Here is a 243,762-nt window from a genome sequence, read left to right as displayed (position 1 = left end):
AAAATTTCAGGAACGTAGTTTCAGTCAACCAAAAACATTAATCCCCATTTTTTTGGAAATGGAGGTTCATTTCTGAGCCTTGCGGATTTATTTCTCTTTTACTTGAAACTTGTAGATCACTGTGGAACTCCCGAAGGACTATTTAAATGACAAACAACTTTAAATATCTATATTATCGAATTTTTATTCATTTTCTTTGAAGAACTCAACACATGCCACTAAAAAGCCTGATTTCTCCTAATGTATCATTAGTACCTAGATTGCTTACGAATGGGACAGGAGAATGACGACTACTTGTCGATGTCAGTGCCCAAACACACACACACATTAATCACTCCATTCTCTTGTAGAAGGTTAATTCTGCTTGATGCTGGACAAGACTTTCTTCACCTTTTGTATTGTCACTGCCCTCTGTATTTGTGTCACTTTCCATAGTATGCATGGCACATACTTGCCATAGGCACTTCGTTCGTCAGTACCCCTATTTTCCTGCTTCTAAAAAACTGTCAGCAGAAACTGAGAAGCGAGATTATAGTTGTCTTGCTTCCCTTCTTTGCCACACATTTTTTCCTGTGGCGCAGAAGATGTAGTATAAGGACCAGCAACTTCCTCGTTTTCGTCACCCCCTCCTTCTGTTGAATCTTCCAAAACCTGAAATCAAATTTCTTTCTTTCACATACCAGCGAGTGAAACCGACTGTATGTTCTCACAGGTAATTCACTTCCCCCATTCTGTGGGAGCACTTGTTGGGTATCATGCAGTCCTGCAACGTCCTGTAGCTAGTGTAACCAAACTTTATAATTCCAAAGGGTCAATTAGCATCGGGCTGCTTGCTGTTGTTGACGCCACCTACAACTTTTTATATGCAAGTATTCGCTGCCAAAGAAGTATTTCAGATGGCATTGTATTCAAGAACGAGCTCATTAGTGAATTAATACGAAAAAACAAACAAAAAACGAAATTGCCACAAACCAAATGCGTGCCTGGAGGGGCAAAGTCGCTACCATATATTGTATTTTCTTGGCAGTTGAAACTTTTCAGTTACACGAAATCACTGTGCATCGATTTTTAACAGAGAGGTGAAAACGATTTTCTAGACCAAGCGAATTTCATGTGGTAACTGGCAGAATAGTGGGGACTTGAATCTTACATGGGTCCACTCGGTGTTGACCAAGGCCCTTGCAACGTGTTAAATCCTACCTCTGTTACCTAGTCTGCTCTCACCAAGCGAGGTGGCGCAGGGCTTAGCACACACTAGACTCACATTCGAGAGGACGATGGTTCAAAACCGCTTCCGACCATCCCGATTTAGGGCTTTCCTAAACCGCTACAGGCAAATGCCAGAATGGTTCCTTTGAGAGGACTCGACCGATTTCTTTCCCCACCCTTAAAACACAGCGGCCTTGTGCACAATCTCTAATGATCTCGTAGTGGAGAGGACGTTATACCCTACTCTTCCTTCCTAGTCTGCAACTCGTCCTGATTCTGAACTCCAACTGGTAGCACTTATGAGTACAGTCTCTGACTAAGAAGAGAGGTCTGCGTGAAAAGTTTGCTTTGCCAACAAAATAAGTACCCAAAACGTCAGGTAAAAAGTGCCATATTGTAGAGACCCTGTGTCTTCCACTTAAGTTGGGACACGTTATTAATACTTTTCTAATCGAAGATCAAAATGCAATTAACCAGAATCCTTGAAGCCTTCATAGCAGCCACTAATTGCAACTAATCGTCTTCATAATGTAACACTGATGAAGCAACAATCTCTGTAAGTCATTAAATTAAATATGCTACTGCCATGCCGAAGCAGCAGGATAGTACTGTCACTGAACACCCACAATTCTCCACTGCTATGAAACTTTCACATGCAGTTAACACCAGAAGGCCTTCTGCGATCATTTACCACAGCACTGATTAGAACAATAATTGTTACTGTATTTACCATGAAAGGAGTCTACTGGGGTACATTTGTATGTGGTCCTTAATATGATAATAATATTCAAGCGAACTAAAATGAAACTATTATATTATAAATTACGTATGTCTCTGATAAGCTTTATATAGCGGATCCCTGACTGTGCACGACCGCAGAGCCGAAGGTACTGCTTCTGGTCAGAGATAGTAGTGTTGTAGTAAGAGAACACTTGGCACACAGTTGTGGGTAGCTGTTTGTGAGCGAAAGAGGATGGAGTAGGCAGTTTTGTGGTGCACTCTGTGAAGCCCCCAACTGTTATATTAATTTAGAAATTATGAGAAAATGTAAGCAGAAGTCTTCTCCCAAGCTATGTAAAGATGTTAAATGTTTATGGTCCTTGTTTTACCAGTGCGTTAGTACAGATGAGTTGGCTGATAATTTGTAAGTTGTTGAGTAACCCCAGAATGTACGTAAACTGATTTGACGAAAAGGCTAGTTAGATATTTCCCTTTTGTAATGATTCTGAAATTTGTTAACGCAGGTATGTGTAACTTTATGATTTGTATTCATGATTTTTAGTGAGGTTGGACAATACTTGCTGCATAAATGTTATTGTTTGTGAATCAAGTAGTAAAAATGATGCAATTTTTCTGAGTGGCGCAATTTCAATTGTCAGATGTTTTGAAAAGCCAAATTTAACTTGGAATATAATTTCACTAAAAAAATCAGTGTTAGTAATTTACCACAATCAGTAACGCTTCCCTCTCCAGGTCATATGTTTTTCAAAGACAGTGGATTTTTTTGATGTTTTCATTTATCAGCCAAAAGAATTTCATGTGCATTTCAAAATATTATGGCTAGCATTGCACACTGCTGAGCCTGTAGCTACGAGATTTTTTTCTGAGAGACCAGAATATATCGCATTCCACTGTTGCTGCTTTAGAGGTAAGACAATTTGACATATTTGTTTTGTGCACAGGGAACAAAGTAATCAGTTTTGAACAGGGCCAGAGGATTCAGTGCCTAAGGGGCTGAATATATTTTACAGTGACTGTATTTCTTTATTGGTAATGGGAATTGCATTGCCCAATCAGTTCGTGTAAATTTTTGCTAACAATAACACAGAGTAAGCACACCACTTGCACTTACAACATACTACACGATAAACCCAGTATTGTATCTAGTGCTCAGTCATCTATTCACTCAATGTAAAAAAAAAATAATAAAATAAAATAATTAAATGGACATTACAACCATCACACAAGCTTTCTTCCTCTGATCCAATCAAGTCTAAATCCGAAGTTATTGTCACAGCCAAAAGTATAACTTTTAAGTACAAGTTAAAGCCACCCCCTATGTGACTGTTCATATTTATACTATGCAACCATCTGAGGAAACCAACTAAAACTAACTGTGTCACTTACATCGAACTGACATCATCTACAGGTCTGTCCTCCACAAACACCTGACGTGTTTTTTTTTTTTTTTCAGAGAACAAATGGATGCTGCCCTTACTTGTAAATTGTTCGTCGAGTGTGACATCAAGCACATCACTTTCCATATATGCATAATTTTGTTACTTGGATGCTTCAGACCTACATAAACATCAGTACTCCGCAAGCCACATAATGATGTATGGTGGAACATACTTCTGGTACCATTATGTGATCCCCCTTTTCTTGTTCCATTCGCGACTGGCATGTGGGACGAATGAGTGTCGGTAAGGTTCTGTAATAGCTCTAATTTCTCGGAAGTTCTCATTGTGGTCATGAGACATGCCTAGGCTGACAATGACACGGCAGTTGTTCGACATCGTTGGACCTTCAAGGCCTATTCAGACATAGATCAGTTTTTATGTGGGAGGACATGTATTTGGAAAAGTCCAGGAGATACAGGAAGATTTCAGTTACATTACATCGTGGACAGGCAGAGATTCCGCAATCAGATATTTGATTGTAAGGTGTAGCCAGAGGCATATAAGACTAGGTCACAATCTAGTAATGATGATGAGTAGGCTTACGTTTAAGAGACTAGTCAGAAAGAATCGATGCACAAGGAAGTAAGGTACGGCAATACTAAGGAATGAAGAGATATGCTTGAAATTCTCTGAAGCTATAACTAAAGCGATAATAAATAGCTCAGTAGGCGGCTCAGTTGAAGAGGAAATGACATCACTAAAAAGAGCATCCACAGAAGTTGGGAAGAAAAACACAGTTACAAGGAAAGTAACTGCGAGGAAACCAAAGGTAACAGAAGAACTACTTCAGTTGCTCGACAAAAGACGGAAGTATAAAAATGTTCAGAAATATTCAGGAATAGAAAAATACAAGCCACTCAGGAATGAAGTAAAAAGGAAGTGGAGAGAAGCTAGGCCGAAATGGAAGTGTTAACAAAACGATTACTCATGTCGGTGCGTAGAATGTATGAGTATGGCCACATACCATCATACTTTTGGAAGAACATCATCCACACAATTCCTGGGATTGCAAGAGTTGACAAGTGAGCGCACAATCAGCTAAACAGCTCATGCATCCAAATTATTAACAAGACTAACATACAGAAAGAAAACTGAGGATGTGTTAGATGACGATCAGTATGGCTTTGGGAACAGTAATGGTGCCAGAGAGGCATTTCTGATGTTGGAATTGATAATGGAAGAGAGACTGAAGAAAAATGAAGACACATCCATAGGAGTTGTCAATCTGAAAAAAGCGTTCCACAATGTAAAATGGTGCAAGATGTTCGAAATACTGCGAAAAATAGGGGTAAGCTGCAGTGAGAGATAGGTTATATACAATATGTGCAAGAACCAAGAGGGAATAATAAGAGTGGAAGGCCAATACCAAAGTGTCCAGATTAAAAAAGGTGTAGTCTTTCGCCCCTATTGTTCAATCTGTACGTCTAATAAGAAATGGCGGAAATAAAAGAAAGATTTAAGAATGAAACTAAACTGGAAGGGTATCAGTGTTAAGATTCGCTGATGCCATTGCTATCCTCAGTGAAAGTGAAGAAGAATTATGGGATCTGCTGGACGGAATGAGTATCGAATATGAACTGAGAGTAAATCGAAGAAAGGCGGGCGCTGATAACCTCGCTGTTGTGCGCCCTAAAACACTAATCATCATCATCATCATCGAAGAAAGACGAAAGTAATGAGAAGTAGCAGAAATACACTACTGGCCATTAAAATTGCTACACCACAAAGATAAACGTGCTACAGACACGAAATTTAACTACAGAAGAAGATGCTGTGATATGCAAATGATTAGCTTTTCAGAGCATTCACACAAGGTTGGCGCCGGTGGCGACACCTACAACGTGCTGACATGAGGAAAGTTTCCAACCGATTTCTCATACACAAACAGCAGTTGACCGGCGTTGGCTGGTGAAACGTTACGATGCCTCGTGTAAGGAGAAGAAATGCATACCATCACGTTTCCGACTTTGTTAAAGGTCGGATTGTAGCCTATCGCGATTGCAGTTTATCGTATCGCGACATTGCTGCTCGCGTTGGTCGAGATCCAATGACTGTTAGCAGAATATGGAATCGGTGGGTTCAGGAGGGTAATACGGAATGCCGAGCTGGATCCCAACGGCCTCGTATCACTAGCAGTCGATATGACAGGCATCCTATTTGCATGGCTGTAACGGATCATGCAGCACACCTCGATCCCTGAGTCAACAGATGGGGACGTTTGCAAGACAACAACCATCTGCACAAGCAGTTCGACGACGTTTGCAGCAGTATGGACTATCAGCTCGGAGACCATGGCTGTGGTTACCCTTGACGTTGCATCACAGACAGGAGTGCCTGCGATGGTGAACTCAACGACGAACTTGGGTGCACGAATGGCAAAACGTCATTTTTTTCGGATGGGGACGTTTGCAAGACAACAACCATCTGCACAAACAGTTCGACGACGTTTGTAGCAGCATGGTCTACCAGCTCGGAGACCATGGCTGTGGTTACCCTTGATGCTGCGTCACAGACAGGAGTGCCTGCGGCGGTGTACTCAACGCCAAACCTGGGTGCACGAATGGCAAAACGTCATTTTTTCGGATGAATCCAGGTTCTGTTTGCAGCATCATGATGGTCACATCCGTGTTTGGCGACATTGCAGCGAACGCACATTGGAAGCGTGTATTCATCATTGCCATAATGGCATATCACCTGGCGTGATGGTGTGGGGTGCCATTGGTTAGAAGTCTCGGTCACCTCTTATACGCATTGACGGCACTTTGAACAGTGGACATTACATTTCAGATGTGTTACGACCTGTGGCTCTACCCTTCATTCGATCCCTGTGATAACCTACATTTCAGCAGGATAATGCACGACCGCATGTTGCAGGTCCTGTACGGGCTTTCTGGATGCAGAAAATGTTCGACTGCTGCCCTGGCCAGCACATTCTCCAGATCTCTCACCAATTGAAAACGTCTGGTCAATGGTGGCCGAGCAACTGATCCGTCACAATGTGCCAGTCACTACTCCTGATGAACTGTGGTATCGTGTTGAAGCTGCATGGGCAGCTGTACCTGTACACGCCATCCAAGCTCTGTTTGACTCAATGCCCAGGCATATCAAGGCCGTTATTACGGCCAGAGGTGGTTGTTCTGGGTACTGATTTCTGAGGATATGTGCACCCAAACTGCGTGAAAATGTAATCACATCTCAGTTCTAGTATAATATATTTGTCCAATGAATACCCATTTATCATCTGCATTTCTTCTTGGTGTAGCAATTTTAATGGTCAGTAGTGTAAGAATAGCAAGCAACTTATCATTGTAATTGGTGTTCATGAAGTAGATGAAATTGAGACATTCTGCTACCTAGGTAGCAGAAAATCCCACGACAGACGAAACAAGGAGGACATAAAAAGCGTGACCAGCACTGGCAGAAAAGGGCATTGATGAGTAAGAGAAGCCTGCTAGTCTGAAACATGGGTCTTAATTTGAGGAAGAAATGTCTGAGAATGTACGTTTGGATCACAGCATCTATGGTAGTGAGACATGAACTGTGGAAAACCGGAACAGAATAGAATAGAAGCATTTGAGATGTGGTGCTACAGAAGAATGTTGAAAGCTAGACAGGCTGTTAAGGTAAGGAATAAGGTGATTCTTCACAGAATCTGCGAGGAAAGGAATATTTGGAAAACACTGACAAGTAGAAGGTACAGGACAACGGAACATCTGTTAAGACATCAGGGTATAACTTTCAAGATACTAGGGGGAGCTGTAGAGGGTAAAAACTGTAGAGGTATGCAGAATTTGGGATACATCGAGAAAATAACTGAAGATGTAGGTTGCAAGTGCTACTCTCAAATGAAAAAAGTTGGCACAGGAGAGAAATTTGTGTCAGGCCACACCAAACCAGATAGAAGACTGATTAAAAGCAAAAAAAATGTTGGAGGAAGTGATATGCAGACCGACTCTTTCTGGAAAGCACTCTCCGGAAATTTCAGTCGTAAACCTCTTAGTGATGCACAACTCCTCTCCTGCAACGTCTCCAACTCGAGTTTGCTGAGCGTCTCAGTAACGCTCTCGCGCCAACTAAACGCTCCCCTGACGAAATGCGCGGCTCAGCATTGGATCCTCTGTATCTTTTCTATCTGTCCTACCTGGTAAGGGTCACATATTGATGAAAAGTACCGACAAAACGGTCGAACAAGCGCCTTGTAAGCCACTTCTTTAGGTGATGTGCGCTGGTGTAAGCTGTCGCCACCACACCGCTCGGCAAAGATGAAGTGCAAATATCACGAGAGAGGCCAGAGGCACACCCAGAAGCAACAAGCCGCCAACGGCCTCTCGACAGCATGTATTTAAGCCGCCGCCACTGACTGAAGGGCCGAACTCACTCACTCACTCATCGAGTTTGGCGTCTGTCAATTTACTTGAAGAGCGGGTTTACTTCATCACAGGCTATGACAGTGCATAGCGAGCAGATTAGTGACTATAGCGGGACTAGTACCTTACTTCAGTCTGCAAGAGGACTATTACTTGTACCACAACACATAGATCCTGTTCAAATTAAGTAAAGTATCCAGTTCATGTAAATAAAGAACCGTATTAATCCACGTGTGCATTTGTGTTGTAGAAAGACGATACCTACCACACATTACAACATACTCTCCCTATCTTCCTTGCGTTATAAGACTCTCCAAGGTGAATTACATTCCCTTAAGATTCGCCCTTTGAATCTCAGTCTGGCATCTGTTTTTCCTACTGTTTGTTTTACGTGATCATTTCACTTAAGATGGCTCCGGATTGGTACTCCCAGATATTTTACGATGGGCACTGTTGACAGCAATTCCTCATCAATAGGATAGTTTTACAGTAATGCATTTCTTTTACTGTCTACGCACAATGCGTTACATTTATTTACGTGCAGGGTTAACTGTCAGTTCCTGCATCATTCATCAATCCTCTGTAGTGCCTTCTGCAAATTGTTACTGTCTTCTGGTGTTGCTGTCTTCTTATACATAAACGCATCATCTGTGAACAGCATTAAACAGCTTCTGACACATAGACCATTTATTTATTCTGTAACATTTCTCTCACACTTCCTTGAGATACTGTCGAAATTATCTTTACTTCTGTCGTTTTGTCCTATTAAGAGCGACGTGCTGAGTTCTACCTGCAAGGGAGTCTTGGACCCAGTCGCAAATCTCGTCTGATACTCGTATTTCTTTTACACTAAACAGCAGTGTGGAACAGTGTCAAAAAATTCCAAAAGTCGACGAACACGCCATCAAACTGAATGCCGATGTGTACAGCGCTGAACGAGATCGCAGATCTCGCAGAGGAATAGAGCGATGAGTTGCACATGATCTCTTTTTACAGAATCCATGTTGATTTTTGTAGAGAAGATTTTCTTTCTCCAAAACGTCATAATAAATGAGCACAAAACCTGTTCCGCAATTTTAAGACATATTGCCATCAACGATATGAGTCTCTAATTACGTGCCGGGAATCACCTGTACTCTTTCCCAGTCGCTAGGTAACATCCGTTGCTCCAGTGATCTGTGATAAACTGCTGCTAGAGATGGAGCAAGCTCCTTCACATAATCTCTGTAGGATCTTCTAGGTATCTCAACTGATCCTCATGCGTTTCCACTACAAAGCGAGTGTAGTTGCTTTTCCATTCCGTGATCAGTTATCTAAATGCCTGCCATTTCGAAGTTCGTACGATGATAGAAAGGAGGAACCGTATTACGATATTCCGTGTGAAACAATTTCGGAAGATCGAATTCGGTATTTCGGACTTCCTTCTGCCATTTTTCATTTCGATTATGGTCACTTAGTGACTGAATAGATGATTTCGAACCACTTATTGATTTCACATAAGACCAAAACCTCTTAGGGCTTTTAGTAAGATGGCTTGACAAAATTTTACGTGTACCTCACATGCCTTAGAAATTCTTCTTATACTAATTTTACGACCTCCTCGTCTATTAAAAACCATAATTTTACTGAAGGACTACTTTCTCGCTCCCAACCTCAAGAGCCATCAGACGAGTCCATTGGCTGTTGCTAAGAGGTGTCTTCCCAATAACACTTCAGCGTACTTTTTAGTTTCAACGGAAGTATTCCCACACCAAGTTTCCAGAACTCTCGAGACGCCTTGGCTTCACCCCTCCACAGCCATTGCTGTCACGCACCTGGATGACTTGCGCCTTTAGCGGGCTTGGTTCACCCACCAGCATAAAATGGTCGAATGAAGCTGCCAAGCACTTCCCCTTATTCTGATCGACTACTCAATTAAAAGCTACATAACTCATGATCTAAAGTGTATATTTAGAATATTACTACCAGCATTTGCTTCTATCTATTACGTAACGTTATCTCTCGGAAATGAGTGTGGTCTGTGAGATGATTTATCACTGCCTAATCTATGGCAAAATAACTATGAACGAAAGTTATTGACACATATAAAATTCAAATGAAGACAAGCAAACTTTAAGTTTTGTAACTCTTTCTCCACAGTGTCTGTTGATTCTTTTGGCTCATGAACATCATTGAGGAACTGCAAGAGCTGAAACACGAAACATTGTACATTTGTATATAGCATTCGCACTGCTGTTTGATCTTTTGTTATTCTCCTCGCTTCTCCTGTTGGTACTGGCTGAGAAGCAATCGATTTTACTTATTTTTTCCGATACAGTTGCTGCTGGTGTCAAAAATAGCAGCAATTTTCTGCAAAGAGTCTTGGTTTCATTATTGTTTTTTTTTCCTTGCTCCGCACATTCCACAGGCACCCCACTGCCTGATACAGCACCATCAGCTCCACAGTCTGTTGCCTTGTCCACTTCGTTATTTGCTAAACAAACCCAATAGGCATAATCACCACGAAAAATACAAACATCAGCCAGTACTTTGTAGTGGCGATGTGTGGTGGCTGGCGAGAAACATTGTTTTCTTTGATCTGTATGGACTCTGTGTGGAGAAACTGGGTCTCCAGGGTGTACTTCATGAGGTTATAGACCAGTGGTTTCCCACCTGGTCACTACGGGGTGAGACACAGTACATTTATTTGCTCCCTTTCTGTTCATAATGATCACTTCAGTTTTAATTGCACACTGCGATGGTAATCCGAATCGTCAGTCATAAAGTTCCCCAATTCACTGTCTTGGCAAGTCTTTGCATCTCAAATCAACAATGCATGTCTCACCATATTGCTGCACACATGCTGACTAACACTCCCTCACCATATATCGCTGCTCAACTGTTACTCTTGATACCACGCTCTGTGTTCTCATGCCTACAATGTACATAACAGCTCTTCACATCACAGTTAATATCACAAATGCAGATAAAATGAACAAAAGAAACTAAAGTCTTTTAATATTCAAGTAATAATAAGAAAACAATATTCATCCAAGTGAGAAGCGGAAATAAATTCCTGTTACATTTTAACATTATTATCAAATACAGCTATGCTACATCATCGAAGATATGAATACTTAGTCTATGAAAGCAAAAGAAATGACAATGAAAAGAGAAAAAAATTACTTGTTACTAATGGTTATACAGGGTGATTCAAAAAGAATCCCACAACTTTAAAAATGTGTATTTAATGAAAGAAACATAATATAACCTTCTGTTATACATCATTACAAAGAGTATTTAAAAAGGTTTTTTTTTCACTCAAAAACAAGTTCAGAGATGTTCAATATGGCCCCCTCCAGACACACGAGCAATATCAACCCGATACTCCAACTCGTTCCACACTCTCTGTAGCATATCAGGCGTAACAGTTTGGATAGCTGCTGTTATTTCTCGTTTCAAATCATCAATGGCGGCTGGGAGAGGTGGCCGAAACACCATATCCTTAACATATCCCCATAAGAAAAAATCGCAAGGGGTAAGATCAGGGCTTCTTGGAGACCAGTGATGAAGTGCTCTGTCACGGGCTGCCTGGCGGCCGATCCATCGCCTCGGGTAGTTGACGTTCAGGTAGTTACGGACAGATAAGTGCCAATGTGGTGGCGCTCCATCCTGCTGAAAAATGAATTGTTGTGCTTTTGTTCGAGCTGAGGGATCAGCCAATTCTCTAACATCTCCAGATACTGTAGTCCAGTTACAGTAGCACCTTCGAAGAAAAAGGGACCAAAAACTTTATTGGCTGAAATGGCGAACAAATGTACAACTAAATGAAACTTCATAGCTCCCTTAATTCACCGACAGATAGGCTTAGCTCTGCCTTTTGTCGTTGCAGAGTTTTACATTCCTAAAGTTGTGGTATTCTTTTTGAATCACCCTGTACTTTCACAAGTGCCATAGATAGCGGTTTCTGCAATTGTAAACGTGTTTCCAACATATTTGCAAACATCAGCAACCCAGCAGTAGTCAGAAACGTTGTTGCAAATTCAGTGAGTCTACCTTTATCTAGTACAAACATCAAGTTCTTTTCTAACAGTGATGGATTAAAGATATAAATATCATAATGGAGTAATTGTATTTTGAGACTGTGATCAATAGTTTAAAGAGCTGCCTACGAGAGGGAAGAGGATCCAGACTGGATACTATGTATTATCATTAATATACACTTCTGTGTAACAAGCACCTTTTGTTCAATGACATTTTATCGCAAAATATGACGCCATAGGAATTAATGAATGAAAATAGAGAAAGTAAGTCCACAGTTTGATATGATTATCTTCGAAATTTGAAGTTATGCGAAGGTTGCAGAGATAAGAAGTTTAGGAAACTTTGTATCACGTGTCTTTCAGATCATATTCTTCTCAATATAAACATCCATGACTCTAGAGAATTCTATTTCGGTAATTAATTTCCACTCATGCATTGCTGCTAATGGTGTTGCGTCAGTACTTGTACAGTACCTAATTGCATGTAATTGTGTTGTTAATTGTGTTGTATCTAACATGTAAACCCACCTAATGACATAATTTGATTTTGATAGCCTTTGAACATGTTCTAGTGTACAGCAACCTAAGAGGCACAGATTTTTTATACATGCCCATATAGCTATTATGGATGTGAAACATTCAATGCAAGAAAATTAAGTTTAGTGTTTCTGAATGAATACCATTGAAATGGCAAAGATATAAAAAAAATCGAATAAAAGTCATATGGTTTTTAATGTACATTTTTGCAGTGCACCCAGGTTTCTCAAAAACCTTGTTTTTTGAATTCCTCTCACACCCAATATTTTGACTGTCATTTCAACATTTCACTAATAGCAAAATGTATTGCACTGTTAACACCGATTTCAATCACATGTGATGAATTGGTGTTTCAAAGAAGCTTTTGTCAGCTTTAAGCTAGAAATATCTATATATCACCATATGGACACCCAATATGTGTCCTCCTCAAGGGCAATTATACTGGGTTGTTTAATAAATCTTTCCCAGATAAATATATTCTACATATATTGTTCTACATATATTTATCTTCTAATTTTATGATATATAAAATATCTTCTACTGTTTTCTTTTTACATTTGGTGTACTTTTTAGTTTTGAAATGGTACCCTTTTCAGATTTAAGCATGTTGTATCTCAAATTGTTTGTACATCATTGTTGTAACGTTATTGAAAATCTGTACAATAATAAAAAAAAGAGCGAAACTGTTCATAGAGACAGAAAGGTGACAAAGAGAGAAGATCTGTATAAAGGGGAAGCACAGTTGCTACTGTAGGGATGAAAACGAAAACTTATTAGGTATTTCCCAGTATGTATTACCTAAATTTGAAATCACCATGGACAAATCAGTACCAATAGATGATCTGTATATAAAGAGGTGGGCTTTACAAGTGAGCAGTATTGATACTTTGTCACAACATTTGTTCAAAGCTTCCTCAAAATGGATTCATAATTTTAACCTAAGGCACCAGATTGTGTCAAGAAAAATCAATAAATTCATCACTCAGATGCAAATAACAAATAAGAACAGAGAGAAAAGCTTTACAGATTTGTGGAAACAGTGAAATCGAAAACTGTATTGACTGGATGTACAGACCACTCGGGTTTCAATATGGAAATGCATGCAGGATGAACATTATTCGTCAGAGGAACATCATAAATGGAAATTCTAGAAAAATACCTTAGTTCCTTAACCCCTACTTATACACTACAGCAGAAATTTATCGTCCCCCTCGCTTGTAAAGACGGAAAGATTAGAACAAAAGTTGATAAAGATTTATACAAAGTGGATAGTATCCTTGTGTTCACTTCTATGTGCAGCAAATTGATATTGGAGCTCATAAGGAAACGGTTTGAATGGGTTTATATTCCTAATATGAACGAAAAATCTGTCTTGTGTTTAGATTCGGGGATTGGGCAAATTTCTTAACATTGATTAACATGTAAAAGAGATGAATATTTTAACAATTCCTGCTGGTATGACCAGTATGATATAGCCATTAGATATACACACATTTCAGCCATGGAAAAATTTCTTGAAACATTTTTCAGACATACTTATATTATATAATTACAATGTTAACTTGCATTTAATAAATAATATTCTAAAAATTCAATCCCTCATTCACAATCAGTTTTTTCCTTACAGAATCATTAACTTTTTTTAAATATGAGTGCCAGCCAACGAGCTGTAGTTCGTAAAGATGCTAAGCATCACAGCACAAGAGTAAAGAGATAAAAATTTTTTTTAATGTGCTCCTATACCAAAACGAGCGTCCAGCGTTAAAAACTCTAAATAAACACTATGACCCACTAGGCGCAGATATTTAAAATCGTTGCTGCAACACTTGATAACAAGAAGCTGTGAAACAGACGAAAGAACAATCTATCTTTTGTTAAGAAATATTCTAGAAACTTCATTATCCCTTGTACTTTGGTTGCCGACATGTTAAGACGTACTGCATTGCATTGCTACAAGTTGTATTTTTATTTTGTGTAAAAACAATGTGAAACAACGAACAAACATTTTGGTAACTCGGGTGTGGATACAATCTACTTACGCACACGCAAGGACATTTAATATTAAGAAGGGACAGACTGACAAAGCAGCGATTATTGGACTATGCCATCCACAAAATAAATATCAGATGTAAATCATGCATTTATTGTGTATTTGTCATTGTTTAGAAGTATAATGCCAATTTGTTCAAAATATATTAATATTTAACGATGCAGTAATTTTCTTCTTATTCTTTTCTTTTATTAACCAAACATGATGTTCAAATTGTATATGAGCTTTGTCACAGGTTCACTCTCTATCGCAGTGTCTCGATTGTATTTGCGAGACCACTAATGTGTCCAGCTTCCGATCTGTTAATCTTTTTCTTGCAAAATTCCACTAATTTGCTTTCATTTCTATTTTTATATTGAAATTGGTCCCTTAGGTATTTTTATCGAAGATTCTGATTGCATGAAGGCAACATGGGTCAAAAGGTCAATTATTCGCGTAATCAATCTGTACATCTCCTGAACACAATCTAGAACCAACGCATCAGTAATTTCTCTTTTGAAGTCGTACTAAAAAACGGCCACACAGGATAGCTGTAAGTATGCAATCTAGCATTAGGTTGCATTTTGTCAGTAAATATTATCAACCAACAGTTACAGCATTACTATTATTAATAAGCAAGATCCTAACGCCAGAAAAGACTTATTAAACAATCAACATGACAACTGACATTGAAGCAGACACATGTCAGATGTGCATACAGTGATACATAGATATTTTTAACTTATTTCTAACAAATACATCTTTGGAACACCACTTCATCCCATGAGACTAAATTTGGTATTAACAATGCTATATGTTCTGCTATTAGTGGAATTGTGGTTTATTCATCTCATGACATACATTTGCAACCCATTTGGTTTACATACACGAGACATGTCAAAAATTTACTCAACAGTTACAATAAGTACTAACACTAAAGTAAATAGCAACACTATAGTGATATTATTTGTAATACATAACACAGTGTATCAACTTAAACTTTCCATTCGTCATGCCTTAACTCGACCACTGCGTAATAACATTTCATTCTCAGTGCCCCATCATACTGTGGGTGGGGAGCATATGATTTTCTTTGTTGCTAATATCATGTGAATGAACAAAATGGTTTCCCTCAAATAATTCATGTCTGGTGTACAAAAAGATAATATTCCCATATATACAGGGATGGCAGAGTTAACATTTTATGTTTCCTAAATGATGGACCACATGGTTCTTTATGATTTGCAGTACAGATATTTCGAATGATTTTTTCTGTATTTTTAGTACCCATACTGTGTTTGTCAAATTACCCCAAAAAACAACATCATACCTGATAATAGATTCAAAGTAGCTTGTATACATTGCTTTTTGTGTGTCTATGTGAGTTGCAGTTGATAACATTTGCATTGCAAATGCAAACCTGCTTAGTTTGTTTGTTAGGTATTCAATGTGTCCCTGCCAGCTCAAATTTTTATCTGCATTTAAACCTAAGAATTTGACTAAGTCAACTTCTTCTGTATCTTGGTTGTTGTAAACAGTCTTAATCTGCTCACATTTTGACTGTTTGGTTTTGAACTGCATCACAAACATCTTAGATACGTTTAGATTCAACCTATTAAGCTGAAACTAAGTTTCTAAATTATTGAGGGTACTGACAAGAGATTTGGAAATTTTTCTGAATTATGATTTTCAACTAAGGCAGAAGTATCATCCATGAACAGAACATTTGGGGAATAAGTCATTAACATAGAAGGGAAATAGGACTGGGCCTAATACGGAGCCTTGTGGAACACCATGAGATATTTTTTTTCCAGTCAGAAAAATAATTTGCGCCATTTAAAGACATGCTAACTCCTTGCTTTCTGTTTGATAAGTAGTATTTAAGCCGTTGTAGCGCAGTACCACTAATGCCATACTTTTCGAGTTGATAAATAACCAATACATGGTTTACAGAATCAGCCACCTTTGTGAGGTCGCAGAAAATTCCTGCCACCTTATCTCTCTTGTCTAATGACGTACTTGTTTTCTTAATGAAACTGTTCACAACATCTATAGCGTTTTTCCGCAGTTGAAAACCAAATTCATTGTTTAGAATATTTTGCAATGAAGGTTTGGATATGAGACAACAGTAAGTTTGTCAAATATTTTAGTTATGACTGGGAGAATTGAGACAGGAAGATAATTTCTCATGATCTCTCTTGATCCCTTCTTGAAGAATGCTTTAACTTAACATATTTCAGTATCTTGCAGAAATGGTCCTCTTCAGAACATTGATTTATCATTTGAGCAAGCGGGTTTCCAATTTTATTGTGTGCTGGTGTAATAACTTCAGTGTGTATTCCATCCCAAAGTCCAGAGTTGTTGTTTTTTAATGTCAGGATTACATTTTCTACAACCTTCACAGAAACTTTAAAAATTCTGTAAAATTTTCAGAATTTTCACATAGGCCAAAGGGATTTACTTTATTGTGAAAATCTGTTGCATCTAGATCAGACTTTGCTACATTCTATGAAAAATTCATTAAAGTACCCTGATATTCCAATTGGACTTGTAATAGTTTTTCCTTAAATATCAATTTTCGAAATTTCTTGGTTACAAGCTTTAACACCTACCTCAGATTTAATTACTGACTACACAGCCTTTGTCTTATTTTTATAATTTAAAATTAGCCTGTTATTTACCAGTTGTTTCGAAGCCTTGACGAATTTTTTTATATATGGTTTTATAGATTCTAACATACTAACTGAAATCAATATCTTTATTATATTTTAATTCTCTGTGCAATTGCCTTTTCCTTACACTGGAAATTTTTATACCCTGGATAATCCACTTTATTTGTCATTTTATTGCTGTAAAGTCTAGGTGGAAATGTTTCATTAAAGACACCAAGAAAACAATGTAGGAATTTCTCTAAGTTTTCATCGTTTAAGTTACAATGATAGAAAGGCCATTTTTCTCTTTCTCTAAATATTAGTAAGGTTTCTTTGCTAAAGTTCCTTCACATACGTGTTCGCATATCTCAAATGTTCCTGTCTGTCTGTGGCAGCTCAGTGAACAATGCACAATGACCTGAAATATCTAGATCTAGACAAAATTTATACACATCTTCATCTACATAATTAGTTCGAACATTATCAATACAGGTAGCAGATTGGCCATTGTCTCTGGTAGATTCAAACAAATTCAATTTGAAACCACATTTCTTCATTAAATCAGTGAATCTTAAAGCATAGCTACTATCACATGCGGTGTCAGTAGCAATTACAATTTTTTTTTCTTTCTTTCTCTACAAAGCATAATTTGAAGCTTCGATAAAAGTAGTTCTGTTGTTGACATCCTTGGGATTCTGTATATTGAGGTTATTATGACATTTACTAGTGAGTCCACTATTTCTACACAACAGCTATCAAACACAAATTCTTCATTTAAATAATTAAAACAATTTCTGCTCTTGTAGTTTATATCACTATGTAGAAGTACACATGAGCTGTGTATGACTTATCTCTTCTGCTACTTGCTAACCTGGAGTTCCCTATTTTGTTTAAAATTTTAATTGTGTGCTCAGTAAACGGATGCTCATTTAAATAAACAACTCTAGTATTTGCACGTACTTAAAATGATTTCCAGTTTGTCTGTTTTAGAGCTTTTATTGTTTGAAGCATCAGTGTTTAAATCATTTGTATTCCAGTGCATAACTTTGACTATTACTTGTGGGCTTTTGCACATTTCTTGCCAGATAATGGTTTGGTTTTGTCTTTCTTAATTCTACACAAGTTTTTTCACACCCATCACTACTTATCAGTTTCCCTCATTTTTTATAACCTGGCGAGTATCTATGAACATCTTACTGAAAATTTGTGAGCCCAATCTGTCCAGATGTAGATGAATATTCATGAGCCCAGTCTATCCGGATGTAGACCATCTTTGGGAAGACACTTCGCACTTAGAAATTTGTTGGGATCAATGAAAACGACTCCTAATTTATTGCACTTTCGTTAATATTGCCGTTTATTCCCTGCATATAACTGCCACTCACTGATATCCTGTACACATTGCCACTGCTTATAATTCTGGAGTTTGGATAGAGGCTTCCAACCATCCTACTAAGGTTCCTTGTGTACTTTACAATTTCTTCTTCGCTGTAGTTTTGAAGGGAATTTCCTCCCACATGGATTAAAAGGCCTTTTAGATTTCTGTTATGCTTATCTGCTGCGCTCTCACTTGAGTTTAAGACGTTGTTTAGATATTTATGCAATTGATGAGACCTGATTCCTGTTGGAACGTCGATTTCGGAATTTGGAACGACTATGTTTTTCAACAATGTGTCAACTATAATAAAGAATTCACTTTCTTCATTACTATAACGCCTTTTCCTTTTTTTGTACGTTACAGCGGTCCACTTATAGACGTTTAGTTCTTCTCTATCTTTAGTTTCCTTCTCTTTCGTAATAGCGGCTGAATTTTTTCGTATTTTCTGATGTAGGTCCTGCTAATATACAACGCTATTCACGTTACAACGCAATATTCACGTTCCTGCTTTACCAACGTCATTTCTGCTTTTAGGGAGTCAATGCCACTTTGAAGAACACAAATAACTTCGCCTTTAAAATGTAATGGGGATGTTAAATGCGTAGTTTCGTCACTTATGCATTCGAGGCATATCCACTGAATATCGTCATTTATAAATTTTATGCACATGTTTGCACACTTCTCGTGTAACCAAAAGTTGCACTTAGCACACCGAATTCCTTTGACTACGTTGTTTTCACTTTTTGCGCGAAGAACTATTTAATTTCAACTGATTTTGGAACATCCTATCACCACATAATCCTACCGGCGCCATGCTGATGTGAATGTCGAAATAGAAAGCAAAGTGGGGGAGGGGGGGGGGAAGAGTTCGAAAAAAATGATTTTTTTGACAAGTCTGTGTGGGCTGTTGTAATGTACATTATAACCACAGAATTTTTAAGTTCTTTTATGTCTGTTACTGTTTAAAAGGTATTCCTTTAGAAATATTAAACGTTTGTGAAGGGTGGTTTTAACCCCTTTATGGCTTTATGGGCACATATCAAAAATATATATGTCTCTTACTTTTCTCTACGCTAGAACATATTAAAGCTGATCAAAATCGAAATTTTTCCCTTGGGTAAGTTAAAAACAGCCAGTTTATTGACAGTAAGTTATTGATTTTCAAGGAAATTCTATTTACTTTTGTATGTGTTGAAGTTTCTGCATAGGACTTGCACCACAGAACTATTTCTGCTTCTGGGATATATAATGGCAGATCATTTATATATAACATGTTTAAAAGGCCAAATATTGATCCCTGGGTACACCTATAGTGATTAAGCCTCATTCTGTAGAAGTTGTTCCGTTGTGTACCCTCCTTGGGTTTCTTAATGTGGCATCAAGAGTATTTTTGGTTTGGTGGGATGAAACCCTGTTATCAGCACAACATCCATGATACTATTTGATCTCCACTACAATAATATTGTGAATTGTGCAGTCAAATCCTTTTAACAAGTCACAGAAGACACCAGCTGTCAATATGTCTTCATTTAATTTTGGTATAATCTGATTCCTAAATTAAAAAATTGCATGTTCTGGGGAGGGACCAATTTGAAATTCGACTTGAATTTCATTATATTATTTTGTTACATGTGTGTTAAATTTATGTTAAACATAATCTTTTCTACTACTTTGGAGAAGAAGGTAAGTAGTGAAACTGGTTGGTTATTATTGATATCTGCCTTACTGCGTTTTCTGTAAAGGGACCTGCCAGTAATCCATTTTACTGCATTTGGACTGCTGATGTTTAAGAGGCCAGCTACCCATTCAGCAAACTAAGTGGTCACAGGTTACATACGCCTCACACTAATATGAACTGAATATTTGGTTCCATATTATAAACTACAAAATTACATTATTAGTTGTGGTATTCATCTTACGAACTTCTGTAATTGCATTGTGGCCTGGATTCTCTTATCATACTGGTGACTTCACGACGAAGTATGTTAGATTCAATGTTGTCACTGCTACCATAATTTTATTAGATGTTCGTATTAAGTGCTCAGAATGGGAAGTAATATGATTTTAAAGATACGTACCATCCTTGCAGACATTTTGTGTTAAGTATCCATGTATGTATGTCAATCGCTTCTGGAATCCACTCAAATTCTGACAAAGCACGTTTTTCCACGTGGAAATGAGTTTTGTAGCGAGAAGGAACTGCTTATGATGCACTGTTTTAAACGGATTGACATTTACTCGGGAGGACGGCGGATCCAGCCTTCATCCAGTAGCTCTTATTTATGTTTTTGTTGTTTCCCCAGATCGCTTCGAGAAAATTCCAGGTTGGTTCCCGCTTTTAGTCTACGTTTGACTACCTGAGCAATCCTTGTCGAGCTAAACTCGTTAATGTGTAAATGCCTGTACACATGAATTTCGTTTAAACTCTAATATTATCCCATGTTCGATATCATTGTATAACTGACCCACTGATTAATAAAACTACAACTACTATTACTGCGCTAATAAAAATGTGAACAGTATTCGACATCGGTAGTAGTTTTGGCGCCGGTAATTGGTGCTTATTGACAATGTGCATTACCTTCACTGATTTTGTTTGTTGTTATAATATCTTTGCGTACCTGAGCTGTCATTCAAATGCGAGTTAAGCGCGCGAAATTTTGTATAGCGCCGAGTGTTACTTGCGTGTATTACTTTTGTATCAATGTTTTTAAATTTTCTATCCAGTTTCAAGAGTGTGAGCGACAAACAAGTGATGGAAGACGTTTTTTACTAATCAGTTCCTTTCGGATTTTGTTAAGTTGCTATTGTTTTACTGACACATCGTGTCACTTTTTGTTATTTTAAATATAGAGAAATATGGGTGAGTCACGTACTGTGCAAAGTGCTCAGAAATTAGGAGACGTGGGACTCAGATCATTGTGGTGCTCTGTGTTTAATTTAGACACTTTTCCTGTTATTGAAGAACATGAACTGCAAGAAGTCACATTGCTTGTTAATACACTACTTATGTTATTCAAAAGTAAGTTTTATTTGATTGATTATGTAATTGCCCCATAAAAGATAACATGAAATAATTCTGTTGAACACTGAACTCTACCTCTAGCCTTATTTTGTTGTGAGCGCTATAGACCACTCAAACCCTTTACTAAACATGGCTCAACCTTGATTTTATATTTTGTTTGCAATATTGTTTCCAAATATTCCTTAGCATGTATTTTGTTTTTCACTGGGTGCTCCAATGAAAGACCACAACAGCTTTTAGAAAGTGTTCTTAAAGTGTGGGCTTGCAGGGTTTCCAACTGTTATGCGGTGATTAGTATCGAGGGAACATGAGGCTAATTATTCCTTCCTAGATTCGACACCAAGTAAACTAGGAGTCTTACATGACCATCTTTAATATTAATGAAAATTAAATAGATGTCCCTTATAGAATAAATTAACCTGTGGAAACTTGGAGCTCAAGATACAAAACAATTCACCGTTTTACAAGACTTTCATTAGCGGACTCCAAAATGTCATATGAGCTCTGTGATAGTTTTGGGCAAATTTATGATGTCTTAAAACTGAAACTAGCAGTAATCAAAGGATGTATGAGGATTAGCTGCACAGTGTTTTTGTACTCTTTATGCTGTTACAATTTCAAGACTGTTTCATTCACTATTTTCTTGCTATAGGATGTCAAGTTTGGGTAAAAACAATTGCAACAATTTTTCAACCATTTTGTATTGAAGAAAATGCATGTAGTGTTAAATCCATCAAAACATCAGAAGCTTCAGAAATAAAAAAATGATGAACTGTGTTATACCCATCTATAAAAATGAAAGGACAGAAGGAATTTCAGCAGATCATATAGTAATTGCTGATAGGTGAGCAGATCCATTTTCATGAATACCGGCTAATATTATACTTCTGTAGAACCAATCAGAAGAAAGAGGGAGTATCTATATGGAAAACTTGGAGTTGTGTCCCTGCCTCACCTCTCCCCAAAAATGTGAATATGCATGCTGACCCACCACTGCAACACCTTCATCATTACCATGCACAAATGCTTAAAAAGCAAATGTTGGAATGGTTCCTTTCTTCCCAATCCTTCCTCCACCTGAGCCTTTGCTCCATATCTAATGACCTTATCCTTGATGATATGTTAATATTGCTTCTTCCTTCCCACATTCTGATGCCAGTTACACTCCAGAAATGTGATACTATAGTAGAATGTTGAAGATTAGAAGGGTAGAGTGGGTAACAAATGAAGTACTGAATCAGATTTGAGGGAAGAGAAATTTTATGATACAACTTGAGGAAAGGAAGGGATTGGTTGATAGGATACATCCTGAAGCATCAAAGAATTGTCGGTTTGGTAATTTGGGAGGAGGGATATTATAGAAGGATATAAGGCTTGAATATAGAATGCAGGTTCAAATGGATGTAAGCTGCAGTTATGTGGAAATGAAAAGCCTTCCACATGGTAAACTAGTATGCATCAAACCTGTCTTCAGTGTGAAGATTACAGTAACAATCGTCTGCTTTCTGCAATTGAAGGTATGACTCTACCTATGCAAGAGGGAACACCATTAAAGTTTAATTTTCTGAATAGAGTTTGGTGGTTGACGCTTTTTCATGTTTTTCTGTGTGAAGAATCTTCACAGAAGTCCAATTGAGAGGCGGGTAATAAGTTTTCCTCAGAAAATTAATCCAGTGTTTTATTATAGGGACTGTCGATAAGAGTGGATGGAATGAAATGAGTTCGTAATTGGAGGTGGTTTGATAACTCCAGTTTTATCGGTTGTCATTTGGTCTCTGTCATATGCGTCCAATTTCACTACACTTGTTTGACACAGTAGTTCTTTATGACCATTGTTGATTGTCTGGTACAAATGGTATTTTTTACTCATTCTATTTCTCCTGTTTGTTCCTGGTAGTATATTCTCTTCTTTCTGATTCTATATTGTAGAGAATGCAGGTCAAGGCTCTACAGAATTAGTTTTCATTTCTGACCCATGTTGGATACCATGTTGCCTTGAACTGTCTGCAGTGCTTGCTCCAGTTTGTTTTACTTTGACATCGACATGAAATATACTGTCTTGCAATGGCTGCACTCAGAATTCTGCTTTTAAAACTTCCTTATTCCCTGAAAATTGCTTGTATATTCACTTTCATAAGACTGCGCTGCTATGCACTTCACAGTGGTTTGGAGAGTGTGGATGTAGATATTAGCGTCTTTACTCACTGCCCGCGGTTGTTGGTGTAAAGGATGTGAAATTGTTGTAACTTGTTGTATGTTCATCACAGTATCTTGGGGCTTTGTGCTGGGTGAGAGATTCACAGTAAATGCAGATCAGTGAAGGAGCCAGTGCCTTTCCGGACTGCATGTATGATGATGTAGTTTGTTGGTTGTTATAAAGTAGACGGGCTAAGAGGCCTATTAATCGGGGGCAGCCTGAGCTTTTGTAGAGCATCATTGAGGCAGAGTTACCGTTAGTAACTCTGCTATCTGATAATGGTGCTCACCATACCACTCTGTCGTGTGCAAGCTTCTTTTTTTCTGCATAATTATTGCAACCTTCATCCATTTGCAGCTGCTTACTGTATAATAGCTGCTTACTGTATAATAGCTGCTTACTGTATAATAGCTATTATTATTATTATTATTATTATTATATGCTTGGGAACATCCATACTAATGAACTCTAAAGTTTTCGACTACCTTTGAGCTGGATTGACTCTGATGCGTGGTAGAAAGATCTAATTATAAGTTTGTGCCCGTCCTTCGTAATGTGACATGCCTACATGCAAAGAAAGGGTAAACTGAGTTATGCGTGAGTGATGCTTACAAAGTATCTGCTGATTTGTGAACAGAAGCTTTTAAGGCTAAAGGAAATGAATTGTATTCAAACTTAGAATATGTTCAAGAATTTTGCAGCAAACCAATATTAAGGATATTGGTAGTTATTTTGCAGATCTGTTCTTTTACCTATGGGAGTCACCTGCACTTTTCTCCAGTATCTTGGGGCTTTGTGCTGGGCGAGAGATTCACAGTAAATGCAGATCAGTGAAGGGGCCAGTGCTGAAGAGCACTGTCTGTAAAACCAAACTGAAATTCCATCCTGACCTGGTGACTTTTTTTACTTCCAGCCTCTTTCAGCTGCTAACACCAGGGATACCTATTTAATCGTCGGTTTCTCAGAATTTTGTGAGTTTTGTTGTTAAACCACAGTGAGCCTTTTCCATCCTTAATTCTCTAACTCAGCACGTTCTTCTGTAGAGCGTGATTTACAGTCAGTTTAACTTTTGCTCATAATTCCTCTGTGCCCATCATATTGGAAGTAAATAATGTCCATTCATTTCTATGTAGGATGCTCATCTGCTCTTTCCAGCATAAATACTCTCCTAGCAGTCTGATGGATTTATTAACTTCAGCAACCATTATCGCTAGGACATCATGGTCACTAATCCCTGTCTATACTGACATTTTCTGCATGTGCATGAAAGATCTAAAATATTTCCATTGTTTATAAATTGTCAAACTAGCTCATCAAAACAGTTTTCTGAGAATATGTTGAGAACTACTTCCCTGGACTGTCTGTACCAGCTGCAATGAACCCACAAACATCCCAGTGTATACTAGATAAGTTAAAATCACCTCCAACTAATCTTGTACAATTGGGATGCTTTCGCTCTTCTGGATGTAGACTTTTTTTGCCTGATTCTACAATTGTTACAGTGAAAACAGGTGGTCATTAAAAACATCTGATAATTTAATTTAGGTTGGTTACTTGCACCCAGTTAACTTTGCAGCCACTCAATTTTTACCCCATAATATCGAACAATTTTGTTGACCTCAGTGATCAAACTCCCCCTCCTGTGACATCTAACCTATCTTTTTGATATATGTTGCATACCTCTTTAAATATTCCAGAGCTTTGTACCTCATTTTATGTAAATTGAAGATGGGAGGTGGAGAAAGGAAAGGGAAGGAACTATTGATGTCAGCTGCATCGAGACTTTATGCGGAATCGTCGTCGCTGGACTGGAACTCGAACCCGGGGTCTCCTGCTGCTAGGCAGTCACATTAACCACTGCACCACCCACACACAATGTTTATCACAATGGCACGGACTACCTTGTGCAACCCTGTCCATGTCCTCCATGCTCGCTACTTTAATATTTCTGCAGGAGGTCAAACATAGTTATGCATCAGCACTGAAGGTGGTGGATTCATTGCCTATTGATGTGAATCAATTATATGAATGCATGGTGTCTGTTCTTTCGGACATGGATGGGGGTGCAGATACAAGTAGGTGATGCTAGTTGGGAATGTAGGTTGACTGAGAGGCGTGCCAAGATAGTCCGTGCAGTTGCAGTAAATACTATGTCTGGGTGGCACAGTGGTTAATGCGACTGTGTAGTAAGCAAGAAATCCTGAGTTTGAATCCCAGTATGGCATACACTTTCACTTGTCACCGCTGATTCCACCTAAAGTCCCGAGACAGCTGACATAAATAGTTCCTTCTTTTTCCTTTCCTTTCTCCCCCGTGACCTTCAATTTACATAATACATATCACAGGTGCGGTTTCTGCATGGTGTCTGTTCTTTCAGACATATAACTTCAGATTTCATCCAACACTTGGCTGAGAGTGTAGTTTGAGCATGACAGCTTTCCTGCAGGGCAGTAAATTAAGGGACATTGTTACAAATGCTTTGGGTAATTCACTGCTAAACTCTTGACATTGGAGGTGTCTTTACTTTGTAAGTGATCTGATTTCACTCTCTGCAATCAACTGGTGAGCTTCCATCAGGGAACCTGAAAGTATCCCCTAGCCTATAAAGAAAACCATGTGCACTTTACAAGTACTTTGCCGCAAAATATGACACTTCAAGATCACTGAGAAAGCATGAAGAATTATATTGCTTGAAATGTTCCTACATTTTGTAGAACCCAAACTGATCTTCCCCAAAGTTAGTCTACCTTCCCCCACCCCCCCCCCCTCCCCTGAAAATAATTCCTGTTAATATTTTGCAACCATGACCTATTAAACTGACAGTTCAGTGATATTTATACCTGTCGGTACCTGATTTTTTGGAACTGGAATTATTACATTTTTCTTCATGTTGGATTTTTTAACCAGTTTCAATGTTTTGCACACCAGGTGGAATAGTTTTGTCATGGCTGGCGCTCCTAAGGAGCTCCGTAATTCTGAGGGAATGTCTTCTATGCCAAGGACCCTATTTTGACTTAGGTCTTTCTGTGATGCAACATTTTCTTCTCACGGTATCACATCTTCCATTACCATAATATTGTCAACAAGTTCATTTCCCTTTTGTAGCCGTTCTATATATTTCGTTCCTCCTTGCAGCTGTCACTTCAATGCTTGTCATCTTGCCTGCCACCTGTGCTGCTGCTATTCAAACAACTGCTTCTGTTTTCTTCAAATGTCTCTCTAACTTCCTGACATGGGCAGCATCTATCTTTCCCCTAGGTATGCATGCCTTACATGTTACTCTAGTCATTCCTGCTTAGACATTTTGACTTTCTGTCAATCTCATTTTTCAGATGTCTGTATTCACTTTTGCCTGCTTCATGTGCTGTATTTTTATGTGCAGTTCTTAACTACTCCTTGTGTGGTTAAGTCTAGTGACTATTGGAAATATTGGTTCATTGTGTGGAATTTCCCCATGTAATTCCTTATTTATTCCTTCAGTGCCTCATTACATAGTTGTTATATCTTTGTTACTATTATGCTTTTCTCCAGCACCACAGTGGCAGCCGTTGGCTGATACCCTGATAATGTTACAGTCTGTGAAATGCATCCACCACATCAAACTTCACAACATAGGGAAATGGCCCTGAAAATTCAGTGTTTTGCTGGGACTGAGGCATATTGGGGACTCGTGTTGTTGCATCCATTTGTGCACTCTCTGGGCTCGCCGTGGTGAGATGTTTAATCTTAGTGCATTGATCCCTGACAAAGATTTCTGAAGTATCAATCCTCATCATCTGTCAGGAGCTGCAATGAAATTCCGCATATTCTTTGCCAAGAAGGAAGATGCTGGCAGCTGGCGTTAACTGTGCACATGACAAAATAGTTGTGCATGGTGATACTGCTTTGTTGAGGATATTCGGCTGTGTCCTGTATAATAGTTGTAGCTGTACCTCAAAAATGCATTAAGGGCATCCAAGATTCCATTTCAGTGTGGAAACACATCCTCTCTTGGGAATTTGACTCCAGATTAGAGTAGTTTTTCTTATGGCAAGTAAGAAGTAACTGAAAGGTCTAAATGATTTGTCCTTCCTTTTTAACCTTCCCCAATGTAGGCTCTCCCTCTCTCCTCCCTGAGGAAGGAACTATTAATTCTAAAACCTGTGAAGTGTGTCATTTTCACTTTTACACTGAAGAACCAAAGAAGCTGGTACACCTGCCTAATATCTTGTAGGGCTCTCGCGAGCACACAGTAGTGCTGCCACACAACATGGCGTGGGCTTGACTAATATCTGAAGTAGTGCTGGAGGGAATTGACACCACAAACCCTGCAGGGCTGTCCATAAGAGTACGACGAGATCTCTTCTGAACAGCGTGTTGCAAGGCATTCCAAGTATGCTCAATAATGTTCATGTCTGTGGAGTTTGGTGGCCAGTGGAAGTGTTTAAACTCAGAAGAATCTTCATGGAGCCACATTGTAGCAATTCTCGACGTGTAGGTTGTCACATTGCCCTGCTGGAATTTTCCAAATCCATTGGAATGCACAATAGACATGAATGGATGCAGGTGATCAGACAGGATACTTACACATGTGTCAGCCTCAGAGTCGTACCTAGACATATCGTTACAGAGACGTCACCAGCCTGAACAGTCCCCTGCTGACATGCAAGGTCCATGGATTCATGAGGTTGTCTCCATACCCGTATACATCCATCCGCTCAATACAATTTGAAATGAGACTCATCCGACAAGGCAACATGATTGCAGTCATCAACAGTCCAATGTCGGTGTTGATGGGCCCAGTCGAGGCGTAAAGCTTTGAGTTGTGCAGTCATCAAGGGTACACGAGTGGGCCTTCAACTCCAAAAGTCCATATTGATGATGGTTCGTTGAATGGTTTGCACACTGACACTTGTTGATGGCCCAGCATTGAAATGTGCTGCAGTTTGCAGAAGGATTGCACTTCTGTCACGTTGAACAATTCTCTTCAGTCGTCGTTTGTCACATTCTTGCAGGATTTTTTTCCGGCTGCAGTGGTGTCAGAGATTTGATATTCATGGTACACTCGTGAAATGGTCATATGGGAAAATCCCCACTTCTTCACTACCTCGGAGATGCTGTGTCCCATCACTTGTACGCTGACTATAACACCATGTTCAAGCTCACTTAAATCTTGATAACCTGCCATTGTAGCAGCAATAACTGATCTAACAATGGCACCAAACACTTGTTGTTTTATATAGGTGTTGCTGGCTGTAGTGCCGTATTCTGCCTGTTTACATATCTGTGTACTCGATTATGCATGCCTACACCAGTTTCTTTGGCACTTCAGTGTCTACACACTTCAGCAATTGTGTCTCGTAATCTATTATGATGTTATTGACTGATAAATTCCTTGAATAGAGAATTTTTTTCTGCATCTACATTTACGTATATAGTCTGCAAGCCAATTTACAGTGTGTATCAGAGTATAATCTATATGAAACTATTGCATGGATTTGGTGACCGGGGATCCCCCCACCTGGGAATGTTTGGCTGCTGAGGTGCAAGTCTCTTCAGGTAATGCTATATTGGGTGGCTTGTGTATTGTTTTTGATGAACAGATGATGACAACACAAAATGCCCAGTCCCTGAGCAGTGAAAATCTCCGACCCAGCCGGGAATCGAACCCAGGCCTGCTGCATGCCAGTCACGTGCACTGCGTACCCAACAAAGGGGGCGGATGATACTTTACATACTGGGTGGTTATAATTAAAGTGCAGCTACTTTCAGAGGTCCAGTGTGGGCTGTAATTATCATATGGCAGCGAAACTTGGTATATAAGCTAATGCATTAATACAAAACCGATTTACACTGGAGGAAGAAGGGGAAAAAAAAAAAAGCTCAAATTTTGGCCATCAGGTGCAAATCTGGTACTGCGAATGCAAGAAAGAAATATAGGAATGATTCCATATGTAATGATTTAGGAACTGGATGTTGGCGGAAAGGTCAAATAAGTGAGAAAAGCGTAATGTTGATTTTATTATTAACTGCCACTTACACCATTTGTTCAGTATGAGCACCAGAGGCGTCAGTGATATGCAGCATCCGTAAAATGACATGATCAACAGTTGCTTGCAGCAGTTCAGGTGGAATCTGAGCAACATGGTCCTGTATAGTGGCTTTCAGATCGGGTAGAGACCAAACGTGGTAAATGCGTTCCTGAGCCAAAAGTCACATGGATTCAGATCAGGTGATCTTGCAGCCATGCATCTGGAAAACATCTGGATATAACACATTTGTGAAAGGTTGCATAGGCAGATCTCTTACTGGGCGAGTGACAGAAAGTGTTGTCCCATCTTGCACAAAAACTGGTTTCTACACATTTGTGCTCTTTCAAAGCAGGAAGGTCTCAATAATGTGCAGATGTCACTGTGCACCTGAGTGGTCTACTGAGTGTATTAACTTCAAAGAAGAATGGACCAAGAATGAAGGAGCTTGTGAATCCAAACCAAACAGTCACATACTGTGAGTGGAAAGAGTCTTTGTGCATGATACACAGTTTAACAGAATCCCAAATTCAGCAGTTCTCCATATTCACTGCACCCTGTAGTGTAAAATGTGCCTTGTCACTTCATAGAATATTGCCCGGTCACATGTTATCCACTTCAATCCGTTCCAGAAAGCAAATTGTAAATTCAGACAGTTGTAGATAATTTTTTATTTATTTATTTATTAATTTATTGTTCCGTGGGACCAAATTAAGGAGAAGTCTCCATGGTCATGGAACGAGTCAATACATGAAATTATAACACGATAGTAGAAACAGATAAAATGAAATATAAGAAACATAATTCAGGCGACAATTCCTAAGTTTAAATAAAGAAAATCAACAATGAGGTGTCAGTTGCTGCACCATCTGGATCTTGTACATGTACCAGTGTAATATACTCTGTAAAATTTTATGCACTATCACTCCCCGGGGTATGTGCTGCACGGTCAGTTACACCAATAGAAAACTCGCCAATAATTTCCTTCCGGATAGGACACCTTCCTCTTCTGGGTACCACAGCAAGCTCATATGTATTTTCGAATTTCATTATCTTCTTTAAACCATTTAATGACATTGGGCCTCTCCTCAGGCCTTTCAGTCAGTGAAACCCTCTCAGTACAGCATTGCAAATTGCTGACGTTCACATAAAACCGTTTTGCTAACAGTGCACGGTCTCTCTTCTTTATAGCTATACTGTTCACTAACGTTATGGCTTGTCAAATGACAGTGTTGTTGTCACTCCCATCATACAAACAGTGTACCGTGTCAGATTTGCATCTGGCAGCCGAAATTGGAATTAATTTTTTTTTACCGCAAATTGGTTCTGTATTAACACACTAGCATAACTACCATATTTAACTGTCATAGAATAATTACAGCCCACATTGGTCCTCTGTGTGTAACTGCTCTTAAAAATTATAATCACCCAGTACAACTGGCACTTCCCCATTTCCTGTTCCAATTGTGAATGATGTGTGTGAAGATCAACTGTTGGTAAACCTGTGATTGTGCTAGAATCTCTGTAATTTTACCTTCAGGAAATTTCTCGAGATATATGTCGGAGGAAACAAAATGTTGATTGACTTTTACAAACATACACTCTCAGAATTTTAATGGAAAAATCACACTGTGGTGCACAATGCCTCTATGGTAATACCTGCACTGGAGTTGGATAAGTGAAACTTTCACACTAATTAAATGAATCCATGTTGAAAGGTGCTGCTCTTCTTTGTGTTGTCTCCATTTCCTCTATGAGTCCTACCTGGTAATGGTCCCAGACAGAGGAGCAATACTTTCATTGTTATTTTACTATCAAACTTAAATGCGGCTATCTTTTATGACTTGCTGTTCACCCTCCGCGTAATATATGAGTGTAGGCTTCCACAGTCAGAGTCCATTTAAATAAAATTCTCCTGGATGTGTAATACCATCATGATATGCTAAACTACTGAAGTTTCAGGTACAGTTGAAGCAGCCTTGATCAAAGTTACCTCTGTGAGGCTACCAGAAGTAGTAACCAAAACATCAGTAATTTACCATATCATGATGCAGTCTCACACATGCAGAAGAATCTTTCTGAAGCCTCCTCATAAAGTTTTTGCATTTGTAATGCAACTCCCTCCCTATTTTTGCTTTAGTTTCTCCACCTCTTAAGTGCATGAAGTGCCTGCATGAGACAGTACCATTACTTGAATTGAAGGTGATGTACAATTCAAACACAAAGGGGCAATCACTAAGAACTTTCTCTTTTCGGATCTGTTTTGTTTGGTGGCTGTATTTAGCTGTTTTTATCGAAAGGGTACCATTTCTCGTGTCCTTAACAGGTCTAATTGAACCTAATATGCATTGCAAGCATATGGAAGTATGGCGGCAATAACTTTTCATAACAGCCTTTCTCTCTCTCTCTCTCTCTCTCTCTCTCTCTCTTGGTCACATGAAGAAAACATTGTGCAGTTCTTATTGTGTCGTTTTACCAAGTAGCTTTCTCTTTGAACAGTCATTCTTGCTGGTCTATCCACAGTCCTCTGGATTGGTGGTGTCATGTTTCCCAGATAGTACTCCATTTCTGCATGGAATGTTTTACTGAAGAAATGGAAATCGTGGCGTTCTGATGAGCAGCCAGGGAATTAGAAGTCAACAAAGAAGAGCCCATTACAAGCGAGGAATTATAATATAATTGCGAGATTTTGCAGATGTCTCAGAGATTACTCACTAATGAGTGATTTCCTTCAACAGTCATTCATCCCATCACCACATTTGTACTACTGGGTATGCTGTATTATGATTAGTACAACAAGCAGAGATCTCACAAGAAGCTAGGGAAACTATATCAGCCACACTCACACAGAGTGCAATAGGCATAGATGGACTAATATGACAGGGTAGGATAGTTAACAGATATCATCAGAAATTGTCTATGAGTATTTCATTGTTACTTCCCTATCTTTTACACGTGCTTTTCATGTTTCTTTGTGTCAGAACCTTCATATTTGCCCTCAATTTTAAAATAGTGAAGAAATTATAAAAAATTCTGAAAGCCAGAGGCAAAGTTGTATACATTCTAGATAAAATTTCTGCCAAAGTAGATAGTGTCAGGTGGGGCAGATGCATCACACTTCACTAACAATATTAGAAAGTTATTCAAAGACAGAGAAAAATAGCACAGCAGATTCAAATGAAGCTCAGTCGTAATTGACAAACGAAAACTGAGCAATTTCAAAACTGACCAGCAGCAGTTGTAAAAAAGCATTCAATGTATTCAAAAGCAATATCTAACATGTTGAGTCATCAAGAAATTACAAAATGTTTAAGCCTTTCGTGACCACTTGTTCACAAACTGCCTTTTGTCTTCTGTCTTGGATTCTTTGTCTGGTGTTTGTTTGACTATTTTACTGATGTTTTGCTAGCATAAGTGATCGGCATTGTCAAAGCTGCCCCCTCCTTTCATGGTAGACTGGAGTTGAGCTTGTGGTCGCAGATTATATGTACCTGGTGCACCAATGTCCGAGGGCTTTTCCATGGTCATTACTGTCATTCACTGCAGCATGGGAATCCAGGATCCAATCTCCTTCAAGCTTGAAACTTCCTGGCAGATTAAAACCGTGTGCCCGACCGAGACTCGAACTCGGGACCTTTGCCTTTCGCGGGCAAGTGCTCTACCATCTGAGCTACCGAAGCACGACTCACGCCCGGTACTCACAGCTTTACTTCTGCCAGTACCTCGTCTCCTACCTTCCAAACTTTACAGAAGCTCTCCTGCGAACCTTGCAGAACTAGCACTCCTGAAAGAAAGGATATTGCGGAGACATGGCTTAGCCACAGCCTGGGGGATGTTTCCAGAATGAGATTTTCACTCTGCAGCGGAGTGTGCGCTGATATGAAACTTCCTGGCAGATTAAAACTGTGTGCCCGACCGAGACTCGAACTCGGGACCTTTGCCTTTCGCGGGCAAGTGCTCTACCACCTGAGCTACCGAAGCACGACTCACGCCCGGTACTCACAGCTTTACTTCTGCCAGTACCTCGTCTCCTACCTTCCAAACTTTACAGAAGCTCTCCTGCGAACCTTGCAGAACTAGCACTCCTGAAAGAAAGGATATTGCGGAGACATGGCTTAGCCACAGCCTGGGGGATGTTTCCAGAATGAGATTTTCACTCTGCAGCGGAGTGTGCGCTGATATGAAACTTCCTGGCAGATTAAAACTGTGTGCCCGACCGAGACTCGAACTCGGGACCTTTGCCTTTCGCGGGCAAGTGCTCTACCACCTGAGCTACCGAAGCACGACTCACGCCCGGTACTCACAGCTTTACTTCTGCCAGTACCTCGTCTCCTACCTTCCAAACTTTACAGAAGCTCTCCTGCGAACCTTGCAGAACTAGCACTCCTGAAAGAAAGGATATTGCGGAGACATGGCTTAGCCACAGCCTGGGGGATGTTTCCAGAATGAGATTTTCACTCTGCAGCGGAGTGTGCGCTGATATGAAACTTCCTGGCAGATTAAAACTGTGTGCCCGACCGAGACTCGAACTCGGGACCTTTGCCTTTCGCGGGCAAGTGCTCTACCACCTGAGCTACCGAAGCACGACTCACGCCCGGTACTCACAGCTTTACTTCTGCCAGTACCTCGTCTCCTACCTTCCAAACTTTACAGAAGCTCTCCTGCGAACCTTGCAGAACTAGCACTCCTGAAAGAAAGGATATTGTGGAGACATGGCTTAGCCACAGCCTGGGGGATGTTTCCAGAATGAGATTTTCACTCTGCAGCGGAGTGTGCGCTGATATGAAACTTCCTGGCAGATTAAAACTGTGTGCCCGACCGAGACTCGAACTCGGGACCTATGCCTTTCGCGGGCAAGTGCTCTACCACCTGAGCTACCGAAGCACGACTCACGCCCGGTACTCACAGCTTTACTTCTGCCAGTACCTCGTCTCCTACCTTCCAAACTTTACAGAAGCTCTCCTGCGAACCTTGCAGAACTAGCACTCCTGAAAGAAAGGATATTGCGGAGACATGGCTTAGCCACAGCCTGGGGGATGTTTCCAGAATGAGATTTTCACTCTGCAGCGGAGTGTGCGCTGATATGAAACTTCCTGGCAGATTAAAACTGTGTGCCCGACCGAGACTCGAACTCGGGACCTTTGCCTTTCGCGGGCAAGTGCTCTACCACCTGAGCTACCGAAGCACGACTCACGCCCGGTACTCACAGCTTTACTTCTGCCAGTACCTCGTCTCCTACCTTCCAAACTTTACAGAAGCTCTCCTGCGAACCTTGCAGAACTAGCACTCCTGAAAGAAAGGATATTGCGGAGACATGGCTTAGCCACAGCCTGGGGGATGTTTCCAGAATGAGATTTTCACTCTGCAGCGGAGTGTGCGCTGATATGAAACTTCCTGGCAGATTAAAACTGTGTGCCCGACCGAGACTCGAACTCGGGACCTATGCCTTTCGCGGGCAAGTGCTCTACCACCTGAGCTACCGAAGCACGACTCACGCCCGGTACTCACAGCTTTACTTCTGCCAGTACCTCGTCTCCTACCTTCCAAACTTTACAGAAGCTCTCCTGCGAACCTTGCAGAACTAGCACTCCTGAAAGAAAGGATATTGCGGAGACATGGCTTAGCCACAGCCTGGGGGATGTTTCCAGAATGAGATTTTCACTCTGCAGCGGAGTGTGCGCTGATATGAAACTTCCTGGCAGATTAAAACTGTGTGCCCGACCGAGACTCGAACTCGGGACCTTTGCCTTTCGCGGGCAAGTGCTCTACCACCTGAGCTACCGAAGCACGACTCACGCCCGGTACTCACAGCTTTACTTCTGCCAGTACCTCGTCTCCTACCTTCCAAACTTTACAGAAGCTCTCCTGCGAACCTTGCAGAACTAGCACTCCTGAAAGAAAGGATATTGCGGAGACATGGCTTAGCCACAGCCTGGGGGATGTTTCCAGAATGAGATTTTCACTCTGCAGCGGAGTGTGCGCTGATATGAAACTTCCTGGCAGATTAAAACTGTGTGCCCGACCGAGACTCGAACTCGGGACCTTTGCCTTTCGCGGGCAAGTGCTCTACCACCTGAGCTACCGAAGCACGACTCACGCCCGGTACTCACAGCTTTACTTCTGCCAGTACCTCGTCTCCTACCTTCCAAACTTTACAGAAGCTCTCCTGCGAACCTTGCAGAACTAGCACTCCTGAAAGAAAGGATATTGCGGAGACATGGCTTAGCCACAGCCTGGGGGATGTTTCCAGAATGAGATTTTCACTCTGCAGCGGAGTGTGCGCTGATATGAAACTTCCTGGCAGATTAAAACTGTGCCCGACCGAGACTCGAACTCGGGACCTTTGCCTTTCGCGGGCAAGTGCTCTACCACCTGAGCTACCGAAGCACGACTCACGCCCGGTACTCACAGCTTTACTTCTGCCAGTACCTCGTCTCCTACCTTCCAAACTTTACAGAAGCTCTCCTGCGAACCTTGCAGAACTAGCACTCCTGAAAGAAAGGATATTGCGGAGACATGGCTTAGCCACAGCCTGGGGGATGTTTCCAGAATGAGATTTTCACTCTGCAGCGGAGTGTGCGCTGATATGAAACTTCCTGGCAGATTAAAACTGTGTGCCCGACCGAGACTCGAACTCGGGACCTTTGCCTTTCGCGGGCAAGTGCTCTACCACCTGAGCTACCGAAGCACGACTCACGCCCGGTACTCACAGCTTTACTTCTGCCAGTACCTCGTCTCCTACCTTCCAAACTTTACAGAAGCTCTCCTGCGAACCTTGCAGAACTAGCACTCCTGAAAGAAAGGATATTGCGGAGACATGGCTTAGCCACAGCCTGGGGGATGTTTCCAGAATGAGATTTTCACTCTGCAGCGGAGTGTGCGCTGATATGAAACTTCCTGGCAGATTAAAACTGTGCCCGACCGAGACTCGAACTCGGGACCTTTGCCTTTCGCGGGCAAGTGCTCTACCACCTGAGCTACCGAAGCACGACTCACGCCCGGTACTCACAGCTTTACTTCTGCCAGTACCTCGTCTCCTACCTTCCAAACTTTACAGAAGCTCTCCTGCGAACCTTGCAGAACTAGCACTCCTGAAAGAAAGGATATTGCGGAGACATGGCTTAGCCACAGCCTGGGGGATGTTTCCAGAATGAGATTTTCACTCTGCAGCGGAGTGTGCGCTGATATGAAACTTCCTGGCAGATTAAAACTGTGTGCCCGACCGAGACTCGAACTCGGGACCTTTGCCTTTCGCGGGCAAGTGCTCTACCACCTGAGCTACCGAAGCACGACTCACGCCCGGTACTCACAGCTTTACTTCTGCCAGTACCTCGTCTCCTACCTTCCAAACTTTACAGAAGCTCTCCTGCGAACCTTGCAGAACTAGCACTCCTGAAAGAAAGGATATTGCGGAGACATGGCTTAGCCACAGCCTGGGGGATGTTTCCAGAATGAGATTTTCACTCTGCAGCGGAGTGTGCGCTGATATGAAACTTCCTGGCAGATTAAAACTGTGTGCCCGACCGAGACTCGAACTTGGGACCTTTGCCTTTCGCGGGCAAGTGCTCTACCACCTGAGCTACCGAAGCACGACTCACGCCCGGTACTCACAGCTTTACTTCTGCCAGTACCTCGTCTCCTACCTTCCAAACTTTACAGAAGCTCTCCTGCGAACCTTGCAGAACTAGCACTCCTGAAAGAAAGGATATTGCGGAGACATGGCTTAGCCACAGCCTGGGGGATGTTTCCAGAATGAGATTTTCACTCTGCAGCGGAGTGTGCGCTGATATGAAACTTCCTGGCAGATTAAAACTGTGTGCCCGACCGAGACTCGAACTCGGGACCTTTGCCTTTCGCGGGCAAGTGCTCTACCACCTGAGCTACCGAAGCACGACTCACGCCCGGTACTCACAGCTTTACTTCTGCCAGTACCTCGTCTCCTACCTTCCAAACTTTACAGAAGCTCTCCTGCGAACCTTGCAGAACTAGCACTCCTGAAAGAAAGGATATTGCGGAGACATGGCTTAGCCACAGCCTGGGGGATGTTTCCAGAATGAGATTTTCACTCTGCAGCGGAGTGTGCGCTGATATGAAACTTCCTGGCAGATTAAAACTGTGTGCCCGACCGAGACTCGAACTCGGGACCTTTGCCTTTCGCGGGCAAGTGCTCTACCGAAGCACGACTCACGCCCGGTACTCACAGCTTTACTTCTGCCAGTACCTCGTCTCCTACCTTCCAAACTTTACAGAAGCTCTCCTGCGAACCTTGCAGAACTAGCACTCCTGAAAGAAAGGATATTGCGGAGACATGGCTTAGCCACAGCCTGGGGGATGTTTCCAGAATGAGATTTTCACTCTGCAGCGGAGTGTGCGCTGATATGAAACTTCCTGGCAGATTAAAACTGTGTGCCCGACCGAGACTCGAACTCGGGACCTTTGCCTTTCGCGGGCAAGTGCTCTACCACCTGAGCTACCGAAGCACGACTCACGCCCGGTACTCACAGCTTTACTTCTGCCAGTACCTCGTCTCCTACCTTCCAAACTTTACAGAAGCTCTCCTGCGAACCTTGCAGAACTAGCACTCCTGAAAGAAAGGATATTGCGGAGACATGGCTTAGCCACAGCCTGGGGGATGTTTCCAGAATGAGATTTTCACTCTGCAGCGGAGTGTGCGCTGATATGAAACTTCCTGGCAGATTAAAACTGTGTGCCCGACCGAGACTCGAACTCGGGACCTTTGCCTTTCGCGGGCAATTGCTCTACCACCTGAGCTACCGAAGCACGACTCACGCCCGGTACTCACAGCTTTACTTCTGCCAGTACCTCGTCTCCTACCTTCCAAACTTTACAGAAGCTCTCCTGCGAACCTTGCAGAACTAGCACTCCTGAAAGAAAGGATATTGCGGAGACATGGCTTAGCCACAGCCTGGGGGATGTTTCCAGAATGAGATTTTCACTCTGCAGCGGAGTGTGCGCTGATATGAAACTTCCTGGCAGATTAAAACTGTGTGCCCGACCGAGACTCGAACTCGGGACCTTTGCCTTTCGCGGGCAAGTGCTCTACCACCTGAGCTACCGAAGCACGACTCACGCCCGGTACTCACAGCTTTACTTCTGCCAGTACCTCGTCTCCTACCTTCCAAACTTTACAGAAGCTCTCCTGCGAACCTTGCAGAACTAGCACTCCTGAAAGAAAGGATATTGCGGAGACATGGCTTAGCCACAGCCTGGGGGATGTTTCCAGAATGAGATTTTCACTCTGCAGCGGAGTGTGCGCTGATATGAAACTTCCTGGCAGATTAAAACTGTGTGCCCGACCGAGACTCGAACTCGGGACCTTTGCCCTTCGCGGGCAAGTGCTCTACCACCTGAGCTACCGAAGCACGACTCACGCCCGGTACTCACAGCTTTACTTCTGCCAGTACCTCGTCTCCTACCTTCCAAACTTTACAGAAGCTCTCCTGCGAACCTTGCAGAACTAGCACTCCTGAAAGAAAGGATATTGCGGAGACATGGCTTAGCCACAGCCTGGGGGATGTTTCCAGAATGAGATTTTCACTCTGCAGCGGAGTGTGCGCTGATATGAAACTTCCTGGCAGATTAAAACTGTGTGCCCGACCGAGACTCGAACTCGGGACCTTTGCCTTTCGCGGGCAAGTGCTCTACCACCTGAGCTACCGAAGCACGACTCACGCCCGGTACTCACAGCTTTACTTCTGCCAGTACCTCGTCTCCTACCTTCCAAACTTTACAGAAGCTCTCCTGCGAACCTTGCAGAACTAGCACTCCTGAAAGAAAGGATATTGCGGAGACATGGCTTAGCCACAGCCTGGGGGATGTTTCCAGAATGAGATTTTCACTCTGCAGCGGAGTGTGCGCTGATATGAAACTTCCTGGCAGATTAAAACTGTGTGCCCGACCGAGACTCGAACTCGGGACCTTTGCCTTTCGCGGGCAAGTGCTCTACCACCTGAGCTACCGAAGCACGACTCACGCCCGGTACTCACAGCTTTACTTCTGCCAGTACCTCGTCTCCTACCTTCCAAACTTTACAGAAGCTCTCCTGCGAACCTTGCAGAACTAGCACTCCTGAAAGAAAGGATATTGCGGAGACATGGCTTAGCCACAGCCTGGGGGATGTTTCCAGAATGAGATTTTCACTCTGCAGCGGAGTGTGCGCTGATATGAAACTTCCTGGCAGATTAAAACTGTGTGCCCGACCGAGACTCGAACTCGGGACCTTTGCCTTTCGCGGGCAAGTGCTCTACCACCTGAGCTACCGAAGCACGACTCACGCCCGGTACTCACAGCTTTACTTCTGCCAGTACCTCGTCTCCTACCTTCCAAACTTTACAGAAGCTCTCCTGCGAACCTTGCAGAACTAGCACTCCTGAAAGAAAGGATATTGCGGAGACATGGCTTAGCCACAGCCTGGGGGATGTTTCCAGAATGAGATTTTCACTCTGCAGCGGAGTGTGCGCTGATATGAAACTTCCTGGCAGATTAAAACTGTGTGCCCGACCGAGACTCGAACTCGGGACCTTTGCCTTTCGCGGGCAAGTGCTCTACCACCTGAGCTACCGAAGCACGACTCACGCCCGGTACTCACAGCTTTACTTCTGCCAGTACCTCGTCTCCTACCTTCCAAACTTTACAGAAGCTCTCCTGCGAACCTTGCAGAACTAGCACTCCTGAAAGAAAGGATATTGCGGAGACATGGCTTAGCCACAGCCTGGGGGATGTTTCCAGAATGAGATTTTCACTCTGCAGCGGAGTGTGCGCTGATATGAAACTTCCTGGCAGATTAAAACTGTGTGCCCGACCGAGACTCGAACTCGGGACCTTTGCCTTTCGCGGGCAAGTGCTCTACCACCTGAGCTACCGAAGCACGACTCACGCCCGGTACTCACAGCTTTACTTCTGCCAGTACCTCGTCTCCTACCTTCCAAACTTTACAGAAGCTCTCCTGCGAACCTTGCAGAACTAGCACTCCTGAAAGAAAGGATATTGCGGAGACATGGCTTAGCCACAGCCTGGGGGATGTTTCCAGAATGAGATTTTCACTCTGCAGCGGAGTGTGCGCTGATATGAAACTTCCTGGCAGATTAAAACTGTGTGCCCGACCGAGACTCGAACTCGGGACCTTTGCCTTTCGCGGGCAAGTGCTCTACCACCTGAGCTACCGAAGCACGACTCACGCCCGGTACTCACAGCTTTACTTCTGCCAGTACCTCGTCTCCTACCTTCCAAACTTTACAGAAACTCTCCTGCGAACCTTGCAGAACTAGCACTCCTGAAAGAAAGGATATTGCGGAGACATGGCTTAGAGCTTCTGTAAAGTTTGGAAGGTAGGAGACGAGGTACTGGCAGAAGTAAAGCTGTGAGTACCGGGCGTGAGTCGTGCTTCGGTAGCTCAGGTGGTAGAGCACTTGCCCGCGAAAGGCAAAGGTCCCGAGTTCGAGTCTCGGTCGGGCACACAGTTTTAATCTGCCAGGAAGTTTCATATCAGCGCACACTCCGCTGCAGAGTGAAAATCTCATTCTGGAAACATCCCCCAGGCTGTGGCTAAGCCATGTCTCCGCAATATCCTTTCTTTCAGGAGTGCTAGTTCTGCAAGGTTCGCAGGAGAGCTTCTGTAAAGTTTGGAAGGTAGGAGACGAGGTACTGGCAGAAGCAAAGCTGTGAGTACCGGGCGTGAGTCGTGCTTCGGTAGCTCAGGTGGTAGAGCACTTGCTCGCGAAAGGCAAAGGTCCCGAGTTCGAGTCTCGGTCGGGCACACAGTTTTAATCTGCCAGGAAGTTTCATATCAGCGCACACTCCGCTGCAGAGTGAAAATCTCATTCTGGAAACATCCCCCAGGCTGTGGCTAAGCCATGTCTCCGCAATATCCTTTCTTTCAGGAGTGCTAGTTCTGCAAGGTTCGCAGGAGAGCTTCTGTAAAGTTTGGAAGGTAGGAGACGAGGTACTGGCAGAAGTAAAGCTGTGAGTACCGGGCGTGAGTCGTGCTTCGGTAGCTCAGGTGGTAGAGCACTTGCCCGCGAAAGGCAAAGGTCCCGAGTTCGAGTCTCGGTCGGGCACACAGTTTTAATCTGCCAGGAAGTTTCATATCAGCGCACACTCCGCTGCAGAGTGAAAATCTCATTCTGGAAACATCCTTCAAGCTTTCCTCTTTCTTGTTGTAACAGTTGTCATATTGTTTGTGGATTTCTGTGGCTTCCCAGAACAGGCGAGTGTGGTAGCTCTTTTCCACAGCAAGAACTTCTATGTCAGCGAATTTTATTATGTGGTGGGTCTCACACAGCACATGCTCCACCATGGCCAACTTCTCCAACTTTTCCAACTTGCAGATACCACTTTAGTTCATTGAGCCTGGTATTGATTTATAGCCCACTCATTCCTGCATGAGCTTTTCCACATGTACATAGTATGCGATGTATTCCTGATGTTGCAAGTGGGTCACTTTTGTTTCTTTGCTGATCTGAGACAGTCTTAATCTTCTTCATTGATTTGTTTTCTAGCTGAGGTGCTGTGGCTGGGCCCGCTGCATGCAGGGAGAACATAGCGTTGGGAAGCCGCAAGTCAGTAAGGCGGGCCACTGCCTTTAGGCCTTCGTCTCGGTCTTCTTTGGCAGCAGCACAGCCTGGGTGTTGGGCAGCACACCACCCTGTGCACTGATGACGCCCAATGGAAGCTTGTTCAGCTCCTTGTCATTGCGGATTGCGAGCTGCAATTGGCACGGGATGATGTGTGGCCGTGTTTCCAGCCAGTTCGAGCACCTCAGCTGCCAGGTATTCCATGACTGTGGCGAGGTAGAGAGGCGCGCCGGTGCCAACGCACTCAGCATAGTTTCCCTTGTGCAGAAGGCAGTGGTTTCAGGTGCAGAAGGCAGTGGTTTCAGCTGATTGGGAACTGCAGCCCGGCCTGCTTGAGCGGGACTTTGACTTTTCCTTGACTTTGTCTCCCTTTCCACGTCCAGACATTTCAACTGGTGAAGTGTGACTGATGTAGGCAAATGAGTGATGATGTGACCCGCAGCAAGTCAAGCAGTGGAGTCTTTATACCATGCATGCACAATATCTGTCACTCTAGGAATGTGTGACAGAATGCTCGTAATCTACATTTCTTCTTCTGGTGTGTCACATCGTTGAGCGTTTGATTCCACAAGACTTCTTATGTGAATGGTGGAATGCCCATTGCTCCTCAGAATGCTTTCCAGGTGTTGTATCTTACGTATCAGGCTCTGCCACTCACATATTTGTCTAGCACGTTTTATGAGGGTATTAATCATCCCTCTTTTTCTAATTTGACAGTTTGTGCAGGTATTAGACCCTGCGTCGGTTTTCAGCGCACCATTCCTTGTCTCAGGGTTTCATTATCCCTCATAACCAGCTTTTCTAGAAAGGGTGGCTGTTGGTACTTTTATACCTTCACAATAAATTTTATGTTAGCGTGGAGACTGTTCAGATGTCTTAGAAAGCCACCACCCTCTCTCTCTCTCTCTCTCTCTCTCTCTCTCTCTCTCTCTCTCTCTCTCTCTCTCTCTCTCTTTCTCTTGATGTATCTCTACTGCACCTTAGGTGTATGAGGTGCAGCAAAGTCCAGTCCAGCGCCTGTGTTTCGAAATGTTCCATGAGGAAGTTGGCCATCACTGGTCTAAGTGGACCACCTATGACAACGCCTTCCAGCTCTTCAAAGACATTGCCATTCCACATTATATAGTTCGTGCATGCATGCATGAAAGAACATGGTACTTCTGTATGTTGGCCGAGAGAGAAGATGTATTAATTAACTGACTCATATTCCATGTGATTGGTAGTATCAGATCTGCATTTAGTTTTCGGTATGTTGTCGGATTTAATAGGTCTCGAAGCTTCTACTCTAATCTTCAGTCTTTCTTACAATTTCACTATCACCCTCGGAACTATTCCTATGGAGGATATTGTTGCTAACCTGTTGCCTGACATGTCCTTTCAAATTAGGTGAGGAAACATGCAATGAAACTGCCCTTATACTACACAAAGCAAAACCCTCAGCTTGCAACCTGAAAAAAGAAGAGTTATGAGTTATCAAGAGGTTTAATTCTGACAAGAGTATATTGATACTGCTTACTGACAAGAGAAATATGGCCATTGTAATGAAGAGTGGAGATTATGAACGGAAGCTTCAAGATCTATGAGATACGACGACGAACCCAAAACTAAGTGCATATCCTACAGAACACCAACCGGTTAATCAAGGAGTCTTCAGTCTTGGCTCAACCTTTGCAGCTCACAAACACTACCACCTCGGCTGTATAGATCACCAAAAATCCAGCCCAAATGACATCCTGGTCAGCTTTGATGTTGTTTCTGTTTTCACCAAAGTGCCAGTCAGTAATTATCTAGAGCATATTGTTTCCATTTTCCCATAAGACGATATAAGGCTCTTTCATGCATGTCTCACCACGAGCCGAATATGTGAACTGTAGCATCTCAGATGCAACATCTGGAAAGTATTTTCAGGAGCAGTGGGTACTCCACAAGTTACGTAAGAAGCATCACAGAATCCAACACTCGGTGAAGTGACACATCAATAGAAGAAACATGTGGTACTATCATTCAGCGATACATTCCGAGAGTGATGGACAGTGATGCACAAACACTGCATAAAGGCTGTTTATAAACTGACAAACAAGATCAGAGTGTTTCAGATTGGCAAAGAACAAAACGGACACACTTGCAGTGTCAGGTGTGCAAAAGTCTATTATGGAATGACTGGATAGTCGATCAACACCAGGATCACCGAACATAAGCAGCATTGCCCATTGGGACAGGTAAAGAAATCAACCAGATTAGAGCATGCCATGTGTGAGACTGACCACATAATAAAATTCGCCAACATGGAAGTTCTTGGTATGGAGCAGAGCTACCACACCTCCCTGTTCAAGGAAGCTATAGAAATCCACAAACATGACGATAGCTCCAACAAGAATGAGGAAATCCTCAAGGTGAACTGATTCTGGGTTCTGTGCTGCAGCGAACAACCATTACAGGCAACAAGGGGATAATCACAGTGACAATTACCACAAAGAAGCCCTTGGACATTGGCGTGCCAGGTACATTTAGTCTGTGACCACAAGCTTGACTCCAGTCCCCCACCAGCAACGGAGGGTGAAGTATTGACAATGTAAGCCACTCATGCTGCCAAAACATCAAAAAAAAAATCATCGAAAAAACATCAGTCAAAGAACCTGAGACAGAAGGTAACAGGCAATTTTTCAAGAAATTTTAAATTAATTAATGGGTGAAAGCTATCTGTCCCAGGTACTCATTGATCATATTTCTTGAAATGTATTTCATAAATCAAAGGCAGAAATACTCAATTCCATCTACTGAAACAGCTTCACTGGTGATGGTTGCAACACTGTTCTTACTTTCCACCAACGTACATATGCTAGAATTACAGACAATGTGAGTGGAATTAAACAACTGAAGCTGTTCAGTAGAGAATAGCACAGTGGGCGTGTTCAGATACCCAATAGACTAGTTCCTATTCTAACAACAGGCTATTGCTGCTCTATGGTACAACAGAGCATCTTACATGACATGTAACAGACAGTTCATTTCAATCTAAGAATTGTGGGACCAAAGTACAGACCTTTCCTGTTGCCACCAATAAATTAACATTCTATCTATTATGCTGTGTGTACACAGTCAATTAATTAATTTCGTGTTCTTGCTTGGGAGAGTTAACTGAAATTCTTATTTGTTTCCAGATTTTACAATCTGTCAATTTCTTTAATGGTCCAATATTCACAGTTTCTCATTACAAAGTGGAATGTGAACATTCAGTACAAAATTTTATGCTTGACTGACACTGAGAGTCCAGCCTTTTGTAAGTAGAGTGTTAACAACTACACTATTCACGTACACTTCAGTTGCAACTCCTACACTGCATCTGAAAGACAGAAAATCTGATTCCTGGTTCTACACACAATTTTCCCTTGCCAACAGATTTCATGGTGTATAAACTCCGTTAAAAACTAGTGAAATATCATCTTATGCCAAATGCATGAATTAGTAAAAAAGAAGAAGAAAAGTCGAGTAAGCATTTCACTTCCTTCTACACAAATTTAAATTATAAAAAACAAGAAGTAATTTGTATTTCTAGTGCAGGAGTTGTTAATGCTGCTAGTTGCCGCACCAGAGGCATTAACAGTAACAACCAAAGTAACTGAAAAAGCCTTGTACATAAACACATTGCCTTTTAACCTTTTCCATGTAATAATCAGTGACTTATATCTTATGGGCAATAGCATGTCTTGATAAGGAATGATTTGGAAGCCTCTCATTTTTCTTGGGACTGTGCAAAATCTTACATCTAGTCATTGATTGATTCTTCTTCAGCAGTTGACTTCGAATGCTTAGCAATTTTTTTACTTCTCCAAAATCTTTTGTGGAAATTCAGTGATTCTGTTTCTATGCTGGTTGAAGATCTACTTCCTGGAATACAAGTTCTTCTACTCTTGGTAAGTCAGCTTTATATACTCAGAAACTAGTTTTTTGTGATGTGTGCTGTGGACTTATCTGTGTAATTTATTGAACACAAGAGGAATACACTTAAAGCACCAATAAAAATATACTGATGCTGATTACATCTATACAGTTCTACGCAGATTACATCTATAGCCTGTGGCGAAAACATTCATTGGGCTCTGCAGTTTGGGCAGTGGAGCTTTTTCTACTTATGGAAACGTGCTGTGCTGCTGGGTCAACTCCAGAAGTGCATATGGTTCTCAGAATCTGTGTTACTGTGATCGAAAGACATCTACCCAGGAGGAGCTGCAAGACACAGAATGGGGTGCTCATCTGGTAAGGGTGCCAACTCTGACGCAACCTGATTAACTGCAAGGGAGATTGCTGTGCTGCCTGGACCTTTTCCAGTGGTCATGCTGTATACGGATTGTAATGGTGGTGGAGCCAGACCAGAGCTCCCAGTGTGTAGTAATAGTGGTGCTGGTAGAGTGCAGTAGCATGCATTGTTGGCATTGATGTAACAGTTCTTTCAGGCTTTTGTCCCCACATGGAGCAGCTCTGTAAGAACTGAGAAATGGTTGCTTAAAACCATGTGCACTGTGGTTTCATAAAGATGTGGACCATGGGTTCTGCTTCACCTTTAGATTAGGTGTGAAAAGCTAGCATGAGAAGGTGAGTGATTCTTTGCTGTATTGAAAAGATGCAAAAATTGAGCTGAAGTGTGGGCCATCATCCGTGTCAGTAAATTTGGAAGGCTTTGAATGTTGAAAACTTATTCATAGGCAAACAGTCTGTGAACTTACTTCTCCCCACCAGTGGTTCTGTGTCCTTGTTAACAACTGTCCACTGTTTTGCAAAAGTAAGGACAGAAGTACTTTCCTATGACTCATCACTGCAAAGTAACATAACTCGATGAAACTTGGACCATACAAGAAAAAACTGCTGTAGTATAGTACAAGACAGTGCAGTACAGGAGGTAACTGAAAGAAATACACAATGAGATGAAGAGAAATAGCACTTTTACTCAAAGACAACAATTACACTGAAGGTGCCACAATTTATGATGGTCCCCTGGACATCACAAAAGGCATAGGGTGTGTGGTCACCACAGACAACAATACACACTCTACGACACTCTCCCATGCTGGTTGGTAGGGTGTTCCATTCTTCCACCAATACAGTTGACAAATGCTGGATGGTCATTGGTGCACATGGACATGCTGCAATACATCTCCTCAACACATCCCACTCCTGCTCAGTGGGATTTAAGCCAGTCCATTGGCCAAATATCCTTTCATTCCAGGAGTTCCTCCATCTGTGCTGTCATCCATAAAATGAAATCAGAACCAAATGCTCTACTGGAAAAATCTACATGGGGGAGGAGTACAAAGCCACAATAACATTGACCGGTGAGTGTACCTTGTTCAAAGGGTTGGAGATCAGTACGCTACTGAAACATTATGCCTCCCACATCATAACACTGGACCACCAAAATGATCATCCCCCAGGGGGCTCACCACTCTTTGGTGGGTTCATGCTGAGCTACCATGGGGCCCCAACCTTTGCAACATCTTTTCCCTCCTGTGCTGCATATCTATCCTCTTGCTATTCTTCTTCCCCTCCTTTGGGGAACATGTCTGGAGTGTTTCACATTGTCCATTGCTGACATAAGAACAGTCCCACCATTGTTTTTTTGTTGCCTTTTCCTTTCTTTGTTTCCATTCTCTTCTCGTTCCTCTGCTTCAGCGTTTGAGATTTCTCTTTTTCTTCTTCCTCCCTGTGTGCTCCTGACAGCTGGCTTACACATCTGACACGTAACAGGCGACTGGGTAACACATGATTCCCAGCCCCAGGTTGGCAGGTAGGGTTAGGATGTACTCCCTGGTACGGGCCATGCCCATGGAGGGGTGACTGTCTGAGCTGCTACCTTCCCAAATTGCCGATTGGTGCCTCTGTCAGGTGTTCGGGAGTTGTGACCTGAGTTGTAAACAATCACCTTAGGCGGGTGCCCCCTTGTGAGGGGGCCCCCAGTTGGAAGGAGCACACCATTGGAGACGCTGGCAATCATGGGGGATTTTATCGCAATGAGCCAATCATCTTCACAATCAACATCTACGAAACGTAAACAGAATGAGGCTAACGATTCAAAGACCCTTCCAGCTGCACCACGGTTCCTCATAGTTTCACGTATTGAAGACAGTCAGTCCTTCGCAATGGTAAATCCGTTTATTATTCAGAAAGATGTTGATGCAAATGCTGGCCCTGTGAAATCCTGCTCTTGTTTACGGAATGGCACTTTGCTTTTGGAGAGTACTTATGATTCTCAAGCACAACTACTGCTTGCCACCTCACTTCTCCACGGCTATCCTGTTCATGTCGAGGCCCATGGAACTCTGAATTCTTCCTGTGGTGTTATTTACACTAGGCTGCTCGACGGTCTGACTGATGCCGAAATCCAATCAGACCTCTCTGATCAGGGTGTCATTGCCATCCATCAGATGATGAAAAAGGCAGGTTCCTCCTTAGTGCCCACCCATATTATTTTTCTCACCTTTAATAGAGTGGTGCTTCTGTCCAAGATCAAAGCAGGCTATGAAATTATCACAGTCCGACCGTACATTCCGAACTCGATGCACTGCTACCAGTGTCATCGTTTCAACCACACTAGAATGTCTTGTCGACACCCAGCCAAATGTGTAACCTGTCATAGGGATGCACCCGAGGGCGATTGTCCATCTCCTTCTCCCTGCTGTATCAATTGCAGTGGCAGCCATACCACATCCTCTTAGGATTGTTCCATGTATCTTGATGAGCAGGCTGTCCAGGAGACCCGGGTAAAGGGAAAAGTGCCTTACCCTGTCACTTGCAAGTTACTGGCTAGTCGCGAACTCTGCATTCTCCCGTCTGGCACTTATAGTTCTGTTCTTGTTACCTCTCGCTCCATGAAGGACATGGCCATGCAGAAAGCGACCTCAGATTCAGCTCTGAGGTTGTGAAATCGCCCAGTGCCACGGTAGCATCTCCATCCCCTCATCCCACTGTGCAACAAGCCATCAAACTCTTGTCCCAAGGGGCGAAGCCGCCAGCTTTACAACTGGTAGGCCAGAAAGGACAGAAGGAGTACTCCCACGAAGACTTCCTACATCCCTCCAGCCAACCAACATCTGAGTCTTCCTCTGCTAACTGGAAGGGCTCAAAGAAGTCCACCAAAGGCAAACAGTCTTCTTCCTCGCTGATTCAAAGATCCTCTTTGACGGTGTTGCCACTTGATACCTTAGCTCGGCCGGCCTTCGTGTCACCAGTGTGCACCACCAACTGTTTTTCTGCATTGGACTCCACAGACCGACAGCACAAGCAAGCCAATGCTTCTGTGGACCTCATGCAGCAAGTTTCGCAGGCTATCACTCGGCAGCTGCTTAGATGACACCCCTTCATTTCTTCCTCATCATGACTCTCCTCCAATGGAATGTTCATGGCTTTCGGTCCCACAAACAGGATTCATGGCTGCTTTTAGTATCACAGCATCTCCTTGTAGTTTGCCGTTGGGAAACAAAATTGCATCCTCACTGCCGCTTTGAGCTTTCACATTTCTTCCCAGTTCGTTTTAACCTTCCCCCTGAGATTGGCATTCCATCTCATGGGGACGTCATGCTGCTCATATGGGATGACATTCATAGTCAACCCATCTCCCTGACTACCCATCTTCAAGCTGTTGCAGTTCGCCTTTCCCTTCCTCACCTGACTTTTTCCTCATGTGCCATTTATCTCCCTCCATCATTCGGTGTCACCAGGGCAGACTTCCTTCAGCTTATTGGGCAGCTACCTCCCCCATTTCTGCTACTCTGTGACTTTAATGCACATCATCTCATTTGGGGTCAAAGAGATGCCCTTTTGGCTGATATTGTTAATCCTATCAACTTCTTCTGCCTTAACACTGGAGCACCCACATTCCTTTCTGTCTTCTCGCACATCTGTTCCCACTTGGACCTATTCTTCTGCACTGCCCAGCTTGCTCGTTGACTTGATTGATCCATTCTTTCTGACACCTACTTGAGTGACCATTTCCCATGTGCTATCCATTTGCGGACTCCTACCCCAACTGCGTGCACACCCAAATGGCAGCTTACTAAGGCTGACTGGTAGCTTTACTCCTCCTTGGGGACCTACAAAGAACAAGATTTCCCCAGTTTTGAAGACCAGGGGGAATATCTCGCAAACGTTATCTTTACTGCTGCAGAACGTTTCATTCCTTGCACTTCCTCTTTGCCATTCCGTGATGCACTTCGCATGCGGAGACATCATCCTACAATAGTAAACTGCATTCACTATAAACTTCCTTCCTCTGTTGTGTGGGCCAACCTCCAACGGCTGTCTGGGACCAAGATCCATTTGCCAATTTCTGTCCTGACAATGGCAGACGATGTCATCGTGGAACCTGTTGCTATCTCCAATACCTTGGGCCGCCATTTTGTGGGAATATCTAGCTCTTCCCTCTATCACCCTGCCTTCCTCCATTGGAAACGAGCAGAGGAGGCTTGCTTGGGTGATACACTTCTCTTCTCAGAATCGTGAGTGCTACAATGCCGTCTGTACTATGAGGGAGCTACACCATGCTCTCAGTTCATCCCGATCCTCCGCTCCAGAGCCAGACGCTGTCCACATTCAGATGTTGCAGCACCTTTCTCTTGCAGGCAAGCATTTTCTGCTTAATACGTATAACCGCATCTGGGCAGAGGGCACGTTTCCCGGACATTGGCTTGACGCTACTGTCATACCCATACCCATACCCATACCTTCCTTCTAGCTACTGCCCTTTCTCTCTCACCAGCTGTGTTTGAAAGGTGGTGGAACGTATGATCCATGCCCAGCTGCTATGGTGGCTCGAGTCTCGCAATTTACTAACAATTGCACAGTGTGGATTTCGAAGACGCTGTTCTGCAGTTGACCATCTCGTTACTTTGTCCACCCATGTCGTGAATGGTTTTCTGCAGACATCCCAGACTATGGCTGTGTTTTTCGATTTGGAGAAGGCCTACGACACCTGCTTAAGAACTGGTATCCTCCATACTCTTTACACGTGGGGCTTCTGTGGCCACCTGTGTTGTTTCCTTCAGGAATTTTTAATAGACCGAGCTTTCAAGGTGTGTGTGGATTCTGCCTTGCTGGACACTTTTATCCAGGAAACTGGTGTGCTCAGGGTTCTGTCCTGAGCGTCACCCTCTTTGCTATTGCCATTAATCCTGTAATGGCCTGTCTCCTGCCAGGCACCTCTGGCTCCCTGTTTGTTGACAATTTTGCCATCTGTTGCAGTTCTCCACAGACCTGTCCCACTGAGTGGTGTCTTCAGTGATGTCTTCATTGTTTTTACTCCTGGAGCATTGACAGTGGCTTTTGTTTTTCCACTGACGAAACTGCCAGTGTGAATTTCTGGCGGCGCAATTGGTTTCTCCCACCATCTTTACTTCTTGGGCCTCTTTCTCTTCAGTTCACTGAAACTACGAAATTCCTGGGGCTCATGCTTGATAGGAAACCCACTTGGTCCTCCCGTGTGCCTTACCTGTCAGCCCGCTGTATGTGGTCCCTCAGTGTTCTTCGTATCCTCAATGGTACTTCTTGGGGTGCAGATCGAACCACTCTCCTCCATTTGTACAAGTCCCTTGTCCGTTCAAAACTAGACTATGGGTGCTTTGTTTATGCATCTGCACATCTGTCCCTCTTACGCCATCTCAACGCTACCCTCCATCCACCCTGCGGGTCTGGGAGTTGGAATAGGCCCGAGGTATTCCTGCCTGTCGTAAGAGGCGACTAAAAGGAATCTCACACGTTTTGGCCTTTATGTGATGGTCCCCTGTAGGGTTTGATCTCTATTTTTCAAAATTTTCCCGAAGAGCGAGCCAATTGGGGAAGGGTGCCTTATGGGGTGCATCGTGTCCATCATGCGCCGAGACCAGTCGCATCCTTCATCGACGTGGATCTGCTCTTCTTCTCATTCTCCAACTGTTGGGCAAGGTCACCCTCCTGGGTGCGTATTTTTCCATCAACTGTGCAGTATCGTCATCTACACTGATGATGATAATGGACTTGTTTGCTTGGTTGCACCTGATATTCAGCACGGTAGCCAGTCCGTTGCAATGGGGCCGCCATGTACCCTGTTGGTTGTAGCCCTCTGACCACACAGGGATTGCTCTGCTGATGCCTGCGCTGTTAACTCCCCACGTATACCAAGGAGTAGATACCTGTCACCCTGGTGCATCGGAACTCCCGGCAATGGCCATCCTGCCAGGTGGCCTATGTTGTGGCTGAGTGGCACCCGTGGGGAGGGCCACTAGTCGGAGTGGGTGGCATCAGGGCGGATGACACGCAATGAAGCGTAGTGCACCATCTCTTGCTGGTGGTCAAACACCTGCAGTCTCCAAGTGTTCAAGGGCTCAATTCAATGCACAGAAGTACGATCCCAAATCGTTCCCCTCCCTGGTCACACCAAGGGAGGAACATCAGGACAATGACGGCGGTGCTCTTATTCGCCCCAGTACCTTGTATGTTAGAGAGCTGATGGGGAATCTTTCTTGAGCACTTAGAGGACAAGTTAGGGGAGGTGGAGGGCTTGTCCAAAATAAGATCTTGGTCAGTCTTGATCAAAACAGCATCCTCTGTCCAGTCATGGGTGTTACTCGCTTGTGATAAGCTGGGGGACGTTTCTGTAACCATAAAGCCCTATAAGAGGTTAAATATGGTCCAGGGCTCATATTTCACAGGTACCTTCTTTTGCAATCTGACGATGAGCAGTGAGCTAATTTAGAGCAGCGAGGTGGACATTTCGTTCGGCGTGTCCACAGGGGTCCAAGGGATAATCAGGTAGCCACCAGTGCCTTCATCTTGGCGTTCGAGGGTGATACATTAGCTGAGAAGGTCAAGGTGATGGTCTACTGCTGTGATGTAAAGCCCTATATCCCTCCCCCAATGCAGTGCTTTAAATGCTGGAAGTTCAGCCATATGTCTTCCCACTGTACTTCCAGCATCACATGTCTAGATTTTGGATGCCCATCACATCTCAATACTCCATGTGCCCCGCCTCCCATCTGTGTTAACTGCAGGGAGCACCATTTGCCTTGCTCGCCTGACTGCAGGATTCTCCAGAAAGAAAGGAAGGAAGATCATGGAGTACAAGACCCTGGACTAACTGACCTACACTGAGGCTAAGAGGGAATTTGAACATCTACATCCTTTACATATGACATTGTCTTATGCCACTGCTACAAGAGTTCTAGGCCCATCAGCTCCACCAACGCCAATCACCTCTCAGAGCCAGAAGACTATACTTGCCCCCTTGATGGTGGGGGGCACTTCGCTCCCTGTTGCTCCTGCACAACCTACTTCGGGAGCAAACACCTCCCCCCCCCCTCCCTCCCCCCAGCTGTCGGGGATATCAGTCCCCAGTTTTGCGCCAGAGAAGTGTAGGTCTTCTTTGACTCCTCTCGCTAGGAAGGGGTCTGTTGGGTCACTCCCTTCCCAGGTTTCTGCTAGTGGGAAAGATGACACCTGCCAGTGGCTGAAGAGCCCAAAAGCAGCTGCTCGTAGGGCTTCACGATCATCCTCAGCCCCGGAGACTGAATCAGTGGAGTCCTCCCAGCCATGGAAACCCAAGGAGCAGCGAGAGAAATCCAAAAAGAGGATCCCCAAGATCAAGAGAATTGCGGTGGCACCCACACCACCGCTACCTACAAGTTCTGCGTGTGAGGGTGAGGTGAAGATTCTGGCGTCCACTGAGAACTTGGATCTCACCAGATCCTCAGACACAATGGATATAGCCTGTTCAGGAAATCAGTCGGTGGCAGCAGGTGACTCTCAGGCTTAGACTGCCTCGTTGAGTGTTTCATGCCTTCCCAGTCTCATGATGACGACATCCTCCAGTGGAATTGTGGCGGCGTTTTCCACCGCCTGGCTGAGCTATGGCAACTGTTAAGCTTTACACGTGCTTTCTGCATTGCCCTCCAAGAAACCTGGTTCCTGGCAATGCGAACCCCTGCCCTCCGCGGCTATAATGGATATTAAAGGAACCATAGTGACTATAATCGAGTGTCAGGTGGAGTTTGCATTTATGTTCTAAACTCAGTCTGTAGTGAACATGTGCCCCTTCAAACCCCTCTTGAAGCTGTGGCTGACAGGATAAGGATAACACAGGAAATAACTGTCTGCAATGTATATCTTCCTCCAGATGGTGCAGTACCCCTGAATCTATTAACTGCACTGATTGATCAACTCCCTAAACCTTTCTTACTTTTGGGAGCTTTTAATGCCCATAACCCCTTGTGAGGTGGCACCATGCTTACTATCCGAGGCAGAGATGTTGAAACGTTACTGTCTCTGCCTCTTAAATACTGGGGCTGCCACACATTTCAATGTGGCTCATGGTAGTTACTCGGCCATTGATTTATCAATTTGCAGCCCAGGATTTCTCCCATCTATCCACTGGAGAGCCTATGATGACGTGTGTGGTAGTGACCACTTCCCCATCTTCCTGTCACTGCCCCGGTGTCAGACCCATGGACACCTCCCCAGATGAGCTTCAAACAAGGTGGACTGGGAAACTTTCACCCTTGTTGTCACCGTTGAATCTCCCCCACACGGGAACATCGATGTGATGGTTGAGCAGGTGACAACAACAGTCCTTTCTGCAGCAGAAAATGAGATCCCTCACTCTTTAGTGTGCCCCCAGTGAAAGGCAGTCCCTTGGTGGTCATCGGAAGTAACTGAAGCAATTAAGGAGCATCGATGAGCTCTACAGTGGCATGAGCAGCATCCTTCCATGGAGCACTTTATAGCCTTTAAACGGCTCCGTGCTCACGTTTGCCAGCTTATCAAATGACCATTGGGTGCCATATATCACCTTCTCAAGTCTGGGCAAGGATCAAACGTGTTTTCGGGTACCAGATTTCAACAGGTGTCCCCGGTGTTATCATAAATGGCGTGTTATCTACCAACGCAATCACGATTGCCGAGCACTTTGCTGAGCGCTATGCCCGAGCCTCTGTGTCGGAAAATTACTCCTCCCCCATCCTCCCCCCCAGCCTTTTGCACTCTCATACGGCGTCTGGAAGGGAAAGTCCTCCCATTCACTATATGTGACAGTGAATCCTATAACGCTCCATTTACAGAGTGGGAGCTCCTCAGTGACCATTGTACATTGCTCCAACACTGCTCCTGGGCCAGATTGGATCCACAGTCAGATGATTAAACATCTCTCATCTGACTACAAGTGACATCTCCTCGTCATCTTCAACCGGATCTGGTGCGATGGCGTCTTTCCATCGCAATGGCGGTAGAACACCATCATTCCGGTGCTCAAACCTGGTAAAAACCCGCTTGATGTGGATAGCTATTGGCCCATCAGCCTCACCAACATTCTGCGTAAGCTGGTGGAACGTATGGTGTGTCAGCATTTGGGTTGGGTCCTGGAGTCACGTGGCTTACTGACTACATGTCAGGGTGGCTTCCACTAGGGTCGCTCTACCATCTATTGCAACCATCCTAGACACATTTGGTGTTCAAAACTATGGCCAGTGGACTTGCAACAAAGAAGGGCTGTGTCCTGATCATCACCCGTAAGGAAATGATGTGTAACACTGCACCTAATGCTTTCTGTGGTTTTATAGCAACTCACATGGCCTCACCAAGTGAAGGTTACAGCCCGGTGGAGTGGCATGGCTGCCCATCACAACATCCTCTTGGACATGTTGTGTCCTCTGCTAGCATAATGTCACTGAGGCCTTTCTCATCCAGGTGAGCATCCCCATGTTGGCTCATGAGCTCAGTCGCCACTCAGCCTGGATCAGCGTGATTATCTTCACCCACCATGGGTCTGTGATGTATCCTGTGGCCTCCGCCCACAGATTTTGGTGGTGCCATCATAATCAGTTTCACCTCCATCATCCTGGTCAACAACTGTTTTTCTGTCCGCAGTGGACCTCCAATCGTGTGGTGAATCATACAAAGTCCGTTGAGCCTGAGCCCATGAGATGTGTTGAATACACAGTAATGGTGTTAATATTGTGGACTATGTCATAGGTGGAACTTTGATACGGTGCAGATTGGACTTTGCTTTGAAGTACGGACTTGAGTTCCTGCTTTCTAGGGAGTATCATGTATGTATTTCTTGTTCTAAATAAATCAGTGTTACTCCCTGCTATGTCATGTGTAACTCACTGTTACAAAAACTGCCAGTCACAATTCCTTGATAACTAGCTTAAGTTATTTCATATTGCAACATGTTTCAAGGGATGACTTCATCACCACGATTAAATGGCTAATATGCTCAAATTAACAAATGCAAAATCAGTTTGTATGTCTCACTGATATTGTAGTCGTAGGGTACTACTTTTCTACATTTTGTTAATCATACAGTTTACATTTCTGTAAATTTAAGGCAGATTGCAATCTTTGAAATCTTATCAAATTCTGGCTGGATATTTGTATAGCTTTTTTCAGATAAAGGTAACTGCACATCTGCACAAAAAACTCAAGATTATTGTCAATGTTGTATGCCAGGTTGTTAATATACAATATGAACAGCACAAATCTCAACACTCGTTCCTAGGGCATGACAGTAGTTACTTCTAATGATAACTCTCCATCCAAGATAACACGCTATGTCTCCAAACAAAGAAAGACTCATTACAGTCACAAATCTCACTTGATACCCTATGTGGTCATCCTTTATTAATAAGCATTTGTGTAGTACTGAATCAAATGCTTATTGGAAGTAATAACACTGCATTTATCAACCTGGCATATTTAATTCATGTCCTTTTGAACGTCATGTGGAAAGTGTGTGGTGAGTTTGTGGGATTGATGCCTTCAAAAACTGTGCTGGCTGGCAGGCAGGAGGTGATTCTGTACTAGATACTTCATTATGTTGGCACTCAGAGTATGTTCTAGGATTCTACAACAGATGTACCGATGTGTAATAGATATTGGGTGGTAGTTTTGTGGATGACTTCTGCTACCCTTCTTTCAGACGGACATAATCTGTGCTTTGTTTCTGCTGGTGGGCCAAGTTTCTTGTTTGAGGGGTCTGTGGTATATTATGATCACAAGAGGGGTAACTCAGTCACAAATGCTCTGTGAAATTTGATAGGAATTCTGTTGGGTCCTGGAGCTTTGTTTAGTTTTAGCAATTTCTTATGACAAAAGGGGGGGTGGGGGGGGGGGTGGTCAGGAAGCTGGGTGGCATGAGGAGCCCCGAGAGCTGTAACTGGGACCAATGCCGAGTCCCCAGCCACACCCCAACTTCCATCCTGCGCTCCGATGGGAACATTGATAGGATAACCGCCAAAAGGGCACCCACCCTCTTTCTGAGCTGGTCTGATGAAAAACAGTGAGTGTGGTGCCGGGTCCACAGTGGCACCAGGCTGAGTGCTGGGAACTTGAGCTACTGTGGCAGCAAAGGCAATGGGTTCATCTCCATCAGTTCCACAGACGGTGCCAAAGAGGCCGCTGGGAGTAGCTGCACCAGCCGCAAGATCCTGAGAGGATGCAAATTTGGGGACAGAAAATATGTGTAAGAATCTTGCAATTGACAAGCATGAATCTGGTTCTGATGGCAGCACAGCAGTGATACTTGCGGAGTGTGGGAGGTGCTGTACACAGTGGTGGGTGAAGCAACTGTAGCAGCATTTGGTGTTGCTGGCCATGTAGAAGCTCCGCCGGCGATGTATCATTGCGGGGCAGGGAGCAGTATGTTGCAAGGAAGAGTGGCAGCGCTTGCTCTCCTGTGTGGGCTTGAATGTAGCCACAAACTGTTCAGCTTCTCTGTTTGACTGAGGATGAAACAGAACAGTAGTAAGGTGACTGATACCATTGGTTGTACAAAACAGTTCAAATTCCTGAGCTGTAAACTGTGGCACATTGTTTGCGACCAACAGTTTAGGCAAAACTTCCAAGCAAAAAATAAATGACAAAGCCTGAATGGTGCTACACAATGCAGTCAAGTTTATGGGTGCTGCAAATGGATGTTTGCTAAGAGAGTCCACAACAATAAGCCAACAAATGCTCCAAAAGAGACCAGCAAAATCAATATGCACTTGTTCCACGGTGATTGAGACTTTGGCCAAGCTGAAAATGTTTGCGGTGGGGCCGATAGATTTTCATCACAAGCTAGGCAGTGTGACATCATCTGTTCAATGTGGGCATCCATGCCTAGTCAAGTACAGTGCCGATGCACCAACTGTTTTATGTGTACATTCATGATGTCTGTGGTGGGGAAATTTCAACACAGCTTTTTGCAACACCTTAGGAATTTATACATAACACCTTTAAAATAATACAACTCTCTATTTATAAAAAGGAAAAAAAAACATAACTTCTCATTATTAAGTGGCTTCCTGTGCTTCCTACATACAATTACATTTACTCTCTTCTTCTTCTTCTTCTTCTTCTACTACTACTACTACTACTACTACTACTTGCAGAATTCAGGCTAAATATCATCTTCCTATTACTCACTACTGATGCTCTCGAAGCCTGCAGCTGAACTGGGACCAACCAGCAATGGGCTGCTGGTTAAGTCAGTGTCGACAGAGGGTGCTGAACTCTGCCTTCCTCGAGGTGTGATGCTGCCTGCTCTTTCTATTAGCTCGCAGGTCAGCATCTTCTTGATCCTGTTTCGCGGTGCTGTGCTGTTCAGTATGTAGTCGATGCTTTAGGACTACACATTTACAGCTCTAGAATGCGGCTTAGAAATCTTTGCTGCCCTTGATAACTGTTTATAAACTTGAGACCTTACCCTTCAGTTATCCAATAGTCTTTTTTCTCTCTTCCTTTTTATTTTCTTCAGATCCACTTCCTACAAATTCCCTGGATTTCTTTTGTGTAAGAGATTACAATTTTTGTTACTGTTAACAAAATTATTATGTAACCTGGGGCAGCTCTTAAGTGATTATTGAAAACTTAATGTGTCACTGGTGCCCTGTCTAAATATCCCCCACTCCCAGTACACTGACTTGGTGCCTGGCTTGGTGTTGCTGAACATGTGCTGTTGAACATATGCAATCTCAAAATCAGTACATTCATAATTTAATACCAAGATTTAAAAATTTTGTAGCTATAACTCTTAAGAGGCTCATTTAAAAAGTTTTGAGAAAGCAATGCAAACTTTTTGCTTTCTTAATATTTACTTTTATATAATTGAAACTAGTCACTTTCAAGTGATAATATTCTATTGCACTTTCTCTAATCATATTGTGGTTTGCCTCTGTAGGGAACTATTTCAGGTACACTCTGTCTGTCTGTAGGCAGACACAGCTGCTTCTAGTGATTTAGAATAGGGTCCAGTGATGATTTGCTTTTGCTTTCAGCAAAAGAAACACATTGTGAACAAATCTGTGCTTTATGATGGGTGTGGAGGCCCCTAGATTCAGGATCTTCATTAAATGTGTGGGTTTTTTGCCACCCTATGACCAGATGTGCTTAGATGGACAAGGTCCCAAGTAAGCATATTGTTGGCTGCTTTTTCTCAGTTGGTCTAGAAAAGCTTTAGAAGAAATAGTACTAGATCTGTCACAGTATCTTAAAGTCTAATAGTTGTGATGCATCAAACATTACTGTGAAACATCTTAAGGATGACTGCTGTTGCATGCCAAGACTGACTTTCATTTTCTAAAAAAAAAAAAAAAAAATTTGTCTGAATCAATTAAAGTAGTGAGAGAAGTGGCCAAGGAGCAAAAGATCAATGAAATGGAATAACATTTTGTTAGACCCATATAGAAGTCACAAAAACTTGTATCATGAAAATCTTCTTCTTTGCAGTCTGTGGCTGAAAGCAACTGAACATTATTAGAGCTCAACAATGGAGGCCCATTTCCCACTTCTAATATTTTTATTTTCTTGGAAGCGCAATGTTTGGCTAGTTATTATCAAAATTTCCATAGTATCCTTTGTATTTCTAATTGCCTCATTTCTTTTCTAGAGCTACATTCCAAGTTGAAAGAAGCAGAAGATCAATATGGGACCATCAAGACAGAATTACAAGCATCAGTGGTAGAAGTAAATCAGCTGAAGAGAGAACTAAAGAGGTATTATTATTATTATTATTATTATTATTATTATTATTATTATTATTTCTTTCCTTTCTCAGACGTTATGCCTGGTTAAAAATGGAAAGTGACGCAGACCTTGATCAAGCGTGACTTCCTTTTAACTGTACGGTATATGTTACATTGCATTTAGGAACTTTCGGGTAATTGAACATGTATCAATAATTACAGATTTCTGTATTTGTATATATACATGTGGATGTAGCTGTATTGCGTTGATGTACTGGTGGATATTGTGTGGTATGACTCCTGTAGTTGATAGTATAATTGGTATAATGTCAACTTTATCCTGATGCCACATGTCCTTGACTTCCTCAGCCAGTTGGATGTATTTTTCAATTTTTTCTTCTGTTTTTCTCTATATATTTGTTGTATTGGGTATGGATATTTTGATTAGTTGTGTTAATTTCTTCTTTTTATTGGTGAGTATGATGTCAGGTTTGTTATGTGGTGTTGTTTTATCTGTTATAATGGTTCTGTTCCAGTATAATTTGTATTCATCATTCTACAGTACATTTTGCGGTGCATACTTGTATGTGAGAACGTGTTGTTTTATTAGTTTATGTAGTATGGCAAGTTGTTGATGTATTATTTTTGGCTTTCACAACATTAAAATGACAAAGTGCAGCTGCAGTGGAATAAGTTGGTGCCACAGATTTTAAAAAGATGGTTAAAGAAATTGACACAAAAAGTGTATACTGCAAATGGCATAATGCGTATCACTTCAGGCAGGTGGGTTACCTTCAGAGTCTCGGATTTTGTTGAATTAAGCCTATGTTAAAATTCAGGAGTAAGTAAGAAGCACGCATTTTTTTGTTTTCTCCACAAAAATTCCTGCCTCGAGATACAGGGCTCTAAAGATGACACTGCGAACACCGTTTTGAAGATGTGAATTTTGGAAAATTTTTAAAATACTGTATCTCTGTGACAGTTCTAGATATTTTGTTAGGTTTTTTTATTTGAAAGATAATTGTTTTATGATTACAATGGTATCCTCCATTTGGACGTATTTATTAAAGTTTTTACTATTGCATTTCCAATTTTTTATGGTTTACAGAATTTTTTTTTCAAAAATGCCAATCCAGAAGTTAGATTTTATTCTGTTGATTAGTACCATGTAGTACTATACTCTCTGTAAAGGAGAGCTTCCACTTTTCAAGTTGGACGGGTTTTATGTTAAAAAATCATTTTTTTTTACTTTCAAGGGTAATATATGTCTTCATTGAAGTTGTTTCCTACTAATTTCTTAGCTACAATGTTTATCACTATTGCCTTTGTTGCAGTTATTTCTTATCACTTTCACTGTTGCAGATATTTCTTAGTTTGTTGTAATTTCATGTCAGTTTCTTTGTCGTGGTTGTTCATTGCATGTTTCTGTATTGTAGTTGTTCAGTGCTAATTTGTTTACTGAAGATGCTTCTAAGAAATCTGAGTCCCATCCAGTGAGTTCTGTGTTTTCGTGAGGAATTTACCAGTTGACACAGTTGCAGTGTGTTTTGTGAAAAGGACTGTTTGAAATGTCTTCTGACTGGGGCCACAGGAGAGTGAAGTGTGCTGACTATTTGCTCATCCATAAAAGAGTGATTTATAAGACAAAAAAAGAAGACTTTGTTCAGATTAGAAATAAGTGTTCTCATTTGAAGACTCTGTTTCAAAGTGAAGATGTTTCAATTGACGAATTTTGTATTCTAAATGATTTAGACAGAATAACAACAATGATAGTATCTGAACAAGGTGAAGCCTCCCATGGTGCAGATGATGCAGATTTTGCATCAACAGAGGAGGAATCAAATACCCTGAATCAGTCAACTACAGAGGTAGTTGTTAGTCCTGTTAACAAACTGTTAAGTCAGTGATGTCGAGTCATAAGCTCCATGCATCAAGAGAGCACAGAGAAATTACTAAAGCTATGGATGACTACACTACAGCAAATAATCACACTCCTCAAAGTAGAAATTCCATATTAAGAAGAAAATGAACCAAAGCACTCTTCCAGTTCTTGCCAGGAATTTTTCACAAATAGCAATTCATCTGTTGAATATTGTGCATTCTACAGTGAAAAGGTGCAAGCTTTAACTATTATTCCAGAGACATTTCCAAAGAAAGCAATTTTGAACAAAGTTCTATCAGTATCAACGTACATGGTAGACAAATCAAGAAATGTGAGGTCTGTAAAAGGAGTCTTTGGAAGACCAGATCCCTATTGTGGTCATCCTAAAGAGGCAGCTCAAGTTCAAATAGTGCAGTCATTTTATCTGGATGATGAATGGGACTGTTCTCGCGAGAGTACCAACAAAAAAAGACACTATAACTGTAACAGTTGAAGGTCAAAAAGCTGTGAAAGTGAAGAGGTACATGACTCGCAGTATTAAAGAAGCTTAGAATTTTATAATAGCAATTACACAACTTCACATATTGGAAAATTAAAATTTTATGCACTATGACATAAGTGGGTAGTTCCACATCCACCTAGAGACGTATGTTTGTGTGTGTATTGTGCAAATTTTGAACTTTGTGTGCCAACTTTGAAGAACTTACTGGAGCATGTGGCATATTACACCTTGGTTGGGCGTGTGAAATCATTAGTAGTCTGTGATGTGAAACGAGAGACCTTTTTTGTTTAAAGAATGTGGTGACTGCCCTTGAAAGTTAGGACTGTTTTTACAGACACTTTGCCTGATAGATGTAACAGATAACTGTGCAGAAATTACCTACTCTACATAGGTGGAAAGTAAACCAATTAAGAAAACTGTTGTCTTTGACAGTTTCATTGATGAACTTGGCAAATGGTCAGTGAAAGCCGTAACACATCAGCATCTGAAGAAATTGCAACAACAACACATTGCAGAAGTGAAAGGGTGTGTACAGGCTGATTTTGCTGAGAATGCAGAAAATTCTTCAACTGCAAACAGGGGCAGAGAAGATCATCATTATTTCTAATGGTGCTCCTAGTCATTTTATAAATCGTTACCAGCTGTTTGAATTGAGTAAGTCGCTTGTGCCAACTGACTGGGTATACAGTGCTACTGGTCACAGGAAGGGGCCTTATGGTGGTGTAGGAGGCCTGCTGAAGCACCATGCTACAAAACAGAATCTCTTGCAGACCAAATGCAGCTGTGATTCAGGATGCTGAGGATTTTACGAGAGTTGTGAAACCTTACACATCCACAGCCCACATTCTTTTGTCCAAAGAGGAAATCGAAGAACTCCGTGAGCAGAATAAAGAGAATTGTCCAAACAAACTACTACTGTGAAAGGAATTCAAGGGACACATTTTTGGACTCAAAGTGATGGGCGAACTCAATTGCACGCACTTTAAAGAGCAAGAAAGAAGAAATTTCGTTAGTTCGTTCAACAATTGTGTGGGCTCCAGTTCCTATTGGTTCAACTGGAAGGCATCACTCTATATCAAAGGAAGATACTGAAGAAGTGGAACACATTTTTAGTTCATTGACTGCCTAATTTCAGTACAAAACAGAGTGCACAGAAGTTGTATAAATTGAAACCTTTAAGGCTTTGGACCTTCCACATACATTTTGGAACCATTTAAAATGCTTGAAAAATGAGTCTCTTGCTAGTTTTCCAAAACTACAATTATGTTAAATAAGGCTAGGTTTTGATTTTTATGAGCCTGTTACGTGATAATGTGGTAATAAAGCAGGTTTTAGGTATGGCAAAAATTTCAATTGTGTATAAAACCTGTTCAACGTAAAAGTGGAAGCTCTCCTTTTCAGGGAATGTAGAACTATGTGGTACTAATCAAAAGAAAAACAGAAATCAAAATTTTGTCGATTGACATTTCTGAAAAAAAATTTTTTTTTCATAAATTACAAAAAAGTTCAGAATGCTATAGTAAAAGAACTTTGGCAGATAAGTCCAGATGGAGGATTTCTTTGTAATCATGAAGCAATTATCATTCAAATGAAAAAAAGCCCAACAAAACATCTAGAACTGTTCCAGAAATACAGCATTTTAAAATTTTTTACAACATTCGCAACTTCAAAATGGTGTGCAGAGTGTTATCTTTGGAGGGCTGTTCTCGGAGTAGAAAGTTTTTTGGAGAAAAAAAAACCTGTTCCTTACTTAGTTCTTCATTTTAACATATGCTAAATTCAATAACATCCAAGACTATGGAGGTAAGATTTTTTCCTAGCCTGCCTGAATCGAATTGGACTATGCCGTAGTAGATTTTGAACCTTGATGAAACAGGTGTATCTGGAAAGGAATGCCTAGCCACAAGATCATTGCTATTGAAGAAAAAACAGCACCTGGATTTAAGGCTGCCAGGGACTCGTGCACCCTTCTTTTTGCAGAAAATGTTGAGGGGAGTGCAAATTAAAGCCACGTATGATCTCCCCCTTTGAAAACCCTAGGGCACTGAAAAGTTGTGCCAAGAGCCAGGCTGGGATTGAGCAAAAAAGTGTGGATGACTTCTGGTATTTTCAGCGAATTTTTTGTAATGAACTGAATAGATGATTGTAGGCCTACTGTGATAAATAAAAACAATCCCTTTCAAAATTCTTCTCCTCTTTGATGATGTTCCCAGCCACCCATTTTCCATTATTGATTCAAATAAAAACATTATCTGTTTCTGCCACCTACTACATCTATCCTGCAACCCATGGACCAGAGAGTTATTTCTACATTAAAGGCATAATATCTGCACAAAAATTTCTCAAATCTCATTGAAGAATGTGATTTGAATGACTAACTTACAATCACAATTTTCTGGCAACAGTTCAATATTAAGATGGCAACTGCTGTTGTTAGAGATGCTTGGGCTGATATCACTCAAATATGTGTAGATGGTGTATAGAGGAAACATGGCAAGATGCTGTACCACTGCCAGAAGATGAAGTGATCTCACTGTTGCAATGAAAGAAAGTGCGGACATGGCACAGCAGATTGGATTCACTGATGTCGATGAAGAGAATGTCTGTGACTTCCTAAACTCTTATTCCAAGAGTCTGAGGAACAAAATTTGCATATAAGGAAATCCATTATGGAAACTTAATGGAGTACAGTACCATCAGAGTCTTCTGATGCAGATGGTCCAGAGGCTATTTAGGTTGTAGATAGGCTTAATGAACATGATTTTAACGTATTACTGTGTTTTTCAGTGTTAAATTTTTAAGTGCATTAATTTTGCATTAAAACGCATTTCAGAAAGATGATAATGGTTATTTTGATAATAGTTATAAAAAACTATTCTATTTTAAACTTAATATGTGAATAAATGAGAACCTAACACCACATTTTGAATGTAAAATGACTCAATTTACATGAATTTGGTATGTGCGGCGATTCCACGGAATGTAACTATTGCGTAATATGAGATTTGCCTGTAGAAACTAATACACACAAACACATCTTTTCGTGCTTCTTAAAAATTGCAGCAATGACAAATGCTGGATAAGGAGGGGGAAAGTGGAAGAGAAGAGTAAAAGGATTAAGGACAGAGGTCTATGCCCTAAAGAGAGTTGGGCTCTGTTAGTCAAAAGCACATAATGCCAAAACAAGATGGGGTATGGGCCTGAAATCCAAATGCAAAGAAACTATGCTTGTATAAACCATCTGAAGTTAAGCAACATCTTGCAAGAATATAATGAAAACTAAACAGGCCAAAAAGGAACATAAACCTGGAACATCCTTGAAACAAACTATTTGCATTCAAACTCTAAAATGTCATCACACGAGACAATGCAAATGGGAAATACTGGGAACTGAAAGAAATCACAAGTTCCATCTACTGGACGTGACACACAGAGGCAGATCAAGTACTGCAAAAATGTGAAATTACTCTGAAGTGGCACAAACAGCTATGGCACACACTGTAGTTAATGGACCAAGCTCAATAAGTGTTACATGGCTTGTAGTATGTGTTCATAGTTCTAAAGAAATCTTGTGTGTTTTAGTTAAAGTCGTTTCCCCAAGATACTCCAATGTCATTTGGAAAACTTCTGGTATATTTTGATCTTCTAAGGACTGTCCATAATCCTTCCCTTATTCGGCTTATGTAGTAGTCTTGTAGTGCATATCATTCAATTAGAGCAACATTGTATTAACTTTGTCTCTGGAGCTATCGGACAAAACTAATGTTTTGGCGTTGTAATTTTTAGGATATATTACATTCTCACATGTTTGTTTAAAGTTTTTAGAAAAAATAGGTTTTGTAAAAAAATGGTTCCACTGCTGATGTGCCAACAGAAACAAGCTTGCTGTTAGTTGGGGCTTGGATGTACTCAGTTCAGTTGAATATATCCATGGAGTTTTAAATGCTGTATGTTGATTTGTATGTATTCAATCTATTAATATTATTGTTAAGCATTTTACTCAATAAATACAAATAATTGAGTTATTGTGTTTATGTATTTTTGGTTTACTCTCACTGTGGGTGTCTCTAAGCTCATTAGTAGAAGGGCTCTGCCTTCTGTTTATAAGAATAAGTATATCCATTTCTTTGAAGTGTTTTATTTTTGTATTTGTATTTTTCTCTTTTTATATGGCTATTTCCATCGTTGCAGCTGTTAAGAAGAAGAAGAAGAAGAAGAAGAAGAAGAAAGAGAAATATGTGTGGGCATTAGCTTTCGTTGTTGTAGAAAATTAGTTTTACTTAAGTTTTGTTGAATGCAGATTATTACTTCAGTTTTGTTGCATTCCAATTGTTTTATTTATTTATTTATCTTACAGCTCGAAACATGTATTTAACATGCATGGGCAATGTTATAATAATTACATTTAGATTATTGATACACAATATAAATAGATTACATGCTACTAAGTAAAATATCATTTAAGTATATTTAATATAGCATTCCTGAGGTCAAATCATGTCAGCATCATACTGTATGGGCACTTCAATACAAGCCATTTTTTTAACTCGTTTTTAAAAATTCTACCAGAAAGCTGTTTCAGGTTGTTTGGCAGAGAATTATAAAATATTGCTCCCTTAATGAATGGGGTATTTGTTGTTAGATTCAATCGTCTGCTCACCATATGAAAGTCTGATTTTTGTCTTGTATTGTAATCATGGATTTCCATATTCCTGTTTGTCACTTTTTTGTCTTTTTCACTAATAATATTGATTGAAACATATATACTGCATAGGTAGTCATAATATTAAACTTAATAAACAGGTTTTTACATGAAGTTCTGGGTCTTACTTTTGCCATAGTTCTTATTACTCTTTTCTGCAATACAAATACCCTTTTTATATTGTATTGGCTACACCCACCCCACAATACAATTCCATAAGATAGATGGGGATACACCAACCCAAAATACGCTATTTTTATTGCTTCGATATCTAAATATTGAACTAATCTCCTTAGTAAATACAGACTAGATGTTATTTTACCACAGACATGATCTATTTGCTGATTCCACGAAAGTCTGTCATCTATATATATCCCCAGAATTTTACATTCTGAACAGGTATTTTCCTGAATGTCCTCATTTAGAACAGTATTTTTATTTGAACTACTTGTCTTAAAATAAATTAAATTAGTTTTGTTAATATTGACCATCAGGTTTTCTTTTTCAAAATGTGTTTGGGCTTTTTCAACAAAATTCTGTACCACTGAATTTAGATCATCATTACTACGTGCCCAGCAAACCCCAGAGGTGTCATCAGCATACATAGTAATACGATGACTGGTGTCTAATACTTTTGGGAAATCATTCACGTAGCAAATAAACAAGAAGGGGCCCAAGATAGAGCCTTGTGGCACACCAAAATTTATGTTCCTTATCTTTGATCTTCTTTTTGCAATTACCTCTCCATTATCATACACAACTTCTGTGCATTGTTGTCTATCTTTAAGGTAAGATTCTATTAAAAGCAACAGTTTCCCGCTGACACCATTATAAGCAAGTTTACTTAAAAGAGCGCCATGATGGACTCTGTCAAACGCTTTGGAAAGATCTAAAAACGCTCCTGCCGTTTCGTAACCCTCATTTATTTTCTCCATCAGACAGTGTACAAACTGTACTGCTGCAGATATGGTGCTCCGACCACTTCTAAAGCCGTGTTGGAAATCTCCTATTAAGTTATTCATATTATAGTGCTCAATTAGGATTTCTAGCATAATTTTTTCAATTAATTTACCAAACACTGACGTTAAGGCAACTAGTCTGTAGTTCTGTGGTTGTTTTCTTTCCCCTTTTTATATAAAGGTTTAACTAAAGCAAGTTTCAGTTTCTTCGGAAACACACCTTCTTCAAGTACACAATTTATTAGATGGACTAATGGTCTGGCTAACTCACCCTTGCATTTTTTCAGTAGAAAAGGAGAGAATTCATCCCATCCAGCTGATCTTTTATTTTTTAGGTTGTCAGTTAGCTCTGTTACGTCCTTGATGGTTACTGTAGGTAGCATTCCTTTTCCTTATCATATTTAAACTGCCTCTCCTGTTTCATGCAAGTATCATTTTCAATAGCATCTATAAAGTAATCATTAAATATATTGCTAACTATATAAGGATCAGAAAAATTATCATTATGTATACTTAACTCTATATTATTAATTTTAGTTTTTGAATCAGTGTTCCTCATATCATTAACTACTGCCCAGCACGACTTTGAGACACAGTCAGAATTTCGGATCTGTTTACTAATATGTTCTACTTTCCTTCTCCTTACTTCCTTGCGATACTCATATTTATATTTTTTATAATCCTCTTTATATGAATCAAGACTGGTTTCTCTGTGTAGCTTATACATATACTCCATTCCTTCTTTGAGTCTTTTCGTTTTTTCATCAAGTTTTACACGTTTGACTACTGGAGGTTTATTTTTATTTACATTGATCTTCTTTGCCGGGATAGTAATATCAATATGGCTAGTTAAAATTTTTACAAATACTTCCCATTTGCTGCCAACTCCCCTTTCTCTATAAACTGATTCCCAAGATTCTTGACCCAAAGTTTTCTTTAGCAAGGTGATGTTGTATTCAGATAATAATCTTCTATTCTCATATTTTTTTGTTTTGTTTAAGTTTATTAAGACAACCAATCACTAATAATTGTCCTAGATGATCAGATATGTGCCTGTTTACAGTCTGTGCCGACACAACATTTTCATAATTGGTCATCACATGATCTATGGAACTGCTGCTTGACTCAGTTATTCTAGTGGGCACATGACCAAGTAGATCTTTAATATCATAGGATCTTATGCAGTCTTGTGAACCTTTGCAGTTACATCTATCCCTTCTGTCTTTTTACCCATTTACTTTAAATCTGTTATCTAGGTGTCCATTCTTTGTATTATTGGTTCTGAGGAAGATAAAAAATTGTGCATTTACATTGTCTTGTATTTATTATAATATAGGTCACTTAATTTTGTTTAATAAATCATTTTACAAGCTGATTTTTAAATTTATGATTATGTACAAATGATAAGGTGCCTTATTCATCTGTAGGTGCACAGTCCACTGTGTCTGTTTTGATCCAAAGGTCTTTTTCCATTGCTGCTGCTGTTAAGGTGGACGAAAGAAAACTGTGTGGACTTGTCTTGTATTCTGTTATACCGTATAAAGCAAAAGTGTGACAAAGAACGCTGTCACATTTAATTACTATTGCAACAAATTGTGATTATGATACTATCAGTTGTTTCCATATTAAGATATGATTTAGATACAACTTTATTTATGAAGCCAGCACACACGATGAAGAAGAAAGGAAGAAAAAAAGATTGGGTATAACGTTCTGTCAACATAGGTAATTAGAGACTGAGCACAAGCTCAGATTGCAAGGGTGGGGAAGGAAATCTGCCATGTCCTTTCAAGAGAACCATCCCAGCAATTGCTTGGAGCAATTTAGGGAAATCATGGAAAACCTAAATCTGGATGGGCGGATGCAGGTTTAAACCACTGCCCCCCCCCCCCCTCCCCAAATGTGAGACCAATGTGTTGCTAACTACCCACACAATAACAATCAGTTCAGTTGTGTGGCAAAATGTGTATTTTAAATGGTCTCCTCATCTATTGTATGCCCATCATTCTTAATTCTACTTAAGTTGCATTAAATTCTATTGAAAATTAGTCAAGCTCCTTGTGTTTTTACCATTCTGTGATTTGATGAATACTTGGACTTTAATCCAGATATGTCCATTTTTGACTGCTTATGCTATGCAAGTTCTCTTTTGGCTAAACACCCAATAGTTGTTTTATAGTTTGTGATATGTATTTCAGAAAATCATTTGAAAAAAGCTTCACTGCCAAAAATGTTAAATAGTGGAAGTAAAATAAAGGGATATTTTAATCTTTTTATGTGGACTTTGGCCTCTGAGCAACAACTTATTGTGTACAAACTCTGTGCATAATTATCTTTGTCAGACATTTTTTGTCTTTGAAGTTTTTTCTTAGCTGTCCGATAGTGTGAATGTCTTGTACATGCACTCCACAATTCTATGAATAAATTCCGTTAATACTTTACCTGCAACCAACGTGAATGTCATTCCAGTTACCCATCTACTTGGAATCCACATTCCCTGACAGGCACTGTGTCAGAATGTTGTTATTTTGATTTGATTTTGATTTATTGATCCATTTTTATCTACAGCTGCACAATATGCAAGAGATATTTGGATTTTTTTGTTAATATTAACTGTTTTACATATAATATACCTTTGTACACAATAACACACATTAATATATCAGTTAATGATTAATACTTGAATAAATGTTGTTACTCTATACACAGCTGTGGATCATAGCTGTGTATTGTGTGATTTTGAGTGATGAGTGGTCTTTTTGTATGTAAGTTTTGCTTTAAATACATTATATTTTCAAGTATATATATGCAAGAAAGTGGCAGGATCATCCTTTTTTGAAACAATGGTCTACATGATTTGCGATTATCTACCCCTTCCTTTATTCTTATAATTTTTCTTTTTTTTTTTAATTTGAATGTTTTGATGGCATCTCCAGAATTTCCCCAGAACATAATCCCATACCGGAGGTGAGAGTGTACAACTGCAAAATATACACACTGAAGGGTGTTGTAGCTGGTACAATTTTTTAATGTACGCAGCACAAAACAAGATGTACTTAATTTTTTTGTTCATTTGCTCAACATGTGCTTTCCATTTCAAGTTGTCTTGTAGGTGAAGTCCAAGAAATTTGGTACAGGCTGTTTTGGCGATTGTCTGTCCGTATAGCTCTAGATGGGTGATATCAGATTTTTTGATTGTGTGTATATTCATAGCTACAGTTTTTTCAGTGTTTATTATTAAGTCATTGTCATCAAAGTAACATGTTAACCTGTCAGTGGCTTCTTTTATGTTTTTTACAAGAGTTTCTTCTGAGTTTCCTGTAATTAGAACACTCGTATCATCAGCAAATTGAAATATTTTACTGCTGTCATTGCTTATGTTTAGGTCATTTACATAGAGTAAGAACAGAACAGGACCCGTTACTGATCCTTATGGCACTCCATATTTAACAGTCAGTCACCTGGAATTATATTTCCTAATGACATTGTCCCTTTCTTCATGTATTTCCACATATTGTTCCCTGTTTTTAAGATAAAAGCTGAGCCAGTTGTTAGCTGTTCCCCCAATGTCAAGATTTTCTAGCTTCAGATGTAGTTTAAAACAGATAAGGTGTGATACAATCACAGTCGTGTACATGATTAATATTTACTGAGAGCTGTCTCAGTTTTTTAAACCGGGTGACAAAATCAATGTCATGATAAGCATCATCTGAACAAAAATTGAAAATAGCTAAGGGCCTTATACAAGTGATTTAATTTAGCACTTTCTGAGGGAAACTTCTTATAACTATGTGTGAAATAGGTTATTCTTGTCATGCATTTACCATGTCTGCAGCAGTTCCTTGGGTGACACTGTCTCTCTGTGTCTGTCCCACTGATGATGAGACTGTGTTGCCCATTACAGTTCTTCATTTCTAAAAAAAATATTCCATTAAAAATCCAGAGTTGAAGGATACACAGCAAAAAAAAAGAGGTTTAACGATTTAAAAGACAAATTCAAAGAGTGCTTTCAATAGAATAGTAATGGTGGTGGCAAATGGTAGTAGGATTCCTTTTTTGTATAAATACTTTTTGATTATTTCTTGTACAAAAAAATCATCTATTCAGTAGCATTAGTTATCACTTACTGTAATAATGGATGCAATAGAATTTTATTTTATTCATAAATCACATTGAGCACCAAAGAAAAATAAAGATTAACTCTTTTTATTATATGTTTCAAGCTGACTTGTCAAGAAAATGCCATCATTAACCACATACCATGGTAAAATTAACGTGTAATATTTACTTGCAAGTGTGTGTAATTGTCAGAGTTCACTACTTAATTATAATTTTTGCTTGTAGGGCCAACGAATCCGCATGTCAGAACTGTTTAATTTTGGAAAAAGAAGTTGATAAGTATGTCAGGAAACTGAAAGACCACGAATCTCGCATTAATTCTATAGGTTAGTAATTCCTATTTGTATTTTTCTTACATAAATATCAAATTTGAATTTAGTTTGCACATAAAAAAATCACAGGTTGGCAATGCTTACAACCACACAAAAAACAAATGAACAAATGTAAACACTGTAATACTGTGATGAGTGTGGAACATGTGTAACTGTAGTTCTTTTTCTAAAGTGAGGTGAAGTGCAAATAACGCCACTGCAATGCATGAAAAAGTGCTTTCAAAAAACTCCAAGTGTAAATCTACGACAAAGTTTCTTTTGACCCCAATGTCCCCTAACAACGAATGAAAATATACAACAAGAGACAGAAACACCATATGTAAATTGCATGCCAAATTTATAAAGAAATACTGTTTTTAATCTGTAACAACGAAAATGTACAGACATGTATCCATATTTCCAGGACGACCACAGAAGATGCTTTGTAAATAAAAGCAAAACACTTTTGGTGTAAAGTTCTCTTTAATTAATTGCAATAAGTGTAAGACAGAGAAACTGATAATTGACGTATTTTATTTGATGGTAATCTGGAAAGCTAATTTCTTCACTAAAATCTGCACATTTGTAGTAAGTGTGGATTTAAAATTGCTAGCTGTTTTACCCAGTAGTCCCTTTTATAAAGCAAAGGTAAAGCTGTTACTAACCCAAAAGTTGGTTTGAAAACCACAGTGCTTGACAAGGCAGGATCATGTTGGAGGTGGTATGCATATGCCTTCCTCAATCTTAATTAACCCAGCCAATTACTAGAGGAACCAAAAGTGTAAAGTGGGCTCTGAACCAGAATGTATCTTGGAATTTTTCAAACATACAAGTCATCTACTTTTCCAGTTGACTATTTCTTAGTCTTTAACTACCTCACTGATTTCAAAAGTGCAGCTGAACAAGGTCGCTCAGTGGTAAAATACTGGACTCGCATTTGGGAGGATAGTAGTTGAAGTTCTAGTCAGGTCATGCTACCAGATTCCTTCTCCACCCTTCCCCAATGTAAAGTTGCGCTTTTCTGCTGATGGCCTCATCATCAACGTGCATCACTGTGGATAATCCATTAGATTTTTGTTGTACAACTGCTACAAATCTTCCTCCGGTCTTTTAAATTTATGTATTGCACCACTGTGCATGCAACCACAGAGACTCGAGTACCCGAGATGTCATTTGGCACCAAAGAGCTATGCATAATTTGAGTCTGTGGTTAGCTGGTTGATCAGCAGTGGGATATCAGTGTCATTAGTTGCGGCACTGTAGCAGTTTCTTTGAGAGTTTTTAAAGGAAAATATTGGATTCTATCCTTTGTTCAGGCTGAAACCACTATCTTTTAATTCAAATCACCACCCTATGAATTTCTAGCGCTTCTTACACCACTGAGTCCCAAAAAGATAAAGCCAGCGCTAGAATTTTGGCATTGCCACAACTGTAATTGTCTTTAATAAACTCTCAAAAGACGTTGCTCCATTTCAGCATCTAATGACACACTGATAGCCCAGCATTAATTGACCAGGTGAACACACATTTGGTTTGTCCAAAGCTGCTTGTGTGTCTATAGCTGCATGCCCAGTGGCACAGCCCGTAGCTTTAAAAGGGTGGCGGGAGCACTGTAGCTTCAGTCTGTTGGTTCAGGCGCAAGATAGCCATAAGATAAGTGATCAAAATATATGGTGAGGAAATAGGTTTTCAGCAGTTGCACCCACCAAACCTCATCATCGACTGGATATTAATCCTTTTGGACCCAGTGTTGAACTATGTCTGACATTAAGATTTTCCAGTGCAGCTTCAGTGTCAGATGATGTCTGACATGTTTCCATTAGTGTAAACCAAAAAAGAATTGGAGAGAATGCTATTGGTAGAAAAGCTGTATTGGAAAAGGTTAAACCCAAGTCTTCTTTTATTTTTTCATTGTTCAAACGCAGTTGAATTTCATGTTTTCATGACAGTCACCAATGTAGAACTCTATAAGCAAGCTGCTCAGTTTTAAAGATGACGTAATATCAAATGAAATTGATTTGAAGCTCTTGAATGTGTTGAGAGTATTCTTCTTCATTTTCCACCAACAGGAATTGTCAGTTGTGAAAAGGCACAAAATAGAATAATAAGAAGAGAGACCTGTCTGCAGTGAAGGTCCTTTTCCTGATGATGCTCTTAAGGATGTCAAATGGCTTAAAAAATGTCAAACTAAGAGCTCTTCACTAGGCAAGCAAGTAAACAGCTTATCAACTGAGAGGTCCAAGACCTCAACTTATTCCTGAAACAGAAACAATATCCCACAGTTCCACTCCAGATAGGTAAAACATGACACACAAGGCAAAAATTAATACACTTCTTGAAGGAGAAATTAAAACCAATAGCTTTTTCACAGCAAATACCTGTGTAAAAGTAATTTACAAACCTAATATCAGAAGTATCATTTACCCAGGAAATATTTCAACCTAACGTTAGTTTATCATGAAGCCTGAATTATCATAAATGTAATTCCACCAGTTACTGCCATTGGCCTTAATGAGTAATGGAAAATAATACTATTAGCGGCTTGGCTTTTGTTTGTACATAAAACCCACTTATTTTGCAACCCCCGGAATGGCTATGTGTCAACTCCCAAAACTGAACAGAAGTGACTGATTAGCTAGCAAATCCAAGCATCCACCTTAGGTGGTGGTTTTCTGTGCATTTGAAGTGCCACATTTTATGCAACAGTTGGAGGCGTAGCCTAACTTTTTAGCTTACCTAAAAGCATATCAAGGTTCATGAAATTGTGTCAGAAGGAAGGAAAATTAACTTGAGAAATCTATACATTTACAAATAGACAGAATGGCTCGCCAGTACTTACCTTGAGGAAGAAAAGTTACTGTGCTGTTATAGACACAATTAAAAGTGAAAGAAGCTTTCCTAGCTTTTGGAACTATTAGTTCCTTCTCTGGGAAGCAAGAGGGTTAGGTCGAGGAGAATTAGACAGGAGGGGCAGAATAAGAGGGACTCACCTACTGTAAGCACGAGGGGAAATGCAGAACCTTGGGTCAAATGTGGTAGTGCAGAGGTTTTCAAACATTTTGTATCTGCAGTGGCCTCTTTGATCTGATGGAAAGGCATCACACTCCCTCCTGTTTTTCACAAGATTTTATTAATTCCACGTATCTGCAAATGGTTCAAATATTTGAACCAGTATTTACTACCATGTCTGTTATTAGAATATATTGAAATGTTCTAATCATAAAGTTGTCGACAAAGAAATATTGTAGTTCTGTATAACATCAGTTTAAGATTACAGCTCCAGAATGGTGGGTGAAATCTATAATTTCAAAAAGTGAAATGTTAAATGATAATTATTCATCTTGTAACATACAGTTTTCAAATCATTTGGTGTGATGTATAGGAGACATGTCAGAATGTAAAATAAGATACATTTTTTTTAAAGAGGAATAAAAAAATTTGCTTTATTTTCTTAACATTTTTGAGATACTGCTACACAAATACAGTACATACAACTGTTTCCAGTATACGGAAATAAGATGTACAATTATCTCATTCAAACTGTGAAACTATCCTGTTTGCTCTTCAGTCGAATAATAACTCTCTCTCTCTCTCTCTCTCTCTCTCTCTCTCTCTCTCTCTGCCATCTCCTCTTTCCCATTTTTTATGTCCATTTCCTCCCAACTCATGCATCCATCTCCTCTTCCACACTCCCTCTGACCTTGAGCCTTATTCATTGTTATTGTAAATTCAGATTCTGTAGTAGTAGTAGTAGTCTAATCATAAACAAATAAACCACAAATATAACTTTCCTGTTTGCGTACTATTCAAAGAAAATTATACGTACAGTATTATGTACTTTATTATTCATGATACATAACCAATTCTTTTTTACTAGGAAGCTATCAATAGTCATTTGTTTCTGCCAACACTTCAACACTTGGCGAAAATGTGACACCTCATTATTGTCAAATAAATTTGTAGCACACTTAGCCACTGCTTTATTGGGGATGATGATTTTCAGCATTTCTCTTTTTGCACCAGAAGATTTCTGCTTTGCTGCTACCTCCTCCTCCTCCTCCTCCTCCTCCTCCTCCTCCTCCTCCGAATTCCTCTCCGCAACTTCCTGCTCTGAAATACCCTGCAACTCCATAACCTCTTCAGTGCTCATTTCTTGACCGTGATCTTCCACAAGCTCATCAATATCATTGTTATCCTCTTCTGGTTCCATGCTCTTGGCTAAAGACACAATATCATTGATTACACACTCCACAGGTACTGAATCAAATGCCTCAGAGTCACATTTGATAACGCACTCTGGCCAAAGCTTCTTCCAAGCAGAAGTAAGAGGTCTGCTGGTAACCCCTTCCCATGCCTTTTTGATCATCCTGAAGCAGGCAACAATGTTGAAATGATATTTCCAAACCTCTCTGAGAGTGAGATTGGTAGCTTCAGACAAATTAAAGCAATGCTCGAACAGTGCTTTAGTGTAGTGCTTCTTAAAGTTGGAAATAAACTGCTGATCCATAGGCTGGAGTAATGGAGTGGTGATGGTAGGCAGAAATTGGAAAGTGTAGTCCATAACAAGCAAGACATGGAGTGGCAGATGCATCTCAAAATATATTTTTTCACTGAAGAACCAAACACTTCACTAATCCAATCACAAAAAAGATCACTTGTCGTCCAAGCCTTGCTATTTGGCCTTGACATCACATTTAACCTGCTCTTCTGGATTTGCATTTCTTGAAGGCTCATGGCGTTCCTGAATTTAAACAAAAGCAGTAGTTTGTCAAATCACCACTTTCATTGGCACAGAATAGCAGTGTGAGATGGTCTTTCATTGGCGTGTGACCAGACAATGCATTCTCATCTGCTGTTATAAAGGTACGTTTCAACTTTTTTTTTTTTCCAGAATAGACCCGTCTCAATTAAAAACCTGTTGTGGCAGATAACCGCCAGAATCTATGAGGATCTTGAAGTTGCTGGTGAAGTACTCCGCTGCCTTTATGTCAGACTTGGCTGCTTCTCCATGCCTCACAATGCTGTGGATCCCAGTTCTTCTCTCGAACCACCCACGGCTTCCCTTAAACACTTCTTCAGCCACTTGTGATCCTGGCGTCTTGTTAACGAGGTTGGTGAAAATCATTCTCATGTTCTCACAGATGATGATCTCATTAACAGTGTCACCTTGCAATTGTCTTTCATTTACCCATTTAAGGAGCAACCCTTCCATTAACAGTGTCACCTTGCAATTGTCTTTCATTTACCCATTTAAGGAGCAACCCTTCAGCTCTGTCCAGAGTATGAAACCGTTGTTTAGGTACAATTGTCACTCCCTTTGCAGCATCAGTCTCACTAATCATGTTGTTCTTGAGGATAGTGCAAATAGTTGGTGTAGACCGACTGTGTGTGCGTGCTAAATCATCAATGCTCACACCACATTCACATTTTTCAATGATTTTTACATTTCATTTCTAAGGTCATTTTCTTTCTCTTATGGTCGTCTTCTTGCAGCCTTATCTTCGGGGACATTTCTACAAAGGTTACTAAAATTTGCACACAAAAAATGCTGTGTAAACACAAGTTTTGAGAAATGTGTGATCACAAGCTGCAGGAAGATGACTGCAGAAAGAGTGCTAAACCCAGACTGCAGTACATACTAAAGACACTGCTTGTATCCCACTGCCAACAATGAAAGGTGTTCATATTGTTGAACTTTTTCCCAACCGCATGCTAATAGGTGGTGACGTTACACTAAATCTCCATGTCGCTCATTATGTGGAACATAATTTGCTAAGCGAGTCATTTTTGTACAATTTGTTTTGCTTGTTATGCGAATTGAGTGTTATGGGAGATGCTTGATAAGTGAGATTCCACTGTAGTTTATATGCATCTAAACATTAATTACAGTAATGTGGGAAAATCTGAAGTAAATTGGAAAGGTATATTTTGAGATTTTTGGCAACAATGTCTTTGTTTATATTGAAAAATTAAGTACCTAAAAACACACCCACATTCAGTTTTGCATCAAAATTTCAAAGCAGTCTGTCGAGAACTTTTGGAGATTTGAGATTATGAAGAAACAAACATCTACGTTTGTACTGATATAGAAACTATAAATATTGCTAATCTCAAATACCTGAAAGTTTTTAACCAAATGCTCTGAAATTTTGACAAAACATTGCACTGGAGTACGCGTGTATTTTTATATATCTCTTTTAAAGTATATGTAATATATAATTTTTTGTAAATTTAATAACAGGAACATGTAATAATGTATTTTATATATATTGTTTTAAAGAAATAGGTATCTAATAACAGGCCTGTATTAAATGAAGCGTTGTGTCAGAATTTCAAAGCAGTCAGTCAAGAACTTTCAGAGATACACAATTCTGAACAAATGAACATTTACCTTTTTATTTATATGTATTAATTGTTTATTTGGTCTTCAGTGTGAGTACACTATGTAGCCTCTAACAGTTAAAATCAGAATTTCTTTTACTTAGGCATGAACATGATCCATTAACATAACTAAACATTGTTGTTTTTTCACTGTTGTGTAAACAAAGGCAAACTTAATTTCTGAACACTGTAGTAGTAGTAGTAGTAGTAGTAGTAGTAGTAGGTGTTGTTGTTGTTATTGCTATTGTTTTAAGTTGCACCTTGACTAAGGTTCTTGGTCAGATTGTAAAATTGCTCACTAGAATAAATCTTGGCAGGCATCAAAGAACTACTCTGTATGGCAAGCGTTGTAGTTGTGGTCAAAATGGAAACAGTTTAGTATATCCTGATTTTTATATAGCAATGAGACCAACTCAAATATGTAAAGGGAAAGAGTGTGTGGTATTTTTAATTATTTTGTCAGTGGTCGAAAGGATACACATTGTTTGGCAACATACATTCCAGTTTTTTTGTTTTGTAATATTAGGAGTCTTATGACATTTTCTGAATTTCCCCAGAAGATTATGCCATAACAAATAACTGACTCAAAGTAGCAGTGATAGACTACTTTTCCGGTGTCTGTGTTTGTGTCACATGCCAAAATACATATTGCAAATGGTAAGCTGTTGGAAATGGTAAGTTGTTAAGTTTATTTGCTAAGTAGTCAGTGTGTACCTTCCAATTTCAGTATTTCTCAGGATTTAGGCCTTTGAACCTCAGACAGTTTGCCTCTGTGATCTCCTGATCAGTGGAAGCTACCTTTATTTAACTCCATTCTAATGATTTAGTATCAAATCGTATGATTTTGCTTTTAGTACATTTTGATGGAACCAAGTATTGTTGATACTTTTCTGGAATTCTTTCAGTTACTAATTTCCAATTACAGCTGCTGTGTCATCAGCAAATGAAAAAAATGAGTGTCAGTAGCAAATGCTGGGTAGTTCATGCTGAAAATGAACAAATGGGGACCTAATATTGAACCTTGTGGGATTCCTTGAGAAATTGTTTATCAGTTTCAGTAATTTGTCGAATGTGAAATTACAATTACTCTTTGTTTCATATCTGTTGAGTAAGAGTAAAACAGTATCCTTGATTCCATATATCTGTAATTTTTTTTTTTTTTTAGAAGTGAGGAATGGTGCATCAGGTGCTTTTGTCAGGTCACAGAATATTCTTGCGATCTTATCACACTCATCTGATGTGGAGCGTATTGTTTGAATAAACTCATTTATGGCATTTACAGTGTTTTTGTCCTGTCGGTATCCGAACTAGTTTTTAAAATTATGTCAGTTATAGTAAGAAATTTTTTTAATTTGTTTTGCTGCAATCTTTTCAAACTCTTTAGGGAAGGCCAGCAGAAAAGAGATAGGTGATAATTTGCCATATCTTCTGTCAGTCACTTTTTGAATAATGGGTTTATCTTGCCATATTTCAGTATGTTCAAAAGATTGGTTTATAATAACTGACAGTGGTTCTGGAATCAAACAATGGAAAATCCAGGATGGAATGTAAAAATACCAGAGAAGTAAAGTTGCTACTCACCATATAGCAGAAATGCTGAGTCACGATAGGCAGACGTGTGTGCAAGTTGCGTTTGCATGAGTGTGTGTGTGTGTAAGTGGTTCTGAAATGATATTAATGCACTCTTTTGATTACAGAAAAAGGTATTTCATCCCACCTAGACAAAAGTTTTGCTTTTTAAAGACTATATTTCATTTTCCAAATCCCTTTGGATGATTTTTTCAAACTGTTTAAAAGATGTGTTCTGGTTTGTTTCCAAGCTTATGAAATTTGCTTTGTCTTGATAGGCTGACATGTGTACATCTGATCTTGCTGTATTTAAGAAGGGTTTGTTGAAATAATTTGATAGCTGAACAGAGTATTATAATATCATTTTCAAATACAATTTTTAAATTCTTTCAGCTTTTGACTTTGGCTCCCAATTATGACTGAACAACTGACCACACTGCTTTTGTCTTCTTTCCATGTTTGGGGATAAACATATTATTTGCCATTCCTTTAACCACTACTACAAATTTCCATAATACACCTTTTTAGGGTTTGAAATACCAACAAAATCAGAATTTCTGTTTGATTTTAACTCATCATGTAGTTTTCTGTTTCTGGCACTAGAAATTTTTATTCCTGTATAATACATTTAGGTTTACTGCTTACTTTCTTTTGCCAAGATCTAGGAGGAAGAGATTCACGATGTATATCTAAAAAACCCTTTTTAAGAATTTGCCATAGTTTATGGTCTTTGAACTGTAGTAGTCTACAGGTGAGCTTACAATACCGAGTTTATTCTAGGTTAAATCCATATTACTTTTGCTGAAAATTTCTTTTTATATGCACTTCTGAAGGCTTAATTGATCTGCTTTTAAGTGCTCAATAAACAGAACTGATGATCAGAAATGCTAGGTCGAAGTGGTGCGTATTTGCATTTTCAAACTGATAATTTCTTATAAAAATATAAATGCAGGTCACTGATCTACTGTTTGCTCTAGTGCCTTCAGGAAAGTTTAACTTGAAACAGTATTTTTAAATTAAGTTGCAGAATTTTGTCTGATTTTTATCTATGCTAGTTATCTCGAGTGTGTATGGAAAAGCAGATGAAGAAGTTCTGAAGATTTCAAAATAAGCACCATTTTTTCATTAAAAAAAGTTTCATATTTTTGCCATTGTGCTGGGCACAACCTGTAGTGCAGGCACTAAGAACAAAAGTTTGTTTACCTACATACAGGTAAATATCAGACATAGAAACATTACTATAAGCTGTAGAACACAATCTGTGGAGGAGCACCGGCTGCACTGTCTTTATATAAAGGAAGGCGCCAGTAGGCAGCGTGGTGGGTGTCTGACCATGTGCAGTAGTCTTGTGACCCACTATAGGTGGCCTCTGGTGGCTGACTCACGCAGCTGCCGTTCGTGGACTATTTGAAGTGTAACGCATCGATAGCCTGGAGCCGTGGTGTGTATTCAGTTATTACGTACAGGATTCTAGCAATTTTATTTTTAAAATGCCTGTTTTGTTCTTTTTTTCCTTTATTCTTTTTAACTGGAATTGTGTAAAAGGAGTCTTATGATACGGAGAAGAAGTAAAAGCAGTATCTATACTGTCTTATTGAGAGTGCAATTATTAGAGGGCATACCAGAATGAAGTTATGCTGTTCCAGTTCAGGTACTTGTACGTTATTGTTGAACGCTATTCAAATTTTTATAATGTAGATTTGTTTGTTTTTAAGAACAGAGTTTCACAAAATGAGACAAGACATGCAACTCAAAATTGCTACACATAGTTCATTTGGTAAATTTAATCTCGTTTGTTACTGGAACATATTTTGATAGGACTTATCTTGAAAACATGCACATCCATTATATCAATATTGGGGAAATTCCCTGTAACTTCTGTCCATTTAGTTTCAGATCTGTCAAGCAACAACCTACTCACTCAATTGTTATGACTGCTTAAGCTTTGAATTCATTACATTTATAATATTGTGAAAGATAAAATATAGAGAAAGAGTACATAGTAGTTACTTTGTATGTCACATTATAAAAACAAATTCATCCATCACAACAATGAAAGGAATTAACATTATTATGCTAATGGTTCTGTTTTGTGTATTATAGCTTTTTAAATACAACTTATGGAAACTAATAGAGGAACTTTAATTGTAAATTACATGAACACCTCACACATATCAGTTGGAGAACTCTATGGCTGTGAAATAATATACTGTATTTTATTTACAGAGTGTTAATGTGTAATCTTTGGTGTAATTCCGGTACACCAACTGTATTAAGCTTGTCTAGTCGGGCTCTCCCTAAGTACCAAATAGCTGTTATTGTATAACGAACAAACACTCTGTGAGATGAGTATTTCATTGTCATGAAATCTATTGAAAGAAATGGTATCAAGTGATGAGTGATCTCAAACAGGTGTGTGTATTGTTACCAAGTGTATTTTAATTACTGACACAAGAAAACTTTGTTACTACATAGAAGTCTGTGTGTAGTTTATGCCATGGGACTCCATAATAAAACATTGCCATGCCAGGCCACAATGTTCGTAAAACTGCAGTAGTTTGTGGATAATGTCCCATTGTATCTCTACACATCAAATACCCACAGTGAAAATGCTGTAGTATATTGCTCCCACACAATCAAGAGCAATCCATAGTTACAGGTAAAATGTGAAGGGTGACTGCATGTATAACATATGCAGTACTATGAAAATCGTCAATAGATTCACATTTAATTCATAGTTATTGCCATAATATGTTAAATTGTGGCAGGATGTGCTGGACTCTCAGATCCTTAGAGTATCGTCATATTAAGCGAGGGTTAAATAACTCAACATTAGTGACGCAGTGCAGTGGTAAGGCACTGGACTTATTTTGGGAAACACAGCAGTTCAAATTCCTGTCCTGCCGTATAGATTTAGGTTAGGTTAGGATTTTCCTAACTCTCTCAAGTGCTAGGATGGTTCCTTCCCATCCAAGCTTGTGCTGCATCTCAAGTGATCTTTTCATTGATGGGAGATTAAACCATAATGTTCATTTTTCTTGTTGCAACGGACTTACAATCTAAAGTCAAGGCTGGCTGTTATATGTTGGGAAAATGAAAAGAAAAAATTTTAGTCGTAATATGATTTCCATATTCTACAGTCCTAATGAGTACAATATGCAGCAACTACTACAGACCAAATTAGTAAGAAACAAGTAGAAAACATTCTGATAAAATTTAAAATTTTTATCACACAGATGCTGTATGTGAAGTACACAGAAACAAAACTTTTCAAAAATGGAATCTTATGACTTAAAAATAAATAAAACATAAATAATAACAGTGATAGCTGCAAGTTTTCAAAAGTGCAAAATTTAGTTATGAAAGAGGATTTATATTTGATGTAGATGAATGTAATTTTTCTTGAAATAGTTTCTACCTATCTCGTGTAACTGTAGATGTCCGCATACAGGCTAAATGGTTTCTGAAATGGTGTTAGTGTTTATTAATTCTGAGTGAACATCACATATATGTTCAATAGGGCTGATACCAAGCAAATTTGGAAGCCAGATATGACATGGGGCATAATCCATACCACTTCAGGCAGGAGGGTTACCTTCATAGTCTTGGATGTTATTGAATATAGCATATGCTAAAATTCAGAAAATGCTGTATCTCTGTAACAGTTCTAGATATTTTGTTAGGATTATTTATTTATTGGAAAGATAATCGCTTTATGATTACAATGGTATTGTTCATTTGGAAGTATCTGCCAAGGCTCTTTTACTGTTGCCTTTTGAATTTTTTTGTAATTTACAGAACATTTTATTTATTTATTTATTTTTTCAAAAATGCCAATCCAGAAAATTTAGATTTTTTTTCTGTTGATTAGTACCATGTATTCTCTATAAAGGAGAGCTTCCACTTTTAAGTAGGACAGGTTTTATTTTTAAAAAAATCATTTCTTTTAACTTTCAAGGGTAATATATGTCCTCACTGAAGATGTTTCTTACTGATTTCTTTGTTACAATGTTTATTTCTATTGCCTTTGTTGCAGTTATTTCATTTCACTTTCTCTGTTGCAGATATTTCTTACACTTTGTTGTAGTTTCTTGTCAGTTTCTTTATCGTGGTTGTTCATTGCAGGTTTCTGTATTGTAGTTGTTCAATGCTAATTTGTTTACAGAAGAGGCTTCTAAGAAATCTGAGACCATCCAATGAGTTCTGTGTTATCATGAGGAATTTGCCAGTTGACACAGTTGCAGTGTGTTTTGTGAAAAGGACTGGGGCCACAGAAGAGTGAAGTGTGATGACTATTTGCATATCCATAAAAGAGTGATTTATAAGACAAGCAAAAAAACACACTTTGTTCAAGTTGGGAATAAGTGTTCTCATTTGAAGACTCTGTTTCAAAGTGAAGATGTTTCCATTAACGACTTTTTGTGTTCTAAGTGTTTTGATAGAATAACGACAATGATAGTATTTGAACAACGTGAAGCCTCCCATGGTGCAGACAATGCTAACTTTTCATGAATAGAGGAAGAATTAAATACCCTGAATCACTCAACTACACTGATAGGTGTTTCTATTCAGAAACCATGGTCAGTCAAGTCGAGTCATAAGCTCCATGCATCAGCACGATAAATTACTAAAGCTATGGATGAATACACTACAGCAAAACTGATCACACTCTTCAAAGTAAAACTTCCATATTAAGAATAAAATGAACCAAAGCACTCTTGCACCACTTTCCAGGAATTTTTCACAAATATCAATTCAGCTGTTGAATATTGTGCATCCTACAGTGAAAAGGTGCAAGTTTTAACTACTATTCCAGAGACATTTTCAAAGAACGCAATTTTGAACAAAGTTCTATCAGTATTAATGTACATGGTAGACAAATCAAGAAATGTGAGGTCTGTAAACGGAGTCTTTGGAAGACCAGATCCCTATTATGGTCATCCTGAAGAGTCAGCTCAAGTTCAAATAGTGCAGTCATTTAATCTGGAAGAGAAATGGGACAGTTGTCGCCAGAGTACCAACAAAAAAGACACTATAACTGTAACAGTTGAAGGTGAAAAAGTTGTGAAAGGAAGACGTACATGACTCGCAGTATTAAAGAAACTTTTGAAATTTGTAAGAGAAACTACGCAACTTCACATGTTGGAAGGTCAAAATCTTATGCACTATGACATAAGTGGGTAGTTCCACATCCACCTAGAGATGTCTGTTTATGTGTGTATTGTGTGGTAACTTCTAAGAACTTACTGGAGCACGTGGCATATGACACCTTGTTTGGGCATGTGAAGTCATTAGTAGTCTGTGACGTAAAGCGAGAGACTTTTTTGTTTCAATAACGTGGTGACTGTCCTGGAAAGGGAGGATTGTCTTAACAGACACTTGGCCTGGAAGACATAGCAGATAACTCTGCAGAAATTACATATGCAACATGGGAGGAAAATAAGCTAATTAAGAAAACTGTTGCCTTTGACAGTTTCATTGATGAACTTGATAAATGGTCAGTGACAGCAGTAACACATCAGCATCTGAAGAAATTTCAACAATAACACATTGCAGAAGTGAAAGGGTGTGTACAGGCTGAAGAACTGTGTTTAATGCTTCACTGTGATTGTGCTGAGAACTGGTCTGTAATTCTCCCACAAGAAGTACAAGGATATCGTTGGAGTAATGACCAGGTTTCAATGTTTACAGGAGTGACATATTTTCAAAACATGACCACAAGTGTTGCAATTATAAGTGATGACACAGGACATGACTCAGCACATGCTTTACTAGCAATGCACAAAATTCTTCAAACTCAAACAGGGGCAGAGAAGATCATCATTATTTCTGATGATGCTCCTAGTCATTTTAAAAATTGTTACCAGCTGTTGAAATTGAGTGAGTCATTTGTGCCAGCCGACTGAGTATACGGTGCTACTGGTCACGGGAAGGGGCCTTGTGGTGGTGTAGGAGGCCTGCTGAAGCACCATGCTACAAAACATAATCTTTGCAGACCAAATGCAGCTGTGATTCAGGATGCTGAGGATTTTACGAGAGTTGTGAAACCTTACACATCCACAGCCCACATTCTTTTGTCCAAAGAGGAAATCGAAGAACTCCGTGAGTAGAAAAAAGAGAATTGTCCAAACAAACTACTACTGTGAAAGGAATTCAAGGGACACATTTTTGGACTCAAAGTGATGGGCGAACTCAATTGCACGCACTTTAAAGAGCAAGAAAGAAGAAATTTCGTTAGTTCGTTCAACAATTGTATGGGCTCCAGTTCCTATTGGTTCAACTGGAAGGCATCACTCTATATCAAGGGAAGATACTGAAGAAGTGGAACACATTTTTAGTTCATTTACTGCCTAATTTCAGTACAAAACAGAGTGCACAGAAGTTGTATAAATTGAAACCTTTAAGGCTTTGGACCTTCCACATACATTTTGGAACCATTTAAAATGCTTGAAAAATGAGTCTCTTGCTAATTTTCCAAAACTACAATTATGTTATATAAGGCTAGGTTTTGATTTTTATGAGCCTGTTGTGTGATAATGTGGTAATAAAGCAGGTTTTAGGTATGGCAAAAATTTCAATTGTGTATAAAACCTGTTCAACGTAAAAGTGGAAGCTCTAATTGTCAGGGAATGTATAACTATATGTTCCTAATCAACAGAAGAAAAAAAATCAAAATTTTATGCACTGGAATTTTTGAAAAACAAATCTGTAACTTATAAAAAAAAGTTCAGAATGCTATAATAAAATAACTTTGACAGATATGTCCAAATGTAGGATTTATTTGTAATCGTGAAGCAATTATCTTTCAAATGAAAAAAAAAAGCTACCTTGAGCTGACCTAGGTTTCTTGGTCTAATCCGATACACAGTGTCCATCAGATGTCCCCATAAAAGATATATTTTAAAATTTTTTCCAAAATTTGCATCTTCAAAATGGTATGCACAGTGTGATCTTTGGAGGGCTGTATCTCCAAGCAGAAATTTTTATGGAGTCCTTCTATTTAACACATGCCAAATTCAATAACATCTGAAGATTGGAAAATGCAATGTTTGGTAGGTGTGACAGCTGTGATGCAAGAAATCAAGAATAATACTAAAGTAATCTACATCTTTCATTGTTTGCAAGTCTCAAGAAGCCCAGGTCAGTGTCATGACTGACTAAAGCATTAGGCACTATTTTAAGAAGAAAAAAAAAGGCCGTATACTGTCTATTTTTGCAACACACATTGAGTTAACTCATTGCTGTAGATTTTACAGTGTATCATTTCAGGTGGTGATGATTTCAGTCTTTGCCTTGAGATGACTTAGGTTTCTTGGTCTAATCCGATACACAGTGTCCATCAGATGTCCCCATAAAAGAACTGCCAGAGATGTGGAGACTGGGGTGCTCAAGCAAAGCAGTTTTGTCATTCCTTGAAATTACGCGATCCACAGACAAACATTTTATTACTACCAGAGACTGGCAGTGTGTAAGATGCCTCCATCCTCAAAGAAGTAAGGGCCTATCACCCCACTACACACCATATAGTAACTTTGTTACTGTGCAATGGACACTGGTGAAGCTGAGCAGGGGTTTCTTGAGTCAGGTAACAGAAGTTCAGCTGATTCATGTGACAACTTGAGTGGCAATAGGCTTCTTCATATATTAAGACTCTGAATATAGTTTGCTTCCTCACTGGCCGTAGACAGCAATTGTTTACCTTTTTACATGTGCAGGTTAGTCATTAGGATACAGTTGTTACACAGTCTTAATTCTGAATGGATGAAATTCAAGCCGATGAAGTATTCTTTGGATGCTGCCACGTCTGAGCTGCAACAACTAGGCAAGTTTTTGCACTGATTTAGGATGATACCTTTTCATGGCAGCCCACACGGCATCTGTTTCCTCAAAATTCGAAACTCACATTATACAGCTATCAAACTGTAACTATGTTGGTGAAACGAATGTGTGGTGACTGCATGCTCTGAACCATGTGTGGATGGATATGTGCGTGTGTGCGAGTGTATACCTGTCCTTTTTTCCCCCTAAGGTAAGTCTTTCCGCTCCCGGGATTGGAATGACTCCTTACCCTCTCCTTTAAAACCCACTTCCTTTCGTCTTCCCCTCTCCTTCCCTCTTTCCTGATGAGGCAACAGTCTGTTGCGAAAGCTTGAATTTTGTGTGTATGTTTGTGTTTGTTTGTGTGTCTATCGACCTGCCAGCGCTTTTGTTCGGTAAGTCACCTCATCTTTGTTTTTATATATAATTTTTCCCACGTGGAATGTTTCCTTCCATTATATTGTTTTCAAACTAATTTATATAAAATTATGAGACAAAATTACAAGTCAGTACTTACCTTTAAGAGGCAAAATTTTTGTACAGCTGATAATGTAGTGAACCATGGATCTTGCCGTTGGTGGGGAGGCTTGCGTGCCTCAGCGATGCAGATAGCTGTACCATAGGTGCAACCACAGCGGAGGGGTATCTGTTGAGAGGCCAGACAAACGTGTGGTTCCTGAGGAGGGGCAGCAGCCTTTTCGGTAGTTGCGGGGGCAACAGTCTGCCTTGTAACACTAACCAAAATGGCCTTGCTATGCTAGTACTGCGAATTGCTGAAAGCAAGGGGAAACTACAACCGTGATTTTTCCCGGGGGCATGCAGCTTTACTGTATGATTAATGATGATGGCGTCCTCTTGGGTAAAATATTCTGGAGGTAAAATAGTCCCCCATTCGGATCTCCGGGCGGAGACTACTCAGAAGGATGTTGTTATCAGGAGAAAGAAAACTGGCGTTCTACAAGTCAGAGTGTGGAATGTCAGATCCCTTAATTGGGCAGGTAGGTTAGAAAATGTAAAAAGGGAAATGGATAGGTTAAAGTTAGATATAGTGGGAATTAGTGAAATTCGGTGGCAGGAGGAACAAGACTTCTGGTCGTGTGAATACAGGGTTATAAATACAAAATCAAATAGGGTTAATGCAGGAGTAGGTTTAATAATGAATAAAAAAAATAGGAATGCACGTAAGCTACTACAAACAGCATAGTGATTGCATTATTGTGGCCTAGATAGATACAAAGCCCATGCCTACCACAGTAGTACAAGTTTATATGCCGACTAGCTCCGCAGATGACAAAGAGATTGATGAAATGTATGATGAGATAAAAGAAATTATTCAGATAGTGAAGGGAGACGAAAATTTAATAGTCATAGGTGACTGGAATTCGATACTAAAAAAGGAAGAGAAGGAAACATAGTAGGTGAATATGGAATGGGGGTAAGGAATGAAAGAGGAAGCCGCCTGGTAGAATTTTGCACAGAGCATAACTAAATCATAGCTAACACTTGGTTCAAGAATCATAAAAGAATGTTGTATACATGGAAGAAGCCTGGAGATACTGGAAGGTTTCAGGTATATTATATAATGGTAAGACAGAGATTTAGGAACCAGGTTTTAAATTGTAAGACATTACCAGTGGCAGATGTGGACTCTGGCCACAATCTACTGGTTATGAACTGTAGATTAAAACTGAAGAAACTGCAAAAAGGTGGGAGTTTAAGGAGATGGGACCTGGATAAACTGACTAAAGCAGAGGTCGTAAAGAGTTTCAGGGAGAGCATTAGGGAACAATTGATGGGAATGGGGGAAAGAAATACAGTAGAAGAAGAATGGGTAGCTTTGAGAGATGAAATAGTGAAGGCAGCAGAGGATCAAGTAGGTAAGAAGACGAGGGCTAATAGAAATCCTTGGGTAATAGAAGAGATATTGAATTTCATTGATTAAAGGAGAAAATACAAAAATACAGTAAATGAAACAGGCAAAAAGGAATACAAATGTCTCAAAAATGAGATCGACAGGAAGTGCAAAATGGCTAAGCAGGGATGGCTAGAGGACAAATGTAAGGATGTAGAGGCATATATCACGTGGGGTAAGATAGATACTGCCTACAGGAAAATTAGAGAGACCTTTGGAGAAAAGATAACCACTTGCATGAATATCAAGAGCTCAGATGGAAACCCAGTTCTAAGCAAAGAAGGGAAAGCAGAAAGGTGGAAGGAGTATATAGAGGGTCTGTACAAGGGTGATGTTCTTGAAGACAATATTATGGAAATGGAAGATGATGTAGATGAAGATGAAGTGGGAGATATGGTATTGCGCGAAGAGTTTGACAGAGCACTGAAAGACCTAAGTCGAAACAAGGCCCCGGGAGTAGACAACATTCCATTAGAATTATTGATAGCTTTGGGAGAGCCAGCCCTGTCAAAACTCTACAGACTTGTGAGCAAGATGTACGAGACAGGCGAAATACCCTCAGACTTCAAGAAGAAAATAATAATTCCAATCCCAAAGAAAGCAGGTGTTGGCAGATGTGAAAATTGCCGAACTATCAGTTTAATAAGTCACAGCTGCAAAATACTAACACGAATTCTTTACAGACGAATGGAAAAACTGGTTGAAGCCGACCTCGGGGAAGATCAGTTTGGATTCCGCAGAGATGTTGGAACACGTGAGGCAATACTGTCCCTACGACTTATCTTAGAAAATAGATAAATGGAAGGCAAACCTACATTTCTAGCATTTGTAGACTTAAAGAAAGCTTTTGACAATGTCGACTGGAATACTCTCTTTCAAATTCTGAAGGTGGTAGGGGTAAAATACAGGGAGCGAAAGGCTATTTACAATTTGTACAGAAACCAGATGGCAGTTATAAGAGTCGAGAGACATGAAAGGGAAGCAGTGGTTGGGAAGGGAGTGAGACAGGGTTGTCTCCTCTCCCCGATGTTATTCAATCTGTATATTTAGCAAGCAGTAAAGGAAGCAAGAGAAAAATTTGGAGTAGGAATTAAAATCCATGGAGAAGAAATAAAAATTTTGAGGTTCGCTGATGACATAGTAATTCTGTCAGAGACAGCAAAGGACCTGGAAGAGCAGCTGAACGGAATGGACAGTGTCTTGAAAGGAGGATGTAAGGTGAACATCAACAAAAGGAAAATGAGTATAATGGAATGTAGTCGAAGTAAATCGGGTGATGATGAGGATGTTAGATTAGGAAATGAGATGCTTAAAGTAGTAAATGAGTTTTGCTGTTTGGGGAGCAAAATAACTGACGATGGTCGAAGTAGAGAGGATATAAAATGTAGACTGGCAATGGCAAGGAGAACATTTCTGAAGAAGAAAAATTTGTTAACATCGAGTATAGATTTAAGTGTCAGAAGGTCTTTTCTGAAAGTATTTGTATGGAATGTAGCCATGTATGGAAGTGAAATGTGGACGATAAATAGTTTAGACAAAAAGAGAATAGAAGCTTTCAAAATGTGGTGCTACAGAAGAATGCTGAAGATTAGATGGTTCAAATGGCTCTGAGCACTATGGGACTTAACTTCTGTGGCCATCATTCCCCTAGAACGTAGAACTACTTAAATCTAACTAACCTAAGGACATCACACACATCCATGCCCGAAGCAGGATTCAAACCTGCGACCGTAGCGGTCGCGCAGTTCCGGACGGTAGCGCCTAGAACCACTCGGCCACCCCGGCTGAAGAAGATTAGATGGGTAGATCACATAAGTAATGAGGAAGTATTGAATAGAATTGGGGAGAAGAGAAATTTGTGGCACAACTTGACTAGAAGAAGGGATCGGTTGGTAGGACATATTCTGAGGCATCAAGGGATCAACAATTTAGTATTGGAGGGCAGAGCAAAGGGTAAAAATCGTAGAGGGAGACCAAGAGATGAATGCGCTAAACAGATTCAGAAGGATGTGGGTTGCAGTAGGTACCGGGAGATAAAGAAGCTTGCACAGGATAGAGTGGCATGGAGAGCTGCATCAAACCAGTCTCTGCACTGAAGACAACAACAACAACAACACGAGAAGTACTAAAATTTTGCCTCACAAAGACAAGTACTGGCCAGCAATACTGACCTAATTTTTCAGTGTTCTCAAGTGAATTATTCTTTATAGAATTATGTTATATGTCTTCCACATTACACAGGAGATCTCGTTCTCATATTAAAAGTGTGTTCAACATGTTATGACCAATCACTGTAAGTATTCCTTATAGCTGTTGCTTACAACTCAAAAAATTCTTTTGTTAAAATACTGAAGTAAATCACAATGGATAATTCAGTCAACAGTGGATTGTGTACTGTTGCCACATTTCCTGACAGGTCAAAACTGTGTGCTGGAGCTGAATGTGAATCCAGACTCTTGTCTTTTACAGTCACTGCTCTTACCGACAGAATCACTGAGGCTTGATTCACAGACTACCTCCAGAGCAAATAGAGGAGAGATAATTACAAAACTGATGCTGTGAAAGTGGATCCTGAGTTGTTCCCGTATAGTTCAGGTCTGGTAGTAAGAGCATTCACTGTGAGAGGCAGTGATGTGCATCAGAGTCTCTGCCCAGTGTACTATTTTATTCTAATGGGAAATTTCATAGAGGTTCTTGTTTTTTAGGGAACAAGAAAAAACATATTAGATGTGTTTGGTAAGTCACATCATCTTTGTTTTTAGATATATTTTTCCCACGTGGAATGTTTTCCTCTATATGATACAGACACAAGCAGACATATGTAAAGGCCTTTACATATGTCTGCTTGTGTCTGTATATGTGCGGATGGATGTGTGTGTGTGTGTGTGTGTGTGTGTGTGTGTGTGTGTGTGTGTGCGCGCTTTTGTAATGTTCCTCTTCGTTGCTTAATGTTCAGTGATCTATCTTTGAACCAGAAGTTGACTATAATTTTGAAGCAATTGTATGGAATTGCACATCCACATCTAAAATTCTTAGTTATTACTTAGCTGATTATCTCTTTGTGTCCTGCTTGTCACGCATCCTATTCTCATAATAAGAAACATTAACTGATTTAAGGAGTGTGATATTCAGGTAGCTCCCAAAGATTATTCAATAAAATAAAGTTCCCGAACTTTAAAATAATTGCATTCAGCAATATTTTGCACTCTGAACTAATCACACAAAATACATCTGCCTTTAGCAGTTCTACAAAAGTATACCAGCTCCAGTCCCACCAAGACTGTCCATTTACAACTATGACCCTGCCAAGACTGTGCACAAGGAAGAAGAACAGAGAGATAACATACAAACCAAAGAGTTTACATCTTTGATGATAACAATTGCTGATAAATCTTCAGAAGATTAATAAAATGAAATTTCAAACTTTTAAGTAAACTACTTCGACATTAATTCATATATGCAGAATATGAATATTTAAGTATGAAATAACTAGTTTTTATCAACATGTATTTATATTAAGTTATTGTTATGCTATTAAAGATATCAGTACTCTCTGGTATTTTATAATTCTTATTATATAATTGGCTTGATTGACTTACACTTTGTATCATATGGAACTGGGGACCTAGAAACGACGGAGAGGCTTCGTCCCCACCGTAGCCTGCAGTGGTACACAATCCCACAACAGTTTACTCACCCTGCCCCACACCGAACCCAGAGTTATTGTGGTGTTCATCCCCAAGTGGACCCCTCAGGAATGTCTCCACCAGACAAGTGCAACACCAATGTTTGCATGGTAGAGTAATTATGGTGTACGCGTACATGGAGAAAGTGTTTGCACAGCAATCGGCGACATAGTGTAACTGAGATGGAATAAGGGGAACCAGTCCGCATTCACCGAGGCAGATGAAAAACCGCCTTAAAAACCATCCACAGAGTGGCCGGCACAGCCAACCTCGACACTAATCCGCTGGGCGGATTCATGCCGGGGACCGGCACGCCTTTCCGCACGGCTAAATGGGTGGGCTGATTTACGTTTTACAAAGACTGTCTTGTATATAGGCGACAACCGAAAAACAACTGTAAAGCAATAACTGAAGTGTGTGTGTGTGTGTGTGTGTGTGTGTGTGTGTGTGTGTGTCTATATATATAGTGGTTATAATAGAGGGAAACATTCCACGTAGGAAAAATATATCTAAAAACAAAGATGTAGTGACTTACCAAATGAAAGTGCTGGCAGGTCGACAGGCACACAAACAAACACAAACATACACACAAAATTCAAGCTTTCGCAACAGACTGTTGCCTCATCAGGAAAGAGGGAAGGAGAGGGGAAGACGAAAGGAAGTGGGTTTTAAGGGAGAGGGTAAGGAGTCATTCCAATCCCGGGAGCGGAAAGACTTACCTTAGGGGGAAAAAAGGACGGGTGTACACTCGCACTCAAGCACATATCCATCCACACATACAGACACCTGTCCTTTTTTCCCCCTAAGGTAAGTCTTTCCGCTCCCGGGATTGGAATGACTCCTTACCCTCTCCCTTAAAACCCACTTCCTTTCGTCTTCCCCTCTCCTTCCCTCTTTCCTGATGAGGCAACAGTTTGTTGCGAAAGCTTGAATTTTGTGTGTATGTTTGTGTTTGTTTGTGTGTCTATCGACCTGCCAGCGCTTTCGTTCGGTAAGTCACCTCATCTTTGTTTTTATATATAATTTTTCCCACGTGGAATGTTTCCCTCTATTTTTTTTTATATATATATATATATATATATATATATATATATATATATATATATATATATATATATATATATATATATATATATATATATATATATATTTATTTTACGCTAGTGTGACCCTGTGTTGTCCAGGTACACATACTCAATGAGTAGCTTAGAGTAAATTTAAAAAAAAGTAAATTATATAATTTAATATCCTAATGTGTTTACATATCATAAGGATATGTATTCTGTCCTTTTTTGTGTTACTGGTTGGACATTGTGGCATTATTTGTGTCCTAGTCTTATATAAGTTGCTGTGAATTTTGCATTAAATTTTGTGGTGGAAGTTTCCTTTATATTACATTTCTTGTAGATGAGACATTTGTTACAGAAAATTCATGACGAGGCTTCTGTACCTTTTCAGCAAATATTTTAAACCTTCAGAATGGACAAGACAGTGAGCCAGATGAGAAGAAGTCTACAGCAAGAGCATATGATCTGGTGTCTCAGATGCTTCTCGGAACCACCAAGCCTCCAGTTCAAGCAAAAAGACGATGTAGGGAGGAAAGGAATCTTGACACATCAAAGAGAAAAAAGATAAGATCAACAAACAAACATTTAGAGCACAGGGAGTGCATTTCAGACTCTGAAGAATCCACACCACAGCATGACTCAGATATGTTGCAGAAAGATGACCTTGCTCATGCTTCAAAAAATATTGTTATTCCAGAAACTCTGTGGTCATTTCCACAGGCAACTGAATGCCCGGTGCAACTTGCAGATAACAGATTGGACAAAGAGGTTCAGAAGAAATGTTCTGGTGAAAATTCAGGTAAAACAAGTCCTGTAATTAGCAGCAACACACCAATAAAACCATCATTAAAGCATGTCAAGAATTTATCAGAAGTTCAGGTTTCCAGTAACAGTCCTGGTAAAGTTCTATCAGTTACTACCTCTAATGCAGAAAGTAATACTGTTGCAGTTCTTAAAAGCACAACTGATGATGAAAATCAGGATTTAGGGAAATCCACGTCGCGGGCAGACTTGACAAACAAAATTGGTAAAAAGCCAGATTTTTGGAATTTGAAGCCCAACTACAGTGTTGAGCTTAAACCTGGAGATAAGCAAAGTCGTAGACTGAAACAGACTCAGCTCTCAGTAGGATCCTTTGCAAAAAGGATAGATGTTGGATCACTTGAAGAATTTAATGAAGGAATCCGAAAAACTTCAACACAATACTCAGCAAAAATTTGCACTGATTTGGAGGATGAGCTACTGCAAAAAGCCATTCAGGAATCACTCAAGTATTCAGAGGATAGGCTTTGCATCTCAGAGGATGATGACATTGTTGCTGAAAGCCCAAATGCTTCACAGAAGAAAAAAGCAAACCCCCAGCAAGATAACATAAACAGGTAAGATTTATTGAATTTCATAAATACTTTGAATGATAGTCTTTGTTAAAACCATAGAATATTACTTGTAATGCATTAGCTATAAACACTGACTTTTTGCTTTGGGTCATTGAGTGTGTGTGTGAATAGATGATGTGAAGAAATATTGGATCATACCGTTACAGCCTTTTATAATCCATTGTAACGAGTGAACACAGCACTGTCGTATCGGAGAAATATTTGTGAGGATCCTGCATTAAATATCCATTTAAAATTAGCTGTTGTATAGATGGCTTACAAATGTTAAACAAAAAAGTAAAACCTTTCTAGTCTCCCAACCACTCATCTGGTTCATCAGGTTTATTGTTGATATGTGTGTGGTTCAGGTTTATTGTTGTAGTGTGGATTCAGGATCAAGACACCCTATCCACATTTCTTAACAATCTACACACTTTTTCTTACACCCACTTCATCAGATCCGCCTCTACTCAATGCGTCACCTTTCTGGACATTTACCTCAACCTCTCTGATGGCTCCATCCACACCTCTGCCTCACCCACCAAGCACCAGCAGCTCTTGCGTTATGACTGCTGCCATCCTTTTCACACCAAAAAATCCCTTTGATACAACTTAGCTACCCTTGGATGATATATCTGCAGAAATGAGAACTATCTTGCCCAGTGTTACTGAGGGCCTTACAAAGAGCAATTACACCCCCCCCCCCCCCCCTGTCAAACCTTATCCACAAACAGATTTATTGTGCCTCACCCACAACATAAGCACTTCAGGACTGGAACAACTGAACCATGTACTTTGCCAGGGCTTTGATTATCTTTCATCCTGCCCTGAAATAAGAGCCATCCTACCCTAGATCCTTCCCACCCCTCCTGTGGCAGTGTTCCATTGTCCACACTACCTACACCACACTCTAGTTCGTCCCTGTGCCACTCTCATTTCCAACTCCTTGACAGAGAGCTCATATCCCCATGGCAGACCAAAGTGCAAGAACTCCCCAATCCACCCACCCAGCACCTTACTCCAGTTCTGTCACAGGCTTATACTACCCCACCAGAGGCCAGACCACATGTGAATTCAGCAATGCCGTATACTAACTTTGCTGCAAACACAAGACAGCCTTTTATGTTGGTATGACCACCAACCAGCTGTCCACCAGGATAAATGGCCACTGCCAAACTGTTGTGAAGAACAAAATTGACCACATGGGGACACACATGCAGCTGAGCATAATATGCCCAGTTTCAATGGCTGCTTCACAACATGGGCCATCTGGATCTGTCACACCACCAGCTGCTTTGAACTATGTAGATGGGAGTCATGCATGCAACACATTCTGTGCTCCCATTATTGTCCTGGGCTCAATAGGTAACACTCTGACCCCACACCCTCCACCCAACAGTTTCCTCTTCCTCTGTCCTGTCACCCCCTGTCGGTTTAAGTACCCACATTGCCTTCAGCATGTGCGTCTTCCCACTGGCCACTAGTCATGCCAGCCCATATATCTGCCACCTCTCCCTACTGCATTCCTAGTCGTAAAACCAGCCTCTTGTGTGTGTGTGTGTGTTAATGTATTTAATTCTAGCTCATCAAAGGCTAACTCCAAAAGCTAGCAAGTTGTCTTTCCTTTGTGTGTGCCTGTTGAATACTCAACACCTCTGCCTTTTGGTCAGTGGCCTTGTTTAATCTTAAAGTATCAAAGTTTACATAAGCCTAGTATTTTATACAATACTGAGTAAATCATTTCCCCAAATACTTTTAACACATTAAACAACTAATTTCGCAGGCTGTGTTATTAGTTAATCCAGCTTGTGTAGACGGGTGAAGTAAATATACCAAATAGCAACACGAAAAGACAGTCTCAACACTTCAAAAATCCCTGTGCACTATATACACATTACACACAAACAGAAAACACTCATCAAGAGAAATATTCCAACATTTAAAAAGCACCTCTATGGTTTCTTTTGAGTAAATGTGTATTGATTATTAACATTATTTCCAGACTGCATTCAAACACGTCAACAAGGTCGTCAATTGTCTGAATGGCATTGCTGACATAATGGCATTCATAAGTAATTATAAAAATGATACATTGCACGGAACCTTGCTCTCCTTCAGTGTATTTGACACTGTCCATATGAGCAAGCAGCTGAAAATGGCACATTGCTGAAATTAGCTAATAGTGTGAAAAAAAATGACGATGATCATAATACAGCCAAGGTGGAAAATGGGAAAGTCTTTTAATCCATTTAAACAGTTTTAACAGGGAATTTGAATCATAACAAAGTGAAATAAAACATACTCTTTACTCAATGACTTTAACTTAGGATAGTGAAATACTACTACTACTACTACCACTACCACCACTACAAGAAAAAGAACAAGGAAAGGGTTGGGTTGTTTTGTTTTGGGGAAGGAGACCAGACAGCGAGGTCATCAGTCTCATCGGACTAGGGAAGGACGGGGAAGGAAGTCGGCCGTGCCCTTTGAAAGGAATCATCCCGGAATTTGCCTGGAGCGATTTAGGGAAATCACAGAAAACCTAAATCAGGATGGCTGGACGCGGGATTGAACCGTCGTCCTCCCGAATGGGAGTCCAGTGTCTAACCACTGCGCCACCTCGCTCGGTGAACAAGGAAAGGAAGGTCAAGTTTGGTTTCATGGTCAGGTGTCATATTTAAAGTTACCAAAATGCAGTTCAAAATTGCATAAACTGTATTGTTAATCACTAACCATTCAAATCATGTATCAGTACAATAATACCAAGGGCAACTCAATCACTTCTTTCAATCTTCCATTTTCTTTAACTGTTCTTGTGACGTAGGAGCAACAATGTGGCAGCAGGTGTGCTCTCATAACTATAGTTGCAATACAGTTACCAAACTACAGTGAGTCTGTTTGCTTATGTGTAAAGTCAGATGTATCCTCTAAGACCTGTGATATAGTGACCATAGGTTTCACCTCTGTTGGCACCTCTGTGCTTGGACTTTGCCAAAATAATCAGTGCACACATTTGCACATCTGCTCATTACGCCAGACACCACCGTTCTGTTGTTTCATCCTTGTCGTCCATGGCTGGCTAATGGAAAGTGATAAATTATTAGCTGAGCTGTCCCAAATTCTTTGTTGGCCTACACTTGTTATTATAATTAATGTAGCGTAAGCTGTTCATGGGTCTTAAAAATTTATAATCTTCACATAAAATTACTATGTTTTCCGTATGCTCTTTTCTTATGTTTATTTGTTTCTGTAGATAATTCCTTTTTAATCATAATTCTACTATCCAGCAACAAGCTTTGCTACCTTCTATGGTATGGAACCTAGCGACAATGTGTCACTTAGGACACAAGTATCAGTATTGTGCATAATAATGCAATAGACTCATAAAAAGCTTAAAATCTCTAAATGTATAGGAGACTTATTTACAGTGTGCTGGCTTTCATGTGTGGCCTTATTACATATCAGATTGGAAGTGTCTGCGACAGGATTGCAAAGGAGATGATGGGTGGATGTATAAGAAAGATCTTACACTGGAGTCATGCACAGGGGAAAGATGCATGGCTAGCAAGGTTGGAACCAGGAATGCAACACAGTTGGACTGAGTTATTACATGTATTGGGTGAGCAATGAAATACTACTGTATGGTCTGAAATGTAGTGTCCTCTAAGGTGACTGTATAACTTCCATAAAGATTTTCATGATCTCATTCCATCAGTCCTGATCCTCACAATCTTAGTTTTATACACTGTACCCCACCTGAGCACAGCTTTCAAAACTCTCTCTGCTACTTTTACATGATTTGTTGGTGCTGACTGAGTGAATGTTGCAATGATAAGGCACTGATCTGTCTGGGAGAAATGTTAAAATTTACTTCTGGCAATTCAAAGTTAGGTATTCAATAAAAGTGTTAAGATAAATGCTGAGCTGATTTCTTTGAAAGTCTGTGAGAGAGATTTTGTTCCCCATCCTCATCCGAGCTTGTGCGGTGTCTACGTACTGTGTAACAAGTGTGTTCTTTGTCCCATCTTTGAGATCAATATCCAGTCTACCCAGTACAATCAACAGCTAGTATTCTTAATATCATTTGAGGAAGCTAATCTGTTTGGCTCATCTACAAACAAATCTTGCACTCCTTTTTTCCTTAATCCTAAGAGTCCTGCTGCTGCTGTAAACCATGCTTCATAGAATACCTCCCTTATCACCAACATTTTGACAAAGTCAGCCGCTCCATTTGCCAAGGCTTCAACTACACTTAGATGTGACTTCAGATGAGGTCATCGTATTCAAAAAGATTCATTCATCACTGCCTCTCCCCTTCCTCTAAAGTGCCATTCTTTGGGCCATCCTGTTTATGCAGTATTGTTACTGATTCTTTCCTCATTCTCACTCCCAGTACTGTGCCACATGGGGATTTCCCATGTGGATGTTTCAGAGGCAAGTTCTGTCCTGAGTACTTAGTTTACACAGTATCCTAACTCATTCCTTCACTATTTCTGTGTGCAGTCCTTTGTCCCATGAGGCTTTCCCCTGTGGATGAATGAGATGCCCTGCACTTGACCACCACCACCAGTCTTCCAGTGTTATCACAGGGGTATCACAACCAACCAAAGGTAAGGCCTTGTGTGACATTTACAACGTTTGCTCCAATTAAGGTGCATGTACTCATATGAGTGGCCACTGTCAGGCTGTGGCTAACCTCAAACCTAAACATCTAATTCAAAAACACTCTGCATAACACAGCAGTTATGACTTTCAACAGCTACTTCAATACTCCTGTCATTTGGATACACACCCCTCCCTCTTCAAAGTACCGATTCCTCTAAACTGGACAGGCTCCCTATCTCTACTACTCCCCATTCTGTGACTCTCCTTTGCTCCCTCTCTCATAATTTTCTCATAAACTTTGTACATTATGTTATTGTATTTCCTCTTTTTTTTCTCTCATGCTATACAACTTCAGTTTTATACCTGTTGCCAATATTAACTTTTATTGTGCCAATACTGCTCAGAGCTGCTGTGCATGTCCTCCCCCTCCCTCATAATCATTCAAATGTTGCAGTGCCCACATAAGTAGTGTGTGTGTTTGTGAGAAAGAGAGAGGGGGAGGGGGGAAGTCATATTTGTTTCTGTTTTCTCATAGAATTTTCTCTTAAGAATTTTCATTATCGTAACTGGCTGTTACCTAGATGTTAAATGACAGTGGGATATGTAATGAAATGTTTTTAAAATCCAGAAATTACAATTTACTTATAATATATTTTAATTGGCATTCACAAGATATATGGTGATTGCTACTATTAATGACTCCCTTCTGCTTTACAATTAATATCATAGCAGGCAACACATATTGACATGTCATGCTTAGTTTTCAAGTCTGCTATTTACTATTATTATAATCTTATGTGTGATATTAATTTTGTTACTTTTATTTTATGACAAATGTGAGATGTTTTGAATACTATGTCGGTATAAAACAATACAATAAAATGTTTCTTTTGTTTTAGGGTGTGTGACACAGATATGACAATATTTCTTCCTCCCAATATGGAAAAGCGTTCAAATGGTAGCACTTCATCAGTATCAAAAGCTAATTGCAGTGAAAACAAAGCAAAAAATGAAAGGCCAACAGCAAATTTAGATGCAGATAAAAAAGGAAATACCAGCTTTGACAGGTAATGTTGTATACCCCAAAAGAAATATCAGCCCCCCCCCCCATCTATCCCCCCCCCCCGCCACCACCACAAGATAGCACCTTCTTGGCAGATGTTTTTTTCTTAAAATATTTTTCTACGCATACAGTGTGGAAAGCAGTCATGAGAATCTTTTCTGAGGCAGTAAGTAATGAAGAAGTGAACATAGGTATGATTGAACACACTGCCAATATTATTATTCCAGTCCTCGCAGAAATCTTCGATCTCTCCCTTGTTTAAGAGGTACATGTCGTACTGAGTCAAAGCAAAGCTTAATTCAACTAGTACTCAGAAATGATAAAACAAAATCAGCCAGCACCTACAGGCCAATCATCATGTTACCTGCAGTACCTAAAGCCTTGGAGTACATTGTTCATGTACAACTGACATTTTACCATAAAATTTATAATACTCTTGATAAATATAATCAGACTTCTGAAAACACTGCTGCACAGCTACTGCATTTATAAAGATGCCTGATGACATCAAGCACGTTATGGACAGGGGTGAAGTGACCATTTTAACACTGCTTCATTTCAGCAAGGCTTTTGATGCTGTTTGTATCCAAGTATTATTTATGAAAATGAAACATCTGAATTTCTTAAACATTGTAGTACTACTTTAAAAACAGATGTCAATGAGTGCACTGTGGATCTGAGAAGTCACCGTGGAAACATGTGATCTCTGGAGGCCCCAGCATTTTGTTTTTGACCTATTGCACTTTCTCACTGTATGGTGTTAATGAACATGTGTGTTGCATTCTTGTAATTTATCACTTATAAGCTGAGACATCCAATTGTAGTTATGCAACAGCCCCGAAAAAGATTGCTGCTGTCATATCAGGCACAAATGACGGCCAGTGTTCAGTAGTGCAAGGGGCAAAAAACCTGTGTCATAAACTAAACTGTAAGAAGTCACAGGTCATCATCATATCACACTGAAAGTTGATCAGTGGACATTTTCCAGTAAAATTTCAACATAATCTTGGATGATATATGTTATTTGTAATTCAAAATTTTTTAAAAATATTCCAACCTTCAGCCCTGCAAATCTTTACTACTCTGATTTAGAGCAACATGGCAAAACAAAGACTGAAAACTCTTGACAACTTCAGTTAGCCATGAATGCTTACATGAAATTTGTGTGTAACATTCTGTTGTTTGATTACACCTTCTATGCTCGGTTAGGGTCTGTGTGAGCAGATAGTTGACATAAATTTCATACACACTGTTTTCTTCATCAGGTTCTTAGTTCTTCAAATCTGTACTCTCATATTGTATACCTCGCAAAAGAGATATTCTGACGTCAGCCACAATCGGTCATTAAAATAAATCCAGTTTTGACAAGTGAAAATTTGTACTAGACCGGGACTATAATCTAGATTTCCCACTGATTGAGAGTGGTCACTTTAACCACTCATGCTTTCTGAGCATGCTTCCTGTCTAACCAAATTCCCATATGTCATACACTGCATATATAGTGTTCCGTGTCCATTATTCTCATTACTTTGCCTATCCAGTCTCCTGCAAGAGGTCAAACAAAGAGTGCACCTGCACTGAAGCTATCATTACTTGCCATCAGGACATGTTTACAAGTGTCTGTTCTTTCAGGTGTGTGTGATATATGTTTCACTGCCCAACTGCAGCTGGTGTCTGAATTTCTCTTTCATCATGTATATGTACGGATGCAGAATCACTAACGGTGTCTGTTATCATCATTCCACAGCTTCGCTCTTCGCCTATGCCAGTTGTTTTTGTTTAGTCCAATAGTAAAGCAGTATCTCTACCACACTGTTAACAATAGTTGCTTTTCTCACCCATATTTATTTAAATCTTCTTCCTTCCATCTCATCTGCTAATCATGCCAATTGTTTCTCACTCTTTCTCTTACCAATTAACTTCTTTCTCATATTTTATTCCTTCTGTTCTGCTGTTCTTTTTTGTAACGTGTCATTATTCACATTCAGTAAGAAGTAATGCGAAAGTGCTTAACACTAGAACCGCCGGATTTTTCTAATCCTCTAGTCAGTACATTTACAGCTTGTTCTTAGACTTTTTGTATTGTAGGGGATAACTTTTTCTGTTACAAGTAGTCACCCTATTACTCTGTTGTTTTGTTTGAATTCTACACATTATGTATTTTTATATTTTTTCTCCAAATACTTGAAAAATGTTCATCAAATTACAAAGATATCTTTGTGGCTTTTATATGTATAAGAAATACAGCCAAGTCAAAAAGCTTTCATTAGTATATGATATTTCAGCAATTGAGAAAGAACATGTAATATAGACTCAATACGTTACCATAATTTAGAGGTCTATACTTCGATACATATTGTCTAAGGGTTAGCATTACAGTCTGTGAAAGTAAATACGTTCTTTATAGATACCTACAGATCATCATTGGCTGTAGACTATAAGCTTTGCAGCCTGCACAGACATAGGAAACTGTAACAAAACAATTCTTGAAACTTCCTGGCAGGTTAAAACTGTGTGCTGGACTAAGACTCAAACTCAGGACCTTTGCCTTTTGTGGGCAAGTGTTCTGTTGTCTGAACTGCCCAAGCAAGACTCACGACCCATCCCCACAGCTTCACTTCTACCAGTACCTTGTCTCCTACCATCCAAACTTCACAGAATTTCTCTGCCCCGTAAGAAAGCATATTGCAGAGATGCAGTTTAGCCTCAGCCTGCAGGATGTTTCCAGAATGAAATTTTCACTCTACGATAAGAGTATATGCTGATACGAAACTTACTGCCAGATTAAAACTGTGTGCTGGACCAAGACATGAACTCATGACCTTTGCCTTTCACGGAGAAGAGCCCTGCCAACTGAGGTATCCAGGCACAACTCGCGACCTGTCCTCACAGTTTCACTTCCACCAGTCATGCTTGGGTAGACCAGTTGGTAGAACACTTGCAGAGCACTTGTCTGCGAAAGACAAAAGGTCTCAAGTTCACGTCTCAGTCCAGCACACAGTATTAATCTGCCAAGAAGTCTCATATCAATGCACACACTGCTGGAGAGTGAAAATTTCATTCCCCAGAACATTTCTTGTAGACTGACCCTGGTTTCTGTATAATCTCTGTGAAGTTCCACAATGAGCTCGAGAAGGAAGTCTCACCTTGTTATTCTGATCTTTGTTCATCTTGTAGGTTACCCAATCATTGATGCCTGCTAAATCTAGAATATTATAAAAATATGAACTAGGCACATTTTATCACCAGCTTTCACAGAGTACTGGCAAGCCATCTGGTCAACATCATGTACCACGTTTGGAGTTTCCCTGTAACATGTCACTGTTATGCTTTAAGTACATGTATGTTTCAATTTGTACATCTGGATGCAAGGAACTCAGAATTATTACAAGTGTACCTGGCTTTACTTGGTACACTGTGAGGGTAATACTGTTTTTGAGAGCTACAGTTTTGCATACTTTCTCACAAGCTTTCTTCATACACTCAGGCACTTCCCTTCCAACTTTGTTGATTGTACCGAGCAAGGTTCTTTGACTCTTGTTACACTTCTTATATAACTGATGGAGTACCCATTGCTCCTCAGAATGCTTTCCAGTGTTGCATCTCATGTCTGAAGTGCTGCAGCTCACATATTCGTCTTGCTCACGTTACAAGCATATTAATCATGCCTCTTCAACACTTGGCAAAGTGTCACATCAGAAAAAGAAATGTCGGGCATGGCCTTTCTGCATACATTTCCAGAGTGATGGACGGAATCGGCACAAACATGGCATAAAGACTATTTATAAACTGACAAAGAAGATCAAAGAGTGTCTCAGGTCAGCAAAGGAGGAAAGAGACCCACTTGCAATGTCAGGAATATACCACATACCATGCAAATGGGGAAAAGTTTATTGGAATGACTGGACAATCAGAGAACACCAGGATCACAGAACATAAGTGGCACTGAAAGATGGGGAGAAATTGGCCACGGTAGTAGAGCATGTGCTGTGTGAGGCTGACCACACAGTAAAACTCACTGACATGGAAGTTCTGGCTGTAGAGAAGAGCTATCATGCCGCTTGTTCAGAGAAGCTGTAGAAATACACAACATAAGATTAGCTTCAACAAGAAAGAAGAAAGCCTAACGGTGAATGGATCCTGGATTCCCGTGCTGCAGCAAAGGACCACTGCAGATATCAAGAGGAAAATCATACTGAAAATAACTATGGAAAAGCCCTTGGATACTAGTGCACCAGGTACATATTATCTACAGCTACAAGCTCGACTCCAGTCTACCACCTGCACTGGAGAGTGAATCTATGACAATGCCAACCACTTGTGCTGGCGAAATATCAGAAAAAGCATCAAACAAATGACGGCCAAAGAACCTGAGACAGATGCAAACAGGCAGTTTGTCAACGAGTGGCCACGAAACCCTTAACAATTTTGTACATACTTATAAGGTTTTGAAGCCATGAAATGAGTGACCTGACATCTTCTCTTGGACAAAAATTACTGCTCATCAATGCAAATGTATGGACAGGGACTGTGCATGTTTTGACAGCTTGCTATGGCTCTCTTGTATATGTCTGACGTGAGAGCAAGCTTATCATTTTTAATTGCTCCAGTCATGTCAACCACGAGTCAAACCCAACAACAAATCAAACCTGAGGTAAATTATGATTTCCCTGAAGTGATTAGGTGACATGTGAAACAAATACTAACAAAGAGATAGAGGGGCTGGCCAGTACTTACCTCAGCTCAGTACAGAAAATTTACATTCCTAGCTTTTGGAAATTTGTTCCTTCATCAGGGAGGAGAGAGGGGAAAAAAGGGAAGAAGGGAAAGTGGATTCAGTTACTCACAACCCAGGTTATGAAGCAACAGGGAAAGGTAAACAGGGAGGGTAGTAAGGATGGAGGCATGGTCGTCAGAGGGAAGCCAAAGATATTCTACTGAAGTACTGTGCCAGCTTCAAACCAAAGAGGATGCATACAGAAGTAAAGAGGTATATAGTATAAAGATAAACACAACTATGTTGGAAGAAAAGATGTGTGAATGGCTAAAGAGGAAAGGGGAAAAAGGAGAAGACTGAAGAGTAAATGGAAGTGAGGTTGGTTAACGTAGGTTCAGTCCAGGGGGATGGCGGGATGAAAGGATGTATTGGAGTGCAAGTTCCCATCTCCGCAGTTCCGAGGGACTGGTGTTGGGTGGGAGAAGCCAAATGGCACGTACAGTGTAGCAGGTTCCTAGGTCCTTAGAATTATGCTGGAGGGTATGCTCTGCTACTGGGTATTGGACATCTAGGCAGACAGATCGTCTGTGCCCATTCATGCGCTCAGCCAGTTTAGTTGTCGCCATACCGATGTAAAAGGCTGTGCAGTGCAGGCATGTCAGCTGATAAATGACATGTGTTGTTTCACATGTGGCCGTGCCTTGAATTGTGTGTGTTTTACCAGCCCCACCACTGGTAAAACATACACAATTCAAGGCAGGGCCACATGTGAAACAACACATGCCTGCACTGCACAGCCTTTTACATTGGTATGATTGCAGATTTCACTGACTCAAAATAAGCCACGGACACAGAGAATTGCAATGAATACGTCCAGATCACAAAGAGAGATGCACCAACTATAGGCTTCTGCCTTTGTGGGCAACTGTTTATATTTTAGCATTAAGTAATCTACAAACAGCCAATAGAAGTAGCAGTGCTGTGAATTTCACAATTGGTTTGTCTCTGCTGTTTAGCATAAAATATTTTTCTTTTGTGGTCATCCAAGTGCATTCACCATTCTTTTCTATCTGTCCATGAGTGATTCATGGTTTTGACGGAGGAGTTTGTCTACTGGTGTAATAATCAGTAGAGTAACTTGTCTGGTCACATCACAACTACTTTCACTTGATTCAGCACTGTCTTCAATATATTAATCAAAACTAGTTCTTACTTGTCGTTCAGTTTCACTACTGAAACTTGCTATAGATACTATACGTACCGCTTCCTTGTCTGACAATTTGTGAGTTATTTTGAATATCTGTATCATGACAAAGCACTTTTAAGTATGGCATGTCACTGTCATGTGTAGCATAACTGAGGAAAGAAATGGTAAGTGGACAAAAGACCACTACCGAATTTCTAGGTGTACAGTGAGGAATAAAAGCAATGAGTGTAACTACAGATCTGTGATTTGTGCTGTGGAGTCTGTTTTGAAACTAAATTAGTAACAGTATTTCAAAGTTGATGAACAAAAAATATTGTCATAGACAGAATTTTTTTTAAACAGTCATTATAACAGCTTTGACAGTTCTAATGTTAAGCACATGGCTTCCTGCTCCTTGTAACTGACTGCATTTTATATTCTGACAGAAGGGCTGCCCATAGTTCAAGCGAAGGACTAGCATGAGTGTATTTTAAACTTCTGTCAATTGGTTGAATTATTAGGTAGGAGACTTGAATGTTTTCCTGGGTGGTTGCTTCATTCTGTATGCTGCAGCATCAATAAGGCACCTACATTGACCCATTATAATGTTATATGCACGAACCTGAGATGGTATAAGAACATCCCGAAGAAAAAAGTTATTGAAACTGGGCTCTGTTTTAAACTGACTTGTTAACTTACCCGCTAAGACATTATTGCAGAGGAACAAGTTCTTCAGTTTATGTTGAAATATAATTTGTGTCATTAAAGGCAATGCTCCACCTGTGTAAGCACTGGTGAAATGAATCAGAGAAAAGCTGCACTGAGAGAAAGAAATTTTGAATGATTTGATATTTTGCATCACATTCAAGGAAGGAAATTGCAAAGAAGTTTAATACATCTTTCATATCCCAGAGAAAGAAGCAACACATGTTATGAAGAAGCTGCTGTTTCTTCTATTTTCAAAACTAGTAGCAACAGCAGGAGGTAGAGAGTATGTTATTGTGCTCAATATTACTCCCAAGCTATATTATCTACAAGTTGCAAATGCGTAAGTTTATGTAGTCTATTAGTGGCAACAAAATAGGGTGAAAAAAGACTGCAAATGAATTAATAATCAATATTTTATAGTATAACATACCACGTTCAAGTAAATAATTTTCATTTCCTATGGCTCTTCGTACCAAAGTAGGAACAAGGTTTTGGAAATTCTCTGTTGACCTGTCCATCCTATTTGAACTTGAATTAGAATAAATAATATTGGCAAAGGGCCACTTTAATGATGGTAGTTGGATAGTGCCATTCAGTACTGGAACACCTTTTGCACCGTATCACATCAACATGAGGTACAGTAGACCTACCTTCACTTGTGATGATAGTTCCCCTTTAAAATTAATAATCTAAATTTTGTATGTTATTAAGTAAGTCTTCAGTGCAAAAGCATATCTTCCTGGATATTCCATATGCATATATTGAGTGTCCTGGGTGAGATTGCTTAACTGTATGAAAGTCTCTCTGATACTCATGAAAGAAGACATCAAACTGTTTTCTAGACAACTGGTGCATTTAGAAGCCGTTTTCTCTATGTGAGAGATATTTGGTCTTTAGAAATATGATCACATTATGTCTTCTCTTCAAGAAATCTATATCAGTTTACATTTCTGTGCATCTGTCCTGCGACCCTTTATATTGATTGTAATGACCTTTGTTATTTTCTAGTCAAGTTGCATGTTTTTTTTAAAGAACAGTTCATCTGCATATTCAGTTTAGAATCGAAGTGGTAGCCCATCAGGGGCTGTAGCTTTTCCTCTAATAGCAACTTCAACATTTTTTTAAAATTGTGCACATAACTTATATCTGTCATTTTTTCATCTAAGGAATGTTTGAACATACAAGTGTTGTGATCTTTGGTGCAACAATTTTGGAAGACAGAATTTAGTATTTCTACTTTAATTCTGTCATCTTCCGTATTGGTGCCACATGATCATTTTGAGAGAGGACTCTTTCAGTGACTATAAGACCAAATTGTTTCACTTCTCTTTTTTGATAACTCAGCAAGTAAGATCTTACTTTCGAATTCATTGGATGCTTCATGTACAACTGTCGTCATACTTGTTTTGATTTTGTTCATTTTTGTTATGCATCTAATTTTGCCTTTATATTATTATTGTTACTGAACCATTGTGGTTCTTTCCCATACCTCACTATATCCCATGGCACCAACTTATCTAGCACTTGGCGTACAGTATGTCTGAATTTGTGCTAAGAGCGTCTGCCTTCTCTCCATAGCTGAAGCCTGCCGATTGCTCAGATAATTTTAATTGTTTTGTATAGCATTTGTCAAACATAAATACCTTAATGCCTCACTTAACTTTTCACTGAATACCAGGGACCAATGATGCTATAGTGAAATTCATTTATTACGTTTTTTTTCCAGCCTTGGATCACATGAATGCTATGCCTTGTCTGTGTGAGATGGTATACTAAGCATGTGTTCTTTGATTCCAATCTGCATTCACTGGATCAAAATGTAAGGCATTTTGGATGATAGTTGATCCAATAAAACTCCCCTGCTGGTGACCTCTCGCTAACTGCATTAAATAATATGTATAGCACAGTCATGTGATTCTTAGCTTTCCATTTTAAATTCATGTTTCCCAATCTACAGGTGACAGACCAAAATCTTCCCCTATCACTATGACAAAGAATGTGTGTGATATTTTTTCCACAGTTGTTTCGAAGTGTTTTACCACTTTGGTAATTCGTGTGGATGAATGATAGAAAAAGTAAACTCTTTCTTTTAAGCTCTCCTTTGGTGCTATCTTCTCCCAGATTATATCATATTCTGTCGAAATTGGTCTCCTTGGACATAATATTTTAGCTTACAACAATAAATACATCATTGTCATTGCTACACAGTCTACTCTTTCAGTATAAACTCCATTCTGACTTCCATATTTTACTGATTTTTGTATTTCTGGTTTCAACCAATTCCCTGTTAAAGTCTTCTGTGTGCATCGTTACTGATCAGTTTTTGTCACTCATGAGCTTACCCTAAACAATTCTATACCACTTTAATGTTGGATTTGATTTTTTGTGACCTATAATGCTATCTATTCCCCTTTATAACAACTACATGTCCTCTGCGTGTAGCTTACAGTTAGTAGCATGTGGCCGGCCGGTGTGGCCGTGCAGTTAAAGGCGCTTCAGTCTGGAACCGCGTGACCGCTATGGTCGCAGGTTCGAATCTTGCCTCGGGCATGGATGTGTGTGATGTCCTTAGGTTAGTTAGGTTTAAGTAGTTCTAAGTTCTAGGGGACTGATGACCACAGAAGTTAAGTCCCATAGTGCTCAGAGCCATTTTGAGCCAATAGCATATGGCATAGTCCTTATAAATTTAGGAGGGTTAGGAAAAAATCTTACCGTCATAGTCTCAGATGTTATTGAATTTAGCATATGTTAAATTGAAGGACTAAGTAAGGAACACGTATTTTTTTATCTTCTTCTCCGAGATACAACCCTCCAAAAATGACACTGCGCATGCAATTTTGAAGATGCGAATTTTGGAAAAAATTATAAAATGCTATATCTCTGGAACAGTTCTAGATATTTTGTTGGCTTTTCTTTATTTGAAAGATAATTGCTTTATGATTACAAATAAATCCTCCATTTGGACATATCTGTCAAAGTTTTTCTACTGTTGCTGTTTGGATTTTTGTTGTTGTTGATCAGTACCATATAGTTCTACATTCCCTGAAAAGGAGAGCCCCCACTTTTAGGTTGAACAGGTTTTATAAACAATTCAAATTTTTGCCATACATAAAACCTGTTTTATTACTGCGCATTATCACATAACAGGCTCATAAAAATCAAAACCTAGCATTATTCAACATAATTTTAGTTTTGAAAGATATGTAAGATTCATTTTTCAAGCATTTTAAATGAATCCAAAATGTATGTGAAAGATCCAAAGACTTAAGGGTTACAATTGTTGGCTGAACTAACGAAATTTCTTCTTTCTTGCTCTTTAAAGTGCATGCAATATGAGTTCCTCCATCACTTTGAGTCCAAAAATGTGTCTTCTGAATTTCTTTCACAGAAGTAGTTTGTTTGGACCATTCTTCTTTTTTCTGCTCACAGAGTTCTTAGATTTCCTCTTTGGACAATAGAATGGGGGCTGTGGATGTGTAAGATTTCACAACTCTCGTAAAATCCTCAGCATTCTGAATTGCAGCTATATTTGGTATGGAAAAATCATGTTTTGTAGCATAGTGCTTCAACAAACCTCCTACACCATCACAAGGCCACTTCCCGTGACCAGTAGCACTGTATACCCAGTCAGTTAGCACAAGCGACTTACTCAATTCAAACAGCTGGTAACGATTTTTAAAATGACTAGGAGCATCATCAGAAATAATTATGATCTTCTCTGCTCCTGTTTGCAGTTGAAGAATTTTGTGCATTGCTAGCAAAACAGATGCTGAGTCATGCCCTGTGTCATCACATAATTGCAACACTTGCGGTATTGTTTTGAAAATATATCACACCTGTAAAAATTGAAACGGGCTCCAGTAAGTTCTTAGACGCTACCACACAGTACACACATAAACAGACATCTCTATACCTCTTCACTTTCACAACTTTTAGACCTTCAACTGTTACAGTTATAGTGTCCTTTTTTGTTGGTTCTCTGGCAAGAACAGTCCCATTCATCATCCAGATAAAATGGCTGCACTATTTGAACTTGAGCTGCCTCTTTAGGATGACCACAATAGGAATCTGGTCTTCCAAAGACTCCTTTTACAGACCTCACATTTCTTGATTTGTCTACCATGTACGTTGATACTGATAGAACGTTGTTCAAAATTGTTTTCTTTGAAAATGTCTCTGGAATAATAGTTAAGACTTGCACCTTTTCATTATAGGATGCACAATGTTCAACAGCTGAATTGATATTTGTGAAAAATTCCTGGCAAGAGCTGGAAGAGTGCTTTGGGTGCTTTGGTTCATTTTCTTCTTAATATGGAATTTCTACTTTGAGGAGTATGGTCAGTTTTGCTGTAGTGTATTCATCCATACCTTCAGTAATTTCTCTGCACTTTCTTGACACATAGAGCTGATGACTTGACTTCAGTGACCACGGTTTCTGAACAGGTCTAATACTTACCTGTGTAATTGACTGATTTAGGGTATTTAATTATTCCTTTGTTGATGCAAAATCTGAATTATCTTCACCATGGGATGCTTCGCCTTGTTCAGATACTATCATTGTTGTTATTCTATCAAAACATTTACCGTATTTACTAGAGTCTAAGCCGCACCTGAAAAATGAGACTCGAAATCAAGGAAAAAAATTTCCCGACTCTAAGCCGCACCTGAAATTTGAGACTCGAAATTCAAGGGGAGAGAAAAGTTTTAGGCCACATCTCCAAATCGAAACAAAGTTGGTCCACTGTAATATGAGACAATTTAGGTCGAATGAATGACGATACAGCTACAGTAGTTTGGTTCGAGTCGTAAGCTTAGCAGTTAAGCTTTACCAGGTAGCCATTGCTATGCGTCAGGCGCTCCGTCCGTATTTATACGGGTACCCTTCCTTTTTCACGTGCTTCATCTGGTTTGAATTGATTGCTTATTTTTCTTTGATCTGAAATGATCAACAAGAACCAAATAATAGACTGCGTATGATAGAAGATGTTCTGAACAAGAGTTTAGCGAAAAATTTTCTCTGTTTTAAAATCTTTGCAGGTGCCTCTTTAGTACATTACATTCTGCACAGAAATTAAGAGTCATCTTAGATTTAAAAATCTAGTCAATTGCCTCGCTTCATTTCTGACTGTATCACTGTTTAGCATAAGAATAATACGAATATAAACATGACATAATATGTATATTCTTCCGCGTTTGCTGTTGTCTCACTCTAGTTTTGTGGTTTATTACGCAGACAGGATTTAAATGAGATAGCAGCAAACACGAAACAATACATGGCAAAATGTTTATATACGTATTATTCTTATGGTGACGAGAATACTGCATGTGATTCACAATTTATAAAAGTTCCTATTAGCAACCATCTCTTCTCACAGATAGGAAAAAATTCAGAACGTAGAGTTGGCCATATTGACAAACATTCTTGCCAGTTGGGTTTTCGTAGTACATTGAAATGCTGCTACATTGGCTAATGTATGAAAATGCAGTGGTCGAAACTCGGCGCGGACGAAAAAAGCTTGTATTCCACCTTTTTTTTTTTACCCGCGCAGAGGTTTTGGCGCCAGTATTTATGTTTGTGCCTACAAAGCATGCCTGTGTAGCACTACATATATTCGACGGCAGAACTAAGTTGTGGCGGCACCCGCCGACATTTTTAAGAACTTCCGCTTGCTTTGCACTCGATTCTAAGCCGCAGGCGGTTTTTTGGATCACAAAAACCGGAAAAAAAAGTGCGGCTTAGATTCGAGTAAATACGGTAGAACGCTGAAAGTTGTCAATGGAAACATCTTCACTTTGAAACAGAGTCTTCAAATGAGAACACTTATTCCCAACTTGAACAAGGTCGGTTTTTTTGTTTGTCTTATACATCACTCTTTTATGGAGATGCAAATAGTCAGCTCACTTCACTCTCCTGTGGCCCCAGTCAGAAGACATTTCAAACAGTCCTTTTCACAAAACACACTGCAACTGTGTCAACTGGAAAATTCCTCATGATAACACAGAACTCACTGGATGGTCTCAGATTTGTTAGAAACCTCCTCAGGAAACAAATTAGCATTGAACAACCACAACAAAGAAACTAGTAAGAAACATCTTTAGTGAAGATATACATTACCCTTGAAAGTTAAAAGAATTTTTTTAAAATAAAACCTGTCCAACTTAAAAGTGGAAGCTCTTCTTTACAGAGAATATAGTACTTACATGGTAACTGATAAACAGAAAAAAAATCTAACTTCTCTGTAAGTTATAAAAAAATTCAAAAGGCAACAGTAAAAGAACTTTGACAGATACGTTCAAACGGAGGATACCATTGTAATCATAAAGCAGTTATCTTTCAAATAAAAACCTCTAACAAAATGTCTAGAACAGTTACAAGAATACAGCATTTTACAAAAATTTCCAATATTTGCATCCTCAAAATGGTGTTCACAGTGCGAAAACAAAAAAAGACATGTTTCTTACATACTCTTGAATTTTGACATATGGTAAATTCAATAACATACGAGACTATGAAGGTAACCCCCCTGCCTGAAGTGATATGGCTTATGTCATATATGGAGCAGCCTTCCTAATCTAAAGACTCATGTGCAAACTCTGCTACCAGAGCAGCTGCTTCAGGAATATAGTACATGCTTGACCTCACCCAGGCCAAGATATCTGCCCAGGATAGACAAAACTCTGCTGCTGACAATCTGGTTTGGGCCATCCACCATGATTCCCACCACAGGGCCAGTCTGTCCTCAGGAGGAGTCTGCAAATTGCAAGCTGTATTATAACCCTCTGAGTGAGGCTAACACCGTTCACCATTTCAGCCAGCAGGGCATTCTGTAATTGCCAGCAGAGCCCCCACCTCATCTTTGATGATACCCCTGGAATGCTTTCAGAGTCCACACTGGACTTCCTTCCCAACCTAAGTGCTACTACCCTGAGAGGCCAGCACTGGATCTCTTTTTAAAAATCGGTTGAGGTGACCTGCACTACTTATTGGCTTAGAAGCACTTTCAGCAATAGGAAACTGTATGCCGGTGCCTACATCACATTCACCCTCTGACTAGAAATCTAATCCCCAACCATTGTTTCCTGTTCTCTCTCAGGTGAGGCTAGTTTTGTACATCAGGAGGCACAGCAGCTCCACAATTCCCAAGCAGTGGCATTAGCTCATAAGGTGCTGCAGCTATCACCCAAGGCAGCTGCCTGTGGCCAGTACAGTGTCTAGCTGTTTGTAGACTGGACAATTCCCCCGGTAACCATAAACAGTGAACACAATCGCTAGCCTATTTCACTATTCAATAGTCGAAGACTGTGAGATCCAAAAGTTTAGAGAAAGAACACAACTATGATCAAAGCTGGGTGAACTCAAAATGATGTTTAAGTACCCAAACAATTAGAGGCTTGTTTTCTACAAGACAAAAAGAAAGCAGGCAGTCACATCTAGAACAAAGAGAACAGTTATTTGCATGGAATGTGTATACTTAGTCACTGAAATTTGAGGGTAAAATATTTTACAGTTGACAGGATTTGAAACCGTTTGTGAACAGAAAGTGCCATCCGTATTATGACGCTCTAAAAGTTGAATAATTGTCAAGTGTGCTGTAGCAATATGTAAAAGACGAAGTGGTGTAATATGCTGTTTGTTATTTCCATAGTTTTTCATTAACAGAGATTCTAACAAGTCTATTATGAAGGGAATCAAAGTTTTAACCAACATAAAAAAAAATTAATATTGAAGGAGCTACATTTTTGTGTATTTAAAGTCGTCTGCAGTCCCAGAACACATTGAATTCCCCATAGCATAGTATTTGTTTTTGGTATAAATGGAAATGCAGCTGGCCAATCCAGGTTACTTCTTTTGTCCTTTATCGTAAATTCAGTGAGCTACCTCTCATAGACATGGGAATGGTGGACTTGTGCCAATACTCTTAACATTACGTCCATCCCCATTTTGTACAAAATTAGTATGATTTGCTCTAAGTGATATATTACCAGGACATTGCTCCTTTCCCAATTAATGTTATTTACTTATCAGCCTGCAACTTATTCATTGAAATTGTCAATACTGCTGGACAATTTCTAATATCAGGTCACTTGTTACTGCAGCAAAGGATGAGAATGCTTTAATATGTTACAAGATGCTAACTTGAAAATGATATGCTAGTCAAAATGAACTGATGTCACATTGCAATAAATATTGTACAACCAGAAGTGGACCATACAGTAACTTCTTCTTGGTCAAATGTTTGGAGTGGCACTGATGTCCATAGGGCTCCATGTAAGACAACTGCGAGTGGAGCGAAATCAAGGCTCCCTAAAATTATGTAATGGGTTTGTGTAGAAATTTTCATGGACAAAAGGAGTATCAAATTGACCTGAGTGAGGTCTGATGTTGCAAAAAGAAATTCCTTTAAAGTAATCACTGTAATTGAGGAAAAACTGAAAAATTTCACATACAACTGATAGTTATGTGAATGAACTGCCAGAAAGTTCTATATCATCAAGGCCTAGTTGGTTTGCACATTTAAAGTTACATTGGTATGATATTTTGAGAAGAAAAATAAAGGTCATGGCAGTAAAATTATGCTTTCTGAACAGAATATGAAAATTGAAGGTGAGAAAAGTCAAAAGTTTTGTGAAATGACTTCTCAAAGTAAGAAATAAACTAGAACATTTGCGGTGCCTTTAAATCATGTTCTAATCTGCAACCCCTCACTTTTCAAGAAATCATTTCACAAAACATTTGACAGATTTTTTAAGCAAGTCTTTGTTGAAGCCTGCATTTCCATATCTAGTCTAATGTGCAAGCATTGTTCACTCATATTGCCAAAAATTCTCCTGAAGAGTTACTAACCAGAAGAAGTAGTCTTAATCATTAACGAATGAAATATACATTAAGGAACAAAAGTCTTATTTGGGAGATATACAACAAATTATGGAAAAAAAGGGGGGAGGAGGGGAGAGATATTGATAATATGAACAGCTCTTGTACAACTTGATTATTTCATACATTCATGCTGAAAATAGCTATTTGTCTCCAGGTTAAATACTTAATTCTTTGCTGCCCATGCGACACAAACTGACGCACAAATTTTTCAGCTTCAAATATTGAATTTCTGTACTTATATACTTGAATCATTTTTTCTGTAATTTTTGATGTAGCAACAATGGACCTGACAGTTCATTGCAAACAAGTCCACACACTTGTTTGCTGTGCTACAATGGACAAGGCTAGGATACCTTAATTGCTTCTGTTTCATTTTTAACAACAGCAATAAGAATATTATAGTGTATTAACCGCTATGTGCAGGTTATTTCGTGCAGTGTATTATTTAAGATTAGATAATGATCTACAGGAGGGTTTTTTTTTTTACATGTTTTGCACCCAAGTCTGTTCTATGTTTGTGTATGTTACAGAATACCTACAAAAACAAGTACAAGCCCAGATTACAAATATAGACGTGGAGCTGTAAGGAAAAAGGACCAGAGGCAGGCACTAGAGGGCTGGGAATGTGATATATGTAAGAAGGTATGAATATTTATTGAACCTTAATTTTTTTTATTTTGTTGTAAAATTCAATCTTTTCATACTAAACGTAAATTTCAGTACTATGAAACAGGGAAGGATGACACTGCAGCTGCACAAAAACAACACATGAATCATTGCTCAAGGCACAGAGATAAATATCCTGTAAGAGCTAAAACACCACCAGGTACGTGTTGAAATCTTAAATAAATTCATTATGAAGTATTTTATGAAAGTTGTACTAAACTACACTATTGTTTTATAGGTTTCTGGGATCCAGACTTTCCTACAACACAGCAGTGCCGCAGTAAAATGCTTGATGTAACTCAAGCAAGCAATATTAGTAAAACCAAAGGGAAAAAGTGCACCAAGTGAAGAATTCATTAATTAGTAAAAAAAAAATTATGTACATGCAGCTGTATATTTTTAGGACTTTTTTTCCAAAGTAAAAATATTTTATTTCCACAATTTCTTAATTGACATGTTCTTCTCAGAGTCCTTCTGCATGACTTTGGCCACAGCCATTTCGAAATCTTCTTGTGTCACATGTACTCTTCGTTCCCTCAAAGCATACATCCCTGCCTCTGTACAGACACCCTAAAACATTACGAGAGAAAATATACAGTCTTACACACACAAACATAATAATAATAATTTAGTGAGTGTACAAACACATTATTACCTTAACTTCTGCTCCTGAAGCACCAGGCATCAGCTCTGCAATTTTCCGTAGATAAATACCTCTAGTGAGATTCATTTTTCTTGAATGAATTTTTAATATGTCCAGGCGTGCCTCCTCATTTGGTGGAGGGAATTCAATCTTTCGGTCAATACGTCCAGGACGCAGGAGAGCAGGATCAAGAATATCAATTCTATTTGTAGCCATTATGACCTAAAGAAATCCAAAATTATTTTATATATCATTACTGTACTTATGTATAATATACTGATCTGTCAATAATGAAGTTGTGGCTGAGTATCCAAAGTCAGCACAGCATTTTCTGTTGAGGATAAAAATATAAATTGGATTTGAGAAGGCATAAGCCTAAAAAATCCAAGCAATTATTACCTGAATCGTGTGATCCATTTCTTGGTACCACCTCTTGTTATAATTGAAAGTTCTGAATCTCATGTAAAACTACTTACAGAAACAAGAATGTTGAAAACTATAGTTAAGTCTGCACCACCACAAAACATCAATTTCATGATTTCTTTCCACTTAAAGAACATTTTTAGATTGGACAATTAGACACATGAACTGCCTTATGGATGCTGATGTGTAGACTGTAAGCATCCATGCTATAATTGAAACACTGCAATAATCATGAGTCACTGCTCATTAAAAGCCAAGTCTTCACAGCACGGGTAACATTGATCATACTTAGCAAATTTTCTATTCCTTATCTATGTGTTGTGTGGTTTCTTTGTTACAGCTCTGAGGACAAAGGGGGCAGTTTTTATTTTTCAGCGAAACTGAAATTTATGCAAGGGAATAGTTTTCACGATAGATTTGTCTAATGAGATAAAGCAAAATTCTGTTTTTTAATCATGCAGCAAACAGGTACAATGTGTTAAACAGATACAGATCTCCCTGTACTAGCAATGCAGCACCTTTACAATTTACCATAAAGATCAATGTGGGTCTGTGAAATCACTTAATTTAAACTTTACAGCTCTTTCTTCTTCACAGATCAGAGCACTGCATTACATTTATTTAGGTTTTGAGTGACTACTGCTTTCAGATTGGTATGAACACACTATCTCAAATGCAAGACAAACTTTGATTGTAACAAACTAATTTTTGTGTGTGAATGTAAAGCTTTGCCATAATACATCTAGCAACAGTTATGGTATATTACTGTTTTTTATCTCATTTCTTGCACTTCTCCCACGTTGTCTGGTAGTTCGCTAAATCCCAGCATTCGCTCACATAGAGACTCCGCTTCAAATACAACATTTGACATTCTGTATTGTGACATTACCAGCATATTTTCAGTCAATTTGGACACCTTACTTTCAACTCTTACTCTGCATAAAGTTCTGGCAACACAATCATGCTGTTTTACACATCTAGAATCAATTAAATGACCAGTCACAGATCTTCCTCCACATATTAATGATCTGTAAAACAAATTCTTTAAAGATAGTCCAATGGAAAAAGACAGACACTTATTACAAACGTTTGATGACACATTGATCTATGTTGATGACGCATTGATACTATACAATGGAACAACAACTGTAATAAAAAATTTAGCCACTGAACTAAATAATATACATTCCAAAATACAGTTTACTGCTGAACACCAAACCCAAAAAGGAATTAATTTTCTTGACTTAAACATAACATGTCACAACACCAAACACAAATTCAAAATATACTTTATTACGAATGCCACACAAAACGAAAAATGGGCAAAGAAAATCTCTGCCTCCACAAAACTCTTTGGAGACAACAACAGCCAGACTCTTCGGTTTGTTTATATTTTGTTAAGTATGTAGGAGTCGCCATTTATGGAAAAGTGCCTGTTTCACTTGATATTTAACACTACTGGTAAGTATATATTATGTTTACCAGAGCAGTGCCTGCCACAAAAATAAAAACAGTGAGTAATAACATCAAATTAATCTTACAATCTTAATATTCTTCCCACACACAGGGCTCACTTTTTCATCTCTGTATTTGCCACAGATGCCCGACCCCAACAATACTCCAACTAAATTGTATCATCTGATGATGAATTGCCAGGCAATTCCAAACTGGTCATGAATAAATAAAAATTGAAGAACAAATGGCGACTGGTTGCAGTAATTCCCGAAACCTTAATAAGACAGTCACAGTGTTCCAAATTCAGAATGGATAAAAGTTTTATGTCACAAGTAAGCTTTCAGCCAGCAAGGCTTTTGTCAAAAATAGACGACACACACACAACTGCAGTCTCTGGCAACTGAAGCCACACTGCGAGCAGTGGTACCAGTGCACGATGCGACTGGCGACTGGGTGGGGATATGGAGGAGGCTGTGGCAGGGAGGGGTAGGGATGTGGCTAGGGGTGGGAGACAGTGAAGTGCTGCTGGGGAGCACACAGGAATGAGGTGGAGAGAGGGTAGGGGAGCTATGTGCAGTTGGGAGGTTAGCCAGAGGGCAGGGAAGAGGGGGGGTAGCAGAAAAGGAGAGAAGTAAAAAGACTGGGTGTGATGGTGGAATGAGGGCTGTGTATTATTGGAATGAGAAGAGGGAAAGGGCTGGATGGGTGAGGACAATTACTAACAAAGGTCAAGGCCGGTAGGATCACGGGAACATAGGATGTGTTGCAGGGAAAGTTCCTACCAGTGCAATTCAGAAAAGCTGGTGTTAGTGGGAAGAATCCAAATGGCACAGCCTGTGAAGCAGTCATTGAAATAAAGGAGGTTGTGGTGGGCAATGTACTCTGCAACAGCGTGGTCCACTTGTTTCTTGGCCACAGATTGTCAGTGACCATTCATGCGGACAGAAAGCTTTGGTTGTCATGCCCACATAGAATGCAGCACAGTTGTAGTAGCTTAGCCTGCAAGATCACGTGACTGGTTTCACAAGTAGCTCGGCCTTTGATGGGATATGTGATGTTTGTGTCCGGACTGGAGTAAGTGGTGGTGGTGGAAGGATGTGTTGGACAGGTCTTGCATCTAAGTCTATTACACACACACACACACACACACACACACACACACACACACACACACACACACACAGTGTTTCTTCCTCTCACACACATAAGCCACCTTCAGCCACTCAACCTACGCATTATAAAATGCCTGAAACGAAAATACAGGAAAATTCTTGTACAGATGAGGCTGCCTGTCTTAATACTACAATGAGAAAGTTAATGATGTGGGATGCTAGGCATTTAGTCAGTGGGATTCCGTGCAAAAAAACCCACTATCTCAAACTGCTTCAAGAAGCTGGCTTTCATCAACTGTAGTTCAATAATGGCAGTGAATAATGGGTCAAGAAGATAACATTCCCTACCTTGGATTCTATGCCTTTTAAATGTGTCAAAAGTGTTGCCTTCTGTCAGTCTGTTACAACCAATAAAGTCTTGCAAGTAGAGGTGGCAGAGAAACAAGAAGAAAGTGGAGATGAGGATGAACCAGAACACTTGCCAGTTCCTAAAAAATCAAGAGGAGGATGAAGGTAGGAAGTGGGGGTGCTGGGACACTTTCCGCTAATCAATATGAGTGCAAATATAATTGCACAGGCTTCTGCAACCAGAGTAAGTTGATACAAAAGTTTTTCAAGTGTGGTACCAGGTGATAACATAAAAAACTATATTGGAGAAACCAACATTTCAGCCATGGTTACAGTGGCCTCCTCCTGGGTCTACTCAATAGTAAAAGGAAGCCACTGTAACCATGGCCTCAATGTTTATTTCTCGTGTATATCTTTTTACATTATGACATGGTACCCTACTTAGAAACCTTCTATATCAAGGCTGAAAATGTTTCAGTGTTAAAATAACCACAAACAATCTGTCAATATATGGAAGACAGGCCGGAAATTCTTAGTGCCTGTTGCAGAACGTAACTACAGCATGACTCAAGACCCTGGATTCTTGTTACATGTTCCAATAATATTTTTGAACTCTTAAGCAAATAATTTCTTCCCAGGACAGTTTCTGTGACTTCTCTAGACAAACTCCATTCCTTTCCTTCCAAATATCTTTGTTCGTCATTTCCTCCCACCTATTTCTGAAACAGTAACTTAGCTTATCTCTATTAGTAATTTACTTAGCCTTAGTTCCTATAGCACACACCTGCCCTCAACCCTGACTAAACAATATCTCTTTCACCTTTGCCCGTTTTATTTCTCCAAGCCTGTTTCCCTTTTTGAGTCCGATTTCATTAATTCTCTATACTGTTCATAAAGATTATTATACCTATTTCCTCCTTTGTCAGCATCACCGAATTGAGAAATATGTTACGGAAAATGTTCACAGTCATTACAGTGTAAATTATACCTTGATATTTTTTGTAGCTTCAAATCCATCTAACTGATTTAACAATTCCAACATCGTTCTCTGCACTTCCGAGTCACCACCACTTCCCGATTCTATTCGTGAGGAACCAATTGAATCAATTTCATCCATGAAAATAATGGATGGTGCATGCTCCCTGGAGAATAAAAACAAAATAATAATAATAATAATCATCATCATCATCTATTCTGTTCGCCTAAATTACCAAATCACAACTGTACAAAACAACTTACCTTGCCATTACAAACAATTCACGGACCATACGAGAACCTTCTCCAATAAATTTCTGAACTAACTCTGAACCAGAAACACGGATGAATGTACATTCTGTGTGGTGTGCTACAGCACGGGCAAGCAACGTTTTCCCTGCATCAAAAGTAAAAGCTGTCATTGTCAATCTAAGTGACACATATCAATAATACAAAAAAGTTTCACAGTAACTGTGGAAAATATAAAATTATTTTCACTGCTGTATTTCTCTGATGTGACAGTATGGATTACTGTACCTGCATATGCACCACTAATTGCAAGTACTATGTATTCTTAAGGTATTTTATATAGTATCATTCTGACTCATTGGGGAGAGATTATTTCTCAAGAGGAGTGGTGTGCAAAAATAAAGCATACAAATATCATCATAGTTTACTTATTGTGAGGGGGAATTGCTTCTCGAAAGACATCATGTGCAATATAGAGTAAACAGAAATAGTGGTTAGTTGTAGCATGTTTATTAAAGTGCCATACTGTCTGTATACACGAGGTGTGTAAATAAAGAAAACTCGCTATTCAGAAGTAGCTCACTATTATTCACAAGACAGCTATATTGTTAAACTGTCTAACATAGCAAAGAAATGTAATTTGTCCTTGTCTTCTTCATGAGTTATAAACACTCATAAATAATTTACATTTTATAGAATGCAGAAGTTAAAGGTCTCCACACAAAATAAAAAGAAAGCACTTGCAATTCATCAGTCAAAGATCTGGAATCATCCTCCTCAAATGGTTCCATAGAATGAGACTTGGAAGCATTCACACAGACAGAAATGTATTGCAAGAGAATACAGTGTCTCTACAAGGTCAGCATTGTCATAAGAGTTTTGACACGTTAGTGACAGTCTATGGTCTGATGCCCTTGCTGACACTACCCCTCCTGACCCCTCGTCTCACTCCACCACCTCCTCCTCCTCCTCCTCTTCCTCCTGACTGAATTTGCGTACCCCTTCATTTCACATTCGAGTGGGATAACAGTTTTTTCTAAACATTTACGTAGCGTTTACCTAAGGCAGAATGTGGGTACCATTCCATTATTTACCAAGCTGGATGTCGGAAACTGCTTAAAGCCCAATCAAGGATGGCCATCTCACTAGCTCTTGTTGTTAATCTGTGAGACTGATTCAATCTAGGGCAGGCTCTCCTCCCAGAATACTGGAAGAAGCATGTTAACACACTTTGCTATCCAAGCAAATCAAAAAATCAAGGTGCGCAAGCACTCCAGTACCTAGCCTCAAAGATTATCTCTCTTTCGTAAATTCAGAATAAAAACACAAGGTCTCACTTAGCTAGTATCCTAGCTGTGCCAGTTCATAAAACAAAAACACCGGCAAACTCCTTTACTGTTGATGCTATCTGCCTTGCAGTCTTCATAGAATTTGAAGTCCTGCTACATTCAAGAAAAAGTTGAAGAAATTCCTCCTGTCATCTTCAATGCACTTTTCCATAACTGATGTATATGGCCAGTTTTCCCTTGCATCAAAAAGCAAGGCTAACGTTCCTGTCTTCTCCCACTTATGCTTCTTTTCCTTTCTCTATGAATCAACACCATATCCTCCCTTATGTTCTTTAACAGTGTGTTATCACTTTCATCTTCCCTTCCTTGCCCATCTCTTTCTCCTTGCCCACTGCTCCTAGCATTCACAATTAAAAATCTACCCTATTGTAACCGCCCCCCCCCCTTTCAAAAAAAAAAAAAAACATGTGTGTATGTTTTTCTTATCCGTGTTACTGTAATTTGTATTTTTCTAAATTTAGTATAACATACTTACTGTAATACACACACACACATCAAAAAAGTTTTCCATCACCCCAGTTCCCAGAACTCCTGAAGACAGACATTGACTGTGAATATTGTATCACAAACACAGTGCTTTTGACTGTTCAGAGATGTCAGTAAACCCACCCTAAGATGTACACAACCATGCATGAGCAGTACCTATTAGACTGACGGGGTCAGACAGCCGATCAGCTCCAGTCATTCCACCAAGGAGGTGGTACACAGCTCGGGTTGTCTGTAGTTCAACCATGCCTAGACAGTCAATACCATGGTTTGATTGCATCCGCCTTGTTACTTTGTGTCAGGATGGGCTCTCAACAAGGGAAGTGTTGTCCAGGTGTGTCTGAGTGAACCAAAGTGATGATGTTCAGACATGGAGGAGATACAGAGAGAATAACTGTCAACGACATGCCTCGCTCAGGCCGCCCAGGGGCTATTACTGCAGTGGATGACTGCTACCTACCGATTATGGCTCGGAGGAACCTTGAGAGCAACGCCACCATGTTGAATAATGCTTTTCGTGCTGTCACAGGACATCGTATTATGACTCATGTGGGACCGATGTACATCACTGGTGGTCGTGGAAGGCACCATAACAGCTGTACAATATGTGAATGCCATCCTCTGACTAATATGGCAACTATGTTGGCAGCATAATGGCGAGGCATTCGTCTTCGTGAAGGACAATTTGCGCCCCCATCGTGCACATCTTGTGAATGACTTCCTTCAGGAAAACGACATCGCTCGACTAGAGTGGCCAGCATGTTCTCCAGACATGAATCCTATCAAACAAGCCTGGGATAGATTGACAAGGGCTGTTTATGGACGACGTGACACACCAACCACTCTGAGGGATCTATGCCGAATTGCCATTGAGGAGTGGGACAATCTGGACCAACAGTGCCTTGATTAACTTGTTGATAGTATGCCAGATGAATACAGGCATGAATCAATGCAAGAGGATGTGCTACTCAGTATTAGAGGTACTGGTGTGTACAGCCATCTGGACCACCACCTCTGAAGGTCTAACTGCATGGCGGTACAACATGCAATATGTGGTTTTCATGAGCAATAAAAAGGGCGGAAATAATGTTTATGTTGATCTCTATGTGAGGCAATACTGACCCTATGACTTACCTTAGAAGAAAGATTAAGGAAAGGCAAACCTACATTTCTAGCATTTGTAGGCTTAGAGAAAGCTTTTGACAAGGTTGACTTGAATACTCTCTTTCAAATTCTGAAGGTGGCAGGGGTAAAATACAGGGAACGAAAGGCTATTTACAATTTGTACAGAAAGCAGATGGCAGTTATAAAGAGTCGAGGGACATTAAAGGGAAGCAGTGGTTGGGAAGGGAGTGAAACAGGGTTGTAGCCTCTCCCCGATGCTATTCAATCTGTATATTGAGCAAGCAGTAAAGGAAACAAAATAAAAGTTTGGAGTAGGTATTAAAATCCATGGAGAAGAAATAAAAACTTTGAGGTTCGCCGATGACATTGTAATTCTCTCAGAGACAGCAAAGGACTTGGAAGAGCAGTTGAACGAAATGGACAGTGTCTTGAAAGGAGGATATAAGATGAACATCAACAAAAGCAAAACAAGGATAATGTGTAAATGTGTTTTGCTATTTGGGGAGCAAAATAACTGATGATGGTAGAAGTAGAGAGGATATAAAATGCAGACTGGCAATGGCAAGGAAAGCGTTTCTGAAGAAGAGAAATTTGTTAACATCGAGTATTGATTTAAGTGTCAGGAAGTCATTTCTGAAAGTATTTGTATGGAATGTAGCCATGAATGGAAGTGAAACGTGGACGATAAATAGTTTGGACGAGAAGAGAATAGAAGCTTTCGAAATGTGGTGCTACAGGAAGAATGCTGAAGATTAGATGGGTAGATCACACAGCTAAGGGGGAGGTACTGAATAGAATTGGGGAGAACAGGAGTTTGTGGCACAACTTGACTAGAAGAAGGGATCGGTTGGTAGGACACGTTCCGAGGCATCAAGGGATCACCAATTTAGTAATGGAGGGCAGAGTGGAGGGTAAAAATTGTAGAGGGAGACCAAGAGATGAATACACTAAGCGGATTCAGAAGGATGTAGGTTGCAGGAGGTACTGGGAGATGATGCAACTTGCACAGGATAGAGTAGCATGGAGAGCTGCATCAAACCAGTCTCAGGACTGAAGATCACAACCACAACCACAACCACAACAACAACAACAAGTATTCCAATTTTCTGTACAGGTTCCAGAACCAAAGGGATGCAAAACTTTTTTCAATGTGTGTATAATATAATTGTATGGATAAAAATTTTACTCACCATGCAGTGGTAGGAGGACGCACATATAAAGGTACCTAAATCTACAAGATTTTGGAGCCAGTTGCACCTTCTTCTGGCAAAAAGGTTGCTGGGGAATGAAGAGGGTTGAAGGAAAATGACTGGTGGAGCTTTAGGAAATGAGCAGAGTTCGGAAAAGTCGCCCAGAACTCCCGGTCAGGGAGACTTACCAGACAGGATAAGAAGGAAAGAAGTCATGCTATTTTTAAGAAAAAGTATAGGAAGTCTCCCCTGACCTGGGGTTCTGGATTACTTTTTGAAACCCTTCAACCATTCAGTCAGAAGACGCCACTGGCTCTGAAAGCATGCAAATTTGAATACCTTCATATGTGTTTTCTCCTGCTACCACTTGGCGAGTAGATTTTTTTTATCAATCCACTTACATTATATTTTCATTGATTTACTGTAATACATGCAATGTAAAATATGTAGAATGCCGGGTTAGATCTCAGAGGGGGGGCCTGATGGCCCTAATATTCTCAGGTTAAATAAATCAAAAAATAAAATAAATATTAGAACGATACTTTGTCATAGGTCATACAATGATATATGCACAGACATATTTTCAGTTTCTACCAAATAAATTTTTAGAGTTTACTCTTCTCAGAAAATTACTCTATTAATTTATGTGTGTGTGTGGGCACATGCACGCTCGTGCACACGCGCACGTGAAATGAAAAAGGAAATGATTGTATGGCACTGTTGGCCAGGAGGCCCCATGCGGGGAAGTTCGGCCGCCGTATTGCAAGTTCTTTTTAGTTGACGCCACTTCGGCGACTTGCATGTGTCAACGATGATGAAATGATGATGAAGAACACACAACACCCAGTCATCATGAGGCAGAGAAAATCCCTGACTCCCACGGGAATCAAACCCGGGACCCCACGCGCAGGAAGCGAGAACGCTACCGCAAGACCACGAGCTGCGAACGCACGTGCACATGTTTGCATCTGAAGGGTGCCCGATGGCGAGGTAATCAGCACACGGTCACTATTTATCACGTGCACTCTCACATGCACTAAAACCAATTAGGAGGGAAGAGAGCTAATTGAGAAATTAAAACACAGAGAAAACAAAGCACAGGGAAATGTGACTGGCTGACCACTTACAAAAATCTAGGGAGCCAGCCAGCCTCTGACACATTAAAAACATCTTCCTACAATCTTGTTAAAAATATTGGACAATTCACAGAACTTTAAAACCCTAACCACATTTGTCTGATCACACACAAATCCGTCGCAGTCCACTGATTGGCAAATAAAATGCAGTACAATAAAATGTGGCACACTGTGATGTGCATGCCACAAGCACCACACATTGGAGGGTTCTCTAGCTGGAGTAAGAATCCATGTGTCATAGGGCTATGGCCTATGTTAAGATGAGTAAGAACGACTTTGTTCCGCCGACGTGGCTGGAAGGAGGTATTCCATGGCTAAGTTGTGGCCTTGACAACACGGAGCTTGTTAACAGTCACTGCCAGCCACTCATCTTCCCAACAATACACGACATTGTACCTCAACAGCGAGGTGGTGGCATGCAGGGGGATGGCACATCGAAATACCAGAGGATCACAACACACCTCCTTGGCTGCTCAATCTGCCCTTTCATTCCCCGCAGTTCGAATGTGCCCAGGTACTTAGCAGAAAGTCACCTCCCTTCCCAAGTTGCTGTAGTTGTAGGATGGCATCCTGGATATTCTGTGTTACTGTACCTGCTGGGTACAAACATTGAAGAGAGTAAAGGGTGCTCAGGGAACCTGAGCAGATGAGAAATTTAACACCACGAGAACATCTCATCCGCTCCAGTGCTCGCAGACCTTGAGGACATGATCCAGGAAAACGATGGAGCAGCCAACAGAGTCCCCTGCTTCGACTCATCCGTAAAAATAGCTACATGGTTGTAGTACTCAGATAAAATATCAGAGAATATCACATTAAAAACGGAAGCAGGAGTGCTATCTCTCCTGTACCACACCAAATCTAAAATCACTCTGGGCCTCTCCAGTAACCAGGGCGGCAGGTGGTTGAAACCCTGGATTTGGGGTCATACTGGCTCCAAACCGAATGATTCCAGCACACACTGCACGCAGATCCCAAACAGCATCGTGGCTTGTGGATGGTTGCAAAAAAGGCATTCCAGAGGTTGACGAGTAACAGTATGATGTGCGGGTGAAGTTGGAGCTGCAAGGAATTTACACGCCTGACACACCATGACGAGCTGGTGCCGGATGGTAAGTGGCAGTTCCCCCACCTCAGCACAGATGATAGGTATGCGACTGTTGCGATAAGCACCTGTGGCCAGCCAAATCCTGCCATGATGGACAGCGTCAATGATATGCAACTGAGAGGGCTTCGCTGACCCATACACCATACAACCATAGCCCAGCTCCGAATACACAAAAGCCTGATAAAACTGAAGGAGACACACCCTCGCCATTCCCCAAGACCTGCAACTAAGGCACTTGATAATGATCAGTGCCTTCACAGTTCTGGCTTTCAGGTCTCACAGGTGTGGTAACCATGACAATTGGGAGTCAAAAATGAGACCCTGAAACCGCACTGTGTCTTTAAAATGTAGGATGCTGTCCCCCATATTCAAGGCAGGCAAATGAAAAAGATGGCAAGAACGATTAAAATGTGCGTGCGTGCGTGCGTGCGTGCGCGCGCGCACCCGCCCGCACACACACACACACACACACACACACACACACACACACACACACACACACACACACTTACTTAACTAAAAACCTGTCTTTGTAGCCCACTCCTCTAAGCGCACTGTAAGTTGCAACTGACGGCTCACTGTTGCAACACTGGAACACTGCAGGAGGAACATAAAACAGAAAAAAATTGTCTACAAATAAGGAGCATTGTACAGGACTCCTTACTGTAGATGTGACACTGTTGATGGCTATGGCAAAGAAGGTAACACTTAAAACACTCCCCTGAGGAACACCAGTTGCTCATATCGATCAGAGAGAGTGTCACCAACTCAGGTCCTAAAAAACTGCTGAGACAGGAAAGACCGTATAAAGATGGGCAGGCAGCCACAAAAGCCCCAATGATGCAGTTGTGCGAGAATACAATGTCTCCAAGTAGTATCGTATACCTTGCTTATACTGAAGAATATGCCGATACAGTGATCTTTACAGAGGAAAGCCTGCTGAATAGCTGCCTCTACAAGAGTCAGGTTGTCAACAGTGGACCGAAATCTTCTGAATCCACACTGAGAATGGCTAAGGAGTTGCCTGGTCTCTAATAACCAGACCAGACGACGGTTAACCATTTGCTCATTAATGCAGTACTCCGATAACCACTGGTACATGTGCAGTCCTTTCCTGGTTTGAGAAAAGGGATCAGAATTGCCTCCCTCCACAAGTTGGGGAAGTTGTCTGTCTGACATATTAGATTAAAACATTTGAGGAGGATTTCCTTTGATGCCACTGGCAAAGTCGAAGCATGTAGTACCAGATTTGGTTGTGACTGGGGTGCAATGTCACGAATCTCAGTCAGTGACAATTCAAGCTCCCACATGGAGAAAGGGGAGTTGTAGGCATCAGAACTGTTGGACCTGAAGTCCAACTGATCCCTCTCTAAAGTCGCACGATAGCGAAAGAACACCGGATCCTGTCTTGTATTGACAGTAGTTTGTGACAAATGTTCGGCCAGTGTCTGAGCAATGTCTCTGGGTGTTGTTTGGAGGCACCCCTGCTTCAGCACTGCTGCTATCGGTAGACGGCTGCATTTACTGGAAGTCTTCTGGATGGCTTCCCATACTTTTAGAGAAGAAGTGGAACAACTGATGAAGTCCAGGAACACTTGCCATGACCTTTTCTTACTCTCACTAACGTGTCAAGGCTTGGCCCTCACGACTTGAAAGGCCCTAAGGCTGTCTGCTGTTGTTAGCCATTTAGAATGTTGAAGAGCTGCACGCCTTTCCCAGATTGCGGAACAGCACCAAGGTAATGGTCGCCTCCTAAAATGAGCTGAGGACTGTGGGATCAAGAAGTTAGCAGCATGATGGATCACTCGTGTGATATGGTCCACCCATCCTTGGATGCTGTCACAGTGTTCAAACACAGACAGTTAGCTGAATGCATGCAGTTAGCCGTGCTGACCATCCACTTTGGGGGCTTAACTTCCAGTGGTGAGCAATTTGGTAGGTGAAGGCGGATTGGGAAGTGGTCACTGGAATGAAGGTCATCAACGACCTCCCACTGAACAGAGTCAGTGAGTGTGGGAGAACAGAAATAGAGGTCGATGGCTGAGAATGACCCAGCAGCAGTAGAGAAATGTTTGAGTACCTTGTTGAGTATGCACAGCTTGTGAGACGTTATGAGGCCCTCCAAAACCTGACCCTGAGGGCAAATGTTGGTCGAGCCTCACAGGATATGATGGGCACTGAAGTCTCCCAGGAGGAGGAATGGTAGCGGGAGTTGTGCGATAAGACACGTGAGAGCCTCAGAGTCTAGTGCATCTTGCAGTAGTCAGTGATCCTTCGACACACATGAATTTGAAGTATCTGCTTGCAGGTCAGTAGCCAAGGGGAGAACAGAACAGTGGTGTGTATTAGTGACAAACACTGTGACACCTCCCTTGGCCTTTTCCCCTGACAGGTCATCCTCATGGCATAGCGTATATCCCTGTAGCACAGGGACATCTGTATCTTTAAAATGTGTTTCTTGTAAACAAAAGCACGAGGGACGTGCCAGTGCTAGGAGTTTCAGGTCCCCCATATGAGTCCTGAACCCATTCACATTCCACTGTAATATGAAAGCCATGTCATTGGTGTGGTTTTAATATACCCCTATCTTTACACGAGGTGTTGGGGGGCGTCAAGCACTTTGAAGGGCAAGGGGGAGTGGAGGGGCTGCCTGGATCCAAGGCATCTAACTCCATGATATCCTCCTCGTCAGTCAGATGGGAAAGAATGACATCTGATGGCACTCGGGACAGCTTTTGACCCGAATGTCTTGAGCCTTTCACTGCACCCTTCCCTTCGAGGATGAGGGGGAAAGGGGGCGTTGAGAGGAACTGTGCTTTCCTTGTACCTTCTGGATGCTCGCTGCAGAACTGTTGTTGGTATTTTCTGGTGCAGCTGCCTGGACTGCTTTGTCCTTACTCTGGTGGATGCTGGCACACTAGGCATCGAGTGTGTCGAAGTGTCCGCCTTGGGAATAGGCTTCAACACCATGGAAGAATATAGGGTGGCAAAGATAGGGGGTTTCGTTGCCTTATATTCTTTTTCGGCTTCGGCATAGGAGATCTGCTTGATCACTTATCTCCTGTATTTTGTGTTCTTCAGCAAAAACAGGGCAGTCTCGGCTCCAGACTGGGTGGTTCCCAGAGCAGTCAATGGAGATTGCCAGAGACAGGCAGTCAGTCCCAGCGTCAGGAGCGGCTTTTCTGCAGTTCCCGCAGATTGCTTCACCTCCAAAACTCATGGTTGTATGGCCAAAACGCTGGCACTCATAGAACCACATAAGGTTTGGAATGTGTGGCCAAACATTAAGTAGAAGGAACCCTGCCACAAAATGTTCAGGCAGTGTTGGAGAATTGAATGTGACAATGAAAGTGGCAGTCTTTTCAGTTGCTCCATTATTCCTGCGCGTTCGTTGCTCCACATCGACTATTCCCTGGGATGCCCATTCTTGCTTCAGTTCTGCTATGTCTATGTCCATGATACCTTGGCATGTGACAACGCCCTTACTGGAGTTGAGAGAGGTGTGCATCTTAACAATGATATCATAGTCACTCAGTTTCTGCAATTTCTTAAGATGGTCTACCTGCTTTGACCTGTTACTTTCTACTAACAATGAGCCATTACGCAATCGTTTATAGATCTTAATGTTCCAGCAAGACCTTCCAAACCCTTATCGATATAGATGGGGGATACCGTTTCAAATGTCCTCTCATTCCTTTTTATCACCAGAAACACACTGTTGTTCATGATTCCACGAGGCCTGTTACTGCAGTACAAAGTATTCTTATTGTCAGGAGGACTAACCTCTCTCATTCTTTTGGATGAATGGGTGTGAATACTCCCAGGTGGTACACGTTTTCCACTGGGAGGAGGAGGAGGAGGAGGAGGAGGAGGAGGAGGAGAAGAAGAAGAAGAAGAAGATTTCGAGGGTTCCATCTTGGTCCCACAAGCAGTTAGGGAAATAAGAGTCCACTCAGACAGAGCCTCATGCCTGAGTAAGCCTTATATAACTGAGGTTCGACAGATTCCCCAGAGGTTGTCCGCTTTTTTTAATGGAGGTTTATCCTGTCCTCGCGATCCGGGTGGTCAAGCCAAGGTCCCCATTCCCTGAGACACACAACATTCCACCGCCGCACCACACAGTGGTCGCTGAAGTGTGCCCAGAGCTTACAATGATAGGGGACTGGCGGCGCTTACCAGCCCCCAGCTCAGGAATCCCGGGGTCACCAAGCCCTTACCCAGCAAATCAGTGCTGAGCCGCTGAGGGCTGGATGACAGCAGATACAGAAAGTATCTCTCCTAAGAGTCATCATAGATGCATTTTCCTCGGTTTTGCCCATTATTTGCAATTTTCTTTTTCCTATGTGTAGCTAGATCAGCCCAAACAAATACTGCCCATCATGTCTTTCATGCAATGCCCAGTATCATGGAAACAGTTTGTTTTCTGTTACAAACATAATTATTTTTAAAGTGGAACTTGTCATATCAGTTTGACAGAGTGGTCCCAAATTAGTCCAGTGCATTATTCATTTTATCAGTATTTATTAACAGTGACAGTAAAACATGATAAAAAACCAGTACTACAGCAGCAACAGCACCATTCTAGCCCTTGCTGACTGCTACAACCATCCAGCAGCAATGCTTAGTTGTTGCTGTGGTACGGTTATTCATGATTTTTTCCTCTCCCAGTAACACCTATTGATAAAATGAATATTGCAGTAAACTAATTTGGGACTGCTCTATTGAATCGGCATACAAAATTCGGTTTTAAAAATAATTTTGTCTTAATGGGAAACAAACTAATGGTTTACATCAACACTGGACATCACATGAAAGAAGTGATTAGCAGTATTTGTTTGGGATGACTTCAGATACACATAACAAAAATGAAACTGTAAATATTTGCTCAAATACCAGAGAAAATGTGCCTAATGAATCTTAGGAGAGACAACCTGTATATCAACTATTATGTAGAACTTTCAGATTCCTAGATTAGTGGAGTTAGAAAGATTGTTCTCTGATCACTGGCAGATGCCCTCCACATCGAAAAGTTATGTCATTTCTGATAACTGTACAAATCATCTGCAACTCTGTACCTGAACATAATTCATTTCGTGAAATTAGAGTACACAATGGTGGTTGTGCAGAGTTCAAATTAATTCTTTGATAGAAAGGAAGTAAGGAACACAAACATTTTTGAGATTATGCACAAGCTTATTGCTGTCTGGGTACACTATGACTTAACAAACTGTTCGGAACTGTTTCCAAAATGCTGCCTATGCTCCAATAGCTACTGATTTCTCAAAAGGAACATGGGAAATCAGCATGGGTGTTTTATCAAGTGCAGTATGTTGCCCTGTCTTCTTGTGATGACATCCTGACCGTCACACCTCAGATAGATGTAGCTAAATTACGAGAGGCTCATAAAGAGGAGGAAGCTGAAGTACATTATAGTGGTGGGAAGGGTGAAAACGAAGATTCAAATGCACCAAATTTTTCTGTAGCTGTGCAAGGACTTGACATCATTTTTGAGGATTTAAAAGAGTTCCTTTATCCTTATCATCGTGTTTATCCTATGTCAATAATTGAACAAAATAACTTGTTAATAAAAATACTGAATATTACTTTCAACTAAAATTCTATCAAATTCAAATTGTGAGTCACTGTTTCAGTATAGGTGAGCTAAAGTCTTCTTAAAGGACAAACATTTAGGTTCCAAGAGGTTCATTCTACTGCACACATTATCCAAGGTATCAACAATCCATACATATTAGTATCTGCCTACATTCTATGTGAGTTGCAATAATGCTTGTTTTACTAAAGTAAAACATGAAGCCAAATATGTCACAAGGCTGCTAAAATTATTTTTAACGATACTGAATTTATGTAGAATAGATGACAAACTGCTAAAAACAGGACTTATCATATTACATGAGCATAAGATAACCCACTTTTTTAAGAGGCTTCTTTGGAAAAATATATTTTTTATGTATTCTGACTAATCAAAATTACATACTTTTATTGACCTAAGGTATCTGACTAAAATGTTTACCATACACATATTCTAAACTTTGCCATTTATCGACAGACTGTATTTTGATAATACAAGAAGAACTAAACAAAAAGAAAATGTTTACATTAATTTTTATCTTTACTGCCTTTTTAGTTTAGGTAGCCTGTCGTCTTTGGTATCCCTTTTTTAAACCATCATCATTCTCATCATCCTAAGAGGACAGCTGTCAAACTTATACCTTCATAATCAGAAGTACTTGGCTGTTTCTTCCTAATAAGTTGCAATTTCAGAGGTTGTGGTTATGGTGGGACCTGAGTCACAGCTTTTTTTCCCTGAAAGAATAGCGGATTTTGCTTCTATACTGGTGTCAGAATGTTACAGTCTTTTGCTTCCAAACATACTATCTGTCCACTAATCTCTCATTGGCTGTTCAGAACTATCAGCTGACACAGCCCCATCATTCCCGCCATACATCACGATGAGCATCGACAACACAGCTGCACTAGCTCCAATCTAGACTTTTACCATCTCCTGTAGAAATATGTGCTATTGTTGAGTATTTGTCCAATTTTAAAGTCAGTTCGACTGTGAGGGTAAATGGATTCAGGCAAACTGCAGTTTAAACATAGTAGATGTTCATAAAAAGCCCAAGTATGCAGTGTAGATTCCAATGGTTGGCAGTACAGTGAAATTTGCTGCCTGTGCATGGCCACCCATCCCACGTTCATCGTAGTTCAACTTCTCAGCCAAGCTGGTGTGACTGCACCCCCCTGCAACCATTCCACAGTGCTGTGCTTGAGCGACAGTGAAACACACACAGCAATATCTTCTAGGGTCCAGGTCATATGCAACAACAGCAACTAGTATGTAAATAAAAGATCCCAATCACGATTCAGTACAATTCTCGAAATTTCACTCATCCCATACTCCTGTGACATCTGTCTGTGCTATTTCTACAACTGGTCTTTCTGCCATAATTTATTCTTGTGATAACAACTGCTGTCTGCTTAATGTGATTATTGTTTGTTAGACATTTCACTCTGGTTTAATTTTCTTCCTCATTTCATCTGAATGTCACCCTCTTGTTCTAAAGCTGCTAATGTTTTACCCCACAGGATTCTAAGATGTGAATAGCAACCAAATTTCTTATTTACAACCCACTTGGTAAATTGTTACAGCTCTCAGAACCAAATGAATACTGACTGGAGTTCAGAATCAGGTAATGGATTTTGAGGGACATTTTCGCCTTTGAGTGTTACCATTACTTAAAAAGCAGCATAAATGTATGTTTACAGTATCTAAGATCTACAAGAACTTTTATTGCAAACCTGTTCAAATACAAAAAAAAAAAGCTTGTTAGTTCATAGAATTTAATGCTATTTCTCTTGGGTTTCACAAAATTGTCAATTTTAAAGCACAGCATCAGTCTGTTGTGGTAACTACATCACAAGTTCTCGACTAACCCTTGCACTAGTACTGCGAGTCAAATGTCACGTGACCGTTCCGAGTAAGATCCATACTGTACAGAGCACTTTGGCATATCAGGAAATCTTGGGCCTATTCGAACACAAGTAGTTTTTGCTAAGCCCTACTCTTTGGAATTCTCCAAAATTAATTTTGTATGAAACCTCAGTGGTCAAAGCTCCCCTCCCTTAAATGTATAGTGACCCTAATGATAATCCATTGAACAATGTAAAAACGTTGACCTTACCAGCAATAGTTTAATCTGTGAATATGACAACCTTATATTTTTCCAATGATGAAAATGGGAAATAAATATTGTCTCATAATTGGATAAATACAGTATATGGTGTATGGGAATTAGCATTTGAAATGATTCCTGCAAAAGCAGTCCAGGTATCAAACACTAGTTTGAACACCACGGAGTCTGACAATGTGTGGGCATGAAAGACATGGCTTGATCTAGCCCCGCATCATCAAAGCTGGTTTCTGCAGCCTCTACGGGAAGACTTATAACTCATCAGGACCCTGGACCACAATGTTGTTTCAAATGCCTAAGAGGAGCAATGAATCAGAATAAAACATATGACTTCAGTTATATACAGATAACAACAAACTAGATATAACTGAAACAAAAACAGTACACCTGAAGCAATCTGTCACACCCAGATTTTGCATAGATACAGAAAGCATTTGCTATAAATACTGTGCTATTGTGAAGGTAATATATTTTATTAAGCATTGTGACATATGAGAAAAGTGAGTTAATTTTCCTTTAATGTGAAACCAGACAAAAATCTTGTATTTTAGTTAAGGAGATCTGGAACTGGACAAAAAAAATCAAGTAATTTACCCCTTGTTTGCCAGCAACAGTAGCCAAGGACCTGCAAATTTTGATTCTTATAGAACTGTTTTACTAGAAGTGTCACAAAGCAATTTAATTAGCTACTTTGAAACACAAATGTACAAAAATGTGACACACACACACACACACACACACACACACACACACACACACACACACTTGAAAGGACCAAAATTAAAATATCTTGGACAGGAGCAACAAGCAAAACTGAATGGCATATTAATATATTTCAAGAGTAGTTAGAAAAGTGGGCAAAATTATGACATGACTAAAAAACTCATGACAGATCTTGAAGAAAATAATTATGTCATGACTAAAGAACTGATTACAGACCATCAAGAAAAAATTATCACCTGTTCCTGGAGGTCCATAAAGTAGAACACCTTTTGGTTGTGCAATGCCTAATGCATCAAATAACTCTGGGTGTTTCACTGGCAATTCAATAACCTCCTTTATTTCTTTGATCTGTTTATCTAGGCCACCAACCATTTCATATGTGCTGTCAGGTACCTTTTCAACCATCATGAGGGAGACTAATGGGTCAACCTGAAATAAAGAAACAACTTATAAGATACTTAATTCTGAATAAAATGCAGCTCCAATTAAGGTCATTTGAAAATAAAGAGAAAGATAATCACACAGAAAGAGGAGAACTTCTTAAAAGCCCTGTATCTGGACATAGGTCTCCTAGTTATGCCAACAAACAGCGCTAATGTTTGCTTAAGAAAATCTATAGTATTGTATTTCCTAGTAATTTAAGAATATCAAGTGTGAAGATATGTAGCATGCTTCCTGGTTTCAGTTCCCCAAGTGGGGCAAAGGGTGATTATATAGCTCTTACCAACACATTAAATCCCGCACAAGAACAATTACTGGAGTATTTATTAGCCACAAGAATCAGTCTACTAGCTATTTTGATTGATACCAAAAATTCTATCGCAAACAAGAAGTGATCAAGATTTCCTCGTAGAGACAGTGTCTTTTCATAAAAGCATAAACAGTCATTTTGAAGTTTGGATGAAACTATGGAATTACCAGAAAGCATTTTTTTTTTTCTTTCTGTCATCTTGTGAATTTCCTAGGTACACTTTTTGAAAGTTCACGACACGTTACTATGACCAAGTTGTGTATTATGCAGTGCAGACATTGTGGAAGCCAATAAAGTAAAGGCAAAAGATAGTTTTAAGACTTGTAGTATGCGTACCTGAAACCTCAAAACCCCTCTACATAACTGTTTACAACCTATGGAATGATGGATACTGGCTGTATAAGTGGTGGTAATTCTATTGAAATATGCTCACACTGTCCATCAAAAACATCAATATTAAACTACAATAATTACAAAGCACCATTGGTCCTTGGCTACATTTCCTCACTGAACATGTGGCAGTGTTAACTGAACTGGCTCAGTTCAGCAAATTTTAACAGAATATTTAGGAATGAGAATGACTGGCAAAAAGCAATTAGCAGGAGCACACTGTACTTTGAAAGAACAGCTCAAACTGACTCAGAATTCTTCTTTCCCCACAGTTGTTACTGGTGATGAATTATGGTGCTATAACACAGAATAAAATGACAATCAAGTCCATGGAAGATGCCACTGACATCTTGTCCAAAAAAAAGTGTGGAAAAGTGAGTGTGTGTGTGAGAGAGAGAGAGAGAGAGAGAGAGAGAGAGAGGAGAGAGAGAGAGAGAGAGAGAGAGAGAGAGAGAGAGAGTGTTGGGGCTTATGGGTGCTCAACGGTGAGGTCATCAGCTGCCTTATCCTCATTAAAACAAACAAATGTGGAGATGATCTCTAAAGCTGTTGCACACTCAAGCACTTGAAAGGACCGCACAATACTGTATACCACATGAGCTAAAACAACTTAAAAAGAAGAAAATTACCTATAAATGAAGTTAAAAAAACTAAAACAAAAGCGGAAGGAACTGCCACTTACAAAAAAAAAAACTCGGGCAGAGCCAGTCACCCTGTTAACACATTAAAACCATCTCTCTAAAATCTTAGGAAAATGCTGGACAGTCCACAAAACTTTAAAACTTGAACCACATTCATTTGAATGTCACTTAAAATAGAGGACAGGTCCAGCGCCAAATCTGCTGTGGGTAATTGGTCGGAAAATAAAACACAGTCCAATAAAATGAGGCACACAGTGATCTGTATGCCACAAACACTACACATTGGAGGGTCTTCTCGCTGGAGCAAGAAGCTACATGTCACAGAGCTGAGGCCTAAGCAAAGACAAGTAAGAAGGACCTCGTTCCGGTGATGTAGCTGGAAGAAGGTACGCCATAGCCACACTGTGGGCTTTACTAGACATAACTCACTGTCTATCAATTCCAAACACGCATTCTCCCACCGATGCCCGACTCTGGATCTCAAAAGCGAGGCCATAGCATGCAGAGGGATGGCACACTGAAATAACAGAGATAGCATGCAGGGGGATGGCACACCGAAACAACAGAGGATCACAACACACCTCCTTGCCTGCTAGATCCGCCCGTTCATGCCCTGCAATACAAATGCGCCCTGGCACCCAGCAGAAAGACGCCTCCTTCCCCAGTTGTTGTAGTTTGAGGAGGGCATCCTGGATATTCTGGACTATTTTATCTGCTGGGTACAAACAATGTTGAGAGTGAAGAGCACTCAAAGAATTGAAACAGACAAGAAATTTAGCACTAGAAGAACGTCTCATCTGCTCCAGTGCTCACAATATCGCACATAATTCTGCATCTGAGACACTATAAAGTCTCAATGCAGCCTGTCCTTGGTTGACTGATTCATTGAGAGGGTTTATGGACCAAATGGCGAGATCATCAGTCTCGTGATTCCGAAGTGAATCACAGATGAAAGAGGATCCGCTAAAACTGGACGGATCCAGTTGGGAGTCAAACTATAAAATAATGAAGTTGAAATACACACAGTAAAAGGCATAAAAGGTGAGACCAAGTCTAAAAACTGGAAAAAAAAGGGGTGGTCCTTCCATGGGTGTGTGGTCATGGGGCCCCAGACCAAGAGGACACGAAGAGAGGTCCCAACCACAACCATTCTGCCCCTGCTCCAACAGTAAATTAAAACTTTATATCTGGAAATAAAAACCACTTTCATGGAGGACATGGACATGTTCATGTTCATATTGGCACACAACAGCAAGATCTTTAGCACCCGCGCAGAGACAGACTGACACGAGTGTCAGGAAGACAAAACAGGAAGATAAAACAGCATGTAAAACACGGGTACCAAAAGTTGGAAAACTATGTGCGTACCCGGACAGAACCACGGAATGAAATACCGCGTCAGTAGTAAAATACTAATGACACAGGAAGAAAGTGGTGTAAGGAGCTAAAACAATATCGCAGGTGGATATGGCTGGCTGACCACAAGAACGAAAAAAGGAGAAGCCAGCCACTCTGAAACACACTAAAACCTCCAGCCTAAAACTTTGGGCCAGAGTCCAGACACACCTCGAAACTTTAAAACCTTAGTCACACTCGTTGCATGGAATCCCCTTGTCCAGAGAAAATGAACACACACTCCGAGCCATTTATTGGAAGCTGACAACTCAGGTGCCCCAGTGCTATACCTGTGTGGTCAGGGGGCAATAGCCATGAAAATACGTGACAACCTCTCCCCCGCAACAGGCTGACTACTGTGCTGGGGTTTAAGCACTTTGCATGTATCCCATGCATTAGGTGAATAGGTGGAATTGCACATCTGGTGGAATGTGTGACACTTTGGGTGGCCTCACCCACAGACCATTTTTCAGAGAAAATTTTGAAAAGTGGATGATCAAACTGGGACCATAGGTGGTTAGCCAGAAAAAGAGGTACAATATAGCCTAAAAAGTGGAAGTGTGACCAGAATGTGAAATGTAGGATAAGTTTGGTCTGCATCAAAGAAGCCATCACAATTTAAGAATCGTAGTGGAAGGATAGTTGGGTAGGGGAACTGCATCTTGTAGTAAGAAGAAATGCTGCAGTGACTTTGGTCCCCATGTTTGCCACACACACGCTCACAAGACAGTTGTGGGCTTGATCATTTGTGTGCACCTTACTTTTCATCTCATTTTTGCTCTAGGGCAACTCCAGTAGTATCCTGGTGAACCAGTCAGCATCCTGGCTATGATAAAGAACGGCTACATCTGATGTGTATTAACATTATGCATAATGTGGTACATACAAGTAGCGCATTTTTCTTTTTCTTTTTTAATGATATTCGAACAGTTACATTCACCTTGAATCCGCCATTCCTTCTGTGTATGGTATACGCCAACAGTATGTCAAAGATTTTACTTGAGAATAACCTAAAGGTTAGAACTGCCATACCAACAATGCAATTTAGAGCCCAGAGTGGTAAATGCCTTCTAACATTTCAATGAGGCTGTGGAACATTGTGTAATGAAAATATTCCAAAATTAGTTATTCAAAAATGTGACAACCTTCCAATTTAAATTAAATAACTAAACTTAAAAGGCTATTAAACACTAGACATTCTTACCTTATTAGGAAGTATTTTGTGTAAGGTGTAGCTTTCATTTCGAAGAGCTACCCGAGAATTTGCTGTTACATCATTTATGTCTATGTTTTTATCCAAGTCTACAACAAATTTTCCTTCAGGGTGCACTTTCACCAAGACTTTCTTTTTGTCCATAGGCTTTACAACCTCACCTACATAAGATCCTTGCTCTTGCAACAGCTGAAGTTCTTCACGCAACATTCGGACTGGAAAGAAAGACCAGAGCTACATGATGTCTTATTAAAAATAACTCTTGCCTGCCAGCCATACAGTAGATTTACTCTACAGACATTAGCCCCATCAAGACACAAAATTTTGGCCAGCTATTTCATTTCACAAATATTAAACACAGCATTAATTATTTAGTATATCAAAGAACAAAATGATTATTAATTTTCACTCACACTTGATTTTAAGGCATTCTAAAACAGACATGCATCAGATAGCATTTGAAAAGTGAGCCAACAAAATGTTATTTATGAAGTGATTGCTGTATTTGCTCAAAAGACTTGTTTTTGTGGGCTCCAGTCCAAAGACTGGTTTGATACAGTTTTTCACGCTAGTCTATTCTGTTTGAACTTCCTCATCTCTGAATAATTACTGCAGCCCACATCCATCTGAACTGCTTACTGTAGTCAAGACCTGTCTTCCCTTATAATTTGTTCCCCCATTACCAAACAGACTATTCCTTTGTACCCCAGGGTGTGTCCTATCAACTGATCCTTTCTTTTATTCAAGTTGAATCTTAAATTTCTTTTCTCCCAAATTCGATTCAGTAGTTCTTCATTAGTTGCTCTATCTACCCATCTAATTATCATCCACATTTCCCTTCTGTACAAGGCTACACACAAATACAGGGTGACCCAAATGTCCATTAACATTTGAAAATTGTTATTTCATCCAGGATTTTGCATTATATGAGGTATGTCCACAAAGTAAATTCCGTTTGATAATATAAAACAAATATGTAAAGATACAGAAAAAAATATTTATTGTACAAAAACCTACAACTGTTAAACTATTTTTCTACACATCTTCCGAAATTTTGTAGGCACTTGTCATAGCGTGGCACAAGTTTTTGTATGCCTTCTTCATAGAACGTTGCCACCTGTGTATTCAACCATGTGGTAACATGTTCTTTCAGCTCGTCATTATCATTGAAATGTTGACCACCAAGGACAGATTTGAGGTGAAAGAAGATAGGAAAGTCACTAGGAGCGAGGTCCGGGCTGTATGGAGCATGATCAAATGCGTCCCAGTGAAATTTCCGTAAGAGTTGTTTGGTCATTATCGTGGAAAAACACCACCTTTTGACAGTAATCCTCGGCGCTTGTTCTGTATTGCACAGCGCAATTTCTTAATGGTCTTGCAGTAACCATGTGCATTGATTGTTTGGCCTCGTGGTACGAAATCAATCAGCAAAATGCCTTTTCTGTCCCAAAAAAACCGTGCACATGACTTTTTGAGGTGTCAAGATTTGCTTAGGCTTAACCTTCATTGGGGATGAAGAGTGCCTCCATTCCATTGATTGCCGTTTTGTTTCAAGGGTGTCGTATGACCCCCAATTTCATCCCCCCATGACCCTCTGAGAAAGAAAACCATCGCCTTCTTCATTGTAGTGTGTCAAAAACTGAAGTGCACTGTCCATCCGTTGTTTATTGTGTTGTTCAGTAAGCATTTTGGGTACCCAACATGAGCCAAGTTTTCAAAATTTCAGTTTTTCAGTAACAATTTCATGAATTAGTGATCGTGAGATTTGCGGAACTTCCATAGCAAGGGTACTAAGTATAAACTTACAGTTGTGTTTAGTCTTCCCTTCAATTGTGTGAACCACTTCATCAGTAACCACAGACAGGTGTCCACTTCGTTCTTCATTGTGCAATTGGTCACGTCCTTCATTGAACAGTCTGACCCATCTTCCAACCATTGAATCACTCATAGCATTTTGTCCGTAAACCTCGCAGATTTGTCGATGAATTTCCTTTGGTTTGTTTTCTTTGCATTTAGAGAACGAATCACAGATCTGATTTCACATGCAGCAGCATTTTTCAATTATGGCTGACATTATGCAGAAGCACTACGAAGCACACGTTGGCAGCAGCGATCTAAAAATGGAGTACATGTCTTCTCCTTAAGTCAGAGTAACTGCCGCGCATGCTCGGAACTGCGATCGTAGTGCTGCCGCACTTTGTGGACGACCCTCATATGTAACTAAGCTCTGGATAGATATATGCCTAACAGAACAGTTACGATTGGGAAGCACCATCGCACTATCTATTCTCTGTACAGATATTTCTAAGAAATCAGCAACTACTGCACAAGACATGTAAAGTACAGCAGAGGACTAAAAATAGATCGATGCTATCTGAAACATGTCAAAGAGGGAATGTCTGAAGCATTTCAACTATCATAGCAGAATTTTGGGGAAATAAATCCCACAAAACATAAAGAAATTCTGGTCACATGTAAAGGCTATAAGTGGTGGCACAGTTAGTTCCCAGACACTCATGGGTGACACAGGAACTTCTTGTGGAACCCATACCAAACAGGACTAATTAATTTACTTGATCTATGAAAGAGTGCCACAAAAGTTCCAAAAAATCTAAAGCTTACTTCGACAATCTCAACCAGTCCTTCCTCTTTTGGACTTACCACATAGATCTTATTAAAAAATCTTCCACACAGTATCCTCTTCTTACCCTCCGACTGACACAGCTTGCACTATCAAAAGGCTTTAGAAGTTAGTCCTTGTTACCCTGTACCATCCAAGCCTCAAATGCCACAATACTTCATTCCATCAAGACTATGACTTTCTCATGTTAAGCCCTGAAATTAAATCTTCTCTTCCTGATATCCCCTCTTCCCTCCACCCTTTAAAATGACCCACTGTAGTCTCGCACTGCACCACTGACCTCCGGAACACCTTTGTTACCAGCATTTGAAGCTGACTGTAGAACAATTTTACCAACGCCAAAATACATTTCAGTTTGCTTAAGGACCACAAAAATAAGAGAAATTAGGGCTTATACGGAGGAATATAAAAGTCTTTCCCTTGCCCCATTTGCAAATTACTTATAGTGGTACATGGTATCCTCTGAGGTGCACCATACAGTGGCTTGTGGTATATAAATGTAGATGCAGATATTGGAATTTTGCCTCCTGATGGTATGAACTGACCAAGCATCGGTCTCTATAATTTTAAGAATATTCTCTACTGAATTCCCCTTTTGATATGAAAAACCTGAGCTGGCAGACTCTTGAAAAGAGATCAACTATCCTGTTAAAGTATACTTGTTAATGGACCAGAAAGAAATCTTAACATGTGGTAGAATGGGGGGGGGAGAGGGGGAGGGAGGAGATATGAAGTAGAATAAAATTTTCACTCTGCACCGGAGTGTGCGCTGATATGAAACTTCCTGGCAGATTAAAACTGTGTGCCGGACCGACACACAAACTCAGGGCCTTTGCCTTTCGCGGGCAAGTGCTCTAGTGACAGTGACAGCGTGTCAGTCGTGCTTGGGTAGCTCAGTTGGTAGAGTTATGCCCGCAAAAAGCAAAGGTCCCGAGTTCTAGTCTCTGTCCAGCACACAGTTTTAATCTGCCAGGAAGTTTCATATCAGCGCACACTCCACTGCAGAGTGAAAATTTCATTCTGGAAACATCCCCCAGGCTGTGGCAAAGCCATGTCTCCGCAATATCCTTTCTTCCAGGAGTGCTAATTCTGAAAGGTTCACAGAAGAGCTTCTGTGAAGTTTGGAAGGTAGGAGACGAGGTTCTGGCGGAATTAAAGCTATACAGGCGGGTCGTGAGTCGTGCTTGGGTAGCTCAGTTGGTAGAGCACTTGCCTGCGAAAGGCAAAGGTTTAGAGTTCGAGTCTTGGCCCGGCACACAGTTTTAATCTGCCAGGAAGTTTCAGATATTAACATACTTTAGACATCCAGAATAACATCATTTTAAGGCTGTAAGCCAAATAACTTCAATCACAAAAAATAAAGTCATATTTTATACAAATTACCTTTGGCATTAAGCTCATTACGCTGGGCCTGGAGTCGCCTCAAGTTCTGACTTTTTTCTGCGACTACTAATTGTAATTCCTCTATTTTTGTTATATAATACTGACGAAAGCCTTCACCTTTACTTGGTCTGTCATCTACTTCCATCTGGAAAAAAAACACATATTATTATCAGTGGGGGAAAAAAAAAAAATCAACAGCATGCACCAAATGGATTGGGTGCTATTAGAACAAAAATTTTCATTTCACAAAACATGAGTGCCTGATTGTTGGGAAGCTGGGTGATTACCTAAGCGTAAAACATTGGTTTGATGGTAATTCCCAAAGTCATAAGAACCTACTGGTGTGCGTCTAGGTTTTGACAACATATCATATTCATATTGGTCAACAACAACTGCAACAGTGCAGTGCTTGAAAGAAAAGGGCAATGATATGTCAAACTTCAATCATGAAGCATTGCCAAATAAAGTGCAAACATGAAAGCAGTGCCAGTTATGTTTCACTGATGTCAAAAGATGTAATAACAGAATATTAAGAGTTTGAATGGGAAGAATGATTGAACTATGGGAAATGTGGCTGCCACATGCTGCAAAATCTGAGCTCTTAAGGGTATGATACAATGTCACATGTGAGACCAGTGGATAGTAAAGTGTTGCACACTGTGACTGGAATACACAATGCAACCACAGCCTGGGATGATTTTCATCTTGTCCACAATGTTATAACTGACAATAAAGCTTCATAAAAACTGTTAATTCACCACTGAAGCACTGTGATGGGTGTTGACACGCCTGCACCGATGATCTACTGCCTTGTGCAGAAAGAGGGACTTGTACGTATCAAATATAACCTCAAAATCAATCGCTGTACCAGGAAGGCTTACCTCCACACATTCCAGTCCAGCAGGAGAACACCCAACTATATGCGGTAAAGAAATGTAAAACATCTCTTCAAAGAAAAACTTGTTCAGTCAAGTTTCCTAACATCCACATTTGCCTGGCATGTGACTCACTGATCACCTCTGGCTTGTAGTTGGTCTGCACCTTGTTTGATATGATTTTCCAGCATGCACTGCTGACTTAACACAAACTATGTGAAGAGAGAGGTTCTCTCATTCTTACCACAGTTTTTAAAGGCTACAATTGTAGCTTACGGAGCCTTCATACATTATCCATACTGGCCCCATGTATCCTTTCAATATTAATCTAATGATCAGTGTAAATCTAAATTTCTTGATAAAAACTCTATTGTTCCAGTGTTTGCAGAACAGTATTCCACAAAACAGAGCACCTAGCACTGATATGAAGCTAGACTGAACACATTTTGGAAATTTGATGTTTAGCAGTGCCTAGTTATCTATGAGCAGCTCACTTCACTTCAGAATCTGAATAAAACGGTAGGATTCACCTTCAAGTCACTCAGGTATGTCAAACAAGTCAATCTGTAATTAGCATTCATAAAATGCCTATTAATGGGAGTTACAATGGAATTTTTTTCCCACATTTTCAGATTTTTATCTCATTATAAAATTTGCAATTTTCTGAATAAAATGATGTATGTATATCACTTATAAACTAACATGCGAAGTTAGTTATTTTGTTAAATCTAATTTACACCGGTTGAAAATGTTAAAATTTTTAGGTGCATTACTTCAAGATCTAATAAAATTGGTTCTTTTTTATATAGCAGACTGGATTGCTGTGTTATAAAGGTTAAATTGGTCACGTTCAGAAGAGGATGGGCACCAGGCTGAGGAAGCTGAAACAAAGTTTGAGAGACCAGAAACTTTTTGATGGTAAAACCATAAGAGGCAGGCTGACAAACTGATTGATGGACTACAGCAGTATTATGGGATGGCCATAGTAACTTACTGAGGATTTGATGAAAATGAAGCAGGCAGTACAAGCTACCTTGTTCCACAGACTGTCAACTGATGAAAAACCAGTACACCACCTTTGCGCTCCTGGACCTGATTCACAGTGCAATTACTGCAATGCCCAGTACTCAAACAGTTCATACAGCCATACATATTCCATCCCAGCAGTAATCATAGACATCATAAAACCTATTTGCAGAGACCTGGCAAATCCTGAATTACTGAAGAAGTGTCTGCATGGTCAGACTGAAAATCCCAATGAGTCTTTTAATAATCTTATATGGACTCGCTTACCAAGAAATGTTTTTGTTGGAGTGAATACACTGAAGTGGGCAGTCAGTGATGCTGTTATTGCTTTTAACGATGGCAACATTGGTAGGGTGAAAGTGCTACAGCATATGGGAATTAATTCTGGAGCAAACTGCATCAGAGAACTTGAACGGATGGACAAGGTTCACATTGATAAAGCAGTGTACGCAACATAGTTGACCACTAAAGAGTCCAGAAAGAAGTAAAGAAGAAAAAACTCGGACAAAAGATCAAGAGGATGACACACAGTATGGTGCAGGGTGCTTCTGAGTGACTAAAATTGAGTGAGTTACAGTCTTCTGAAACTTTAGAAACCATTCCTGAAAATTTACATTTTCTGTGCATTTTTCCCTAAGCCTCAGAAACCACTTTGAGTAGAGTATTCAAATTTTTAGGGAGTAATAACATACATAGCCTGAGTCAGCTGAACTAAAAGAAGAACATAATGTTATCGATAATTAAAATTATTTGGAATAACGTACAAAAAAAGTAGTACAAAATTTTAACCGTGTAATTAAACAATTGTATTTCCGAAAGCAGTAGCTGAAATGCAATTAATGTAGTCAGTAGACTCCAAACATACAGTTTAATGTCCTGTAAATGTTTCATGGCAATGGAAACAGTGATTCCTGAAGGACAGGTAAGCCAAGTCATTAAATTTAACATTGTCGGGATAGGGCATTCCAACTCCCATTAAGTACTTCAAATGAAGAACAATTATCTCATTTTTGTTGACCTCTCATCATACAAACTGAATATTTAGCAATGCCCATTAAACCCGATTACCAAAAACTGAAGAATGTAAAAAATATATAAACCTTATTTGTGGCAGTTACAAGGCTGTAGCAAGAACAAATAACAATAACCATTGAAAAATATGGACCTTATACAGGAGTCTTTACCAAGGATATTACCACCAACTGCAGAACACTGAGATTCTCACACACACTCTCCTCTCAACACTGTCTGACAGTGTGTAGTTGATTCAGCATTCACAATATGTTGCTATAAAAAGAAATCTGTAAAGCTGTGGAGATGTAGGCCTACTTAGAAACTTCATTCATGCAAACCTGTGGACCCGATCCCCCCCCCCCCAGACATTATGTCTCCAAGTTCTATAACAACTCCTTGCACCTACACCACTTGTATGGGCGTTTACACAAGAATCATCTCACCAAATTCTACAATGCCATCTGACTAACATACAATGATAGCACTTAAGCATTTCCATCATGAAATAAGTAGTCTATAGGCCCACAAATATGCATCTTCCACAATCACTGCCTGGGAATACAAACCTATCTAATTAGTTCAACAAAGTATCAAGACATTTCTCCTAAGTGGGTTGTAGGAAACAGCACTGTCTACTATATCACAGTAGCACAAGAAGGTTGGTTGGAAAACTTTCACTAAGTTTTGTTTGTTGTTAGGCAACAAGTCACAGATAATTGAAAATGCTGCGACCCTTACCCTAACAAGATGCACTGAGGAATGTGACAATTGTTCCATTCATGTATGATTTTTAACTAATTGTGAAAGAGATGACTGAAAGGCCTATGTGACATACATACGCTTGTTACATTAAAATCACAAAGAATTTGAAAAGATCTTCGAGAAGCTCATTTTCAATTCCATGAGCATATTGTGTTCTTCATGCCACAACTGGCAGTAATGGAGGCTATAAGGTGGGGGGAACGCAACCCTAATAAGCAATAGAAATTATTAGCCTATATATTAGAATTCGGTTAAAATGCATTTTGTATTCTTACTGCAATATGTCAATCGTTCGGTCAAGTCAAATGCTAGCTTACAGGAAAATGAAATTTCTCCAATTTTCGTGGTTGTAGCCAAGGTACGAGTTACACGGTAGTTCAATAACTTCCCTTGGAATGTATGGTTATCTACAGCATAATCTTTTCTATCGAAATTACATAATATGAGAGCTAATGCTTCACGGATTACGAGGAAACATCTATGTTTCGGTACTCCGAATAAGCAAATCTACTGTACTTGTCATCGTATACTGAAATTACATGAATTACCCCTGAGTACTTATTTGAGGTTTTTCACCATGTAAATAAAGAATGTCAATAACATTTGCAATAATCTAACTTTAAGAACCTTTCAATGTTGCACACTGCGTTGGTTTAACAGTAACGATTACTCAGCACTATGCCTCTCCAGATACTGGATTATTAACAAAATGCATATCTGACTGATAGCTCTATTTAATCATGTGCGCTAAAATCTTGAATACAAACCTCAAAGTTCGTATGCGTCATTTTTATGTTGCTGTCTCACGTTTCCACAATAAATACTACCCACAACGCAGTGACACCAACACTTCACGATATAAAGAAGTTCCTGTCAGCTGCAAACAGTTATTTCGTCGTATAGAAATCTCTGGCTGCAAATCAAAGATGCTACTATATGTTTATGTGTCGTTACTCGTTAGGATGGATATCATTGGAGGGAGATGGGAAAAGTGTAATTAAAATTAACAACATGGTACAATAGCACAGTACGTGAAAAAGAAACTGGAAGTAGTGGTGTATGCCTTCTAAAAAAAAACTGTGATTAGTAACAAGAACAAATTTAGGCTGCTGTATATACGAGTTGCTCATGCGTCGCATGTAAATAGTGGAATAGTGAAATAATGAGCAAGAGGAAACTCACTATATTGTATGGAAGCCAGACGGGATCAGCTCAAGATGTTGCAGAAAGGATATGGAGGGAAGCACGGAGGTAATACGAAAAAACTCCCCATATAATATGTTGCTATACTTGTGCCTGCAGTATGATAATGAATTAGTTGATTAAATTGGCCGCAATTTTTAGTGACAGGCCCTTATATCGTCCATTACGTTGGGACGCAAATGCGATTAGAAGATTTACTTATGGTAGAGGCAGATCATAGCATCAGGTCCACATTGTCATAGGTAATCTACCAGCAGAGTCTAGTTCTCAGTGGTCTGCTATATCCTTGGCTTACCCTTCGTTTGTAAAATTTCTCGCTTCCCTATTATACCAGCTTTTCATTGGCCATTCAGTTTCTGTATGCTCATTTTTTTAATTATTATAATTTCTTAAGTCCTCATAAGTAGTTTGTGATTGAAACACATCCCCCCTTCTGGCCGTATATTGCGACGAACTTATCTATAACGTAGCCCGTGGTTTATGTTACATTGACATTGACAAGTGACCGTTAGTTGCAAGTTGGCAAAGGTAATAAACGTGAATGTAAAATAAAGGCTGTGTTAAAGTATCCTTTGCCTCACAGGATCTCGTCTGGTGGAGCATCTGCGTTCAGCATCACATTTTTGAATTTGCCCTCCAGATATCATTAGTTTGTAGTGAGTGTTGTGATAATTTTATTGCTTTGTATTCTGTATTTAGGATAATACTAACTAATCTTGTGCAAATTACATCTGGTCATGTGGTTGAGGTGGATTTTTTCACCTGACACCCTGATGAGGCAGTTCTCTGAAAGTGTTGCTTTTCTGTACAATTGGCACGCAGTCTGATAATATCTCTGGTGAAGTGTTGGGACCCTGGTAACTTGTGCTAGGTGTTTTGAGGGGCAAGTTCCATGGGAGATGGGAAGTGAGCCTTAGGGCCCATTATTAGACTCACATCTTCTTGGCATGGGAGTCACCCACATTTCCCCAAACTACTGATGCTTAGTCAAGCAATGATCTGACTAGTGTCATACGTAGAACACATCCTATTTGTAGCGACTTTGTGAAGCCTGGATGAAGTAGTGGAAATAAAAGTCCACAGTTGGCAGATGGCCTTCCCACAGATATTCTTGTTGTGCTGGCATAATTCTAGTCCACGGTTCAATGTAACACTGAGGTATTTTGCTGTCACTGACCCCGTGATATATCCACCATTGATTCTTAGCTGTGACAGGTTAACTGGAATTTTACTGTGGCAAAAACTATGGCCTGACTCTTAGCAGTGTACTGAAGTCTCCACTTATTTCACCGGTATTCTAGGTCATCAAGAGCAGTTTGGAGTCTACATCGAACAGCCTGAGCATTGATACTTCTTGTGAATGAGGCCATATCATCAACATAGAGTGCTATATGGACACAGCCCCTCATCACCCCTGCGGGTCTGGGGGTTAGAATAGGCCCGAGGTATTCCTGCCTGTCGTAAGAGGCGACTAAAAGGAGTCCCTCCCCCCTCAAGGGGGTGGTTTGTTCAGTTCCTTTCTTTGTCCTTCTCGCTCTCACTGTCTTCCTTACTTTTTACCTTGCCTCCTCCTCCTTGCCTCCTCCTCCTTGCCTCCTCCACCTTGCCTCCTCCTCCTTGCCTCTTCTCCTTGCCTTCTTGTCCACCCTCTGGTCTCCGCCTTGGTGTTTGAGACAGTCTGTCCTTTCTCTCCCTCTCTCCCTTTTTTTTCCTCTTCTTCTTTCTTCCCTGTGCATGCCTGAAGGCTGACCCACGCGTTCGCACGCGTAGCTGGTGATGGTGTAACAGGTAATTCCCTGCCCTGGGTAGAGAAGTGAGGCACACACGTACCCCCTGGTAAAGGCCAGGCCCAGGGAGGGGTGATTGCCTGAACTGACACCTTCCGACCATGCCGATTGGTCCCTCCGTCCTTTTCTCGGGAGGTGTGACCTGAGGTGTAAACATTCACCTAAGGCGGGAGCGCCCTCTGAGAGGATCCCCACAAGGAAGGAGCATGCCATCGGAGACGCTGGCAATCATGGCGGATTCGTCCGCAATGGATTTCTCTTCTTCTTCTCTCTCGAATTCTGCCCAAAAACGGAAACTTGACCAGCCACCAGTGACAAAAGTACTACCGCCTGCCCCAAAGTTCCTCGTAGTTTCTAGATCTGAAGACGGAAATGATTTCTCATCTGTCAACCCTTTCGTTATTCAGAAGGGCGTATATGCCATAGCCAGATCTGTCAAGTCTTGTACCAGGATGCGTAACGGTACCTTGTTGTTAGAAACTGAGAGCACCTTTCAGGCACAAAAGCTGCTTCGGGCCACACTGCTGTACACGTTCCCTGTCCGGGTGGAGGCTCACCGCACTTTGAATTCGTCGCGTGGTGTGGTATATACTAGATCACTCGACGGATTGACTGACAGGGAGATTCAATCTTTCCTCGCTGAGTAGGGTGTAACGGCTGTCCATAGGGTCATGAAAAAGGTCAACAATGACCTTGTACCGACCCGGACACTTTTCTTGACCTTTGATAGTGTTCATCTGCTGTCGCACATCAAAGTGGGCTATGAGGTGATTTCTGTTCGCCCCTATGTCCCAACACCTAAGCACTGCTACCAGTGTCAGCGTTTTAATCACACCCGCCAGTCTTGTTCTCATATGGCTAAATGCGTCACTTGTGGCAGGGATGCCCATGAGGGTGACTGTCCACCTCCGTCTCCTCGTTGCGTGAACTGTCAGGGTGACCATGCAGCGTCCTCCCGTGACTGTCCCATCTACAAGGATGAACGCTGTATACAGGAAATTCGGGCCAAAGAGAAAGTGTCCACCTCGGCTGCTCGCAAGCTATTTGCTAGTAGTAAGCCCAAGCTGCTCCCAGCGTGGAAATACAATACTGTCCTCGCCTCTCCTTGGACTACCAGGGAGGTGTCGACGTAGACATGCAATCTGACCTTTAGCACTATGGTCGTCCGTTCGGCCAGTGCTAAGGCCGCCCCGTCTGCGCCTCCTCTTCCTCCCGTCACCCCTAAGACACAAGCACCTTCATCAGCTTCTGCCAAGACAGACCCCGAAGTCAGATGCATGGGCCTTCAAGAAGGAACCGTCTCGTGAAGACTTCCTATGTACCTCGTACTCCCAGCCATTGACCAGTACTTCAACTAAATGACCTTCCAAGAAGGCTCATAGGAAGCAAAGTTCTCCTTCTCCTCCACGGCGCGTTTCTTCTCCTGCACCACCCAGCGGTTGCCGCCCGATTCTGTCACCCGTTTCGCCTGGCCGCACCGCTGGTAGCCGAACATCTGGCCATTCACTGGCGGAGGAAGCTCCCCCTCCCGGCCATCTTAACACGATGGCCGACGAACCTATTGAACAAATGGACGATGACTCTCTGCCCATTGAATTGATAGTGGCGGCAGTGCTCGCTCGAAGCCAGGCCCTCAGCGGCCTTCGAGGTGACCCCTTCTTGCTTCTCCTGTTACTTTTTCTTCTCACAATGGCACTTCTTCATTGTAATATTCACGGCATTCGCTCCAACCAAGAGGACTTAAAGTTGCTGCTATGCTTGCACTGTCCGCTCGTCGTAGCTCTCCAGGAAAAGAAGCTACGCCCATGCGATCAAATTGACTTGGCATACTATGCCTCTGTGCGTTTTGACCTATCCCCTGTGGCAGGTATTCCGGCTCATGGAGGGATTATGTTGCTGGTCCGGGATGATATTTACTACGATCCCAGCACATTGCACACCGACCTGCAGGCAGTTGCCGTCTGAATTACTCTTCCCACTTTTACATTTTTCATTTGTACCGTTTACACTCCATCGTCATCTGCCATTACCAGGGCAGACATGATGCAAATTATTGCTCTGCTACCTGCACCATTTTTGTTGACTGGAGACTTCAATGCCCACCATCCCCTTTGGGGCTCTCCAGCATCCTGCCCGAGAGGCCCCGTGCTAGCAGACCTTTTCAACCATCTCAAGCTTGTCTGCCTCAATACTGGTGCCCCTACTTTTCTTTCAGACACAACTCACACCTATTCCCATTTAGACCTCTCTATATGTACTACCCAACTTGCACGCCGGTTTGAGTGGTACGCTCTTTCTGATACGTATTCGAGCGACCACGTCCCTTGTGTTATCCATCTCCTGCATCATACCCCCTCTCCATGCTCAACTAGTTGGAACATCTCCAAAGCAGACTGGGGGCTCTTCTCTTCCAGGGCGACCTTTCAGGATCAAACCTTCGCAAGCTGTGATAGTCAGGTCGCACACCTCAAAGAAGTCATTCTCACTGCTGCTGAATATTTCATCCCTCACACTACTTCTTCTCCACGTTGCTTACCGGTCCCCTGGTGGACCGCAGCATGTAGAGACGCTTTATGTGCTCGTCGACGTGCTTTACACACCTTTAAACACCACCCTACGATGGCGAATTGTATCAATTATAAACGATTACGTGCGCAGTGTCGTCGTGTTATTAAAGAAAGCAAGAAAGCCAGCTGGGCTGCTTTCACAACCTCCTTCAACAGTTTTACTCCTTCTTCTGTTGTCTGGGGTAGCCTGCGCCAGCTATCTGGCACTAAGGGACACTCACCAGTTTCTGGCTTGATGGTCGCGAATGATGTCCTTGTGGTTCCTGAGGATGTCTCCAATGCCTTCGGCCGCTTTTTCGCAGAGATTTCGAGCTCCGCTTATTACCACCCTGCCTTCCTCCCCCGAAAACAGGCAGAGGAGGCAAGGCCACCTAACTTCCGCTCCTAGAATCGTGAAAGTTATAATGCTCCATTCACCATGCGGGAACTCGAAAATGCACTTGCCCGGTCACAGTCCTCCTCTCCGGGGCCTGATTCTATTCATATTCAGATGCTGAAGAACCTTTCTCCTGCGGGTAAATGTTTTCTTCTTCGTACTTATAATTGCATCTGGATTGAGGGTCATGTTCCCACATACTGGCACAAATCTATTGTTGTCCCAGTTCCTAAGCCTTCCAGTTATCGATCCATCTCCCTTACCAGCTGTGTCTGTAAGGTGATGGAACGAATGGTTAACTCTCGTTTGGTTTGGCTGCTCGAATCTCGACGCCTACTTACCAATGTACAATGTGGATTTCGTAGGTGCCGCTCTGCTGTTGACCATCTGGTTACCTTGTCGACCTTCATTATGAATAACTTTTTGCGGAAGCGCCCAACTGTGTCTGTGTTCTTTGATTTGGAGAAGGCTTATGACACCTGTTGGAGGGCAGGCATTCTCCGCACCATGTGTACATGGGGCTTTCGCGGTTGCCTCCCTCTTTTTATTCGTGTCTTTTTAATGGATTGACAGTTCAGGGTACGTGTGGGTTCTGTCCTGTCAGACGCCTTTCGCCAAGAGAATGGGGTGCCACAGGGCTCAGTTTTGAGAGTCTCTCTCTTCACCATAGCGATCAATCCAGTAATGGATTGCCTCCCAGCTGATGTATCAGGCTCCCTTTTCATGGACGATTTTACCATCTATTGCAGCGTGCAGCGTACATGTTTCCTGGAGCACTGTCTTCAGCGTTGTCTTGACCGTCTTTACTCCTGGAGTGTCACCAATGGCTTCAGTTTTTCTGCCGAGAAGATGGTCTGTATTAACTTCTAGCGCAACAAAGAGTTTCTCCCACCGTCCTTAAGTCTCGGTCCTGTTGCTCTCCCATTTGTGGAGACAACAAAATTTTTAGGTCTTACACTTGACAGGAAACTTAGCTGGTCTCCACATGTGTCATATTTGGCTGCCCATTGTACCCGTTCCCTAAATGTCCTCCGTGTTCTCAGCAGTACGTCATGGGGAGCGGATCGAACCGTCCTACTTCGCCTATATTGGTCGATCGCCTGCTCAAAGCTGGATTATGGGAGCTTCGTATACTCCTCTGCACAGCCGTCCATCTTACGCCGCCTCAACTCTATGCAACATCGGGGGTTACGTCTTGCAATCGGATTGTTCTATACTAGTCCCGTCGAGAGTCTACATGCTGAAGCTGGTGAATTGCCACTAACCTACCGGTGTGATATACTGCTTTGTTGGTATGCCTGTTGGTTATTGTCACTGCCCGACCACCCGTCTTATTGTTCCTTTTTTGACGACTGTCTCAACCGTCAATACGGGTTGTATGTATCTGCCCTGTTACCCCCTGGAGTTCGCTTTTGTTGCCTCCTTCAGCACCTTGATTTTTCACTCCCTGCAACCTTTCGAGTGGGCGAGAGCCACACGCCACCTTGACTCCAGGTTCAGGTTCGCGTTCACCTTGACCTCAGCTCACTTCCAAAGGAGGTTACCCCAGCTTCGGTATACTGCTCCTGGTTTGTTGAACTTCATTCGAAGTTCATTAATATGATCTTCATTTATACACATGGCTCTAAGGCCAATGGCGCTGTCAGGTGTTCTTTTATTGTCGGGGCACACAGTTTCAAATACGGGCTCCATGGCCATTGTTCGGTCTTCACAGCTGAGCTATTTGCCCTCTACCAGGCTGTTCTTTACATCCCCGCCACCGACATTCTGCTTATGTCATCTGCTCTAATTCCCTGAGCACCATCCAGAGCCTCAGTGATCTGTATCCGGTTCACCCTTTCGTGCACTGGATCCAACGCTCTCTTCAGCATCTGGCAGACGACGGTTCTCCGGTTACCTTTATGTGGGTTCCTGTCCATGTCGATATCCCTGGGACCGAAGCTGCAGATGCTGCGGCCAAGGCTGCGGTCCTCCAGCCTCGGACAGCTTCTTGTTGTGTGCCTTCATCTGATTTTAGCAGGGTCATTTGTCAGCGCATTTTATCGCTGTGGCATGCTGATTGGGCTACACTTACAGACAACAAGCTTCGGGCCTTGAAACCTCTTCCCACGGCTTGGACGACCTCTTCACGCCCTTCTCGGCGGGAGGAGGTTGTTTTGGCCCGGTTACGAATTGGACACTGCCGGTTCAGCCATCGCCATCTGCTGATGGCCGCACCAGCGCCGTTCTGCCCATGTGGGCAATTGCTGACGGTACGCCATTTTAACGTCCTGTCCGAATTTTAATACAGTTTATCTTGGCCTGCCATGTACTCTGGATGCTATTTTAGCGGATGACCCAGGAGCAGCTGCTCACGTTCTTCATTTTATCCACTTGACAAACCTGTCTACGGACATTTGATTATGCTGTTTTCTTTTAATCCCTTGCCTGTTAATATGCCTTTTATAGTGTTGTCCCTTTTAGTTGCTGTTTTAACTTTGTGCCTCACAGTGCATTCATAACTTAGTCTGGGCGCTAATGACCATTGTAGTTGTGCGCCCTTAAAAAAAAAAAAAAAAAAAAAAGGGCAACCCACAGCCCCTCATTGAAACATTGGCCATAAGAGCATATAAAATATTGGCTCAAGGACAGATCTTTACTCTACTCCTGTGGGGATGTATCTTTTGTTAGATACCTCCTTATTGGAGTTCACATTGTAGGTCCTGCCAGCCATATATAATTTGAAGAGTGAGACATGAGGTACTGGGACTCTCAGATCAAGTAGCTTAAACGGGAGCCCATCATGCCACACAGAGTGAAATGCCTGGGAGGAACAGTGTGCCTGGGTATTCACGGTATTCCAAGGTATCCGTCGTTTATTGCATGAGCTGTCATGCAAATGAGCTGTCATGTGGCCCATTTGAAATCCAAATTGGGCGTCCTTCAGCAGATGTTCTAGTTGAATGTGATGCAGTTGATGCACACAGTATAGCTGCTTGAGGATCACCAGAAGTGTTGGAAGGATGGGTCTGTTGGTAATAGCAGATCCGCCTCTGCCTTGAGGGTGGCTACTGCCTCTACATGATTCCATGCAGTATGATAATAGCTGCCGGTGAGGATCTGGTTGCAGATGTCAGCAGTCATGTTGGTTGCTTCTGGCGGCAACTTCATCATGTGATTCATCACTTGGCCATCCTTGCTGTCTTGTGACTCTTGAAGCAACAGATATGTCATATCACTTCCAGTCCAGTTTGAAGTGGTAGTAGCTTGTTGTATCGCAGGAGCTTGTTGGTGGCCTCTCAGATGATTTTGTCATCTAACCACAGTGCAGAGACTCTGTGACCATTCTTTATTCCAGTGAACATCTGCTAATGCCTTGAACTCCTTCTCATTTAGTCACAGGGACTCTGGTGAGCTGTCACTCCCTGTGAATTCTATTCCTGTGTGTGATGAGGTCCAAGATGTACTATGGCAATGTTCTCGCATAGGGCAATGTTGTTGAGGAGCAGCCGCTTTGGTGTCTGTGAATTGTTGGATTACAACGTGAATGTCTTTAAAAAGGGCTAGAGAGGGGGGGGGGGGGGGGGTGGTCTCCAGTGCTGCACTGATTTCAGCACAGTATGCATCCCAGTTGACTCCTCTGAAGTCTATATGCTGTTGTGTTGGTACAGAACTGTCCAAATTGTCGGAGGGCAACACGTTCCGCATTGTGGCTCTGTCTACAAGATGCCCTTGATTGGTATCAAGAATAACTGGCTAGCCACTTTCAGGATACATGTTCGAGTCAAAGAGGCCTACAGTAATGATGGGGGCTTGATCTACAGAGGATGGGATGTTAAACCTGAATATTCCTTCCTTCATCTGCATCCCTTTGAAATTGTCTTCCAATGTTACTGGTAAATTGGGAGTTCCGAGCAGCACTTTTGGCATTGAAGTCTCTTGTGATGAATAGCTTGTCACAGAGAGCAAGTAGTCAGTAGTGCTTCAATGTTGTCAGGTTGAAGAGCTCTACGTAGTGAATCGTATATTGCAGTGAAATTGACACACTGTTTCCACCACAACTCCTGTTGCTCCCATCGTTTCCAGTGTGTGGAACTATATTATATGATAGCAGAGTCTGTTCTGTACATAAATGGTAATCCCTCCACCTGCTCACCTGCTGTTGGCTGGTCGTTCCTGCAGATACTGAAATTAGACACATTAACCTTTACCTCAGATTTCAGGTGATTCTCATACACCAGACACATTTTGATCTAAGAATTTTGCATCTTGTGCATGGATATCATTGCAGCTCCATCTGCAGATAAGTGCATGGGGTCTAGCAGCCATGTTTAACAGTGTTGGGTTGCATCAAGGCCATCTGGAAGGTAAACTTCACTGCAGCACTGATTTTCTTTGGGAGACTGGCCATCACCTCGGAGACAATGGTCAGGGCTCTGGAGATGTCATTCAGGCTCTTGGTGATCTCAGCTATCATTGCTGTGAGGGCATGGTTTGGCTTAACTCATTCTTCTCTGGTCTTTCCTGGTGATCCTTCCAGGCCTTCTGGGTTGCTGCTCCAGTTGGGTATCGGATGTGGCTGCTGTCGTAGATTGAATCACATGTTGTCATCACTGCTTGGAGACAGCGCACTTGAATGCTAAACATTGATGATAGCTGGCAACATACTTTTTGCCACAGTTGGCACAAGCGACAACTGGGTTTTCCTTCTGGCAACATACTTTTTGCCACAGTTGGCACAAGCAACAACTGGGTTTTTCTTCATCAGACACTCCCCGGTGTTGTGGCCCATTACTCTCATGGTGCCTTTTATGGCCATGCTGTAGTACTTGGCAATGTGGTTGAAACGTGAACATTGAAAGCACTGGCAAGCCTCTCTCTCTCTCTCTCTCTCTCTCTCTCTCTCTCTCTCTCTGATTTCTCCCACAGCAGTCTAGACGTTGCCAACATATCTAAGCTGATGTATCTTCCTGTTGAAGATGTTGTCGATGAGAATTGCATTCGCCAGAGGTTTCCATCTACGTGTCTGTGGTGATTCAAAAGCTACGTGGTTCTGTTGTCACAGGCTTCAGATTCCAAATATTCTTAGACATCAGTGAGTCTGATGTTGACAGGTAATCCTCAGTAGCGTCTGAGGCATGATGTTATGTGAATAGTAGGGTAACATTTGCTAACCACAAGTTTCTTCACAGCACTGTAATCAGGAACATTTCCCACACATCTTCAAGGCAACAACAATTCTGATGATTAACAAAGAAACAACTTCTTTTACCATATTCTGGAACTCCATATAGTCATCGGAGTATGTCAAAGCTAACAATCAGCAACACTGGTGGCTCACTGGAGGTTGATGCTGGTTCTTTTGGCATTAGTTCCCTGCTGTTTTCGTTTGGTGTAACAATGGTGGAGCTTTCACTGTCATCAGTGCTTCGCTTGCTCTATGGCAGCAAGAATGTTGTAAAAATCCATCTTCAGCATCATTTTATTTTTTCCTTCAGGTACAATTGTTCTGGTGGCAGTCTTGCTCAGTGTCTTCATGTCATTGGTAGTGCTGCTGCTTGCAGAAGTAACTGTGTCTTCATCAGTGTCTTCAATGGTGCATTTAAGACTAATAACTTCAATTTTCATACTGCTGATGCAAGACATGAGAGATGCTGTTTACGAGTACAGTAAGGAGTGCCAGGCTTCTGTTGTCATTGGTGTCTTCATGTGCCTTGTCCAGTTCCATGTGCCATGTTGATTGCTTGTCTAGTGCCAGGTTCATCGCCACAAGCCAGACCATGATATGTGGAGCAACCAACTCCAAATTGGGCAGGTCAGTTACCTCCACCGTGAGTGCTAATAATCAACATGCCATGACGTCGCTAACTCAAAACATTGTGTTGACAGGTTGATCTGTAGTTTTTGACAGTGGCACCTCATTCCAAAGTTGTGATTTCAGAACAATTATAGTCAATTTTCTATAGATATATAATATTATTGTTTGTGAAACAAGTTTCACTCCAAATTTTGTAAATAGAATAAGAATTAAAGTTTAGAATTGTGTTAATAAAGCAGTGATGAAAACCTTGCCTGTAAATTAAGACAACATAGTTACCTAAATTTTGTTAAGCAAGTACTTCACCATTGATACATTTGTTCCTAATATAATTTGTTGTAGTTTCACTGTGATGATTCATTTAGGCAAAAAGAACATCTGAGTTGAATTATAAAGGTATATTTGCTATACTGACTGGCACCTTAACTAGTGCTCCCTCTGCAGATTAATGTGATTTAATTCATAGGAATTAGTTTGTCCATTTGCTAATGACATCTGGTGTTAAATTACTTGCTGCTGTGAATGGTAGGTGCCTCATGAATTTTGCCAAATGTTGTGTTGACAAACCTTGAATGTACACAGGAAAGACAAGCACTTTAACCCTTCTTAGCTATATGATACTTATAGAGTAATTAGTAAAAGTGCAAAGAGTTATGCCGAGTACATTCGTATTGTGATATCTGTTTTGCAAAAGCGGTTAGTAAGTTTTCTGGCAATCTCAGTTTAGTACTTTTCAGTACTTACTCCTCCTCCTCCTCCTCCTCCTCCTCCTCCCCCCCCCCCCTCCCCCCTCCTCTCAGGCCAGTCAAGTACTTCCTTCTTCTGTGCTCTGTCTTTAACTTTGCTCTTTCAGATTCCTCACCTCAGGTGCCCAGTCATTTATGGCTGGGAGTAGACCTCGATTTGATATGTAGGACATTCTCCTTGTTGACAATTTTGTGTAATTGCAGAATAGTGATTATGGGTACTAACTTTGATGTCTGCATTGTTTCTTATCATTTTGACTAACTCATATTTGATACTTGCATCTGCATCTGACCTCCATTCCCTCAAAATCTTACAAAAGTGTGGACTTTACACAGAAGGTTGTCAATTTGATGCACATTCCACCAACTATGCAATCCTATCTTAAGAGTCACTTGTGTGAGTTTATCAATTTGTGCAGACACTGCCAGTGCCTCATTGCTGTCTTTTTTGATTTACACATTATTACCACAACCTTACTATTGTGGCGGCCCTTTGCTGCACATCAGTGTTAGCAGTTCTGGGCATTTCTAGTTCGCTACAACCATCTCACGTCTCTATCTGCCCCAAGCCATCGATTCTGACATACAACCAGATACCTGCTTACTATGGTTGCTACTTATTGGGATGAATAGAATAGCTCCTTTTGTAGTGAGGCTTCGGCTGGCCTAGCCTTGCCCTCGGTCTTGGTCTTCTGCTTGTAGTGTCAGCATCGGATTTCACTCCCACGCATGTGCCATGTGGCAAAGCATTTTGTCTCTTGAGATGCCGTCATAAACTATTGAGACTCACCCACTCTGGGCCTTCTCTACACCTGCTACTCAGCTCAGTATGTAAATGGGTGTATCAAACCACAAGACATTCCAAACGGCAGGTGTTAGTGCCCGTATTGGTACTGTCCAAGTTTTGAACTCTTACTGTCATGGCCGGTACTCTCACTTGATAACTTTCCTTCAGGTCTTGCCATGGCCATTTCTCCCACGACAGGTGATCAGTCCCATACCTCGTGTCAGTAAAATCGGTGTTTTGCAGGTGAATACTCAGCGAGAAATTAGTGACTTTACTGTGTGTCCCATACTCATTGTAGGCATTCAGAGAATATTTTCCTGGTTGAGTCAGCACTAAGGATAGTATTCGTACTGCATCACCCTTTTATCTAGTGTCATCATATTGGCAAGTAACTAACTCAGAGATCCGTTAAATTTTGAGACCGTTTCTCGTTTCCTCTGCAGTACTTTAGTTTTTGGAATAAACATGTCATTTTCTTAATGTAGTGTGAACGTGAAGCATTGCGCATTACCCAACATGCCTCATCCTGCAATTTTGTGATTGTTTTATTAAGTTAGAAAGGGGAAACATTTGTACACTGGTGACCCACCAATAACCTCTGACATCTCCAGCACCTCCAACATCATCGACGACCTGACTGCACACCTCGCAGGCCTGCAACACCGATCTATGCAGGTGACTTGAAGTGATGAACAACCAGCCGCCCAGCCCCAGTGCTGGACTCCATGGCAACACCCACACCAGCTCTTGAATAAGTGCTGCCGTTGTCCCCCTGGCCTCAGTGCCCAAGCCCACCTCACATTTTTCCAATAGGTCTGGCCATGCTGTGGCTCACCTGCTGCCCTTCAGTCCCTGGGACCTGCAGCTGTGGCTCACCTGCTGCCCTTCAGTCCCTGGGACCTGCAGCTGTGGCTTTCTGCAGCGGATGCTATCTTCACTGGCTACATCATAACTTACAAAGTGACCCAAGTTCACGTCACTGCCGACATACACGATGTAGCTCTGTGACATCATCTCATCACCCCCAGTCACCAGTCACTATGAGACACCAGTGCCACCTCATGATGGAACTTACTTTCTCCAAGATACAGGACATCAGGGTCCTCCACACTCTCAAGCAGTTCAGGGACCAGTAATGCTCACAATTCTTGTGCCACTACTAAAGTCTGATGGAGCCACATGTGGACTCGAAAGATTTTCTGTATGACTCATGTGCAGTTCACCATCTGGCACCAATACAGACAGCTGCAGTGTCAAAAGACTGACCTCTCCCTCACACCGCCAACCTCAACAAAAGAGTGCATGAGATGCTGGCCTCCTTGCTTGCAATCTCTGCTGCTGTGCGCCAACCACACTCCCACCCAATGCCACCAGATGGCTGTCATGCTGCCAGTCACCCCCACCAAGTGGTCTCCCTCATCACTCAACATGCTGCTAATGATGTCACAGCTCCTCCTTTCTCCACAGGCATACAGCTCAGTGTCCAGCAGCTGGGAGTATGACATCTTTGGCCACCGCAGTGCCATTGTGGGTTGGCCTGGACGCTGATAATGCAGGAACCCTTGCTCTTGGCACCCAAACTCGAACAGCTGCCAGCTGCTGCTCAGTCAACCTGCACATGTTCGTTCGCGATGTTTGCTCTGCCTTGCATTCCTGATCGGTACCAGCTGTTGTCTATCTTCACACTGCGGCTCTTGCACTGCCTCAGCTATCCTCCTGATGGCAGCAAATAACTCCACCGTATGCGCCTATGGCATGCATCATAACTTCCTCACCCTCAGCCTGAAATAGGACCTCCCCAAGTCCTTCACCATCATTGATGTCACTGACCCCATTATCAGTGTGAACTTCATTGGGCACTATCACATGCTTCCTGGTGTTGCTGGCTGACACTTCATTGATAACAATACCAGAAGATCAATGTAGTGCACACTCATTTTGCTGTTTTCTTCTATGCAAATCAGGTAGCATAATCCAGCCCATGCACTGACCTCCTGGTACAATATCCCACTCTCAAATGCCTATCAAGCATGTTACATGAGGTCTGCAATTCAGCTGTCCATTACATTGATACCATGCCCCCAGCCACCCATCTTCTGCCAGCCACGGCCCCTATCATCGGATGTGGTCAAGATCACAAATGCCGAGTTTACCAAGCTGCTTGCTGCCAATATAATGTGCCCTGCATAGAACTTATGAGCATCCAACAGTCAGCTTGTCAAGAAGCAGCATGGCTCCTGGTGGCAATGCGGAGTTTACTGGAAGCTAACCGCGCGTACCATCCCTAACTGTTACCCAATGACATTACTATGCAGTTACAACATGCTGGCTTGGTCTACAACCTTCAGCACGATTGACTGCATGAGGGGTTTCATCAAGATTCCAGTCGCACCCAAAAGTGTCTAGAATGCGGCCATCATCACGCCATTTGACTTCTATGAAATTGCCTTTATGACCTATAGCCATGATAAAGCTGGCCAAACATGGCAGCATTCCTTGTGTGCCATTTTGTGTGGCTTGCCTTTGTATGTCACCTTCACAGATGACATACTCATTTTCTTCTTGATGTGTGAGGAACGCTGCAAACAACTCCATAGTATTTTTTGAACATCCCCCAGGATGTCAGCATCATTGTCAACATAGAAAAGCATGTCTTTGGTGTTAGCAAGATGGTATTCCTGGGCCATACCTCCACTGCTACCAGTTCACATGCCCTGCCCAATAAAGAGCATCCTCTCCTGAAATTTCCATTACTTGAGACCTTCAAGGACCTCCATCACTTCCTCAGCGTGTTAAACTTTTTCTGCTGGCATCTGGGGAATGACGCTCTGCGCAGCGCCACCGCCAACTTTGCTCCAAACACCCACGTCACAGTACCTTCCCGAGATGCCAGCTTACCACACTACTGTCAAGGACGTCACTGGCTACCCACCGAGCTAAGCTGGTGCTACCCCTGGCCCACCAGTCATCAACAGCAAAGGCATATCCAGGATGGTCATGCTCGTGCATCTCTACTGCTCCTGCAGCCTATGCCCATCATAGCAAGTTCCCCTCCACAGCTGCCAACAGTTGTTAGACCCCAACGCAACCTCTGACGATTCCGCCACTCCCACAGCAGGTTATTTCATGGCCCACTGATTCACTTCGCAGTATCTTACATGTGGATTTTTGTCCGTCGAATGCAGGCATCATGGCTACCAGTCTCTTCTCACAACCACCCAGCAGCGCTGCTCCACTCTCGCTGCCCCACACTGGCATCCATGTCCAGCACCTGCTCATCACTGCACAAGCAGTTCTGAACACAGACTCAGGCCAAACTGACCCGGTACCCTCCACCCCATGTGCTGCCAGCTTACTCGTCCCTCACACTCGCTGCTGATATCGTTCCGGTGCTTGCTGTCACACAGAAAATTGTCACTACTAGCAGCCAACTGCCCTGTCCGGTGTCCTGAATTCCGGCACCCACCTCCATCATATGACCAGCACCCTCAGCATCATTCATCACCATTCTTGGCCTCATCACTGACAAAACACACCCCTCCACTGGTAACTGGTACCAGCCATCGTCGTCCCCACATCACTCCTCCTCAGTTCTCTGCTCTCGTGATTGGGGGGGGAGGGGGGGGGGGAGGGAATGTGTGATGGTGTTTCTCCACACATCAGTCGTAACACTTTCATATGTTCCTAGCTCACTACAGCTATCTCCTAATACAGTGAGTTTCTTTCTTCAGCCACCTACTTCCGCCCCAAGCTGTTGATGTTGCCATGCGACCGGTTATGCACCTTCTACGGTTATAAACTACAGGGATGAATAGAACAGCTCAAGTTCTCTGGTCCTCTGCTTGTGGCATCAACTTGGACTTCACCCCTGGGCATGCACTGACAGACACACCATGCGATAATGCACGTCATATCTGAGACATCTATTGTAAAGTATTGAAGCTCAACCATTCTGCACCGTCTCTAAACATACTACGCAGCTTGGTATGTAAATCTGTCCTTAATGCTGCGTGACATTTTGAATGACAAGTGGTGGTGCCCACATGGGTATTATCAGAGTTTCGATCTGTCACACATCTAGGCCAGTACACTCATGTGATAACAGTGTGCCTTTCCCTCGGATCTTTTGCTGTCTATTTGTCCCACGAGAGACAGTAAATTCGTTGCCTCATGTTGGTAAAATTGGTGTTGTGCTGGCAAATAAGTGGTGACGAATTAGTGGCTTTGTTCTGTGTCTCACACTTGGAAAGCTTGTAGAAGATGTTTTTCTGGACAGATCAGCACTAAGAAGACTATTCATACAACACTGCTCTTTTATCTAGTGTCATCATATTGACACTTGACTTTCTCTGAGGAATTTTAAATTTTTCAGACCATTTCATGTTTTCTGTGTAGTACTTTAGTGTTTCTTCTAAACACTAAAGTACTACACATCTTTCTTCTAAAGATGTAGTTTTCTTAACCTCTTGTGACCATTGTGCAGTACCCAACATGCTTTACCTCGCAATTATGTGATTATTTTTAAGTTTCCCTTTCCTTCTCCACTTGCAACTGTAGTGAGTAAAATGGTCTGTCTAAATGCTTCTATATGAAAACTATTTTTTCTTATGTTGTTCTACTACATGTATGTTGGTGACAGAATTGTTCTGCAGTCTGTTGCAAATGCCGGTTCTCTTAAATTTTTCAATAGGGTTTTGCAAAAAGAACCTCTTCTTCCCTCGAAGGACTCCCATTTTAGTTCACAGACCATTTTTATAATATTTGCCCATTGATCAACACTATGAGTAAAAAATCGGGCATTGTGCCTCAGAATTGCTTCAGTGTCTTCCTTCCATCTGACCTGGTGGGGATTCAAAACACATGAGGAGTACTCAAGAATGGGTCACCACAATTGTTCTGTAGGTGACCTCCTTTACAGATAAACTACACATTCCTAGACTTCACCCTGGAAGTACTTTCCATTTGCTAATTTTTTTGTTTGTATGGGCTTCTGTTGAAAATGTCTAATGGACTTATATGGGCCTTCTTCGCCTGCTGGATCCCGGGTTTGGTTATGAGTTGTTCTTTGTATGTCACAATTATGTGAGTGAGTCTAGTTGTTGGAAGTGTGTGGGTATATCCCTAAAATTTCAGTCTTCCTGTTCTGATGTCTGCTGCAAGTCAGAGATCAGGTGGGTGGATCACAACTAATGAGGAGGTACTGAATAGAATTGGGGAGAAGAGGAATTTGTGGCACAATTTGACTAGAAGAAGGGACCTGCTGGTAGGGTGCATTTTGAGGCATCAATGGATCACCAATTTAGTACTGGAGGGAAGCGTGGATGGTAAAAATAGTCGAGGGAGACAAAGAGATGAATACACTAAGCAGATTCAGTAGGATGTACGGTGCAGTAGTTACTCGGAAATGAAGAGGCTTGCACAGGATAGAGCAGCATGGAGAGCTGCATCAAATCAGTCTTTGGACTGAAAACAACAACAACAACAGCAGCAGCAGCAGCAGCAGTATCTCACTTAGAATTTTGCATTCTCCTTTTAGTTTATCTGCCAGATTACTTTTTCTCTGGAGTGTACGTCTTTCATTAGCATAGAAGACTTCAGGCTTTATAACTGTGTTATATAGTGCCTGATTTTTGTTTATATCCAAATAATGTGTGCCGTTTTTTCTCCCCATGGAGGTTTGAGAATTTTGACTGAACACTTGGGAAGTATTGGAACTCTCTCGATTTGTCTCTATTTTGTGATCAGTCTCTGAGTAGGATGTTTTGAGCAGATGTACTGTTTTTTGAGGTTATTTGGAGGCCGACTCATTCAATGTGTTCCTTGATGGCCTCTGTCTATTCAAGTGCTATTGTCAAATTGTCTGTTAGTACTACTCAGTCATCTGCAAAAGCTAGGCAAGAAATTTGGATGTCACTTTTAGGTATATTGAGTTGTATGGGTTTTCAATAAATTTGGTTTTTAAGTTCCTTTTCCCCTCTTTGGGATTACTTTGTCGAAAACCAGATTAAAAGGGATAGGAGATAGGTCGTTGCCTTGCCAAACACCCATTTTGATCAGAAATGGCTCTAACATCTCACCCATGAACTTTAATTTGTAGGTTGTGTGGATGATAAGATTTAGGGTTTTTTTGGGTTGAGTCTTTGTTCTTTGAAGGTGTTAAAAAGGGATTGCCAATTGACGGAATCGTATGACTTCTTGAAATCCACACAGGAATATGTGATCCGGCTGTTCCTGAGTACTTTGTATTTTCATGTTGTTGTTAAGTTGAATTTTTGTTCTATACAACTTCAAGCAGTAGTCTGCTTAGTATTTGCCAATTTTTTGATCAAGTTCCTCATGAACTCTTTGGAGTAGGTATGTAATTAACTAACCAACCAACCAACTAAATATGCTGTTATACAACAACACATCCCTTCATTGATTGCACTGTATTTTTGAGCTACTTGTAACCTTATATTTTTGCATTTACTCCTCATCATTGTCGCTTGCATCTCTCATCGTGACATTTACGTTTTCATTATCGGTGCTACTGATGTATATACTACTAATGTCTATTCATACCTCCTGATCATTCTTCCCTCTTACTCATCACCCCTCACCTGTTAACATCACTTAGACTTGTGTTTCTGTCTTTAATATTTACTCAGAACTTGTTTAGTACATTCTTTGATATGTGTTTTGTTACAAGATTCAGTAATATAAATGTAACTGTAGTCTTAATTAACAGCTGAATTTTACTTGAAAAGCGTTTATTCATTTGTAGTCTTTTTCTGACATTCAGAAGAAGACCGTATACCCAGAATTCTGTATTTCCAGCTTCCCAATCCTATTGCCATTTGTCAAGTGTCCAGTTTCAGAGATCTGACTTATTATTTATTCTGGAACCTATAATTTCTTGTACTTTAAATTATCTCACCCTAACTGATATGTTGCAGCAAGATATCTCACAGTGATGTCAGTCGGATATATTCCCAAAGTAACAAGAAGAGTCTCTGCTGATGTAGTATTGAATTCTTCTGTCATCCTTAAAACAATGTTTCATTATGGCATTGTTTTCCAGCCTCCAGGGGTAAATTTTAGCTGGCAGTACTGACACTGGCAATTTTGTGCATGGAAATCTTTCTCCTGTCATTGAGGGACACCTAAATACAAGTTACAGTGCTGTGCATAATAGAACTTTTATGTAGCTTAAAGAATGGATTATGATTTAGAGAGACTTTGCACTTAAGCGACATGTAGGTAGATCTTTCTGTCGGCATCTGTCTTTAGTATGTTGTCCCTGTACCACCACCACCACCACCACCACCACCTCATCTTTTACAGCACATGGTTTGAGTTTTCTTCAAACTCCCATTTTGAATCCCCACCAAAGGCCACCACCAAAGAGACGGCAGGGTTGTGTGGGTTTAGGAAGGGTACATAAGAATGATTTTTGTTTGCAGTAATAGCTTCTTACAATGTGCATCTCTTAATTATTGAAAATTGCTTTCCAGATATCACTTCATGGGTCCTGTGCGAGCAATGGATGATTATCCTGTCAGTCAGCTTATATATGAACGGTTAGTGGTTTTTGTTTGTTCAACAACAGGGCAAGGTGAAGAGCCTGATAATATGAAGCAATTTTGGAAATTTCTGTTAAGGAAAAATCTCCCAAAAAATTCGTTACAGGCTGTAAGGTAATTATTGTCATTTCTTTAATATTATTTACGTTCTAACTGTGTAGTAGTGTTAAAAATATGTCTGTGAAATTACCATTTAATAAACTAAAGATGGAAAAGTCATACAGTAACAAGCACAACATACAGCAGCTGCAGTTCCTGTTACACGTATATGAGGGGTGGATATTGTGCTTCCAGTAAAGGGCTTTCCATGTTAGGAGTAGAAAGTGAAGCAAAGTATGGTAAAAAAATGTGAAATGTGACATGATTCAATCAAGTTGTGTTTCAAGCTTCTTTATTTACACTGTTATTGTCAGACACAGTTCATTTTCAAGTGCATCTGTGGTAACATACATGAACACATCATTATCGTTTTGTTAAAAAATCGCATGCCATGCACATTTGCATGCAGCATAGTTGTCAACGGTCATCATCTAAAATAAAAGGCGCACTTGATGTAAAATGCTTTTGAGGACAATAACATTTCTGTGTTATTAAAATGTAATATCTAGACAAACTTTACAAGCTTTGTTTCACTGCTGCTTCTGGCTCAATGTAACATTTTAATAACACAGTAATGTTGTAATTCTCGAAAGCACTTTGCATGTCATGCACCCTATATTTTAGGAGATGACCATGCTGTGCACAGATATGCATGGCACGTGGTTTTTTAATGAGTGGTCAACAATGTGTCCACGTCTGTTATCATAGATGCACTTAAAAATGGAGTGTGTCTGAAACTAGTAGTGTGAATGAAGTAATTTAAAACACAGCCTGGTGGTATCATCTCACTTTTCAAATTTCTTGAGGCTATGGGGTCCCACTCTGAAGAAAATAAAGAATATTAACTTATAAAACACAAAATGGGGAGAAAAGCCTTCCAATGTCAGAGTGAGAAAAGTGGACAGAAGCATGTCATCAAAAGTAATTAACGGCAGATGAGAAGCCCAATGAAGATACTTTTCATTCATTCTTCTTTTATGTGTGACTGCATAACTGTATATACAGTGAATTTGTGCCAGATTTAAGTGATGGATGGTGGGCTGTTGATTAGGTGCGATGGTAGACCAGAAAAACTACACAACCGAACCTCTTGTGAGTATGATGACTGTTGAACCCTTCCTGAGGGCCCCCACGTGCAGCTGCACTCCACCACCACAAACCACATGCAATTGCAGGCAATACATTAATAATCAGTGTAACTGCCAGACTGTTGAATGCAAGCTTAAATTGTGTTGAGAAGGTGCTGGATGCCAGTTTGTGGGAGGAGTTCCCTGCCTGTTGCTCTTGTCTGCCGTTTGCAGATGATGCTGGAGTTGTCGTCCGGTGGTGTCCCATATTTGCGCAGTAGAAGACTGATCTGTTGATTGAGCAGGCAAAGGCGATGTGTCGACACACTGGGTAGAGCATGTCGGGTTACAACAGCGGTATGTAGAGTGCGTTATCCTGTTGGGGAAAAAAAGCCTGCAATGCTGTTCATGATTTGCAGCACAACAGGTCGAATCACCAGATTGACATACAAATTTGCAGTGAGGGTGTGTGAGATAACCACAAGAGTGCTACTGCTGTCATACAAAATGGCACCCCAGACCATAACCCCAGACCTAGATCCAGTGTGTGTAACAGACAGACAGGTTGGTTGCCGCAGGCTCTCAACTGGCCTCCTCCTAACCAACACACAACTATCATTGGCACAAAGGCAGAACGAGCTTTCATCAGAAGACACAACTGACCTCCACCCTGCCCTCTAGTGAGCTCTTGCTTGACACCACTGAAGTTGCAAATGTCAATGGTGTTGGGTCAGTGGAATCCACAGTACAGGGTGTCTGGCTCGAAGCTGTCCTTGAAGTAACCGATTTGTAACAGACCATTGTGTCACTGTGGTGCCAATTGCTGCTCAGATTGCTGCTGCAGATGCGTTATGATGCACCAGAGCCACATGCTGAACACCATGGGCATCACTCTCCTTAGCTTCCCTCCCCGTAGTGCCACAAGGGCATCCGAAGCCTGGTCATTTTGTGACCATACATTCTCATGACCACCCCTGCCTGCAGTCATGTACAGTGGCTACATTCCTGCCAGGTCTTTCTGCAGTATTGCAGAAGCAGCATCCAGGTTCTCATAACTCTATTACATGACCTCATTCAAACTCAGTGAGATGTTGATAATGGCTTCTTTGTCACCTTAAAGGCATTCTTGACTAATATCAGCTCATCACATCGAGTCTCAAAGGTAACTAATGCTGACGATCATTACATTGTCTATTCAAAGCAAACCTGATTTGTGTCCTCATAATGGCTCTACTAGTGCCACTCCCGTGCATCTGGTGCAAAATTTGAACAGACATTATCTTTCAAACTCAGAAACATGCCTACCAACTTACGTTTAGGTCACACGACTCTTTCTTGGTGTTCCTGCCCCCCCCCCCCCCCTCCCCTCCTCCGTGTATTTGGTTTTGTGTTTGGTCAGATTCAATAGCACTCATTTGGCAGCCACTGTCCAGAACAATTAGTGCTTTATGACAAACTGTGCAACAAGAGTCATATCATAAGTGAAGAATGGTGTTGAACTATGTAATTATAAACCAATACTTCTGTGAAGTCACCATTGCTGATGGGCAGTTGTCCAGTTCACCATTCAATAAAGACATTTTTCTCACTTAAAAAAAGCCAATACATTTTTCACAGTTGGCAAGTACAAGGCCATACACTACACAAGAGGTAATGAATTAGTCAGTGCTACATTCCTGATACCCAAACACTTTACAGAAGCCTAAACTCACAACTAATGTAGAAGAAACATTCCATTTGCGGAATATTAATTGACTTCCCCTCCACCCCTCCCCTCGCGTGTGTGCTTCCGCGCACCCAACACACACACACACACACACACACACACACACACACACACACACACACACAAAATCACTTTTTTATGATACATTCATAACTGGTTCCGTGTTCAGAGGCCATCTTCAGGTGCTAAGGGCTGCATTCGATCAACAAGTGTTCATGCGTTGTGACCTAAAACATGAACACCTGTCCATCGAGTGCTGCCCTATCATTTCAAGATAGCCTTTGAATGCAGAAACTGGTTTTGATTGTATCATAAAAAAGTGATTGTGTCAAAAAATATGATAAAACTTTTGGCAGATATCTTTTAAAAAAAAATAAGACCCTTCAACATTAATGCAGAGAGGTACATTTCACCTAAATATGGACACATCAGTTTTAACCTCCCCTAATCTGGTAGATCCTCAAACCATCAGTGTGGTGAACTAAAAAATTACACAGTAAGTGGCAAATGTATAATCTGTGCAGAAGTCGGGGAAAAATGCTGAGAGACGTGCAATCGTAAATCTCCACCAACATCTAATCAAAATGTGGATCGCACAGAAAATTCTACAGCACTGGACCACAGGAATAATCCATCCATTATTTAAAACAGAAGGTAAAACCAACCCAGATAATTACAGAGGAATAATCCTTCTGGACTGTACATACAAAATTTTTCCTATGTAATTTATTATTACACTCCTGGAAATCGAAAAAAGAACACATTGACACCGGTGTGTCAGACCCACCATACTTGCTCCGGACACTGCGAGAGGGCTGTACAAGCAATGATCACACGCACGGCACAGCGGACACACCAGGAACCGCGGTATAGGCCGTCGAATGGCGCTAGCTGCGCAGCATTTGTGCACCGCCGCCGTCAGTGTCAGCCAGTTTGCCGTGGCATACGGAGCTCCATTGCAGTCTTTAACACTGGTAGCATGCCGCGACAGCGTGGACGTGAACCGTATGTGCAGTTGACGGACTTTGAGCGAGGGCGTATAGTGGGCATGCGGGAGGCCGGGTGGACGTACCGCCGAATTGCTCAACACGTGGGGCGTGAGGTCTCCACAGTACATCGATGTTGTCGCCAGTGGTCGGCGGAAGGTGCACGTGCCCGTCGACCTGGGACCGGACCGCAGCGACGCACGGATGCACGCCAAGACCGTAGGATCCTACGCAGTGCCGTAGGGGACCGCACCGCCACTTCCCAGCAATTTAGGGACACTGTTGCTCCTGGGGTATCGGCGAGGACCATTCGCAACCGTCTCCATGAAGCTGGGCTACGGTCCCGCACACCGTTAGGCCGTCTTCCGCTCACGCCCCAACATCGTGCAGCCCGCCTCCAGTGGTGTCGCGACAGGCGTGAATGGAGGGACGAATGGAGACGTGTCGTCTTCAGCGATGAGAGTCGCTTCTGCCTTGGTGCCAATGATGGTCGTATGCGTGTTTGGCGCCGTGCAGGTGAGCGCCACAATCAGGACTGCATACGACCGAGGTACACAGGGCCAACACCCGGCATCATGGTGTGGGGAGCGATCTCCTACACTGGCCGTACACCACTGGTGATCGTCGAGGGGACACTGAATAGTGCACGGTACATCCAAACCGTCATCGAACCCATCGTTCTACCATTCCTAGACCGGCAAGGGAACTTGCTGTTCCAACAGGACAATGCACGTCCGCATGTATCCCGTGCCACCCAACGTGCTCTAGAAGGTGTAAGTCAACTACCCTGGCCAGCAAGATCTCCGGATCTGTCCCCCATTGAGCATGTTTGGGACTGGATGAAGCGTCGTCTCACGCGGTCTGCACGTCCAGCACGAACGCTGGTCCAACTGAGGCGCCAGGTGGAAATGGCATGGCAAGCCGTTCCACAGGACTACATCCAGCATCTCTACGATCGTCTCCATGGGAGAATAGCAGGCTGCATTGCTGCGAAAGGTGGATATACACTGTACTAGTGCCGACATTGTGCATGCTCTGTTGCCTGTGTCTATGTGCCTGTGGTTCTGTCAGTGTGATCATGTGATGTATCTGACCCCAGGAATGTGTCAATAAAGTTTCCCCTTCCTGGGACAATGAATTCACGGTGTTCTTATTTCAATTTCCAGGAGTGTATATAAGCAAGTATATAAAAATACAAACATTTTGTGATTTAGGTCTGTCAGATCTTTATGGTCTTTGCTTCAGTATTTTGCTTCACTTCAATCTGTAGGATTTGCCCTTATTTAGAAGCTTCAGTGCATTCGCAGAAAAAAAAAATATTTTCCTTCAATACTAAAGCTGTAACTGCTGTTTTAGCTTTGAATACAGTTAATGTGAAGAGGAATTTTCGTGGACATACTAGGTAGAAAATGATTTTCATCAAATCGCTGCTGCATGCTTTGTCAGTTATTGTTTCTACAAGAAGTGCATTTACTTTAGTATTTGGCAAGGAATTTGTTGCATAAAGCCACTATTAATCAAGTGCCACTCTCAGATTCACAAACGGCTTTACTCTCAAGCAAAGGAAATACTTGTTAAAAACTGTTGTTTTCCAGGTGTAATTAAAAACTGATCCTTTCACATAATTCATCATGTAATCATTTAAAGATAATTTTCCTATCCCTGCATCTGAAGAATACCATCATTGGCTTGCCATATAACCCACTGGGTTTTGGCTTCACTATTTTGCACTTATTTCGATAATGTTAAGCAATATGTATCATGACTCATTAGTTTGATTGACCCCAGTCCCCTCTTCAGTAATTCAGTATTTATGTTCTTATACCCCTACTAATCTCTGTGTCTTGTAATCTCTATTCAGAACAGATAGAACCATATTGGAGGTGGTCCCTGTACACCCCGTCAAAAAAAGATCATTGTGGATGGTGTGGATGCACTCGTGTAGTTGTCCAGCACTGAATTAGTGGATGAATTGCTGCTCTGCAACCCATTATTTAACTACCATTACCTGGAAACCCAGTGCAATATAAGATGGGACTGTGATCACATGAGAACAGGATTCTTCCATTCACAAAGTTGTGAGATAACTGTAGTGCTCTCTCTCATGCACAGCAGCCATCCCTAATTTAGTTGCTTCTCAGTGTATAGTCACACATTTCTGGAAGTGTTTCTTGTACATATTGCTTCTTTCTCACCAGATTTGCTGTTTTGGGCTTAGGTGATTCTTCATATGCCAAATTCAATTTTGCTGCAAAGAAACTTTATCGACGTTTGCTACAACTTGGCGGAAAGAATATAGTGAATCTTGGACTTGCAGATGATCAACATGACTTGGGTGTGGATGCTGTAGTGGATCCATGGCTAAAAGACTTGTGGGCCAAGTTGCTCTCTTTGTTTCCATTACCCCAAGGTGCAGAACCATTGGACAGAAGCCATGTATATGCACCAAGGTAACTATGATAGAAAACATTGCATTTAATTCTTATTGTGTGTTTAGCAGTTTATAACAGTTACATTTTGCATAATATAAGATGGCTTTTGTTAATTTGACAGAGCTGCTTATTGGAAAAAGTTAGTTGTTTCGTTGCTACTTGAGCTTTCATAGGTCTGTGAGTCCTGAAATTTTAATTTTTCTTGAAGGAGACAGTGATGCTTCTAATTAACTAAGAAGAAATGTGTTTCATTAATGTCTTTCAGATGGACTGTGACATGTGTAACATCACAGCATTTACATAAGGGACTGATGACAATGATACAGGGCACAGAAGATCCATTCATCATAAAGGAAAATTTGATCAAAGCTTCTGTTATTGAAAACCACAGAACAACATCTGAATCACACTTTCAGGTTAGTTTAGTTTTTTAAAAAATGGTATTCTTCACTTGTTTCTTTGTGATATAAAGAAAAAAAGGAAGTGATAATTTTTATTGAGGCTCCATGAAAGATTATGCAGTTTCCTGAAATGTGAAATTAAGCTGCCAAGTGGGTCACATTTAACTTGATAAGATGCTGGAACGAGGTCATTATTTTTGCCTATGCATGTAGATGCAGAGAGTGATGTACCTTATTTATAGGCACATCCGTGAGAATATTCAGTAGATGCACAGAATGTTGTGGTGCACCTAACCAGTTTGTTAGATATCAGCCATTAGATGGAAACCACATGTTTCTCATAGAGAAGGGCTGGTGCTTATCTACAAACTTAGCAACTGTAGATTTTTGTTTTGGATCTGGTCAAACATACTTTGTGTACTCAATTATGGCAGGCACAAATAAATTTTGGGGCTGGCTCAGTTGAGGGCAGAGAAAGAGAAATGTGTTTGTAAGAGCTAGTTAATTTCATTTGCTGATGCTCTAGTGACACAGAGAGCATGGAAAGGTTAACGAAGCTGTCCACTCATTTTGTGTCAAAGATCAGACTATAGCTTCAACAAATACTTAATGTTCTACTTTGGTTTATATTTACATTTGACTGACACCTTGAAGTGCAATTTTTTCTTTCTGATAAATAAAATCTTACTTGAGCTTTTGTGATGCATGTCATAAGAGTGGTCTCTCTGGGTGGGGGTGGGGGAATCAGCTGTGTTGATTTCAGAGGGTGTGTTAAATGTGTGCATAAGCATCCTCATACTCTGAAATAATTTATTAACATTTTACTGTGAAAATTTGTAGACTGGTGCTTACACATGGAATCCATGTGGCTATTACGAGACTTTAAGGTGAGATTTGTTGTATTGCATATGCTCTGCTGATATCAGATATTATGTCTGTGTTGCTTACATTTGTGTGTTATGTATTAAAACTAATTTAACAATTTTAATTCAAATTATTTGCAATTTTAAGAGCTCATAGATAATTGTTAATTTTGACTTTTCTCTCTCTTTTTTTTTTTTTTTTTTTTTTTTTTTTTTTTTTTTTTTTTTTTTTTTTTTTTTTTTTTTTTATGTGTAACAGGATGTGAGACTGCTGCGTCTTTCAACATCAATGCTTACATATAACCCAGGTGATGTTTTAATGGTAACTCCACATAACTCTGCAGAAAATGTAAAGAAATTCTTTGAATTACTACCGCAGTTTGATCCAGATTCTATTGTATCGGTAACAGAAAAGAGTCCTGATGTTCCAGTTCCGATTCCGCTGAGGAAACCATTCAGCATGAAGAAGTGTGTTGAACAGTTTCTGGACCTCAGTGTAAGATTATTTACTTACTTTTAGAAGTTCAATAATTTACAGTTAAGAGTGTTAAAAACCACTGCATGTCACTAATGTGATTGGGGTAATACACTCCTGGAAATTGAAATAAGAACACCGTGAATTCATTGTCCCAGGAAGGGGAAACTTTATTGACACATTCCTGGGGTCAGATACATCACATGATCACACTGACAGAACCACAGGCACATAGACACAGGCAACAGAGCATGCACAATGTCGGCACTAGTACAGTGTATATCCACCTCTCGCAGCAATGCAGGCTGCTATTCTCCCATGGAGACGATCGTAGAGATGCTGGATGTAGTCCTGTGGAACGGCTTGCCATGCCGTTTCCACCTGGCGCCTCAGTTGGACAAGCGTTCGTGCTGGACGTGCAGACCGCGTGAGACGACGCTTGATCCAGTCCCAAACATGCTCAATGGGGGACAGATCCGGAGATCTTGCCGGCCAGGGTAGTTGACTTACACCTTCTAGAGCACGTTGGGTGGCACGGGATACATGCGGACGTGCATTGTCCTGTTGGAACAGCAAGTTCCCTTGCCGGTCTAGGAATGGTAGAACGATGGGTTCGATGACGGTTTGGATGTACCGTGCACTATTCAGTGCCCCCTCGACGATCACCAGTGGTGTAAGGCCAGTGTAGGAGATCGCTCCCCACACCATGATGCCGGGTGTTGGCCCTGTGTGCCTCGGTCGTATGCAGTCCTGATTGTGGCGCTCACCTGCACGGCGCCAAACACGCATACGACCATCATTGGCACCAAGGCAGAAGCGACTCTCATCACTGAAGACGACACATCTCCATTCGTCCCTCCATTCACGCCTGTCGTGACACCACTGGAGGCGGGCTGCACGATGTTGGGGCGTGAGCGGAAGACGGCCTAACGGTGTGCGGGACCGTAGCCCAGCTTCATGGAGACGGTTGCGAATGGTCCTCGCCGATACCCCAGGAGCAACAGTGTCCCTAATTTGCTGGGAAGTGGCGGTGCGGTCCCCTACGGCACTGCGTAGGATCCTACGGTCTTGGCGTGCATCCGTGTGTCGCTGCGGTCCGGTCCCAGGTCGACGGGCACGTGCACCTTCCGCCGACCACCGGCGACAACATCGATGTACTGTGGAGACCTCACGCCACACGTGTTGAGCAATTCGGCGGTACGTCCACCCGGCCTCCCACATGCCCACTATACGCCCTCGCTCAAAGTCCGTCAACTGCACATACGGTTCACGTCCACGCTGTCGCGGCATACTACCAGTGTTAAAGACTGCGATGGAGCTCCGTATGCCACGGCAAACTGGCTGACACTGACGGCGGCGGTGCACAAATGCTGTGCAGCTAGCGCCATTCGACGGCCAACACCGCGGTTCCTGGTGTGTCCGCTGTGCCGTACAGCCCTCTCGCAGTGTCCGGAGCAAGTATGGTGGGTCTGACACACCGGTGTCAATGTGTTCTTTTTTCCATTTCCAGGAGTGTATATTCTATCAATTTTCAGGATATGTCAGTTAGATATTTCTAGAGAAAATTTTGTTGACAGTGAAATATTTGAGTTTATATTTTGAACTTCCGTACAGATTAAAATTGTGAGGGCAAATCATGAACTGTGCATAGATAGTGGAATATCATTACCTGCAAAAGGCAAGGTGCTGGGTCAAATACTAATTTCATTTTAAAATGTCTGAAAACTTAAAAATAGTGCACACTCTGTTTCAGAGTAAGAGAAGACATTATATTTGCTTCTGACAGGAAAAAAGTATATCTGTGTTATCCCATGGAATAAGCTCCAGTCATTTGGTAGCTCAATTATTTCCACATAAACTGATGCTAAGAAAATTTCAAAAGTAAGAATCAGACAGAAAATGTTATTAGAATTGATGCAAACAGTCAGTTATTAACAGTTGTGAGAACTCGCCAGCAACATTGCACATGATGACATAAAATATACAAATATATTACAGATCCTTAACTGAGAAAATCCTAATATGCACAATAACTGCTGAATGAAGAGACAGGCAGTTCTGTGATGCAGAAATGTGCACTTACTGGGGTTCAGCTAGTTGATGAAAGTTTGAAACATATGACATAATAGTAGTTGTTTGAAATAGTTCATTGTCTCTGGGTAACTGAAACTTTTAAAAATGTTAAGAATGAAGTGCATTATTTTCAGGTGTTGAAAATTAAAGTTCATTCATTCCATATGTAACAATGTGTAGAATGTCTCACATCATTGGCTGTAGTACTACTAAGAGAGAATGCTCAATCATTACTGTAATGCACCATACAATTTACGCAGTAATAATGTGGAAATTCCGTAATAAAGGAATTATGCTTGAACTGCACTACTCTCTCTTCTGGAGGTACTGATTTACTGTCATCCATGTGTAACAAACTCAGTTTAACTAAATAACTAGGTGCCATTCAGTGTGACACACAGTAGTTTTATGATGTTACAATCCTGAGAAACTTTAACTCCTGAATTGTTCTTGGAACCTCTATACATTGTGAAGACCCAGCAAATTACATATTGATGCTCCTTTTATCTTCCATGGAGCACAAATTGTACATGACATTGTTGGAATGAGATGTTCAAAGCAGTCTTTTGGCTTGCCTTACATTTGTATGATATGACAGTCACTGTCTCTATAAAGGTCAGGAAATTTTTGAATGAGGAGACACCTATCTACAAAGTCCCAAGTGTTCAGCAGGATCGAGACTTGCCTGGCACAGCAAATGATGCGATGATAGTCTCACCCAAGATGATGCCCTTCCTTTTCATCTGTTCCCACACAAGAAACATGTGGTGGTAAACGTGTTATTGTCTTGAGAGGCATCATTACCATTCAGGACACTAGCATGACATTGTGAACGCACTGTTGCATATCACTAGTACTATGCGAGGTCTGTTCAAGAAATTCCAGAACATTCATAATTTCATGCCAGTGGTGTGTTGGAGCAGTTGACAACTGTGTATACGCCCGTGTTTAATGTGTAACTGCCAGAAATTTCATTGTTGTACGCCTGTTAGTTAATGTTCAGTGCACAGTTTGCAAATTTTGAGATGGCGGAGTTAGAGGAGCAGTGTGTCTGCATTTAATTTTGCGTAAAACTGAAGAAAACTTTTACAGACACACACCAAATGATGCAGGAAGCCTACATTGATGGGTACTTAAGTCATACTCAGTGTTCACAAGACTGAAAAATGACCAGGCGGAAGTTAAAGATGACCCTCCTTCAAGATGCACTTTGACATATACTGACAAGGCCCGTGTCAAGAATATCAATAAAGTTGTGCAGGCCAATTGAAGACTGACTGTCAGAGAGATAGCAGAAGAATGTAACATTTCAGTTGGTCATGTTATGAAATGCTGTGAGAAGGAAACAGCCTGAAATGTGGTGAGACAATTCACGGCTCTTGCATCTTGATAATTGACCCACACATTCATCCTCATTGGTGTGTGACTATTCCTCAAAAAATGAAATCACTATGCTGTCTCATCCACCATACTCTCCAAACCTGGCCCCTGTGGACTTTTTTTTATTTCCAAAGTTGAAAACCCCATTTGAAAGGATGAAGACTTGCAACGATAGACGAGATAAAAGAAAATTTGCAGGCGGCGCTTCACACGATTGAGCAGAAGGCACATGAAGACACCTTCTGGCAGTGGAAACGGCATTGGGAGCAGTGTATAAATTGTGGCGGAGAGTATTTCAAAGGAGACCATACACAATAAGTAAAAGGTAAGCATAGAAAAATGTTGTGGACAAAGTTCTGGAATTTTTTGTGATGTGTCGACAGAAGTGTCGACACAGTGTGATTTGAGGGGGCCGCAATGCACGCTATAAACACACGAAGGATGGCGTGAGGTCTGAAACAGGATACGTAATGAATGAATGCTATAAAGAAAAGTACGTAGCTTTTGGAATACTTAACTTTAATCCATCCTTGTTGTACATCGCTATTGACGATACAAATGAGACTCTTTAGATACAAACTATGTAAGGCTAATGGCGCCTTGCTAGGTTGTAGCCATTGACTTAGCTGAAGGCTATTCTAACTATCTGCTCTGCAAATGAGTGAGGCTTCGTCAGTGTGCATCGCCAGCTACGTCGTCCGTACAACTGGGGCGAGTGCTATCCCGTATCTCGAGACCTGCCTTGTGGTGGCGCTCGGTCTGCGATCACACAGTGGCGACACGCGGGTCCGACATGTACTAATGGACCGCGGCCGATTTAAAACTACCACCTAGCAAGTGTGGTGTCTGGCGGTGACACCACATTTTGAACAGACCTTGTATAACATGTGCACAGGTACCAGCCTGTACAGTGGACACTGCACTGCACTGAGGAATCTTTAGCCCCATGCAGCATACTTAATTATTTCTGTGAATGGAGTAATTGTATGAGAAAGAAAATTCACTTGAGAAAATTATAAAACTACAGTGAGACAGTGTGGCTGCTCAATGCGTGGAAATTAAGTACTGCAAATAGACAAGCATAAAAGTGTTATAAATCCATCCTATCTATTAGAACTGTTAGTTTATTCCGTAGAGAGAAAAAAAGGGATAGGTTGGAGAAGATTAGAAAGCAGGAGCTGGCCTTTCACACCACTTGCTGAGATGGCCTCATATGTTACAAGCACAAGAAAAGATAAAAACAAGGGTGGAACATGTTTAGTCAACTTCACAAGTGGAGTCCATCTCAGCCTGTATCTGACTAAGCTGCTGCAAGGGTTACTGTCAGCTTTATTGACCATGGAATTGAAATTCCTCAACAGAAATCTCACTCTGAAGGCAATCTTCCTTTATACTAAATAGTTACTTTTGGAATAAGTATGGAGGGGAATACATTTCTCACAACCGACAAATTTATTAATTGGGTAACCAGGTTTAACAAAGCCGTTTCCAATTGTCCAATTATGTACTTGCTATTCAAAGTCTGATTAATGACAACCCAATTCTTCTGTGTGTTACGCCTCAGAGAAGCTCTTCATTCTTGGCAAGCTCGGTATCGCAGACCTTCCTACAGGAAAAGCTCAGTAATGTGATGCACTGTGCTGCAACTGCCAGGACACACATTTCTGATGATGTAAGCACGTCAGGTGGCAGTCGGGTGTCCTTCATGACATCCTGGAGCACCTTGAACATAAAAGAATTCACAAACCAAATGCAAAGTACTATTAAATACATAACTAATTAATTTTAACAATATTTCATGTCACTGAGCATGTTATCAGTTAGTTAAAATGTCAAGGGTACAGTCATTCTACCTATTCATCTTACAATTATAAAATAATTCTGTTCCCTTACCCTCCCTTCACTTTGTAACCATCCGCATCCTATCCCATTTTCCTCTCTGAGGAAGGAAGTAACAGTTCTAAAGCTTGGATTGTGTTTTTTAATTATTGCCAGACCTGGAATTTTTCTTTCTGTACTAAAATAGTACTGGACAGCCATTGTATCTTCCAGAATGGTGTAAAACTGTTCGCTTGGTGTGCTTGCTACACCAGGTTACTTTTTTCTGCTGCTGATTGTGTATGAAATGTGAGTGTGGCACATTGTCAGCAAGTTTTTATAGTTAGTTGATTAATATGGTACTGCTTGCCAATAGCTCTGCAGTACTGTGCTTCTCACTCTGTTCCATTTCATGAACTCAGTACACGAATTCATGTTTGTGCTGTCAGTTTTGACTACCCTCAGCTACACATTACTATTTCTGTTATTGCACACTAGCATAGTTACAGAATGATGTGTTGTGAATGTAATGTGACTGACTGGCTGGAATGTCAGATGAATATTTATTTCATTTCATGTCCTGTAGATCCTGGTAGCGAGTGAATCGCAAGGATATGGAACGTGTGAGATTCTACGTAATTCAAATATAACTTGTATAAATACAATAAAAAGATACAATGTAAATAAAAATCAACTAAACAACAGCACAATCAATTAACAGAAAATTGTGTTTCACATGTTAATGATGAGTAATGTATTTGTGATAGGAATGTATCAGATTGTACACAGTTGAAATATATCTTACATAAATAAAAGATACAATGTAAATAAGATATCAGCTAAACAGTAGCACATTCAGTTAACAGAACATTTTTGTTTCACATGTTAAGGATGTGTAATATATACAGGAGTAAAGATAAACTAAATATTCCAAAGGAAATACAGAAATACTAATAAATAATTTTCATATGCCTGTGATAGTACTCAGAATAAAATTAATTATAGTAAGTTTACAACATTTACTAATTTAGTGATTATACACATTTTCTTTCACATATTCATCAACTGTATAAAAAGATTTCTCTATCAGGTACTCCTTGAGATTTTGTTTGAATGCTGGCAATCTTTTGTGAAGGCATTTGATGTGTAGCGGGAGAGCATTAAACAGCTTAATGCTGGAGTACTAAGCTCCTTTTTGGACCATATTGAGGCTTTTCAGTTCAATGTGCAGACTGTTATTGGTTCTTGTGTTATAGTCATGAAATTGGATGTTATCTATGTAGATAGAAGGGTTTTTACAGACAAAGGCAACAAGGAAAAGATATAGCGTGAGGAGGTGGTAAGGATCCTCATCTTTCGAAACAAGCGCCTGCAAGTGTGCCTGTGATGGACACTACTCATTGTTCTAATGCCTTTTTTTTTTTTTTCAGTGAAAATTTTCTTTGCGAGAGGTTGGTTCCCCCAGAATATAATAGCATATGACATTAATGAATGAAAATAGCCAAAGTCCGAAGCCTTAATGGTGTCTACTTCAACCACTGAGGCAATAACCCGTAGTGATAATATTGCTGAGCTAAGTGTTTTATAACGGTGAAGAATGTGTGTTGACCAGTTACATTTGCTGTCTATATAAGCACCCAGGAATTTTGTAACCACAGCTTTTTGTATTTCTTGATGTCTGCACTTAATGTTAATTTCTTCCAAATTTCTTTGTGGAGTATGGGAATATCATATAAAGGGTTTTATCTGTATTGAGTGAAAGATCATTTGAAGAAAACCAGTTTACAATATCATTGAAAACTTTATTCGTAGTTTGTTCAAGATTGTTGTCTGTAAAATCGTCGGTTAGAATTGTAGTGTCATTTGCTAAAAGAGCAAATTTACTGTTTGTATCAGAACAAAGTGGGAGATCATTAATGAAGATGAGAAATAGCAGGGGATCCAAAACAGATCCTTGTGGCACATGACAACTTATTGAGCCCCACTCAGATGAGGCAGGTTCTCTGGATGAGCCATTCAGCATCACAGTCTGCTATTGGTCCTTTAGGTATGATTGGAGCCACGAACCAATGCTACTACCCAAGCCATAATATTCTGCCTTTTTCAAAAGGATTAGATGGTTTACATAATCAAGGGCTTTGTGAGAGGTCACAAAAAATACCTACTGGAGACTTTTTTTGTTCATGGCTTCCAGAACTTGTCTGGAGAAACAGAATATTGCTTGTTCTGTAGAAAGACCAGCACAAAATCCAAACTGACTCTTGTTTAGGATATTGTGGAAGCTAAGATGATTGACAATCAACCTGTGCATGAGTTTTTCAAGAAGTTTTGAAAAGATGGTTAAGAGGGAGATTGGGCGATAGTTTGTAACATTGTTTTTCTCACCTTTTTTAAAGAGTCGTATCACTACAGCTAGTTTTATCCTGTCGGGGACTATTCCTTCTAGCAGAGATGTATTGAATATGTTGCATAAGACTGGACTTATATATTTATAGCAATATTTCACTATTTTACAGGAAATATTGTCCACACCAACAGACTTTTTATTTTTTAATGAGGTAATAATTCTTTCAATCTCTTTTACTGTAACATGAAGTAAGGATAATTGTGGGGGTCTGTTACTGATATCTTTCTGTAGAAGAGCCAGTGACTCGTCCACGGAACCTTTACAGACTGTTTTATCTGCTGCTGACGAAAAGTGCCCGCTGAAGATTTCTGCAACCATTTCTGGTTTCTTTACAATATTGGTACTTTGTTTAATTTCAATGGGTGTCCTGTGCCCCCCCCCTCCCCCCCCCCCCCCCCCCCCGCGCCCCCCCCCCCTCCCCCCTCCCCGCCTCCCCTGCACTTTATTACATTCCATATTGTTTTTATTTTGTTGTCAGGCTTATCAATTTCAGACTTAATGCACATATTTTTTGACTTATTTATTACCTTCTTTAGGATGCTACAGTAAAGAGTGTAGCGCTGACATTTCTTTGGATCATTACAAGTTGTGCAGGATGTTTTTATTCCTGCAGTGATCCATGACTTATTGACAGTGCTTACGTGACTGTTTCTAATTGCTTGTTTTGGGAAATGTGGCTTCAAAGGTGACATAAATTCATTCAGAAATGTACTAGTGTTAATCCAGCTATCACTTAATGTGGTATATTCTTATGAAACACATATACATTATTTTACCTATTATTGGAAATTTCCTTATAAGCTTTCAATATAGCATCAAAATGTTTTTAATGTTTATTGTACGACTGTTTCAATAAACTTTTAATCTATTAGGATTGAAAATAACGTACAATTCCGCTTGTGCCAAAAAGCTGAAAAATGATATTTTGTGGCTTGCACATTAGAGTACCTGTTATAACTATAAACCTTGTGTTATATATGCAGATTTATTTAACAAAGAGTTGGTCTTTTTGCAGGCTATTCCCAGGCGATACTTCTTTGAGCTGATGGCATTTCTTGCAGAGTTAGAGCTGGAAAAAGAAAAGTTGGAGGAATTTGCATCTTCAGAAGGCCAGGAAGACTTATTTAATTACTGTAATCGTCCTCGGAGAACTTTGTTGGAAGTTTTGCAGGACTTTCCCAATACTTCATCAAAAATCCCTCTCGATTATTTATTTGAGCTTTTTACACCTATTAAAGCGAGAGCATTCTCTATAGCTTCTTCACCCCATGTAAGTGAAATATTGTATAAGTTTTTAACCTTGCGTTTAATGTGTTAAAATTACACAATTATTTTAAACAATGGAATGTCCAGGTTGGAATCACAACCATATTATGAAAAGGATATATTGCTACTCACCACATAGAGGTGATGTTGAGTTGCACAAAGTCAAGACTTCCAATCAATTAAGCTTTTGGTCCAAAAGCCTTCTTTGGAAATAGAAAGCACACACACATTCACACAAGCATTACTGAAACACACATGCCCACTGTCTCTGCCACAGTGGCCAGTTTGCGGGATACAACTGTTGGAGTAGGTGGTGGCGGTGGCAGCAGCAGTGGCGGCGGTAAGGAGGCATTGTGGGGTGTGGAAGAGGATGAGTGGTACCTGGGACTAGGGGATAGGGGTGGGGAAAGGTGGTGTGCTGCCTGTTAGAGCATGCAGGAACATGGTGGGAACAGGAAAGAGCTGCTGTTACAAAGTTGGGGCACTGTGTTGGGGTAGGGGGAGGGGGCAGAAAAGAGAGAGGGGAGAGGAGAGAAGTAGAGAAGGGGAAAGGAATAGTTATTGCATTGACAGAATGGAAGGCATGTGTAGTGCTGGAGTGAGACCAGGAAAGGTGATACGTAGGTGGAGGACTGTTACTGGCAAAGGTTAAGTCCAGAGGTATTGCAGGACAAAGGATACGTTGTACAGTGAGTAAGGATCTAGATGGTGCAGGCTGGTAAGCACTCCATCAAGTGAGGCACATCATGTTGGGCAACATGTTCAGCATCTGGGTGGCCTAACTGTCCCTTGGCCATGGTTTGGTGGCAGCCATTCATGTGGACAGGCAGCCTTTGAGTTGTTGTAGTCGTGTAGAAAGCAGCATAGAGGTTGCAGCTTATTTTGTTAATCACTTGGGTTTCACAGGTAGTTCTGACACTGGTAGGGTAGGAGATCCCTGCGACGTGACTGTAGTAGGTGGCGGTTGCGGCAGCGGTGAGGGGACGTGTGCACCAGGTCTTGCATCTAGGTCTATTCCTGGGAGAAAGAGTGGAGTGAGGACGGACAAGATTATTGCATAGGTTCAGTAGGATGTAGACTACTGCTATGGAAGGGATGGGGAGTATAGTGGGTAAGATATTCCTCATTTCAGGGCACGATGAGAGGTAGTCAAAACCCTGGCAGAGAATGTGATTCAGATGCTCCAGTCTTGGATGGTACTGAGTCATGAGAGGGATCCTTCGTGGCCAGATGATGGGAGTGTAGGAGATGGTAGGTGAGTGGAGAGATAAGACAAAGATCTGTTTCTGAACAAGATTGGGGGGGTAATTTTGATCTTTGAAGGCCTCAGGGAGTTCCTTGGCACATTTGGAGAGAGACTGATCATTACTACAGGGGCAATGGCCATGGTAGCTTTGCTCCATGGAAGGGACTTCAAGCCATGGCCACAGAAGTGTGCATTTGGATGTCTGTACAGTTGTGTGTGTGTGTGTGTGTGTGTGTGTGTGTGTGTGTGTGTTTGCCGAACAAAGGGCTGGTGCTCAAGGATTGGTGTGGGTGCTGTTTTCTGTTGCATGTTTCTGTGCTCAATGCACCACTTCCCAGAGCATGGGTGGATGCCTTTCTGTATTTTTACAAGTTGTTATTGTGCTTTATCTGGTAAGTGAAATCTGTGATACGAAGTTCTGCAAAGGATATGTTGTTCTATTTTTGAATGTTTAGAAGTTGAAATGTATTACCAACCAATCAAACTGTATAGCACCCTATTAGTGAATGAAAAAAATGTGAAAAAGTGATGGGAAATGTTCAATAATGGATGAAGAAATGTGCATGATGAAACTTCTCTCAACTGTCTGCCGCTCATAAGAGATGTTTTGAAGAACGGAATTGTGCATGCCTCCTGTTCGTGAAGTACAATGAGTTCCTAGGCAGGAAATATTTAGGAAGTGATGATGACATGTAGACAAATGTAGACTGGCAATGGCAAGGAAAGCGTTTCTGAAGAAGAGAAATTTGTTAACATCGAGTATAGATTTAAGTGTCAGGAAGTCGTTTCTGAAAGTATTTGTATGGAGTGTAGCCATGTATGGAAGCGAAACATGGATGATAACTAGTTTGGACAAGAAGAGAATAGAAGCTTTCAAAATGTGGTGCTACAGAAGAGTGCTGAAGATTAGATGGGTAGATCATATAACTAATGAGGAGGTACTGAATAGGATTGGGGAGAAGAGAAGTTTGTGGCACAATTTGAATAGAAGAAGAGATTGGTTGGGAGGACATGTTCTGAGGCATCAAGGGATCACCAATTTAGTATTGGAGGGCAGTGTGGAGGGTAAAAATCATAGAGGGAGACAAAGAGATGAATACACTAAACAGATACAGAAGGATTTAGGTTGCAGTAGGTACTGGGAGATGAAGAAGCTTGCACAGGATAGAGTAGCATGGAGAGCTGCGTCAAACCAGTCTCAGGACTGAAGACAACAACAACAACAACAACAACAACAGATGACATGCAGAATACAGTGAACAAATGGGTTAGTGGACTTTTAGCAGCCGATATATGGGAATTTTAACCTCAAGAAAAAATATAATGAACCCTTAAATAATGGCGGTGAATGTGTATAGAAATATGAGTGACAGACAATAAGCTGCATTTGGTAAAGTACACAACATGGCCATGGCGTACCTCTTCGAGGCACGCAGATGGGACGAGGTCCTTTTCACTCGTCTTCACATAGGACACAGCCCTATGACTTGTGGGATTTATGCTTCAGCATAAGGACGATCCAATGTGTGATGCTTGTGGTGTACAGTAGAGTAATGCACGGTGCTGGTTTCAGCCTGCCCAGCCCGTGTCTTGCAGCATGACCTCTATGGGTTGTGGGCCATTTTACCGGGCCTGCCAGACTAGCAGGCTGAGCGCAGACTACCAGGCTGGAGCCAGCGAGCTGACAGGCCAACCTGTCAACTTAGCACCCCTTTGCATCAAGCACCCTGCTTGTGGTACTGCTGCAGCTGTCTGCCTGTGCTGTGACATGTCTTGCATCTGTTTGAAATGTCTTAAGATATACGGGGAGAGAATGACTCATTCACATTTTGTTATGTGATTACTATGAGTCTATTCACTGCTACAATAACTGTGATTTTAAGAACTCCATTCTACAAAAAAGCAATGCCTTTAATTCTGCTAGCATATGTTTGATTTGTGCTGTTTGAAACTTAAGACACATAATTACAAGAATCTATCCACAATAAATATATTCTGAAATTGTTACTAGTGTCACAAGCACTCTTATAACGTGTGTAGATACTGTAACAGACTGAAACTAAATAAAATCTGGTATTACAAGGAAGCATGCAGTGCCCTTCTTTTCACGTTTTTTTTCATTGTAGATAGGCCTTGTAGTCAAAGCTCTGTCTTTTATGATTTTCAGCCATGAAATGAACATAAAAAAATGCTGAAACTAATGCGTCAGTTAATTGCACAGACGACCAATGAAAATCCAATATTGATATTCAGTACTGTAATAAGAACTGAAAATTTAAAACTTTATTTTAATGTTCAGCTGTGAGAATTTCTCCCCTGCTCCACTCCTCTCTTTTTCAGGTCCACTGTCTCCCTCCTGCCCTGTCTGCACCCTGCTCCCTGCTCCACAGCCAGACAGTGCTATATGCTCTGCCAGACAGTGCTCTTCTCTCGCACCCCTCCCCTCCCCCCACCCTCCCCCATACCCTGTTATGGCTCCCCCTCCACTGCAGATTGGTGCTTTTACTCAATGCGAGAGTTGCATTCTAGCCACACGTGTAACAGTGTGTTGTCTGTGACTATCTGTGACTCAATGTATCATCTTTATGATGAGTGACAATCTATCCTTTTCATAATATTGTTGATATTCCAATGTAGACCTTCCATTGTGTTATGAGTATTTGATTATTTCTCTTCCATTAAGTTACAACTCAGCACCAAATTCATTTTATCAATTGAGGAGAGACCAGAAGACTATTCTGTAATTTTGTTTAGAGCTGGTCAGGCAAATTTTATCATAATTGTTAATCAATCACACATTGTCTTCTAGATTGATAATTTCCAAAGACACTCTTTAGCATTAGGGTCTGTGATTTTATCTTGACTTATTACTAATGCAAGAAATAGCTGTTATTTTATTAGAAGAGTTTGAAGAAAAATAATTAACTTCACCAAACAAAACAACAGTATAACCAATAAGCAAATTCCTATTATATTCTGAATAACTTTTCAGGGATAACATCATCATTATTCTTCGCAATATTTCAGTTCCCCTTATCCAAGTACTAGTAGGGTTAGGAGTTACTTGAATGCAGTAATAAGAAAGCAGTTATTTCCTTTCTCCACAGTGATTCTCTTCAAATAAGATAGCTTACATAAATTGTCTTTTTCTTTTTTTGGACAAAGATGTCATTGCTAATCAAAATTCAACTCCATATCTCTGTTATGATTGATGGATAAGAAATAACATATCCAGATCCATACACTTCTAATGTGCACTCAAGGGTATGTTAAGCAGAAGTGTTGCAAAATCAGAAATCTTTCATTTAGTTTTGTTTTACAATAGTCTTTTAGAGAATCATGACGATGTATTCAATATGTCTTCCGATCATCAGCGTTCACATGATGTCATATACTGCATTTATTTTTATGTATAGTTTCCTACATTTATCTGTTGTTTTTGTTGGTAGCGAGGTTTTTTAAAAACTTCAGAGTTAGCACTTTTGATGCAGCTGTGTTCACAGTAACCATATCCTCACTGGATATTCTGTCTTCAGAAGTCCTTTTGATGTTGTTCTGTTTCTGATGTATTAGTATAGCAGCCACTGCACCACTAATCAGCCTGAAGTTATCTAATAAATGAGTTGTAACTTATAAGAGCAGTTACTGTTATTGACACCATCCTCACCATAATGTTCACTATATGTAGAGTCTTAGAATATTCTGTCACTAACACTGAGGCACTAACACACAGAATGGGTAAAACAGTGAAAAACAAATTGCATTATCATTGTTGAAATGACTTGATGTGATCCAGACTGTTTACATTCTTGGACAAGTGCATGCATTTCTGAATCACAGGGTAAACTGTAAATGAGAAAGTTCTCAGTACAAGGAGATGTTTGTGGTGACAAAGTAATTTGAAAATTATTGTAATTAATTGAAATGACTCTTTCTGATGTGAGCAGATGTTTGTGTTTACACTGCCAGGACAATGATCCTCAGAGTAAATGAAGTAAACAAATAATTAAATTTACTGCATTGTTTAACTCTGTTTCATTTTTCACTAAGAAATCAGTTCACGGAATTAGAATAATGTGACATGAAGAGTGATTTCTTCATAGATATACTGTAAGTGAAAACCATTATGTTTAAAATTACACAGTAGTAAGTGTCTCACCTCGTGAAAGCTTGTGCTACCTACCAATATCCCAGTCAAACTGTTGGGGGGGGGGGGGGGGGGGGGGGGGGGGTAGAATATTTTATTTATTAAACATGTTTGTATGGTTGTAAAGACTGGAAAACCAAATTTTCTCACCAAAAATTGTTTGCTAAACTATCTTCAGTAAAAAAAAAAAAAAAAAAAAAAAAAAAAAAAAATTAAATATTGGACTCTTTTTCGCCTTCTTCAAAAATCTGTTTCTTGTGTGTATAGCACTTTGGTGTCTGTTTCCTTTTTAAAAGGTTGTAAAACTGTAAAGAACCAAGATCCAGCGTCTGAGTCAGTTCCTCATGTAAGTTGATGTGTAGAAGAGCATGCTCCTGCTGAAAAGCAGGTTTTAAATATTCTTCCATTTGCAAGAACTGCAGTGGAGTCACCTGTGAAAGCATGCCGGAATTTTTACATGAAGAAAATGGAGAAGTGTTAGTTTCTATGGAAATTGAGGAAACAGATGTCAAAATCAACATACTAGAAGAGGCTGACTTACTGTTGGAAGAAGAGGTTGATCTGGGGCCCAATCCATCTTCTTGTGCTGGTTCTTCTAACTCAAGGCATTTATGGTGACATCAAGGAACATGGCCAGTTGAAACATTGGAAGTGACTCATATATCTACCTCAAGTGCACGAAAGGTTGAACTACACTGTCAGAAGTGATGATAGTAATAAATGTTTACATATTACCACATTTTCAATTATAATAAAGCTACATAGTTTTCATTTGTATCACACGGTTTCTTCATGCAAGTATAATTAGTGACCTATTTTGCCTTGCCTGTTTCAGCAAATGATAGTTATTTTTCTGTCATATATCTAAAAACAAAGATGATGTAACTTACCAAACGAAAGCGTTGGTATGTTGATAAACACACAAACACACACACAAAATTCAAGCTTTCGCAACCTAAGGTTGCTTCATCAGGAAAGAGGGAAGGAGAGGAAAAGACGAAAGGATGTGGGTTTTAAGGGAGGGAGTAAGGAGTCATTCCAATCCCCGGAGCGGAAAGACTTACCTTAGGGGGAAAAAAGGACAGGTACACACTCGCGCTCGCGCACACAAACATATCCATCCGCACATACACAGACACAAGCAAACATTTCGTTTGGTAAGTTACATCATCTTTCTTTTTAGATATATTTTTCCCACATGGAATGTTTCCCTCTGTTATATTCATATCATTATTTTTCTGTCATTTGTTTTTTAATATAGAAACATAAAGAGTAAATGATGTAGTTTTATAAATGTGTGTGAGTCAGAGCTGAGACACCCAGGAGCTTAATTTCGGCTTGTGATGTATGAATTACAATTGATAAGAGTCCAGAAATCACCCAATTGCACATGGAGTAGATGTACTGCAAAGTGAGATGTTCAATTCCAGTGTATAACATAATATATATTTCTAGTATATAAACAGAGCTGAAATAAAAGTACTCAAAACCAAGGTATATTGCCATTTTGCACATAATTCGAGAAACTGATACTTTTAATGAACTGTGGTGCCCTGGGTATTGGGTGCAGGAAAAAAATTGGAATACTTAAATTTTTAGAGAATTTTTTGCTCGTTTTAAAAAGGAAATAAATGTCAAAGCATTTTTTAAAACTTCAAAAAATTCAAAATTTTTCAACTATCGGAAATTTACCCAGCATAATTTTTGTTGGAAAAACTGTCTTCAAATGTTTCAACAATATGAATGAGTTAAAAACAAGTTATATCTACTATTCGACTAGACTACAATTCTGTCTTTTACACTCTCAATCTCTTCAAGCACATTTTCCTTTACATACAATTAACTATTACATATTCTTATACATATTCATCATTAGTGACAACTTTGTTACAGGGTCATCCTAATGAAGTTCATATTCTTGTGGCAGTAGTCAAATATCGCACAAAATTATTGGCTCCACGTCTGGGCCTTTGCTCCAATTGGATTGCAACATTAAATTTGAATCGAAGAATACCTGTATGGGTAAAGAAAGGTTCCTTCCAATTTCCTTCAGACACAGTAAGTTGAAACTACATTGATCTATATTTTAGGTGTTAATTAAAATTTGTAAAATGCTTGTAACCGCTTGCTTCCTCTTTACCCACCATATACTCAGTTCATATTTGCTGGTGTGCACTCACTTTTGGTTTGCACCTTCTCCCCTCTCCCACTACGTTACATATAAAAATATGTGCTGTCGCCTTGCAGAAACATGACATATTAAAGTGGTGTGCAAAAAAGACGATGGGTGTTGGGGCAATGCGCAATAGCAAGAAGCAGTGTACTACATAATGCTTCTGCCAATAGCATCATTCTTCTGCATCATTCTGTACCACATGTTTCAGGGTGCATGGAGAACATTTAGTGCTGATTTTAATGTTCATTTAGGTACAGTGAGGTTACTTAGCCACTATAGTATTCATTAGGGATGGTATAAAGCAAACACGAGTGTTACATTAAGAAGCAGCAGTGATAGTTTCCTGAGCATGTAAATTCTGCTAAGCAGATTCAGAAGCAGAAAGAATGGCTGACGGCTGGGTGTAACGCTCACCCCTGCCTCTGCGTTGCCAATTGCCAGGGTAGTCAGTTGCTGGAGTGTGAGGCAAGGGACAAAAACAGAACACACACTGGCGATGCCACAAGATATTCTCTCTCTCTCTCTCTCTCTCTCTCTCTCTCTCTCTCTCTCTCTCTCTCTCTCTGCAGAACGCATTGAACTGTTGCCTTTTTACGTGCACCCAGTTTTTGTAGGAATCGTCCCTGCATTCATTTGTAGTGACTTGAGAGGACTATTGAATTCACAGATCAGGCTGCCTATCAGAGTGACCAAGTTTATATACAATTTATGTGGACAATAGTTTTGTACTTTTGAGTATGTTTTAGTGAGTTACAGTCACCACAGAGCAATTAAGTGGAAAGGCACTCACAAGTGGCCAGCATTGTGTACTATTCTATATCTTTTAGTTAATTTTATTTGCGTAATGTATTTAAGTAGAACTAAAACAATGGAAAATCTGGAAACTAAAGTATTCCTGCAAGGAAGAGCAACATTTTGGAAGAAGAAAGTCTTAAACTTAGATTTTAAAACCTCCAGTTTGTCACTCAGAAATTTAAGCCCTTGTTCATTTATCCATTCAGTAATTCATGCATCATGTTTCATTGATATCATCGACAAAAACCCTCAGGGATGTGGAACAAGTCAATTTATAGATAAGAATAGATTAGGGGCAGTGCACTATTATGTCTTACATCGTGCCTACCAGTAAGTAATAGAAGGCAAGGAGTAATTATCTCCTCAGAGGTAACAAATTATCAATCAAAATCCTGGATAGTTGCACAAGGTGGCACTCAAGGCTCTATTCTCACTTCTATTATTTTTTCTGTTATATGTTAAATATTTGAAAATTCTGAAGCAGAAAACCATTGACTGCATAATAGCTGAGAAACAAGGATCCTCTAAATTGTTTGACTCTGAACAATGCAAAAGTCCATTATTTAAAATCCTGGAACAACTAACAGTACCTTCTGTGAGATAATGTTATGCTGAATAATATCAGAATTATTTATTTGAAATCATTCATATAGTACTAGAAACAAAGATATGGCAATGAAAATAATCAATTTCCATTGACGTTCATTGGTCAAAATTGTGTGCTAAGATTGCACAATATATCAGAATTAAAAACTTCAACAGAATAAATGACAGAAATATTCTGCACGCGAAGTTAGGTCTACTGAAAAAGAATCTGCATGATACCCCAATACAGAAATGTTATCACTTCATAAAAGAGTGCATGAAGGATGAATGAATAACTTTTGATGTCACTGATCATTAGCCTTATGTAAATATAACTTCATTTGTGGAAAAAAAATCAACTTTAGAAAACTGTCCCATCTCTTTAGATAATTATAAGCAAAGTATATTTCATGTATTTTCCTGTATCCTAATCAGATAATTAACAAATGAATGAAATGAGACAAAAAAATTGCTGTTCATCTTAAACTACCAAAAGAGAAGCAACCAAAGAAATTTATTTTGTGCACCGTATTAGCACTATATCGCTCAATATTGTGTGTCCTTATTCCAGCTAAATGTGTGAACATGTTGCTATTTTTCGAAGAAAATAGCTACCTACATCGAATAACAGAAGCCTGTTTACAGTACACTACAACTTGTAAATAGTCTTCATTGGTTTGCCACCAGATGACGTTGTGCGAATTCCACAATATTTCCTCGGAGCAACTGTCCAACAGCTTCAGGTGGTTGAACCTTGCTGGTGGACAGGTACAGCTGACAGTATCTGCACGTTGGCACCCCGTACATAGAACACACACGTGAAGAACGCGCAGGTGCAAAATTCACACATGTGCAGTTATTTACAGATAGGTGGCGCATACTTGAATGCCTTCCAGTGAAAATCGCAGAGTGGCCCTCGTGCGCGTGCACTGTATGCTATGTTTACTAATAGTGTGGCCAGACATTACTCACTAAAAAACCATACAAGATCAATGTTATGATGGACCTGTTATTGAAAAATCTTGATTTAGTAACAGCCAATGCAGGGATCTAGCCTGTGCTCAGTTGAAATCCCACATCCCTGTTGATGAGATTATCAGCTGTACGGATATGTATTGCTTCCTTAACGACACAGTCCCAGAAAGATGATGCTGGGTATAAAACTTCCATCATCTCATAAATCATGCGATGTCCTGTATTCAGATAGTGTTACCAAATTCCCAACTTCCCTGGTTGGCGTAGATATGTATGACACTGATGTTCATCACAGCGCTCTGGTACTGTGTGACATATCTGGCCTATATATACCCGCCCCACATTGACAAGGAATCGTATACACACCACATTTCCTCAGGCCAAGATCATCCTTAACCGAACCCAACGAATCCCTCAGTGTTGCAGATGGTAGAAAAACACATTTAATGTCATGTCTACCAATGCCTCTTCTGATTCTTGACGACATGGCACCAAAATACAGGAAGAAGGCCAAAGTGGTGGGTGTCTTTGCATCTTCATTCTGGCCCATGGATTGAACTTGCTTGGGCCTGAATGCATTACGTGTCTGTCTTTCAGAATAACCATTATGTCGAAACAGTCTTCAAATGTTGTATCTCACTTGACAGGCTTTCAGGATTAGATACTATACACGCACTATGAACTAACATACGTAATGTACTACCGCATTGTGCATGGTGATAGCAGGTTGTGGCCTGCAAATATAGATCTGTATGCATTGGCTTGCATTAGATGCTTTGTCCCAAGGTTCAATCTGCTTTCCCTCATACCAAAACACCAAGAAAAGGTAAAGTACCATCTTTTACTACTTTCATTGTGATGTTTATATTCGTATGGAGTGAATTTAAATGCTGAAGAAACTTAGGTAGAGTATCAAGTCCATGTGTCCACACCACAAACGCATCATCCACATACTGCAAAAAAACAAGAGGGGTTTGAGTGTGTCTGACTGTAGTGCTTTTTCTTCAAAGTCCTCCATGAAATAATTCCCCACCACAGAAGACGGAAGAAATTCTACTGTGTTTCTCTTGTGCACAGAATATAATAACAAGATATACAAACTGCTTGATGATTCTGCGTACACTAAATTAAAAAATGATCTGATGGGTAGGATCCAGAGAAAGACTTCGGAACTCATCAGGAAGAGCTTGACTCCAGCACAAGTCACCTAGGGTTTGCGTCAACAGAATGTATTTCCTCCTACACTCTATGGCCTACGCAAGATCCACAAGAATGGGGTGCCTCTCTGTCCCACTGTAAGTAACATAGGAGCACCTACTTATTTTGTTGCTAAATGTTTGACATCACTATTGGGAGTTCTCGTAGGCAAGTGTGATGATCACATTCGAAACTCTGAGGATTTCATAGGTCACCTGAAAACACTTAGATCGAAATCATTGGATCTCTTAGTAAGTTTTGATGTTGTGTCTTTATTTACAAAGGTGCTGTTGGAGGACTCTCTAGAGCTCATTAGCAAGAATTTTCTAGAGGACATAGTGGCATTATTTAAACATGTGCTTACTTCAACATACTTCTTATTTCATGACCAATATTTTGAACAAGTCGATTGTGTTGCAATGGGAAGTCCTCTGTCTTCTGTGATGGCCAGTTATTTTATGGAGGACTTCGAAGAAAAATCACTACAGTCAGCCACTCTCAAACCCCCTTTTTTTTAGTGGTATGTGGATGAGATGTTTGTGGTGTGGCCACACGGACTTGGTACTCTTCTTACGTTTCTTCAGCATTTGAATTCCCTCCATCCAAATATAAACTTCACAAAGGAAATCCAAAAGGAGGTACTTTACCTTTTCTTGATGTTTTGGTATGAAGGAAACCAGATGGAACCTTGGGACGTAGCATCTGCCACAAGCCAACACATACATACCCATTTTTGCAGGTCACAAGCTGCCATCACGTTGCACAATGCGATAGGCATTACGTTAGTTCATAGAGTGTTTGTGGTATCTGATCCTGAAAGCCTATTGAATGAGGTACAACATTTGAAAATAGTGTTCTGACAAAATGCTTATTCTGAGAGGCAGATTCGTAATGCATTCAGGCCCAAGCTAGTTGTCCATGGAGCAGAATGAAGATACAAAGACACCCACCACTTTGGCCTTCTTCCTGTATTTTGCTGCCGTGTCGTCAAGAATTGGAAGAGGCCTCGGAAGACATGACATTAAATGTGCTTTTTGACCATCTGCAAAACCGAGAAACCTGTTGGGTTCGGTTAAGGATGATCTTGGCCTGAGGAAACTTGGTGTGTATAATATTCCTTGTCAGTATTTGGCGGCATATATGGGCCAGACATGTCCCACAGTGCAAGAACGCTTCGATGAACATCAGTGTCATAAGTGTATACACCAACCAGGAAAGTCGGGAATTGGAGAACACTGTCTGAATACAGCACATCACATGATTTATGAAAAGACGGAAGTTTAATCCCCAGCATCGTCTTTCTGGGACTGCGTCATTAAGGAAGCAATACATATCCGGACAGCTGATAATCTCATCAACAGGGTTGCGGGATTTCAACTGAGCAAAGCCTAGAACCCTGAATTGGCTGCTAATTAAATCTCAATGATAAAATCAAAATTTTTCGATAACAAACCTATCATAACATTGGTCTAGTATGGTTTTTTAGTGAGTAATGTCTGGCCGCACTGTTAGTAAATACAGCATACAGTGCACGCGCAAGAGGGGCTTCTGCGATTTACAGCAGAAGGCGTTTGAGTATGTCACCATCCATCTGTAAATCATTGCGCATGCGTGATTTCTGCACCTGCACATTCTTCACGCTCGTGTTCTATATACAGGGGAGTTAACGTGTGGATACCACTGGTCATAGCCCCCTGCTGGCCCAGGGGTTAGAATAGGCCCTAGGTGTTCCTACCTGTCATAAGAGCCAACTAAAAGGAGTCTTACACCTTTCGACCTTTATGTGATGGTTCCCTGTAGGGTTTGACCTCCATTTTTCAAAATGTTCCAGAAGAGCAAGCCAATTGGGGAAGGGCGCCTTACATGGTGCATCGTGTCCATTGTGCATCGAGATCCTGAGCCCACTTTCTCATCGTGGCATTGTAGTCCCACTCATCCTCCATCTCATGAGTGAGAACACCTTCCTGAGTGTGTTTCCTCCACCCACTATGCAGTGTCATTTTCTGTGCCAACCAAGACCATGGGCTTCTTTGCACCTCATTTCCAGCACAGTAGCCAGTCCATTGTGGTGAAGCCGCCATGTACTCTGGTGGTTGTAGCCCCCTGACTACACAGGGATCACTCTGCTGATACCTGCACTGTTAACTCCCCACGTATGCCAAGGAGTAGATGCCCATCACCCTGGGGCATTGGGACTCCCGGCAATGGCCATCCTGCCAGGTGGCCTTTGCTGTGACTGGGTGGTGCCTATGGGGAGGGCCCCTGGTCAGTGTGGGTGGCAACAGGGTGGAACACGCGCGATGAAGCATACCACGTCATCACTTGCTGCTGATCAAACACCAGCAGTCTTGTAAGTGTTCCAAGTCTCAGTACAATGCCAGGAAGTATGGTCCTAAATCATTCCCCTCCCTGGCCACACCATGGGAGGAATACATGGCTACGGATGGCAGTGAACCTTATTCGCCCCGGTACCTCATATGTACAAGAACTGATGGGGACTCCTTTGTCTCAATGAAGCCTCAATTTTTATAGAGCATTTTGAGGACAATTTTGAGGAGATGGAGGGCTTGTCCAAAATGCAGTCACGGGCATTACTCGCTTGTGACAAGCTGGGGGATGTTTCTGCTACCATCATGCCTCTTAAGAGCTTAAATATGGTCCAGGATATTATATTCCACAGGGACCTTCTTTTGCAGTCTGACAACAAGCCGCGCACCAACTTAGAGCAATGAGGAGTTCATGTCATCTGGCTCATCCATCGGGGCCTGAAAGATAATCAGGTTGCCACCGGTGCCTTCATCTTGGCCTTCAGGGGTGACACATTACTCGAGAAGGTCAAGGTGGTGGGCTACCTCTGTGATGTCAAGCCATATATCCCTCCCCCAATGCAGTGCTGGAAGTTCAGCCATATGTCTTCCCACATCACATGTCAAGATTGTGGACATCCATCCCATCCCAGTACTCCACGTGCCCCGCCTCCCATCTGTGTCAACTGTGAAGAGCATCATTCCCCTTGCTCACCAGACTGCAGGATTTTACAGCGAGAAAGGAAAATCATGGAATACAAGACCCTGTACCAACTGACTTACACTGAGGCCAAGAGAAAATTTGATTGCCTACATCCTGTGGCTATGACCCCTTCTTATGCCGCCGCTAAGAGAACATTGTAGCCCCATCAGTTCTGTGAGTTCCTGTCGGTTTCCAGAGCCAGAAGACTACACCTGCCCCCTTGATGGTGGGGGACACTTCCCTCCCTGTTGCTTCCTCACCACCTACCTCGAGAGCACTGTTCCCCCAACCATCGGGGACACCAGTCCCCACTTCTCAGCCGGAGAAGCGTAAGTCTTCTTCGGCTCATCTTTCTAGGAAGCGGTCCCTTGGGTCACTCCCTTCCCAGGTTTCTGCTAGTGGGAAAGATGACACCTGCCAGTGGCTGAAGTGCCCAAAAGCAGCTGGTCGTAGGGCTTCACGATCATCTCCAGTCCCGGAGACTGAATCAGTGAAGGTCTTCCAGCCACAGAAACCCAAGGATCAGTGAGAGAAATCCAGAAAGAAGACCCCCAAGACCAAGGGAATTGCTGTGGCACCCACACCACCGCTGCCTACAAGCTCTGCGTTTGAGGGTGATGTGAAGATCCTATTGTCCATTAAGGACCTAGATCTCCCCAGACTCTCAGACACAATGGATATAGCCTGTTCAGGAAATCAGTCGGTGGCAGCAGGTGACTCTCAGGCGTTGACCGCCTCATTGAGTGTTTCATGCCTTCTCAATCTCATGATCATGTCATCCTCCAGTGGAATTGCGGCGGTTTTTTCCACCACCTGGCTGATCTACGGCAACTGTTAAGCTTTACACCTGCTTTTTGCACTGCCCTCCAGGAAACCTGGTTCCCGGCAGTGCGGACCCCTGCCTTGTGACTATAATAGTGTGTCAGGTGGAGTTTGCATTTTGGTCCTGAACTCTGTATGTAGTGAACCTGTGCTCCTTCAAACTCCTCTTGAAGCTGTGGCTGTCAGGATACGGACGATGCAAGAAATAACTGTCTGCAACATATATCTCTCTCCAGATGGTGCGGTACCTCTGAATGTATTGGCTGCTCTGATTGATCAACTCCCTAAACCTTTCCTACTTTCGGGAGATTTTATTGCCCACAACCCCTTGTGGGGTATCACCATGCTTGCTGGCTGTGGCAGAGATGTTGAACATTTACTGTCCCAACTCGACCTCTGCCTCTTAAATACTAGGGCCGCCACACATTTCAGTGTGGCTCATGGTAGTTACTTGGCCATTGATTTACCAATTTGCAGCCCAGGACGTCTCCCATCTATCCACTGGAGAGTAGATGACGACCTGTGTGGTAATGAACACTTTCCCATCTTCCTGTCACTCCCCTGGCATCATGCCCATGGACGCCTACCCAGATGGGCTTTAAACAAGGCAGACTGGGTAGCCTTCACCTCTGCTGTCACCGTTGAATCTCCCCCATGTAGTGCCATTGATGTTGTGATTGAGCAGGTCACTACAATGATAATTTCTGTGGCGAAAAACGCAATCCTTTGTTCTCTGGGGTGCCCCTGGCAAAAGACAGTGCCTTGGTGGTCGCCGGAAGTTGCTGAAGCAATTAGAAAGCATCGGCGAGCTCTACAGCGACCTAAGTGGCACCCTTTCCTAGAGCACCTAATAGCCTTTAAGCAACTCCATGCCCGCATTCGCCTGCTTATAAATCGACGGAAGCAGGAGTGTTGGGAGAGGTACATGTCGACCATTGGGTGTCATACATCACCTTCCCAAGTCTGGACGAAGATCAGACATCTTTTTGGGTAATAGATCCCAACGAGTGTCCCTGGCATTAACATCAATGGCGTGCTCTCTGCCAATGCAGACCCGATTGCCGAACACTTTGCTGAGCACTGTGCTCGAGCCTCTGCGTCGGAGAACTACCCCTCAGCCTTTCCCACCCTCAAACGGCAGATGGAAAGGAAAGTCCTCTCATGCACTACAAACCACAGTGAGCCCTATAATGCCCCATTTACAGAGTGGGAGCTCCTCAGTGTCCTTGTACATTGCCCCGACACAGCTCCTGGGCTGGATCGGTTCCACAGTCAGATGATTACATCTCTCATCTGACTGCAAGCGACATCTCCTCGTCATCTTCAACCAGATCTGGTGCGATGTCATCTTTCCATTGTAATGGCAGGAGAGCACCATCGTTCCAGTGCTAAAACCCGGTAAAAATCTGCTTCATGTGGATAGCTATCGGCCCATCAGCCTCACCAATGTTCTCTGTAAGCTGCTGGAATGTGTGGTGAGTTGGCAGTTGGGTTGGGTTCTAGAGTCATGTGGCCTACTGGCTCCATATCAGGGCGGCGTCCGCCAGGGTCGCTCTACCATTGATAATCTTATGTCCCTCGAGTCTGCCATCCGAACATCCTTTTCCAGACTCCAAAACCTGGTTACCGTCTCTTTTGACTTTACGTAAAGCATACGGCACGACCTGGCGACATCATACCCTTGCCACTTTGTATGAGTGGGGTCTCCAGGACCCAGTCCCGATTTTTATCCAAAACTTCCTGCCACTCCGTACATTTCGTATCCAAGTTGGTGACTCCCATAGTTCCCCCCCCCCCCCCCCCCCCTCCCCGTATTCAGGAGAAAGGTGTTCCGCAGGGCTCCATATTAAGTGTATCTCAATTTTTAGTGGCCATTAACAGCCTAGCAGTAACTGTAGCTCCTCTGGTCTCCCCTTCTCTGTATGCTGATGCCGTCTGCATTTGTATTGCTCCTCCAGTACTGGTGTTGCTGAGTGGCGACTACAGGGAGCCATTCACAAGGCGCAGTCATGGATTCTAGCCCACAACTTCCAGTTTTCAGCCGTAAAGTCATTTGTCATGCACTTCTGTCAGTATTGTACTGTCCACTCGGAACCTGAACTTTGTTTTAATGATGATCCACTCACTGTAGTGGAGACGTATCGATTCTTAGGACTGGTTTTCGACACCCGATTGACTTGGCTGCTACACCTTTGTCAGCTTATGCAGGAGCGCTGGCAGCACTTCAGTGCTCTCCACTGCCTGAGCAACTCCAACGGGGGTGTGGATCACTCTATGCTGCTGCAGCGCTACAGAGCCCTTGTTCAATCCCGCCTTGACTATGGGAGACTGGTTTACAGTTCAGCAGCACCATCAGCATTGCATTTACTCCACCCAGTGCACCACTGGCATTCGCCTAGCAATGGTAGCTTTTAGAAGAGTCCGGTGACCAGCATCCTGGTGGAGGCCGGAGTCCCTCCATTGCAGATTCGACGTACACAACTTCTCACCAGTTATGTTGCACACATTTGTAGTTCTCCTGAAAATCTGAATTACCATCTCCTTCTCCCAACAGCGGCAGTTCATCTCCTGCATCGGCACCCCTGGTCAGGGCTCATGATTGCAGTTCATGTGTGATCCCTTCTCTCCAAACTGTATTCCTTCCCTTCACCACATCTACTTCAGATCCATTCACACACACCTCCATGGTGTACACCTCGGCGAAGCTTCATCTGGACCTTTTACGTGGCCCTAAGGACTCCCTTAACCCCGCCGCTATCCGCTGCCACCTCCTCTCGATTCATGACGTGTTCCATGGCTCTGAAGTTGTTTACACCGGTGGCTGATGGTGACGTTGGCTTCGCCATGTCCACAAAGGCTATATTGAACAGCATTCCTTGCCTGCAGTGTATTCACTGCAGAGCTTGTGGCCATATCTCGTGCACTTCAGTACATCCGTTCCTGTTCTGGTGAGTCTTTTCTTCTCTGTTTTGACTCCCTGAGCAGATTACAAGTAGTGAACATCCAGGAGTCCATCTCTGCCCTGTAACGGTCCAGTTGTTCAGTGGTGTTTGTGTGGACCCCAGGACGTGTTGGAATCCCAGACAATGAACTTGCTGACAGGCTGGCCAAAAAGGCTATGCAGAAACTGCTCCTGGAGATGGGCATCTCTGAAACTGACGTGCGTTCTGTCTTACGCTGCAAGGTTTTTTGGCTTTGGGAGACGGAGTGGCATAACAGTATGCACAAGAAACTGCGTGTCATTAAGGAGACTGTGAATGTGTGGAAGTCTTCTGTGAGGGATTGTCGCAGGGAATCAGTTGTCCTTTGTCGGCTCTGCGTTGGCCATATGTGGCTCACACATGGTTACCTCCTCCATCGTGAGGACCCACCTCAGTGTCGCTGTCTCTCCCAAATGACAGTCGTTCACCTCTTGCTGGACTGCCCACTCTTAGCTGCTCTGTGGTGGACTTCTAACTTTCCCAGCACCCTACCTTCAGTGTTGGGCGACAGTGCCTCAACAGCAGCTTTAGTTTTACGTTTTATTTGTGAAGATGGGTTTTATCATTTGATCTGAGTTTTAGCGCATGCCCTTTGTCCCTCTGTGTCCTCCACCCTGGGGCTTTTAGGGTGGTGGTTTTAATGTGTTGCAGAATGGCTGGCATCTCCTTTTTTATTCTCATGGTCAGCCAGCCATGGTGATCTGCTTTCTTGTTTTCCTTTCTCCTGTTATTGTGCCATACGTCGTCTTTGTTTTCTTCTTTCCCTTGGGTAGTTGTTCTTCTGGGAACAGGGAGCTAATGACTTCACAGTTTGGTCCCCCCTTTCCCTTTTAAACCAACCAACCATCGGTCATACCCAGCCACCAGAAAGGTTCAACCACCTGAATCTGTTGGACAGTTACTCTGAGGAATATAATTGCCATGCAGCTATACAGTAAGAATCAGCAAATTGCAGTGGTCAAAAATGTTAAATGTATGCTTCTAGATTATCAGATAATTTACAGGAATTTCTAGTTAGGTGTGCTTTTTAATCTTCTTTTGAATTAGTAGGGATCTTTAGTTGCTTGCTTTGCATTTAGACGAGAGCTCATTGAAAACCTTTCAAAGTAAGGAACAACATTTTGAACCCTAGATGGGGAGAAAAGCCTACTTATAAATTATTTTTGTGTTTTATATTATGAATTGAAAGTCACACTTAATTTCAAAGCAATTTTTTTCAACAGAAAGTATTATGTTGTGAATGAGCTTGAACAGCAAGTGTAATAATGCCAAGATCTTATATAGATGCCTCTGCAAGCTGCATGGTTATTTACCTTACAGAATATTTGTACTGCACACTACTTACAAAATAGTATATTTTCTGCAGGTGCATGGACCTTGAAGATAATTCCATGGGGCAGTGGGGAAATGCTTATTTTTAATGCAACACAATGAGAGGCACATATTATGTGCAAAAATTGCCAAACTGATCTTCATGATTATCTTTGTGGTGAATCAAATTAAACATGTTACTGAACTGAGCCACAGTGTCTCATTTAGTGTATGACTATTAATAAAAATGTACTTCTGATGCCAGCAGGTCATTTTTGTTTGTTTGAACGTGCATAATATGAATTTTTGTAATATTAAGACTTAAACTGTTTGCTATGAGCCAGTTGTAGGCCTGTTAAGCTATAATTTGGGCTCTCTGTTTAGGTGGTTTTGGCCCCTGTATTTGTGTACTTGTATCATCAGCAAATGGGTGCTCACAACATTAATAATCATTCAGCTGTATTGTGTTCACTGAATAGACATTGTTGTTTTCAAGTTGCACACCAAAAAAGGCATAGCAGTTTAAGCTGTGCTTTGCCGTCAGTGTAATGACCTTCAGTTTTTTAAACAGAAGCCTACATGAGCTTCTTGAATCAACACCATATATTACCCAGATCTCACTTCTGGGCTGAAAATATTCTTTCTGCATGAACTGAGGCATCCATAACTATTACAGATGACATACAAAGTAAATGAATGTTGTATTACTGATGCTGAACGTGGGCAAATCCTAGTTGTAAATGTAGCTGCATTCAATCTGTGGGAGGTTGATTGTGTGTATCTTACCCAAAAACATATCTAACCTCATCCCAAAAATCTGGTGTCTTCCATTTCACTAATTATCCCATCATTGTAAGACAGTAGTTCCTGGCTTGAATCTGTGACAATCTACATCTACATCTACATGGTTACTCTGTAATTCACACTTTAAGTGCCTGGCAGAGGGTTCATCGAACCATTTTCATAGTACTTCTCTACCATTCCACTCTCGAATGGCGCGTGGGAAAAAGGAACACCTAAATCTTTCAGTCCAAGCTCCGATTTCTCTTATTTTATTATATTGGTCATTTCTCCCTACGTAGGTGGGTGTCAACAAAATATTTCTGCATTCAGAAGAGAAAGTTGGTGATTGAAATTTCGTAAATAGATCTCGCCACAAAGAAAACTGCCTTTGTTTCAGTGACTGCCACCCCAACTTGCATATCATATCAGTGACACTCTCGCCCCTATTGCGTGATAACAGGACACGAGCTGCCCTTCTTTGCACTTTTTGATGTCCTCCATCAATCGTACCTGATAAGGATCCCGCAACACACAGCAATATTCCAGCAGTGGACGGACAAGAGTAATGTTGGCTGTCTCTTTAGTGGGTTTGTCGCATCTTCTAAGTGTTCTTCCAACAAAGCGCATTCTTTGTTTCGCCTCCCCACGATATTATCTATGTGGTCTTTCCAGTTAAGTTGCTCATAATTGTAATTCGTAGGTATTTAGTCGAATTGACAGCCCTTAGATTTGTACGATTTATTGCATACCCAAAATATCAGATTTATTTTAGTACCCATGTGGATGACCTCGCACTTTTCTTTGTTGAGTGCCAATTGCCACTTTTCGCGCCATACAGAAATTCTCTCTAGATCATTTTGTAATTGGAATTGATCGTCTGATGATTTTACTAGACGGTAAATTACAGCGTCATCTGTAAACAATCTAACGGGGCTGCTCAGATTATCACCTAGATCATTTATGTAAATCAGGGACAGCAGAGGGCCTATGACACTACCTTGCAGAACGCCAGATATCACTTCTGTTCTACTCAATAGTCTATCACTATGAACTGTGACCTCTCTGAGAGGAAATCACGAATCCAGTCACACAGCTGAGACGATACTCCATATGCACTCAATTTGGTTAATAGTCATTTGTATCATCCACAAACATAGCCGCTGCAGAGTATCTGCTGTAATTGTAGATAGATCTCTAAAAAGTGGCCTTAGTAGGATACACCAAATAACAATAATCTCAATTGAATGCCCGCTCATTTCTTGTTAGGTGAGAGTGTGTAAGGCAACCTTCAGCTTTTTACTGCTCATATGACTCAAATCATCTAAAAGATATAACTGGCACAGTCAAACACATTAATTAGCAAAAGATACACTATGGCTCCAGTTATTTAATAACATATTTGGATGTCTTGTGCAAGACAGGAAATATTGTCTAATCAACTGAAGAGCCATATCAAGAACCAAACTCTGGATCTGTTAACAATGTGTACCCTGAAAAATAGGCAAAAACTTTGTTGTTCCTCAAACTGTTTCATAAGAAATCATCTTAATTGATGTTAATTTGTGATATTTATGTGGTCTTTCTTTGATTGCCAAAAGTTATTGGGAACATTATTTATAAATATTGTCTTTGATGTGAGATGAGCAGGAGGTCATTTCTTGATTATGATGATGATGAAGTATTACATTTGTAGTATATTGTTGTTTGTGCAATTTTGTTTCAGTCCATTCCTGTTATAATGATTGGGCCTGGAACTGGTGTAGCTCCGTTCCGTAGTTTTATTACAGAGAGAGTGGCACTTGGTGAAGCTGGAGCTGAAAGACTTTACTTATTCTTTGGCTGTCGCTATTCGAGACAAGATTTCCACTGTCGAGAAGAGTGGCTTAACTTTGAACGAAATGGGCAGCTGTCGCTGTTTGTTGCTTTTTCCAGAGATCAGGAGGAGAAGAGGCATGTTGTATTTTCTTGTAATATTTTTGTAGTTAAAGACTGTCAATAGTATGTTACAGAATGGAACTGCTGCATCCAACACAACCAGGACATTTTATTACAGAATTTTAGTTGAATTTTATGTGTAATGTTTTCAGTTTTAAGAATTTTAAGTTCTTTCTAGGAAATTCTGTTCTCTTATTTGTCACATTGCTTCCTTGCTCACAATGGTTGTTATGTGGTTCCTCACTTATGTAGGTTCAAACGTGGCTTCTCTCATTTATAGAGGTTTTCACTTGAAGAACAAAAAAGACATGTTTTATTCACATCAGTATTATTGCAAGGACAGTCTGCACTGCCAACTTGCCAGTGCACTACCGTACTCTCTGTGTCGTGCTGAATGGGATGCTTAGACAGTGTATTAAACTGATGTGAAATATGGTGTAACAAACTTACCTGTGAAACATGTAGGTCATTTTGATATCCCAATGATAAGAAGAGGCAGCTTGTCTGTTCCAGTCATGTTTTCTACAGAGGAGAGTGGTGACGCGCTTCTTACTTTGTGTACCTTTGTGATACTCTTCTCATTTAAACATAAAGGTGCTGTCCAGAAGGCACTTGCAATACAAACCAGGTTCATCTGCATTGTGTCATCTGGATGACACGCATTTAAAAGAATTAGTAAATCTTCAGTCCACTGCTTGCACTTACCTTGATCCACATTTGCTTCCCAAGTTGATTTTCTTGACAAAAAAAAATTTTTTTAACAACCTAAATATTCATAGCTAGATGGAAAAATTCTACATCTGCAGGCCTCTGGTTTTTCCTTTCAACTATGGTCCGTCTATGGGAATCCCCACACCCTCCAAAGCTTTGTTTCATCCACTCCAAGAAACACTGTCAGCATTAAGAAATTAAACAGTTCAGTTTTTCTTAATATTTCCATGTCTCTCAAGTCACTGAGCCATTATGTCTTTTATGATCTTGTAAGAAGTGGACTGAGGTAAGCCAAACATACACAAAACTCACTTTGTGACGTGCTACCCTCAAGCACTTTCCAAATGTTATGCTTGATGAAAACACTGTAATTTTTTGCTTTGACATACTGAGAATGTGACACATCTTCCTCAGAGATTGATTCGTCTTTGTCTCATGAAGTATTATTGTCATGCAGAGAAACAATAACCTTATGTGTGTGTGTGTTCTCATTTACCCACGTTTGATCATACAGTGTGGAGAAAAATTGTCACAAAATTTCAACCCTGAATAGCTGATGCCAGTAAGAACCAAAATTACTAATGTTGTGTAGGTCGACAAAGCACAATTTTTAAACTACAGAAACTTCGCACCGTGCACTCCGATTGGCTACGGGATTGCCCTGTTGCTGGATGCTCTGGACAATGCATGACCGCAAATGCTTTGCCTGCTGGAGGTCCTGATGTATTCAAGGTGGCTTACTGTATGACTAAATCGCAGGTGATGTGTGTGTGCTCCGAAGTAAAGCCTACGCGTGTGAATGCCTCTGATGTCAGGTGAAGACAAACATCAAGACCTATTCGATACGTGTGCATATCACGTTGGGGTAATGACGGGGTGAGGCACGTTTGTATGTGTGAACTGACAATCATAGCACTGCCCATCAACCAATGAACGGGGCAACAGGCCAATCCTGCGACCAATCAGAGCATGTTACACCAAGTTTCCGTAGTTTAAAAATGGTGAGTTGTTGACCTACACACCATTAGTAATGTTGGTTCCTACTGGCATCAGCTATCCAGGGTTAAAATTTCGTGACACAATTTTTCTCCACCCTGTATTTGTATCTACAGAGATGGAATGAGAAGTAAATGAATAATTAAGTACTAAAACTAAAATTATGTATGTTGATTAACTAAATACACATTCTGCAACTTTGGGACACTAAGGTGATTAGATTTGTGTATGTAACTTTTAAAAAAGGAGACACTTGGGTGGTGGTAGTGTGCATTAAGTAAAGAATATGCTATTGGAAACTGAGTGTGAATATATGGACTGTGAGAATTAAGCTACAGTGCCAGTTTTTTATTTATTGTCTTGTTCAGCATGTAAACTACATTAATAAACAGTAAAAGAAAAATCAGAGTTCTTCAAGACTGGAGTTTTATGTGGCCATTGCAGTTCTGCATATGGAGAGCTGTGCAAATCTGTTACAGCATTGTCCATTCAGATATGTAACATTGCATAAAATATTCCACAAGTTGCACCCTTCAGTAATATAGGAAGGTCATTTTGTAGAATCCATCAATCATTTTCAAGCATGAGCCCATTCTCTTTTGTACTTGATTAAACTCCACCCAAATTTTTAATTACATTGTGGCCTTTCATCTTACTGGCTGACTTCAATCACAATGGTACTTAGAAACTGATACATACCACATCTTCTTTTATTGTTCCTCAGATCCAATTGCTAATTTTTCATCTTTCTGTTGCAATAGGAGTCTGGGTTTGAGGTCATTGATGCCTATAAGATTTTTATGTTTTGAAAGTTTTAAGCTGTACTCAATCTTCTTGTACTTACTGGCTGTCTCTGTAGTTATTGTAACTGCAGAAGGTGTAAGATGGCCCAGGACCAGAACCGTATTGCATTGTGTGCCCAGCCTCCTGATATTATTGCATTGCCTTCTTCAGTTGGACATCCATTCTAACAATATTACCAATGCTGTGCCTACAGTACTGGAGTAAAAGTAGGATCACTGGCCAAAAAATTAGTCACCCCTAGAGTATCATTAAAAGCATCATTTAACAAAGTATAGTTCCACCCCTAGACTGCCTCCCACCTGGATTTGGCACCTAATAACCACCTGGATTTGGTTAGGAAACGAGTCCACAAGGTTGTGCAAGTACATTGCATCCAGGTTAAGCTGCTTGCTGAGGATTTGACCATGTAGTTGCACCAAATTGCAGGAATGCTGATGTCGGTGTTTTACTGCTGTTCTGACATGTCCCAATGGCTTTCTGTAGGGTTCAAGTCAGGTGATTTTGCAAACCAGTCGAGATGTAATATGGTGGGGGGAGTGTTCAGAAAACCAGTCACATATTCTTCCACTCGCATGAACTTTCCTGTTGTCATCTTTATGTGCCTGTGTGAGCAATAGCCTCTTGCAAGGTGGCCGACTCCAAATGTTCATTGCATGCAGTTCTCATCACAGTGTTCTCACACTAACTGATTGGGACTGGCCTTCATTCATTGCCTGCAACAACTCTTGTCGAGCTTGGAAGAAATTTTGATTCATAAGCCATGAGACACGATCTTTTTCTGACTGCAGTTGCGACGTCATGTTTCACGGCCATGTGCGTTACATCACTGCTTGTAGACTTGTTGAAAAGTCCATTGTGAAACACCAACAAATCCAGCAACTTCACTTTCCATGTGGCCAACAAATACCGCTTTTTGCAACTTTGTCATGTCCTTACATTTACCCATGTTTACGTACAATGTCCGCTTGAAACACGAGTGTCTTACTGATCACTACTGCCTTATGCTCATCTAGAGACAGTGCACCCACAGTCGAGAGCATGGCTCAATTGCTGCACCATCTGTAAAGGTTTAATGATTCATTTGTGCGTGCACACTGCTGTGACTAATTTTTTGTCAGGCTGTTTTTATCACAACCCAGAACACGCCTGCCACTTCGGCCAGAATAGAACTTCAGGTCTTCAGTTTGTACTTCATCCCTACCAGCTGGCATGTATGCAAGAGAGTTTGCTACAGCATTATCTAGTATGTTGGCCTGTCTTTGTGCTTTTTTCATAGCTCATTGATACAGATGTGTACCTTTTTATTTGCTCTCCTCATATCCTATTTGAATTATGATGTAAGTTATCATGAACCTTTTTGCCAAGCATACTATGGATTGGCTCACATGATGTTATAAGTTGATACTTTGACCAGATACAGGTAAAAGAGGAAACAGCACTGGTTCCCACAGTATGCCATTTTCATCTGTTATTTTCATTGGCATTTCTTTTGGTTTAACTTTAGGCTGTCTTATGATTTGCATATTTCAGAGTTCAATACGTATGTGCCTGCATCTGATGTTTGTTTGGCCAGGATTCCCTGAAATTGTACTGAATCATGAACTTATGGTGTTCAATAAGTATATCTACAATTTTAATTTTTTCTTCATATTTCTCAACATAGATTGTAAGAAGATCTCACTAATTCCTGTCCACCACTTGATTTGAGAGAAGTACAGCCATGAAATGTAAGTTAATTACACTTGCTACAATCTTCCCCTTATAATTGCATTGGAACACACAGTAAGGAAATCGGTCAGAAGTTATTTAGGGTGTCAGATGTTTTACCTTGATGCAGGATGGCGAAGACTCTTGACACCTTTTCACATCTTACTGATATTGTCTGGTTTAATGCTCTCCAAATTTCCACAGGAATCACCAGCTTCTTTGAGTAGATTTGAAGATCTCCAATCGCTGTGCCACCTTGTCTCGTTTTTGGTCATTAGATGATCCATTTTAGAACTTCAAGTTTAACACATATATTTAGGAACGACACATCAACACATATAAGTCACAGAGTAAGTTGACATGTGAACACGTTAGCGTTCGAATAAGCACTGAGTCTCAGTCTAGCGGCCGCTAGATGGCTCAGCTGCTGCATGGCTGGCAGACAGCGCTGCACGTAGAGGACGTGCGTAATTGCGCAGCGGCACTTTGAATGATAGGAGGAGGTTTCCCGTACGGACGGAAGTGTCCCCAATGATAACAGGTCGAGATGACAGGAGACGTAGGGGTCGAATCTGCTGGGGCCCCATGCACCAATCTGCCCGTTGCGGCAAGTCCAGTTGATATGACAGGAGACATGGGTGATGTGTCAGCGTCCGTTGGAGGAGGAGGCGAGTAGATGTACTCTGACAGAGGATGGTCCTCCGGTTCCTGCATGGGCACGTCTCCTGGTGACGTCCGTTCTGGTGCTGGCATCGCGATGACGGTGAGAGGGCTGCGTTGTGAGTATTGAGAGATGCCAAGATCCCGAGCATCAGGTAGAGCTAAAGGTGGTGTGGCAGCATTCGGAACAGGCGTTACTGGCACCTGAGGCCGAAGCTGGTCCGAATGACCCACTGAAACACCCGTGTCCGTCTGGATTTCATACAGGCGTCTGCCACAGTGTCTTAAGATGCAGCCCGGGCTCCATTTTGGCCACCTGCCATATCCCCGTACCCAGACGAGGTCGTCGGCGGTGAACCGGCCAAGTGAAGGCACCCGCGGCCGTGAGGTGGGAGGCCGCAGAAGATGAAGTAGCGTGCGGGGCTGTCGGCCATGTAAGAGCTCAGCCGGGCTGTGATCGCCCATGGGGGTGAAACGGTAAGACGCCAGGAACTGGAGAAGCGCATCATCAGCAGCAGAAGAAGTCAGAAGTTTCCGCATCTGAGCCTTAAATGTGCGGACCAGTCGTTCAGCCTCGCCGTTGGATTGTGGATGGAACGGCGGGGCCGTGACATGCGTAACGCCGTGACGAGCACAAAAATCCGCAAAGTCGGAAGAGGCAAATTGCGGACCATTATCAGTAACAAGAGTAGAGGGGAGGCCTTCCAAAGAAAAAATGCGGGCGAGAGCACTGGTGGTTGCCGCAGTGGTAGGTGACGTGCAACGGACAATGAAAGGAAAGTTAGAGTAGGCGTCAATTACGAGGAGCCAATAAGTACCTAAAAAGGGTCCCGCAAAATCAGCATGAATGCGCTCCCAGGGCTTCTCAGGCGAAGGCCACGGTGACAAAGATGACTTCGGGGCAGCGTCCTGTGAAGCACAAGGGCCGCAGAAATGGGCCGAGCCCGAAAAAACTTAGGCCGAGCAGCAGGTTTGAGCTTGATATGAGCTTCAAAGTCATTTGCACGGCCTAACCCAGGAGAAAAAAGGGACAAAAATGTCGTCGACAAGGAATCCAGTTGAGCATAAGGAATAGCGTCACAGACAATATTGACAGAGTCATCTATGGAGAACCCAAAAACGCGAAAGGCATCGAAACCAAAAAGATTTTCTGCATTGCTCTGGTCGACCACAAATATGGGAACAGTGTGAACGACGGATTTGTAAGATACCTCAGCATTAAACTGTCCCAAGAGAGAAATCTTCTGTTTATTGTACGTCTGTAATTGCCGAGTGACAGGGGACAGGAGTGGAGAACCCAGCTGAAGATACGTCTGAGAATTAATTATAGTGGCAGCAGAACTGGTATCCACTTGCATGCGAACATCTCGACCAAGGATTTGGACAGTGAGGAATAACTTCCCTGAAAGCGAATAAGTGCAATTGACAGACAACACAGAATCAGAATCAGCGTCATGTTCATGAACATCATGTATGCGGTCGGATTTACAAACGGAAGACACATGACCTTTCTTTTTGCAATTGTGACACACAGCCCAACGTTGGGGACAATCCTCGCGTGAATGTTTCGTAAAACACCGCGGACATGAAGGAAGTTGCTGGGGATTTTGCTGCAGTTTCTTAGTGGGTTGTTTACGGCTAGGCCGAGGCTGCACGTGGGAGCGCACTGCGGCCACGTCGGCCGGCGGGGACGCGCCGCACGCGTCGTCAACAGCGCACAGAGGTTGTATTTCCCCGACATCACCCCACGCTTCTATTTGCGCCCCAGCGGCCCGAGAAATTTCAAAGCACTGTGCAATGGAGAGAACTTCATCTAGAGTCAGATTCGCCAACTGAAGGGCACGTTGCCGAACTTCTTTGTCGGTCGCCGACCGGATAATAGCATCCCGTACCATGGAATCGGCATAGGATTCTTTGTGAACGTCAGTAACAAATTGACACTTTCGACTGAGGCCGTGAAGTTCAGCAGCCCAAGCGCGATAGGATTGATTTGGTTGTTTTTGACAACGATAAAAGGCAACACGAGAGGCTACCACATGCGTTTGCTTTTGAAAATAGACAGACAGAAGTGAGCACATTTCAGCAAAGGACAAAGATGCAGGATCCTTCAAAGGAGCCAATTGCGCCAACAACCGATACATTTGAGATGAAATCCAGGAAAGGAACAGAGACTTACATGGTTGTTCGTGCGTGACATGAAATGCCAAGAAGTGCTGTCGAAGACGTTTTTTCATAATCAGACCAGTCTTCCGCCATCTCGTCATAAGGAGGAAAAGAAGGTACAGCCAACGACGAGAAACGCCCCGCATTTGACGCTGCGACGAAATCACGAATCGCCGCTGTTAGAAGTGTTTGCTGTTCAAGGAGATTTTGCAAGAGTTGCTCGACAGTAGCCATGGAACCCTGTGAGTCAACGGTGAAAAGGAAAAATCCACTACCTCGTCGCCAATTTTTAGAACTTCAAGTCTAATACATATATTTAGGAACGACACATCAACACATATAAGTCACAGAGTAAGTTGACATGTGAACACGTTAGCGTTCGAATAAGCACTGAGTCTCAGTCTAGCGACCGCTACATGGCGCAGCTGCTGCATGGCTCGCAGACAGCGCCGCACGTAGAGGACGTGCGTAATTGCGCAGCGGCACTTTGAATGATCGGCGAGTCACAACAATCCAAAATGTGGACTTTTCTTTCTTTATATCTTTCTCAATAAATACATGTTCTCTAAAAGACCTGTGACCAGTGCAGATTTAAAGAGTACCTTGGGAAATTTTTTTGTACAATTATATTACTTCTACAGGCTAACCAACCTCTTCCTACTAGTCTGTGCTCTACCAACAAAACACCACACCCCATCTCACCAGATTGTTCAGTCTGATCAGGTAACTTCAAATTGTCTGTAACACCATGACAGTTACTATTACTTTGACCATCTATTAGCAGCCTGATACTCACAGTTTGTCCACTCATACTTATTTTAAATTGTTTTCTGATAAAATACGTACATTGGAACCCCATTTTTACACTTTTCAGGAGACCTTAGAAATTATGTAAAATATAGGAAATAACTTTTTCAGTGGCAAAAGTTGGATATAGGATTCCCCCTTGCATTTTCATAGCTTATGTTTGATGATATTCGTAATAGGCATCAAAATTCTTGCCAGGGACTTTTTTACTATCTAATAAAGCTTATCTGAATTTTGTACTATGTTTAGCCGCTGGTGTAACTGTAGCTGACAACTGTCTGGGAAGTAGAAATGTTTTGACTTAATTTCATTCATCATTATTGGGGTTTTTGGAAAGCCTGGAGAAGTGTCACTCATAATTTAAATAATGAAATACTGAACAAGTTAAGTATTTTTTCATGCTTGGAATAACACATTTTGAAAAGTTATTCTCATTGTCAAGTGCAGATATTTACATAAGTATTTTCTGTTGATATTTGCATAGATTTTGTTGTGCCTCTCTTGCAATGTAGCAGTTTTTTGAGGTTGTATAGTATATTGTGCCTCCTCCATTATGCAGTAAACACACATACTCAAATCATCACTCACACTGTTTGTGAAACATCACAAAAAATTACTTACATAAATATTTGCATTTGACAGTAAGAATAAATTCTATAGATGTATGAAAAATACGTAATTGGTGCAGTGTTTCATTATTTAAACCAGAAACAGTTGAACAATGCAAAGAGAGCAGCTATACAAGTGGCAAAACAACGAAACACGTGAAAGAGGTGTTTGAGTAATGCAAAGGTGTCATGGCGATCACAAAGCTGCGTATGCGCATCAGGGACAGTTTGAAAATGGTTTTGATCAATTTATTTGAATGAACCTCATTCCTCCCATCACCCACCATGCCAAGTAAAGCTTGGCAGTTGCAGGAGACAAAGCATGGCTTCTTCAGGCTTTTACTGATTCAGATGTGCTGGTGTCAAGAAACTTAACTGTGTAACAGTTCTGGAAGACCAATCTCATGAAGACATCATTTTATGTCAGTTACATGAGTTTTTTTCTCAACAAACATTGTTTTATAAAGTGAAAATTGCTGGAAAATTGTAACAATATTATGAAAAGGAAAGGATAGGAAAGTTGCTACTCACCATATAGCGGGGATGGCTGTGAAGCAGTCATTGAAATGAAGGATGTCGCAATTGGCAACATGCTCAGCAACTGGATGGTCCACTTGTTTCTTGGCCACAGTTTGTAGGTGGCCATTCATGTGACAGACAGCTTGTTGGTTGTCATTCCCACATAGAATGCAGCACAGTGGTTGCAGCTTAGTTTGTAGATCACATGCAGGTTTCACAGGTAGATGTGATTCATGATGTTTGTGACCGGGCTGGAGTAGGTGGTAGTGGTAGGATGTATGGCACAGATCTTGCATCCAGGTCTATTACAGGTGGATGAGCCATGAGGTAAGGGGCTGGGAGCAGGGGTTGTGTAAGGATGGATGAGTATATTGTGTAGGTTCGGTGGACGGCGGAATACCACTGTGGAAGGTGTGGGAAGGATAATGGGCAGGACATTTCTCATTTCAGGGCATGACGAGAGGTAGTCAAAACCCTGGCAGAGAATGTAATTCAGTTGCTCCAGTCCTGGGTGGTACTGAGTTACGAGGGGACTGCTCCTTTGTGGCTGGATGGTGGGACTTAGGGAGGTATAGGAGAGCAGAAACATAAGGCACGGAAGCTTTGTTTTTGTACAATGTCGGGAGGATAATTATGGTCTGTGAAGGCTTCAGTGAGACCCTAAGAATAATTTGAGAGGGACCGCTCGCCACTGCAGATGCGACGACCAAGGGTGGCTAGGCTGTGCGGAAGGGACTTCTTGGTATGGAGCGGGTGGCAGCTGTCGAAGTGGAAGTATTGCTGGTGGTTAGTAGGTTCGATATGGACAGAGGTATTGATATAGCCATCTTTGAGGTGGAGGTCAACATCTAGGATGGTGGGTGTTTAGTTGAGTAGGATCAGGTGAAGCAAATGGGGGAGAAGTTATTGAGGTTCTGGAGGAATGTGGATAGGCTGTCCTTACCCTCGATTCAGATCTCAAAGATGTCATCAATGAATCTGAACCAGGTGATGGGTTTAGGTTTCTGGATATTTAGCAAGGATTCCTCTAGATGGCCCATGAATAGGTTGGCATAGGATGGTGCTGTGTGTGTTTGTAAGCAATGTCTTCAAAGGATAAGTAATTACGGGTGAGGATACAGTTGGTCATGGTGACTAGGCAGGAGGTTGTTGGTTTGGAATCCATAGTGAGTTGGGAAAGGTAGTGTTTAATAGTGGTAAGGTCATGGGCATTAGAGATGTTAGTGTAAAGAGAGGTGGCATCAATAGTGATAAGAAGTGCACCATGTGGTAAAGGGGCAGGAACTGTTGAGAGTCGGTGGAGGAAATGGTTGGTATCTTTTATATAGGAGAGTACGTTCTGGGTAATAGGTTGAAGATGTTGGTCTACAAGAGCAGAGATTCTCTCGGTGGGGGCACAGTAACTGGCCACACTGGAGCATCCTGGGCAGTTGGGTTTATGGACTTTAGGAAGCACGTAGAAGGTAGGAGAGTGGTAGGGGTGACTGGAGATCCTGCTGGATTTCTGGAATGGGGTCAGCGTGGCAAAGTTTGTAGGTGGAAGTATTTGACTGCAGGCGGAGTCCTTCTGCCAGGTAATCCTTGCAGTTCAAAACAACAGATGCGGAGCCTTTGTCCGCAGGTAGGATTATGAGGTCGGGATCAGTTTTTAGATGGTGAACTGCGGTTCTTTCTGCGGATGTAAGGTTAGTTAGCATGATGAGGGATTTGGGGAATGATGGTGAGTCAAGGTTCGAGGTTAAGAAATTCTGGAAAGTTAATGGGGTGATTTGGGAGCAGTTGGCTTGGAGTGTGGTTGGATGAAGGTGTGAACTGAGTTACGCAGGGCTCAGCATTGATCTTTGGTTGAGTCTGATTGGTAGGGTTGGTGGCAAAAAAGTGTTTACACTGTAGGGATTGGGAGAAGAAGAGAAGGTCTTTAACAAATCCTCCATGATTGAATTTGGGAGTGGGACAAAGGTGAGGCCTTTGGAAAGGACTGATATTTCGGTGGGGCTAAGGCTTCTGGAGTAAAGGTTTGTTTCAGGTCTGTTCTGCTTCTGGATTCTGTGTGGTGGTGGGAGTAAGTTTAGGAGGGTGGGGTAAGTGTAGTCGGTCTGTGAGATGGCGTTTGTTAGCTTTAAGGGGACGTGGGGGAGGTTTGGAGGCTGTTGTAGAGGTGGTGGACAGTGGTACTCCAAGATGGGAGTAGGAAGTGAGCCGGGTGGTGAGCTTTATGAGGTGGTGTTGTGCATTTTGCTCTAGTTCTGGAGGGCTATAGTTTCAGTGTGTGCTACGGGTTCCAGGAATTTGGGATTGCGTAGCAGAAGAACTTTGTGGATGGAGAGAAGGTACTGCAAGGAGGTTTGGACTCGCTTGATATGGTTTTGCAGGACTATGTTGGTTAGGGCTAAGGATTGATGGAATCTGAACAAATAGAGGTCATTGTGGAAAGGGGGTTGCAGCCTGGGATGAGTAATTTGATGGTAAAGCCATTTGGTGGGATTCCATGAGCCAGGCAACAACATAGGAATAGTGTGTGGGACTGGGATATGGCTAGGGATAAGGAAACTTTTCTGTATTGATGCAAATGGAAGGAGCTAGGATCCATGGTAGTGGAAAAAATGCAAAAATTTATGTAAATAACATAGAATTACATAATAAAAAATTCACAAAAATAGACTCAAATATGTGTGAATCATCACAAGAAGGATGAAATGGATCCAGAAGGGGAAACAAGATGAAATCTGAGGGAGTCGGCGATATCGAAAAATTAGTGGGTGCGAAGTGGAATAGAATGCAGAAGGAATGGGGGCTGTGCAGGGGTTTGTAGGATGAGATACATTATCGTGGGGCACCAGAAAGGTTCTGGAAATAACTCGAGAAAATATGGGATAGTGACATAGGGAAAGTGATCAATTTGAAGGTACAGGATTAATGATATCAGCAGGAGTAATGTGGGACATAAGATGCTGCACCAAAAATCATCGTGGTCTTGTAACTGTCCATTGTGCACAGCCAAGTTGGTTGGTACAGTGTGGCTCGTAAGTAGAGCGTGCAGTGCGGTTTGTAAGGTGACAAGACAATCACAGGAAAGGACGGACGGACATTGAGCATAGTGATACTTTAGAAAATAGTAACAAAGGAAAACAGCGCTGGTTTAGGATAGAAGAAAAGCCATCAGGCAAAAATCAAACAATGGAAAACCCAGGGTGGAATGCAACAATATTATGAAAAGGAAAGTTGCTACTCACAATGTAGCATAGATGCTGAGTCACAGATAACGCACAACAAAAAGAAAATTATAAATATGTTACTGTGAAAATGGGTATGAATTAACATTGTGAACATAGGAAATTTGACAGAAGCAATAAAAAAGTTGTAAATGGCAGGAAAAGTTATCTCTGGGAATGTAAAAGTGGATCACAAGTGATTGTTTCTTACTCATTCCCTCTGAGAATTTTCTTATCAACTTGCTGGGCTTGACAGTCTGTGTCACTGTGATACCTTACATTTAACACATGTTAAGTAGACTGGTATCCTTTTCCTGCAGCAGGAAAATCTGAATAGTTTTTCCATTTTTTTTACCCTTAATATTACTTTCACTTTCTGCTTACTCCTTGCTTGTTGATGCCTCCTCCATTCTTCCAGTGACTCTTGGTAACAGTGCACCAAGCTGAACCCTATAAGTCACACTGCCTTCTCCAGATTTTTATTCACCTTAGAGTACCATCTAGCATACATTATAATATTCCTATTCTGCATTTGTCTTATTTTTAGTATATAAAATTTGTCCATATCCCCCCCCCCCCCCTCTTCAGCAAACAAATTTGTTGGCTACTCTCTTATTAGCCTGCACCTGTGACCTCAATATATACATCCATCTTGTTATTCGTGGATACATTTAATGATCCACTCTTTATATGCAAGAAGTTGCCTACCTTCTACAGATGCTCCTTAGAGTCTCCTGTACCTGGGTGACCTCATGCACACTAGTTATAGAAGTTTGTTTAGTTATTGTGGTAGATATCTCCTTTCCTATTTCTTTTGCCAACTTCGTTGTTGGTTTTCATGTATGGTGATCTTCACGGCTGTACATCTTTCCCATTTAATTTATTCTGGTACTTTCTGTTTATGGATCATTTAACCTCTCCACATTGAAATGGGGAATATTTTTTATTGTCTGTGGCTCTACATATAGGGGGAAAACATTGTAATGTTCCCCTCTCTCTTGTCACTTTTTTTATGACTTTGCAACCATACATTATCTCCTTTCTCATCTTTTGAAAAGTAATTTCATTTACTTACCTCCCACCTCAAATTTTATGACTTTGTACTCTGCCACTGTGTTTTAATTTAGTAAAAAAGTTATCCACTTTAGGTCCTATCTCCATATGTTTAGGGATAATAGTGATTCCTCTTCAATATTTCCTTTCTCAATTTTGCTGGGTGCTACACTGGTTCTAATATAGAGCAAGTGATTCCATATTATTTCTGTATTTGATATTAATTTCAGCAATTGTTCTTTTTCATCCTTGTTTAAATGTCTAAAATTGTATTTTCATTACACTTCTCTGTAATCTCCTTGGTCCACTATTTTCTACTTTTGACCTGGGCTTGTTTTCATGTCATATACCCTGTTTTCAGAGCTTACCACCACTCTCCCATTTGCTGTAAAACGTGGTTGATTCTTGTCTATTTTCTCTAATTAATAGAGGCAAGACTCCCATTATCATTATTAATTTTCATTGGCACATGGTTCAGATTTGTTATTAAATCATTTTCCATCATCCAGTCTACCCCTAAGAACACGTTTATATTCACATGGGGAATTACCAACAAAAAATTTTGGAATACTTGTCTATTAATTTTAAAAGTTATCGGCACCTCTGATCCTAACATTTTGCTCTTCAGTTCTCGTACATCAACTATACATGCAATAGATAAATAATAGATAGTGTGGACTTATCCACACTTTATTTCTTTTCCAAACCTCTATAGCATTAATGTGTGCTTTTGATGCAGTATCTACTATGAAATCAAAGGATTCTCCTCTGATCATTTCTTGTATAATTAACATACTTTTCCTTTCTTCCCGTGCACCTCTTGTTGTTCTAACAGTCTTCCCTTGGTATCTAAGGAAAGTACTGATCACTACCATTATTTTTTGGGTGCCCATGGACTTGATTATTATCCTGCTCAGTGCACCACTCCTAAAATTATTTTGTTCACCTCATGTCATGAAAGGTTTTGGCCTTCCATTACTTCTGGTATATTGGTTTCTGTGCAAGGTTTACCTATGGAATCCGATTTTGATGTGAATTTTTATTATTTCTTCTCACCTCTACCCATGTGTCATCTTTGCTTTGTATCATTACTTTCTTTGATTTTATATGAATAATCAAGTTGGTCCAGTGACTCAAGTAAGTGTTGTGCAACCGCCTCTTTCCTCGACTAAGTTTTCTCTTACACAGTCCAGCAATCAACTAATTGGTGCTTAAATCAACTGTGCTTCATTTATTGTATTTTTTCGCTCATCAGAGTACATGGCCTGGTTTAAATGTCACCCCAAGAAATTTCTGTAGCCTACTGAGCTATCCTTACATATACAATGGCCTAGTGATCCTAACCGAGCGAGGTGGCACAGTGGTTAGACACTGGACTCGCATTCGGAAGGACGACAGTTCAATCCCGCGTCCGGCCATCCTGATTTAGGTTTTCCATGATTTCCCTAAATCACTCCAGGCAAATGCCGGGATGGTTCCTCTGAAAGGGCACGGCCGACTTCCTTCCCCATCCTTCCTTAATCCGATGAGACCGATGACCACGCTGTCTGGTCTCCTTCCCCAAACCAACCAACCAACCAACCAGTGATCCTAATCTAGGCTTGTTCTGCACTTTGTCTGACAAATATTTGGTCATATAATCTAGGTGGATTTTCTTCCTCTTGGGATAACCAAAAATGTATACGTTTTTCAAGTTAAACAGAAGAAGATTTAGTTCAACTGTTCAGCAATTTGGAATTTTTCCATATTTAGCAAAGAAGCAAAGAAAATTGAACTAAATCTTGTATATAACTCATAAAATGTATACATTTCTGTGACTTATACAGTGTATACATTTCTGATTATCACAAGAGGAAGGAAATCTGCCTTCAAACGATTTTTAAAAACTGCCAGGTGTACTTGCCCATGTGGTTTGAACATAGAAAAGCTGCAGGATCTTCTTCTCTTCATTTTAAAGTGTAACTCTTCCAACCAATTTGTGTTCAGATAACTGTGATTCATGGTTGGATTGTTCGGTTTCAACTTGTAGCCTGCAAGCATTATATGATATTGTATCTATGAATTCTGTTTCCTCGGTGAGGCATAGAAGTAACATGCAGGGAATTTGGCGTGTCAGCACATCACAACGTTCTTCAAGTTTCTCATCACTGTTGATTTTTTGACCACCAATGGACATTTTCAGCTGCAAAAAGATACAGAAATTGATACAGACAAGATGGAAGCTCAACAAGGAGGGATTCCAACTTGCTCCAGCTACATTCTGTGATACTTACCTGTCTTGTTTGCTGCATGAGGTCAGGCATTGTCATGAATCAAAACAGTACTGTTTGTGGGCTTTCTGCAAAGCTCATTTTGTATTGCAGAATGCAGTTTCGTAAGCATCTCACTGTAAACATTTGCATTGATTGTTTCACCTCACAATAAAACAATGCAGCAGTAAAGTACTATGTACATCCCAAAAGACTGTGCACATAACTTTTCAATGTGTCAAGATTTGTTTGGTTTTAGTCTTTCCTGGTTATACAATGTGCCTCTTTTCCACGTAACAAGGACACATTTTTCAAAAATTCAGTAATTCAGAAAAAATGTCATTAAGAAGTAATCTTGAAATTTGTGGAAAGTTCTTAGAGAGATTGAATTCTGTAAATTTATGGTTTCCTTTTAAGATGTCTTCAACTAAATGAATCAGTTGTACATTAAACAAACATGGATTCCCACTTTGTTCATCATCAAGCAATTGAGCATGTCCTTTGTTGAACATTGGACCCGTCTACCATTTTAATCACTCATCACATTTTCTCTGTAAATTTATTAATGAATGTTGACTGGTTTAGTGTTGTCCACATTCAGGAAATGGATTACAAATCAAATCTCACAAGCAGCCAGATTTGCAGTCAACTTTGCTGTTTTAACTTCATGTAGAACTTAAAATTGTGTCATCTCCTTCTCCTCAATTCAAAGCAACTACTGCCAATTCATTGAACTGAGGTTGTAATGTTGTCACAGAAAGAAAAAGGTTCATTTAGTAAGCATGAAACCATCGCAGATATGATCAGACAACTCCAGTGACAAACACTGCAAGAGAAAGCATTCTGTATAACAGTACAGTTTACTGTTGAAGTTCTGAGAGCATACATTCCTAGAAGAGTCAACAAATACATTGCTCCCTCCTATGTACATCTTGCAAAAAAAGTATTAAGATAAAATTAGAGAGATTCGATCCCACATGGAGGCTTACTGGCAATCATTCTTCCCGCAAACTATTCATGAATGGAACAGGAAAGGGGGAGGTGACAGTTGCACACAAAGTATCCTCCACCATACACCACAAGGTGGCTCGTAGAGTATAGATGTAGATGTAGAAGTGGAATTTACCTTCTGAACATAACTCATATTTCAATAAGCAATAAATCTACTCTAAACTAAAAACAGTCACCTCAAGTATTTATCAGATCAGTCAGTAACTAGACTACTGTACTACTCTCTACTCATTATTAGCCTCTAAAGTTCCTTTCTACAATACTTCTATGCAAGAGTCAAGGTCATTACAATAAAATATGTCTGTACTAACTACTGCTTCAAAAACCAGACTCCAATTGTAATGACGCTGTTGTTTATTAAACTATTCAATGACAGCATTTTCATGAGGCTTATTGGTGCACATTTAGTAATTGTTTAGTAATTGTTGCGGGTTTTGAGTTTACAATGTTATTCTGTATTTTATTAAAGTGCTGCATAGGTAAGTCACTCATTCCGCACCAATTCTCATAACACAGCCACATACATTTCGCTGGACACACTTACAAATAAAGTATTAAATATTAATTACAGCAAAACACCACTATTGCATTCAGAATTGATGGCAATAAACTCGAGGGATCTCGGAGCTAGTTAACCTTTCAGAGATGAAATACATAGCACTATCGATAGATACACACAGGTCTGACATGCTAGGCACATGTAGTCTTACACAAGGGGGGAAAAAAAACCTGAAGTCAGCTTACGTATGTAAATACACACACAGAAAGCATAGTTTCAAACAGTGGAAAATCCAGAATGGAATGTAACAATGTTATGAGAAGGAAAGTTGCTACTCACCATATGGCAGAGATGCTGAGTTATTAGACAGAGGGCATGTGAGAGATGGGGAGGGCGGACGGAGTGGCAGAAAAGGAGAGGAGAGAAATAAAAAGACTGGGTGTGGTGGTGGAATGATGGCTGTGTAGTGCTGAAATGGGAACACGGAAGGGGCTGGATGGGTGAGGACAGTGACTAACGAAACTTGAGTCACTTTCTTCACCCACCCAGCCCCTTCCGTGTTCCCATTCTAGCACTACACAGCCATCATTCCATCACGACATCCAGTCTTTTTATTTTCTCCTTTTCTGCTACCCTCCCTGCCCCCCCCCCCACACCTCCCCACCTCTTCCCTGCTCTCAGTCTAACTTGCAGCACTTCACTGTCAGCCACACCCACCATAATATTCCTTCCCCTCCCTGCTCCAACCTCGTCCTTACCCAACCCAGTTGCCACTCCCATCATGCACTGGTGCTGTTGCTCACAGTGTTGCCTGTGACTGCAGTCGTGTGCGAGTTGGGATTGCCAGTGCGCGCGCGTGCGCGCGCGTGCGCGCGTGCGCGTGCGTGTGTGTGTGTGTGTGTGTGTGTGTGTGTGTGTGTGTGTGTGTGTGTGTGCGCGGGCGCGGGTGTGTGTGTCTAGTGTTGATGAAGGCCTTAATGGCCAAAAGGTATAATTGTGAGAGTCTTGTTGTTGTGCTTATCTGCGACTCAGCATCTCTGCTATATAGTGAGAAGCAACTTTTCTTCTCAAAAATCGTAGTTTTTTATGTAGCAGAATTTTGTGACATGTTATACACTAATGTACCAAAGATGAACACTGTAGCATTAGTTTATCCCAGTCAAAATAGCAAAAATTGTGGAATGCCCACAAAGCATGTCTTTTGTGTGGACTTGCCAACAGTGCAGTTGGTTATGTGTTAATCTTGCTGCTTATTTGTCTTCAAATCAAGATTCCAATCTAAAATGCCCATTTATGAAGTTAGTATAATGTAAATGGATAGATAAAAAATCTACTCACCAAGCGGCGATAGGAGAACAGACAAGTTGAACGTTTACAAGCTTTAGGAGCCTGTGGTTCCTTCTTCTGACCGAGGAGTTGAAGGGGAAGGAATCAGTCTTTCCTTCTCATCCTGTCAGGTAGTCTCCCTGACCCGCAGTTCTGGGTGACTTTTTTGAACTATACCCCTTTCAGTAAATATCTCCAGTCATTTTCCTTCACCCTTCTTCGCTCCCATTCAACTCTTCTGCCAGGAGGAGGAGCCACATGCTCCAAAAGCTTGTAAAAGTTAAACCTTTTGTGTGTGTGTGTGTGTGTGTGTGTGTGTGTGTGTGTGTGTGTTTTCTCCTGCCCCTCTTGGTGAATAGACTTTTTATGTATCCCTTATATTATGTTGTCAGTAATTGATTATTTTTGTTGCCTTATGTGAAGTCAGCTTGCCACAAATTCTGTCTGATGTATGTAGTATTATAGTGGTGAATAATAGGTTATGTTAATTTCATAAGAAAAAGTTGTAACTATGGTAATGGATTTATACTTTGCAGATATGTTCAACATGTATTATGCGAGCAAGCAGATTTATTGTGGGATTTGTTAAATAAGAAGAGTGCATACATTTATGTTGCTGGAAATTCAAAAAATATGCCAGATCAAGTCAGAGATACTTTTATTTCACACGTTTGTGGTGGTGCAGGAGAACTTCCGGAGACAAGTGCTACAAAATTCATTGAACAACTAGAGCTGAATGGAAGATATCAGACAGAAACCTGGAGCTGAAAGTATCAAACTATGTTTGTGTGAACTGCCAATATTTTAGTTTTTGTCTAATTTTCCTTTCTGATCTTTTTTTGTACTACGCTTGTTGTACAATGTGTATGTTACCTGTTATTGTGATAAATTAAATGCCTTGCTAAAACAGCTAGTTTTCCAAAGGCCTGGCTTAAAAACTGTTAAATTTAAGAGCTGTATTGTTCATAGTTGCTGTTATATAAAGGTGATTCTCATACTTAATTGTTTCAAAAATATTTATTTATCATATCCTGATATATTTTCCATGAGGTCCTTCCAATGGATTTAAGTTTTATTTCTGACTTTATCGTATGGTTTAAGGTAATTCCACACTTACATTAGCCATGGGATCACTTTTCTTTGTGTGTGCTTGATATGTGTTTATATCACTGGTTCACAAAAATGTAATAATATGAATGAATATCTTCTGTTTCTTCTGAAAAAAGTTATTTCTTTAGTTTACAAACTATCAGAAATGTTATCGATGCAATACCTGCAAGTAATTCAGCACGAAGGATGTGCTTTGATTGATCAGGATCATGTCACAAACTTTGTGTAATTTCTTAAATTTACTTCTCATAATTGGAAATACTGTGTAGTTACTACTGTGATATAGGGTAAACAGAATGCATTTGAAATATATTAGAGGGGCACAGCACAGAGGGAGCTTTAAAGCAGATACTGTGAGATTCTTTCTTAACCAGTCTCACTGAGCAGGGGTTTTGTTGCCTTTGGCATTTTTCAATATTGTATCTCATATATTTACATAATAATATAGGTGCAAACCAGTATCTCCCTCCACTTCCTATTCTTTAAAGAATCAAACTTCGGGTATGAAATATCCATTTCTCATATCTCAGTGTGTAAGATATCATATCTCCTGAACTGTGTGTCATGCAATGATATAGTTTTGCAGATACATGCAATGGTATATGTGGATTCTGTTTGCAAAATGTGTTGCAAATAGTTAGTAGTAATGAAGTAATAAATTAAAATGTCAAGCCTGATGATGAAGTTTTATTGCACGAACAGCGAAAATGTAGAAAGTGATGAAAATAATCATGGTGATGATATTATGTTGGATATTGTAGAGTTGTTTTACATGTTGGTGAATTTTCCATCCAGCATAAATATTCATGAAAGAAACTCTACAAAAGACCAACATGTGTATCACATTGTTCGAAAAATAAAACTTCTGAGACGATTGCAGAAACCATTTGATAACTAACAGGTAGTATTTATCATTTGAAAGGCCTTTCAATAAAATACAAAAATCTAGTTATGACTTGCTATTACCATCTTAGGAAATTTTGCAACCATTTAAGACAAATTTAATGACAGATTTCTTTCTATATGTTTAGACACACTTCACTGAAAATATATATTAAAGCACAGTTAATGATAATAATAGTTATAACAATAACATTCCTAAAACAGATCAATGCAAGGAGCTCAGAAATGTGTAACAGAAAACAGCAATCACACTATCTTTCAAGAACTAGCTCTTTTTCAAACAAAAATACACTCGTTCACACATACACACAACCACACAGATACTTAAACACACACTCCTGTGGACTCAGTGACTCTTGCAAGATGTGCACATTACTATTTTGTTAAAGACTGACATTCTGAGCCCACGGCTGTGTACAGAATAAAGATTGACTCTTACAGAAAGACAATACCAACCAGCCACTTTTTACAATGCTGTTTATTTATTTAAATCGCACTGTTACAAGTTTCGAACTGAAAGGTTCATCTTCAGACGAGTAGTTCACGTTAAGGTACACAGATTTCACTTTTTGTTTTCCCAGCTGATGAAATTTCCCTTGGTGTGATTGTGTCATCGATAAAACTACACCATTACATTCCAGTGCTGATGCAGCAGCAAAGACTGTGTGGTGCACTTTTTTTAAGCATATGTATACACGTAATCTGGAGCATCACTCACACACCAAGTAGTTCACCACATGGAAGTATGTAGACAAAGATGGCGATATCACAAACATAACATGCTGTCTTCTCTGTAAGAGTCAACCTATATGTCGCATATTACTCCATCAATGAATTTTCATTATTGTTAAAAATTATTCTTCTGTATTTCCTGCAACCCTGCTAAAGCATGTGAGTGTGTGGACCATTAAATTCTACTGGGAAAACTAATATTACTATGTTAATGTATCCATCACTCATGGACGTTGTCTTACCCCAGAAATGGGAAGCAGTGAACCATTTGCTGACACATTTTGCAAAACATTCAAGAAATTCATGCACTCAATTGTACTGTCACATTTAAGCGGAAATAATGTATTCAGTAATTTTTGACTGATGCTGTAATTTTTATATTTGTTCACATTATATTATGAGCATTAAGTAGTATATCATAACTGGAGGGTTTTCTCCATAATAAACATAATTAAATGATATTTCCTATAAAAAGTAAAATTTTGTGGAATGTATGGGATTCCAAACAGCTGGTGCAGATCACACTTAACAAAACAGATGCAAAGAGGAGTCATGAATAATTCAGAAAAATAGGAGGAGAAAGAATTTTAGTGACTTGGAGAAATCACAAATAGGACTCCACCCCTATTGCTTTCATTTGTGAATGAAACTGGACTGTGCATAAAGCAGAGTTTGCACATTCCACATGTGACACATATGTTCTAATTATTTCATGGGGAATTCACTTCTACGCAATTAACAAAATAATGCCAACAATAAACAAAACATTACCAGGAGCCACTGAATAAAATGGAGTGCTCCACATTTCGTGTTGTCATTTTGGTTACAGTGTGAACTGGGAGAAAGATTTTATTCAGCTTTTCAGACATAATATTTTGCACTCTGTGTAACTGATACCTTTTCAAAGTGAAAAATGTATACCTTGACACTTTTTCAGACTGACATATGTTAGTGTCTTCTCTGTTCCATACTCAGGAAATGAGCATTGGGGCACAGATGAAAGTCCTGAATTGCTATCCTGATCAAGATGCTTTGGCACTGCCTTGTAAAGGTGAATCCTCATCAACATTGAGAGGAGGCAAGGCTCTGAGTGATCTCTCAGTCCTATCCCAGTCTTCTAAAACCTATCTGTTAGTTCTCCTTGAAGGAAGCACTAACAGTTCAGAAAGCTAGTAAATTGTGTGCTTTGGTTATAAATGTGCATTATTAGCATACTCCAATGTCAACTCCTGAAGGTAAGTTATAGACAGTCATTCTGTGTTCTTGAAATTTCAGTTATTTCAAGGGTATTTATAGGGACAGTGTGTATATCACAAAAGACCCAACTATTTTTAAATGAATACACAATAACAGTATTAACTTTTGTTCAGTATTACAAAAAGAATTCGGTTACAGTTTCGTAGTTCTCTGTTATTAGCTCAAAGCAATAACTGTTCATCTTTCACCTCCTCTCACCCCCTCACCTTTCTGCTCCCCCTCCCTCCAATAAAAGGAATTGAGACTGACAACAAACAAATATGAACATGTCACAAGTTTAACAATGTGAGTCTCTTCTATTTTTCATGACAGTGATCAGTTTATGAATGTAGGAAAAACATATTTGAGTTTATGGAAGAACTCATTTGCATATATTTTTGTGGATGGCAGAAACAGCTACATGTTTTCATTCAGCAGCCAGCACTTATAAATCCAGGTTTGAGATCTGTGCAATTTGTGTAAGGGTGGTGATGGGTGGGTTGGTTATATGTAGGGACAGGAAAAAATCATTTCATGACCAAATTATGTGTTATTTTTCTCAAATTCTGTGTATTTTTTTGTCACATTTGGTGCTTTTCCCAAATTCGGTGTCTATCTTTTTTTGCCAATTTCATTGTGTGTGGTGCTTTTTTACAAAATTCACTGTCATTCTGTTGCCAAATTTGATAGTTTCTTGCTAGATTCAGTGCTGCTTTTTTTCCAAATTCGATGGCTTTCTGACAAATTTGATAGTGTTTTTTGCCAGATTTGTTGCTTTTTGTTTTTGCTAACTTTGGTGCTATTTATGTCATCAAATCAAAGATCATCATTCAGGAAATCAACTGTTATTGTAAGATCAAAAACGAACCCCCAGCCTTGAGTAGATTAGAAGCAAAAAATCAGTTTGGACATTCAGTAACTATCGGTTATGAATGTTAGTAAATTGTCATCCTTATTTTTGTAACATTTTTATGCAATGCAAAATAACAAATTTTTGCAATATGTTGTAAAAGTCACTGGTTTCATGTTTTTCCACTAAAAACCATTAATTTTGTGTTATTTTTTCATGTTATCATTTTCATGAAATTTTCCTGTCCCTAATTGTATGTAAGTAGGCATGAGTGACAAATCACTCATGTACTACCCTAAAAGGAGGAGGAGCAGCTTTCATGTGTGTTTCAGATTGTTAATAATACCATCTTATGTCAAGGAACTTCACACAGCACCAGTGATCTTCAAAATAGAATCCTCTCATGGATATTAGAGGAGGCAAATAAGGCTTATTATATGAATTTTTGCACTACTCTAAACTGTATCTGTTCAAACAGTAATCTTTTAACGTTAGCATTGGCAGAGTTCATTCAAAATACAAAAACTGCTTGTTCCTTTCCCTTTGTGTTCCGTAGTCATTATGTGAGAAGTTTGGTATTATTGAGGCCTTTGCTGTTATTTTTAGGTCCTGTTTGGCTGATGCATGATGTAGTAATGATGATTGCCATGTTGAAGTTAAGAATAGTCACAGCCCAAGTTCACAGATAAATTTACTGTTCTGTGCTGAGAACCGTGAAGCAGTGTGGTGTCGGGCCTGGTCGCGGTGGGTCTAGATTGATGAGTCACGATTGTAGCCAGTTCCTGTCCCAAAACTGAGTGACCAGTTGGATGCTGCTGCAGACTGTGCGTGGCCTTATGTATCCAGTAGGTGGAAATATGTCCGCGGCCATCTGATGTGTGCACGGTACTTGTTTCCTCGATAGCAGCAGTGCCAGTTTCCCAATGTGTGCATTGCTTGGAATTGTGGCTCACGCCCTCTGGTGGCATGTCTAACAGACATTGTATCAATGGTCTGTTTGTATACATTACAACATCCATAACATGCACTCTCTGTGTAGTAGTCTCCAGAGGAGGCACGTCTGTGGCTACTGGTAGGCAAACTGCAGAGTGAAGACTTCATGCTGGCAGTGTATGTAGGCAGCCTATGGCTGATATACAACAGGTATATATTTTTTCTATCTCTACTTGGCTGTTAGGGATGGGCCAGTTATTCTACTGGAGCAGATTTCCTGGAATTTGAAGTGATACTTCTTGCCAAAGTTGAACTTGGAGGGGGGGGAAGGAAATGCTATCATCTCTCTGTACATACTTGTAAGTTGCACTGGCTCTCTGTCAGAATAAGTTACGTATTATTCCTACCCTTAGAGAGAGAGAGAAGTCTGCCTTCCTGCAAACATACCTTAATACAGGAACATACTGATAATTCACTCTCTCCTAGACACTTTTTTAGTACTCTGAGACCTAGTGAAGAATAGGCTAGGGAAGTTCTACGTTAAGCCTACAAGCAAGTACATTCCCAGACAGTGTGTAAAGATGTTTTATGTTCAAGAGACAGTTGTCTTTACAACTCTTACTTGACTTATGTGTAGGCTACAGCTTTGATATAGTTTGTGCTTGGCACCATATCATAAGCAGCCATCACAGAGAATCGTAAAGGGACAATATGACTTTCCTATGGATTACAGAAGCCATGGAACACACGATCTTTTCAGCAGAAAGCCTCATAACTTGCTCATAAAAATACAATACAGAAGAACTTTTTCTGCCATGTGCATCACTAAACAAAGCAGCACAGGATACAGTATATGACAACTACCCCAAGAAATTTCACTTCACAAGGTCGAGACAATATTATGGGTTCATAAGCTGCGCTGTTACTGCAACCAAGTCATGATGAGAAGTAATACGCTCACAGTGAGAAATGGAAACTTAAACACATGAATATTCAAATACTGAAAACCATATGAGAAGCATGGCAAATAAATGAAGAGATAGGTGAGTCTTCTGTAGATCTCAGCTCGTGTTGGATTGGTTTTTACTGACAAGGTCAAATAGTTGGTGAAGAAGGCATGTTTCTGGCCCTGTAATGAAGGGCAAACACCAGAGTGTAGGGGATAGTGTCTTTGTCTAGTAATCAAGAATTCCTGGGTTTGAATACACCCACTGCTTAAATTGTGAATACAAATCAGCTGCAGCTGAAGTCTTCCGACATAAGAAGTCATCCCCGCTTTGTCTACTATTCAAAGAGGGAGGAAGACTGGTCAAAGGTTCGGGGCACCCTCTTGCCCTTAGGGTAGTAAATTGCTCCTAAAAGACAGAAGAATCAGCAGTATGAGGATGCAGAAGGCAACAGAAACCACTGCATTAAATACTCACCATGTGCCCAGCAGTTTGAAAAGTGCTTTAATTCCAGATGAGCCCTGCATTCATATCTCCAGTAGGGGCCTGCCAAGGGGAGAGTGACCCTGGGAAAGAGATTGAATTACCAACAGAAGTGATAACTACACAATGAAGGCTTTCACGACCAGATGTTTCAGCTGCCGAGAATTCTTCTGGGTTATATGGCTGTGGTCCATGGAACTCTTCTATACCTGACGTTTTGTCCAAAGCTACGTTGGATGACTTCGGTGGTGCTCCTTGTTGTGCTGAGTTTTGCCAACTGACAAGACTCAGCACAACAAGGAGCACCTCCGAAGACATCCAACGTAGCTTTGGACAAAACGTCAGGTATAGAAGAGTTCCATGGACCACGGCCATATAACCCGAAATAATTCTCGGCAGAAGTCTTAAAGATCAATGTCTGAAGTCTGGTTGTGGTAGTAAAGCTAGAAAATCTGGAAAGAGAAATGAATAGACTAGCCTAGGTATGGTGGAATTCAGTAAAGTGAAATAGGAAGGAAATAGGGATTTCTGGCCAGACGAGTGTAGGGTCATACCAACAGCAGAAGAAAATGGCAGTGCAGTTTGTCAGGAATCGGAAGGCTGGGCAGGGGAAGAGCTACTGAGAACAATTCAGTGATAGGCTTATTCCCATCAGAATCAAATCAACAGCAAACCAACACTAACTATAGCTCAGGTATTAATATTGGTGTTGCAAGCAGAAGATGAAAAAAGAGAGAAAATGTAGAGGAAATTGAAGATGTAATTCATTGTGTAAAGAGAGATGAAGTGCTGATGAACATGAGTGATTGGCACAACATTGTTGTAGGTGAAGGAATAGAAAACAGAGTTGTGGGAGAAAAAGAGCTTGGTGGTAGAAATGAGACAGGAAAAAGAAAAATCAAATTCTGCAATAAATTTCAACTAGTAATACTGAATACGGCATTCAAAAATCACAATAGGAGGAAGCGAATTTGGAAACAGCATTGAGACACGCACAGATTTCAGCTGAATTGTATCATGGTGAGACGAGAGATTCCGAAATAAGACAGTGTATTGTAAAATGTACTCAGGAACAAATGTATATTCAGATCAGAATTTAGTAATGGTGAAGAGTGGGGAGAAGCTGAAGGGAATTGTCCAGAAGAATCAGTGTGAAAAGAAATGGGATACCAAAGTACTGAGGAATGATGAGATTAAGTGCTCTAAGGAGGTGTATTTCAAGTGCTCTCAGGTTGCAGATACTATTCAGTGAGTGGTGTCATTTACTCTTAAATTATTACAGTCAGAAATGTTGGGCAGGCAAGGGAGGTAACTGTGAAGATAGCTTGGATACCAGAAGAAATACTTCAGTTGATTAATGAATGAAGGAACTACAAAAATGTTAGAGACAAGATATGAATTCAGTAATATATGTGACTTAGGAATGAAATAAATAATAAGTGCAGGTAAGCTAAAGCGAAATAGTTGCAGGAAAATTATGAAGAAATTTGAAAAACAAAAGGTTGTCAGAAGGTCTATTTCAGCAGGTAGAAAAATCTTCAATAAAATTTAAAGCAAGAGCATTAACATTAAGGGTGTAAGAGGAATTCCTCTCTCAAATGCAAAGGGAAGAGCAAGTAGGTGGAAAGAGTACACTGGAGGCCTCTTCAATGCGAAAGAATGGTCTGATGATGTTACAGGGGAAATGGGAGTCAGTATGTAAGATATAGGTGATCCAGTATTAGATTTGGAGATTGACAGAGCTTTGGAAGATTTGAGATCAGATCAGCCAGAAGGCATAAATAAGATTCTTGCATAATGTATAAAATCATTTGCGGAAAGCTGCAACCAAATGCCTATTCAAGTTGGTTTGTAGAATCTACACAACTGAAGACATACCATCAGGCTTTCAGAAAAACATCATTCCGGCAATTCTGTAAATGGCAAGGGCAGATACATGGAAAAGCTATTGTACTATCATCTTAATAGCTCATGCATCAAAGTTGCTGACAGTAACAATATACAGAAAAGTGGAAAAGAAAACTGAGATCAGTTTGGCTTTAGGAAAGGTAAAGGCACCAGAGAGGCAGTTCTGATCTTCCGCATGATAATGGAAGCAAGACTTCAGCAAAGTCAAGACACACTCATAGGATTTGTTCAACTAGAAAAAAAGTTGGACAATGTAAAGTGGTGCAAGATATTAGAATCTCTTCAGAAAAATACTGTAAGCTATAGGGAAAGATTGGTAGTACGCGGTCGGTACAAAAACCAAGAGGGAACGAGAAGAATGAAAGACCAAGAATGTGTTCCGATTAAAAAAGGTACAAGACAAATGCAGTCTTTTGCAACTATTGTTCAATCTAAAAATGAACTTTATTCCAGCATCCTGTGATACAGAAACTGGCAGAGGGTTGGTATATCTCCATTTGCCATACAGGTCAATAATACACTGTGATCCAACCAGTAAAGAAAAGGTTCAATTGATTTCGAAAATTTCAGGCAAGCAGGAAGCTGATAACCACTGTAGTACAAATGCTTACCAACCATGGTTCAACTCCTTCCCCCTGATATCAGAGAGGCATTAAGGATTAAACTTTGTGTAGTTGCCAGAAGAAAGAGATGTAAACCACTTGCTGGTATCCTGCAGTTTCTTCAAAGCACAGCAAAGCCATTACCTCTAAAGTTTTGAAACTGAGAAGGTACCTCTTCCAACAACTGCTCCTGTTTCATTGTATCATCAAGTCCCTCAGATATACAAAGCACTTTTTTTTTATTTTACGTGAGACAGTAACATGTGTACGTGAAATTTGGTGTACTATCTGTGGTTGTGTAAACACCCCACTTGTATTATTCTCTGTCTGTTGACTTCTTTTTTATATTGTGTTTTGCCTATAGTTGATGTGTCAAGATTATTTAGCAGTAAGTATTGTACCTATGTGTACATTGTAAAATAATTCTAAATTGTTGTTCAAGCTGTTTATACTGTGATTTCCTGGTATATATTGTCTCGCGTTGTGGTGCAAGCAGTACTGCTTCATGATCGGTATAGCTGGCTGGCATGCTGTGGGTCACCATTTCAAAACAAATGACCAGCACTTATTTGCTGTTTAATATTAATCATTTTGAAGGGTCTTGTAAAAGCTTATGTTTGTAATATTTGTACATTCTGCAGTATTCAGTGTTTGTAAATGGCTGCACTCTCCGTGCAGGAGTTCAGTTCTGTTCTCACTGTATGTTTGTGTCAGCGATAAACATGCTTTTAGTGATATCTGTTGTATTTTATTGATCACCCAGCCTTTGGATTTGTGCTTGATTGTGGTCTCGATGTGACAATATGATTTCATGTTTGTAATGCACTGTTGTTGTCAATATGCTTCAACAAACCCAAGCCAGATTACATTTGCACACGCACGCGTGCAGAGGATGTAAACAATAACTGTTTGCAACATACCACAGGCGTATAGATGAACTAGAGACGAAAAAAATTGATTTAGGACACCTGCAGTCCATCTCGCCTTAAAACAACCTCAAATTGGCCCACAAAAGCCATCTGAGCTACAGCACATGTGCACCACATGATATTTTTATTAAAATTGACCTTGAATACTAAAAAAACCCTTGTTCTTGCACTTACAAAATGTGTAACTGATGGGTATACAAATTTTACCTCAAAATTGTGTGAATTTTAACATTATAAAATTATCAGATAATTTTGTTCGTCTGCCCTTGTTAGAAACTACTCTGTTTGTAAGGGTTAAGTTTATGTCAAATTTTTCATAACTTTTACAAAAGTTATTTTTCTTTCATTGTCGTCATGGGAAAGTTTAAATTAATAACGTTAATGAAACAGCCAACTAAACTGGTGATGTTGAGAGAGCGAGAGGCTATTGAAAAATCTTGCACAGTGCAAGTGCACTCTAGCTTAGAAAACTTACTGGCAGATTAAAACTGTGGGCCAGACTGAGATTCGAACTCAGGACCTTTGCCTTTCACGGACAAGTGCTCTACTGACTGAGTACCGAAGCATGGCTCTTGCCCTGTCCTCACAGCTTTACTTCTGCCAGTTGCAAGAAGACTACTCCCGTAATTGTATCTATCACAGACAAGTTTCTCTCTAAAACCAGTTATGTTGCTGTAACTACAGAGATTGGACAATGTTTATGCTGCACCGCTTGGAGTGGGCACCTTACATGGACCCGAAGACTAAAAATGGGACTGTCTGCCTATCGGTTCATGTTCTATTAAAATCACCTACTTTCCATTAAAAATCTTCACTCTCAATTAGTTCTAATAGAATTCGGTTTATTATTACATTTCAGAGGTAACCATTGCTTCTACCAATATTTGCTATCAACTCGCTTCTAATATTGATGAGTTTTCAATCCCATCCATGAGCACTGCAACGTTCAATGGATTTATTGAACTTCTCATAGCATGCGAACATGTGTTGTCCAACCACATCTGACCTCCAGTCATGACTTTCTACTATTCCTTGACTTGTGCGCCACCCATAATGATAGACACCAAAGCCAGCTTCTCGATCATTGGGGGTTACCCCAGCAGCAGTGATGCTTCACTAGGCTGCTATGTGTAACATACAGATATCAATCTCAAAGAAAAACTATATCTGTAATCTTACACAGTACTTCATCTCATACTTCCCATACGTCATACAAGCTCTCCTGCAAAACTTACAAGACTAGCACTCCGGGAAGAAAGAAAATTGTGGAGACATGGCTTAACCACAGCCTGGGGTACGTTTCCAAAATGGAATTTTCACTCTGCACTGGAGTGTATGCTGATATGAAATTTCCTGGCACATTGAAACTATGTGATGAACCGAGACTCGAACTCAAGACCTTTGCCTTTCGTGTGCGAGTTCTCTGTTGGCTGAGCTACCCAAGCATTACACATACCCCGACCTCACACCTTTACTTCCACCAATACCCCACCTCTTACTTTCCAAATTTCACAGAAGCTCTCGTGTGAATGTTGCAAGACTAGCATCCCTGGAAGAAAGGAGAGCTTCTGTGAAGTTTCAAAGGTAGGAGATGAGGTATGGGCAGAAGTAAAGCTGTAAGGAGAGGGCGTGAGTCATGCTTTGGTAGCTCAGTCAGTAGAACATGTGCCCATGAAAGGCAAAGGTCTTGAGTTCAAGTCTCGATCTGGCCCACAGTTTTAATCTGCCAGGAAGTTTCATATCAGGGCACACTCCACTGCATTCAATTTTGTGCTTGGCAGCAGTCATAATGTTTGGCTCATTGGTCGACTTTTTGTCCACTGTGGCATAACCTTACAACTGCACTGCAGAGCCTGTGAAACATATGCTTTTGATAAAGTTAAGAATATAAGCCATTCAACTTTCTAACTGATCGTAGATTCTGTGCTACAAAACAGAAATAAGAAAAAGAATAATGTGTTCTTGATGAAAAGGAGAAAATGGTTTGGCACTTCAATGAATCACTCCAAAACAGAGGTGGACGATGGCAAATAAAATCTTAATTATTCTAGTTCAACAAAGGCAGTACTTTTTACTGAGAGATGACCAGTCCTTGATAGAGGCTACATTTAAGCACAGTTCAACCATCTAGCACATGCTACAGGTCCTGCATCTTCCATCTTCCTGTTCAGATTTTCTTTTTTTTTTGGGGGGGGGGGGGGGGAGGGAGGGAGGAATTAACCATTAGCAGTTCTGAATTGAAAATAATAAAACTGCTGACTGTCTAAGATAATTTGTAAACCACTTGACATAATAAATCTTTGCTATAAAATTGTATGCATTTTTAAATGGTTGAAAAACATGTTCAATGTTATTTTATTAAGCCACATTTTACGTGTTACCAACTGGCACAAGAATCTTAGGTACATATTCAGTTTTACTGCTTTGCATTACAACAAACTTAGTCTAGAGTGTGCTGTTGGACACCCCAACAGAGAGATCTTGGTTGTGATGACAGATTGATGTGTAGCATTGCCAAAGATATAGGTTTTAATTTGAAAGGTGATAATTTGGTTGTGAGTTGGCAAAGCCAATGGATGTGAATTTCAAGTAAATGTTGTGGTAACAGAGTGAACCAAAGTGTAGCCAATGTTTACATTCGTGCCACATTTAACACACTTTTCGAAAAACGAAATCTTATAAGTAAAATGGATTACATATATTAGGTGAGGACAATTCTCAGACAAGTATCTGTATGCATATTATATACAGTCATCAAAACAAAACTGTTGACATGGAAAACAGCTAACTGTCATATCAGGCATCCTTGGCATATACAGCCATGCCACAAATTAGAGCAACACTATCAGCCTGTTAATGCTAATGTTGGTTTATTGAGGGGACACAACAGTGGAAATGAATAGCAATGAAACATTATACATGGAGGTGCGGGATACTGACAGCAATTGCAAAATATGCAGTGATTTCACACTGGTCCAAGGATGATGTTAGCACACTGTGCCATTAGCTCATGGTCAAAGTGCTTGGTCATCACTTGTTGATCATAGTTCGGTTCCATCATCTGGCCAATATCTTTTACACCCCTGTCATTGTAGGTGCCAACAGTGTTTCTGACATCTCTTGTCTTGATGAGTTCAACACTGGTGCACATTGTCTGTAATCTTTAAGAGAACTATTTTAATAAAAGCTAACAAAATCTGTATCACAGAACTCTTAAGATTGTGAACAAAAATCATCCAAGTTACTTTAAAAACATTCATTTTGTAGAAGGGATAATATTATTATTTGGAGGAGTAAGTGATTTTATATCAGTCAGACTTTAGCAAAATTTTATGTTTTATGAAGCTCATATTTCAAATTTAGGGGAGAGAAACTAACCAAATAATTATTCTTTGTCACATGTTAAACTGTAGATATACTTTTAAAAACAAAGAAGATGTGACTTACCAAATGAAAGCACTGGCAGGTTGATAGACACACAAACATACACACAAAATTCAAGCTTTCGCAACCAATGGTTGCTTCATCAGGAAAGAGGGAAGGAGAGGGAAAGACGAAAGGATGTGGGTTTTAAGGGAGAGGGTAAGGAGTCATTCCAATCCCGGGAGCGGAAAGACTTGCCTTAGGGGGAACAAAGGATAGGTATACACTCGCATAAACACACATATCCATCCGCACATACAAAGACACAAGCAGACATTTGTAAAGGCAAAGAGTTTGGGCAGAGATATCAGTCGAGGCGGAAGTACAAAGGCAAAGATGTTGTTGAATGACAGGTGAGGTATGAGCGGCGGCAACTTGAAATTAGCGGAGGTCGAGGCCTGGCGGGTAACGAGAAGAGAGGATATACTGAAGGGCAAGTTCCCATCTCCGGAGTTCTGACAGGTTGGTGTTAGTGGGAAGTATCCAGATAACCTGGACGGTGTAACACTGTGCCAAGATGTGTTGGCCGTGCACCAAGGCATGTTTAGCCACAGGGTGATCCTCATTACCAACAAACACTGTCTGCCTGTGTCCATTCATGCGAATGGACAGTTTGTTGCTGGTCATTCCCACATAGAAAGCTTCACAGTGTAGGCAGGTCAGTTGGTAAATCACGTGGGTGCTTTCACACGTGGCTCTGCCTTTGATCGTGTACACCTTCCAGGTTACAGGACTGGAGTAGGTGGTGGTGGGAGGGTGCATGGGACAGGTTTTACACCGGGGGCAGTTACAAGGGTAGGAGCCAGAGGGTAGGGGAGGTGGTTTGGGGATTTCATAGGGATGAACTAAGAGGTTACGAAGGTTAGGTGGACAGCGGAAAGACACTCTTGGTGGAGTGGGGAGGATTTCATGAAGGATGGATCTCATTTCAGGGCAGGATTTGAGGAAGTCGTATCCCTGCTGAAGAGCCACATTCAGAGTCTGATCCAGTCCCGGAAAGTATCCTGTCGCAAGTGGGGCACTTTTGGGGTTCTTCTGTGGGAAGTTCTGGGTTTTAGGGGATGAGGAAGTGGCTCTGGTTATTTGCTTCTGTACCAGGTTGGGAGGGTAGTTGCGGGATGCGAAAGCTGTTTTCAGGTTGTTGGTGTAATGGTTCAGGGATTCCGGACTGGAGCAGATTCGTTTGCCACGAAGACCTAGGCTGTAGGGAAGG

The 243,762-nt window shown here is 40.9% G+C and overlaps 3 protein-coding genes across 5 annotated transcripts; 2 read left to right on the top strand and 1 right to left on the bottom strand.

Annotated features, from left to right (window-relative positions):
- The first annotated feature begins 21,001 nt into the window (after window positions 1-21,001).
- Window positions 21,002-118,704, top strand: LOC124789835 (DNA endonuclease RBBP8-like). The gene is made up of 8 exons (XM_047257328.1): window positions 21,002-21,395; window positions 60,081-60,186; window positions 72,546-72,646; window positions 95,456-96,443; window positions 101,945-102,112; window positions 118,128-118,239; window positions 118,318-118,423; window positions 118,502-118,704. Exons 1-8 carry the CDS (start codon window positions 21,233-21,235, stop codon window positions 118,609-118,611), a joined length of 1,854 nt encoding a protein of 617 aa, XP_047113284.1. The 5' UTR covers window positions 21,002-21,232; the 3' UTR covers window positions 118,612-118,704.
- On the bottom strand, window positions 118,642-151,303 carry LOC124789837 (26S proteasome regulatory subunit 8). Its single transcript, XM_047257333.1, has 8 exons — window positions 151,156-151,303; window positions 146,712-146,856; window positions 142,679-142,902; window positions 138,534-138,726; window positions 123,484-123,616; window positions 123,233-123,386; window positions 118,919-119,128; window positions 118,642-118,833 (listed from the first exon to the last, which is right to left on the bottom strand). Exons 1-8 carry the CDS (start codon window positions 151,174-151,176, stop codon window positions 118,693-118,695), a joined length of 1,221 nt encoding a protein of 406 aa, XP_047113289.1. The 5' UTR covers window positions 151,177-151,303; the 3' UTR covers window positions 118,642-118,692.
- A 29-nt stretch (window positions 151,304-151,332) lies between these two features.
- Window positions 151,333-229,495, top strand: LOC124789836 (NADPH-dependent diflavin oxidoreductase 1). Of its 3 annotated transcripts, none has more exons than XM_047257329.1 (9): window positions 151,333-151,639; window positions 171,145-171,327; window positions 177,290-177,541; window positions 177,789-177,939; window positions 179,047-179,283; window positions 187,956-188,210; window positions 195,493-195,657; window positions 209,957-210,183; window positions 229,030-229,495. In XM_047257329.1, exons 1-9 carry the CDS (start codon window positions 151,551-151,553, stop codon window positions 229,259-229,261), a joined length of 1,791 nt encoding a protein of 596 aa, XP_047113285.1. In that variant the 5' UTR covers window positions 151,333-151,550; the 3' UTR covers window positions 229,262-229,495. The 3 variants fall into 3 exon arrangements, with proteins under 3 accessions (XP_047113285.1, XP_047113286.1, XP_047113287.1); XM_047257331.1 differs by having other exon boundaries at window positions 151,572-151,639; window positions 171,145-171,210; window positions 177,409-177,541; XM_047257330.1 differs by lacking the exon at window positions 179,047-179,283.
- Window positions 229,496-243,762: the final 14,267 nt, after the last annotated feature.

Source organism: Schistocerca piceifrons, chromosome 3, assembly GCF_021461385.2.
Source record: "Schistocerca piceifrons isolate TAMUIC-IGC-003096 chromosome 3, iqSchPice1.1, whole genome shotgun sequence".
Classification (NCBI taxonomy): Eukaryota; Metazoa; Arthropoda; class Insecta; order Orthoptera; family Acrididae; genus Schistocerca; species Schistocerca piceifrons.
This window is presented reverse-complemented; position numbering and strand designations above follow the sequence as displayed.

Excerpts from the sequence above, each read along its gene's own strand:
- LOC124789835 (XM_047257328.1), top strand. The coding sequence starts at position 21,233 with ATGGGTGAGTCACGTACTGTGCAAAGTGCTCAGAAATTAGGAGACGTG. Across the intron at positions 21,396-60,080 it reads ACTACTTATGTTATTCAAAA|AGCTACATTCCAAGTTGAAA; the intron begins GTAAGTTTTATT and ends TTTCTTTTCTAG. Across the intron at positions 72,647-95,455 it reads ATCTCGCATTAATTCTATAG|CAAATATTTTAAACCTTCAG; the intron begins GTTAGTAATTCC and ends GTACCTTTTCAG.
- LOC124789837 (XM_047257333.1), bottom strand. The coding sequence starts at position 151,176 with ATGACGCATACGAACTTTGAG. Across the intron at positions 142,903-146,711 it reads TAATGAGCTTAATGCCAAAG|TCCGAATGTTGCGTGAAGAA; the intron begins GTAATTTGTATA and ends CTTTCTTTCCAG. Across the intron at positions 138,727-142,678 it reads ACAAAATACTTCCTAATAAG|GTTGACCCATTAGTCTCCCT; the intron begins GTAAGAATGTCT and ends TCTTTATTTCAG.
- LOC124789836 (XM_047257329.1), top strand. The coding sequence starts at position 151,551 with ATGAGCAAGAGGAAACTCACTATATTGTATGGAAGCCAGACGGGATCA. Across the intron at positions 177,940-179,046 it reads CATCTGAATCACACTTTCAG|GATGTGAGACTGCTGCGTCT; the intron begins GTTAGTTTAGTT and ends TATGTGTAACAG. Across the intron at positions 210,184-229,029 it reads AGAGATCAGGAGGAGAAGAG|ATATGTTCAACATGTATTAT; the intron begins GCATGTTGTATT and ends TATACTTTGCAG.